We start from the raw sequence: 288,358 nt of genomic DNA on the forward strand, positions 1-288,358 counted from the left end.
TGTCATCATCATCCTCCACAAATCTAGCATGTATGAGGGCCTCCAAAGCACACCTGCCTCATCTAGCCAGTGCAGGGGCCTCATCCCCATCATCGTCGCCTCTGAGGACCTCCTCACCCTCATCACCGTCGACGTCCTCCTCATTGGAGGAGACCTCCGGCTCCTGCATCTCCTCCTCAGCCAGTTCCTCTCCCCGTTGCACTGCCACGTTGTAAAGGGCGCAGTAGATGATGACGATGCATGACACCCTCTGTGGACTATATTGCAGGGCTCAACCAGACCGGTCCAGGCACCAGAACTTCTTTTTCAGCATCCCGATGGTCTGCTCCACCAAGTTGATTGCAGCATGAGCCTCATTGTACCTTCACTCTGCTGCAGTCTGAGGCCGCCGCATGGGTGTCATCAGCCACATGCGCTTTGAGGAGCCCTTGTCCCCAAGGAGCCAACCCTGCAGGCCCTGAACCCTGGAAGACTTCAGAAATCTGTGACAGACTCAGAGTGTAGGAGTTGTGCACACACTCGATGGAAACCATGCGCAGACCTGCAGGACGCGTTTGTGGTGGTCACACACCAGCTGCACATTCAGCAAATGGAAGCCCTTGCGGTTGACATAGTTGACTCTTTGTTGTGATGGAGATCTGAGCACCGCGTGAGTGCAGTCGATCGCACCCTGCAACTGTGGGAGACCCGAGATCTGAGCAAATCCAATCGCTCTTGCAGCCTGGCTGTCCTGGTCCCCGGCAAAATGCACAAAGTTGTGTGCCTTCGCGAAGATGGCATCCATGACCTCATGGATGCATTTGTGGGTGGAGGCTTGCGATATCCCACAGAGGTCACCTGCGGAACCCTAAAAGGAGCCACTGGCGTAGAAATTGATCCCCGCTATCCACTGGTAGTGGATGCCCTCCATGTCCCCATGGAGCCAAATCCTGCAGTAGCTGGCAGATGTGACTGATCAGTTCCCTAGACATGCGCAGTCTTCAGCGACACTGGTTCTCAGTCATCTGCAGAAATGAAAGGTGGCGTCTACAGGCACCCACCAGCAACGGTTTGCTGTGGCTCTTCAGCAGCGTGATCGGGTGCGCAGCCACCCTTTCTCCCTGAGGGTGCTGCTCCTCCCTCTGTGCAGCCAGGTACCTCAGTTGCTCTCTTCTCCATCATCTCCGCTCTCTGTACACCTCGAGGCATACACCTAGTTCACCAGGCTCCATGTTCCTGATGTACTCCTCCTGCAGGATGAAAGAGGGAGACGCATGGGTTGGCATAGGTGTACTAAGAACCTGTCTTGGTTAAGTCTGAAGGCCCCTTAACGCATCCCAGAGAGTGCTGGCTACGCCTTGGTTGGCCAGAGTTTAGTGCGCTGCATGGCTGCCCGAAACCCCACCCACCTCCGCCCCACTCCACCTGACCGATTGGCGCAGCTTCTCCCACTGCACTGCACATTGTGCTCTCAGCTCAGACATTCTCTTAACCCACACTGCAAGGCTGCACTGTTAGCTTGAACCATGGGGGAGACTGGTCCAAACCGGGATGATGACATTGCAAGGGGCTGTGAGTGCCTCCATCAGTGACTGCCTCACAACCAAGTGCCCAGTTGTCCAACTGTTCTGCAGACCACTAAAACGCTCATTAGTTTGCAGTCTGTGCCCAAAGGGTGAAAAGCCCTGGAACACTTGGTGGCACTTGCATGCTTGAGTGGGCAGATAAGCTAGAGACCTGACTCCACGCATGTCAATGTGGCTACATCTAAACTGTCTCGGCTGTAGAGAAATTGTCATTTTATATAAGATTTCCCTAATACGTGGCCACTTCCCTTCCCCCCAACCCCACACGTGCATGTGCACTATCTTCATGCGCAGGGCAGCTCTTGCCCCGCCTCCAACATGCCTCAACCACAAGGCAGCCCTTTCCCCCACCCCCAAGTCACCTCAACTGCATGGCAACCCTTGCCCCCAGCCCCAAGTCACCTCAACCGCAGGGCAGCCCTTGCTCCCACCCCCAAGTCACCTCAACCGCAGGGCAGCCCTTGGCCCCATGCCTTCAATGCATCTCAACCTTGAAGTCCAACACATGATCTGGGCAAGTGCTGTGCAACATTACTGTGCACTCACCTTCAAGTTCCCCTCAAACTGCAGCCCGCCAAGTGCACGCCTTATATATGCTGTTGTGAAACATGTAGCATGGAATCACGCTGACATAGGTGATGGGATATTTCGGTGGGCTGGCCTTATAAATGATATGTAGATATATCACAATGAGGTTCCCGATGTCCAATGGCGGGAAACGTGGCTCACCATCGACAAGTTGAGTGGAGGATCGCAAACTGGTTTTGTGAAACCGATTTTTGGTCTTCTCATTATATTGTCCGCCCAAGCTGCTGGACACGCCCAACTCCATCCATAGTATAATAATCATTCATTCAAATACCCTGATATTAACTGGACAGAAGATTTAGATGAATGGGTAAGGGAATGGAGTTCCTGCAATGTATACAGGAATCCTTTCTAATGCAATGTAACGTAAAAAGCCCAGCAAGGGAATATTTGCTATTGGGTCTAGTCTTGGAGAATGAACCAGGGTAGATAAAAGTAAAAGTAGGGAACATCTAGGCAATAGTGAGCATAATATAATACACTTTAAGGTGGTGATAGGGAAGGTTATAAGTATGTGGAAAATTAGGTTATTAATTGGAGAAAAGCTGATTTTTAGGGCCTGAGAATAGAGCTTGGGGGAATAAAATTGGCAACAATATTGGCAAATAACAAGATAGAACAACAATTTCAATCAAAGAGCAAACTAAACAGTAGAGTGACTCTATGAATGAATAAAGACATAACGCAACAATTGAGGGTTAGGAAAGAGACATATTAAATACGTAGACAGCAGAGGAGCGTATCAAAAAAGACAATGTAAAGAGATTAGGAGAAAAGTAAAAACAACAGTTAGGAAGACAAGAGGAACTATGAAATTAGATAATCAAGGAACATAAAACAAAATAGTAAAATATGTTACAAGCACATCAGTAAAAAACTAAAGCTGTGATTGGTATAGGACCATTAAGGGCTAGACAGGATAATACCACAGGTATGGCAGAAATATTAAATTATTATTTTGGTTCAGAATTTACCAAGGAGGTAGAACAGGTAGACATGACATTGAATGATGAGATGAACAATGAGAGAAGTGCATTTAAAATTAAAAAAGGGATCTATTAGGAGATAATGAAATGCTTATATTTAGGAAGAGGGACAGGGCAGCTCAGGAAATTATATACCAGCCAACTTAACCTCAGTGGTAGGAAAAATAATGAAATTCCTACAAAAGGAGAGAATAGGAGAACATCTAGAAAAGCAAAAAATATAATAATAAATAGCATGGATTTCAAAAGGAAAACCTAATTTGCCCAACCTTATTGTGGAGGTGATAGATAGAGCAGACAATCATAATGCAGTAGATGTTGTTTATCTGGATTTTCAAAAGATCTTCGATAAGATGTCCAATAATAGACCAATGAAGAAAGTCAGAGAATGTGGAGTCAGGGGACAAGGGGCAGGGTGAATTGCCAGCTAGCTTCAAGACTGAAAGCAGAGCATGGGAGTAAAGGGTGGCAGAAAATGGAGTAGTATTCTGCAAGGATTAGTACTGAGACCACGGGTGTTCATAATTTACGATTTGGACTTTGAAATCAAAAACACAATTTCTAGATTTGTGGATGGTATCAATTTGGCGAGGGGGATAGCCAATACAATGGGGCTAGTTAGCTCCATGGCTACATGGCTAGCTTATGGATCAGATTAATGCCAACAGCATGGGGGTCAATCTGGCTGAGGTAAACTCAGGGCCTACCTTCTTGTCCTACCCATAGTAAAGGAACCCTAGCACTTTGGTGTGGTTCAGGTGAATATTTGCGAAGGGCAGAGAACAGGACAAGTCAATACAGGAGGACTACAACAAATGACAGCAGGACATTAATAAACTTGCAGGATGGGAAAATGAAGTTCAAAACAGATAATGCGAAGTAGTATATTTTGGTAGGAAGAATGGGGAGGTCATTTATTACTTGGAAGGTGCAAGTGGGGTACAAGAACAAAATGATCTTGGATTACAAATACACCAATCACTAAAAGTTGCATCACAGATCAGCAAGGCCACCTAGAAATAAACCAAGCATTAGTCTTTATTTCTAGGGGGATAGAATTGAAAAGTAGGGAAGTTCAGCTGAACTTACATCGAACCTTAGTTATATTACATTTAGAGTATTTTCTTATTCATGGGATGTGGGCCTTGTTGGCTGGGCCAGCAGTTATTGCCCATCCCTAATTGCCCTTGAGAAGGTGGTGGTGAACTGCCTTCTTGAACCTCTAGAGTCCCTGTGGTGTAGGTACACCCACAGTGCTGTTAGGGAGGGAGTTCCAGGATTTAGACCCAGCGACAGTGAAGGAACGGCAATATATTTCCAAGTCAAGTTGGAGTTGTGGCTTGGAGGGGAACTTGCATGTTGTGGTGTTCCCATATATCTTCTGCCCTTGTCCTAGATTGTAGTGGCTTTGGGTTTGGAAGGTGCTGTCTAAGGAGTCATGGTGAGTTCCTACAGTGCTGAACATTGTGCAATCATCAGCAAAAATCCCTACTTCTGGTCATACAATGGAAGGAAGGACATTGATGAAGCAGCTGAGGATGGTTGGGCCTAGGACACTACCCTGAGGAGCTCCTGCAGTGATGTCCTGGAACTGAGATGACTGACCTCCAAAACCACAACCATCATCCTTTGTGCTAGGTATGACTTCAACCAGCAAAGAGTTTTCCCCCTGATTCCTATTGACTCCAGTTTTGCTAGGGCTCCTTGATGCCACACTCAGTCAAATGCTGCCTTGATGTCAAGGGCAGTCACTCTCACCTCACCTCTGGTGTTCAGCTTTTTTGTCCATGTTTGAACCAAGGCTGTAATGAGGTCAGGAGCTGAGTGGCCCTGGCGGAACTCAAACTGAGCGTCAGTGAGCAGGTTATTGCTAAGCAAGTGCAGCTTGATAGAATTGTTGATGACCCCTTCCATCACTTTATTGATGAGCAAGAGTAGACTGATGGGGCAGTAATTGGTCGGGTTGCATTTGTCCTGCTTTTTGTGTACAGGACATACCTGGGCAATTTTCTACCTTGCCGGATGGATGCCAGTGTTATAACTGTACTGGAACAGCTTGGCTAGGGGCGTGGCAAGTTCTGGGGCACAAATCTTCAGTACTATTGCTGGAATATTGTCAGGACCCATAGCCTTTGCAGTATCCAGTGCCTTCAGCCGTTTCTTGATATCACGCAGAGTGAATCGAATTGGCTGAAGATTGGCACCTGTGATTCCGGGGACCTCCGGAGGTGGCTGAGATAGATCATCCACTCGACATTTCTGGCTGAAGGTTTTTGCAAATGCTTCAGCCTCATACGAACAAGGAGCAGGAATAGGCCATTCAGCCCCTCGAGCCTGCTCCTCCATTTAATAAGATCATGGCTGACCTGATATTAACCTGAAATCTGCATCTCACCAACCCCCAATAACCTATCACCCCCTGTTTACCAAGAATCTATCCACATCTGCCTTAAAAATATTCAGAATACTTCCACTGCCTTTTCAGGAAGAGAGTTCCAAAGACTCACGATCCTCTGAGTGAAAACAATTTGCCTCACCTCTGTTTCAAATGGGCGACCCCTTGTTTTTAAACAGTGACCCCTAGTTCTAGATTCTTCCACAAGAGGAAACATCCTCTCCACCTCCATCCTGTCAAGATCCCTCAGGATCTTTTATGTTTCAATCAAGTCACTTCTTACTCTTCTAAACTCCAGCGGATACAAGCCTAGTCTGTCCAACCTCTCCTCATAAGACAGTCCACCCATTCCAGGCATTAGCCTGGTAAACCTTCTTTGAACTGCTTCCAACGCATTTTACATCCTTTGCACTGATGTGATGGGCTCCACCATCATTAAGGATGGGGAGATTTGTGGATCCTTCTCCTCCAGTGAGTTATTTAATTGTCCGCTGCCATTCATGGCTGGATATGCCAGGACTGCAGTGCTTAGATCTGACCCATTGGTTCATCACTTAGCTCTGTCTGATTTTTGCTTCTCATGCTGTTTGGCATGCAAGTAGTCCTGTGTTGCAGCTTCACCAGGTTGACACCTCATTTTTAGGAAGGCCTGCTGCTGCTCCTGGCGCGCCCTCCTGCACTCTTCATTGAACCAGGGTTGATCCCCTGGCTGGCTTGATGGTAATGGTAGAGTGGAAGACATGCTGGGCTATGAGGTTACAGATTGTGTTCGAGTGCAATTCTGCTGCTGCTGATGGCCCACAGCGCCTCATGGTTGCCCAGTCCTGAGATGCTATATCTGTTCGAACTTTATTCCAATTAGCACGGTGGTAGTGCCACATAACACAACAGAGGGTATCCTCAATGTGAAGACAGGACTTCGTCTCTACAAGGACTGTGTGATGGTCACTCCTACCAATACTGTCATGGACAGATGCATCTGCGGCAGGCAGGTTGGTGAGGATGAGGTCAAGTATATTTTTCCCTCTTGTTGGTTCCCTCACCACCTGCCACAGACCCAGGTTAGCAGCTATGTCCTTTAGGACTCTGTCAGCTCGGTCAGTAGTGATGCTACTGAGCCAGTCTTGGTGATGGATATTGAAGTCCCCCACCCAGAGCATATTGTGAACCTTTGGCATCCTCATATAGAGTCCTCCACATGGAGAAGTGCTGATTCATCAGCTGAGGGGGGTGGTGCAGTACGTTGTAATCAGCAGGAGGTTTCCTTGCCCATGTTTGACCTGATGCCATGAGACTTCATGGAGTCTGGAGTCGATGTTGAGGACTCCCAGGGCAATTCCCTCTTGACTGTAAACCACTGTGCCGCCACCTCTGCTGGGTCGGTCCTGCTAGTGAGACAGGACATACCCAGGGATGGTGATGGTGGTGTCTGGAACAGTATCTGTAAGGTATGATCCCATCAAGCTGTTGCTTGGCAAGTCTGTGAGACATTTCTCCCAATTTTGTTGGTGTCGACAGGGCTGAGTTTGCTGTTGTCGTTTCCAGTGCTTAGGTCAATGCCGGGTGGTCCGTGCAGCTTCATTCCTTATTGACTTGTTTTTAGCGGTTTGAAACAACTCAGTGGCTTGCTAGGTCATTTCAGAGGGCATGTAAGAGTCAACGACATTGATGTGGGTCTGGAATAATGTACCTTACCAGGTGAGAGTGGCAGGTTTCCTTCCCTAAAGGGCATTAGTGAACCAGATGGGTTTTTACAACAATCGACAATGGTTTCATGGTCATCATTAGACTTTTAATTCCAGATATTTTATTGAGTTCAAGTTCCACCATCTGCTGTGAGGCCTGATCTGCCAGAGGCCCCACACCTCTTCCTTTAATAATAAATCCTCTCATAAAAATCTTTCATTCTGATGAGACTCACTCATAGAATCATAGAATGGCCACAGCACAGAAGGAGGCCATTTTCCCCTTTGTGCCCATCCTGGCTCTCTACAAGGGCAATTCAGCTAGTTCCACAACCCTGCCCTTTCCCTGTATCCCTGAAACTTTTTTTCTCTTCAGATTCTTCAATTTCCTTTTGAAATCCACAACTGAATCTTCCTCCACCATACTCTCAGGCAGTGTATTCCAGATCCTAACAATGCACTGTGTAAAAAAAAGATTTTCCTCATTTGACTTGGGTTCTTTTGCCAATCACCTTTAATTGTATCCTTCTTTTCTCCACCTTGCTAACAATGGAAACAGTTTCTCACTATTTACCCTGTCCAGACCACTTATGGTTTTGAATACCTCTAAGAAATCTCCTCTCAATCTTCTCTTCTTGAAGAACCAGCTTCTCCAATCTGTCCACATAACTGAAGTCCCTCATTCCTGGAACCATTCTCATGATTTTTTTCTGCACCCTCTCCTTCAGGTCCTTCCTAAAGTGTCACACCCAGCACTGGGCACCATATTCCAGTTGAAGCCAAAACAGTGTTTTATAAAGGTTCAATTAAACCTTCCCTATGCCTCTATTTATAATGTTGAGGATCCCATATGCCTTATTAACATTTTCTCAACCTGCCCTCCCACCTTCAATGATTTGCAACCCTTTAGAATTGCAACTTTTATTTTATATTGCGAGTCCTCACTCTTCCCGCTAAAATGTATCGCTTCGTGCTTCCCAGTATTAAGTTTCATTTACCAATTATTCGCCCATTCTACCAGCCAGTCTATGTCCTCTTGAAGTCCATTACTATCTTCCTCACAGTTCACAATATTTCCAAGTTTTGTGTCCTCTGACATTGATTGGATTGATCCAAGTATATATTGCTTTTTGTCTGAACCATCAACACTGAGTGAGTTTTTAAAATTCATTTATGGGATGTGGGTGTCACTGGCTAGGCCATTATTCATTGCCCATTCCTAATTGCCCTTGAGAAAGTGGTGGTGAGCTGCCTTCCTGAACCGCTGCAGTTCATGTGGTGTAGGTACACCCACAATGCCGTTTAGGGAGGGAGTTCCATAATTTTCACCCAGCGACAATGAAGGAATGGCGATATATTTCCAAGTCAGGATGATGAGTGGGGGTGGTTGTGTTCCCATGTATCTGCTATCCTTGTCCTTCTAGATGGTAGTGGTCGTGTGTTTGGAAGAAGCTGCCAAAAGAGCCTTGGTGAATTCCTGCAGTGCATCTTATAGATGGTACACACTGCTGCTACTGGGCATCGGTGGTGGGGGGAGTGAATGTTTGTGGATGTGGTGCCAATCAAGTGGGCTGCTTCGTCCTGGATGGTGTCAAGCTTCTTGAGTGTTGTTGGAGCTGCACTCATCCAGGCAAGTGGAGAGTATTCCATCACACTCCTGTGACTTGCGCCTTGCAGATGGTGGACAGGCTTTGGGGAGTCGGGAGGTGAGTTATTCATCGCAGAATTCGAGCCTCTGACCTGCTCTTGTAGCCACAGTATTTATATGGCTGGTCCAGTTCAATTTCTGGGCAATGGTAACACCCAGGCTGTTGATAGTGAGGAATTCAGTGATGGTAATGTCATTGAATGTCAAGGGGCGATGGTTAGATCCTCTCTTGTTGGAAATGGTCGTTGTCTGGCACTTGTGTGTCACAAATGTTACTTACCACTTGTTAGCACAGGCCTGGATATTGTCCAGTTTCTTGCTGCATTTGGACATGGACTGCTTCAATATCTGAGGAGTTGCGAATGGTGCTGAACATTGTGCAACTATCAGCGAACATCCCCACTTCTGACCTTATGATGGAAGGAAGGTCATTGATGAAGCAGCTGAAGATGGCAGGGCCTAGGACACTACCCTGAGGAACTCCTGCAGTGATGTCCTGGAACTGAGGTGATTGACCTCCAACAACCTCAACTATCTTCCTTTGTGCTAGATATGACTCCAGCCAGCAGAGAGCTTTCCCCATGATTCCCATTGACTCCAATTTTGCTAGGGCTCCTTGATGCCACAATCGGTCAAATGCGGCCTTGATGTCAAGGGTAGTCACTCTCACCTCAGCTCGGGAGTTCATCCCTTTTGTCCATGTTTGAACCAAAGCTATAATTAGATCAGAAGCTGAGTGACCCTGGAAGAACATAAATTGAGTGTCAGTGAGCAGGTTATTCCTAAGCAAGTGCTGCTTGATGGCACTGTTGATGACCCCTTCCATCACTTATGACCAAGAGTAGACTGATGGGGTAGCAATTGGCCGGGTTGGATTTGTCCTGTTTTTTTGTGTACAGGACATACCTGGGCAATTTTCCACATAGCTGGGTAGATGCCAGTGTTATAGCTGTACTGGGACAGTTTGACTAGGGGCGTGGCAAGTTCTGGAGCACAAGTCTTCAGTGCAATTGCCAGAACATTGTCAGGGCCCGTAGCCTTGGCAGTATCCAGTGCCTTCAGCCATTTCTTGTGAAGTGAATCAAATTGGCTGAAGGCTGGCACCTGTGATGCTAGAAACCTCCAGGGGAGGCCAAAATGGATCATCTACTCGGCGCTTCTGGCTGAAGATTGTAGCAAATGCTTCAGCCTTATCTTTTGCACTGATGTGCTGGACTCCTCTATCATTTAGAATGGGGATATTTGTGGAGCCTCTTCCTCCAGTGAGTTGTTTAATTGTCCACCACCATTCACAACTGGATGCGGCAGGAATGCAGAGCTTAGACCTGATCGTTGATTGTGGGATTGCTTAGCCCTGTCTATCACTTCCTGCTTATGCTGTTGGGCATGCAAGTAGTCCTGTGTTATAGATTCACCAGGTTGACACCTCATTTTTATGTATGCCTGGTGCTACACCTGGCATGCCCTCCTGCACTCTTCATTGAAACAGGGTTGATCCCCTGGCGTAGTGGTAATGGTAGAATGGGGGATACGCCGGGCCATGAGGTTACAAATTGTGTTTGAGTACAATTCTGCTGCTGCTGATGACACACAGCGACTCATGGTTGCCCAGTCTTGAGTTGCTAGGTCTGTTTGGAATCTATCCCACTTAGCACGATAGTAGTGCCACACAGCTTGATGGTGAGTATCCTCTGTGCGAAGACTGGTGTTTGCTCCACAAGGATTGTGTGTGGTCACTCCTACCGATACTGTCATGGACAGATGCATCTGCAGCAGGCAGGTTGGTGAGTATGAGGTCAAGTATGTTTTTCCTTCTTCTTGGTTCCCTCAATACCTGCTGCAGACCCTGTCCAGCAGCTATGTCCTTTAGGGAAATTCAAATTCCACCATCTGCCCACCCAATGATCACACTCCCATGCAGCACCTAATCTCACCCACCACAACTGTCGTTTCACTTTCGATTTGGACAGCATGGTCTGGATTTGGTTTTTCATGCTTCCTTGTCTTTCCCCCTCCTCCAGTCACCCATTTCCTTTCCCCTATCACAGTTGGCTCCCCTGGCATCACCTTCCACCTCCCCTCTGTGAGCTACCAGCCACAACCCTTTTCCTTCAGGGATGTCCAGGTGAACGTGCACGTTCCCTTCCTTCCCGAAAATCCCACCCCATCCACATTCACCTCCCTGACCTCCTCCTTCCCACCTCCAGGGTCCTTGTCCACCCCCGAGTCCCCACCAACCACCCCGCCGTCTCTTCTATTGCTACCGTTGAACCCTCACCCTCCCATCCTACCGCTTCACTGTGCCCTCGGTCATTCTTACCATTCCCTCATTCTACGCTCACCCTCAGTTCACTCCCCAGGAGGCCTAATCAGACGCCTCCCTCGCATGTTCACCTGGACATCTGCCCCCTCCAGACCCCTCCTCCCTCTGGACACCCCCTGGAACCCCTGCCTCTGGAACCGCTTCCCCTCTGAGAACCCCTCCCCTCCCCTTAGTCCTCCCACGCCTCAGACTCTCCTCTGCTTAGTCCTTCACCTTTCCTGACCTGACCTCCTCAGATGTCCATACTTCTTCGGCCATCCCTAGACCTTTCCCCCTCCTGACTCCTTCCTCCAGCCTTACCTCTTTCTCCAGTTTCACTCCTTCTTCCTTCCCCTTCCTGGCTCCCTCAGACACTCTCACTTCTTCCTCCAGCTTTACTCCTTCCCCCTTCCCGATTTCTTCCTCCACCCTTACTCCCTGGCCTCTCTGCACTCCTTCCTCCCTTCCGGAGGCCCTGCCCACTCTGCACTTCTTCGCGCCTCCCCACCCCAGTCTCTATCCTGTCTCTGCAGTCCTTCCCCCCTCCAAACTCCTTCCCTTACACCTCCTACCCACCTTACACCTACCTCCGCTGTTGCCATCTTCTCCCCCATTGCCCCCTCCTCTCCCGTACTCACTACCCCCTCCCAACCTCACCCCCTGACACCTTCATTTCCCTCTCCCAACCTCACCTCTCTCAGTCAATCCTAGACCTTCCTCTCCCACCCCTCGACCATCATCCGTTGTGAGCATCCACGGTGACTTTCCAACTCCCGTGAGCTGCTTCGCAGCTGAGCCATGTCCATCAGAATCCACCCAGCATGCCATGGATGTTCCTCCAGGGTCCCGTTGCTGTCAGGCTCTAGCATCTTCTGCTCCTCGGATGTCCACGATGTCAGCAAGGCCCTGATGGTAAGTCCCAACTTTTGCACATCACTGTTGTTGAGATGTGTTCTGCACCACCGATGTGGGCAGAAAATCCAGCGTGGGGGATGAGTCCAGCAGGCTGGCCTTATAATGATATGCTGATGTTTTACAATGAGGTTCCTGACATCCGATGGTGGGGAACGCGGCCTGCCATCGACGGGCGAAGCGGACGATCACAAACTGGTTTCACGAAGTTGTGAAGCCAATTTTTGTCCTTCTCATCACATTGCCCGCTGACGCCATCAATTATGCTGATGCCAGCGGGCACGGAAAACCCCAGCCGTTATCTGAAAAATGACCATTTGTGTTGTGTTGCCATGGAGATGGGTTGAGAGGGGAAAGTTCCTTTGTTTTGAAATATCTCTGCTGTTTTTTTCAGTTTGTGAGGTGGGGCATCCTGTGCTTGGCAACAGCCTGGAGAATGTAATTGGAGCCTGCGAGAAACTGGGGACAAGAGCAGCAGAGACCAGAGGTGCTTATGTGGGACATTGTGAGTGGAGCCATGCTTGTAAATGGAAAGTCTGAATTTATGAAAAATTAAAGATTCCCAGATCTGCTAAGTAGAACTCGAGGAAGAGATTGGCAGTGGAATCTTCGCAGAGAGAGAGAGAGAGTGAGAGAGAATTCTGGAAGTCTAAGTGCCAGATTGGGAAATTAAGGAGAAACAAAGTGAATTCCTGGGGGCTGTGACACACATGGCTTTGGTTCCAGGAGAATCGAAGAATTCAAGAAACTGTAACATAGCGATGGAGTTCTTGGTTGAAATTAAAAGCGGAAAGGGGAAAGTTCTGTTCAGAATTTTGGTTTAAAGTATAAATGCTTATGAGATATAGTGTTAAGAGTGTTTATTCTTGTTCTTACGTGTGTTACAGCAAAAGGTCTCATTCAAGAAATTCATGAAATCTTGTTGCGTGGTCTTTTCAGTTATTAACTGGGAATTTGAGCTTCGTTTTAAAAGTTACCTGTCTTTATAGAGGTTGTGAAAATTCAATTTGTAACTCCTCACATAATGAAGCAGTCCATGCCCATATGTAGTCATGGCCTGGATGTCATTCAGGCTTGGCCTGATAAGTGGCAAGTAATATTCATCCCGCACAATTTTTTTTTGTATTATTTTTTCATGGGATGAGTGTGTCGCTGGCAATGCCAGCATTTGTTGCCCATTTCTAATTGTTCTTTAGAAAGTTGTAATAAGCCACATCTTGAGCTGCTGCAGTCCATGTGGTCTTGGTACACCCACAGCGCTGTTAGGAAGGGTGTTCCAGGATTTTGATCCAGCGACAGTGAAGGAATTGCTACATAGTTCCAAGTCAGGATGGTGTCTGACTTGGAGGAGAACTTGCAGGTGGTGGTGTTCCCATGCCTCTGCTGCCCTTGTCCTTCTACGTAGTAGAGGTTGCTTGTTTGAAAGATGCTGTTGAAGAAGCCTTGATGAGTTGCTGCAGTGCATTTTGTAGTGGTACCCACTGCTACCACTGTGCATCGGTGATGAATGGTTTAAGTTGATGGATGGAGTGCCAATCAAGTGCACTACTTTGCCCTTGACAGTGTCAAGCTCCTTGAGTGTTGGAGCCGCATTCATCCCGCTAGTGGAGAATATTCCATGACACCCCTGACCTATGCCAGTCAATGGTCATCTCCAACAAGAGAGACTCCAACTATCTCCCCTTGATATTCAGCAGCATTACCATCATTGAATCCCACACCATCAACATCATGGGGCATAGCATCAATCAGAAACTTAACTGGACCAGTCACATAAATACTGTGGCTACAAGAACAGGTTAGATGCTGGGAATCAGGAACATAGGATCATATTAGCTAGCAGCAGGAGTAGGCCATTTGGCCCTTTGAGCTTGCTCCACCTCTCAATAACATCATGGCTGCTCAGTTTATGGCCTCAGTTCCACTTTCCTGTCTGCCCCCGACAACCTTTGACCGCATTGTCTATCAAAAATCTATCTAATGCAGTCTTGAATAAATTCAATGACCCACCCTCCACTGTTTTCTGGGGAAGAGAATTTCACATACTAATGACCCTCTAAGAGAAAAAATACCATCATCTCTATCTTAAAAGGGAGATCTCTTATTGGCAAGTAGCAAGTAACTCGCCTCTGCCACTTCTGTGACAAATAACTCGCCTCCTGACTCTCCAAATCCTGTCCATCATCTACAAGGCACAAGTTTCTTAAAACTTATTCACTCAGCGAGTGGTTCGAATCTGGAATGCACTGCCTGGAAGTGTGGTGGAGACAGGTTCAGTCAAGGCATTCAAGAGCATTGGATGATTATTTGAATAGAAATAATGTGCAAGGGTACAGGTAAAAGGCAGGAGAATGGCACCAAGTCATGATGCTCATTTGGAGAGCCAGTGCAGACACGATGGGCTGAATGGGCTCCTTCTGCACCGTAACAATTCTGTGATTCTGAGTGAAATGAAAACGTCTCCACTCCACTCGTCTGGATGAACACATCTTCAACAACACCTGAGAAGCTTGATACCATCCAAGAGAAAGAAACCTGCTTGATTGGTACACATTTCTACCTTAAACATTTACACTCTCTACCAGCAGCACACCCTGGCTACAGTATGTACCACCTAAAAGATGCACTGCAGCAACTTGCCAAGGCTTCTTTAACAGCACCCCCCAAAACTGCAATGTCTACCATCTAGAAGAACAAGGGCAGCAGATGCATGGGAACACCAACCACCTGCAGGTTCCCCTCCAAGTCCATGTGGACCCTTCTAGACATCAGACTGCCTTCCCTTACCCTGGTAATGGGGATTGTGGCCTGTGCTGGAGGCACCTCCTCTGAGGAGGAAAAGAGGGACAGAAGGGAGAGGAGGCCACGTGTCCCAATGCAGCTTCCAGGGGAGTGACCTGTGGGAGGAGAGACGCAGGCATAAGGGGCGCAGGGCCAACAGGTAGGCCAAGGTGGAAGGGGCTGCAGAAGACACCACTATCCTGCTGCCAAGGTTTACAGGCGGCAATGTAGCTATCTCAATATGTCCGAGGTGCAATGCCGAAGGAGGCTCCGTCTCTCCAGGGAGACTGTGACCTCCATTTGTCAGGTGATTGTGCCTGAGATCAGCTCCGACCGTGTGGGTGGACACCCCATGTCAGTGGTTCTGAAGGTCACAGTGGCCCTCAACTGCTGTACCTCTAGCTCTTTCCAGGGCTCCGTGGGTGATCTATGTGGAAACTCCCAAACAGCTGTCCACAGTTGCATCTAGCTCTGTTCAGGTGGGTATTCACTTTCACTCATTTCCGTTGGGGTGAGGCCAGCCAGGGTGAGCGAGCCAGAGGCTTTGCAGTGATTTCTAGGTTCCCCTGCATCCAGGGTGCCATCGACTACACACATGAAGGTGCCAGCGGGTCAGCCGGGATTCCACTCCATGAACGTGCAGATAGTGTGTGACCATAGGATGCAGATCCTGCAAGTCTGTGCAAGGTCCCCTGGCAGCTCCCATGACGTGTATATCCTGAGACACTCCCAGGTGCCCAGGCTCTTCAGTGCTCCAGCCCGACTGGACGGATGGCCATTGGGTGACAAGGGCTATCCCTTGAAAAGGTGGCACATGGCGCCTCTCCACCACCCAAGAACAGAGGCAGAGCAGTGGTACAACAGGAGCCATGCCCCCACAAGAGCGGTGATAGAGAGAACCTTACAGAATCACACAGTGCAGAAGAGGCCCTTCGGCCCATCGAGTCTGCACCGACACATGAGAAACACCTGACCTACCTACCTAATTCCATTTACCAGAACTTGGCCCATAGCCTTGAATTTTATGACGTGCCAAGTGCTCATCCAGGTACTTTTTAAAGGATGTGAGGCAACCCGCCTCCACCAACCCCCCAGGCAGCGCATTCCAGACCGTCACCACCCTCTGGGTAAAAACGTTTTTCCTCACAACCCCCCTAAACCTCCTGCCCCTCTCCTTGAACTTGTGTCCCCTCGTGACTGACCCTTCAACTAAGAGGAACAACTAAGAGGAATCCCTTTCCACCCTGTCCATGCCCCTCATAATCTTGTACACCTTGATCAGGTCGCCCCTCAGTCTTCTCTGCTCCAACGAAAACAACCCAAGTCTATCCAACCTCTCTTCATAACTTAAATGTTTCATCCCAGGCAACACCCTGGTGAATCTCCTCTGCACCCCCTCCAGTGCAATCAAATCTTCTCAGGATGTACTTCCGATGCCTGGACTATTCAGGGGGAGCACTGCAATACCCGCAGAGCGGGTGTCACTGATAGTGGTTGCATGCAGCGATCTCCACAATCTGGCGCTGGCAAGGGGTGATCCACTGGAGGAAGAGGATGTTGATGCAGCTCCACAGGCCTCAGATGATGAACCCAGCAGTGAGTAAGTAGAGGAGCACGGTGAGGAGAACACTGAGGGCATGGAGCCAGACCTCGGTAACCTCCAGGGAGTCAGGGACACCTTGATACAATGCTCCTTCAGCTAGGCTGCTAAATAAGAACTACCACCTCATGCCAGGGCTGCCGCCTCCACCTTGGATCTCAGAATTGACTCTTTCCTTGGCCCCCAAGATACACTCAGTGCCAGTGCAATAAAGTTTCAAGCCACCCACGTCCAGAATTACATAATGGCCCACCCTGCACCTACAAAACAAATGAGGCATACTCAGGCCAATAACACAAAAGCAAATGTCATTTAATGTTGGAACTCATATAGTCTTGAACAGAACAATATCTGGTGTTGGCGATCACACCATTAAAAAAAGAGAAACAAAATGGGGGAACAAAAACTCATCCATGGCCAGTCCCTCTTGTGCTTAAGGTTCTTTAAACTTATGTTTATGGGTGCTATGTCGCTGGCACTGGCATTGGAGACAGCCTGCTCACTCTGCTGTCCTGTTGGCCTTGATGACCTTGGTGGTTGTTCTCTGGCCTGTGGAGCCTGTGCTGACCCCACCTGGGAGGGAGCAGTAAGTGCCACAGCTGGCATCTCCCCAGTCACCGCAGTCTCAACAGATCCCACAGTCACTGGAAGAGGGGCAGCGGAGCTGCTGCCATCATCCAGACTGCCCTGAGAGGAGCCCGCAGAGACAACAGGCAGCTCATGTGCCAACGTGAAGTTGCTGCGGATCCCTGTTCACCATTGGTGGATGGGCACCTAGCTAAGATGCTGGGTGCCCCATTACCTCACACACAGGCACTGACCAGCTAAGGCCATTGCCTGTGTGAGGGCTTGCAGCTCCGAGCACAACCCCAGGAAGTCCTGATTCTGTTCCTGGAGCAGCCCCTCCATGGGAGTCGCTATTCTCTTCATGGAGGAGGCACTATGCTTGGCCATGAGGGTCAACCCAGTGGTCAAGCTTTGCAGGACTCCTCCACAACGGAGACCATGGCACACGGATCTCCGCCAGATCCTCTCAGACATCCAGCATCTGCTGCCCAATGGACGACTCCAGAGGCCCATCATCAGCCTTCAAATGAGCATCATCCTGGTCTGCAGCAGTCCTCCGACTGCTGGCGCCCTGGGCACTCTCTGCCTCTGCCTGCACCTCAAGCGAATGTGAAGTGCCCTCACCAATGTGCACTGAGATACTAGCTACCAAGCTAATGCCCACCGAGGTGCTGGTATCTGTGCTGGTACCTGGTTCAGAGAGGAGGTGTGATGCAGGTGCTTGGGGAGCATGGTGGTCCTCCAGGGTCAGGGGGAGCTCCTGGAGGTACTGCACTTGGCTGTTTGGTGGCAGATCGAAGGGAAAAGAAGGACATGTCATTAGTTAAAGCCATCACACTGTCACTGTGCATGCCAGGCACCCTGGTGAGACAACAGAGATGTGCATCATGGTGCCCTCGTCTTTCAATGATCAATGAGGAATCCAGTCTGGAGGCTCCCATTAATGATGAGACTGTACAAGAATGTTTGAACCATCCAATATTCTGGCCTCAGTGCACTGCGCTCTTACCTTCCTCTGGCACCCCTGGCCTCACCATGGCCAGTTGACTGAGCTGCATGGCGCCTCTCGAGCTCCAAGGCCTCCTGCTCGTAACGAGAGGGGATGAGGAGGTGTGGGGGTCCTCCGCCAGTCCGCGAACTTTATATGTTGTTATGGGCCATCTTCTCCTGAAAGGACAGAGGAGCATTGATTAGTCCGCTCTCTACTTGCAGCGCCATTGCAGCCTGGCCAACCCCACCAGAGGAGCACCTTGCAGTCCACATCCGAGTCGTGGCCCTCGAGGCACAAGGCACTCAGTCCAAGCAGTCAGGGCTCAGCCCCTTGGCCAACTGTGATTGACAGTTGGCATTCAGACTCTAACACCCCTGAGCTCTGCGGGGAGGGGGATGGCTAGCCCAAAACACTTCAACATATTGACCCATGCCAACACGGTACTCGCCCTTCCTGGGCGCAGCAGGTTGTTGAAGTGCTTCCAGCACTGGATCCAGGCGTGCTGCACCACATCCTGGCTGTTCGCCTGGGCTGCCACCTTCTCCCATGCCCTCTTTGTGAGGTGCGATGGCCTCCTCCTCCCATCTCTGGGGACAAGGGTGACCCTCCTGGCAGCCACCTCCTCCAGGAGGGCGACGAGGCACTCATCGGAAAAACGGGGGCGGGGGCCGAATGTCCAGCCGACATCACCTGGTCTCTGCGTTCTCGTTTGCAGCCATGTTGCTGCTGCGACTCTGACATGGACAGCATCCCTGGGGCTGCCTGCACCATTTTAGAACCGGCCGCCGGGTCGCTATTGGACCTGACGGACAACAGGCCCCTGCCCCTGCCCGGCCCTTCTCGGAGGTTCTCCAGCCGGCCTTAATTGGCCCGCCAGCGTGAAACCGAGGTTGGCTTCCTAACCGCTCCCGCCCGCTCCCGCCGAGCCCGCCCGACAAGGGCAAAATTCTGCCCAATATATTTCACAGTGAGTTGTGTAAAATTCATGCCTGATCCATTTTTAACACAATTGCACTATATCCCCTGGGGACAGGAAAGTCGTGGAGACATTTGAAACTCGATTTTATGGTCCAAAAAAATAAAAACGATCGCCATAGTTAAGGTGATGCGTCATTCCTGTCACAAATCTATTTTTCTTCCAGCTGTTTTCTGGGATCAAATAGACAACCATCAGGGAAAGCGGAAAAACTGAGGCAGTCAAGGAATCAGGACGGATTGAAGGGGATACCAAAACACAATGGAGACAGAGAAAGGTTTAGAGAAACGCTTAAACCAGAGAACAGTGATCAGCAGGAAGAAGCCAAGCTGCTCTCACTGTTACAACAGTTTCTGGAAACTAGATTGAAAAAGCTCATCTCCCCATTGTGAACTGATTCACTTCAGTATTGGGAAATCATTCCATTCCATCATGATACATTCCAGAAACAGACTTAGCAAAGATAGGGATGGAGAAGAGATTTCTTTTGGAGAAACTGTTGGGAGTGGGAAACGGCTTTGCAAGGAATGTGGTCAGAGGGTTTGGAAATTCTCCAAAAGGAAGGTCAACATTGAAACTAAGATTAATGGGAGGCAGCACATCCCCTATGACACAGCGTGAGACCGGTTCACGTGCAGAATGTTCAGTAAACACACTGGACGTACAAAACCACATCACCAATGATTTTTCACCAGGAATCAAGCATTTTCCATTGGTTTGGGGGAAACTGTAAGATTATGCACCATTTTATTTTCATGCACAAATCTGGAGCAGTCTTGTTGAAAAAGATGACGGTGACAAGATGATGATGAGATTACATCTGACCAGGAACTGTTAGCATGGTGACAAGCAACTGAGGAGGGACTGGAGGCTCCCTACAACAGCCCCTCTGCTTGCTGATCTACACCGGTTCCAGGTCTCGATTGTAAAACATCCTTGCTTTGAGATCACTCCTTGGCCTTACTCCTCCCTGTCTGTAACCTCCCCCAACCCTACAATTCTCTGAGATATCTACACTCCTCCAATTCTGGCCTCTTGCACATCCCAGATTTTAAACAAACCACCACTGGCAGCCGTGCCTTCAGCTGCCAAGGCCCTACACCCTGGAATTCCCTCCCAAAAGCTGCCTACCTCATTTCTCCCCTTTCCTCCTCTAAGACACTCCTGAAAACCATCTCCTTGATCAATCTTTTTGGTCAGCTGCCCTAAAACTTTATGCAGCTCGGTGTCAAGTTTTGTTTAACTTGGAGCGTTTGCTACAGGAAAGGTGTTATGTAAATACAAGTTGCAGCTGTTGTTTAAAAGGGTTCATTAACAAATCCCTCTGCACATCCTGTGTCTTTCAGAAATAAAAAGAAATTAAAACACTTGAAAATGTGGGATGCTTTAAAAATAATCCAATTTATCTGTGCTGTAAATCCCCGGGGCAGAATTTTCAGTTTGGCGGGCGGGCGTGGTTGGCGGGCCTGGGAGTGGCCGGGGAATGGACTGCTGATCGTGATGGGCCTCTGAACGCGATTTCATGCTGGCCTAGCCAATTAGTGGCCAGCCAATGTGAAAGGTGCGCTAAATGCTCAGCGCTGCCGGGGTGGGGGGTGGGAGGAGGGCAAGTGCTGACATAAGCTCGGGCACAGCGAACGTAGACTGAAAGCCCGCTGAAGACAGAGAGCTGCCCCAGGGAGCTGAAGAATTTAAAAGTATTAAATAAAAATTTTGAAATCGAAACAAAAATGACCAAGCATCACAAACAGTCACCTGAACAGATACATTATAAAAATTCTGTCCATACGTTTTAATTTTCTAAAATCCCACCTGTGGATGAGGTTTCCTGAAAAATGCAAAGGCCGCCTGGTCCACCAGCCGTAATGTTGGACGGGCAACGAAAAGTCTGAGCCAATTACAACTTTCATGGGCTTAATTGCCCCCTTAATTGTCGGCGGGCACGCTTCCAACTTTCGCGTGCGCCCGCCGACTGAAATATGGCACGAGCGCAGGATGACGTTGGGACTCTCGCCTCATGTCATCCCGCGTTATTTTACATTCAAGCAGGTTGGGCTGCATCATACAAGACGGGAGACATCACCTTTAACACACCCTCATTGGAATGTGTTGTTGGGTGGCTCCCAAACACTATTTACAATAACAGTGATAGGGAAATTCATGGAATGAGATTCTTGATCAGTGATGGTGACTGCCATAACCTTCCTCCTCAGGCATAAAGCAAACTGAGTGACATACTTTTAGTTTCATTTTTAAACCAAAATAAAAGGTTGTCACTCCGAATGACTGGCAACACCAGGCAACTCTGTGAGTATGTTGAATAGGGATAAATGTTGTTTGACAGCACAGATTGGAGAACCCAGCACTCTCATCACTGGAAAATCAACAATGCCTCGAATTGGAAACGCTGACTGACCCTGAAACTCTCATTGAGTGAGGATTCTTTGCTGGAAGCACAGTCTTGCAAGATTTATCCTCAAGTATATACACATCAGTTTTTAAACACCCTGACTTCTAAGGTTTTACCACATGGACATATGAACACATACAATAATAGGCAATCAAACCCAATCTCATGCACTGTTTACCTGCCCCTTAAGGATTCTGGGGACACAAGAAATTCCAGAAAGCTCCCTCGGGAATCAAGATAGGCGGGTTTGAGTCTTCCACTGTTTAAAACCTTGCCAAAACCTTTAAGACTAAGATCAATACATCTTTGTTAGATAAGAATACTAAGGGGCATGGAGCAAAGATACAGATCAGCCATAATCCAATTGAATGGTGGAGTAGGCTTGAGTGGCTGTCCTGTTCTTATGTTCCTAAGTCCTGATTCACAGCTGGTTGATTCACATTACACTGACAGGAAACAGGCTTCTGTACTTGTGCAGATTTTGTCTCACCATCATCCAGTCCTGGTTAAATCTCAAACGTTAAATAAGAACTGCTGGGGAGGTCAGCTTTCTGTGAACATTAAAATGACTAGAAATAAATCTTCCAAAGTTGTCAGGCACTGCAGTGAAGCTTTGGGTCCTCTTCGTTCTTTGTTTTCTCATGATTGAAGTCATACTGCAGCTAGTACAAAGCTGAAGCAGTGTGATTCTACCTCCTCAAGGTGATGTTTCATCTAAATGTATAATAGCGACTTCACAACAGAGGTGGAGAACAGAGGTTGACACAAAACTTCCGATCTCTGAATGGTCATGCCCTGCAGGATGCACTGGGAGACCCCTTTGAAGTTCCCAAGCACCGACCACATGGGACTTGCCTGGGAAGTTTAGACTTCCAATGGGCAATTCCACTACATCTGGAACCCTCTGAAGCTCTGAGTTAAAATTGGAGACTTTGGATGGTTCTGACTCATTTACCAGAATAGTTACTCAGGAAGTTAGAAAGATTAAAACCATAAAACTCCTGGGTAACTATATAACTGACCCCCTGACTCTCCGCTGAGCCCCCGACTTCTCCCACTGACCACCCGACTAACCTAACTACACCCGACCTGCCTACCCCGACCCTCCCAGCTACCCCCTGACAACCCAATAACGCCCCACTATCCCTCACTGACCCAACTACTTCCCTAATCACCCAACTACCTCCGACCCGCCTACTCCTGACACACCTGGCTGCCCTCCGACCACCCAGCTAGCCCTTGACCCCTTGACTATTGCCCACCAACCCTGCTACTCCCCTGACAACCAGGCTACATCCCCTGACCTGACTTCCCCCGCTACCCCTGTCTATCCCCAGGTCTGACTACTCCCCAAACCCCTGACTACAACCCCCAACCCGACTATCCCCAATACCGCAATTGCCCCCGACTACCTCTCCCAGACCCACCCTACCCCGTCATCCAGCTACCTTACAGACTTACATTCTCCCTATAGATTCCCAAAGTGGCTTTGGCATATTTAAACTTACCGGAATACAGCAGCTAATGCCATAAAAAGGGGAAGTGGCTTGGTTCCCCCGATGGTCCTGCACTACGAAAGAGGGCATTATGTTCCACATTTCTGAGGAGACCTCGTTCATAAGCCCGTGTGAGAAAAGTGGAGCTCCGGAGCAATGTTAGTAAATAGGAGCGGAGTGGCAATCTGATGGCGTTTGCCGCTTCTCGAAAGATTCAGCCCAATGTCTTGTTTGGAAACAAAAGCAGTCTGTGCTGGGTCAACATGAGCAGTGTAACTGGGTTTGTATTCTTTGCCTCTTTTATTGAATATAATCTGCAGTTGTTTCCTGTCATTCAAACAGTAAAGCCACCTTCTGAAATTTGAGACAAGAATGGACTCAAGTGCAATCTCCTTTACATACAAAGTCAACTGATCCAAAATGATCTGATAATTCAACTTTTTTGCCCTCATCTCTTCCCATTTTGTTCTGTTATTTAAATTGAGTAATTCAAATTATTGGATAATTTGCATACTTTGAATGCAGAAAACAGCTTCGAGTAAACAGGAGTAGACTGTAATTCCCAAAATACAGAAGCAGGGTGATAGACCATGTGACAAGCCCACAAATATAAGCACATATGGAGGGGAGAGCTAGTCTTTTTCAATTAGAGACATTTTGTAAATTGGCCCCGGCTTTAACGCGGCTCTCTTCTCCTGTCAGTCCTCAAATTATTACTTTATTTTTCCTCTGCTGAATTTCCTACTCAGCTAAGAGAGGTCTACACAGGGGCCTTGGTACTATTTGTTTTTAGTGTGTTTGCACCATGGGATGGGGTAGCTGTGTGAGCTTCACAGTGTCAATCTAATTGAAGTGAGATTTTATTCGATGACACAAAGTGTCATTTAATTCTGTTACATAAATATGAACAGGATCAATTCAATTAATTTACAGTGAGCTTCTGTGCCAAAGTACATGGAGGGATAATTATATCACCCAGTGCAGAAAGAATTCAGAGGTAAGGAGCGACATAAAGGAAAGATGCAGACAAGGGGACCGGCATGGATAGAAACCACCCTTGAAATTTAGCCGAGCTATTGGGTGCATGTGAAGTTCAAATCACAGGCAGGGCTTTAAAAAATGTGGCTTCACAGTAAAAGAGCTGCCTGTTATGGAACCATAATAATATTGAAGGAGACAATCCAAACTAGAGTGGTTATAGTATTGCTACATTTAGCCTCAGTGGCTCAATATTTTTTTCTTTACTCTTTCACAGGATGTGGATGTTGATGGGCAGGCCACCATTTATTGCTCATCCCTAATTGCCCTTGAGCTAAGTGGTTTGCTAGGCCATTTCAGTGGGAAGTTAAGAGTCAACCGCATTGCAGTGAGTCTGGAATCACATGTAGGCCAGACCAGCTAAGGATGGCAGATTTCCTTTCCTAAAGGGTATTAGTGAACCAGGTGGGTTTTTACAACAATCGATGATAGTTTCATGGTTATCATTAATGAGACTAGCTGATAATCTAGCAACTCAAGACTGGGCATCCATGAGGCGCTGTGGGCCATCAGCAGCAGCAGAATTGTGCTCGAACACAATCTATAACCTCATGGCCTGGCATATCCCCCACTCTATCATTACCATCAAGTCAGGGGATCAGCCCTGGTTCAATGAAGAGTGCAGGAGGGCATGCCAGAAGCAGTACCAGGCATACCTAAAAATGAGGTGTCATTCTGGTGAAGTGATAACACAGGACTACTTGTGTGCCAAACAGTATAAGCAGCAAGTGATAGACAGAGCTAAGTGATCCCACAACCAAGCTCTGCAGTCCTGCCACAACCAGTCATAAATGATGGAGAACAATTAAACAACTCACTGGAGGAGGTGGCTCCACAAATATCCCCATCCTCGATGATGGGGTAGCCCAGAACATCAGTGCAAAAGATAAGCCTCAAACATTTGCTACAATCTTCAGTCAGAAGTGCCGAGTGGATGACCCATCTCGGCCTCCTCCAGAGGTCCCCAGCATCACAGATGCCAGTCTTCAGCCAATTCGATTCATGTGATATCAAGAAATGGCTGAAGGCACTGGATAGTGCAAAGGCTATGGGCCTTGACAATATTCTGGCAATAGTACTGAAGACTTGTGCTCCAGAACTTGTTGCGCCCCTAGCCAAGCTGTTCCAGTACAGCTACAACACTGATATCTACCCGGGTATGTGGAAAATTGTCCAGGTATATCCTGTACACAAAAAGCAGGACAAATCCAACCCAGCCAATTACCACCCCATCAGTCTACTCCCAATCATCAGTAAAGTAATGGAAGGGGTCATCAACAGTGCTATCAAGCCGCACTTGCTTAGCAATAACCTGCTCACTGACGCCCAGTTTGGGTTCCGCCAGGGTCACTGAGCACCTAACCTCATTACAGCATTGTTTCAAACATGGACAAAAGAACTGAACTCCAGAGGTGAGATGAGAGTGACGACCCTTGACACCAAGGCAGTATTTGACCGAGTGTGGCATCAAGGATCCCTAGCAAATCTGGAACCAATGGAAACCTGGGGGAAACTCTCTACTGGTTGGAGTCATAGCTAGCACAAAGGAAGATGGTTGTGTTAAAAGCAAAAAAACTGCGGATGCTGGAGATCCAAAACAAAAATAAAAATGCCTGGAAAAACTCAGCAGGTCTGACATCATCTGCGGAGAGGAACACAGTTAACGTTTCGAGTCCGTATGACTCTTCAACGGAAGATGGTTGTGTTGTTGGTGGTCAGTCATCTTAGTTCCAGGACATCACTGCAGTAGTTCCTCAGGGTAGTATCCTCAGCCCAACCACCTTCAGCTGCTTCATCAATGACCTTCCTTCCATCATAAGGTCAGAAGTGCAGATGTTCGCTGTTGATTACACAATGTTCAGCACCATTCATGGCTCCTCAGGTACTGAAACAGTCCATGTCCAAATGCAGCAACACCTGGATAATATCCAGGCTGACAAGTGACAAGTAATATTTGTGCCACACAAGTGCCAGACAATGACCATCTCCAAAAAGAGAGAATCTAACTGTCGCCTCTTGACATTCAATGGTATTACCATCACTGAATCCCCCACTTTCAACATCCTGGGGGTTACCATTGACCAGAACTGAACTGGACTAGCCATATAAATACTGTGCGTACAGGAGCACGTCAGAGGCTAGGAATCCTGAGGCGAGTAGTTCACCCCCTGACTTGCCAAAGCCTGTGCACCATCCACAAGGCACAAGTCAGGAGTGTGATGGAATACTCTCCGCTTGCCTGGATGAGTGCAGCTCCAACAACACTCAAGAAGCTCGACACCATCCAGGACAAAGCAGCCTGCTTGATTGGCACCACATCACCATGGTTTTGATGCACTCATGTAAATCAGTCCATGGACAGTCACTGTTTTGTGTCACAGGTTTACATATAAACATATGAACAAGGAGCAGGAGTAGGCCATTCAGACCCTTGAGCCTGCTCTGCCATTTAATAAGATCATGGCTGATCTGATATTAACCTGAAATCTGCATCCCACCTATCACCCCCTTGCTTACCAAGAATCTAACCACCTCTGCCTTAAAAATATTCAAAGACTCTGCTTCTACCACATTTTCAGGAAGAGAGCTCCAAAGACTGACAACCCCCTGAGTCAAAACGTTTCACCTCATCTCTGTATTAAATGGGCAACCCCTTATTTTTAAATGGCAATCCCTAGTTCTAGATTTTTCCACAAGAGGAAACATCCTCCCCATATCCAACCTGTCAAGACCCCTCAGGATCTTATATGTTTCAATCAAGTGACCCCTTACTCTTCTGAACTCCAGCAGATACAAGCCTAGTCTGTCCAACCTTTCCTCATAAGACAACCCATCCATTCCAGGTATTAGTCTGGTAAACCTTCTCTGAACTGCTTCCAATACATTTACATCCTTCCTTAAATAAGGTGACCTAGTGCCCTCTATAACTGAAGCATAACCTCCCTACTTTTGTATTCAATTCCCCTCACAGGAAATTATAACATCCTATTAGCTTCCCTAATTACTTGCTGTACTTGCATACTAGCCTTTTGTGATTCACGCACTAGGGCACCCTGCCAAAATGGACAACTTCACATTTTCCCACATTATACTGCACTTGCCAGATCTTTGCCCACTCACTTAACCTATCTATATCCTTCTGTAGCCTCCTTATGTCCTCTTCATAACTTACTTTCTTATCTTTGTGTCATCAGCAAATTTGGCAACCATCCCTTCAATCCCTTCATCCAAGTCATTCAGATAATTTGTGAACAGTTGAGATCCCAGCACTGATCCCGGTGGAACCCCACTCATTACATCTTGCTAACCAGAAAAAGACCCATTTAAGCCTCCTTTCTGCTTCCTGTTAGCCAGCCAATCTTCAATCCATGCCAATATGTTACCCCCTATACCATGGGCTTTTACTTTCTGCAATAATGGGCTGCCGGAAGATGGCTGGATTCCTGTGGAACATCAGTCCAACATGAGTCACCACTCCACAAACAGACAGAGATAAAAAAAATGGGGGGAAGGGAAGAAAGGGAAGGGAGAAATGGACTGTGTGTCAGATTTGCATGATGGACAGGACGTGACAGTGGGACAAGATTGGAAGAGAGATAAACATGAGCTTCATCATGTAAATGTCTCGTAATAATATGAAGAAAAATGAATCTAATTCTTCTCGGGACCTTTTCACTCATCACGCGCAAAGACAGAAAAACTATACAGATCTGCTGATTCACTTCCTGATCACAAGAAAACAGCATTGGGTCAGTGGCAGGTAACCACTAACTACTACAAAGATAGAAAAAATCCAGAGAAAGGCTGAAAAGATGCAGAAAACATCTGGAGCTTCCTCTGGAGTTGTTCTGAGCTCATGTAGACTGCACGAAGCACTATCCACAGGAGAGGCTGGACATTCTCAGGATATATCTCATTTGTTGATTTAATCTTTACCTCAGTGCTGAAATTAAAGAAAGCCTGAATCTGGCAAACAACATTCCCACAAATTTGTGTGCCATTTTGGGGCAATTTAGTCCTCTTAGAAGGCATGTGAGTCCTCTGTAATTATAATAATTATTGTCATTGCTGGGCTAAAAAAAAACCACTTCAATTGAAATTAAAATTTTAAAGTAAGAAGCTTTTAAATTGAAGGAATTTTTTAAAAAGTAAAAATTAAATTTGAATCCAACAGACTAACGAGAAGTCCAGTCACAAGTATATTTTGTTTTTCTGTTCCCATAGTGCCGCAGGCGTTGGTGGATAGTTTACTCTGGAGAAAGGGTTTTTTCCACCTCTCATTCCTGGAGGTGTTTGTAGGTCTTTCAGCATAGAGTCCACACCCAAGCTGTTAGTTCCTTTGTCCTCTCCACTTTCTTTCCCGTTAAGTATCTCCAGCACTTTTGTTATTGTGAAAGCATCTTAACAGATTCAAATTCAAATGATAGCCTTGATTCATGCATTTTGACATAGGTTACTCTACAGCCCAAGAAGCAGACAACACTCAAAGCCCAAACTAGACACAAAAACTTTACTAGGTTTGGTAGGAAAACCAATTAGTCATCCAATGCACCCATTAGCTAAACAATACACCCATTAGTCACAAATATGTTACAAGAGGTTATACATATGATCACCCAGTGAATGGTCAGCTTTTATTGCCTATTGATCGTACTCGTCAGCAACTGACCAAGTTGTCCAGCTGCATCACCAAGTCACTCTTTACAGTGATCTTTACAGCTTTCTGTCCAAGATGGTCATGGATGCTTCATTGATAGGGGCATACTGTCCTATTAAAATTCATCTTAGGCTACAATCGTCCAACCGTAGTTCGAATCTGTTGCTTAAATCAGAATATTAAATCTTGCCTTGATAAGTTCCATGTTTCTTAAACTTCTTTACCTGGTCACACATCCCAGGACTACCAAGATAATTAAACAATTAAAGTCCCTCAAATCACTGGAACCTTGCAAGTTGTTGCTCAGCGAATTAAAAACAGAGTTTACCTGATAAGTCATCAAAAATCATAGCTTCTGGTGGTGTTAGTTTCTCTGCATTTCAAAAGAAGACATTCTCTGACACAATCAATCAATGTTAGCTTGTGCTATTTCCCCACAGATTTCAAATAAACTTTACATCATTTAAATTATTTGAATTTCCATAATCGAGTTTTATAACTCCCCCAGAAATGACATTGTGACACTGTGCTCTTTGTATCCACTTGCATTTCTTATCAGGCTAATCAAAACATAAAGTTTCACTAAGGTTCTAACTTTTCATCAAATCAAAACACAGCTTTGAAATATGGCCGTTTGTTGAGTTCGGCTTGATTTTACAATCTTTGATGGCCTGAAAGAGTTGTTTTTCATCACAGCCTTGTTTATCCATAAAACAAAAGCCTGCAGCTTTTAGCAAGTCACTTCACCTCGGAGAGCCTTTTGGCCTTTGCAATACATGCTGATAAGGTCTGTTTGGTTTCTGTACACCTGCCCACAGCATTTCATATTTCACTTACATTGCCAATGCTCCTGAGTTGAATCGTGTTTCAAGTCTCAGCCACAAGTTTTGAATAAAATAATGGGTGGAATTTTCTGCTCCCACCAGTGGCAGCACCCGTGGTGGGCAGGGGCACAAACATTTGGCGAGATGGCAAAAGTCAGTTTCCCACCGGCGGGAAAATAATTTGGAATTTTGTTTCCCCAACTTTCATGGTGGCCCAAAGGCGGGCTGACTTTCCCGCTGGTCTCTGTCGGGATCCGTGGTTACAGCCCTTTGCATCTCATGAACGCTCATTAAAAATGCAACTTGCCGGAATCACGTTCTCCCTCCAAATTTAAATGCCCCGCCAGCAGGTAATTAGAATGGTCTGTTTCATGACTGTATATAAGGGACGTGAACCTGTCGAACTTCACTTCAGCAGTGACTTCGAGGTACGTAGACGCTTCTTTCGTCTGCCTTTAAAAGAGCCCTTGTGAGATCTCGGTGCTTGTCAGAAGTTGCATCATGGAGGCAACACGTGTGGGGAGGGGAAGGACAGAGGCATGACTGGGTTGGGGGGAGTGAGTGGAACACAGGAGTGAAGGGGGAAAGGCAGAGGCATGACTGGGGGGGTGGGGTGGGGTGCAGTGAGTGAAACCTGAGTGAAGGGGGAAAGGCAGAGGCATGACTAGGGGTGTGTGGGGGGTTTAATTGTCAAAGGTACAGAGGGTATCAGTGTGACAGTCCTGAATCTGAGGCCACACTGTTGGGGGGGGCGATTCCAAAGACACTCCTGGGGCTGAGCAGGCCATGCTAGAAGGCTCTGTATGGCCAGCATGCCTTGGTCCCGCTCCTGGGAGGGTGAAGGCTTCTCTGGGCCATAACAGTCGGGCAAGGATGGTGTGCAGGGCCTGGTCAGTCGGTTACAAATGTTGGTCCCGCGGATTGGAGGATTCACACTGGGCAGCAGACGGCACAGTCACAGTCAGGGAAGGCATCTGAATCCTATAAAGTAGAAGTTAAGTCATGGGGGTGCATTGGATGGTCTCATGGCAGGTGGTTGAGGTGGGGGTGGTGTGGTGGGGGGAGGTCGATGCCCTAAATGTCACAGTGCAAGTGGCCTCAAGAAGGGGAGGGGTCAGATCAACCAAAGGCATGGGGTCATCTACATTAAATGGTTTAGAAGGGAGAACGGGAATGTCAACATATATAAAGATTGGCTCCAGGGCAACAGGGGGAGGCAGGAGAATGATTGGAGGAGGGGGAATGTGGATACGATGAGGAGGCGGGGAGGATAGGAGCGACTTGGCTATAAGAAGGGGAGGTTGAAAGCTGGTTGCCCACACATAATGCAGCATCACCATGGTGATCAACAGCTAGGAATGATGCAGTTGAAAAATAATGCTTGAAAATAATTGTCCAGGGAGGGGCCTGAGGGTGTGTGGGAGGAGCCAACAACTGCAACTTTGGGCTGATTGAAGGGGCAGTCATTCAGATCATGGCTCAGCTGAAATATGTCAACATGTGTCTAATGCCAATTGAAGGAGTTTGGCACCTTAACTCACTGAGTGCATTCAATGTGAGAATCCATTTATGCTTGGGGAAGCATTCGATTTAGTCCGATTGCCCACATGTCCATCACATGTTAAGGGAGAAAGGGGATCAAACGATCCAGGGCCCACAGCTGCTGCACATAAGCAACAAGCTCTAGATTAGGCTCCACATTATCATTTGAATGGTCATAGTTTACAGACCACAATGCTTGCATTCATGAATTTGGGGTGAGGCTGGACCAGTGCCTAGGCTAACGGAAGCAGGCTGACAGTAGCCTGACTGAGGGTAATAGCACATGGCTGTATTCACCCTGATCAAAGCTTCTTTGTGAATGCACAATCATGTCGGAGGGGGTTGCTCAGCTGAACCGTTGGGATGTGCTTCAGCTACAAGGGATGGCTTGGGGGGTGCCATGTCTGGAATGAGTATAGGCCTAGGGCTTCACACTGGCTTCCAGGCTTGGTGATGGAGGGAGAGCATTCAGGGTAAGGTGCAATCATGCTTCTATTCTATTTGTCCAAAGATAAAAGGAGTGCAGAAGGTAGGCTGCAGGCAACGCTGCTTCCTTGATGGGGTTAATGTGAGTGAGGAGAAGAAGGGTCCATTGCCGCATAACACAGCTCAGGGAAGGGTGCCGCCCTGAGGAACAAGAGCCAGCAGGGCCCCAGGAAGACCTAGATCATGACAAGGAGAGACCACATCCATGGAGGCACTTAGCATGACCAAGGGTCTACAAAAGATACCTCTCATACACAGAGATGAGCGAGAGACAGTACTGCAGCTTCCTTCGTTTGTCAAGGGATGTGGTGGATTATATCTGACACATTCTCCATGAGGATCTTACTCCACAAGGACTGGAAGTTGGTTGGAACTGAAGGTAAATGTCATACTCAATTTTTTTGTCAGCAGATCATTCCAGGGCTCCACTGGAACTCTCTTTCTCAAAAGGCGGTGAAAGCAGAGTCTTTGAATATTTTTAAGCCATAGGCGAATAGATTCTTGGTAAGCAAGGGGGTGATAGGTTATCAGGGGTTGGTGGGATGCAAATTTGAGGTTACTACCATATCAGCCATGATCTTATTAGGTGGTGGAGCAGACTCGAGGAGCTGAATAGCCTGCTCCTTCTCCTTGTTCACATGTTCATATGTTCGTTTGGAGACCTCTGTAGAATCTGACAATTGTCCACTCATAAATGCATAAAAAGGTGACCTTTTCAATAAAGCACACAATTACGTGTTGTTCACTATGGATGAAGCATGCCAGGCTGCCAGGACTGTGGGATTCGCAGGATTTCCGGCTTCCCACAAGTGCAGGGCACCATCAGCTGCACACATGTGTCTTTGTGAACTCCCTGCCAACAGCCAGTAAGGTTTATCAATAGGAAAGGCTTCCACTCTCTCAATGTGCAGTTGAGCTGTGATCACCAAAAGCAGATAATGCAGGTTTATGCGGGGTACCCTGGGAGCTCACACGACTCTTACATCTTGAATCACGCCCAGGTGCCACAGATTTTCGAGGGCCCTCAGAGCATTCAGGGTGGCTCCTCTTTGATAAGGAGTACCCTCAAAAGAAGTGACTAATGACGCTGTTCGCCGTCCACATAGTGCATTCGAGGGAAGGTACAATGCGGCACATTCTGCAACCAAGTCCTTAATAGAGCAGACGATTGGCATGTTGAAGATGCATTTCAGATGCCTGAACCAATCAGGTGGGGCTCTTCTGTAGTGTCCACAGAGGGTGTCCTGTATCTTTGTGGTTTGCTGCACCTTACACAACCTAACTCTGCAAAGGAGGGATGAGTTGTCACATGGAGACATGGAGGAGGTACTTGAATAAGGAGCACATGGAACGAGATAAATTCAAAGAGGGTGAGGATTCTGATGCACCACAGGAAGATGCCACTGCACGGGCACAATGTGGAAGATGTGCCCATGAGATCCTCATAGTGACAAGGTTTCAGGGCGAATGAGGTGAAGGCTGGCTGATACAAGCACGTGTCTCCTGTCCCTTCGATGCAGCAAAGACATTAAGACCTTCGTTGTCATCCTCAGCATCTCAATGAAGGGCACCCATCTCAGTATGAATAGTCACATTCAAGCATTACAATGTCCTCATCCTTGGAAGGCTAAGCACCCTAGGGAGCATGTGGCTGTTCTGTAATGATATAAGCACTCCAACAGCACTGAATCTGAAGCAAATATACATGGTGCTGCCCTTTCAAGCATTGTGCCAACATCTCACTGGCTATGACAGCCTTCAAGAGGCAGGAATGTGACTGCAAACATCGGTGCACTCTTGGCAATGTGCTAGGAGCTTAGCAAGGTGGCTCAAGGCGCAAAATCATCAGTCACAGACTATCGCTTGACTGTCTGAAGATGGATCTAAATCAGGACAGCGGCACCTCTCCAAATGCCATTTTTCATGCATGATTAATGGTGAGGCCACATCTTGACACTGAGCCCCGGGATGACATCACTCTCCAGAAGCCTGTGATCTGTCACTCTACAGCATAGAAGTGAACCTGTGAATCAGGTTACCTTTATAAGCACAGTGAGTAGTTCAGCAGAACTATCGTGTGATCATTGACAACTGCCTTCGTTGGAAACCTCCCAAGTTAACATCCAGCATTGCCTTGGCATCTGGAAGAGATGTGGCCCAGTCAGTATTGACGCAGCATTTAATGATCACTTAGTACCTTCGTAAATACTGAAGAGCACTCAGGAGATGTGCAGAAGCATTTCACTTAGCCTATTACAGTCCTCCACATTTTCAATCTGCCAGAGTACGATATATATGAGGAAGCCTAAGGCACTGATTGGGCTGTCACATCGAGAGATTCATGTCCATTGTCCTTCTGAGGCCTAACACATGGAGTCTGTCAAGCCATGGTAGTCAGACCTTCTAGTGCAAACTAGTATCATCACATGTAATAGGTCGACATCATGAGGCTGGGCACACACCTATAACATCACAACTCATTGCTGTCTAGCAGACATTTCAAAGATCACCAAATGCAAAAAACGTCCATTTCCCTGCATAATGCATGTGGAGAATGGGAACTAATAAAAGAGTAATGTTCAGCCATAAACGCGGTAATGAGATAAAGCTGCAGGCATGCATGAAAGGCTATGGTCCTCTACGATTAATTAAACTATAAGCCAAACCTGACAGTCATTACATGTAGGCCAATGAAAAATGCTCTTGGTTGGAATGACTCCAAGGTGGCTTGTGATAAATACCTATAACATACACAGAGAAAAGGCTTCAGTGCAGCTGCATCCTCAACTTCCAAGAACTATACTCATGAGGCCACATTATATGATTCTCTAACGCAAGGATTACATATGCATTGTCTAGCTACCATATTCACATGGGAACTAGCTTTGTTCACACCACTTATTTGGAACTAAAGGCAACTGAATGAGCTGAGATTGAGTGAGACACCATAGAACTGAAGGACATGATGGGAGATACTTGAAGGGGGGGTGGCATCTTGTCATTAGGTGACCATGGAACATTGCATCACATGGGACAATCATTCAATACCTGAGACGTTGAAGGAGAGAACCAAAATATATTTACAAATGTGCAAAGTACATACATTGATCGAACACTAACGCCACCATTGTGCATTCGGAACTTCTTAATTTTTTCTAACTCTACTACCACATCTAGGTGCAGCCCTGATATCCACAGCAGAGGTGGAGGCAGCCTGCTGACTGCTATGCCCCTGTTGTCTGAGATGATTTGGTGGGCGTTCTCTGGAGGCCCAAGGCCTGGAGGGCCCCACCTGCTAAAGGCCTCCTGCTTAGGGGCAGGTGCGCACTCCTTGGCCTGACTAGCTGGGGTTGATGAGGCCACAGGCAGAGGGGATTTGGAGTGGTTGGGCACTTTTGGAGTGTCCTGGGTGAATGCCCCTGAAGAATTCAGCTGATAATCCTCCTTACTGTGGGTGCCCAAAGGCCCCTCCCTGACTCTTTGAGGATAAGAGGCACCTGGAGGTAGGTTGAGGTACTGTGTCCTCCTCATAGCTAGAGTGATGGTGTGCAGATCTGAGCATAAATCTTGCAGTAACTGAGTGTCCTGCTGGACCAGGGTCTCCACTGTGGCCACCACCATTCCAAAGGTGACCTCGATGCCAGGGACATGATATCAAACAGGACGTGGATGGAGCCCTTCATTCTTCTTTCTAATCTGCTGATGGCCTCTAATAACCCCGCATGCTGTTCCACTGCCTGTCTTTACAGCTCCAACATTTCTCTTGGAGCGATTCCAGAAGCTCGTCATCAGACTTGCACTCAGCAGAGGCCTGGTCTCCAGCAGTCCTCTGAGTGTCAGAGACCTCGGCTGTCATTGCCTCCACCTGCTGTGGACATGGGTCCGTGAGGTACTCACCAGATAGTGACCTCCAGCCTCCCCTAGAACTAGAACCCACCGAGATGTGTGTATTTGCGCTGGCGGAGGGTGCAGGCGAACTCAGTGACAAGTCTTTCTCAGACCCTTTCTCAGAATTCTCATTTGAGTTGGCCTGAGGGCTGGGACTGATGCATTGCCTGGCACTCTGCCTCCGCCTTTTCTTGTTGGTGACTCAAATAGAGAAAATAAATAATTAGTGGTTGACTACACAGGTACCTACGTAATAGGTCACTCAGTCATTATCCACGTGTGGCTGATGTATGCTGACTAGACCCTCACTGGCCTGTTGGGGGAGGCGGATCTCGCCTTCCGCACAGGAATGATCCCTTTCCTCTTCAGCCAGCTTGGCTGCCTGCTCCAGATAAGGGGTGAGTGTCCTCAACTTTGGCATCCCCCCTCTGGTCTGATATCTCTCCCTGTTATTGTGGGAAATCTTGCCCCGCATAAAGACAGATTGATTGACTGTGAGCACCATAGATGAAAGAGCAGTTCAGAAGCATGCATGTCTACTGTGTATGCTAAATCCTCCTCAGTAAGGGCTGAAGATGCTGTTTGTGCAGGATCTTACAGGAGATAGTGATGTTCAAGTAGCTGTCAGATGATCAGTGCTGATATCCCATCTGATGGTAGTGTGTGGCAACCCTGTGGACTGTAACCCTTAGGCTGCCCGATGCCTTTATGAGAGTGTGAGATTGGAGTGAGGAGAACGCTCATTTACCCTGGCTGAGCAGATCATGTCATGAATCCTTTTCCGGCACTGCAGAACGGTCCTTCTTTGGGATCCATAGGTGCTGACCTCCCTGGTGACCTGTTCCCAGGCTGGCGGCATCATGTTTGTGGACCTCCTGCTCCCACCTTTCGGAAAGAGGATCTCCCGCTTATTCTGGATGGCCTGGAAGAGCCTCTCCAATGAGGTCTGGCTAAAATGTGGTGCAGGTGGTTTTGTATGTTTGGAAGGTATGCTAACTGAAATGTTCAGCCCACACTTGGCCTGCAGAGAGTGAATGTGTGTGTGGGTGCTGTTTAAATATGGCACCAGGACCTTCAACGCCATGAGGTAATGGCCAGGTGGACAAATCAGTGTCTGCCCCACAAGATTCAATGATCTCCTCACTAATGTATAAATAAATAACCTGGCGTGAGAACCCGCCCCACCACCCAACGGGGAATCGCACATTTGTTTCCCATCCGCCACCGCACTTAGTCTCTGGAATGGAAAATTCCGCCCAATATTACTGTTTCCTACAACATAATGCCATCACAATGAAATCAAATCGTAAATTTTCTATTTACTTTCCCTCTTGATTCACATGAACTTGCTTCATTTACAAAAATATGTGAATAGACAACATTGGGTAACCATGAATTCTATCATTGTAAAGGAATTTTGTTCATCACTTATGCTATCAATTATCAATCAGCCATGTTTCATGGCCTTCTTTACCAACTGTGAGACAAAGATAGCAGTCCCAAGGTACTTATTTTGCCATTCGTAATATCCAAGAAATATGGAGAACCATCGCTATCTGTAAAAGGCAAGAACAGGGAAAAACATGACGAATGCCAATGGTCCATCTTAGAGCTGTCTGAGCCTGTAGACATGCAATCCCAATGAGTAATACTGATGCCTATGATTAGCCGCATGGCGGCTATTTTAATGGACTGGTAATCCAGTGGCTTGGGCTAATGATCTAGCGACATGATTTTTTTTTCATTCATTTATGAGATGTGGATGTCGCTGGCTAGGCCAGCATTTATTGCACATCCATAATTGTCCTTGAGAAAGTGGTGGTGAGCAGCCTTCTTGAACCGCTGCAATCTATATAGTGTAGGTACACCCACAGTGCTGTTAGGAAGGGAGTTCCAGGATTTTGATCCAGCGACAGTGAAGGAACGGCGATACATTTCCAAGTCAGGATGGTGAGTGGCTTGGAGGGGGACCTTGCAGGTGGTGGTGTTCCCATCTATCTGCTGCCCTTGTCCTTCTAGATGACGGGTTTGGAAGGTGGGTTTGGAAGGTGCTGCCTACGAAGTCAATTGGGGAATTTAAATTCAGTTAAATAAATAAACCTGGAATTAAAAGTTATTATCAGTAACAGTAACCATGAAACTACAGGATTTTTTGAAAAATCCATCTGTTTCACTAATGCCCTTCAGGTCCTTACCCAGCCTGCCTATATGTGACTGCAGACCTACAGCAACATGGTTGACTCTGAACCGCTGCTTGGGAATGGCCTAGCAAGCCACTCAGTTCCACCAAAATACTACTGAAAAAAAGTTTAATGAGAATAAAATCGGACAGACCACTCAGCAGCAATTTAGGCGCCAGATATGACAAATCTCACTTTATTCAGTTGACCTTACAAAATCGTCCTCACTAACATCTGGGGACTTAATGCCAGAATTAAGAGAACTGTCCCATAGTGAAACAGATGAGTCAAGCAACTGTCTGACATAGTCATACTCACCAAACCATATCTTAAAGTTAATGTCCCAGATGCCTTCATCATCATTCCTGTTCACAGTTTGTTTCACCAACTGGACAGACACAGCAGAGATGGCGACACAGTGGCAAACAGTCAGGAAAAACTGGGCCTAGGAGTTCACAGCATTGATTCCGGACCCTATGAAGTCTCATGGCATCAGGTCAAACATGGGCAAGGAAACCTCCTGCTAATTGCCACGTACCGCCCTCCCTCAGCTGATTAATCAGTGCTCCTCCATGTGGAGAACTCTACATGAGGATGGCAAGGGCACAGAATATTCTCTGGGTTGGGGATATCCAAGGCCAAGAGTGGCTCGGTAGCACCACTACATTTGCAAGAAGCACTGATGGTAGCAAGGGCACAGAATGTACACTGGGTGCAGGACTGCAATGTGGGAAAGTAGCACTGAGCTGGCTGAGCCCTGAAGGGGCTGTCCTATTTGACCTCAAACTCAGCAATAGATTTGTCGCTGAGGTATTTGTTCATGACAGTAGATGCAGAACAGATGTAGCACCTCAAAACTGAGCATCTGTGAGGCATTGTTGGACACCAGCAGCAGTGGAGTTACATTCCGCTACAACCTGTAACCTTATGGCCCAGCACATCCCTCACTCTACCACTACCATCAAGCAAAGGGATCAAATATAAGCAAATGGATCAACCCTGGTTCAATGAGGAGTGTGGGATCACTGGGCATACCTAAAAATGAGGTGCCAATCTTAATGCTACTTCACAGGAATACATGCACGCTAAACAGCATGATGTGGACAGAACTCAGCCATCCAGCAAGCGATGGAGCAGATCAAAGTTCTGCAGTCCTGCCACATGCAGTCACAAATGGTGCTGGGCAATTAAACAACCAATCAGAGGAGGAGACTTCATGAACATCCCTATCATCAATGATGGTGGAGTCTAGCACGTAAATGCAAAAGACAAGACTGACATGTTTGCAACCACCTTCAGCCAAAGTGCTGAGTAGATGATTCATTTCAGCCTCCTCCTGAGGTCCCAGCATCACAGATACCAGCCTTCTGTGAACTCAATTCACTGAATTCGCTCGACATTAAGAAGGAACTGAAGGCAATGGATAAAGCAAATTCAGCTGTAGTGCTGAATTCACGTGCTCTAGAACTAGCCCAACCTCTAGCCAAGATGTTCCAGTACAGCTACAACACTGGCATCTACCTGGCAAAGTGGAAAATTGTCCAAGGATGTCCAATCACAAAAAGCAAGACAAATCAAAGCTTGCCAACTACCACGACAACAGTGTACTCTAATCATTAGCAAAGTAATAGAGGGTGTCATTGATAGTGCTGTAAAGTAGCATTTACCCACATAACATGCTCACCAATGTTCAATTTAAGTTCTGTTGAATTGCCCAATATCTGTGGCTACAAGTGCAGGCCAGAGGCTAGGAATCCCGCAGCGAATAACTCACCTCCTGACTCCCCAAATCCTGACATCACTGCAGGAGTTCCTCAGGGTGGTGTCCTCGGCCCAACCATCATCAGCTGTTTCATCAATGACCTTCCTTCCATCATAAGGTCAGAAGTGGGTCATTCGCTGATGATTGCACGATGTTCAGCACCATTCGCGGCTCCTCAGATACTGAAGCAGCCCATATCCAAATGCAGCAAGACTTGGGCAATATCCAGGCTTGGGCTGGCAAGTGGCAAGTAACATTTGTGCCACACAAGTGCCAGGCAATGACCATCTCCAACAAGAGAGAATCTAACCATCACCCCTTGACGTTCAAGGGCATCATGATCACTGAATCCCCCACTATCAACATCCTGGGGGTTACCATTGACCAGAAACTGAACTGAACTAGCCATATAAATACTGTGGCTATAAGAACAGGTCAGAGGCTAGGAATCGTGTGACAAGTAACTCACCTCCTGATTCCCCAAAGTTTTCCACCATCCACAAGGCACAAGTCAGGAGTGTGATGGAATACTCCCCACTTGCCTGGATGAGTGCAGTTCCCACAACACTCAAGAAGCTCGGCGCCATCCAGGGCAAAGCAGCACACTTGATTGGCACCACATCCACAAACATTCACTCCCTCCAACACTGACACACCAGTGTATACCATCTACAAGATGCATTGCAGTAATTCACCAAGGCTCCTTCGACAGCACCTTCCAAACCCTTGGCCACTACCACCTGGAAGGACAAGGGCAGGAGATAGATGGGAACACCACCACCTGGAAGTTCCCATCTGAGTTACTTACCATCCTGACTTGGAAATATGTTGCCGTTCCTTCACTGTCACTGGGTCAAAATCCTGGAACTCCCTTTCTAACAGCACTGTGGGTGTACCTACACCGCATGGACTGCAGCAGTTCAAGGAGGCAGCTCTCCGCCACCTTCTCAAGGGCAGCTAATGATGGGCAATAAATGCTGGCCCAGCCAACAAAGCCCACATCCCGTGAATGAATAAAATAAAAGAGAGTCTAATTTTAGTGCTCTTGGTTGTGGGATAAATATTGGCTGGGACACCTGGTCAACTCCCTTACTCTGCATTGAATTAAGTTATGGGATCTAATGTCCACATGAGAGGGCCATTGGAGCCTCAGTTTAGCATCTCACCTGAAAGATGGTTTCTCCAAAAGTACAGCACTCTCTCTGCATGGAGTCCCAGCCTGGGTTATGTGTTCAAATCACTGGGGTGGGTTTAGAACTCACAGTGATCTGACTCACTCCTGCTGAGCAAGGCTGAATCATGGAACTCAGCAGTTTGGATTGGCATCCACCCATATTCCACAGGCAAAAGGCCAGTGTTTGAATCCAATTTTGCACCTAATTCTCTTTTTGTTTATGGAGTGTTCATAAATTAAGGCACCACAGCAACGATGTTCATCTGTTGAAATTTTGTTGAATTCTAGTATGTGTGCCTACAAACATCACTGAATATCAGTAAGAACCATTCAAGTGGGAAGTATGTTGTATGTGTTGAATAATGATAGTCTGTATTTAATAAGAAATGCACAGCCACACAATCGTGCATAGGCACTATTCACAAAACTTTTCTTAATCTATGAAGTGACGCACTTTGGAGGACTGAATTACAGTTTAATTATAAGAGTTGGGTCTCTTCTAAAGAAAAACATTAATCTCTTATGAGATTATGTTTAGAAAAATACAGGTATCAGTTCCAAAGTCTCCAATGTGAACCCCTACAATGTACTTCAGAACTGCTAAGTCCCATTGATTTGTGGTGACTCACTGGTTTTGACCTAACTTCTCAGACTTGCTGAAAATATCGCTCACTTTTTATAATTCCTTTTTTGTGGTTGGTAGAAGATTGAGTAATTAATGTCAACTTCAGATTCAGATAAGATACAATGTTGATTGCTGTTCTTTCAGTGACTTACATTTCTAAATACTAATTTAAGGAACAGTACTTTGTGAGGGGGAGTTCAAAAAAACTGGATTTCTACATCGGTTGAGAAAAACCACGGGCTGAGTTTTCCCAGCCCTTTGGAGATGGGCTGGGAGGCTGGAGAATTGGCCTATGGCAGGGGAAGGCCCCCAGCGGGCAACCAATTGAGCCATTTAATGGCCTAATCACGGGTCACTTCCAGCCCCCGTGGGCATTTTGCCAATGTCGGGAGGGCCCACTGCCATATGGGGAGACCACCAGGTAAACTGTGATTGCCTCCCAGTGGATTCTGGGGTTTGAGGGGTGTCCCTCCTTGATGGGCACTCCATGATCCACAGAGGGGCCACCTGGCGGCAATGGCCGCCCCACACCCAAGGCGCCACTACTGTAAAAACCCCACCCCACTTCACCCGATTGCTGGGGCTTGCTTGTCTGTCCCCAGTTTTCCCAAAGGACCTCACCTGTCTTCGAGGATGCTAGCATGGCCGCTGGCCTTCTATTTGGGTTGGCAACCATCGGGGGTGGAGGCAGGGGGTTGCGGAGTGGGCCACCATCCCTATTTGGATAGTGGCCACAGTACCTGCCTCTTAATTAGCCTCTGCCAGAAAAATGTTGCCCTAGGGTCCTGATGCCCACTGGAGCGGGATTGGCTCCCGCCTTCATCTCCGGTGACATGATTTAACGCAGTACGGAAAGATTTTTTTTTTAAATTAAAAGTGGCGTCACGGTAAGCCTGTGACCTGATTGGCTGGTAGGGAATCTACACTGAATTTGAAACTAAAACATTGTTAAACTAATGAAACCAAATAAATTAATCACTTAATTAATAAGTAGAGGGTATCTAGACCAGAAGCAGGGGATTACAGTTCTTAGAATTTAGCATTTATAGTAGAAATCTAGCCCTAGGGAACGTATAGTTAATAAGGAGTCAATAAGCAGTTATTAGATTTAAATTAGTTTATTAAATAGTTCTAAAAATGTTAGTTGTCGGGGTGAAGTGCTTCACCTGTGAGATGTGGGAAATCTGGGACGCTTCAAGTGTTTCGGACAACTACATCTGCAGGAAGTGTACCCAATTGCAGCTCCTCACAGACCGCATGGATCGGTCGGAGCAGAAGTTGGATGCACTTAGGAGCATTCAGGTGGCGGAAAGCGTCATAGACAGGAGTTTTGGAGATGTGGTCACACCCAAGGTACTGACAGATAGATGGGTGACCTCTAGAAGGGGCAGGCAGTCAGTGCAGAAATCCCCTGTGGCTGTCCCCCACTCTAACAGGTATACCGTTTTGGATACTGTTGGGGGGGATGGCCTATCAGGGGAAAACAACAGCAGTAGCCAGAGCAGTGGCACCATGGCTGTCTCTGTTGTTCAGCAGGGGGTGGGTCAAAGCACAGAAGAGCAATTGTCATAGGGGACTCTATAGTCAGGGGCTCGGATAGGCGCTTCTGTGGTCGTGAAAGAGACACCAGGATGGTATGTTGCCTCCCTGGTGCCAGGGTCCAGGATGTCTCTGATCGGGTACGGGGCATTCTGAAGAGGGAGGGAGAACAGCCAGAGGTCGTGGTACACATTGGTACTAACGACATAGGCAGGAAGAGTGACGTGGTCCTGCAGCGGGAGTTCAGGGAGTTAGGCAGAAAGTTAAAAAACAGGACCTCTAGGATTGTAATCTCAGGATTACTCCCTGTGCCACGTGCCAGTGAGGCTAGAAAAAGGAAGATAGTACAGCTAAACACGTGGCTCAACAGATGGTGTAGGAGGGAGGGTTTCTGATACCTGGATCATTGGGATCTCTTCCGGGGCAGGTGGGACCTGCACAAGAAGGACAGGTTGCATTTAAACTGGAGGGGCACCAATATCCTGGCTGCGAGGTTTGCTAGTGTCACTCGGGAGGGTTTAAACTAGTATGACAGGGAGGTGGGAACCAGAGCAATAGGTCAGCAGGTGAAATAAATGACTGGGAACTAGTGAATATGGCCAGTAGGACTAAGAGGAAGAGCAGGCAGGGAGAAATTACTGAACACAGTGAGACTGGGGGTCTGAAATGTATTTGTTTCAATGCGAGAAAGAGAACAGGCAAGGCAGATGAGCTTAGAGCTTGGATTAGTACTTGGGACTATGATGTTGTTGCTATTACGGAGACTTGGTTGAAGGATGGACAGAATTGGCAGATAAACGTTCCAGGATTTAGATGTTTCAGGCAGTATAGAGAGGGATATAGAAGAGGTGGGGGAGTTGCACTGCTGGTTAAGGAAAATATCACAGCTGTATGACAGGAGGACACCTCGGAGGGCTCATGCAGCTAGGCAATATGGGTAGAGCTCCGGAATAGGAAGGGTGCAGTCACAGTGTTGGGTGTTTACTATAGGCCTCCCATTTGCCAGTGAGAGATTGAGGAACAGTTATGTAGGCAGATTTTGGAAAGATATAAAAGCAATAGGGTTGTTGTGGTGGGTGATTTTAACTTTCCCTATATTGACTGGGAATCACTTAGTGCTAGGGGTTTGGATGGTGCAGAATTTGTAAGGTGCATCCAGGAGGGCTTCCTGAGACAATATGTAGATAGTCCAACTAGGGAAGGGGCAATACGGCACCTAGTATTAGGGAATGAACCCGGACTGGTGGTCGAAGTTTCAGTAGGGGAGATTTCGGGAAAAGTGACCATAATTCAGTAAGTTTCAAGGTACTGGTGGATAACGATAACAGGAGTCCTCGGGTTAAGGTGCTTAATTGGGGGAAGGCTAATTATAACAATATTAGGCAGGAACTGAGGAATCTAGACTGGAGGTGGATGTTTGAGGGCAAATCAACAACTGACACGTGGGGGGCTTTCAAACGTCAGTTGATAAGAATACAGGACCAGCATGTTCCTGCTAAGATGAAAGATAAGTATGTCAAGTTTTAGGAACCTTGGATAACGAAGGATATTGTGAGATTAGTCAGAAAGAAAAGGGAAGCATTCGTAAGGGCTAGAAGGCTGGGAACAGATGAAGCCCCTGGAGAATATAAAGAAAGTAGGAAGAAACTTAAGCAAGGAGTCAGGAGGGCTAAAAGGGGCCATGAAAAGTCATTGGCAACCAGGATTAAGGAAAATCCCAAGGTCTTTTATACATATGTAAAAAGCAAGAGGGTAGCCAGGGAAAGGGTAGGCCCACCCAGGGACAGAGGTGGGAATCTGTGTATGGAGCCAGAAGAAATGGGAGAGATACTAAATGAATACTTCTCAACAGTATTCACCAAAGAGAAGGATTTAGTAGTCGATTTATCTAGGGAAGAGTGTGTAGATAGCCTGGATCATGTTGAGATCAAAAAAGAGGTGTTAGACGTCTTGAAGAATATTATGGTGGATAAGTCCCCAGGGCCAGATGGGATCTACCCCAGAGTACTGAGGGAGGCAAGGGAGGAGATTGCTGGGTCCTTGACAGAAATCTTTGTATCCTCACTGGCTACAGGTGAGGTCCCAGAGGATTGGAGAATAGCCAATGTTCAATGTTGTTCCATTGTTTAAGAAGGGTAGCAAGGATAATCCAAGAAATTACAGGCCGGTGAGCCTTACGTCAGTGGTAGGGAAATTATTGGAGAAGATTTTTCGTGAGAGGATTTGCTATCATTTGGAAGCAAATGGATGTATTAGTGAGAGGCAGCATGGTTTTGTGAAGGGGAGATCGTGTCTCACTAACCTGATCGAGTTTTTCGAGGAAGTGCCAAAGATGAACGACGATGGAAGGGCAGTGGATGTTATATACATGGATTTCAGTAAGGCCTTTGACAAGGTCCCTCATGGCAGACTGGTACAGAAGGTAAAGTCGCATGGGATCCGAGGTGAGCTGGCAAGATGGATACAGAATTGGCTTGGTCATAGAAGACAGAGGGTAGCAGTGGAAGGGTGCTTTTCTGAATGGAGAGCTGTGACTAGTGGAGTTCCGCAGGGATCAGTGCTGGGACCTTTGCTGTTTGTAGTATACGTAAATGATTTGGAGGAAAATGTAACGGGGCTAATTAGTAAGTTTGCAGACGACACTAAGGTTGGAGGAGTTGCAGATAGTGAAGAGGATTGTGAAAGGATACAACAGGATATAGATCGGTTGGAGACTTGGGCAGAGAAATGGCAGATGGAGTTTAATCTGGACAAATGCGAGGTAATGCATTTTGGAAGGTCTCATACAGGCAGGAATTATGCAGTAAATGGCAGAACCCTTAAGTGCATCGACGGGCAGAGGGATCTGTGTGTACAGGTCCACAGGTCACTGAAAGTGGCAACGCAGGTTGATAAGGTAGTCAGGATGGCATATGGTATGCTTGCCTTCATCGGCAGAGGTATTGAGTATAAAAGCTGGGAAGTCATGCTGCAGCTGTATAGAACCTTGGTTAGGCCACACTTGGAATATTGCGTGCAATTCTGGTCGCCACATTACCAGAAGGATATGGAGGCATTGGAGAGGGTGCAGAGGAGGTTTACCAGGATTCTGCCTGGTCTTGAGGTTATTAGCTATGAGCAGAGGTTGGAGAAACTTGGATTGTTCTCACTGGAGCGACGGAGTTGAGAGGCGATTTGATAGAAATTTACAAAATTATGAGTGGACAGAGTAGATAGTCAGAAACTTTTCCCAGGGTGGAAGAGTCAATTACTAAGGGACATAGATTTAAGGTGAGAGGAGAAAACTTTAGAGGAGATGTGTGGGGCAAGTTTTTTTACTCAGAGGGTAGTGAGTGTCTGGAATTCGCTGCTAGAGGAGGTGGTGGAAGCAGGTACGATAGTGGTGTTTAAGAGGCAGCTTGACAAGTACATGGATAGGATGGAAATAGAGGGATATGAACCCCGGAAGTGCAAAATGTTTTAGTTTGACAGGCAATATGATCGGCGCAGGCTTGGAGGGCCGAAGGGCCTGTTCCTGTGCTGTACTTTGTTCTTTGTTCTGTATTCTGCCCCCTGTTTCTTTTATTCATTGATCCACACTGTAAGGCGATGCAATAGTTTTATGCAGATTGAATCCCTAATTCATACTTATCCAGTGTTAGTCACAAGCTTGATTAAGGAGCATCTATAAGTAAATAGAGTTCAGATACAGATTAACCATGAACTAACTGAATGGTAGAACAGTCTTGAAGGGCCAAATGACCTATTCCTCTTCTCATGAATTATTTAATCACCCCAGGGTGCTCCTATAGACTCGACCTTTTGTAAATAACTTTAGAATATGATTCAACATATTTTAGAAGAAAATATAACATGCTTGGCTGTAGACTACAGAACACACAATAGGATAGAGAGTGGTGAAATCTTGCGGAATGTTTGTTGAAACTATAAGTGCAGTGTGGAACAGCAATAAGGAAGGCAAACAAGATTTTAATATATATATATACTATAGAGTGAAAGAAACAGAAAGCCTTTGTGATAGAATATAGTGTAGGAGATAATAATGAGGCTGCAAAGAGCACTGATTTGACCCCACCTGGGATATCAGGTGCAAATATTTTATCACAGCAAACCACCCTGACGTGAAGATAATACAGAAGGGGCCTTGTTATACTTCCCTTAATGTTTCAATTTGCACGCTGTACAGCTGCTTGGTGCATCTGAGAGTTATTCATAATACACACCTGCCAATTAATGGAGTTAACAGTTAATTCTGCATGCATTTTTTCAATTGGTTTCTCAATTGTGCATTAGCCCTAGAACACCTGTGCTTGAAAGGATCACATTAAATAAACCTGTATGTTCAATCTTACGTGCTTTTCCTCTTTTATATATGCAAATCAAGACTCTTCCCACCACTTCCTGTGCAGAACACTGAAAAAAATCCATAATTTTAAAGGTCTCTAATAGGTCACTCCTCAGTCTTCTTGTTTCTAGAGACAACAGCCACATGTAATTGCATAATAATGAAATTTAATTTACTGTACATTCAGTGTACTGAGAGTAAGCTGCCCCACTCTGTAACACTCAATCTAATAACCAAGCCCACTAGAATTCCACATTATGAAGAGACTGCCTGTGACCAATGTTGCCAAATTTTGTGGCACAGTGAGGTGAGAGTGAGTGCCACATTTGACCAAGTGTGGCATCAAGGAGCACCAGAAAAACTGGAGTCAATTGGAATCGGGGTAAACTCTCCACTGGTTGGAATCATAGCTAGCACAAAGGAAGATGGTTGTGGTTGTTGGAGGTCAGTCACCTCAGCTCCAGGACATCACTGCAGGAGTTCCTCAAGGTAGTGCCCTCGGCCCAACCATCTTCAGTTGCTTCATCAATGACCTTCCTTCCATCATAAGGTCAGAAGTGGGGATGTTCATTGATGATTGCACAATTTTCAGCACCATTCGCGACTCCTCAGATACTGAAGCAGTCCATGTCCAAATGCAGCAAGACCTGGACAATATCCAGGCTTAGGCTGACAAGTGGCAAGTAACATTCGTGCCACACAAGTGCCAGGCAATGATTTTCTCCAACAAGAGAGAATTTAACCATTGCCACTTGATGTACAATGGCATTACCATCACTGAATCCCCCATTATCAACATCCTGGAGGTTACCATTGACCAGAAACTGAACTGGACTAGCCATATAAAAACTGGATACAAGAGCAGGTCAGAGGTTAGGAATCCAGCTAAGAGTAACTCACCTTCTAACTCCCCAAAGCATGTCCACCATCTTACAAGGCACAAGTCAGGGGTGTAATGGAATACTCCCTACTTGCCTGGATGAGTGCAGCTCCCACAACATTCAAGAAGCTTGCACCATCCAGGACAAAGCAGCCCGCTTGATTGGCACCACGTGCACAAACATTCATTCCCTCCACCGCCGACGCACAGTAGCCGCAGTGTGTACCATCAACAAGATGCACCGCAGGCGTTCACCAATGCTCCTTCAACAGCACCTTCCAAACCCATGACCACTACCATCTAGAAGGACAAAGGCAGCAGATAGATGGGAACACCACCATCTGGATGTCCCCCTCCAAGTCACTCACCATCCTGACTTGGAAATATATCGCGTTCCTTCACTGTCACTGGGTCAAAATCCTGGAACACCCTTCCTAACAGCACCGTGGGTGTATATACACCACATGGACTGCAGCGATTCAAGAAGGCAGCTCACCACCACCTTCTCAAGGGCAACTAGGGATGGGAATTAATTGCTGGCCCAGCCAGCAAAACCCACATCTCATGAATGAATAAAAAAAAAACAGTTTCATGGAAAAGCCATAAAAGATGGATAAAAAATACTACAATAAGAACATTAGCTCTCCCTTTAGAAATAGCAGAACATAAGATTTGTGAACAAACTTCATTTATGTATTTATCTATTTATCTACTTAATGGCACTGGAAATAACAGGACAGAGAAATCATATACGCCAATCCTGGGGCAAAATACATTTGACCAGAAGCAAAAATGAGACTTTAGTCACTGCAATTGGTGGCCCAAGCTGAGGGCAGAACTTGTGATTCATTCGCTTACAATAAGAGAAAATAGGTAAGTATACGAGGGAAAAAGAAATAGAAGGATACGTTGCTATTCGAAATATGTGAACATAGGTAAGACGCAGTAAATAGAATGGGAGGAGGCTCGTACATCTGGCCTGTTTTTACGTTGTAACTTCTAATTAACCGTAAAAAGAGAAATGAAAACTCGTGCAAAATACCAGAGAAATTCAAATCAAACTATCTGAAAGAGTTAAGCCAATTAATTTTAGGGTAGAAATGGTTGTTCATATCATTTGCATATATATAAAACAAATTCTGCCTCAAAGTCTTTTGTGACCAATTACTCAATACCCTGACATAATAAATGACCTATTGTAGCTTGCAGGTGGACAATAATGATACCTCGTATAGAAATAAGAAAACTGCTGATGATTTTCACTGCAGGCCTTTGGAATACTTTGCAATTACTTTGCTGAAGTATTGGTTGGTGAAGCTTAAATAAAAAATGCTTGTTATCTCTAGTGAGATATTGCAGACGTTAATCTCCCTGCGGCATGAAAAAGCTGCAGCCGGTGCAAATGTATTGCGTGCCAGACAAAGTCTAGACTCCCTGACTTCAGCGCTGGTTATACTTGAGCTGTATATTCAGGCTTGACACACATTTTGCGACTGAAAGGCTGTAAATGGTGAAAAAGTGCATTGCGAGTTTGCTTATATCATATTGGTCTGGGACAGTGGTGGTAAAATGGAGCCCCATGAAACTAAGCCCTTCTCCCCTGCTAACTAACTTTATAAGGAGGGGTCAGCAGAAGGAGGCTGCCTAATTCCATTGGAAGCCATTTGGGCTGCCTGCTTTGTACCAGTCAGTGTTGAAGATGGCAGGACATGTGCTCGTGTAAGCACATCTCAGTGCATAGGTGCAGTGTGCGAGAGGATGGAATGAGCGGATGCTCCCATATTGTTTTAATTTCTGGGCCTTGTTAGAATGTAAAGGGAAGGCACTCCTGTCTGAACCCAGAGGCATGGCGATTGGGCTGGCGAACAGGATCAGGATTTTGCATGGCAGGAGGCTGCTTCTGTTCATTCTTTCACAGGCTGTGGATGTAGCTGGCTAGTCCAGCATTTATTGCCCATCCCTAATTGCCACTGAGGAGGTGGTGGTGAGTTGCCTTCTTGAACTGCAGCAGTTAGGTACACCCATAGTGCTGTTAGGGAGGGAGTTCCAGGATTTTGACCCAGTGACAGTTAAGGAACAGTGATATATTTCCAAGTCAGGATGGTGAGTGGCTTGAGGGGAACTGTTTGAAGGACATGCTAGGTTGTGCATCTTATAAAGAGGGATCATAGCCTGACTCAGGTAATTACTCAGAACGGGTTTTTTTACTCTATGTACATTATATGCAAGGTGGGTTACTGAGTAGGCATATGTTGCCTGAGTGCTGCCTGTCTGTTGTACTGAGTCTCTAGCATATGACTGCTGATGTCACAGATACTTCATAGTCTACATCACTCGTTAGTATATCTATTTTATTAACCCATTATACTGTAGGAACTTGCAGGTAGTGGTGTTCCCATGCATCTTCTAGGTGGTAGAGATTGCAGGTTTGGATGGTGCTGCCGAAGGAGCCTTGGTAAGTTGTTGCACTATATCTTGTAGATGGTACATACTGCTGCCACTGTGCCTTGGTAGTAGAGGAAGTGAATATTGAAGGTGGTGGATGGGGTGCCAATCAAGTGGGTTGCTTTGTCTTAGATGGTGTCGAGCTTCTTAAGTATTGTTGCAGCTATGCTCATCCAGGCAAATGGAGAGTATTCCATCACACTCCTGACTTTAAACTCTTGCATGCCCATTCACATCACAAGCAGGGTTAATATGGAGCCTTTAATTTAAAACTGATACTTTCATTAAAGCTTCTCACTTCCTTTCTTTGATTAGGCCTAGGCTGGTGATTGCAATCAAACTGGTGAACGGGCCTGGCATGAACACCCTGAAAAAAACACTCAGCGCACGTGTCCGGCAAGTAATTTCATGCCTGAATTCAATTTGAGTAGCAACTCACCACAAAACCTTGAGAGATCAAGGGACTTGACCAGAGTCATGGTGATGTGAATGAGATTTAATCCCCACAGGGGCTGCAGTAGAAATTAAATATTTGAGAGCTATGTAGACTTTCTGAGACATTTCATTAATACAATACCATGTTTTCTGGTGATGGGTTGAATGAACTGTAAGGCAGATTCAAAAATTTGTTCAAAATCAAACACGTTATTGTGAATCCTGATCATTCAAGTCAATGTGACAAATAGCAGAATGCCATAAGGGTGAAACATCAATCTGACCCATTGACTTTAAGTGTGAAAATTGCATCAGATACAAGACCAAGCTGCAGTATTATGGTGCAATGCACCCTTTACTGTCCAAATTATGGGTGCACAATCGCCTGTCAGCTGCTGAGGGAGTAGTGAGGTGGTTCTCAAGCTCTACCTTGCCTGATTGATCTCTTTTCCTCACTTAAAGGCTGTTTATCCTAGCTGGAGAGTCCAGAAATACAGGTCATAATCTAAGGGTAAGGTGGTGGCCATTTCAGGCAGAGTTAAGAAACGTCTTCATTCTGAGAGTTATGAATCTTTGGCATTCTTTGGGCTGTGAATGCTCAGATGTTGAACATATTCAAGACTTAGATTAGTAGACTTTTGGACATTAGGGAATCAAGGGATGTGAGGTCAGACAGGAAAGTAACGTTAATGAATAAGATCAGCCACGATCTTATTGAATGGAGAAGTAGGCTCTCAGGGCTGTATGGCCTGCTCCTGCTTCTATTTCTTATTTTCTTGATATATCCACTATATCTTCGCTTTGTTTCATTTCTCTTCTTCCTGAAGAATATCTTTGATTTTAATTCCCCAAGCCTTTGGAATCCCCAGTTTGATCCTTTGATCCATCTGAGAATTTCCAGTATCCTTCCTCTCGGTCCAACTTTCTCTTGTCTCAAGCTGAATGCCCATTTGTTTTTCCTTCTTTAGGACATCCATTTCAGAATCAAGGTATATGAGGGTCAATAATGCATTTATAGCTCTGCCCCAGTGAGGATGAGACACTTTGGGAGGAGGATGAGGGAGGGGCGGTTCTCAGAGAGAAAGGGAACCAGCTGTAATGTAATTAATGTACATATGCTTAACATGTCATTTTCAGAATTTAATAACAAGAATGTTTATCAAACATTTGATACAGCTGCATTTATATTGGAAAAGAAATAACAAATCACGTGGATTCGTTAAACTTTCAAAATAGAAGGAGGCGATTTGGTGCTAGCTCCACTTTGTAGTTATCTACTCTTATTCCATTTTCCTCATCTTTTTCCACTACCTGAAATTTTTTCTTTAATTTCCTCATAAAGGTTCTATTTTATGGCATCAGTAGCTTGAGTTGATGGGATGGCTTCCTTTGGTTCCTCCCCACCAAGTTCACTTTAGGGAGATTGTGTGGCATATCATGATCCTGGAGACACTGGACCAGATTTTCATGAAGGACACCATTAGCCATTCTTGGAGCTCAGCCAGGCAACTATAATGAAGCCATGTGACAACTGTATCAACAAAACAGATTGAACAGATGGCCAAGCATTTGATTTTTCCAGATAGCCTCCTTATGAATGCTTGGCTGAGTTCTATGTGTTGCTATTGGACTCAATCCTATTGGCAATGTTTACACAGCTTGCAGGGGAGTGATAGCTTTGTTTGATTGACATCTTTATTACCTTGTACTAACCTGATCTTTCTTTGAAGAGCTTTTTTCAATGCCTGTGTGTTTATTAATGCGTGATTAAGAGGTGTGAAGTGGATTAAAGTTTTTTTGTTATTGATACTATAAATGGCTGTGATTGATTGACAGCTATATGAGAAGATAAGAAGAGAAATCTATTTCAAAGCTAATGCCAAAAGGCTATTTTTTTTGTTCTGAAGAAGCGTCATATGGACTTGAAATGTTAACTCTGTTTCTCCCTCCACCGATGCTGTGAGGCCTGCTGAGATGTTCCAGCATTTTCTGCTTTTATTTCAGATTTCCAGCATCTGCAATATTTTGATTTTATCTGAGATTTTTTTTGTCCCCGGCTCAGGATTAGGGCTCCCCCTAGGTTCACTATTGCTTTGAGGTACCATAAACCATGTCTACTGACAGAACAGACTTGGCTCCATCAAACTAGCAGGGGGATTTGAAATGGAGACAGCAAGAGCATGAGTGCTGAGTGCAGGCTGGCTACCTGCACCAACAATAATCGCTGGAAACAGGAATGGGGTGGGAATCCCAGAATTGAGTCCTAGCCACCAGTTTTAAAGGCCTCCTGACTCTGGCTAACTCCACAAAAATCAAAGCCACCATTCGGCTCCCAGATTTGTTAAGGCATCTGAAACGCTGCTTCAAGCTGCTGATGCTATGTTTCATGATGATCCTCAGAGTTGCATGGGCAGCGCCCTATCTATAACACCACTGTGCATGACTGCTGCAACGGTGCTTATTGACACAGCTGTAAAGGTAGCTCAAATCTATTTTCATCTTTAAATAAGCCAGGTCGATATGTTTAGTGCCAAATAAAGTCATTGTGACTGTCCTGCATGATGTAGTAGTCCTGATCATGAACCAGGTTCATATCGATATCTGGGAGGGGGAGTGGGGTGGGTGGGAAGTGCAGCAGGCGGAGGGTGCGGCTCCTGGAGCTTGTCCTCATCCCGTCCATGGCTCCGCTCACCACACAAATGTTCCATGCAGTGCCCTGCGTCTTGCTCACGCTCTCTCCATTTGCATTCATGCAGGAAAAGCTGGCTGACAACAGCAGGGACAACAACCATTCCCAAACCAGGGAATGGCCTGCATTAGACTCCTTATTCATTTTGAGGAGTGTGCCATCGCGCTGACTGGCGAGGACATGGGCCTTGCCTGCGGCAACAGTGAGGTCGGCAGCGAACACCCATGAGAGGAACCTACACCACATCACCCCTTTCTCAATGCAACTGTGAGCACTGCTTTTGACTCTGCTGCCACGCACTAATTATCTCTACTTTGGTTCACAGGGAACTCTGCCCAGCTACCAACACCCTGAGATAGCCAATCCCTCAGCTCCATCCACGGCCTCACCTCCAGCCAAGAGGACACCTCCTCCATTGAAGAGCTGGAAATAAGCAGCCAGAGTCAGAGGATGAGCCTTTGGATTCCAACTCATCCTGGAGAGCTAGCAGGAGGTGTGGGAATATCATGCAGGGTTGTTACAAGCCCTCAACAGAGTGCCACACGAGTTGAATGAGTGCGTCTACCTGCTCTCTGATAAAATGGTGCCCACATGTGCGTGTATGGAGGTCTCCATGAGAAGGATGGAGGATGCCATGAAGACCCTGGTCCAGCAGAACGCGGAAATGTGCGCAGACCTGCACTCCATCGTGGGATCCATGGGTGAGTTCCTGCAGTGGCAACGTGAGAGGGAAATGGGGCATCTCGATGTCCCTCCAGGTGCTCCTTCCCCTCAAGGAGTCAGGCCGGGGCCCTCAGGCACCCATAGGGAGGACACCCCAGTGTCATCCATGCAGGAATCTCATAGGTTGTCCTCTCCCTCCAAGTCCCCTTTGCCTGTGAGCCCCTCAACCTCGTTCTCTGTCACTGCAGAGGGAGCAGTTGGCCCACAGGAGGACAGCCAAAACAAACCTGGGCCCTCAAGGCCTCGGCTCTCCAGAGGACCAATGCTGAATTCACCAGAGGCAACAAGGCCAACCATTGAACAGGATGTTTCCACCCCTTTTGTGGATATCAGGGCAGCACCTAGAAGAAGTGGTAGGGCTAGAAAAGTTAAGAATTTTTGAGCAGAAGTTGTTGCACAGGTGAACGCGTTTTGTCACTTTATTATCTGCAAATATATTCACTTTCACTGAGTAATGTGTAATGGACTTTCAGCTTCATTTACAGGTTTCACGAGTCCTCCACCTGCATCCCCTCCGACTAGCAGTTCAGTTGTACGCAGCCAGGCCACGAGTGATTCTGGAGGGAGAAGTGTGTGTGTGACAGGGCCTATCGGACCCTCATGCAATCACTCTCCCACGCACCCACAGCCCTCCTCCATCACACTCATCTCAATGTCCCAAGGGGTTCTGGGGTTCTCTTTCAGCAGTCCATCTGAACTGACCTGCATCCCTGCCCACCCAGTTATCGCACTGCTATGCAGTATCTGTGCCCACCCAACATGAGGAACGTGCATGTTCCCTACCTTCCCAAGAATCCAACCCCCATCTACATTGACCTCCCTGACCTCCTCCTTCCCACCCACAGGGTCCATGTCTGCCCCCGAGGCCCCACCAACCACCCTCACTGTCCATTCTACCGCTACTGTTGTACCCTCAGCCTCCCACCCTTCCAGCTCGTTCTGCCCCTTCTCACAATCACCATTCCCTCCTACCACACCCTCCCTCAGTTTAATCTCCAGGAGGCAGTCATTGACTCTATAGACCCTTCCCTTGCACGTTCATCTGGACATTCCCCCTCTTTATCCCTCCTCCACCCTTACTCCCTCCTCCCCCAAGACTCTTTCCCCCCTCCAAACTCCTTCCTCCCCCTGGACTCCTTCTGCCCCCCAAACACGTTCCTCCCCCCCAAGATCCTGCTCCCCTCTGAATTCCTTTCTCCCCCCCCCAGACTCCTTTCTCTTATGCCTTTCTCCCCCCTTACACATATCACCCCATTTGCCGCATTCTCCCCTGTTACAGTCTCCTCCCCCTGTACCCCCTCCCCCACAACCTCACCCCCTGACACCTTCATCCCCCCCCCACCACCCAAACTCACACACACACCCACAGCCCCACCCCAGTACACGCTCCTCTCCCAGTCATAGCTGGACCTTGCCCTCCCTTCCCCTGCCCATTGCTGATTTTCCATAGCAGTTCACGGCCAAAGCCGTGATGTCCCGAAGCAGACCCCAGACGTCAACGGAGACCACCCACCTTCTGTGAGCTGCTTTGCAGCGGAGCCGTGTCCATGAGAATCCACCCAGCATGCACTGCACATGTTCCTCCAGGGTAGCTGCAGGGCCCCAGCACCTTCTGCTCCTCGAATATCCGCTACCTGAGCAAGGCCCTAACGGTAAGTCCTGACTTCTGCATGTCACACATGTCAAGACGTGTTCTGAGCCAATGTGTTTTCCCACCGGTGTAACGGTGAATCTGGCATGGGGGGGGGGACAATTCCGGCCGGGCCTTACTTTGCACCCCATTAGCGGGATGCAAAGCAGGTTCATGCTGGCCTCCAGCGGGATAGGCGTTCTGCTATGGCGGACACCATCGGATGATCCCACTGGGCTTTCACGTCGGCATGAAACCAATTTGTGACGTTTCCGCCACGCTGTGCCTCCCCACTCCCACCACGATGCCTGAAGGCAACGGGGGCGGAAAATTCCGGCCTAGTTGCCTGTTTGGTGACACGGGTCACTAATGTCACCCTGAACATCGAGGAATCCAGCACTGGAATGAAATTGTCCAGCTCGGTCATACTGCTGCTGCTACTCAGAGGGAAAAGGAGCACTGCTCTTCCTGAACAGCGCTGCAATTATTTGTTTGATAGCCTGTGAATACTAAATTGGCTGAGATCACAAAAGTTTTATATGCTAGTCTGGAACCAGGCAGAGGCATTATGGTGGAGAACTGTGGAGTAATGAGCACGAGGTGGTGGGTGGCAGAGGTTGGTTGTGGGTAGGTAGAGTTTGCCACAATGAAACTGGCAGTGCCATCTCAGTGGTGGAGGTTATTTGCAGTTGTTATTACAATAGATTTCACACCTCTACACATAACTTTATGCTGGACCAGAGTCGGTAGAGGTGTCTAGCCACGGTCATTGCCAATGCATCAGGAGCTGCAGGTACAGTTGGTGGTCCAATGGCTGGTGTGATTGGGTATTTTTAGAACTAATCCTTTCATTTAATCACTTAAACAGACCCTAATCCCTGATCTTTAACATCAGGTGTAAATGGAGAGAAGTATGGCAGGATTCTGCCTGAATACTTTTTTTTATTCATTAGTGGGATGTGGGCTTCGCTGGCTGGGCTAGTTGCCCTTGAGAAGGTGGTGGTGAGCTGCCTTCTTGAATCGCTGCAGTCCATGTGGTGTAGGCACACCCACAGTGCTGTTAGGGAGGGAGTTCCAGGATTCTGACCCAGTGACGGTGAAGGAACAAGAATACTTGCATGAAAGGCACTTATTTTTACTTTTTCACGTTCTGGACAAGAGTATGTACTGGTTCACCTGAATGTCTAGTATACTCTGCTGGTGGGTAGGGAGCAGAATTCATGAAATTACCCCTTGACTAAATGCATATGATTTGTATTTGCACAGCACCTTTAACAGTCTCAGGACATCCCAAAGTCCTTTACAGGCAACTAATTATTTGTTGAAGGCTGTTGCAATGGAGAAAACACACACTCGTACACAGCAGGGTCCCACAAACAACAATGGGATACATGACTAGATAATCGATTATTTGGTGATGTTAGTTGAGGGAGAAATATTGGTCAGGATACCAGGGCAAATTCCCCTGGTCTTCTTCAAAGTAGTGTCATGGGATCTTTGTCATCTCCCTGATATGTTTAATGTCTCATCGAAAAGACAGCACCTCCTACATGACGGCACTACCTCAGTACTGCCCTGGAGTGTTAGCGTGGAGTATGTGATCAAACCCCTGAGTGGGAGTTGAACCCACAAACCTCTGATAAAGTGAGAGTTCTACCAACTGAGCCATTGCTGACACCAATATGCCAGTATAAAGGATGGCTGAAAATTTGCACAGGGTGGAACAATCATCTGAAACTTTACTCTTATAGCATTCTAAATGCTTTAAAATAGGTATTTACAGTTCTGCATTAAAACTATCTCCCTAGATAGATCAAAGGCATGGGAGTGATTTTAATCCACCTCAGTCATTTTCTGGTGCCAACCCACAAATAGCAAAGTTATTGAATTCAGTTTTACAATTTGCCAAACTGCAATTGGCCCTCGAACTCTGATTGCTAACCCAGAGCCATAGCGCATCACTGTGAATTAAATCAATCCACACCCATTCACACCAAGATATTCCACCAGTCTGTGCCAAGAATGCTGCAGCATACGTGGACCAATCTGTTTTCTCCTAATAGTGAAGATTAAAGTTTTCACAAAAGCAGTTTGCAGGTATTGTAGTATAGAAAACTCTCAAAACTGGGAAAGGCCTTTCTGTTGTACAAAACAAGGAAGTTCCCTTAGCACCAATGTTTCATATTGAATGGGAGGGGGGCACATATTCAAAGTATTATTCATTAAGTGAAGAAACATTTTGTGGATTTGTCCTATCCTGCTTTTCCGATGACGCCAGGTTTAAATTTTACGTTCATGATTTTTATCAGCGTGTTCACCGAAACATAAATCTCAGGAGGAGGTCATTTAGCCCATGCTGCCTATGTCAGCTCTTTGGGAGAACGATCTAATTTGTCCACTCCTGTGCTCTTCCCCCCATTTTTTCTTCTTAAGCATATATCCAATTGCCTTTTGAGCTGTTCTGACAAATTTGTGTTTTGAAAATGAAATCTTTCAGCAGCACAAAGAATTACAGAGGATAAATAGCAATTGTATATTTTAACTAAGGCCTCACAGCTGTCCATCACTTTCACTGCCGAAAAGGCTATTACAACATAGCAAAATGAGTCAGAGTGTTCAATAACCAGCCAGCTGTATTTTAGGCTGTGTTTGTGTGAACTTGGTGTGGCATATATATGTGCAAAGTCATGGATACTACCGGCGTCCTGAACAACCACATGTGCAGCAAGTGTTGCCAGCTGCAGAAACTTGAGCTCTAGGTTTCAGACCTCAAGTGGCGGCTGGAGTCACTGTGGTGCATCCACGAGGCTGAGAGCTACATGGATAGCACATTCAGAGAGGTGGCCTCACTGCAGCCTAAGGGCCTGGAGATGGAGAGAGAATGGGTGACCACCGGGCAGTCCAAGAGAAGCAGGCAGGTAGTATAGGAGTTCCCTGGGGTCCAGGTCACAAATCGGTTTTCCATTTTGGAAGCTCGCGAGGACGCAGGTCCCTCAGAGAAGTGCAGTCAGAGCCAAGTTTGTTGCACCATGAGTGGATCTGCTGTACAGGAGGGGAGGGAGAAGAAAGGAAGAGCAATAGTGATAAGGGATTCATTGGTTAGGGGAACAGACAAGCGTATCTGTGGCTGTAGATGTGGCTCCTGGATGGTATGTTGCCTCCCTGGTGCCAGGGTCAAGGATGTCACGGAGCAGCTGCAGGACAGTCTTCTGGGAGAGGGTGAACAGCCAGAGGTCATGGTCCACGTTGGTACCAATGACTTAGGTAGGAAGGGGGATGTGGTCCTACAATCAGAATTTAGGGAGCTAGGTAGAAAATTAGCAAGCAGGACCTCAAATATAGTAAACTTCGGATTACCCCCAGTGCCACATGCCAGTGAGTCCAGAAGTAAGAGGTTAAGACAGATGAATGCGTGGCTGGAAAGATGGTGCAGGACAGAGGGCTTTAGATTCCTGGGACACTGGGACTGGTTCTGGGGGAGACGGCACCTGTACAGAGCTGGGACTGAGTTCCTTGTGGGACATTTTGCTAGTGCTGTTGGGAGGACTTTAAGCTAGCTCAGCAGGGGTGTGGGAACCAAGAAAAAATATTAGAGATGAATACTAAAGTGCACAAAATACTGAGAGGGACAGATAGCACTAGTATAGAGAATTGTCAGTTAATAGGTGAAGTTGGGGTGAGGGAGAAAGTAACAAAATCTAAATCAGGGTTACTATGTATGTACATGAATACACAGGATATAGTAAATAAGATTGGGTAGCTACAGGCGTAGATTGCTATGTGGAAATATGATGTTGTGGCGATAACAGAGACCTGGCTCAAGGAAGGGCAGAACTGGGTGTTAAATATTCCCGGGTACAAGGTGTTCAGAAAAGATAGGATAGGAAGGAAAAGAGGAGGGGTGGTGGTATTGGTTAAGGAGAGCATTGCAGTGCTGGAGAAAAAGGATGTCCCAGAGGGTTCAAGGACAGAATCAATTTGGCTAGTTCTAAGGAACAAAAAGGGGTGCAATTACATTGCTCGGTGTAGTCCACAGACTGCCAACTAGTGAGAAGAACGTAGAAGAACAAATCTGCAGAGAGGTGCAAGCATTGTAGAGTAGTTGTAATGGGGGACTTTAATTAACCAAATGTAGGCTGGGACAGTGGTAGTGTAAAGAGCAGAGAGGGGAAAGAGTTCCTAGATCATGTTTAGGAAAGTTTTCTGCATCAGTATGTGTCCAATCCAACAAGAAAAGATCCACTGTTACAGCTGGTTCTTGGAAATGAGGTGGGCTGAGTAGATCAAGTGTCAGTGAGGGAACATTTAGGAGACAATGATCATTGTATTATATGTTTTAGGATGATGTTAGAAAATGATGATAGGCAATACAGAGTAAGAATAATTAACTGGAGGAGAGCCAACTTCGATGCGACAAGAACGGAGCTGGGCCAGATAGACTGGAACGAAAGATTGGTGGGAGAAACTGGAGCTGAACAATGGGCTACCTTCAAAAAAGAATTGGTTCGGACACAGTCAAGGTATATTCCATCGAAAGGGAAAGGTAGGGCAAGGAAATCCAGAGCTCCCTGGGTGAAAAAGTAGATGAAGATTAAGATAAAGAAGAATGCGCTTATGACAGGTGTTGGGTAGAAAATACAATTGAGAACCAAGAGGAGTGCAGAAGATTCAGAGGGGAGGTGAAAAAGCATATTAGGGAAGTGAAGAGGGATTATGAGAAAAGACTGGCAGCCAACATAAAGGGAAATCCCAAAGTCTTCTATAGGCATATAAATAGTAAAAGAGTGGTAAAAGGAGGAGTAGGGCTGAATTGGGATTTAAAAGGGAATTTACACATGGATGAAGGGACCATGGCTGAGGTATTAAATGAATACTTTGCATCCGTCTTTACCATGGAGTTGGATACTACCCAGGTCATGGTGACAGACATGGAAACTCTGTCACTAGAAGGATTCAAAATTGATAGGGAGGAAGTGTTAAATTGACAAATGATACTTGAAGTTGACAAGCACCAGGACTGGACGAGATGTATCCAAGAATATTGAGGGAAGTGAAAGTAAAAATTGTAGGGGCACTGGCCATAATTTTTCAGTTTTCCCTGGACTCAGGAGAGGTGCCAGAAGACTGGAGAATTGCAAACATTATGCCCTTGTTCAAAACAAGTTGTAAGGGTAAGACCAGCAGTTACAGACCAGTCAGTTTAACTTCCGTGGTTGGCAAGATTCGAGAAACAATTATTCAGGATAGAACTAGTAGTCACATGGAAAAATATGGGTTGATAAGGAAGAGCCATCATGGATTTCTAAAGGGGAAATCCTGTTTAACTAACTTGTTGGAGTTTTTTAAAGAGGTAACAGTAAAGATCAATGGGGGTAATGCTGTTGATGTGGTGTACATGGACTTTCAAAAGGCATTGGATACAATGCCACACAACAGACTTGTGAGAAAAGTTATTGCTCATGGAATAAAAGGGACAGTAGCAACATGGATATAAGATTGGCTAAAAAAGAAATAGGAAGCAGAGAGTAATGGTCAATGGGTATTTTCCGGGCTGGAGAAAGGTTTATAGTCGACTTCCCCAGGGGTCAGTATTGGGACCCTTGCTTTTCCTGATATATTAATGACCTAGATCTTGGTGTTCAGGGGACAATTTCGAAGATTTCAGATGATATGAAGCTTGGAAGCTGTGAGGAGGACAGTGTAGAATTTCAAAAAGACATAGACAAGTTGGTGGAGTGGGCAGATAGGTGGCAGATGAATTCAATGTGACGAAGTGTGAGGAGATGCATTTTGGTAGGAAGAACATGGACAGACAATATAAAATAGGGGGTGAAATTTTGAACGGGGTGCAGGAGCAGAAAGACCCGGATGTATATGCGTATAGATCATTGAAGGTGGCAGGACAGGTGGAGAGAACAGTTAATAAAGCATATAGTATCCTGGGCTTTATTAATAGGGGCATGGAGTACAAGAGCAGGGAGGTTATGCTGAATTTATAGAAGACACTTACTAGAGCTCAGCTGGAGTATTGTGTACAGTTCTGGGTGCCACATTATAGGAAGGATGTGAACACATTGGAGAGAGTGCAGAAGAGGTTTACATGAATGGTTCCAGGGATGAGAAACTTCAGATATGAAGATAGATTGGAGAGGTCTGGACTGTTCTCCTTGGAGAGAAGAAGGCTAAGAGGAGATTTGATAGAGATGTTCAAAATCATGAGAGGGCTGGATAGAGTAGATATGGAGTAGCTGTTTCCACTCATAAAAGGATCAAGAAAGAGAAGGCACAGATTTAAAGTGATTTGCAAAAGAAGCAAATGTAACGTGAGAAAAAGCTTTTTCACAGGAGTGGTTCGGGCCTGGAATGCACTGCCTGGAAGTGTGGTGGAGGTAGGTTCAAATGAGGCATTCAAGAGGGCATTGGATGATTATTTGAATAGAAACAATGTTCAGGGGTACAGGGAAAATCCAGGGCAATGGCACTAGGTCATAATGCTCATTTGGAGAGCCAGAGCAGACACGATGGGCTGAATGGCCTACTTCTGTGCCGTTAAATTTCTGTGACTCTATGATTCTGTGATATTTGGGATGAGTACCTGAGGCTTGGCTTTGAATGGGATAATAAAGCTGAATTTGAATCTATACTTTGGATTGCTGATTGTCCACTTTTCATAAAGCTGAATAAACATTTAAGTATCCAAAATTGATTATTTTGAGGTGCATCTGGGGAAAAGACCTAGAGCTAAACCCAACATTGTTCTAGTACACCTTCAGTTATTCTCACACTGATCATAGAAAGAGGAGCAGGAGTAGGCCATTCAACCCATCGAGCCTGCCCTGTCATTCAATAAGATCATGGCTGATCTGACTGTGCCCTTAACTTCCCTTGACTTCTTTATCGATCAAAAATCTATCTAACTTAGCCTTGAATATATTCAATGACCCAGCCTCCACAGTTCGCTGGGGTGGAGAATCCCAAAGATGAACAACTCTGTGAGGGGAGAAATTCTTCCACATTTCCATCTTAAATGGGAGACCCCTTATTTTGAAACTGCGCTGTCTAGTTCTTATATGCTTCAATAAGACCACCTCCTATTCTTCTAAACTCCAATGAGTATAGGCCCAAGCTGTTCAAACTTTCCTCATATCACAACTCCTTCATCCCAAAGTTAAGCCCAGTGAGCCTTCCCTGAAACAAAAACAGAAAATGCTGGAAAAAACTCAGCACATCTAACAGCATCTGTGGAGAGAAAAAAGAGTTAATGTTTCGAGTCTGTAGGACTCTTCTTCCCTGTACTGCTTCCAATGCAAGAATAGCCCTCCTTAAATAAGGAGTTGGAAACTGTACACAGTACTCCAGGTGCGATCTCACCAATGCCCCATAGAGTTGGAGCAAGTCTTCCCTACTTTCATACTCCATCACCTTTGTAATAAAGGTCAACATTCCATTTCCATTCCTAACTGCTTGCTTTAACTGCATGCTAACTTTTTGTGATTCGTGTACAAGGACACCCAGATCCCTCATTCTGTGGTCTCTCTCTCTATTTAAATAATATTCTGATTTTCTATTCTTCCAACCAAAGTGGACAACTTCACATTTTCCCACATTACACTCCATCTGTCAAATCTTTTGCCTACTCGCTTAACATATTTATAATCCTTTGCAGACTCTTTAGGCTGGATATTCAGCACTGAGGTGGGTAACCTTGTCAGACCCAATTTTCCCTGCAGGGTAGAAGCTTCAGGATGGAGTCAGCCACAGGGATGGCCATGTGCTTAGGCAGACTATTTAAAAGGCCTGCCTCAGTTCTCTGGGACTTTGTTCCAGTTGTTTGCTTATATTTTAGACCCTCTAGTCCTTACCCCTCACACCCACTCATACCCTCATCTCTCCCCATGCTACCTACATGCCAAATCATGCCCCATGGCCCATCTTTAATCAAACTTGGCTGAGAGCCCAGACTCCCATAAAAGGTTTTACTTTGCTGATACAAGTGGGGAGAAGGGAAAGATTTTATGGATTGACAGCTTTATTATGTTATAATAAACTATTATTTGTCATCTCTTTTGTCAATGACTCAAAGTATATTTGCACAGGATAAAGAGGTGTCAAGAGCTTATCACTTTTGTTATTGATAATTTAAAGGTCTGGCTGGTTGACACTTTATAGGATTGTAGCAACAGCAGTTTTTTTTTTAAACAGTTTGTTTTTAAGCAGTTCCACACATATCATTGTTACTATAGGGTTCATTGGTTCTGCACAGAATGTATACTGGGTGAATGGGCAGATGGAGGATATGAGGGGCCATGGGGGCTGGGGGCATGAGTTGGCATGGAGTGTATGAGGGACCATGGGTGTGGATGGTGCCATGAGTTTGCATGAGTTAGCATGAAAGGGGCATAGAGGGCATGGATAAGACCTTTTGAACTTGCCTTTCAAAGGGTTCCTGAATCCAGATAATGGTTCATGACTCATTTGAGGAGCCATGAACCATAAGTTATGTAGAAGCTGGCCCGACTCCACGTTAATTGCAGGGGGCAAGGAGATGCCTACTCCTGCCCGAAGCTGGCCAAGCTGGGAGTGTTGGGTGTGGGCTCTTATTTCATGTCACCAAAAATTGCGGGCGGTGGGAATAAGAGCAGGAATCCTGGAATCGAGCCCTGCCTGCCATTTTTAAATGGCTCCAGCGCCCTTCTGACTCTATGGAAATCAGGTTCTTTGTATCATCCTTTCAACTTGCTTCCCTACCCATCTGCAAATTTGGCTACAATTGTCCCTTCATCCAAGTTGTTACTGTAGATCCTAAATAGTTGAAGCCTCAACACTTTTCCTGTGGTACTCCATTAGTTTCAGCTTGCCAACCAGAAAATGACAATTTTATCCTGAAACTCTGTTTCCCATTAGTTAGCTAATCTTCTATTCATGCTAATATATCATTCCCAACACCATGAGCCCTTGTGCAGTAATTTTTTACATGGCACATTATTGAATGCCTTTTGGAAATCCAAATACGCTACATCAAAAGGTTCCCCTTTATCCACCCTGCTTGTTACATCTTCAAAGCACTCAAATAAATTTGTCAAACACAATTTTCCTTTCACAAAACCATGCTGACTCTGCCTGATTTTGTTATGATTTTCTAAATGTCCTGCTACTACATCCTTAATAATGGACTCTAACATTTTCCAAATGACAGGTATTAGACTAACTGGACTATAATTTCCTGCTTTCTGTCTCCCTCCTTTCTTAATGAGAGCTGTTACATTTGTAGTTCTTCAGGGACCTTTCCAGAATATCGGAAATTTTGGAAGATTACAACCAATGCATCCACTCTCTCTGCAGGCACTTTCTTTAAGACCATAGGAAGCAGGCCATCAGGCCCGGGGACCTTGTCAGCCTTTCATCCCATTAGTTTTCTTGGTACCTTTAGTGATCATTATTGTTTTAAGTTCTTTTCTCCTTATTGCCTTTAATTTTCTACTATTCTTGGGATGCTTTTTGTATCTTCTATTGTGAAGACAGATACAAAATATTTGTTCAAAGTCTCTGCCATTTCCTTGTTTCCCATTATTAATTCCCCAATGTCACCCTTTAAGGGACCAATGCTCACTTAGTTACTCTTTTCTTTTTTATATACTTGTAAAAGCTTTTACTGTCTGTTTTTATATCTTGCCAGTTTTCTCTCATCTTATAATTTCTCCTCTTTATTATTTTTTCAATCATCCTTTGCTAATTTCTAAAATTTTCCCAATCTTCTGGGCTACCAAGCTGCAAGTGCATCAAACCAGTTGGGCAATTTCAAGGGCTGAGGCCCCTCCATTGCTGCCTTCTGGATCCCCATACATGGGGATCAGTCACATCCACCTGCCTCTGACCACAGACCAAATCTGAAGTAACTAGCCTAAGTGGTGTGACTGGCTCCTGGAACAAAGTGCCCAATTAACTTTCTCCTTCCCTGATGTATCACAGCATCCGAAGCTCGGATTTCAGCTCATCAACTTCGAGCCAAAGTTCCTCAAGCTGCACCAATTACTGTGGACGTGGTTGTCATGGGTCACACAGGAGTCCAACAGCACCCACATACTACAGTTGCAACACATCGCCACATCATCATTAACTTAACTAATTAATGGTTTACAGTCTGTAGTAGCAAAGCCTTACCTGTTCTATAAAATTTCCAGAAAAACTAAGTGTTACTATTACCTTTCCTCACTTGCTGTTACATCTTTACAATTTTGTCTGCCTGTGCCTTGTGTCAAAGAAGATTAGCAATCCCACTGCCACTTTTTTCTTAAGTGGATAAATGTCATTTCAAAATATTTCAGATCCTGAGATAAGTTACAAACTAAAGGGTGAAACATTTTTAAAGCATTTTAACAGGTGGACCTACAGATATATTTTACTTTTGGTGATGATGTGATCTTATAATAATGAACTTCTGATATTTATATTGTAGAATGTCTTTAATGTATTCCATTTTAAATAGCTTGTATATCCTGGAAGTCCCCTTCTACCCTCGCAGGTGGAAATAAAAGATCCCATGCCACTATTCGAGGAACAGCAGGAGAGCTCTCCTGGTGCCCTGGCCAGTGTTTATCTCTCAACCGACATCATTAAAAGAGGTTATCAGGCTATTTGTTTCATCAGCTTGTTGAAAGAACAAGGACGATTAAATTGTAGCTTTATTGTAAATTATATTCAATTTTGAGTATCCTTTCTGTCTTGGGATATAAGAACCAACTAAGGAGAATTCAAGCAGAAAAATACTGACTTGCTGACAATCAGCTCCTCAGAATCACTTCATGCTCAATATATTTTAAATGTTATATATAATGCATGCATCTTATGTACATCTCCTAAATGTTTTTGTAGCTAACATACATCAATATATATTAATCTAGCTCTTATTATGTCCAGCATCATATAGAAAATGGTTAAATGTCAGGAGGGTTCCGTTTACATTGAATTTTATGGGAAACTCTGTTAGAGAGAGCACAGTAAAACCCTGAGAGCATAACATACAGGCATCTCAGCTAACGAAAAACAACCATCTGCACCACTATTACAGTGTAGGGGTCGGAGGCCTTAGCAGGATTCAGACACTTTGCATTCGAGCCCTTTGCATTCAAGCCCTTTGTCAAACTGGACATACTGATCCAGGCAAATCACTTTTGAGGGCTCTGACTGTGTTGTGAGTTTAAACCTCCAAATTTCTCTCACTTCTGCTTTGCTTATGCTTCCTGGGCTCTTCACAGAATCACAGAATCTTCACATTGCAGAAGGAGGCCATTTGGCCCATCATGTCTGCACTGACTCTCTGAAACAGCATTCTACCTGGTCCCACTCCTCTGCCTTATTCCCGTAACCTTGCACATTTTTTCTTTTCAGATATCTATCCAATTCCTTTTCAAATACCTCAATCAAAACTGCCTCCACCACCATTTCAGGAAGTTTGTTCCAGACTCTAACCATCCTCTGAGTGAAAATTTTTTTCCTCACATCATTTTTACTCCTTTTGTCTATTATTTTGAATCTGTGCCCTCTAGTTCTTGATGTTCTCTTGAGTGGGAACAGTTTCTCACTATCTCCCCTGTCCATACCCCTCAAGACCTTGTCCTCTATCAAGTTTCCTCTCAGTCTTCTTTTCTCCAAGGAAAACAGTCCCAACCTCTCCAATCTATCCTCATGGCTACAGTTCTTTACCCTTGGAATCATTCTTGCGAATCTCCTCTGTAATTTCTCCAACGCCTTCACATCCTTCCTCAAGCATGGTGCCCAGAACTGGACACAGTACTCCAGATGAGGCCTAACCAGTGTGTTATACAAGTTCGACATGATCTCCTTTCGTTTGCACTCAATGCCCCTATTAATAAAGCCTAAGATACTATATGCTTATAGAGTAAGTCACACAATGTGGGTGAGTTATTGCCTTTCTGCTTACCTCAGCTGTGCTTGGGGTTAATGCAGCAGGCCCCTTGCCTGTAGGCAGTCTGTGTGGTCATCATAGGTGCAATACACCTTTAAGAGAATGTGAGCAGATTGACCATGTGACTGTATGATCCAAAGCTGTGTAGCATGGGCTACAATGTTTAGGGTTAGTCTGGAGTAGGGACTGGCTGGAGAAGCACACATCGTGTTAACGCTGTGTTGTCTGTGTAAGTAAATAGCATGTGCTTCATTTCATATTGGTCTCTGCGCCTGCAGCATATTGTAACCGACTGACCCACCGACAGATAAGCGTGCAACTGGTTCACGAGCAAAGCGACCCTGCAGTAGAACGTAACAGTCTGGAACTTCATCCTTGTTCTGAAGGTTAATGCCCTACATAACATGCCAGCATCAGCCTCAGCCAAAAGAAAAGGCTTTGTGCAGTTTTGGTTCTGTTTGCTCTCCAGTTGAACACCCTGCCTTGTTGACTGCAACACATTTAAATCACTACCTAATTGAAATTTCCATTATAAAGTGACTGAAATCCCTTGTTCTTTTACACACATCCACATTTAGAAAAACAAGAACATTTGGAATTCAAATAGGCCATTCAGCTCCTTGAGCTTGCACTGCCATTCAATTCAATCATGGCTGATCTGCACCTCATTTACCCATTTTTATTCTACAATCCTTAATACCACTTACCCAGCAAAACTTTTATCCATTTTGGTCTTTCAAACTCAAGAAACATTTTTAGCTTTACATCTTGATCAGGCCGCTTCTCCATCTCCTGTGCTCAAGAGAATAAAAGCCAAGTTTATGAAACCTGTCCTCATAATTAAACCCACTGTTAGTTTGAAATGCCAGTGAAGCTCAACCCTGGACTTCCGTTCAGCTGCCAGTAAATCCTGGAAATGGCAGCGTCTTGGCACCACTTGGTCCCTTTTCCCAATGCTTTCTGCCAGACTCTCTCTTGAGTTGTACAGCGGAGGCCTGGAGAAACCTCTGTGGATTTTCAGGACCATAGTTTTTAATGTGCAGTCAGGACCGTCTGCTTCCTTGCAACACTTGAAAGATTAGTTTTCCAAAACCCTGGCCACCAAAAAGACCTTGAAAGCAGGTACACAAGCAGCAGCTTTTCAAGCATTGACCTAAATCGGTAGAAAATTGTAGCTAGCGCGCCCAGGGGTTTCTGATAAGGCACCAGCTTCACTCCAGGCCCTGTGGGTGCTCTTCCAACACAGCTTTGCATCAGGTTGGAGTTATACTGCAGCCAGTGCAAATTCAACACATTGTGAGACATCCTCCCGCATGAGATTGCTCATCTTCCAGTATTAATGCATGCTGGAGTCAGACCAAGCCACGACTCCTGAGTTCTACTGCCAGCTTTGCATCAATATGCACTTGAGATCACTTTGCATTTGGAGCAGTATAATTACATTGCAGTTTTTGCTTTGCAAATTCAGCATTGCAGATAGGTTATCAATAAAAACAGAAATAGCCAGCACACCTTCTGATATTCCACATTCATCAGCATCAGTAAAAGGAATGGAGACATAACACTTTCTGATTAAGTGCGTGTAAAATTTATAATTTCTCAATGTGCAGCCACATGCAACAGAGTATTTTATGGGAAGAGTAGATTTATTTACAGCCGATTACTGAATGACAGTCAATCAGATAAAGGGTTAGTAGCACACGTGGAATATTTTTAACACAGCATGGAGCAGCAAGCTGAATGAATGCTTTATTGGCAGTTAGCTTTTGAAACATTTTGTAAGTGTCAAGCAGTTTTAAAAGGAAACAGAAGCCCATTATGTTGTGTTGAAAACAGGACATTAATTGGAAATTAAGTTAAAACTAGAGAGGTAGGGAGTGATTTTGCCCAGATATTTAGGCCCTGAAGAGCATCCTAGGTGAACAATTAAGGTGATCTTGAACTCCCTCCTCCATCCCCACCCCCTTTCCGTTTCTTCCCCCTCCCTTTTGTTTTCTCCAATAATTTATATAGATTTTTCTTTTCCCACCTATTTCCATTATTTTTAAATTTATACCTTTTATGCCCTGTTAGTCTTATTTCACCCCACTCCCCACTAGAGCTGTACCTTGAGTGTCCCGCCATCCATTCTTAATTAGCACATTCTTTTAGATAATATCACCACCTTCAACACCTCTTTGTTCTTTTGTCTGTGACATCTTTTGATTATCTGCTCCTATCACTGCTTGCTTGTCCCTACAACCACCCCTCCCCCACTTCTCTCCCCCCACCTTAAACCAGCTTATATTTCACCCCTCTCCTAATTTTACTCAGTTCTGTTGAAGGGTCATGAGGACTCAAAACGTCAACTTTATTCTTCTCCGCCGATGCTGCCAGACCTGCTGAGTTTTTCCAGGTAATTCTGCTTTTGTTTTGGATTTCCAGCATCCGCAGTTTTTTGTTTTTAATTAAGGTAAAGTCTTAAGCCAAAGGAACTGAAGCTTCTGGTAAGAATGGCCACTCAGAGGATTGTTAAGGGGATGATTAAATTGCCTGTTAGTGTGCATTAAGGAGGCTGCACAGCATTTTGGCAAATAGTGTTTAACCTAACAGTGACCAACGGATTGGAAGTAAACTAGTCATTGCTGAGGATTTTGAGATCCATTTTAAGATGTAGCATCTTTTACTGTTCACTTGCTGCTGGAGGCTTGAACGAGATCTCTAAAACGCATCCGGAGACTTTCAGGAACACTTTGTCAACACTAATTCTGGAAATTCTCTGAGGACTTCACTTAAAAAAGAATGTGTTGTGTTACTCTAACTTATTGGACACATGGGCCAGAATTTTACGTCCCATGGGCGGGTGCGTGCCTGACCCGTCCGGCCGTGAAATAGTGCAAGATGATGTGGGGCGAGCGTCCCGACGTCATCGCGCACTGGCGCGATATCTTGTTCAGCAGGAACGCGCGGCAGTCGGAAGCACACCTGCCGACAATTAAGCGGGCAATTAAGCCCATTAAGAAGGCAATTGGAAGCGATTTTATGTGGCCTGTTCACTTTTATGGTTGGCAGACGGCCAATCGACTGGGGATTTTTGCTCAAACCTCAATCCAGGGCGAGATGAAATCTCCGTGGGGAAATAAAATAAGTGATATCTGAGACTGGTTTTTTATGAGGTATGCTTTCAGGTGCTTGATTGTGCTGCATGGACATATTTTGTAGCATTTTTGTTGTTTTGTTTATTCTGTGGAGGTCTGCAGCTCCCTGGAGCAGCTGTCTGCCTTCAGGGAACTCAGTGGAAGCGCTCACCAGCACCCATAGTGTTGTCAGTGCCCTCCCTCATCCCGCCCCCACAGGCAATGCTGAGCCTTTCTCTGCATGCATTTCACGCTGGCTGGCCGTTAATTGGCCAGCCAGCATGAAATCGCAATCAGGGGCCGAACACGGTTGGGGGCCTATTTCCCGTCCGCTCCCAGGCCCGCTGATCGCGCATGCCAGACGTCAAAAAATTTCAGGCCCTAGTGTCATTAGGAGCAAAGGAGTGCTTGGTCATACATAACTTGCTGGAGGCCCTGCTTGGTCTGTAGAAGGAATGGGAGGATGACATTGGCCAGGGGAAATAGTACCAACTACAGGACATCCATCCTTCTCTGGATCTCCTTCAACAGGATCTCCAATGCCATGTCCTTTCACTCAGTCCCTGGGTTATCCTGAACTCTGTTGCTGTGTATCAGCAAGCCAGTGCACGCCACACCTTCAATGGTGTGGGTGCGTGGGGCCCAAATACACTGCTTGACTAAAGTTGTGTTTATCAACACTTCAGTGCCACACCTCCATGCTTCTGTTTTAGCTCCTACAGGCAAACTCAAATTATGGCAATCTGTAATTGGGATCAATATTGCAGCCTGAAATGATAGCTCCTTTCGTCTTCACACAGCACTCACTTAGTGCCTGATTTAACCCTGCAATGTTTTCTAACCTAGCCTTGTTACAGATGCTCATTTTGTGCACAATTTTCAGATTTTACTATGCTCTGAAAAATCATGTTACTGATGATCTGATATAAGTTGCCTGGAACATTACCCCATAGGTGCGATCAACTTGTTTTTGAAGATGTTTGCTACATGTATGACATATGTTGTTCACAAGGAAATGCTAATTATCAAACCTAGTGAGCATATAACGAAAAATGTTATCGTCATCTTGCCATTTTTCATACACCCTAGTGCTCAAATTGCTCATTAATGCAAACAAAATGCACATGGCATGTTTGTGCCTACATTTTTAATCTTGGAATCATATAACACAAGAGGCAACTGCTCAGCCATCATACCTGTGTTGTCTCATTGAAAGAGCTATTCAATTAGACGCACTCCCTTGCTCTTTCCCCAAAGCCCTACAAATGTTCCCCTTCATGTATTTATCCAATTCTCTTTTGAAATCTACTATTGAATCAACTTCCACCTACTTTCAGGAAGTGCATTCCAACTCTTAACTCACCAGGTAAAAAAAGATTCTGCTCAGCTCCCCTCTGCTATGATAATTATTTAAATCTATGTCCTCTTACCGACCACCCCCCCCACACCTCCCCTCCCCACCCCCCACCCCCCCAACCCTCCGCTAGTGGAAATAGTTTCTCCCTATTTGCTTCATCAAAACCGCTCATAAATATATCAACATTCACATATAAAACAAAATTACACATCTTATGCCTGGTGTATTATTTGTAATTTTAACCATGTTGTAATCTTGTGGGAGTCCAGAATTAAACAGTGCAAAACAATAAGGATAAAGTCCAAGATTTACATCGATTCCAGTTAATGGTAGAGCAAATTAACCACAAGCTGTAAGAGCAAAACAATGCCATTAGAAAAAGTTTAACTCAAGCAGAAATTTGAGTGTTTGGTTAGCTGGTTGTTGAGATAAAGCAGGTAGGAATTTTTGGCCTCAGAACTGATAAAGTTCGATTCTTGTGACACTGAAGTAAATTGTAACCCCGCCAGCCAGTGTGTGACCACCGATAGACTAGTAGGAACCTTCTAATCCAAACCAGGCTCTTTCCCCTCCCCTCTCCTCCACAACAAACGCACAAATATACATATGATTATAGTTGAATATAGATGCATGATCACATTTACATTCCCAAAAATGACATGCAGATGCATGCCATAGACTGAACAGTGTGCCTGAAGCGACAGAGATAAAAGACCCATCTTTTCCAAAGAGCATTGGGGAAAGCAGATTATAAATGATCATAATAGAAATAAAACAGATGCATCTTAAACATATTAGAAGTATTACACACAGTGTGCAGTAAGTGTAACTTTCATGTAACTGTTGCAATGCGCTGTCACAATTATCAGTGAAATTTCTCAGTCGCTCTTAATAATTGCCAAATTTATGAAAATTATTCCAAAATTGATCCTGAACTAAGATGTTAATTTTACTTATTTCATACTTATTTGAAAACAAGATTGATTATCCAAGCACTTTATAGAGGAAGAGATAGTTGCTGACCAGAAAGAGAGGAACTGAAGATGCAAGATTGAATGCACTGCTGAAGAGATAGATTTCTGGTGAGATGTTGAAGGCAGGAAGTTGGGGAGATGAACCAAACTGCAATCCAGAGGGGAAGATGAATGATGGACAATCTCTCAAGAAAACAACAGTAGAGACTTTCACCGCCTGGATAGCCCAAAGCATTTTACAGTATATGGAGTAATTTTGCTACATGTAGTCACTGTTGAAATGTAGGGAAACAAAGCAGCCAATTGGTGCACACTAATGTTTTACAAACAGCAATGAGATAATGACAAGATAATCTATTTGAGTGAATTATACTGCTTTTCCGCAATTAGTCTCATGGGTCCTTTTATGTCTACTTGAGAGTGCAAATGGGGCCTTTGTTTAACATCTCATTCAAAAGAAGAGCACTCTTAAACTCTTTCATTACTACACGGATACTTGAGCATATATATTCATGTCTCTGGAGTGGGGCTTGAACCCACAAACTTTCTGATGCAGAGGTAAGTATGCTACCGTTAGGAGATAAGTGTGTTACCACTGAGAAAGCATGTTACCACTGAGATAAGTATGCTACCAGTGAGATTAGTTACGACTGAGATAAGTGTGTTACCACTGAGATATGTGTGTTACCATTGATATAAGTATGTTACCACTCTCATACATATACCACTGAGATAAGTATGTTACCACTGAGATAAGTGTGTTACCACTGAGATAAGTATGCTACCCCTGACATCAGTATGTCATTGCTGAAATATGTATGTTACCACTGAGATCATATGTTACCACTGAGTTAAGTATGCTACCACTGGGATAAGTATGTTACTTCTGAGATAAGTATGTTACTACTGATATAAGTATGTTACTACTGAGATAAGTGTGTTACCACTGAGATAAGTATGCTACCACTGAGCTAAGTATGTTACCACTGAGGTAAGTATGTTACTACTGAGATAAGTATGTCACTACTGAAATAAGTATGTTTACCACTGAGATAAATATATTACCACTGAGATAAGTTTATTACTACTGAGCCAAGTGTGTTACCACTGAGATAAGCATGTTACTATTGAGATAAGTCTGTTACTACTGATATAAGTATGTTACTACTGAGATAAGTGTGTTATTACTGGTAAAAGTATGTTACTACTGAGATAAGTGTGTTACTACTGAGATAAGTTTATTACTACTGAGCTAAGTGTGTTACCACTGAGATAAGCATGTTACTACTGAGATAAGTATGTTATCACTGAGATACCTATATATCCACTGAGATAAGAATCTTACCACTGAGACAAGCATGCTGCCACTGAGATAAGTATGTTACCACTGAGATACATATGTTACTACTGAGATAAGTGTGTTACCACTGAGATATGTATGTTACCACTGAGATATGTATGTTACCACTGATATAAGTGTGTTACCACTGAGATAAGTATGTTACCACTAAGATAAGTATGTTGCCACTGAGATAAGTGTGTTACTATTGAGATTGGTGAGTTACCACTGAGATCTGTATGTTGCCACTAAGATAAGTATGTTAGCACTGAGATATGCATGTTACTACTGAGATTTTTGTGCTACCACTGAGATAGGTGTATTACCACTGAGATAAGTATGCTATCACTGAGATAAATATGCTACAGCTGAGAAATGTGTGTTACCACTGAGCTAATATGTTACCACTGAGATAATATGTTACCACTGAGATAAATCTATTACCACTGATATAAGTATGTTAGCACTGAGATATGTGTGTTACCACTGAGATAAGTATGTTACGACGGAGATAAGTATGTTACTTCTGAAATAAGTATGTTTACCACTGAGATAAATATATTACCACTGAGATAAGTATGCTGCCAATGAGATAAGTATGTTACCACTGAGATAAGTATGTTACCACTGAGATAAGTATGCTACCACTGACATCAGTATGTCACCGTTGAAATATGTATGTTACCACTTAGATCATATGTTACCACTGAGTTAAGTATGCAACCACTGAGATAAGTATATTAGTACTGAGATAAGTATGTTACTACTGATATAAGTATGTTACTACTGAGATAAGTGTGTTACCACTGAGATAAGTATGTTACCACTGAGATACGTAAGTTACGACTTAGATTGGTGTGTTACCACTGAGATAAGTATGTTACTACTGAGATATATGTGTTACTGCTGAGATAAGCATGTTACTACTGAGATAACTGTGTTACCACTCAGATAAGTATGTTACCACTGAGATAAGTGTGTTACTACTGAGATTGGTGTGTTACCACTGAGATATGTATGTTGCCACTGAGGTAAGTATGTTACCACTGAGATAAGCTTGCTACTACAGAGATAAGGTTGTTACCACTGAGATAAATATGTTATTACTGATATAAGTGTGTTACTACTGAGATAAGTGTGTTACCATTGAGATAAGTATGTTACTACTGATATAAGTGTATTACCACTGAGATAAGTATGTTATTACTGATATAAGTGTGTTACTACTGAGATAAGTATCTTACCACTGTGATTGGTGTGTTACCACTGAGATAAGTATGTTGCCACTGAGATAAGTATGTTACTACTGAGATAAGTACATTACTACTGATATAAGTATGTTACTACTGATATAAGTATGTTACTACTGAGATAAGGGTGTTACCACTGAGATAAATATGTTACCACTGAGATAAGTATGTTACTACTGAGATTGGTGTGTTACCACTGAGATAAGTATGTTACCACTGAGGTAAGTATACTACCACTGAGCCTAAGCTGTCAAATCAGGTGAGAAGATGTTGTGGTGGGATTAGAAGATGAATATAATGACCATCAAGCTGATTTGCTGGGATTCAGGGAGACAGTGGAAGTAGGCGTGGAGAAGTGTTCTGGACTTGTGCATTTGTCAGGCTGTGGAATTCTAGATTAGGTGAAATTATGAACAGGAAAGTAGAGGAGTTGTGAAATCAATCCCTGGTATGTGTAAGTTTCTGCTGTGGAGAGTAGAGGTAGCCAATATTCCAGAGACAGTCTCGGTGAAGAACTTCACCCTTGGGTAGAACATTCAGTTCAGGGTCAATGGGAACAGCAACGCTTGGTCCAAGCCAAGTGAATGGCCAGGGAAGCTGATGGAGCCAGAGGCAGAAGCATGTAGCTGATGGTGAGATTCAAACAGAAAGGCCTTTTCTCTGGTGATGCTGATTTTTGACAAGTAGGGAACTTGTTATTGGATAGATAGTTGATTAGTATGACAAGGTGCCCTACAGTCAGTGATGATGGTGGAGGCGTTGACCCTGGTGACTAAGGATTTCCATGAATTTCCCCTGTACTTCTGGTGAAATAGGTGGGTATCATCAGCTGTGGAACCTGACTTAGTACTTGTGGGTGTTACTGAAGGTAGTCCTAGGTTAATGGTAGGATATACAAAATGGCCGGGAAGCACAAGAAAATAAAATGATGCAAGAGAACATTGTGACTGGGATTTTTTTGCGATCTGATGGGAAACGGAAGATGGAAATGGTAGCAGGTGGCAATGGCTTTCTCACTTCAACTCCCATTCCAATAGCAATCTCGCACTGAATGGCCAATTAGTGGCTAGCAGGTAGGGTTGCCGACCACTCAGCAGCCAGAGGTGGGCTTCAAGGTGGCCACCACATGGTCACCTGACACAGAAGGATGTACTGGCATCATGTTTAAAGGGCCAGCAACACCCGAGCCCCGATGCGAATATCCGTTGCAATTGTAATCCTCCCAGCCACTGTCCTCCAAAGATTCAGGCCTGCAAACATCCAACACCCAGTGATTTCTCCAGCATCCAGCTCCCAGAGATGACCCTCAGGAGGGTCCACCCTCTGATTTAGTATCTCTAAGTCTCCATCCATTGCTGGTGGCTCTATGGCAGTGCAGGAGTGGCATGGGTCGGTCCAAGGGTTGGCTGGGCTACCATTGCTTATGTGTTCATTTTTTGAACTTTGCAGAAGCACCATGTGCTATTAGCTCATAGGGGTCTGGGCTTAGAGCAGAGATGAGTGGCATTAATGTGGCTGGAGTGTGGATCTTATTTGGCTGCTTGGCTGCAGTGGTAAGGTTCAGCTGAAATGAGTGAAAATAAATTACTCCCGAACCTCCCTTGAGCCGATACCTTGGCTCCCTCTACGTGACCCCCTCATGTATGACAGGATGCTATGGCTTCCTCTTCTTCCTCCTCGTCTCCTTGCCTCGCTCTCCACTATGTCTTCAGCAGCCAGGGCCTCCCCTTCTGACCGCCAGTTTGTTTAATGCACAGAATACCAGCAGGATCTGGGAGACCCTTGCTGGGGCCTTTGAAGAGCACCATCCGATTGGTCCAGACACCGAAATCTCATTTTGAAGAAACCAACATTCTGCTCAATGGTCGCTCTGGTTGCTTTTGTTATATTGTTCCTCTGCCTCAGACCTCACTGGTGTCAGCAGCCTTCTCAGAACTTGGTAACCCTTGTCAGCAAGTATCCACCCCTACAGGCGCGTGGGAGGAGGGAGGATTGGAGTTGAGGGGTGTGGCAGGGTGGTTGCTTAATAGCTGCAGCAGTAGGAGTGCCGGAGAGTGCAAACATTGTGACTGCTCCCATGGTAATGAGCACATGCCTGCAGGATCCATTGACCGTGATACAAATCAGTTGGACATTAAGGGAATGAAATCCTTTTCTGTCAATGAAGACCACTGGCTGGCCTGTGGGAATCTTGAGGGCCAGATGCCTGGTCTAAGAGACTTTGCACCTGAGGGAATCCAGCCATGGTGCGAAAACCTCTGATTCTCTTGGCTTTAACTATCTGCATCAATTCAGTAAAGTATTGTTGGCCCTCCTGAAGAGGACATCTGTCACCACCTTGATGCAGTGATGTGCACCTTATTGGGAGATGCCGAATATGTCTCCTGTGAGCCCCTGGACTAAATGTAAGGTATACAAAATTTAGGGCCAAGTGACCTTGAGAGTCACTAGCATCGAATGACCACCAATACAACCAGAGCTCGCCTCCTCTGTCAGCATTGTACACTAATCGGTCACAGCCTCTAAGGAGAGGTGCATTCTTTGGTGACACTGCGCTCTGATATCCCTAAGTGGCTCATCCTCTGCTTGTATACTCTGCCCACAGGAAACCTTTGTCTCCATGCTGGTCTCTGCTTATGGTCCACTCTGTGGCCTTCTACCGCATTCCCATCACAAGATGCCCCCTGCAGGTGGCCAGTAGGTTGCTACTGTCCTGATCCATGTGCCCGCACCTTCCCCATCCTCAGATTCTAATCCCCATTGGAGGAACCTCCTCTGGAATGGATGATGCCCATGGCATTTGGGTACTGCTGGTCTGACTGGAACAAACTGCCTGTTGGTGCTGCAATGCCTCCCAACCCACCCCCCCACCCCCCTCAGGCCCCTCTCCAGTGAGACCCCCAAATCAATTGCTGCCCAAATCCATTCCAGCAATGAAAGAAAAGAAGCCTCACCCTGTTACCGTCCTTTAAAAGCTGCCGAGGCCCTAATGCCCTGTGTCCCCCGTGCACACCGTGAAATCTGGAGGGGCCTCTGAAATCGCAGTCTGTTGTCTCATTAACAAGTTTGAATGCTTGTCAATTGTTTATTTTGAGAATGCAAGCAGCATCCCCACACAGCTTCCTGTCCGCCAAGCATAAAGTTCACCATTCCCCCCTGCCCACCTCCATTGCCATCCATTTCTGATGCATAAGATCTTGGTCTGCATTTTGCTGTGATTTTTTATTCGTCTAAATTGAATTAAAACTGTCAAAACTCAGTATTCAGATTTTGCAAATCCTGACATTTGACCAACAGTATGACATGGAATACACAGCAAGCTTGCCACCCACTTTATTTTACATGCCCCCCAATTTCAAATATACTGGTGGGGCAGTAAGATTCACCCCTAGCCTCCTCTCATCTTATTTCATCTAACCCTACCTGCATATATCCTATTCCTTTCTCTCTCTTGTACTTATCCAGCTTTTCATTAAATGCATCTATGCTATTTGCCTCAACCACTCCATTTGGTATCAAGTTCCACATTCTAACCACTCTCTGGGTAAAGAAGTTGCTTCTGAATTCTTTATTGGATTTAAAGGGTTCAATGATCATCCCTAGCAGCTATTAGTAACAAGGCTATGTTCAGGTATTTAGCTCAGTTTCTTCAATTCACTCTTTCCAAACCCATGAAGCTAACAGTGAGAACCAAAGTAATTAGCAGTAATATCATTTGTAATCATGTATCGAGCACTAGGTGACAAGTTCCCTTCCAGCAGAGGAGGCGAGATGGCATTTGCCACAATGAATGTAAGTTCTGACAAGTGGCCCTTGACCTGAACACATTAGAACATAAGAATATAGGAAATAGGAACAGGAGTAGGCCATTTGACCCCTCGAGCCTGCTCCGCTATTCAATAAGATCATGGTTGATCTTCTTGTGTTTCGATTTCCACATTCCCATCTAGCCCCAATAACCTTTCATTCCCTTGCCTAACAAGAATCTATCTACCTCTGCCTTAAAAATATTCAATGACCCCACCTCCATCACCTTCTGAGGCAGAGAGTTCCAAAGTCGCATAACTCTGGGAGAAAAAAATTCTCCTCATCTCTGTCCTAAAAGGGCGACCCCTAATTTTAAAACAGTGCCCCCTAGTTCTGGATTCACCCACAAGAGGAAACATCCTTTTGACGTCCACCTTGTCAAGGCCATTCAGGATCTTGTATACTTCAATCAAATCACCCCTCACTCTTCTAAACTCCAGTGGAAACAAGCCCAGTCTGTCCAACCTTTCCCCATAAGACAATTCACTCATTCCAGGTATCAATCTAGTAAACCTCCTTTGAACCGCCCCCAGTGCATTTACATCCTTCCTTAAATAAGGAGACCAAAACTGCACACAGTATTCGAGGTGCGGTCTCACCAATATCCTGTATAACTGAAGCATAACATCCTTACTTTTATGTTCAATCCCTCTCGTAATAAAGGATAGCACTCCATTAGCCTTCTTAATTACTTGTTGTACCTGCATACTACCTTTTTGTGACTCATGTACTTGAACACCTAGATCCCTCTGCACCTCAGAATTCCACAGCCATTCTCTGTTTAAGTAATGCTCTGCTTTTTGTTCTTCCTGGCAAAGTGAACAACTTCATATTTTCCCACATTAAACTCCATTTGCCAGATCTTTGCCCACTCACTCAACCTATCTACAGCATCTGCAACCTCCTCATGTCCCTTCACAACATACTTTCCTACCTATCTTTGTGTCATCTGCAAATTTAGCTACCATGTCTTCACTCCCCTCGCCTAAGTCATTGATGTAAATCGTAATAAGTTGAGGCCCCAATACAGACCCCTAACTTCTGGTGGGGTGGTGATTGAGTCGGATTGGCACTCTGCTCATAGTTACTTACCTTGAAATCTGAAGGGTCCTATCACAGCCAACTTTCCAACTCAGGCTGGGTGAGATCTGTGTAGTGCAGCAGGCTCTTGAGGCCAACAGTCGATGGCAGATCAGTCTCAGGTGAGTGAGCCACATCCCTTTTTTACTGCACTAGTTGCCATAAACCAAGTAAGTTTAATGGTTCTGCCAGGTTTAAGTGTCTTTGACAACTCAAGGCCAAGGTAAGTGGAGAAGGTAAGTGAGCAGCATATGGAGGAGTTGGGGTGGGTCGGGCCTGGTGGGGGATGGCAGGGAGTCGGGTGGGGCCTGGGGGGGTGCGGGAAGAAGCGGGGAGTCAGGTTAGCCTGGGGGCTAGTCATTGGTGGAGAAGGGGGGTAATGGAGGTGTGAGGGTAGTCTCGTACGGGGTCAGGGTGGGTCAGTGTTATAGTTACCCAGAAGCTAGAAGTGGTTTTACTTCTTCTAACTTGTTCTGGTTAACTATTCATGTAACCCAGTCGGAACCATCCGAAGTTTGCGCTTTAAATCACATTTTCGGATGGTTCCCAGTGTAGGATAATTGCCCATTGAAAGTTTGAACTTCTGAGGCAATTGCCATGCAATCCTTATCCGGGAACCTCTCGGGGCGGGGGGAGGGGGGAGGTGGCGGGGTGGTGGGGGTGCGTGAGTGCGGTCCCTAGCGCATCTTTGGGGTACCCCCCAGTTACACCGCCCTGGAGCTCGGAAATGACGGCCCTGTTTCTCTCCAGAGATGCTGCCAGGCCTGAGTATTTATAGCATTTTCTGTTTCCATTTCACATTTCCAGCATCCACTGTAAATTGTTTTGTGCTCATAAGTTCTTCTTCATACACTGTGAGATTAATACATGGAATTGATTTCTGGATAGAATAATAGAGGTAAAAATCCTGGAACCAACTAAGATTCAATTGGATAGTACAAGGTGAGCTAGCAGGGTCTTTCTCTGGATGAACTATGATTTCAGTAGGTTTCTCCATCTTTGATTATCTTGTATCTAAAGATTTCGTAATTGGAAGACCTCCTTACACCTGACCATTATTAAGATAAAACCTGCATTTATATAGTGTCTTTAACATAACAAAAACATTCCCATGTGCTTCACAGGTGTGTTACCCAAAAATAAATTGACACCTAGCCACATATAAACATATTAGGACAGGTGAACTAAAGCTTGATCAAAGTGATAGGTTTTAAGGAGCAATAAAGGAGGAGAGAGGGGTAGAGAGGCAGGGAAGTTTAAGGAAGGAATTCCAGATCTTTAAGACTTTGGCCGCTAAAAGCATGGCCACTAATGGTGGAAAAATGAAAATCAACAACGTGCGAGAGACCCAAATTGGAGCAGTGCAGAGACCCTATGTTGGAGGCCACAGAGATAGAGATGGGGTGAGATTATAAAGGGATTTGAACACAATAATACAACAATGCACAATAAGGTCTTCTATAAACATATAAATAGTAAAAGTTAGACAATGGAAGGATAGAGCCGATGAGGGACCAAAAAGGAAATCTACTTGTGGAGGCAGAGGGGATGACTAAGGTACTAAATTAGTACTTTTCATCTGTAAAAAAAAGATGCTGCCAATGTCTCAATAAAAGAGGCGGTAGTTGAGAAATTGTATGGGATGAAAATAGGTATTTAAAAGGTTGGCAGCCCTCAAAGTAGTCAGGTCACCTGGTCTGGATAGGGTGTATGCTACTGAGGGTCAAGGCTATAGTTACAATCTGTCAGTGCTCCTTCGATATGGAAGAGGTGCCAAAGGGCTGGAGGATTGTATTAAACTCCTGTTTAAAAAAGCGAAGAGAGATAAACTTTACAACTGCAGATCAGTCAGCCTACTGTCAGTGTTGCTGACACTTTTAGAGAAAATGGGCTGAATTAAATATGGGGCAGGCAGTTAAATGCCTATTTGGGTTTGAATCTCATTGAGGTTGCTCAGCAGCCATTAAATTCAGCCAAATATCCCAAGACAAAATTAATTGTCCCTTGGAAAAGGATAGTTTAATAAATGGCAGCTAGCATGTATTTGTTAAGATAAATTGTGTTTGACTAACTTGAATGAGGTTGTTGAGGAAATAACAGAGAGGGATGATGTAGGGAGTACAGTTACTGTGTTTAATAAAGTACCACAGAAGAGACTTGTTAGCAAAATTGAAGCCCTGGTGATTAAAGGGACGGTGGTTTTATTAAGCCTGGTTCTTGGTTGTATTATCCACCTGACATCTGTCACAAACACACTTTTACTTCTTCATCTTAATCTTTATCTCTTTTGTCATCCAGGGAGCTCCAGGTTTGTTTGCGTCCTTTCGTAGGAATGGACCTTGACTGTGCCCGAACTGTCTCTTTTTAAAAGCAGTCTACTGTTCAGTTACAGTTTTGCCTGCCAGCCTTTGATTCCAATTTATCTGGGTCAGCTCCATTCTTATCCCCATTGAAGTTGGCTTCCCCCCAGTTAAATGGTCTTACTCTAGATTGTTCCTTGTCCTTTTCATAGTCAACCTAAACTTTATGATATAATGATCACTGTCCCCTAAATGTTCTCCAAATGTCACTTGGTCCACTTGGCCCTCCTTATCCCCAAGAACCAGGTCTAGCAATACCTCATTCCTTGTTGGATTGGCAACATATTGCTGTAGAAAATCTTCCTGAATATGTTCCAGAAACTCTTGTCCCTCTCTGCCCTTTACACTACTACTATCCAAGTCTATATTTGGATAATTATAGTCCATCTTTCATAGCTATGCTATAATTCATGCACTGCTTCCTTGCAAATTTGTTCCTCTAAATCTTTCCCACAAGTTTTTAGATGAAATGTTAAACTGAGGCCCCTTCTATCCTCTCAGTTGAATGTAAAAGATCCCATGTGTGATTTGAAGGAGAGCAAGAGAACTCTTCTGATATCCTGGCCATTTTTTATCCCTGAACTGCCACCATTGCTGTTTGTGGAACCTTTCCATACACAGATTGGCTGTTGTGTTTATTTACATTACAACAGACACTACACTTTAAAAAGACTGCATTGGCTGTGAAGAATATGAAAGGTGTTATGCAAGTTCTTCCTTTCACATTTTCACTGGCACAAGTTTTACTATTATATGGAAGGTGGGGGTTGATGTTGCTCAATTCTGTCAAGAGTGGATTCCAACCTGGAGTCACTCACCTTGTGATTTAAATGTGAATATTGATTTCTGGATGCGGAAAGGTACTTTTTTTTTTATCATGCCTTCATTCCTGCTATCTGGAAGTTGAAATTTTTACCAAAACAGCATGACTTGCAATCCATAAATGAAAAAAAATCCAAGATTATCTGAAGCAGCCCTACTTAAATCAGATTGTTTTGGACTCACTATAATGAAACCATCTGGCATCATTTTTGGACACTTCTCAAGTCATTAATGCACCATTACTACCTTTTGTCAGATTAATTAAATGTATACATGTCAAATTGGCTTTCAGACAAGCCACACTGTAATAGCTCAATCTTTAGACATTCCCCATTACATCTCAGCAAAAATAGCAACCACAGAAAACCCAGAGTTTTCTTTTGATTCCTACCTACAGCAAGGAAAATCATTGAGAAAATGCAGGCCTTTTTTGCGATATGAGAAAATCAACTTGCGAAGAAAAGCAGCTGTAAGACTAGATGTGGAGCCGACTAGATAATATTACAGGAGAACATTTTGAAATGGAAAAACAATCAAAAACTGATCAGTATGACTCTCAGGATTAACCTTTATTTGGTGTTTTTCCACACTCTCTGTCATCAGGGGAGATATTTGAAATTTATGCACGTGAAATATTTTTTCGTCAGCTGCCTTTGTATTCCACAGCCAAATATTGCTCTCATTTTACCTGTTGCTTCAAAGTTGCATTATTTAAATGTGGCATGTCCTCTCAATTTTCCAAAAGCCTGATTGAATAATTTGGTGTGTTCGCACCAGAAAGCTCAATGTTGATTTTGAATGGAGTGGGCAGCCAGCAAACAGGGCTGAAGTGACACAACAGGAGAAGGGTCCTAGAAAAACACCTAGCTGACAGTCCTGGAGTGAAACATTCTTTTGCCTGATTTATTGTTCATTTGAGCATTGAAGGCTTGCCAGAAAGATGTCTCCCGGGTTTGAATTTCCACACTCTGAAATTTATGGCCTGCTAAGGAATCCCATAGCATTTGTGGATAAAGTGCAAGACAGATTTTGTTAGGACCTTAACAATATTCGTAGATTCGGGTTACACTGATGACACCACAAGCTATAATGAAATGCCTGATGATACGCCAGTAATATAAAGGTTAAAGATGAATGGACATGGTTTTCTCCTAACTTCAAAAATACTTTTACACGTTATTTCCATTCAGTTTTTCATGCTAAAGTTGTTCTCCTGTCCCTTTCCGTGGAGAAATTTTAGTTCAAAAATTAACTTTCCTCAATATAGCTTCAGCCTCCAGGAACAATGAGGAGTTCCAGGTAGTTTTGGTTAAATACGATTAATTGGAATATTATTTGTTTATTAACGATATTTACACAGGATATCCCAGTTAAGCCTGTTGATAATGGATTGCTGCCCAAGGGCAGCTAGCAGTCATAACACAGTGCAGGAGACAGAGAGTAGACAGAACATAGATCAGCATAAGCATAACCTTCCAATCTTCTAACCCTTTAGTTCTGTTGTCATTTCTTTCATGGTGTTTAAAGTACTTTGTTTATAATTCATGAGCTGGTGAAGCCCAGAATAAAGCTTAAAGCAGAAGCAAAGGTTAAAGTTACTTCCATCATTGACCAAGTTTATATAAACTGTTAAACATTTTTTAAAAGCTGCTGTCGATAAAATAGGGTATTGTCTTATCTACTGACCCTTTAAAAATTCCAGCCAATCTAGACGAACAAGAAGGCCATTATTATGATTTCAATTTGCTTAAGTTAAAGGTCACTACCTTAATGATAAAGCATTTGTCACACATCTTTATTTGGTTGCAAATACATGATACAATGCCAAAACGTCTAATGTTACGCTATGGGCAGAACGGTATGCGGTGAAAACAGGCCTGTACCACGCCCACAGAATCGCAGGATTGTTACGGTGTAGAAGGAGGCCATTCGGCCATCGTGTCTGCACCGGCTCCCTGAGCACTTTAACTGGGTGCCAATCTCCTGCCTTTTCCCCGTGACCCCGCACATCGGCCCACGCCGGCATATTATCATGTGCGATGACGTCGGGTCAAGTTCCCGATGTCATCCTGCCTGAACACCATAATATGGTAGGTGGGTGGGCCAAGAAATCGGCAGCCTGCCCACCTTATTCAACTCCAATTAAATTGCTTATTTAAGGTTCTCAATATCCCAATAATACGTGCTGGGAGCAATAAAACGCTTAGAGAGTCTGAATCATGCCAGGCAGGGATCTTGTTGTTTTCATAGAAAGATTGGAAGGGCGGGTTTAAAGTCACTAGCTGGGTCCTTAGTTTGACCTTGGCAGTTCAGGATGATGTGAGCACAGCCAACATTCGATATTAAAAGCTGTGTTTCCAGGGAGCACATCTGCTGTTTGGTGTCATTTTTCCTGCAGTAAGGTGGATTTAGACCCTCAACTGTACCTCAGCCTTCTTGCTAGTGAAAACATCTGGTGGTACATGAGGGTGGCAGACCTGCACTGGTGCAAGAAGCTGATGCAGACATAATGCTGAGCAATGGAGGTGCAGAAAGACTTATGCTGCCAATCGAGTATAAAGGCTGAGAATAAGCTATCTTCAGATGTCAGAGACACAGTGCCAGAGGAAATTCAGGCTGTCTAGAGCCACAATGGCCTTTGTCTGTGAGCTGGTGGCAGGGGAGATAGCCTTCAATTGCATTTGTGGACATCCAATACCAATGGCTATAAAGGTGGCTGTTATGCTGAATTTCTTTGCCACTGGATCCTTTCAGGCAGCCTGTGGAGACCTGAGTGGCATAACGCAACCTGCTGCACACCACTACATTTACGGATGCAATATTCCAAAGGGCAGGTCCATACATTGCATTCTCCATGGACCGCCACAGTCAACTTGAATGAGCAAGAGGCTTTGCAATGATCGTAGGTTTCCCCAGGGTCCAGGAAGCAATGGACTGCACTCACATTGCCATAAAGGCTCCAGCAGGCCTGCCTACTACATTCATTAACAGGAAAGGCTATCACTCCTTAAATGTCCAGTTGGTATGTGACCACAATCGACAAATTATGCAATTATGCACTAGGTACCCAGGCAGCAGGCTCAACTCATACATTCTCCAGAACTCCCAGGTGCCAAGCATGTTCAATGGACCTGATGCCTTGGTTGGTTGGTTCCTGGGTGACAATGGGTGACTTTGAAGAGATGGATCATAATGCTTGTGAGAGACCCTAGAACAGAAGTGGAGAGGTGCTATAATGACAGCCATGGAACCACCAGGGCCATGGTCAAGCAGACAATTGGGTTGTGGGGAGCCGGTGGTGTAGTGGTATTGTTGCTGGACTTGTAATCCAGAAACCCAGGGTAACACTCTGGTGACCTGGGTTCGAATCCTGCCACAGCAGATGGTGGAATTTGAATTCAATAAAAAATCTGGAATTAAAAGTCTAATGATGACCATTGTCGATTGTTGTAAAAACCCATCTGGTCCTTTAGGGAAGGAAATCTGCCGTCCTTACCTGGTTTGGCTGACATATGACTCCAAACCCACAGCAATGTGGTTAACTCTGAAATGGCTTAGCAAGGCACTCAGTTGTATCAAACCACAACAAATCCTCAAAAAAGGAATGAAACCGGACAGGCTGAGGCACCCGAAACAATAACAGCAATCTCAGCTTTGTCAACCCTGCAAAGTCCTCCTTACTATCATCTGGGGCTAGTGCAAAAATTGGGAAAACTGTCTCACAGACTAGTCAAGCAACAGCCTGATATTCATACTCATATCCTACAGATAATGTCCCATTCCTGGGTATGTCCCGTCCCATCGGCAGGACAGGCCCAGCAGAGGTGGCGGCACAGTGGTATATAGTCAGGAGAGCCCTTGAGAGCCCTCAACATCAACTCCGGACCCCGTGAAGTTTCAAGGCATCAGGTCAAACATGGGCAAGGAAACTTCCTGATTACCACATACCGCCCACCCTCAGCTGATGAATCAGTGCTCCTCCATGAGGAAGCACTGAGGGTAGCAAGGGTGTAGAATGTTCTCTGGGCTTCAATGTCTATTACCAACAGTGGTTCAGTAGCACCGGTACTGGCTGAGTCCTAAAGCATGTAGCTGCTAGACTGGGTCTGCAGCAGGTGGTGAGAGAACCAATAAGAAAGAAAAATATACTTGACCTCATCCTCACCAACCTGTCTGCCACAGATGCATCTGTCCATGACAGTATCGGTAGGAGTGACCATCGCACAGACCTTGTGGAGATGAAGTCCCGTCTTCACATTGAGGATACCCTCCATTGTGTTATGTGGCATCAACACCGTACTAAATGGGATAGATTTTGAACAGATCTAGCAACTCAAGACTGGGCATCCATGAGGCATTGTGGGCCAACAGCAGCAGCAGAATTATACTTGAACACAATTTGTAACCTCATGGTCCAGCATATCCCCCACTCTACCATTACCATCAAGCCAGGTGATCAACCCTGGTTCAATGAAGAGTCCAGGAACAGCACCAGACATACCTAAAAATGAGGTGTCAACCTGGTGAAGCTATAACACAGGACTACTTGCATGCCAAACCATAAGCAGCAAGTGATAGAGCTAAGCGATCTCACAACCAATGGATCAGATCTATACTATGCAGTCCTGCCACATCCAGTTGTGAATGGTGGTGGACAATTAAACAACTCACTGGAGGAGGATGCTCCAGAAATATCCCCATCCTCAATGATGGAGGAGCCCAGCACATCAGCGCAAAAGATAAGACTAGCATTTGCAACAGTCTTCAGCCAGAAGTGCCAAGTGGATGATCCATCTCGGCCTCCTCTGGAGGTCCCCAGCATCACAGATGCCAGTCTTCAGCCAATTCGAATCACTGCATGTGATATCACGAAATGACTGAAGGCACTGGATAGTGCAAAGGCCATGGGGCCTGACAATATTCCGGCAATAGTACTGAAGACTTGTGCTCCAGAACTTGTTGCGCCCCTAGCCAAGCTGTTCCAGTACAGCTACAACTCTGACATCTACCCGGCTATGTAGAAAATTGCCCAGGTATGTCCTGCACACAAAAAACAGGACAAATCCAACCAGGCCAATTACCACCCCATCAGTCTACGCTCAATCATTAGTAAAGTGATGGAAGGGGTCAAGAACAGTGCTATCATGCGGCATTTGCTTAGCAATAGCCTGCTAAATGATGTCTAGTTTGGGTTCCACCAGGGCCACTCAGCTTCTGAATTCATTACAGCCTTGGTTCAAACATCGACAGAAGAGCTGAACTCCCCAGGTGAGGTGAGAGTGGCTGCCCTTGACACCAAGGCAGAATTTGACTGAGTGTGGTATCAAAGAGCCCTAGCAAACCTGGAGTCACTGGGAATCAGGGGGAAAACTCTCCACTGGTTGGAGTCATACCTAGCACAAAGGAAGATGGTTGTGGTCATTGAAGGTCAATCATCTCAGCTCCAGGGCATCACTGCAGGAGTTCTTCAGGGTAGTGTCCTAGGCCCAACCATCTTCAGCTGCTTCATTAATGGCCTTCCTTTCATCATAAAGTCAAAAGTGGGGATGCTTGGTGATGATTGCACAGTGTTCAGCATCATTTGTGACTCCTCAGATACTGAAGCAGCCCATGTCCAAATGCAGCAATACCTGGACTCGGGCTGGGCTGACAAGTGGCAAGTAACATTCGCGCCACACAAATGCCAGGCAATGACCAACTGCAACAAGAGAGAATCCAAACATCGGACCTTGATGTTCAATGGCATTGCCATCACTGAATCCCCCACTATCAACATCCTGGGGGTTACCATTGACCGGAAACTGAACTAGATCAGCCATATTAATACTATGGCTACAAGAACAGGTCAGAGGCTAGGAATCAAGCGACGAGTGACTCACCTCCTGACTCCCCAAAGCCTGTCCACCATCTACAAGGCACAAGTCAGGAATGTGATGGAATACCCCCCACTTGCTTGGATGAGTGCAGTTCCCAAAACACTGAAGAAGCTGGACACCACCCAGGACAAAGCAGCCCGCTTGATTGGCACCACATCCACAAACATTCACTCCCTCCACCACCGATGCACAGTAGCAGCAGCGTGTACCATCTACAAGATGCACTGCAGGAATTCATCAAGGCTCCTTAGACAGTACCTTCCAAACCAATGACCACTATCATCTAGAAGGACAAGGGCAGCAGATAGATGGGAACACCACCACCTGGAGGTTCCCCTCCAAGTCACTCACCATCCTGACTTGGAAATATATCACCATTCCTTCACTGTCGCTGGGTCAAAACCCTGGAACTCCCTTCCTAACAGCACTGTGGGTGTACCTACACCGCATGGACTGCAGCGGTTCAAGAAGGCAGCTCACCACCACCTTCTCAAGGGCAACTAGGGATGGGTAATAAATGCTGGCCCGGCCAGCGAAGCCAACATCCCATGAATGAATAAAAAAATATATCCGTCCAATCTTCACGGGCCTCAGGCCGGACATCCAGCATCTGCTGCCTACTGAACAACTCCAGATGTTCATCATCTGACTCAGACTCAATTTCTGGATCACCCCAAAAACTCCTTTGACTGTCCAAAGCCTGCTCCACCACAGATTGTCCCGATGTGTTAATCGCTGCTGAGGAGCTAGTATCTGTGCTGGTGCTTGGTGCTGGGTGAGGATGTGACGTCGCACCCTCTGAGGCTTCCTCTTCCTCCTCAGGGGCTGGCATCGGTTCCTCAGGGCTGGCAGGGTCAGCAGACAATGGTTCATCTGCGCACGACACACAAAAAAAGGGCATTAATTGGCACTTTAGAGCCTTCATCAGGTGTGCAAGGTCCCAATGTTCAATGCCATTAGCAGCGTGTGGATTATGAGATATGTCACCTTGAAGCCATTAAACCATGCTTTTGGCGAGCTCACAGGGCAGGGCTTTAAGGTCAGGGTGCGGGCGTGATCGGCGGGCCCGGGAGCCACCGGGGAACGGATTGCCGTCCTCGATCGGCCCCCGACCGCGATTTCATGCTGGCTGGCCAATTAACGGCTGAAAGGCTCAGCGCTGCCATGGTGAGAGCGGGCGCTGACGTAAGCGCGGGCGCCGGGGAGTGCAGACTGAAAGCCCCCTGAAGGCAGAGAGCTGCCTCAGGCAGCTGAAGAATTTAAGAGCAATGAATAAAGATTTCAAAATCCGGATAAAGATGCCCATGCATCAGAATCAGTCACCTGAACATATACATGATGTAAGTTCTGTCCAAACATTTTCTTTTAATTTAGGTAACGGAAACCTCATCCCGCCCTTGGATGACGTTTCATCAAAAAAGCAAAACCCACCTGGCAGATTCGCCCGTCCGCCAACCATACCGTTGGACAGACCATGAAAAATCGGGGACAATTGGAACTTTAATGGTCTTTATTGCCCTCTTAATTGTTGGTGGGCGCACTTCCGACTTTCGCACACACCCGCCAATATCACGCGAGCGTGGGGTGACGTCGGGGCGCTTGCCCAACATCAACACGCGCTATTTTACGCTCAAGCAGGTCAGGGGTGCACCCGCATGCCAAGCTAAAGATTCTGCCCACAATGTTTCTACCAGGAAGCTTCCCTGCCTTTGAATGCATAAACCACAAATGCACTACTCATACAAGCAGACCAGGCCTCAGTCACCCTCCCTCATAGCCCTCTCCCCCTCTGTGTCCCAGATCTGGTTTCAGCCCCTTGCAATCTTCCCAGGCCCAGGCCTTCCTCCAATCTCTCCTCGGCCAGCGGAATGGCTTCATTCCATTGAGGACAACAAAGGAACCTCCTCCTCCAGCGGTGTGAGGATTGCCAGATCGGGCATGCCACCTCCGGTCCTGTTTCTTTCACAGGCATTGTGGGCCCGCTTTTCCCGAAATGAGGTGTAACATTGCGATGATGATCACTCTCAGGTAACTTAATGACATCAGTCCTCCTTTCATGACCCGCACAATTGTCGGCAAGAAAGACGCCACACACCTTCCTCAAGTCTAAGGCCTTCCCCCACCCCTTGGAACCACAATGACACCTCCACATTGGCATCGGGGCTACGGACAGTGACAATGGTGCATCATGTTGCTTCGGATCTCAGAGGTACTCACAAGGTTCCAGCATTTTCCAGCCTTCCCTGTAACTTCCTTGCACAATAACACACATGGTGAGGACTTACTCACCCTTGCCGATCTCAAGATGTCATTCGGCCTCTTTCTGCATTGCCTGCAGTATCGAGGCATGACCCCCTCACGCTGCTGACCTCTGCGGCCACCTCCGTCCAGGCTGATTGGGCTGTAGAGGGAGGTTTCCTCTTCTCGCCTGCTGGCATAAGGACCTCATGCCTGGGGGATACAGCCTGGAGGAGAGTGTGGACGGATTCATCATCAAAATTATCACTTGTAATGACTTCTTTTTCCACACCCTCATCCTGCATCATTACTTTTACATTCTCCATAGATCTATTCTTGGCTCCCTCTCAATTCTTATTTACATGCTGGCCCTTGGTGATATCATCAAAAGCAAAGCATTAGTTTTCTCATTTTTGCTGGTGACACCGGTTCTACTTCACTATCACATTTCTCGACTCCTCTACGGTTGCTAAACTATCAGACTGCTAAAATGACATCCAGTGATGGATAAGAAGAAACTTCCTCTGATTAAATATTGGAAAGATTGAAGCCATTGTTCTCAGTCTCTACTCCAAACTCCATTCCAACCAACAACTCCACTACCAACTCCATGCCCCTCCCTGGCAACAGTATGAGAGTGAACAAGGCTACTCACAACCTTGGTGTTATATTTGACCATGATGAGCTCTATACCACTGGGTCTTTACTAAGTCTGCGTATTTCCACTTCTATCACATCATCTGACTTCGCCCATGCCTCAGTTTATCTGCTGAAACCCTCATTCATGCATTTGTTACCTCCAGACTTGACTATTCCAAAACACTCCTGGTTGACCTCACACATTCTACCCTCTGTAAACTTGAGGTCATCTAAAACTCTGCTGCCCGTATCCTTACTCGTACCGAGTCTCACTTATCTATAAACTCTTGTTCTCGCTGACCTACATTGGCTCCTGCTTAAGCAATGCCTCAATTTCAAAATTCTCATTCTTGTTTTCAAATCAACTCTTTGGCCTTACCCCACCCTACCTCTGTTATCTCCTCCAGTCCCACAACCCTCAGAGATATCTGCACCGTTCTAACTCTGGCCTCTTGAGCATCCTTGATTTTAATTGCCCCACCATTTGGTGGCGTGCCTTCAGCTGCCTCGGACCTAAAGTTTGGCATTTCTTCCATAAATCCCTCTGCCTCTTTACCTCTCTTTTTTTTTCCCCTTTAAGATGCTCCTTCTATCTCTTTGACCAAACACTTGGCCATTTGCCCTAATAGGGCGTTAAATGCTTGGTGCCTACTTTTGCTCTATGACACTCCCGTGAAACACCTTAAGATGTTTTATTATGTTAAACACTATCTAGATGTAAGTTGTTGTTGTAAACATTTCCCAGGCAGATTTTGTCCCTTTCAATCCAGAGCTGACTTGCCTCGTAGATAATTGGTTTTCATGGTCCATTGTTAAGTGCTATTGTTACGGCAAAGCTCTGCAATGCACTGTGACTCATCCTCGTTGCATATCAGGAAGAATAACAAAATAAAAACTATTTAAAAATTCTGTTGCTATCAAATTAGTTTGAACAATTGGTACCATAGTACATTTCCATGAAACAGTCCCTGAAATAATGGGTTCTCTTGTGTTCTATATTGTTGAAATCAGTCACTGATCACATCCCTCAGATAATAACATGGAGAAGGTGAAAAATGTCAGCATTTATTTACACAGCATGAATTGCAGCAGAAGTGTAGCAATCAAATCAAATCAAAGGGCCACCACCTTCAGGGAAATGTGCTTAACAAAACCACTTTCTTTCTTTTCTTCAGACTTTTTGAATGGAATCAAACAGAAAACGCTGGAAACAATCAGCAGGTCAGACAGCATCCAGGGAGAGAGACACTGAGTTTCATTGACTTGACACGTTGGCCCTGGGGCAGGATTCTTACCTTGTCGGGCAGGCCCGGGAGCGGCCTCGAACTGACCGCATGCCCACGGTCACGCACCGACCGTGATTTCAAGCTCGCTGGCCAGTTAACGTGTGAAACACGCACTGGGAGCCTCAGCACTGCCAGGGTGGGGGCGGGAGGAGCGTGAGCGCTGAAGTGTGCGTACATGCAGGGGTGCGCGCAGTGAAAGCTCCCTGGAGACACAGAGCTGACTCAGGAAGCTGAAGATTTTGCACCCGCTGAACGAAATATCGCGAGAGCGCTCGACGGCATCAGGGCGCTCGCCCGACGTCACCGTGCACTATTTTACTCGCGTTCGGGTCTGCCCCTGGTCTTTCCTGAGGCGGGTTACATAGTTGGAGGTTGGGGGCAAGTGGCAGGGGGGAGGTAGTGGGGGATTTCATGGTCAGGAAATCCAGAGTTTCAGGTTTCTCTGCACGCTATGGACTTGTGATCTGCAGTGTTCCTCTTTAATTTTGACCAGGATCCGCAAGTCAGTTTAATTGACAAACTTGGCTTCCAGTTGGATGGGGACTATTTTGGAGCAGGTCACAGAAGCTGGTAGAGAGCCTGCAAGCATGGGGACAGGGGCGTCTGATCCTCGGCCTAGGGATGAGAGTAGTCTGATCCTGGAGGTAGATGAAGGTGTCCAATTTCCAACCCCTGGGGGGGTCTCTGTTTGGGAATGTGTCTGATGAAGGCCGTTCTGAGCCAAGGTAAGTGGATAAGCTTGGGGCTGCCAGAGGGAAAGCACTCCTGCTCCTCCTGGCCTACAAGCAGTGCTGTGAAGTATATAGTAGGTTAAATTTGAGGCTGTCAGCCTCATTAAAATATTTAATTGCCGAAACCTAGCTCCTAGGTAGGGGTTAACTGCCGGCTCCTTATCCTGCTTTCATGGGCTGAATTTTCCAAGCCCGCTGGCGGCGGGCGTGATAGGTGGTGTACATGGAAAGTATGGCGCGACCTGCTTCATGACGGCAGGTCACGATTGTCCACTCAGCCCCCCCCGACGGTGGGCCGCATTTCCCGCCATCAGTCGGTGGGGAGCTAATTGTAATACATCAGCATATAATTAAAAGGCCAGGCTCTTGTAACCCCTCAGTATCGCCTGTCCACGTTGGCAGGAAAGTATCCCAACGTGTTTCACAACAGCACGCAGGCGACGTGCATTTGGCGGCCTTCACCTTGAGGGAACTGAGGTGAGTGAGCAGCAGCGTTCACCACAGCTCACCCGTTGTTTATAGGCCTCAGGGGCGCTGGGAAGCGGGGGCAACTGACGCCTGGCCCCAGAGGCGAGTGCTGAAGGGAGGGGTGTCCACGGGAAAGTGCTGGCCAGCCTCGGAGGCGACTGCTGAGTGGGGGGTGTGTCCGGGGGCTAGTTTTGGCCAGCCTCGGAGGCAGCCATTGTCGGTGGCAGGGCCAAGTGCTCCCCTTGTGCTGCATCCCATGCACAGGCAATCGGCGTGGGGGCGGGGTAAGCGAGGGAAGTGGCCACACATTAGGGATACCTTTATAAACTAAACATGTCTCTGCAACTGAGAAAGATCAGGCGCAGTCAGTGATATGATTGGGGTCGGGCTCCTAGCCTGCCCACCCATGCAAGCAAAGCGGAGGCATCAAAGGGCCGCCAAGCGCTCCATAACTTACCTACCCCCATCCCCCCAACCCCCCAGTACAGACTTCACGTCTACCACCACTTTATTGGAAAGCGAGGCAGTTGGACTGCACACATTGTATAGTCTCCTTCTCAACACTGGCCATGTAGCAGTCACTGCTGGAGGCACTCACGGTCCCTTGCAATCTCAGCATCCTGGTTTGGATGAGTGTCCCCCATGTTGCAGGTTGACAGGACAGCCATGCAGTGCACTCATCTCTGGCCATCCATGGGATGACCAGCACTCTCCGGGATGCATTAAGGGGCGTTCATATAGGGAAAGGAAAGGTGCTAATTACAGCCATGATAACCACATCTGTCTCTCTTTCATGCTGCAGGAGGACCACGTCAGGTGACCTGGCTGTATGCCTGATGGCCTACAGAGACTGTAGAACACTGAGGAGAGAGTGGCTGAGGCTCATGGCCGTGCAAAGGCAGCAGCAGAAACCTCATGAAGAAGGGGCAGAAGGGGCTCCCACACATGCTGCCCAGGAGCGACAGTGAGCCGTGGCTGATCGGTGCCTAGTGACACCCAGGGTCTATAGATGCCGCCTGCCATTCCTGCAGATGACTGAGAACCAGTGTCGCTGACAACTGCGCATGTTTAGGGACCTGGCGGCGCACATCTGCCACTTACTGCAGGACTTGGTGCCAAGGGGACATGGGCATCCACTGCCAGTGGCTGTGAAAGTGACCATGACGCTCAATTTCTATGCCAGTGGCTCCTTTCAGGGCTCCACAGGCGACCTCTGTGGGATTTCACAATCTGCCACCCACAAATGCATCCATGAGGTCACGGATGCCATCTTCTCCATGGCACACAACTTTGTGCATTTCGCCCAGGTCCGGGACAGCCAGGATGCAAGGACCATTGGATTCACCCGGATCTCGGGACCCCGACAGGTGCAGGGTGCGATTGACTGCACTCATGTTGCGCTCAGATCTCCATCGCTACACTCAGTGGACTTCATCAACCACAAGGGCTTCCACTCGCTGAATGTGCAGCTGCTGAGCGACCACCAGAAACACAGGTATGCGCACGGTTTCCAGGCATTGTGCACGGCGCCTACATCCTGAGTCGCTCGCAGATCTCTGCCATCTTCCAGGGCCCACAGAAGCTGCAGGGATGGCTCCTCGGGGACAGCAGAGACCGTGGCTGATGACACTGTGCAGTGGCCTCAGACTGCAGCAGAGCGACGCTATAATGAGGCTCATGCAGCAGATCCCAACTTTGTGGAGCAGACCATCGGGATGCTGAAGATATAGTTCCAGTGCCTGGACCAGTCTGGTGGAGCCCTGCAATATAGTCCGCAGAGGGTGTCATGCATCGTCGTCGTCTGCTGCGTCCTTTACAACCTGGCACTGCAACGGGGAGAGGAGCTGGCTGAGAAGGAGAGGGAGGAGCTGCACATCTCCTCTGATGAGGAGGAAGCCAACGGGGATGAGGGTGAGGGGGTCCTCGGTGGTGATGACGACGGGGATGAGGCATTCGCACTGACTAGATGAGGCAGGCGTTCTCGGGAGGCCCTCATAGCTGCCAGATTTGTGGAGGATGATGACGACATGCAGTGAGGAGACACCATAGATGCTCACATTGCAGTTGTGAACGTTTGACTCCAGTCTGGCTTTGGCAGCGCCGATACCCTCTGTGAGAATGCTCCTGTCATGGAGATTCAGTGGAGGCCCTAATAGTCGCTCTATCACAGGAGGATGATGACAACGTGCAGTAAGAACACTCCAAAGATCTTCACATGAGAATGTCTGACTCCTGTCTGACCAAGGGCAGCTCGCTTGCACTCCATCATCAGGGCCATCTCAGAGACACAGCCATGAAACTTTCGAAGCATCTGATGCTGTGTCCGCCTTCAGCACCTCAGCCTTTCAGGAGCTGGTGCACAGATGCTGAAGAGATGGGGGCCAGCCCCTCCTTAAAGATGGTGAGAGACACAAAGAGAATGACAATACTCTGTGATGCCTGCCCACTACATTCTAGCAGCAATGACCAGCACTGCTGAGGTGCAGGCATCAGTAATGTTTCCAGGGAGTGTGAGGCTGGACCATCACTGTGGTTTGAAGGCTGCACAGAGCACAGGGAAGAGGCCCTGGCCTGAGACACCTGCCTTTATCTTGTGCAGAAAGGTTTCACATCTGAGTGACAAGAACACTGCTCATCAGAACAAGGAGCCATAGGCAGGGAGAGATTCTTAGGAGTTTATTGACAATAGTGAACAGTATGTACAAGTGATTCACACCTGTGCCCAGGCTGTGCAACTACTTTTACCTAACTTTCCTAACCTTGCTGCTACGTCTTGGTGCTCCCTGGGCGTCCACAGCAGAGGTGGGGGCAGCCTGCTGACTGTAGCACCCTGTCTGTGATGACTTTAGCGGGCGTCATCTGGAGGGCCGAGACTTGGAGGGCCCCGGCCTGCTTTCAGGGTCCTGCTGTGTGGTAGTGGCACCCTCCTCGGCCTGTGAAGTTGGACCTGTAGAGGTGACAGGAAGAAGGGATTCGGATAGGCCGGTCACTTCCAGAGTCACCTGGGTGGATGGTCCCAGAATGTGCACCTGCTGATTCTCCTCCCTATGGGTGCCCAAGGGCCCCTGGCTGACTACGGGAGCGGAAGGGGTAGCTGGAGACAGATCGAGCTGCCTAGCACCCCTCTCGCGTACACACTGTTTGAGGCCAACTACAGCACCAGTGATGGAGTTCAGCCCGCACAGCAGCACAGGAGTGACATCCTAGGGCAAGGTCTCCATGGCGGCCGCCATCCTGCCAGTGTTGACCTCAGTGCATTGCAATGCTGGCGCCATCACCTCAGCCTGAAGACAGACGGACTCCTCCATCGTGCCTTTCAATCTAAGGAGTACAGCGGACATCCTTTCCTGATGTTCCCTAGCTTGCCTTTGCAGCTCCAGCGACTGTGACATGACCGAGTCCAGAGGCTTAATCCCTGACTTGGACTCAGCAACGTTCTGGCCTGCTGGAGGGTGTGGGTGAGCGCTGTGACGGGGCTTCACAGAGGTTGCCTTCAGATTCCTCTTCAGAGGTTTCATCGGAGCTTGATTGGAGGCCCTGGGTCATGGATTCTGTCGGCTGTTTCCCAGATGTGCCTGCGAAAGCAAGGTGAGATAATTAGTGCATGGCAGTGGCCTGTGAAACAGGACACATCACTCACAGCATGGTTGTCTGATGGATGTTGCACTGCTAGATCCTCGCTTGGTAGAGCAGTGCCAACCTCACCATCAGCACAGGACATCGCTAGCCAGCTGGATGGCTCTGTTTTCGAATTCTGTCAGAACTTTTATCTCCAGCATCCCTCCACCTGTCTGCGACCTTTCCCTCCTGTTGTGAGCCAGTTTGTCCTGCATGGATAGAGAGGGGGAGAGCGTATCAGGATGCCTGCCGGGCCAGATGATAAGAGTGCATGCCTGGCCTGTGGGGGTGGTGAGAGGTTCCTTGGACAGGATGAGGGAGGGCTAATGGGAGCCCGCCCGCTATGGAATGAATAAATAATGATGTGGGCTAGGGACAATAACTGTGTGAAAACCTGCCATTTTCGTCGGTGGGTAGGATTCCATTTTACCTGCCTGCTACCGCACTTAATGCAAATTTGGTAAAATTCTGTCTCATAAACCAAGAAGGAGGTGGGATGGGGGCAGGTTTGAGTTTAAAGCTATAACAGCTCAACTGCTCCCAATCCACCCCCACTGTGGGGGGGGAGGGGTTAAAATTTGCTCCCATTAACCCTCTCTCCACAGTGGCTGCCTGATCTGCTGAGTGTTTCCAGCATTTTCATTTTCGATTTCCGACATCTGCAGTATTGTGCATTCCGTTTGAAAGGAGGTAGAATGCTAACTTCAGAAAAATAGCTTCTCATTTTGTGGAGTACAGATTTCTGAAAATCATTAGCAACTCTCGAGTACATTTGTAGATAAAGTGTAGTCTTGCAAATCTGACCTTCACATATCACAGATTCCAATTATCTGCTATAAGCTTAATATCATTACTGCTGTTGGAATCCACATACATTGGGAAAATCTCTCTGTTATTCTAATCAACAGATATTAGGTTAGTGTGATGATATAAATAAGATATTTTCTTTACCATCCTTGTCTCAAGGAAATTAAGAAAATGCTCTTATCTGACCATGCCTTTTCCCTTGTCACAACAAGGTCAGTTATGCAAAATTCTATTCTGTTTGGCTGGCCTACCTTTGATTTATTCTGTTTCTCTATAGAAAATACAATATAGTATTATAATGGCCAATGCCATAACACATCACTCAGTAAGTTACGTTGAAATGAGTGTGGTTATGTTGGCAAACATGGCAGCCATTTTGCAGATGGTAAGATCCAATAAACGATAATAAGATAGATGCCCAGTTAATCTTTTTGTTCTGTTACCCTCACCTACCCCTCCCCACACCCCCACCACACACCCCCACCTCACAACATCCCATGTCACAACACCAACCTCACCTGCACAACAAGTGTGAGGAGCTTGTGGACATATTTGTCACTAAGATTAAGACTACCATCTAGCTGTCTCTGCCCTTCTTTCCCATGAGCACAGAGTCAAAAGTTTCCCCAGTCTCCCCCTGTCCTAGTTCTGAACACATGGGCAGAATTTTCTCAGCCTGTTGACGGGTGAGTCTGATGGCGAGCAGGGTGGAAGAATCCTGATAATTGATGCCGGGTTGGGACCCCGAGGTGATTCTGCCCTCTGCAGGCTTGTCCCGGGGCTTTATGGGTGATTTCCAACTTCTTGGAATGTACTTCACCTGTTTAGCACTTCACTTACCTTCAGCTGCGTTCACCACTGTCAACCTTCACCATAGCATGGAGGCACCTTCTACCTCTGCTGAGGGGGCAAAAGCAGAGCAATACCAGCAGCAGGACCAACTTCCTTCTCCTAGGCCACATGCCCCTGTGCAGGGCAGATGGGATGGTCAGTGAGTTACAACTGGAAGGAGGTGAGACAACCAACACAGGGTCCACAGATCAGTTCTATCAACAGGTCTGAGCATCAGTGCCTCAGGAGGATCAGGCTGTCATGGCGGGTCGCTGACACCTGCAGCTTCCTGGAACCAGACCTCCTTCCCAGTGAAGCGGGTGGGTATGCATTGGCAATTGTCTTCTGTCACTGGAGGGCCACCGTCCGCCATCAGCCCCACCTCCCCCCAATCCCCCCTCCCCCTGACCATTGGGTCTCTGCCTCTTGCAAGGAAAGAAAGCAGAGAGATGCGAATGTTTATAATGTCTTTTGTGGAGTGGGAGGGGGAAGATGGTAACATTTGTGGAGGGTGACTGTGGGTGCGAGAGGGTAATAGGCTGAGGGTGAGTGTGAGTGTCTGTTACTCAGATGGGGATGTGAGGAGCTGCCTGCAGAGAGACGAATGAATGGAGCTGCATGGTGTGTGCATGCTGCTGAGGAGTGCTATGCAGGAGAATGCTGAGAAAGTTAGAGTGTGAGGCTTGACACCTGAAAGTGCTATGCTACTCACCTGCTATGTCCTCCTGAGGCCCTGGAACCTCCTAGTGCACTGTCTCAAGGTTGGAGGGACCACAATTCCATTGCTCACTTCCTAGGCCACTTCCATCCATACCTGCTTGATTGGAGAGGTTGTCCTCTTCCTCCCATCCTTGGGAGAGCTTGCCTCACTGCAGTTCCTTAGATCCCTTAGCAAGACCTCCAGTAAGAGTGAGAGACTCAAGAAGCAGCTTTTCCATGGCTCCTCCTCATTCCTGTTGTAGCAGGAGGAGTCATGCTGACTCATGGCTTCTGACTTTGGACTTCTGCATAGGCCTGGACGCAGGACCCCGCCTTCTGTGGGGCATCCTCTGTGGGGCATTCCCTGTGGTCCTGACTTCCAGCTTCTGCAGGGCATTCTCTGCGTGGGCTTTGATGCTGGACCTTATGGTTCCCGTGGTGGCTATCAGCTGGGTTTGGTGCAGCACCATCAGCTTTGGAGTTGGAGAGCGATTTTGTCAAGCTCACAAGGAAGCAGGCGAGTGCTGAGTGGAGCAAGGAGTTTTAGGAGGACAGGCAGAAGGCAGGCTGGCTCAGTATTGTTTGGATCGGGGGGTGAGCTCGCAACATGTTTACATTCTTTGTAACCTTAAAATTACTCTTTTTTACTTCAAATATTTGACGCCAGAGGAATAAAGAGTCACTGAACTGGAATCTTTGTGCATTCAGTGTGCTCTTGTCTGAATTTTTCCTGGATAAAGTAAGGAAATTATGGATTAATTAAGGAAAGCCAGCATGGATTTGTTAAGGACACCTCATGTTTAACTAACTCTCTGGAGTTTTTTGATGAGGTAACAGAGAGGGTTGATGAGGGTAATGCTGATGATGTACGAGCATATGAACATACGAATTAGGAGCAGGAATATGCCACTCGGCCCCTCGAACCTGCTCCGCCATTCAATAAGATCATGAATGTATCCTCAAACCCACATTCCTGCATATCCCTGATAACATTTCACCCCCTTGCTTATCAAGAATCCATCCAGCTCTGTCTTAAAAGTATTCAAAGACTCTGCTTCCACTGCCATTTGAGGAGGAGAGTTCCAAAGACTCACAACCCTCTGAGAGAAAAAATTCTCCTCACTTGTCTTAAATGAGTGACCCTTTATTTTTAAACAGTAACCCCCTAGTTCTATATTCTCCCACAAGAGGAAACATCCTCTCCACAACCACCCTGTCAAGATCCCTCAGCATCTTAAAGGTTTCAATCAAGTCGCCCTTTACTCTTCTAAACTCCAGTGGATTCAAGCCTAACCTGTCCAACCTTTCCTCATAAGATAACTCATCCATTCCAGATATTAGTCTAGTAAACCTTCACTGAACTGCTTCCAAAGTATTTACATCCTTCCCTAAATAAGGAGATTAATGCTGTACGCAGTACTCCAGATGTGGTTTCACCAGTGCCCTGTATAACTGAAGCATAGCCTCCCTATTTTTGCATTCAATGCCCCTTGCAATAATGACCTTCATTGCAAGGGGGTTTGAGTATAGGAGAAAGGATGTCTTACTGCAGCTGTACAGAGCCCAGGTGAGACCATACCTGGAATATTATGTGCAGTTTATCTTTCCTTACATAAGAGTGGGTATACTTGCCATAGAGGGAGTGTAGCGAAGGTTCACCAGACTGATTCCTGAGATGGCAGGATTGTCATATGAGGAGAGATTGGGTCGACTAGGCCTGTATTGACTGGAGTTTAGAAGAATGAAAGGAGACCTCATTGAAACATATAAAATTCTGACAGAGTTGGACAGACTGGATGCAGGAAGGGTGTTTTCCATGGCTGGGGGCGGGTGTAGAACAAGGGGTCACAGTCTCGGGATATGGGGTAGGCCATTCAGAACTGAGATGAGGAGAAATTTATTAATTCAGAGGGTGGTGAACCTATGGAACTCTCTACCACAGGGGGCTGTGGAGGCCAAGTCATTGAATATATTTAAGAAGGAAATAGATAGATTTCTAGACACTAAAGGCACCAAGGGATATGGGGAAAGAGCATGGGTAAGGGGAAAGAGCAGGGGTTTGGCATTGGGATAGAGAATCGGCCATGATCATATTGAATAGTGAAGCAGGGCCAAATGACCTATTCCTGCTCCTATTTTCTATGTTTCTATGTCTATGTTTCTAAATGATAACATTTTATTAGCTTTCCTAATTACTTGCCGTACCTGCATACTAACCTTTTGTGATTCATGCACTAGGACACCCAGATCCCACTGCACCTCAGAGCTTTTCAATCTCTCACCAGTTAGATACTATGCTTCTTTTCTATTTATCCTGCCAAAATGAACAATTTCATAAATTTCCACATTATACTCCATTTGCCTGATTTTTGCCCACTCTCTTAATCTATCTAATTCTCTTTGTAGCCTCCTTATGTTTTCTTCACTGCTTACTTTCCTACCTATATTTGTGTCATCAACTGTGGTGTACACGGGCTTCCAAAAGGTGTTTGATGAAGGCCACACAACAGACTTGGGAGCAAAGTTAGAGCTCATGGAATAAAAGGGACAGTAGTAGCATGGAAAACAAATTGGCTGAGTGACAGGGAACGGAGGGTAGTAGTTAATGGATATTTTTCAGACTAGAGAAAGGTTCCTAGTGGAGTTCCCCAGAGACAGGTCTTAGGACCCCTGCTTTTCCTGATATATATTAATGACCTAGGCTTTGGTGTACAGGACACAATTTCAAAAATGTGTGAATGATTCAAAACTAGGAAGCATTGTGAAGTGGGGAGGATAGTGTTAAGCTTCAAAAGGACATAGATAGGTTGGTGGAATGGGTGGAGAGGTGGCAGATAAAGCGATTCACTTTGGTAGGACGAACACAGAGAGAATATAAAATAAATGGTACAATTCTAAAGGGGGTGCAAGAGCAGAGGGACCTGGCTGTATATGCACATAAAACATTGAAGGGGGCAGGACAGATTAAGAGAGCACTTAATAAAGCATACAGGCTCCCGGGCTTTATCAAAAGGGGCATAGAGTACAAAATCAAGGAAGTTATGTTAAACTTGTATAAAACACTGGTTTGTTCTCAGCTGGACTATTGCATCCAGTTCTGGGCACCACATTTTAGGAAGGATCTGAAGGCATTAGAGATGGTGTGGAAAAGATTCACAAGAATGGTCCCGGCTATGTGGAAATTTAGTTAAGTGGAAAGATTGGAGAAGTTGGGACTGTTCTCCTTGGAGAAGAGAAGAATAAGAGGAAATTTGATAGAGGTATTCAAAATCATGAGGGATCTGGACAAAGTAGATAGGGCGGAACTATTCCCACTGCGGGGAAGAATCGAGAACCAGAGGCACAGATTTAAGGTAATTGGCAAAAGAAACAATGGCGACATTGAATGGTTCGGATCTGGAAGGCATTGCCTGAAAGTATGGTGGAGGCAGGATCAAGTGAGGCTTTCAAAAGGGAATTGGATTATTATCTGAAAAGGAAAAATGTACAGGTCTACAAGAGAAAGGCAGGGGGTGGCACAAGTTGAATCGCTCCTTCAGAGGCCCAGCGCACAGATGACGGGCGAAATGTCTCTTTCTGTGCTGTAACCATTCTATGGCCGGAATTTTCTGCTCCCACTGGCAGCAGATGTGTTTGGTGGCGTGAGCGGACAATATAGTGAGAAGGCCAAAAATCAGTTTTACGCTGTAATGAAACTGGTTTGCGACTGTCCACTCCGCCTGTCAGTGGTGGGCCACGTTTCCCGCCGTCCAACCAGCGGGAACATAATTTTACTGCATTTGCATCTCATCATTGTACCTGCTTGCCAGAATCATCCCCCCACGTCAAATTTACCACCCACGTCGGCGTGGCTTCAGAACGGTATGATTTATGACTGCCTTTAAAAGGCGTGCACCTGGTGAGCTGAACTTCGAGGGGAGCTGGGAGGTGAGTGCACACAACCTAGTGCGGTGCTTGTGAGGATTGCCCGTAGGACATCAAGGAAGAAGCGCCGCTCGCTCAGTGGGGGAGGAGGCAAGTCACTTTCTCCTGGCCGGCTTTCAGTGCAGTGCCGGGGCAAGGGTTCCAGGGCTAGGGGACGGCAAGGCAGCACAGACTGATGGAAGTGCACAAGCACATGACAGTAGGGGGCACGATGGGGGGTGAGGGAAGCGGCCACGCATTTGGAAAAGCTTGTCAAAAGTGAGCATTCTGAGACCGTTCAGCAGCAGCTCAATTGCCATGCTTGGAGTCGCGCCTCTGAATCATTTCTACCCACTCAAGCAAGGCAAAAGCATGAATGTACCACTAAATGCTCCAGAACCTTTCACCCCTCAGGCACAGAGTGCAAATTAAGGTGCGTTTTAGGGGCTGCAGAACAAATGGGACACTGGACAAGTTGTCGAATCCCCTTGCGAAAGCTGGCCATGGCACAGTCACTGGTGGAGGAGCTCACAGCCCCTTGCAGTGTCTTCATTCAGGTTTGGACCAGTATCCATCATGGTTCACGCTAACAGCGCAGCCTTGCGGTGCAGGTTCAGAGAATGCCTGTGCCTGAGCTGAGAGCACAGCACGCAGTCCAGTGAACAAAGCTGCCGCCAGTGGGTCAAGTGGAGTGGGGTGGAGGTGGGTGGGGTTTTGGACAATCCTGAAGCGCACTATACACTGGCAAACCAAATGGTTTCCAACACACTCCGGCATGCCTGAAGGGGCCTTGATAGGCAACTGGAGCCAGAGGCTTAAACAAGAGAGGTTCTTAGCACACCTATGCTAGCCCATGCGTCTCTCTCTTTGATCCTGCAGGAGGGGAACCTCAGGATCATGGAGCCTGGTGATTTAGCTGTCTGCCTCATGGATCACAGGGAGCAGAGAGGAACGAGAAGATTGCGACAGAGGCACCTGGCTCAGCAAAGGGAGGAGAACCACCCTCCAGATGAAGGTGCGACAGGGCCCCCTGCGCTCGCAGCTGAAGACCCACAGTGAGCCATTGCTTGGAGTCAAGGTCAAGGTTGCCTGAGAGCAACTTGGCAGATGTGTCTATGAGAGAAAGTGGAGATTATTAGCACTTGGCAGCCATGTTACACACTGAACAGTGGACTCAGAGTAGCATTGATAGAGGGATGATCTGGTGCAGGGTCCTCATGTGGATGCTTGCCGCTGATCATACCGTCGCTGCAGGAACAGACCATGTCCTCTCCAGCCAGCTCCAACACGTGACTCTCAAATGGAGTGAGGACCTTAATGTCTGGCACTTCACCCCAAGTTTGGGACCTCTCCCGATGATTGATTGTGCGTAATCTTGTCCTGCATAAAGACAGATGGAGAGAGTGTGAGCAAGACACATACCTGGCTGAATGAGAAGGATGCCAGGCGTGCGTGTATGTGTGCTGAGTGGAGCCATGGACAGGATGAGGAGATGATCTCCAGAGGAGATGAGGCCAGATGGAGATGTGAGGGTGTGTGTGAGAGAGTGAGTGGCGATGTCCGTTGAGCTGGCAGTAAGTGAGGTACCAGTGAATGAGCGAAGGGCTTGTGAGAGGGTGAGTTGAGAGTGATGAGATGGTTGATTACCCCGGCAGCACGGATGAGATCGTTCATCCTTTTTCTGTACTGGATGGCCGACCTCTTGTGTGCAGTGTTGCCACTGACCACTGCTGCCATCCCTTCCCAAGCCTGAGTGGCGAGACTGATGGGCCTCCTGCGACTAGAGCTGGGGTAGAGGATATTGGTGTAGGCCTCCATGGTGTCCAGATGGCATCCCAGAGATGAGCCACTGAACCTGGGTTCTACATTCTTCTTGGCCTTCGGGGCCATGCCTTCACTGGGGAAGTCCTGGGCTGCAAGCATTGAGAACTGTGCGCAAGGCTGCAGTTTAAATATGATGTCCGGAGTGAGGAAACGGCGAGATAACGGTGTGGCGGGCAAATCAGAGGCCACCTGTCAATGAGACGGTGTGTTTCCTGTGACTGCATAATTTATGAGGCTGGAAGGGGACCACACGGTGCGAAATCGGCCATTGCGACCAGCGGATGAAACATAATTTTTCACACCTGCTACCTCTCTTAGTGCAAAGCTGGGCCGATTCTGTCCTGTGATTCGATGATAAATGAGGCATTTTCAAGTTAGATGGCTTCGACTTGTGGAGTGTTGCATGGATCAGTGCTGGGGCCTCAGCTATTTAGAATCTATATTAATGATTTAGACAAAGAGAATGAGAGTAATGTATCTTTGTTCACTGACTATACTAAGTTAGGCGGGAATGTAAGCTGTGAGGAGGATGCAAGAAGTTGAGAGGTTAAGTGAGTGAGCAACAAGGTGGCAGTTGGAGTAAATGTGAGGAAGTTTTAGACTATTCATTTTGTAAGAAGAGAAAAGCAGGGTATTTTTTCAAAGGTATGAAACTTGTAAATTTGATGTTCAGTGGGGCTTGGGTGTACTTGTACAAGGAACACAGAAAGCATGCAGGTACAGAAAGCAATTTGGAAGGCAAATGGCATGTTGGCCTTTATTTCAAGGGAATTAGATTACAAAAATAAGGTACTATTGCCTGAATGGCCTTGACAAGGTGGACGTGGAAAGGATGTTTCCTGTTGTGGGTGAGTCTAGACCTAGGAGGCACTGGGTTAAAATTAGGGATTGCCCTTTTAGGACAGAGATGAGGAGAATTTTTTTCTCTCAGAGGGTTGTGTGACTTTGTAACTCTCTGCCTCAGCAGGTGGTGGAGGCGAGGTCATTGAATATTTTTAAGGCAGAGGTAGATAGATTCTTGTTAGGCAAGGGAATGAAAGGTTATCGGAGTTAGATGGGAATGTGGAAATCGAAACATAAGAAGATCAGCCATGATCTTATGGAATGGCGGAGCAGGCTCGAGGGGTCGGATGGTCTACTCCTGTTGCTATTTCTTATGTTCTTATGTAATTGTACAGAACTTTGGTGGGACTAAATCTGGAATACTGTGTGCAGTTTTGGCCTCCTTGAATGGAATTTTACTGCCCCGTTGTGGCAGGGGCAGGGCCGTTAAATGGGGCTAGCCATTCAAAAATCCATTTACTTTGGCAGGACCGGAAAATCCCACCAGCAGAAGGGGCTGTAAAATTCCACCCCTTATCTAAGGAAGGATATCTTTGTCTTGGAGGTGGTTCAGCGAAGGTTCACAAGGTTGGTTCCTGTAGTGAGAGATTTATCCTATGATGAGAGACTGAGTAAATAGGGCCTACACTATCTGGACTGTAGAAGACTGAGAGGTAATCTCATTGAAACATACAGGATGCTGAAGAGGCTTGACAGAGTAGACACTGAGAGGTTGTTTCCCCTGGCTGGGGAATCTAAAACACAGGGGCACAGTCTCAGGATAAGGGGCCGATCATTTAGGAGTGAGATGATGGGAAATTTCTTCACTCAGTGGGGTTATGGATCTTTAAATATGATGCTGTTTCCTGCATGGGATCAGATGACACCTGCTTCCTAACGTCAGAGCTGCTCTGCCACTTAATCCTGCAGCAAGCCTGCGTCACCCTTATTCATGAGCCTGCTGCCACATGATCGGGTTCAGGCTGCCACATCCTTCCCATGCCATATTCTCACTACTTCATGTGCATGGGTTGCGCACATTGTCACACACAGATGTCACACACATTGCACCTTGTTGACATTCAGGAGGGAGAATTGCTCCCTGAATACCCTGAGTGTATATAGCATCCTGCTGAAAAGCCTAGTCCCCTTCCTACCTCTTCCAGCAGTTAGTCCTGTTCTGTGTGCCCTCTGTTCATTCTCCAAGTCCTGCTGTATTCCAAGGGAATGCATACTAGTGCACACATGTCTGGGAGCAAGTGGTTGGTGCAGAAGCCTATAAATCAGTAAAATGTCCTTCAGTACCTGCATGATCACTCCTTGTAGATTTTTGAAGCTTGAATAACTGTAGAAATTACCAAACATCGGTAGAATTAAGGCAACAACCAGAAGAAATTAACCAACAACTAACCTTTAAGTAGTTGCTAAACCTTTTAAACAAAGCTGGTGGTGTGTGGGCGCGCATGTGTGTGCGCGTGTGTGTACGTACGTGTGTGTGTGTGTGTGTGCATGCGCATGTGTGCGTGTGTGTGTATACACGTGTGTGTGCATGTGCGCGTGTGTGTGTATGCGCGTTTGTGTGCGCGCGAGTGTGTGTGCATGTGACTGTGCGTGTGTGAGCACGTGTGTATGTGCGCATGTGTGTGTGTGCGTCTGTTGGGGGGGCAGGTGGTGGTGCAGTCCTTTATGCTGCTGACTACATGTTCTGTTGTGTGAGATTATGAGAGGGTGTTGTTAACACCCTCACCAATATGGCACTTAGCCGTATTGGTGCCATAAAAAACAGACACTAATGAGTCTCATTTCTCATCCTAAAATTCTAAGGTGTTGCATCATTATAAATATCAATGGATCTATATCACAACACTTCATGAGAACAAAATATGTAACAGCTTTGTTACATTTGCACCACACAAAAGACAGGCAATGACCATCTCCAACAATAGAGAATCTAATCATCTCCCCTTGACATTCAATGGCATTATCATCAATGAATCCCCCACTATCAACATCCTGGGGTTACCATTGACCAGAAACTTAACTGGACCAGCCACATAAATACTGTGGCTACAAGAGCAGGTCAGAGGTTGGGAATTCTGCAGCCTTCTGCCTCCCCAAAGACTGCCCATCAATTATAAGGCACATGTTAGAAGTGTGATGAAATATTCACCACTTGCTTGGATGAATACAGTTCTAACAACACTCAAGACATTTGACGCCATTCGAGTCAAAGCAGTCCACTTAATTAGCACCATAGTAAACATTCTCTCTCTTCACCACTCGTACATCCTGTCAGCAGTGTGCACAAACTACAAGATGCACTTCAGCAACTTGACAAGCCTCCTTTGATAGCACCTTCAAAACTCACAACCTCTACCACCTAGAAGAACAAAGGCAGGTGCAAAGGAACACCACCACCTGCAAGTTTCAATTCACACACGATCATGACTTGAACTTTGTTTTCTTTCACTGCTGCTGGATCAAAATCCTGGAACTCCCCACTGTGGATGTACCTACACCACACTGTGGTGGTTCAGGATGTTGCCTCATCGCCAACTGCTGAAGGACAATTAGGAATGGGTAATAAATGCTGGCCTTTCCAGCGATGCCCACATCATGTGAACAATAAAGATTTGTTATGAAACTTTGTAGGAAAGATTTAACTCCTAGACTGCTAGCAGCCTCCAAGAAGTCTGTATTCCCTGAGCCACATTTTAATCACATTTTAAAAATATCAATTTGTGCACAGTGACACGGAATAATCCACAAATGTTATAGTGATAACATTGGCCAAATGTAAGTGTAACTTTGTTATCATAATATTTACTTTATTAAAACATAACTTTAAATAACTAATATTTAAAAGCAAACTCAATAAGCGCAAAGTCTAGATGTTGGAAATGGGTACAATTAGATTAAATACTTGCCACTCTGAAGTTGCGCAGTAAGTTTTTTCCCATTGACTGTAAAAGGCTAGAAGGTGCAACAGGCCAACAGGTTAGTCAGGCACAAATGCAGAGTAAGTCTCTGTAAAATGTGCAATAAATTATAGCAAGGTTTTCATGTCACCACACAACTGCTGCACTAATGTACAAAGATAGTGCAGTTATCTTGGAGTGTAAAGCATACATGTACTGAAGATTAAACAGTGCTTCTTTTCTTTTAACTGGGAGCGGGCCTCTTGCACATGGATCACATCCAGGGGCCTTTTACGGTTCCTCGTGCCAGACATATCCAACCAATGTTAGGATTTCTCTAAAGTTACAAAGATCATAATATATCTGGCACCACAAGTGAAAAGAACCTATATACACTGCATTCCGCCTCAGCATGTGTCACAGTTAAAGAAGCCACATGTCCTAGAGTTAATGCTGTTTGTCAATGATTTCAACAACTTTTATGATGCAGGAGACGAGGATTATCCAACTTGAAAGATTAATGATTCACCCATGCTTCCAAAAATATTGCATCTAACAATATAATCACTTGCTATGGCGAGCAATAGTGCTTCCAATCAGAAAAATATTTCCTCTTTAATATAATTTGCTGTAACGAGTGATTTCCATTTCCACTACTGATGCAACCGCAAAACTTTGCAGCAGGCAACAAATCATTCTTTAAACTGCTTGTGTTTTTAAAGAGTAGTTCGTAGAAAATGCTCAGGGAATAACAACGCAAGGAAAACTCAAAAAAATTGTTAAAATTATTCAATGCCCTCAATTACTTTCAGGCATTTTCATCGAGCTCTCCCAATGATCTCTGACATGTTAATCATAATAATTAAAGCAAAAGTGGGAACTCAACTTTGACACTACTTTGCTTACTTCTGTCTTTACGGTGATTTGTTGAAAATAGTTTTGCTTAAACAATGAGCACTGCTGACAAAGCAAGCTTTTTCACTTTGATCAATAAAACACTAACAATCCTGACTCAAATGGATTTTCAAAAGACGTTCGATAAGGTGCCCCAAATAGATTAATAAATAAGGTTAGAGAATGTGGAGTCAGGGAACAAGTGACAGAATGGATTGCTAGCTGGCTTCAATGCGGAAAGCAGGGAGTGAGAGTAAAGGATGGTTATTCAGAGTGGTAGGAGTTGGCAAGTGGTGTTCCACAAGGATCAATGCTGAGACCACAGTTGGTCACAATTTACATTAACGATCTACACTTTGGAATTAAGAATACAATTTCTAAATTTGCAGATAACACCAAATTGGGAGAGATAGTCAATAGAGGAGGACTGCAACAAATTACAGGAAGATATTATTAAACTTGCAGGGTGAGCAAATAATTGTTCAATGAAGTTCAACACAGATAAATGTGAAGTAGCACATTTTGGTAGGAAGCATAGGGAAATCATTTATTACTTGGAAGGTACAAGTCTAGGTGATGTAGATGGACAAAAGGGCCTCATAGTATAAATATATTAATCACGATAATTTGCACCACAGGTTAGCAAGCCCAGTTAAAAAAAGCAAACCAAGCACTAGGCTTTGTTTCTAGAGCAACAGAATTGAAGAATAGGGAAGTTATACTAAAGCTATATCAACCCTTGGTTACATCACAGTTAGAGTACTACATGTATTTCTGGTCACCATATTACAAAAAGGATATAGAATCACTGGAGAAGGTGCAGAGAAGATTTACAAGGATGATACCAGAAATGCGCGAATATACAGATCAGGAAAGGATTGCCAGGCTGGGTCTCTTTCCTCTTGAAAAAAGGCTGAGAGATGACGAGGTCTTTAAAATGATGAAATGTTTTGACAGAAAGAATGTTTCCTCTTGTGGGGAGGAGCAACACTAGAGGTCATCAATATAAGATAGTCACCAAGAAATCTAATAGGGAATTCAGAAGCAACTTCTCTATTTTTCCTTAGTTCTGTTGAAAAGTCATATGGACTCGAAACGTTAACTGTATTTCTCTCCGCAGATGCTGTCAGACCTGCTGAGTTTTTCCAGGTATTTTTGTTTTTGTTTTGGATTTCCAGCATCCGCAGTTTTTTGCTTTTAGCTTTTCTCTACCCAAAGATTGGTGAGAACGTGGAAGACAATAGTATAGATGTATTTAAGGGAAAGCTAGACAAGTATTTGAAAGAGAAGGGAATAGGGGATTACAATGGTAGGTTTAGATGAGAAAAAATGGGAGGAGGCTCAAGTTGGCCATAAATACCGGCATGGACTAGTTGAGCCAAATGGCCTGTTTCTGTGCCATATATCCTATATAACCTTCTGGCATCATTATAAACCTCACCTGATTTTCATTCCATTAACTGGGGTTCATAGAATAGCTGAGCCTGAGAGCATGAGGAGACAACTTGCGCAGTTCTTTACTTTGCAAGAATATACCTCAGTGTCATTTTGCTGGAATCCACAGATCCTCATATGCACCATTGGGATATACTATCCAAAGGTATTATTGGGAGCTGAGCCAGAATAGATGGAATAAGATTCATCATTATGCATGCCCTTCGTGTTCTCTCAGTTGCGTACAAACAAATTTCTACATAGGCTGTTAGCAGCATTGTGCTTCAATCATTAGTAAGTAAAATTCTAATATTGCCAATTCTAGATAAATTGCCCATTGGATTCAAGATTAATATCAATCCAAATTTCAAGCACAGAATTCTATTTAATCCAACCATTTGCTATTGTATTAAACCTTGATCCAAGAATAATATTTAAATACAAAACCCTGATCCAGGCAAGCACTTGCCCAATTATCAATTTTTAACGATTAACACATGAAGGCATATGTCAGCTGCCAAATTTAGCCAGTGGTAACTTCATACTCTACAATACAAATAGCGTTTATGCAAAATATTTGGATTTTGTCATGTCTATTTAGTTATTTTTACTTAAACTGAACAGCTGAGTAAACCATTAAATGGGTTGCGGTACAAAGATTTTAGAACTGGTTAATTGGATCCACAGTTTCTAAAACTCCTGATCCAAGGATCAAATGTCTTGGCAAACTGTTCAGGCACTTATCACGAAGGTTTCAACCATCCTTTAAAGTTGCTGGAAATTCTGAGTGCCTTTTATGTAGACAACTCCGTTGCAAATTTAATTAAAACAATTCATGCAAACATTTTGATTCTTTCTCCTGTGAACCTGGTGAGAGTGACAGGGTTTTAAGCCAATTCTTCCGCCATGCAGCTGGGGAAAACAGCTGGCCTGCAGTGAATGAGTGTGTGTGTGGGTGCCATTTAAATATTGCGCCAAAATCTTTGACCCCACCCCATTTGACCCCATGAGGTAAGAGTCGGGCGGATGAATCACAGGCCACGCCACCACGAGACTCAACGAGCTCCTCACTGACCCATAATTAATGAGCTGAGAAACAGAAAGATCAGGCACAAAAATCCACCCTTCCAGCCAGAAGAAATCGCACCAACTTTCCTGCACGCCCCTGCACTTAGTCCCCAGAATGGGAAATTCCACCCTTTGCTTTGAGGGTCATTAATCAGTTTCTTGATTCCATCAACGATTTTCACTTTTTTTTGTCAAATATGCAGCAGTTTTCTATTTCTCCCTTTTCCTCAGTTTTGTGGCACCTAAAAAAGGACTACCCTGCAGTGTAGGAAGCGAATGCCCTTCCTCCAGGGTAAGTGAACCTTCTCATTTCAAATGCACACTCTCAGAAGGACCTCAGGCAGTCTAAACGTTAGAGCCCACAGGGCTGTCACTCGCTGCCAGCAGATGGGACATCAGCACTGAATGTCTGCCAGCCACTGTAAGATCACCATCTCATGTAAGATAAAAGCAAAATACTGCGGATGCTGGAAATCTGAAACAAAAACAAAAATAGCTGGAAAAACTCGGCAGGTCTGACAGCATCTGCGGAGAGGAACACAGTTGAGACAGATGAAGAGTCATACGGACTCGAAACATCAACTGTGTTCCTCTCCGCAGATGCTGTCAGACCTGCTGAGTTTTTCCAACTATTTTTGTTTTTACCTCATGTAAGATCCTGCACAGATCCTGCATCTTAATCCCTTGCTGTGGGGAGCTCAGTGCACACAGCAAGCATGCATGCTTCTGAAATGCTCTTTTATCCATAGTGTTCACAGTCAATCAATTTGTCTTTATGCAGGACCAAGTTGCTCATAATTTACAGGTGAGAGCCAAGGCCAGAGCGGGAAACCTGGAGCTGAGAATCCTCTCCTCCCATGAGGGTCAGGCCGCAGAGCTGGCTGGCAAGGACAGGAATCATTCCTGTGTGGAAGGTGAGATCAAACTCCCCCAACAAGCCGGTGAGGTCCATCCAGTATATATCAGCCACATGCAGACAATGACTGTGAGTGACCTAAAGCATAGGAGCCTGCCTAATCACAAACTATCTCTTTTCTCTATTCCAGCAACCAGCAAGAAATTGCAGAGGAGGGGTTGGAGCAAGCTCCTCGGCCCCAGTCCCCAGACCACCTCAAGTACACGCACTTCAGTGGGTCCTAGCTCTCGAGTAGGCTCGGGGTCACTATCTGGTGATCACCTCACGGACACATGCCCACAGCAGGCGCAGGCAGTTGTAGCTGAGACCCTTGACTCTCGGAGGACTGCTGGAGATCAGGCCCCTGCAGAGTCCGAGTCTGATGACAAGCCTCTGGAATCGACGTTGAGAGAAATCTTGGATCTGCAAAGACAGACAGGTGAATATCAGGCAGAGTTGTCGGAGGCCGTTAGCAGACTGGAACGAAGGATTGAGGGGTCTGTCTATGTTCTGTCTGATGTCTTGGCTCCAGCATGTGAGCACATCGAAGTCTCCATTGGAAGGGTGACAACTGCCTTGGAGGCCCAGGCCCAGCAGTTTCTGCCGAATTTGCACTTGGACCTACATACCATCGGTCTAGCCATGGGTGCATACCAGCAGTGGATAGGTGAGAGGGGTGGAGCGCCTCAACTTCCCTCCAGGTGCCTCTTCTCCTCGAGGAGTCAGGAAGAAGCCCTCTGGTGCTCAAAAGGAGGAGGAGCGCCAGCCAGACATCCCATGGGCATCCTCCCAGGACACTCCAAAGTTGTCCTGCCACTCCAAATCCCCTCTGCCTGTAACCCCATCATTTCCTGCAGGTCAGTCCAAGGAGGGTGCATCTGCCTCAGAACAGGTTGGGGTTATCCAGGCCTTAGGCCTCCAGAGGACACCCACCAAAGTCATCTCAGACATAATAAAGTGAAAATCATAAATGAAATTGATAAACTAATTAATAAACCTCAAGACAAAGGGTGGAATTTTCCATTCTGGAGATCAAGTGTCCAATCAGCAAGCTGCCTGCAACTTTGCTGTGGATGTCAGGACTGCACCTAGACATACCATTAGAGTTAGGAAAATTAAATAGCTTTGAATACACAATGGTGGCATGGGTGTTCATTCACTGCACACAATCTGCACCATTGTAAATATATTTTGCTTTGCAGCACTAGGTTGTGCAGGGCGCAGCAAACAACAATGATGCGGGACACCCTCTGTGTTGAGTTTGGAGAGCCTGCCTGATCGGTCCAAACATCTGAAGTGCATCTTTAAGAGGCCAATAGTCTGCTACATTAAGGACCTTGTGGCTGAATGTGCAGCGTTGTATCACTCCTTAAATGCACTCTGTGGGCAACAAATGGGCGGCATTAGCTATGTCTTTAGGGGGCACCCCTTATCACTAAGGAGCCAACTCTCTAAGCCCTGAGCTCCCTCAAATATCTCTGGCACCTGGGAGTGACTCAAAATGTACGCGTTGTGTGAGCTCCCTAGGCATCTAGCACAAATATGAATGTTCTGCTTTCTGTGATCACAAATTAGCTGGGCATTCAGAGAATGAAATCCTTTTCCATTAATGAATCTCACAGGCTGCTACCAGGGAGCTCTCAAGGCCACATGTGTGCAGTTGATGGTGCCCTGCTCTTACAGAAAGCCTGAGATTGCAGCAAATCCCACAGTTGTGGCAGCCTGGCTTGCTTCATCCATGCAGAACTGCAAGTAGCAGTGAGCTTTATTGAGAAAGGCCATCCAACTGACCACTGCGGCCTGGGAGAAGGTAGGCAGGGTGGTCAGTGCCCGTGGGGTGCAGAGGAGACTGCCATGTAGTGCAGGAGAAGGGCCAATGATTTAATCCATGCTGCCAGGGTAAGTGAACCTTCTACCCTTCCAACCCACCACTCATTTGTGTTTGTCTCATGTGACCCAGATGTCACTGGCAAGGCCAGCATTTCTCTTTCCCATCCCTCAATGTCTTTGATAAAATGGTGGGCTGCTGTATTACTGAGCCCCTGCAGTTAATGTGCTGTGTTATTAGTGAATCAACTGCGGGGTTTTCGCTCAGCAATAGTGAAGACACAGCCTGGCATGGAGTGCAGGGCAACTTGCAGGTGCTGCTGCTCCCTGCATTGCTGCCCTTGCCCTTCTAGCTGGTAGAGCTCACTGGCTTGGGGGGTGCTGTTCAAGGAGCCTTGGTGACTTGCTGGTACACATTGCTGCCACTCTGTGTTAGTGATAGAGGGAGTGAATGTTGAGGGAGCTGGATAGGTTGTCAATCAAGCAGCTGCTTTGTCCTGGTTGGTGTCCGGCATCCTGAGTGTTTTAGGAGCTGCACTCATCCAGGCAACTGGAGACTGGAGACATCTCACTCCTCACTTGTGCCATGTACATGGTGTTCAGGTTTTGGGGAGTCACGAGGTCAGTTAGCAGCCACAAAAGCCTGCCACCTGCTCTTTCATCATATGTGTTCACAATCCATCTATATGTCTTTATGCAGGAGAAGACAGCCCACAACAGGAAGGAGAGAGAGAAAACAAACCGGGGGGGTGCTGCCTGAGCTCAGGCAAAAGGAGGAGGAGCATCAATGGGATACCCCAGGGGCACCCACCCAGGAATCTCCAAGCCTGTCCAGCCATTCCCAGTTCCCTCTGCCTGTGACCTCATCATCTCCAGCTGCTCAGGCCGAGAAGGCTGCACCTGCCCCTCAGCAGGAGACCCAATGTAGGCCGGGGCCCTCCAGGCCTCAGCCCTCCATCATCACAAACAACAGGACATGATAGCCAGCAGGCTGCTTCCGCCTCTGCTGCGGATGTCGGGGAAGCAGTTACACGTAGCGGTAGAGTAACAAAAATTAAAAAGTGTTGAATGAGCACAGGTGGTTTGGGTATTTGATCATTGTAAATAGCTTTTGCACTCCCAAATATGTTGCACTGTTTGGAAGTCTCCTGCATTCATTCATGTTCCTCATAGTTTTAATAGTCACATGCACTACACCCCTCCAGGGAGGTCCAAGGATGGGCCTTCCTCCCCCTAATACCTGGCTGTGCATGGAGACATCGTTCTTTGACAAGGGTGATGACTGCTATGTGTGAGAGGCCTCCCACTCACATGATTCCACTTGCCTCCACTCCCCTCAAGACTCTCTGGAGAGACCTTGTCACAATGGAAAGACTAACCACATGAGCTCCTGTCAGGCAGGTCCATTCACCCAGGAGGATGGAGGTTTGCAGTCACAATTTGGCTGCCACTCACCTGTTATACCCCTTTAAGGCATCTCCCTCCCTCCCTCCCTCCACCCCCAACCTTCTTCCTTAACTCTGCCTGGAGCCAATGTTCAGTGGCTCAGGGTGAATGGCAGCTCTACAGTTTGCTGAGATCTCATTGTCATGAGACCCCTCTGAGCCAGACCTGCTGCCTTGTGGCCTTCACCAAATGGTGAGGAACAGCAAACGAGAAGGCTCTCATACAGTCTCCACATTATTATTAATGCTTCCCTTTCGTTGTCCAACTGTGCTGACGTTCAGCTCCATCCACCTGAACAGACATCGCTCAGTGTTGCCTTGGCCTGGAGCTGGCTCTGTCTTAGGATGGTGTGTGTTTCATTTCAAACTGTTTCCGCAACCTTTTACCCTCCCCTTGTCACCCACCAACATCCCCCCATCACCATCGACCCCCCACAATGTCACCTTCACTCTCCCCTCAGTTACTCTCGAGCGTTCCCTGATCACCCTGGATCCTATCACTGTTAATCTGCACATGCCTTCCCTCCCTGCTAAGCCTGCTCCAGTCACCATTCTTCTGACCACCCAGATCCTCCCTACTCCCATAATCTATGCCACAATCCTTATCCCCCTCAATGACCCCCACTGAATGAGAACTATACCTGCCATACCTGGACCCTGACCCTTCCACCCGACCACGTCCCACTTCCCCTCTCACAGTCACCGTCCCCTCATATCACCAGTACCCCCAGTTGTCCCTCCAGGATCCCAACGTCAACTTGACAGACCCCTCCCCCTGAAGCACTTGGCCCCAGCCCACCCCACCTACTGCTCCCTTCCCCTATCCCCTTTGTGCCTTCCATCCCCTTTCACTTCATCACCCACCTTCTCATCCGGACAGCCTCCCTTTCTTCACCTCTGCCCCCCACTTCTTCTCCTCTGGAACCCCCCCCGACACTCCCCTTCACGTCTTGCACCCACCAACACCCCCACCCCCCAACTTCATCTCCTCCGGACCTCCCAGTCCCCGGACCCCCCCCCCCCCCCGCCCCCCCCAAACCGGTGTCTTCCGCGTGCACCAAACCAGTGGCCAGCTCCAGTGGCACAGCCAGTTTCGACTCCAAGGTAAGCGTTTTAAAGTTCTCCCTCGCCAGGTGCTTGCCACAAATGCCCAGTTGGGTTACACCGTGGTGTAAATCCCTGCTGGTGGGGCAGAAGATTTGACGGGGATGCACGATTCTGGTGCGTTGGTGTTTTAATGAGCGTGCATGAGATGCAAAATGGGTTCCCACTGAGCTTCAACGAGAGACCCGACCCACCGTGAACATCGAGAGGTGCCGATCCCGACCTTGCTTTCCTGACATAGGGAAACCGGCTTCTCGCTCCCTGCCAGACCTTCTGCAGCCCCCCCCCACCACCAGGAGTCCCTGCCACAAACTCTGCTCACTCGCCACTGATACCACAACTCCCCCTGTCAACTGTCTGTGGTTCTACCAAACTATTCGCATCCTCAATGTCGTATTTGACCCCAAGATGAACATATCTGTGCAGTCACTAAGACTGCCTATTTCCTCTTCCAGAACAAAGCCCTTCTCGGCTCTTTGCCTCAGCTCTTCTGCTGCTGAAACCTTCACCCAAGGCTTAGTATTTCCAAACTGGACTATCCTAATGCACTTCTGACTGGCCTCTCATATTCTACCATCTATAAACCTGAGTTCGTCAAAATCTCTGCTGCCCATGTCCTAACTCGCACCAGATGCTGTTCACCCAGCATCCCTGTGCTCACTGGCTCCCGGTTAAATAATGCCCCAATTTTAAAATTTTCATCCTTGCTTTCAAATCCCTCCATGGGGCCGCCCCTCCCTACCTCGTCCGGCCTTACAAACTTCTGAGATATCTGCATTCCTCTAATTCCAGCCTCTCAAACATCCCCAATTTTAATTGTTCCACCACTGATGGCCATGCCTTCAGCTGCCTAGGCCCTAAATTCAAACAACCTCCCTACACCTTGCTGCTTCGCCACCTCATTTTCTTCTTTTAAGACACTTCTTAGAACCTACCTCGTTTACCAAGCTTTTGGTCATCAACCCTTATACCACTTTATGTGGCTCAGTGTCATACTTTGCTTTATAATGCCTCTGTGAAGAACCTCAGGACATTTGATTACCTTAAAGGTGCTATGTAGATACACGTTCTTGTTGTTGCTATTCTTCCCAGATTGAGAGTGGTCTAAAGTCATGTGGTGCGGTTTACATGCCAGATAGGTTCTTGATTGGTAAGGGGATCAAAGGTTATGGGGAGAAGGCGGGAGAATGAGGTTGAGAAACTTATCAGCCATGATTGAATGGCGGAGCAGACTCAATGGGCCGAATGGCCTAATTTCTGCTCCTATGTCTTATGGTCTTAGGGTCCATCCCAGTTTGTGCAACAGGTTCTTAGCCTTTAGATCATGATTAGGACAGTAATCATTTCTGTGTTCATATGCACGGGTTTTGGTGTATGTGATTGCAATAAATCAATCCATTGCTTTTTTAAAAAAGTTATTGCTGTGTAAAATATCCCCCAATCTCTTCCCTCATCTCCCACCCTGTTGTCATGGAAACGTTTTTTAAGAAAAGAAGAACGACGAGTCATGTTTTTTTCATATGTCACAATGATATGGTCCAATGTGATTTATCTCCCTGTGCTTCATGAAGATGGATGCACCTTTGACCTGCAATTATATGCTGCCGGGAACACCAAACCTACACTGATCGATAAGGTTTGCACAGGAATAGATAAGCAAAGAAAAACAAGAGAAGGTCACATGACCCATAAGCGCATTCCTTCCTTTTATTGCTCAGGCTACGTACTATCTGCTGCATCATGGATGGTATCCAGCAAGGGCTCTATAAAGTTTCATCCTGCTCTCCTCACACATAAATCAAGCAGACCTTAAGAATTCCTAAATAACATTACTTTCTAGCTCAGTTGCTTTCCATGATCTGATATTTCCACAGTCCCTGCTGCTCAGAAGCCAACATTCTCGGATTAGGGGTTTAATCAACAGAAAATATGGTAAAAGATTTCAGGAGGACATCAGCGGATTTATGGAACGGGCGGGCAGATGGTCGATGCAATTCAACGCAGAGAAATATTAAGTAATGCGTTCAGCAATGAAAAACAAGGAATGTGATTACAAGCTCAATGAAAAAAACACTAAACACAGAGTGGAAGAACAGACATAGATTCAGGCGCAAACGCATGGGCCGAGAAATTGGATTACGTTCGAATTGGGGGACATTCCCAGATCAGAGCACTCTGCATGTAACTTTTCAGGCCAGCAGCAGGATCTTGGAAAATTGGAACGCTGGCCTCATTTGATTCTCATCTGTAGGCTGCAGACACCAGTTGAGACCCTATAGGTCCTGAGGAGAATACTGAGAGGGAAGGGGCCAGTCAGGAGGGTGGCGTGCGCAGGCCAATAGCAACCCACGAGTTCCAAAGACCTGAGGCAGACCCTGCTGGCGAGGAAACCAGCTCTAACTAGCCACCTAATTTACTAACTGTCCAGCTGGCACCAAGCAGGTAGCTTGCTGTCACTGACTGAGGCTGAAAGAAACGACAAGTTAATGCTAAAATTAAATGCTAAAAGAAAAACTTTCATTAGGCTTTAGAAAGAGATCAATTCTTAAAATTCCCTCACTCGCCAAACCCCCCAGGCCAAGGTTTTCCGGTTGTCGGGTGGGCTTGGCCGGGGGCGAGTGGGGGCGGCCGAGAAACAGGCCCGCCGTCTGTGATCGGGCCCTGACCGCGATTTCACACCGGCTGACCAATTAACGGCCAGCTAGCGTGAATCGCCCGCACAAAGCTGCCTCAGGGAGCTGAAGATTTTTAAAATAAAAAATGAAGATATTAAAAATACGAAAACATGTCCCCTCATGTGACTCTCTCACATGAGCAAAGGCATGTTAAATGTGAGTGTCGAAAGGTTTTTTTTAATCACTGGTCAAAAACTCATCCCGCCCGTGGATGAGGCTTCACCAAAAATGCAAAGGCTGCTTGGCCTTTTCGCCCGCCCACCAACCGAATGGTTGGATGGGCAGCGAAAAATTTGAGTCAATTCATTGATTAAGGCCTTTATAGACTGCTTAATTGTCAGCGGGCGTGCTGCTCACTCCCACGCATGCCTGTTGACCAAAATAGCGCACAAATGCGCTATGACATCGGGATGCTCGCCTGACGTCATCGCATGTCATTTTATACTTGTTCGGGTCGGGCATGCACCTGCCCAACGAGAGAAAAACTCTGCCCCCAGAGTTAAATATGTACTCTGCCTAACAGTACTCTGTTGAGCTGGATTTTATGCTACTTCCCAAGATGGACTTTATGGTGGCAGAGACCACAGAATACCTTTCAGGGCAATCTTGAGCAGCCCTGGGCCTAGAAAGCCTGGCTGCAGAGTGTCCATCTTGGCATGGGCAGCAGGAATGGCACCAGCAGAATGGCAGAAATGGGAGGACAAATGCTGTCATCCTGAGTGAGGACAGCAGATTTGTGATCCAGGGAGACACTGCCACTTCCCCAGAGCAACACATCAGCAATCCTAGTAATCTGTTACTGGGCTGCTCCGATATCCTGCAAGCCCTTTTGAACTCTGGTATTGGTAGCTACAATGCCAGCAGTCTGAGCTTGTAGGTGAACAATATGAGTCTGCATGGCTCTTGCTCTTGCACCACTGGCTGATGAGGTTGAAGTTCTTGGGTACTGAAAGGAAAAGGCACCCGGGTATAGAGGGATGGGGGTGCGGGGGAACAAGAGGTGCATGCTTACACCATTGGCAGCCTGTAGATGACAAGAGATTGCGGAGTGAAGAGGAAGTGGGATGTGAGGAGGAGGATTTGGAATGAGGGTACTGTGGTCTTTGATGGTTTTAATCCTGCCACTGGCCATGGCCTCAGTCATGGCTGCTCCAATGATGGCAACCACCATCTCCTCCATCAAGGTAAGAAATGAAGCCATGCCTGTCCCACTCCAGGTGCTTTGGCAAACTCCAGCATGAAGCCTGTTGGCCACCCACAGCGTTCCAATGCTATCCATATGAGGCCTGGTCCTCAAAATTGCTCCAACCTGGCTCTGACAGAATGGGCAGGCTGCCTGCAGGCTCTGCTGGTTGGACGCCCAAAGTTAAAATCAACTCCTTTGCTCGAGCAAGCAGTAATATTTAATTTAAAATGATGTCTGATGCTGGCCAACTAGGGCATTTGACAACTGCATCAATACTCTCAGGTTCAGTGTACTAAGCATACAGCCAGGGTTGAGTCATCGTGAACATGTAAATTGAACCTTTTGATTGTAACCAGATATATGCACTTAAACGTCAAAGTTAATATATCTGCTGAGCTATGATGAGTTCAGTAACTATTTTGGTGATCCACAGTATTACACTGCAACACGGCGTACAACCTTTAAGCCAAATTTGTGGTTGAACATCATAGAGTTCCTATTTAGTGATCCAGTAATGCAGTTCCCTTTGAGTTTAGATGCATTGCAGCCCCGGAATCAGACACATTAGTTTACCTGGTTTATATATGCTCTGCCTTCCAACTCAAACTCAATGTAAATTTAATGACGTCCTAAAGAAATCATCATTAAAGACTAACTGAGAATTTAGTGCAAGCCCAAAGCCCCTATCTGTAGATCTCATGTTTATCCATCCAAACAGTGACAGGCATCAAACCCATAAGATAGCAATCAAACTGCTAGCAATCAAGTACACGTCTACAACTAACCACACATTAAACCACAGAAGATGTGACTGTGCGCCAATTTACTAAACTAGAAGGACTGAGAATATACTTCACTTTCACAAGTGTACTGAACTCTGATGTATATTTGTAATGAACTTGATGTACTGGACAAGTTTCTGACTTGAAACAGATAACTTTATTACAGAGCTCGTTTAGAAGCTACTTGCTTGAACCAGGTCAACAACTAGAAAACTCCGCCCCTAAGATTACCTGCGCTTAGGGTTCATTCATCAATGCAATCGCGCGACCCCTAAAAGCAGTAGGAAAGGTTATACCTACAATCACTACATTTCTCCCGCTTGAGTTTTTTTACATTTCTTAGTTACAAGGACTACTCTAATCCACAACATATACATACATATACACAGGTAATGTAATTAAAGATTAAGTCTCTGGGGTGGTTTTCTAATTCGGTTAGGGAGCTATAGCTCTACCACTTGAGATTTGCCCCACTGGGTCAACAGGATCAGGAACTGCAGTATCAGGGACATCCTTAGACAGTGGCAGTTCAGGATTAGATAATTCAACTGAGACATCAGGTATGTCTATTCTAAATCGATCTGGCACCTCATGGATTAAAGGTTTGACATCAATTACAGGCAAAATATCTGGTTGTTGGAATGTTTCTCTACTCCTTAGATGATCCACATGTTTTCGAACAATCCAGTCTTCCACTTCCACTTGGAATGACAAGGGTCCAGCTTCAGAGACGATTATACCAGGAACTCAACTAGGTACATTTCCAAAATTCCGGGCGAAAACTGTATCTCCCACAGTAAATCTTCGAGCTTTGCTATGAATGTTGTGATTCAATTTCTGACTACTCTGATTCTTCTCTACCTTCCCATCTAAGTTTGGAAACACCAGACTTAACCTTGTAGGAAGGCAGCATTTCATCAGTAATTCAACAGTGTTGAACCCATAGTTGCATGAGGAATCATATAATAATTGGGTAGAAAACATGAAATTCGAGTTTCTAAAGTACCTTTGGATAATTTCTTCATTCCTGATTTGAAAGTTTGCACTGCTCTTTCCGCTAACCCATTTGATGAGAGATGATATGGTGGTGTTTTATATGTTTAATTTCATTTAAACTCATGAGTCTCTGAAATTCTGTACTGGTGAAGACTGTACCGCCATCCAAAACAATGACTTCTGGGAGGCCATGTATACTAAAACATTGGTGCAGCTTTTCAATAGTTACACACGGTGTCGGTGATCTAACTTCAAACACATCCATGTACTTAGAATGTGCATCTATGATCAATAAAAACATGGGACCTAAAAATGGACCTACATAGTCTAACCCAGGGTCGATCAGACCACTCCGACAGATGCAATGGAGTTGAAATGGTCAACTTCGGTTGTTGCTGACACTGGAGACAGTGCTGGGCCATGCTGTCAATGTCACTGTCTATGCCTGGCCACCAGACATAGCTCCTTGCAAGCATTTTCATCTTTGATATTCCTGGATGCGCACTGTCGAGTGGCTCTCTTCCTTGCGAAGGGACGACGACTCTTGATCCCCACAACAAGAGTCCATCTTGACAACTTAACTCTGTTTTACAGGCATGGAATGGTCTTATCACTTCAGACACTAGTGAATCCGACCATCCTTGCAATACCTGGTATCGGACTTTTAACAAAATTGGATCCCTGTTTGCCCAATTCTTTACTTGCTTCGCACAGACAGGCAAAGAGCCCAAGAAATTCAATACAGGCACAACTTCTTGTGGCATTGGAGCATCTAAAATGCTCTCTGGTAACAGAAGATGACTGAGTGTGTCTGCATTTGCAATTTGCACACCAGGATGGTGCATAAAGGTGTACTCATATACCGATAAAATTAAAGTCCAACATTGAGTTCTTGCTGATGCAATTGGCAGAATGTCTTTATCCTCACTGAATAAACCCATCAACGATTTATGGTCCGACACAATGGTGAAATGTTGTCCAAGCGGGTACTGATAGAATTTCTTCACTCCAAATATTACTGATAAACCTTCCTTTTCAAGTTCTCGGCTGCAGAAAGGGTTCTGGAGACATAGCCAATGGCCTTTTGAATTTGATTTCTGTTTTTTCTTCTGTTGGCCACAGAGTTTTGTCTTGTCCTTCATTTTGATTTCACAGTTGGCCGCAATTCTCTCTTGTGAAATCTTAGCTTGGTTCAGTTCAGTGGCTGATCAACCTATGACTTCGTTATCCAAACGCGTCTTGGAAAGTGCCATGACTTCTCCTTCTAATGCCTCTTTTGTTTCACTCAGCTGATTCTTCAGCTCTTCTGTCTCCTCCTTGTATCTCTTGGCTTCTTCCTGGAACATTGAACATTGTTGAGTCTTCTCTGCCAACTGTTTCTTCAGTTTGCTCAGAGTGGCACTTTATTCATTTTTGTTTCTTCTCATGACTTTCCAGTGGAACAAACTCTGACCTGGGGAATCCTTGCATCCTGTGAAGGTCCTTTGATTCTCCCAACTCATTCTAAAATACACTGTCATATTCCCTTATCGACTCAGGAATTCTTCCTATTCTCACTTGAAAGATTTCTGACCAGTTGAGCTTAATTTTTCGTAGCCAATCACAGCCCAGAAGTCTAGGTCCTCACCTGTTACAATGATCACTGGAAGCTGGGCTGTCTGTTGCCTATAGGACACCGGTACCGTGGCAAAGCCCTTTACCTGTATGGACTCTCCAGTCTATGTCTTCAGCTGAGCCGTGGTTTGCTCCAGATTCAGTGGCTGGGTACCTTAATTTAGGTAATTAAATGTGTGTTCTCCCACCACTGTGGTCGAGGCTCCCATGTCTACCTCCATGACTAGAGGCTTCCTGTTCACTTGAAGGGTGATGGTTATTGGCTCAGTTTTTACTGCTTTGACATTGTATAGTGGATAGATATCAGTATCAGCAGCTTCTGGTTCTATTATATTGTGCACTTCAATCATCTCGGTCTGCTGCCTGATTGGCTGTCTCGGTTTCACCCTGCAATGCTTTATTACACTCCCTTTTTTTGTGGCAGTAATGGTATTCTGCCTCCTTAAATCTGCAGGTTTCCGGTACATGGTTATCCCCACGTCAGTAACAGATTAATTTCTGAATTGCTGCTGAGATGCTTCCACGAAGCCTTTTTGTTTTTCAAGCAGCAGAGGCTGTCTCCCACTCCACGGTTGCCTCTCCGGTTTTCGCGCCATGGCCAGCGGTCAGTTCCTGCCCCGACTGAGGAATGGCTCCATGTTGCCACCTTCAACACCTCTTTGTCCTTTTGTCTGTGACATCTTTTGGTTATCTCCACCTATTACTGGCCCTCTATCCAGCTCTACCTGTCCCACCCCCACTTAAACCAGTTTATATTTCACCTCTTTTCTATTTTTCCTTAGTTCTGATGAAGAGTCATTCGGACTCGAAACATTGACTGTGTTCCTCTCCACAGATGCTGCCAGACCTGCTGAGTGTTTCCAAGAATTTTTATTTTTATTTTTGTTTTGGATTTCCAGCATCCGCAGTTTTTTGCTTTTATCTTAGAATTGGGTACGTTTGGGGCCATCAGACCCCAGATGAGGTTATATGTTTTGCTACCACAGCCAATTAAAAGAATTGTTTTCTGCTTCTCCTCTGCTGTTATTTCACTTGCCACAAAATAAAAACCTAGGTACTCTACACATTGGCTCCAGTCTCCCATGGACGAGCCATAAGGGTCGATTCTGCTGAAGAGTGGCCTGACTGGTGAGTATACTTTTCTTTCTTTCCTTAAGAATTGATGTACTCACATTCGCAAAACGAGGTGCAGCGACAGAGCTATTTTACCCTCGTCGCCAGTTGTAATGAACTTGATGTACCGGACAGGTCTCTTAGTTGAAACAGATAACTTTATTGCACAGCTCTTGTGGAAGCTATATGCTTGAATCAGGTACACGGCTAGAAAACTCCGCCTCTAAGGTTACCCGCGCTTAGGGCTCATTTGTCAGCACAATCACGTGACCCCTAAAGGCAGTAGGAAAGGTTATACCTACAATCATTACAATATCCAAGAGGTATTAATACTTCCTGACTGAACCAACAGGGATCAGATGTTATCTTGCCAGCACTCAGGTGTACACCCATCCCTCAAGTCCTGGAAACTTAATTGCTACCTCTCAGACTACCAGCGACACAGATGCCACCACTTTTGACATTGCAAATATGGTGTGTGCAGAGAGTTACTTTGCACAAGGCTGTGGATTGACACAGAAAAGGTGCTATTTCAGTGAGGTTGACTCTTGCCACCAGGCGACCCTCAGTTGGGCACAGGGTGCCCTAACAGGAGGGCCCTCCCCTGAGCCTGCAGGGCGGCTGCCAGCTTTTATTGGGTGGCCTCCTCACCTTGCTTACAGCACTGGTCCCCCAGCCCACCCCCCCTTGTCCCCAGTTCTGGTAGAATAGCAGCAGGGGTAACACCCCTAATTGGCCACTTATGGGTCTTATTTGGCACATGGGCAAAAGGGCCATCCTTGACCTTCCCTGCCCCTGACTTAATCAGGCGGGTGGGTGGGGGAGCAGGGGTGGGTGAGTCAGAACAGTGACAGGATCTCCACCCTGCACCTTCTCACCTGATTAAACGGACCCCCCCCCCCGCCATCTTTTAGGCTGCTCCACCGGGGGGCGGGGGGATGGGGGGGGTGGAAATTAAACTCTTTGTCCACAGCAAGGCCTCACCAACACTACTGCAGTAAATAATTGGTTGACCTGCTTTTGGATTCCTGCCTGATTTTCCTCTGCATGCTCCACTTAGATAATAAATTATTTTTGAATTTAACAGGAAAATGTGCCCCTCAAAACCCCATGGAAGAAGGAGTGGGCTCCACTGTCCCTCTTTCAGCCAACGTTCCACCGTCAACCGACACTTTCAAACAAAAAGAAAGCTGCAAACCCGAAATGAAAAATATTGGACATGCAAAGCAGGGCAGTCAGCAGCTGTGAAGAGAAAACACAGGCTTTGACGTCTCTCACTTTGAACTGATGATGGGCACACCCCAAAACATGAATAATCAGGCAGGCTAACAGGTAACTTGCCTTACTGCTGTACACAGAACAAGCTGCCCCCCTTATTTGCTAGCTTGACAGCATACTCTGCACTTTGAAAATAATTCACTAAGTGACGCGTTGAGAAACATGATAAGCAAGTACATGAAAAGCCTTTTTTATTATTCTTTATTGTACTGATGTGGATCAAAATGTGTTATATTTTTAAACGATAATTAGTTTCTGGCATTCTTAATGACTTCACTTGGCATGTCTTCTTGTCCAGGGATAGTGCATGGGTAATGGAAGACAAGTATGGGGTGAGACTGAGGGAAAATATACCAGAAAAGCAAAAGAAAGCATCCCTTAGGGACAGGGGTAGGCCATTCAGCCCGTCAAACCTGTTCTGTCATTCAATCAGATTGCTGCTGAGCTGTACTTTAATTTCATTCTCCTGCACTGGTTTGACATCCCTTACCATATTAAATATCAATCTACCCCAGTTTTGAAAATGTCAATTGAATGAGCCTCAACAGGATAGAGTTCCTGATCTCACTTTAAAAGGAAAACTGTGCAGAAACCCATGAGCAACAGGAATTTGTCAAAGTTCACTGTGCTGATAAGGACTATTACTGCACCTGAGATTTGTGTGTTTCTCTTATTATCGGTGTTGTGCGATACAGAGGCTGGTTTATGGCCCAGTGACCTGTGTTGTCTGTAATGTGAGGAATGCCTGAATATGCGCAATGCAACTGGTCTGATGCAAGCACCAGGTTTTCTCTCATGTGGCCCTTAGCAAAGTTTACACAGTACACTTTGGTCCTGCTGAAGTGATTGGATTCCATTCACTCTACTGTGTCCTGCTACCATCCACTTCCCCACCCCCACAACCAAAGAATCTGCATTACTCATTCAGAGCACGCTCAACATGAGCTCTGCTGTGTCTCTGAATAGTTAGCAGTGGATTAAACCACTTGATAATTCAGCAGATTTTTGCATTTGTAGACAATACTGAACTGCTGATAGGCTAAATTTTCAGCAGAAAATTACTCTGCATCTCGTTTACACAGCTATCAGATCAGCCAAGTCATCATCATGAAAAGGGAGACAGTATATTCGTTGATGTTATGATTGGACAGTTAAACTCCTGACCTGTGATCTTTCTATTCCAGAAGATTTCATTACAAATATTTGACGTGAGGAGAACAGGGACACCTGTTTGTCTGACAGCTTTAGTAGGGGAGAGCTAGATTCTAAGCCTTGATTGTAACAGGAGGCTGGGACTGAACGGGCGGCAAAGCCCCCATCATGTTTTCACAGCAATAATTGTCAGACTGCATTATGAGTTTTCCAACAAGGATTCCCCTCTTTATGTTACATACTGAGAAGTTCAGTAAGTAGGAACAGCTGGGAAGACAAGAAGCCAAGGTTATAAGACAGCCTGACCCTCCTGCAGATACCCAGCTATCAGGGTATATAGACCCTCTGGATCTTATTTTAATGTCTCCCAGGAGTCTACCAGTACATGGATGCTTCACTCTAGAAGTTCTGGAGCAACTTCATAAGGGAGCAGATATATTTTCTGATATAAAAGCAAAATACTGCGGATGCTGGAAATCTAGAACAAAAACAAAAATGCCTGGAAAAACTCAGCAGGTCTGACAGCATCTGCGGAGAGGAACACAGTCAACGTTTCGAGTCCGAATGACTCTTCATCAGAACTAAGGAAAAATAGAAAAGAGGTGAAATATAAACTGGTTTAAGTGGGGGTGGGACAGGTAGAGCTGGATAGAGGGCCAGTGATAGGGAGGACGAGCAAGGTACAGATAGCCCTAGTGGGGGTGGGGTGGGGGGAAGGAATCGAAATAGGCTAAAAGGTAGAGGATGGAAAAAGGTAAATGGATGGAAATACATTTAAAAATAATGGAAATAGGTGGGAAAATAAAAATATATATAAATTATTGGAAAAAGGGGGATCGGAAAGGGGGTGGGGATGGAAGAGGGAGTTCATGATCTAAAGTTGTTGAACTCAATATTCAGTCCGGAAGGCTGTAAAATACCTAGTAGGAAGATGAGGTGCTGTTCCTCCAGTTTGCGTTGAGCTTCACTGTCCGTTTTCTGCATGGATAGCATTGCCAAGCTTCCCTACAGAATTGAGTGGCATCTGTGACATTGTTCAGTAATTCAGTTGGCCACCATTTTTTTTTAATATCAAGTAAGGCATTTAGATCAAAGGTATTAATGATCCAGTATCAGGCTGTACATAGGATTTTTTGTCTGATAAATGAGTTTAGATGTGATGCCAGTTTGCGTTAACTGCATTTAATTACCTGGGGAGGATTTGTCCCAGATTTGCTCTAGATGCAATAGCAGGCAGGAAAAAGAACATTTTAACCGGTGGCCACAATGGCAGCTTTGTGCTCCATATCATTCCATTCCCACCTCATTAATTATGCCGGGTCACTGGTGGGCCGCCCTCTGATTCCCCGCCCCACCGTCACCTCAGGCCTTCAGTAAACCGGGCAACATATTTAAAGGCTGCCCCTGCAAAGTGCCAGCACTCTTCAAGGGCTAAGAAGCTGCTGTGAACTGATGGCTGCCCCCAGATTTAGCGATGCCTCTTTTGAGCACAGAGACACACAGCTCAGTGGGACCTATGGGCTCCTGAGGGCCTCTGGCTGACTCCTTGAGAGGAAGGGCAGGTTGGAGTGAGATCGAGCTGCCCTGCACCCCTCTTGTGTTGACACTGTTTGAGGCCAACCATGGCGTCAGCAATGGATTTCAACCTGCTCAGCAGTGCAGGGCCGATGTCCTGGACCAAGGTCTCCAGGGCAGCTGCCATCCTACCAGTGTTGACCTCGGTCCTTGGCATGCCAGCGCTATCACCTCAGACTGAAGGTGGACGGACTCCTCCATCATGCCTTGCAATCTGAGGAGTATAGCGGACATCCCTTCCTGATGTTCCCAAGCAGGCCTTTGCAGCTCCAGCAACTGAGGTATGACCGAGTTCAGAGGCTCGTCATTTGACTTGGACTTGGTAGATTTCTGGCCTCCAACAGTCCTCCGAGTGCCAGAAACCTGGAATGACCCTACCGCCCGCCTGCTGTGGATCAGTTACTGCGATGTGTTCACCAGATTGTGACCATGAGTCTACTCTAGAACCACGTCCATCTGTGCTGGTGGAGGGTGTGGGTGAGCGCTGTGACAAGTCTTCACTTGGGGTTTCATCAGATTCCTCTTCTGAGGTGTCTTTGGGGCTTGAGTTGAGGACCTGGGTCATGTCCTCCCTTGGCTGTTTCCCAGATGTGCCTGCGGAAGCAAGGTGAGATAATTAGTGCATGGCAGTGGCCTGTGAAACAGGACACATCACTCACAGCATGGTTGTCTGATGGATGTTGCACTGCTGGATCCTCACTTGGTAGAGCACCGCCGACCTTACTGCCAACGCAGGAATGGTCCAGATCATCGCCGAACAGCTGAATGGTTCTATTTTCAAAGTCTGTGAGGACCTTGATTTCATACATTCCTCCACCAGTCTGCGGCCTCTCCCTTTTGTTGTGTGCCAGCTTGTCCTGCATGAATACAGATGGGGAGAGAGCAGGATGCCTCCTAGGCCAGATAACAAAGACGCCTGGCATGTGTGTCGGTAGTGAGTGGTGCCATGGATGGGATGAGGACACTATCCACAGGGCAAATGAAGGCGTGCGTGAGAGAGTGAATGGTGATGTCCTTTGAACTGACAGTGAATGAGATCCCTGTGGATGTGTGATGGGTTTCTGAGTGTGTGAGTTGAGATTGATGAGAAGAATTACCCTGGCAGAATGGAGGAGATCATTCATCTTTTTTCGGCACTGGGTGGCTGTCCTCTTTTGAAGGGCATTGGCGCTGCAGGACTGGTGACCCTGTTTGTTGGCTTCATCCAGAGAAGGGGTAGAGGACAGCGCGGCAAGCCTCCACTGCATCCAAAAGGCATGCCAGGGACGTGTCCCTGAATCGGGGGCTGCAGTCCGCTTGCCTTTTGGGGTCATGTCTCCTGTGCAGCAGCCCTGGGCTGGGAGCACCGAGAAGTGTGCACACGGCTGCACTTTAAATATGGCGCCCAGTGTGAGGAAGCGGCGAGGGGACAGCGTGGCAGGCAAATGAGAGCCCACCCACCATCGAAATGCATGATTAATGAGGTGGGATTGGGATAATACGGCATGAAAAACCGCCATTGCGGCCAACGGGTAAAACATTCTTTTTCCCTCCTACTACCTCACTTAGTGCAGACCTGGGATGATTCTGCCCCCTCTGGGGGTGGGGGGAGTAAAAGTAAAACTGGATTCATAGCTTAAGTAGTTGTAAAATATAATGTTACATTAATAATGCTTGATTTCTTTAATTTTTAAAAAATATGCAATAAAAATTTTGTTTTGGTAACTTAAAATCTTGTGGCGCAATTTCTTTCAATTAATCACTGAGTGTTCAAAATTCTCTTTAAGCATTAACGGTCCATACAGGGATTGTAACACTCTCCCACCGCTGGTTAAATCCCAGTGATGGTGGGATGAAGCCCTTGAGCCAGCATTAATTGCCTACTTAAGGGCCTCAATTGGCCTAATGGTGGGAGGGGTGGGGGGAGGGGGCCCAGCCCCACCACTGGTAAAATGGCGATAGGGCAGAGCAGGCAGGTACTGAACTGGATTTTATGTGCCCCTGCCTTTAAACCCACGGTTGGGGGAGGGTAAAATGCAGCCCAAAAAATCTGGAGAAGCTTTTTTTTAAATCCATTCATGGGATGTGGGCGTCACTGGCCAGGGCAGCATTTATTGCCCACCCCTAATTGCCCTTGGGGAGGTGGTGCTGAGCTGCCTTGAAGTTTCAAGAATAAGAACACAAGAAATAGGAGCAGGAGTAGACCATATGGCTCGTTGAGCCTGCTCCACCATTCAATACGATCATGGCAGATCTTGGGCTTCAACTCCATTTTCCCACCTGCTCCCAATATCCCTTAATTCCTGAGAGGCCAAAAATCAGTCTACCCCAGCCTTAAACCTATTCAACGGTGGAGCATCTGCAACCCTCTGGGGTAGAGAATTCTAAAGAGTCACAAACCTTTGGGTGAAGTAATTTCTCCTCATCTCAGTTCTAAATGATAGGCCCCTTACTCTAAAACTGTGTCCCCGTGTTTTAATTCCCCAGCCAATAGGAACAATCTCTCAGTGTCCACCCTATCAAGCCCCTTTAGAACCTTGTAGGTTTCAATGAGATCGCCTCTCATTCTTCTAAAGCCCAGAGAATATAGACCCAATTTACTCAGCCTTGCATCATAGGACAATCCTAGGGACCAGTCCAGTGAATCTTCATTGTACCGCCATTGGGCCAATTGAGGCCCATTTCTCAAGGGCAACTAGGGATGGGCAATTAATGATGCCTTCTCCTTCATTATTTCTTCTTCATTATCAACCACACGGCCAATTTTCTTCTTAACTTCTTAAGCATAACCACTACATTCAAATCCAAATCAGTACTGAGACCTGTGGGACCCCACTGCAAACAGCCTTGCAGTCACAAGAACACCTATTGACCATTACTCTTTGCTCCCTGCATCTGAGCCAATTTTGGATCCAACTTGCCACTTTGCCTTGGATCCCATGAGCTTTTACTTTTGTGACCAGCCTGTCATGTGAAATCTTATCAAAAGCTAAAATCCATATTGACATCAAATGCATTACCCTCATCAATCTTCCTTGTTACCTCCTCAAAAAATTCAATCATGTTGGTCAAGCACAACCTTCCCTTAACAAATCCATGTTGTCTTTGATTAATTGTGTCTTGCTTAATGAAGATTTATCCTGCCCCTCAGAACCTTTTTCAATAATTTTTCCACCACCAAGCTTAGGCTGATTGGCCAGTTATTACTTTGTCTCTCCCTTTCTCCATTTTTAAACAATGTTATATTATCCATCCACCATTCCTCTGGCACCATGTCTGTAGCCAGAGAGGATTGGAAAATGATGATCAGAACCTGAAATATTTTGTCTCTTGCTTTCCTTTACAGCCTAGGATACATTTCGTCCTAGCCTGGGATTAATCCACTTATCAAACCCCTTAATACTTCCTCTCTCACTATGACAATTAGTAACATGGGAATTAGGAGCAGGAGTAGGCCATTCAGCCCTCAAGCCTGCTCCACCATTCAACCAAATCATGGCTGATCTCCTACCTCAATGCCACTTTCCCGCATTATCCCCATACCCCTGGATATCTTTAAAATCTAGAAATCTATCGATCTCCGTCTGAAACAACGTTTGAGTCTCCACAGCCCTCTGGGGTAGAGGATTCCAAAGATTTACCACCTTCTGAGTGAATAAATTCCTCCTCTTCTCAGTCCTAAATGGCCTACCCTTATTCTGAGACTGTGTCCCCTGGATCTAAAACCCCCAGCCAGATGAAAAATCCTTTCTGCATCTACATTGTCGAGTCTTGTAAGTATACTGTGTGTTTCAATGAGATCACCTCTCATTCTTCTTAACTCTACAGGCTCAGTCTCTTCAATCTCTTCATAGGACAATCCCACCATCCCAGGAATCAGCCTGGTGAACCTTCATTGCCACTCCCTGTATGACAAGTATATCCTTTCTTAGATAAGGAGACCAAAACTATAGACAATACTCCAGGTACGGTCTCACCAAGGCTCTATACAATTGCAGCAAGAGATCTTTACTCCAGTACTCAAACCCTCCTGTAATAATGGCCAACATACCATTTGCCCTCCTAGTTGCCTGTTAGCTTTAAGTGACTAATGAATAAGAACACCCAGGTCCCTTTGGACATCAACACCTCCCAATCTCTAAAATACTCTGCATTTTTATTTTCCCTCCCAAAGTGGACAACTTCATATTTTTTCACAGTATATCCCACCTGCCATGTTCTTGTTCTCTCACTTAGCCCATCTAAAACCCCTTGAAGCCTCTTTGCATCCTCATCACAACTCACATTCCCACCAAGCTTTGTGTCATCAGCAAACTTGGAAATATTATATTTGGTTCCCCACATCCAAATCATTGATATAAATTATGGGCAGAATCTTCTGTTCGGCGAGCAGGGGTGGGGCCCGAAAATGTTGCCCTTGGCACCCCCGATCGGGTCCGCGCCACCATTTTACATGGGCTGGCCAATTAAGGCCCATCCAACGTGACGTGCGCCCAGAAGCTCTGAGCGCTCCCTGTGCAGGCGGAGAGCGTTCCCCTGAGTTGGGGCCTGCGCCCTTTCATGCATGCGCGAGCGAGAGCACAGAAATCTCCCTAAGGCAGGGAGCTGCCTCAGGGAGATTAAGTTCAGTTTGAAACGTTAAAATTAAAAAAGTTAAAAATCATTTGCACGTGTCCCTTCATGTGACAGCGTCACATGAGCTGGGACATGTTTATCAAATGTTTAAAAAATATTTATTAATTTAATCAACTCTTCATGAAACCTCATCCCACCCGTGGATGAGGTTTCATGGAAAATGCGAAGACCCATCTGAGCTCTCCGCCTGCCCGTCAGCCTCAAGGTTGGATGGGCAGCCCTGTTAATTTGGTCAAATTAGTTTACTAATGACCGTAACAGGCCTTTGACAGTTTGGCGGGCACGCAGCCGACTCCAGTGTGCGCCCACCGAACGAAAGATCGGAATGACGCTCGGTGACGGTGGGACGCGTACCCGATGTAACCATGCGTCACTTTATGTGTCGGCGAGTGGGGCCTGCCCCCGCACACCGAGCAGAAAATTCTGGCCTCAATCCACGCCAGTATATTGCCCCCAATCCCATGTGCTTTAATTTTACACAATAACCTCTTATGTGGAACCTTATAAAAAACCTCCTGAAAATCCAAATGCACCACATCCACTGGTTTCCCCTTATCTATTCTGTCATTTGCATCCTCAAAATATTCCAACAGGTTTGTCAAACATGATTTTCCTTTCATAAATCGATGTTGACTCTGCCCAATCCTATCATTATTTTAAAGTGTTCACACCCTTTATCACATCCTTTAGAACATGTTCTAGCATTTTCCTGACTACTGATGTCAGGCTAACAGGTTTGTAGTTCCCTTTTTTCCCCCTCCCATTCCGTTTTCTCTCTCCCATTCCCTGTTTTCTCTCTCCCATTCCTCATTTTCTCTCTCCCTAGAAACTATAACTTCTTCTAATATTTCCCACTCCTTCCCCCGATTGCAATGTTTGTATCATCCCTCTCTTTTGTGAAAACAGGCACCAACGTCCTCCACCTCCACACACAGGTTACCCTCATGGCCCCTAGGAGGCCATAATCTTTCTTTAGTTATCCTCTTATTTGTTATGCCTTTATAAGCAATCCTTGGGTTTTCCTTGACTTGCCAATATTCTTTCATGCCTTCCCTTTGCCTTGCGAATTTTCTTTTTTATTTCACCTCGACATTTTTTATATCACTTCAGATTTTCTGTAGTATTGAGCCCTTGAAGTATCTGTCATAAGCTGCCTGTTTTCTCTTTAACCTTTCCTTTAAAAGCTATACATTATGGGGTTTGTGGATTTGTTAGTCCCACTCTTTTCTGTAAGGGAACAAACTTGCTCTGAACCCTCACTATCTCTCCCTTGAATGCCTCTCACTGATCTGGCGCTGATTTACCTTTAAGTAACTTCTAAAAAATTCATTCACGGGATGTGGGTTTCGCTGGCTGGGTCAGCATTTATTGCCCTTGAGAAGGTGGTAATGAGCTGCCTTCTTGAACTGCTGCAGTTCACATGAAGGGGGTACATCCACAGTGCTGTTAAGAAGGCAGGTCCAGGGTTTTGCCTCAGTGACAGTGAAGGAATGGTGATATATTTCCAAGTCAGGATGGTGAATGACTTGGAGGGGAACTTCTAGGTTGTGGTGTTCCCATGTGTGTGCTGCCCTTGTCCTTCTAGGTGGTAGTAGTTGTAGGGTTTGGAAGGTGCTGTCTAAGGAACCTTGGTGAATTCCTGCAGTGCATCTTGTAGATGGTACACACTGCTGCTACTGTGCATCGGTGGTGGAGGGAGTGAATGTTTGTGGATGTGATGCCAATCAAGCAGACTGCTTTGTCCTGGACTGTGTCCCGCTTCTTCAGTGTTGTAGGATCTTCACTCATCCAGGCAAGTGGCGAGTATTCCAACACATTCCTGACTTGTGCCTTGTAGATGGTGGACAGGCTTTGGGGAGTCAGGAGGTGAATTACTCGTCACACGATTCCTAGTCTCTGACCTGCTCTTGTAGCCACAGTATTTATATGGTTAGTCCAGCTCAACTTCTGGTCAATGGTAACCCCCAGGGTGTTGATAATGGGGGATTCAGTGATGGTAATGCCATTGAACATTAAGGGGCGATGGTTGGATTCTCTCTTGTTGGAGATGGTCATTGCCTGATATTTGTGTGGCATGAATGTTACTTGCCACTTGTCAGCCCAAACCTGAATATTGTCCAGGTCTTGCTGCATTTGAACATGGACTGCTTCAATATCTGAGGAGTTGCAAATGGTGCTGAACATTGTGCAATCATCAGCGCACATCCCCACTTCTGACCTTATGATGGAAGGAAGGTCATTGATGAAGCAACTGAAGATGGTTAGGCCGAAGACACTACCCTGAGGAACTCTACCCTTGAGGTTGCGAGTCTACTTTAGCTAAATCACACTTCAGCTTAGTAAATTAGCTTTCCCCGAATTGAGAACTTTTATTCCTGGTCTACTTTTGTCCTTTTCCATAGCTACCATAAATCAAACTCAATTATGATCCTCACCAGCCTTCCATCCATCCAGTTTCACTCCCTAAAGCTGAATCCAGGACCACCCTGTCTCTTGTTGCGCTTGCTACGTATTCATTAAAAAAGTTCTCTTGAATGCATTTTAAGGATTCTGTTCCCTCTTTTCACACTAATTCTATCCCAGTTAATATTAGGATAGTTGAATTTCCTCCTATTACTGTCCCATTGTTTTTGCACTTCTCAGACATTTGCCCACTTTTAAAAATGTTCTTCTTTCATAACACATGTGTGTCACTTGTAAGGTCAGCATTTGGTGCCCATTCCTATTTGCCCTTTGAACTGAATGGCTTGCTAGGTCAGTTTAGAAAGCAGTTAAGAGTCAACTACGTTGCTATGGGTCTGGAGTCACATGTAGGATGCACCAGGGTAAGGATGGAAGATTTCCTTCCCCAAAGGACATAGATAAACCAGAATGGTTTTCGTGACAACCGATGATAGTTGTTACGGCCGCCATTACTGAGATTAGTTTTCAATTTCAGAATTATTAATTGAATTCAAATTCCAGCAACTGCCATGAGCATTAGCTGGGCCTCTGGATTACCAATGCAGTGACATTACCACAACATCACTATCCCCACCATTTTCTCTTCTGTCTGATTGCAAGAGTACACTGCAAACCTAGTAGTGTGATTTTCCCTTTTTTGCTCTTCTGCCTAACCCATGTGGCCTCATTTGATGCTGCTTCTACCATAGCATCGCTCCTCACAGACTTAATCGTTTCTTTAATCAATATTGCTCTCCCTCCTTTTTTATTGCCCTGTCTTTCTCACCTGAAATCCCTATAACCAGGGATGTTGAGCTGTTAGTCCTGATCATCTTTAAGCCATGTCTTGGTTATAGTTATAATTTCATACTCCCACATGTCAGCCTGTGCTCTGCAGCTCATTGACCCTATATTTACATCCATTTTTTTTATTATTCATGCAAGGAATGTGGGCTTTGCTGGCTGGGCCAGCACTTATTGCCCATCCCTAAGTGCGCTTGAGAAGGTGGTGGTGAGCTGCCTCCTTCAGCCGCTGCAGTCCATGTGGTGTAGGTACACCCACAGTGCTGTTAGGAAGGGAGTTCCATGATTTTGACCCAGCCACAGTGAAGGAACAGTGATATATTTCCAAGTGAGAATGGTGAGTGGCTAGGAGGGAGACTTTCAGGTGGTAGTGTTCTCATGTATCTGCTGTCCTTGTCCTTCTAGATCATAGTGGTCATGAGTTTGGAAGGTGCTTTTGAAGGAGTCCTGGTGAGTTCCTGCAATGCATCTTGTAGATGGTACACACTGCTACCACTGTGCATAGGTGTTGGAGGGAGTGAATGTTTGTGGGTGTGGTGCCAATCTTTGTCCTAGATGGTGTCAAGCTTCTTGAGTGTTGTTGGAACTGCACTCATCCAGGAAAGTGGGGAGTATTCCATCACACTCCTGACTTGTGCCTTGTAGATTGTGGACAGGCTTTGGAGAGTCAGGAGGTGAGTTACTCGCTGCAGAATTCCCAGCCTCTGACCTGCTCTTGTAGCCAAAGTATTTAAATGGCTAGTCCAGTTCAGTTCCTGGTCAATGGTAACCCCCAGGATATTGATAGTGAGGGATTCAGCAATGTTAATGCCATTGAATGTCAAGGGGTGATTGATAGATTCTCTTTTGTTGGAAATGGTCATTACCTGGCATTTGTGTGACACAAAAGTTATTTTCCACCTGTCAGCCCAACCCTGGATATTGTCCAGGTTTTGCTGCATTTGGACATGGACTGCTTCAATATCTGAAGAGTTGCAAATGGTGTTGAACATTATGCAATCATCAGCGAACATCCCCACTTCTGGCCTAATGATGGAAGGAAGGACATTGATGAAGCAGCTGGAGATGGTTGGGCCAAGGACACTACCCTGAGAAACTCCTGCAGTGATGTCCTGGAGCTGAGATGACTGACGTCCAACAACCTGAACCATCTTCCCTTGTGCTAGGTATGACTCTAACCAATGGAGAGTTCTCCCCCTGATTCCCATTGACTCCAGTTTTGCTAAGGCTCCTTGATGCCACATTCAGTCAAATGCACCCTTGATGACAAGGGCAGTCACTCTCACCTCACCTCGGGAGTTCAGCTCTTTTGTCCTTGTTTGAACCAAGGCTGTAATGAGATCAGAAGCTGGGTGACACTGGTGGAACTCAAACTGAGCACCAGTGAGCAGGTTATTGCTAAGCAAGTGCCGCTTGTTAGCACTGTTGATGACCCCTTCCATTAATTTACTGATGATCGAGAGTAGACTGATGGGGCGGCAATTGGCTGGGTTGGATTTGTCCTGCTTTTTGGGCTCATAGCCCTTGCTCCATCCAGTGCCTTCAGCTGTTTCTTGATATCACGTGGAGTGAATTGAATTGGCTGATCTGGCATTGTGATGGTGGGTACCTCCAGAGGTGGCTGAGGCCACTCGGCATTTCTTGCTGAAGATTGTAGTAAATACTTCAGCCTTATCTTTTGCACGGATGTGCTAGGCCCCTCCCCATTCTTTAGGATTGGAATATTTGTGGAGCCTCCTCCCGCAGTCAGTTGTTTAATTGTCCACCACTATTCACGACTGGATGTGGCAGGATTGCAGAGCTTAGATCTGATCCGTTGGTTGTGGAATCACTTAGCTCTGCCTATCACTTGCTGCTTCTGCTGCTTTGCTTGCGCGCAGTCCTGTGTTGTAGCTTCACCAGGTTGACACCTCATTTTTAGGTATGCCTGGCATTACTCCAAATTATCAATATATATCATAAAAAGCAGAGGATCTAGTACTGAGCCCTGTGGAGCCACACTGGAAACAACCTTCCACTCACAAAAACATCCGTCAACAATTACCCTTGATTTCCTGCCACTGAGCCAATTTTGTATACAGCTTGCTATATACCCCTGCATCCCATGGGTTTTTATTTTTTTTAACCAGTCTGCATGACATCATCAAAAGCCTCGCTAAAATCCATGTAGACCACATCAACTGCACTACCGTGATCAATCCTCCTCATTACTTCTTCAAAAAATTCAATCAAATTGGTCAGGCATGACCTTCCCTTAAGAAATCCATGCTGACTGTCCTTGATTAATCCCTGCCTTTCTAAGTGACAGAATTGATTCCAATAATTTGCCCACTACCGAAGTCAGACTGACTGATCTATAATTATTTGGTCTATACCTTGCTCCCTTGCTAAAAAAAAGGTATAGCAATCCTCCAATCCTCTGGCACCGCAACTGTATCTAGTGAGGACTGGAAAACGCTGGTCAGACCTTCCGCTATTTCCTCCCTGGCTTCTTTTAACAACCTGGGGCATTTTATCCAGCCTTGGTGATTTATCCACTTTCAAGCATGCTAATCCCCTTAATACTTCCAAGAGGGATATCACTCTTGAAAAGAGAAGGTTAATAGGCGTGTTCAAAATTGTGAGGGGTTTGATGAGTAAATAAGGAAAAGTGTTTACACTAGCAGGTGGGTTGGTACTCAGTAGAGGACTCAGATTTAATTTAATTGGTAAAAGAACCAGAGGAGAGCTTAATAAAAGGTTGCACAAGCTATATTGGTGAATTCTAGAGCAGAAATTACAGGATTTAGGGCATATGACCAAAATTCTTCATTTTCATGGCTGCAAGCTAGCTCAGGTGGATGAGTTCCTGACAGTGGACTTCAGGACAGATCTTAAAAAGAATGTAAAAACAGCAGATGCTGTCCCAAATTTTGAGCTGCTATGAGGGATCCATCTGTGTTGTGCCCAACAAAGAACTCGAAATTCAGGATGTTAGCCAATCAGTGCAGGTATGAAGGTAGCAATGGATGAACATGGAGTACCTCTAGAGCTGCCAGACCTGTTTTTCATCTTTGTATCCGGTTCTTTCTATCCTTTCACTAAATGCAGGTATATGGGGATTTCCTTAGAAAAACCCATTGTGTCTATTAATTGTGTTGGACCAAAAATGACACTGGGTCAATAGTTGCTGTAAAGTACTTGAACGTCTGTCAACAAGAAGAAATAAAAACACAAACCAGTAAACAAATATATATATATTTGTTATACATATTTACATATGTGTGTGTGTGTGTCTGTGTGTGTGTGTGCATAACTTCTTGCAATTTTTTAGACAAGGCTATTTTGAAAAAAAACTTTCCACAATAGTTCAGTCAACATTGGATACCTACTTAGCATTGTGTGGGTGAAATTATATGAAGAATGTTAACAGCTCATTAAGGCCTCTGTTACATATGCAAACTATTAAACTGATGTGCACACTCATACTGGAAGAAAATGCTGGCAGAGTTGTGGGGATCTAAATAAGAAAAGATTGTTGAATTCCCCCCACGTATACATGTTTTTGTCTTTTGGGCAAAGCCAATCAGGAAAGCAAAGCTGACATGTTGTAACACAGTACTGTTTTTTGGAGGGTAAAATCCTTGCTGCTGATAATTTTGGCAAGACAGTCTGAATGAGCAGAAAATGTAATGTCCATTGCTGTACTCACGCTGACATTTTCAATAGAAATTACCAACAGAAGTTTTACCCACTTTGGAGAATGAGTGTAGCAAAATTGTAAGTAGGTTCTATTTAAGTGCATTTACACTGTAGCTACATAAAGTGACCAGACAAATTCTAACTCCTTTATGTTCAAAATATCATTTATTGCAGATGTGCCTTGTGTTAGAGTTTAGAGTTCCAGTTCCCTTAGTAACCATTATTTCCTTTGATTTAACATGCCAAGATTACAGGGATTTTTTTATGTCTGTTGTTGGAGGGCAACAAAGTTTTAGCAACAATTACAACATAGCAGCAATATAATGGTACAGAACTTTGCTGGAACATCAGTCATAATATGGAGGAGATGATTTCACACAATTTGTGTGGAGCTTTGGTTGTTACTGCATTTGTTTTGGACTGAAATCTAAAAGCTAGCTTATTTGCAGCCTGGCTCAGTTCAGTTGACATGAACTGCTTAACCCAGTTCCATACTCTCTGACACTTATCATTAGTAATCATGCTTCAGAAATCGGACCTGAAAACTCAGTTCACCTTCAGCAATATATTACGCACCACAGAAAGCTGAAATGAATTAAAAAAACATTATCAAACATTCAAAATGAATAACTAGCTTTGTAATTCAGAAAGCCTGGTTCATCATGTACAGGGTAATGTTACTATACATTCACTGCCAGCATTAAATCTAGTAATTATGGTGATTATGGGCACTTTGCATTCTCCCTGCAAATTATTTTCCGAGTTCTTTTGGAGCGCCCAACATTGTTCATAACCCTGACCATAAAAAATGTCGATGGTGGATTTGCCGCAAAAGAAATAATAGAGATATTGGCATAAAAGAAACTTAAATTCCATGGCTGCTATTGAATCACGGTTGATGAAGGGATAAATGCCACTGTCCGGACAGTGCTCTTGTCACATCTGTGAATTTGAAAGTGTTTTATGTTAACAAAATGCTTGCTGTGGTTATTGAAAGGGAACATCACGAACAAGGTAAGATAAGGTGATTAGAGTGAAGAAAGAGAGAGTGAATACTTCACAAAGAGTGCAATGGCAAATCATTTGTTTCTTGGCTCTGAGTAGGTACCAGTACTTGTGGTTTTGGCTAACCAGATGCATCTCTGCAAACATCTGTTAACCACTCCCAGTCAAAGTGATTTCTGACCCCTTGTACAAATCACAGCCTTAAATCATTGTCATGCCACAAACTCCTTTCAAACACCAGTTATTGCACGATCTACTCCTCTTAACTCAGTTAATTAATTTAAATTAAGCTGTAGTTCAATTCTTTAAATACTAAGTTCCAAGTTTTTATATTATTAACATTGCTTAATTAAAATTGTCATTTGGTAGTGCAGAACTTGAGTATTGCTGAAAATAGACAATGCTAACAAAGCTTCTCGTCTTGCACTCATCAAGGACTCACAAGGATTTTCTAAATGTAACAGGGGAACAACAATTTATACTGCATAAATGTAGAATACTGATTAGTTGGCGGAGGCATTGCCATGGAGAATGTAGCATGGAACAGCTAACTGCCCAGCTTTGTTCAAATTCAAACCAGGCATTTCGACCCTAATTGGTCAAAGCATTGCCCTGGGGAATGAACCAGGAAATGACTGTTCCCTGAGCTTTTTATTTAGTGGCAGGTGGAATCACATATAACGTTGGACACTGTGAGCAAAACTTTTAGCTCATCCGGCGGGCGCCGCCCGACCCGACCAAGTGTAAAATGACACGTGATGATGTCAGACACTCGCCCGAGGTCATTGCGCAGTTGTGCGATATTTTGGCCAGTGGGCGCGCACCAGAGTTGGCAACGCCGACAATTAAAAGGCCCATTAAGGCCATTAGAAAGTTAATTAAAAGAAATTTTTCACTGCCCATCCAACCTTACGGTTGGCTGGCAGGGGAAAATGCCAAGCGGCCTTTGCACATTTTTGGAAATCGCATCCACAGGCGGTTTGAGGATCCCAAAAGCAAATAAAAAATTTAAAATTTAATTAATAACATGTCCCTGCTTATGTGACAGAGTCTCATCAGGGGACATGTTTCATAACATTTTTAAAATCTTTATTATACGTTTGAAATCTGCTCATCTCCCTGAGGCAGTTTTGTGCCTCAGGGAAATTTTCAAGCGCAAGCTTGCACGAAGGTTGCACTCGCCCCGCTCACCCTCCCCCCCGCCCTGCACACACAGGCAGCGCTGAGTGCTGCCGCTCACGTTTCATGCTGGGCAGACCAGCGTGAAATCGTGATTGGTCGCCGATCGCGGGCAGCAGTTGGCTTCCCGCCCGCCCCCGCCCAACATCGGTGAAATTCTGCCCTCTGCTTTGAGTTTTGCAAGTGCAGGCTGGTTGGGTACAGTCAGTACTTTGCCTGCTGCAAACAGCCGAAGGGACATGCTGCTTGACATAATCCATCAATCGTTGGTGCGTACAGCCTATATACCTAGCATCACACCAGCACTGAAATTCATATACCACATGCTGATTTGTGTGATAGGCAGAAAATCCTTTTGGCTTGATGGCAGCATTCTGTTAGTGGCAAATACCACTCGTGTTGCAACTTCATAGTACGAGCATGCAACAGCTAATTTCACCTGCTGCTCATATATTTTTCGACACCTTACCCTTCTGAGGTAATCTGAGGTAGACAGATCACGTTTCAGGGCCGGAAGTGGCAACCCTAGGTCCACTCATTGGTTTGAGGGATACACAGTGAGCAATGATCTGATTGGGGTAAGCCACTATCGTGCAGGATAATTTTGATGAACCCTTTTTCAGCATCAAGCTTGCACGGTGAGAAAATGCCTGGAGCCCTATTTATGAGGTTGCTGACAAGGCCAACCTCACAGCACATCGAACTGAAGGGATCCCAATGCATCAATATATCATTGAAGATCGGCTTGCAGTGGGCAGTAGTAAAGAACCCATTGGCAGATTTCTCAACTAGTACACCGAGGAAGGGGAGCTCATTTGACTGCTCCATTTCAAAGGTTAATTTGTGCCCTGGATGGAGCCCATTAAGGCATGGAAGGAAGTTCTTATATGCAGCTGCAGATTCAAATATAGCAAACGTATCTTCACGCATCGGAAATATGCGAGGGGTAGGAGGTTAGGTTTCATTCCATTGAAGATGTGCTTCCCATAGAAACTGACAAAGATGTTTGTGAAAGTTGGGCCTAGAGGGGATCCGATGACGACACCATACATTGGGCATATATGGTGGCTTTAAAACTGAACTCAACTGCAGTAGTCACCATAAGTTCACTGAATACAGATTCAGATATTGGTGATGCTTCTAGATGGCCATGATATATTGATACGGTGCAAATGTCTATTGCTTCCTTGGGTGGTACATTGGTGAATGGGCTGGCAATCAACATTCTCTCCTCACGTAATTTAAATTGCTGGTCCTCCATTACTGTTGGTAATTTTTTATGGGCTATTCTGGTGTGTGCAAGATGAAAAGCTTTGCTAGCATGTTTCTTTTTTCAGTAATGTTTAATTCAAATTATTGGATAAATCAGAATTCTAAAGCACAACTCAGGACTTTGAATTATCTGAAATAAATGGTGTTACTGATGAACAGATATCCAGGGCTATCACTAGAGAAAAATTACCAGGGAAACTAATGGGGTTAAAGGCCAATAAGTCCCCTGGACATCACTGATAAGCTGTATCCTAGGATATTAAAGGAAGTGGCTACGGAGATTGTGGATGTACTGGTAGTAATCTTCCAAGAATCCTTAGATTCTGGATAAGTCCCAGAGGATTGGAAAACTGCCAATGTAACACCTTTATTCAAAAAGGGAGGGAGTAAAAAATAGGTAATTATAGGCCAGTAAGCTTAACGTCTGTCATTGAGAAAATGTTAGAGTCTATTATAAAGGATGTAATAGCAGAGCATTTTGAAATACGTAGGGCTGAATTTCTCGCTGAGTGGGCAGGCGCGTGCCCGACCCGCTCAAGTGTAAAATGGCGCGTGATGACGTCAGGCAAGTGTCCTGATGTAATCGCGCACTCACGCGATATTTCGGATGGCGGGCGCACTCAGGAATCGACAGCGCGCCTGCCGACAATATAAAGGCCTATTAAGGTCATTGACAGTGTAATTGATTTAAAATTTTCACTGCCCGTCCAACCTTACCGTTGCCAAGGCCAAGCAGGCTTTGCATTTTTGGCAAAACCTCATCCACGGGCAGGATGAGGTTTCGACCAGTAATTAAAAAAGAAATTTAAAACTTGTAACACTTATATTTGACATGTTCCTGCTCATGTGACAGAGTCACACGAGGGGGCATGTTTTTTATCATTTCAAAAATCTTTATTGTTAGTTTTCAGAACTCTTCATTCCCCTGAGGCAGCCCTGTGCCTCAGGGAGCTTTTCCTGCGTGCACTTGCATGCATGCACAACATTTGCGCTTGCCCTCCTGCCCCCCACCCCCTTCAACACAGGCAGCGCTATGCGCTGCCCCTCGCATTTCACGCTGGAATAAACTATCAACAAGTCTGCGGATAACACAAAAATAGGTGGATAGGCAAGTGGTGAGGATGACATAAAGAGTCTATGGAGGGATATAGACAGGTTAAGTGAGTGGGCAAAAACTTGGCAGATGGAACATAATGTGGGAAAGTGTGAGGTTATGCACTTTGGCAGGAAGAATAGAGGAGCTGAATATTATTTAAATGGAGAAAGACTGCAGAAATCTGCAGCACAGAGGGATTTGGGGGTCCTCGTGCATGAATTGCAAAGGGCTAGCTTACAAGTTCAGCAGGGAAGGCAAATGGAATGTTGGCCTTTATTTCAAAGGGAGTGGAGTATAAAAATAGGGAAGTTTTGCTAAAACTATACAAAGCACTAGTTAGGCCACACCTAGAATACGGTGAACAGTTTGGGTCCCCTTATCTAAGGAAGATGTACTGTCATTGGAGGCAGTCCAGAGAAGGTTCACTAGGTTGATCCCAGGTATGGAGGGATTTTCTTATGAGGAGAGGTTGCGTAGGTTGGGCCTGTACTCATTGAAGTTTAGAAGAATGAGAGGCGACTTTATTGAAACCTATAAGATTCTTAGGGGGCTTGACAGGGTTGTCAGCCTGAGAGGTTGTTTTCCCTTGTGGGAGAGTCTAGGACCAGAGGGCATAATTTAAGGTAGAGATGAGGATGAATTTCATCTCTCAGAGGGTAGTGAATCTGGAATTCTTCACTGCAGAGGGCTGTGGAGATGGGTTGTTAAGCATATTCAAGGCTGAGATAAACAGGTTTTTAATCAGTAAGGGAATCAAGGTTTATGAGGAAAAGGCAGGAAAGTGGAGTTGAGGATTATCAGATCAGTCATGATCTCATCGAATGGCGGAGCAGACTCGATGGGCCGAATGCTTCTGCTCCTATGTTTTATGATCTTGTGGCCTTATGGAATAATTTATCAAAGCTCACTATAAGGGACTGTATGGAAAGAATGTGAACTGGGGCTGGTAGACAAAACAATGCCACCCAGGGATATTACATTCTTGTGCAATCTCACTGGACTGAAGCACTGTCAGTTTGAGTAAGGCAGACTTGCATTTGACATCACTTTAAAGGTGGTGCATTCTGGGCACCCTTTTATTTGCCTGGAGGGCTACAAATCAAACTGCACTGCATTTTGAAGAGCAGGTAGTTTGTATGACATTCCGAATATCTATTAATCCTTCAAGCAGCAAAGACTACAAACCATCCATAATGTCAGCAAAACCAACAGACAGAATTGACTGGGTTCCAACCCCTCTGTCAGCAAAACCAAGAAACGTACCCAGATTGTATATCACTATCCAGCCCAGTTGAAGCAACTGTTGAGACCAAATTTAAATTAACCTGATCTCAATGAAATGTTTCTGTATAATGGACTGAATTACTGCCAGTGAGGATTCCAATGTATCACGCAATGCAATTTTTCAAACTTTGCATAGGCCATTCTTCGGTGATTGAGCAGGTTATTGTGCAAAACAGAGTTCAGGTCTCTTGCAGCGAAACATCCATGGAAAGGGAGCACATCGTGGTGTAAGTGTCGAGGTCTACCCAGTTTTTGTAGGATTTCAGGGCACAACCTCAACCTGGACCTTTGGGCAGATCCTACTTCCATCTGCCTAGCGTTGGTCACTCTCAAGAAGGTGATGAGCCTTCTTCTTCAGTCCACGTGGTGAAGGTGCTTCCACAGTGCTGTTAGGGACCAAGCAGCAATGACAAACCAATGATATATATTATTCATTACTGCCCAGTGTTGTTCATGGACAAAAGCGAATATAAAAATACCTTCCTGCAACTTCTGTGTTCCTACTCCTGTCCCACATGTTAATTCTCTCTGTAACCCTCTCTGTTCTTTCTATTTGTCTTCCACTCTCTGTATGGTTCTTTTCATTTTCTCTTATCATCGTTATTGTACGTCTGTTTGTCTCCAGCTTTTTATGAAAAAATACAGGTAAGGCAGGGCTTGATCAAAGTCAAATCCTACTCCCATTCCAGACTCACAACAAATCAATCAACTCCTCAACCTGAGCATCGTGGAATTAGGCTACTTCATACTAAGCTCAAAAACATTTTCAAAAGGGAAAAGATCTAATGCTGCTTGAACCTCAACCTAGAAATATGTTCAGTGAGACTAACCTTGAAGAAGAATTATGAGTAGTTAATCAGCATGAGGCTATTAGTAGCCGACAAACCCCCACTAAATCAAGAACAGCCATGCTGAGCCAGCGCAAAACTATCAAATAAAGATTCAAGGTGAATACAGGAAATAGCAAGTGGTAGCAGTAAGGAATAAATTATATGATGATGATGTTAACCTTTATTTTCCTCCTCCTTAATGCTGTAATTTCAGAGCCAATATGGGAAATGAGGAGGGGGATGCCCCACACACTCTTGCGTCAATTAATCTGCATAATTTCTGGAAACAGCTATCTAAAACTGGATTCGTATATTTAAGTAAGGTGTTAATGCTGTCATGGCCCTGAATTTCCCTGGGGCTTCCTTCAATTGCCAGCTGTAACTTCAGCTGGAGATGGGCCGAGAGATTGGTGTGTTGGGAGGGGGGATAGATGGGTGATGGGCAAGAGAAAGGTGGGTTGATGATGGGCAATTGCTGGACATGTGATGAGCAGGAGATGCGTGGGTATGTAGTGAGTGGTAGATGGACGAAAGATGGATAGATGATAGGTAAGTGCTCCCCGTACCCAACCCCCAGAGAAGCTGTGCCATTGACATAACATGACTACAGTTCTGCTGGAAAGCAGACTTAATGGAACCTGTCAGATACTTACTCGTATCCCCAGCTCAACATTTGGAACTGAAAGAGACAGCCTTCTCCAACCTGGTGCCGCAGACTGCCATGGCAGCAACCTTTCGATCAGTGAATGAAGCACATAATGCCCTTAAGGTCTCTGCCATGGGGACCTGCACTGCAGATTTCTATGGAGGTGCTGTATGCCCCCCATCCATCAGAGTGTCATCGATGTGGACAGACCAGCAACCTGCTTCCCACTTTAGGTCCCATCTTTGGTGCTTCAACCAACATTTGATGCTCCACAAGTGCTCTTCTAAAAGCAGGACCGTTAGACCTCAGACCCCAGGTCCTTCAGCTGAGGGCTGAGCTCCCTTCCCCCTATAACTCCAACTATCCTCTGATGCTCTTTATCTCACCCTTAGCAGTCCCATATCGTTCACTCTCTGATGCCCCTCCATTCATTGTCCATGACCGATGAAGTTGACCTCCTCATCATTTTTGGGTTCACCTCCAGTTTGACTCTGTTCATGCATTAGATGGCATTTTGTCCAGTAATATAACCTGCAGCCCATCTTGTGCATCAGTAAGTGACCATTATCATGCACCCAGATTACAATGCATTGCGGTGTGAAATATTTTCCAAGCTGTCAGTATGCCAAGGGTATGAATTATATATTGAAATTTAAATATACCCTGATGGGGTAAATAATGAGCAATAAAAGATGTTTAGGACTATGCAAAAGCCAGCAGTAATATGCACCACGATGGCAGATGGTGCTTTGTGCTGTGAATCCTTGGATATCTACCTGGCATAAAGTGTTGTCTTACTACATTAACCTTCTTACGGCTTGCCATTTTATACCTCATATGCTCCTAGATTCTGTGGGTAGTATTATTAACATTGAGTCTAATGGCCAATTTCTGCTATGTTTGTGTTACAAACTCAAAGGTTTGAATTCCCAGACTACCTTAAAGGAATCACATAACAGGATTTCAAGCTTTATTGCAACAAACAAACTTAAATCAACTTCGACTAAACACTAATTAGTAGGCAATTAATATACCGAACAGCAAAAGGAGATCCATTATTAGCATTTTAACACACTCAGAAACCACATATCGTATTTGCATGGTATAGCATCATCTCCACAGAATTGCAGTCTTTGCAAGAACCAGTCCAAAGTTACTCCAAGCTTTCAAAGAGCTTGCTTCTTCCCCTTTTGCACAGTCATAATGCCCATTGACTGTTGGAAGTTTTGTCCCTCAGTCTTCTGAGAAATTCTGAACTAACCTCCAGCAGTACGGTTCACTCCAGTGATACCTTTCCCCAAACACAACAGGGCCAATCTTCCAATGTCCTTAAATTTCCATGAGTTCTATCTCTTTGGCCACAGCATGTCTCTCTGCCCACATTCTGCCTGGCCTTTTCCTTCTGCTAAAATAGCTTTTTGCCTCTGCTGACTACAACAGCTGCTGTCCCTGTCCCTCTCTCTCCATCTTTGTCCAAAGTATCGAAGACAGACAGTACGTTTGCCCAAAGCTAGGGCAGCTGTTTCTGCCTTTGTGTTCGGGTGTGAAAACCGACACATGGGTTTCAGCAGAACTTGACCTGGGCCCCTGGTCTCATTGTAACCAGGTCACATTGGCTTAATGCTGGGCAGAACCAGCAGGAGGTCACATGTTCCCTTTTTACCTTGAATTGGAAGAGACAGTTCAAAGCATAACCATTTTATAAAACCTTGCATTCTCAACACTTGTCATTGTAGGGCAACCAATCCTTCTTGCATCCACCTCAGTTATCAAACAAGGGTTCTGTTTGCTTACATCACGACAGTGCACACCCTTCAGAACTAATTTCTGTGAAGTGATTTGGGAGGTTTCTTAGAGACGTGGTATGATGTTATACAAATGCAGCTTTTCTTCCTTCCTCTGCTGCTCCATCACTTGACCATAAACATTTGTATCCTGCCACCTGATTTGCCTTTGATGAAATGTTTCTTTTGCCACCAGCCAATTTCCCCAATTGCAGCATTTGGAAAGGATAATGCAGAAAGTTCAAACCCTACAGCATTTAGAAAGGCTGGCACAGAATTTTGACCTATTTCCTGCTCTTAAATAGCTTCTATTGAACTCTAGTCTTGAGCCCTTTAAGAGCCAAAAAGGTACCATATTTCATATCCCCGGTGTTCTTTTTTTATTCTTTCATAGGATGTGGCCATCGCTGGCTAGGCCAGCATTTGTTGCCCATTTCTAATTGCCTTTGAAAATGGGGATGATGGGGAGTCACCTTCTTGAACCGCTGCAGTCCATGTGGTGTAGGTACATCCACAGTGCTGTTAGGGAGGGAGTTTCAGGATTTTGACCCAGAGACCATGAAGGAACGGCGATATGTTTCTAAGTCAGGATGGTGTGTGGTTTGGAGAGGAACTTGCAGGTGGTGGTGTTCCCATGTGTCTGCTGCCTTTGTCCTTCTAGATGGTAGAGCTCACAGCCGTTTTATAAGATGGTATCAAAGGAGCCTTGGTGAGTTGATGTATTGCATCTTGTAGATGGTACAGACGCACTGCCACTGTGGACCTGTGGTGGAAGGAGTGAATGTTTAAAGTGGTGGATGTGGTGCCAATTCAGCAGTTGCTTTGTCTTGGGTGGTGTCAAGCTTCTTAAGTGTAGTCGGAGTTGTACTCCTCCAGGCAAGAGGAGAAAATTCCTTCACACTCCTGACTTGTGCCTTGTAGATGTATTCAGTGAGTCTTTAGTAATAATTAAACTGAACTAGAAGATCCAAAGGGCTAATGTTGTGTTTACGAGGCACAAAGCCAGTGCCAGAAAGTCCACCCCATTGTGTTGAGGGATGAGGCAAAGATACTCTGATCAGAGATATCCAGCAGACGAGTATAACAAATGTAAAGAAATAGTGGGACTGGAATTACTTGTAATATCTGGTGTACTTCTGACATAACTTCCAAGTTACTCTGAGTGGGCGAGCCTGGAATTAGGCCAGCACTCAGTTAGACCCCTTATAAGGCCTGTAATGCAAAGGGGATGGAGCTAGGATTGGGAACTCCCAAGTCTGGCAATTTCCCTCACCCTTTCCTATCAGAGGCCGCCTGAAAGATTGGAGGCCTGTCTGCTCATTGAGAATGTGAATCAGCTCCACCTAGTGGTGGAGGTGGGAAGGCCCAGGCTAGACCCCTGAAAGTGAGGAGAAATTTGCTTTCGTTTTTTTATTATCCACCCTCTTAGAAAAAGCCAAAGTGCCCATGAAATTGTTCCTCAGGAAACCAGCCGCTCGCACCGGATGCTGGTAGTGGGGAATGGCAGGCATTTAATATGCACCCTTAGTAGTGAATGCACTTTTTATCTCCAGTGGAGTTAGCGCCAGAGGGTGGCAGTGGGCAGGGTCTTGGTTTAATTGCTGAAGTCGTGGCCCAAGCAATTTCTGGGCCATGAATCTACTTGGGTTTTTCTATGAAAAACATTTATACTTAAGTCACAGGGAGCACGTTACAAATTTCCACTCCCATGCGCAGAGCCCTGCAGGTCGGAAGCTCCTATCAAGAATTTGAGCAGAGGTCAGCAACCCTTTGTTCCGTCAGTTAAAATGAAGTCCTCTGGCCCCCACTCCCAAGTTCCTGGTAGGCACTCTCAGTGTGTGGATCTCTGAGGTAGAAGCGTAAATTTGTTAACTTCAGCCAATAAATCTTTAGCAGCCTGCCCTACAGGAGGATGTGACATTCTTTCTGCTAGAATAAAGACTGTGGGATGTAATTTCACCTTCAGCTAATTCTAGTATTGACCTTATTGCTATACCAATAATGACTGAGTTAGTGTAAAAGTTCATTATGTATGCCATTTTCAATTTGCAGTATTTAACAAAGGAGCAAAAGGTTTAAAACGGTGAGCTAAATATCTCAATGTTGTCAATTCATTGAGCAATTCATACAATGTGAAGGGGGCCATTTCTTTTGGTCTATGCTGCCTCTTGGAAGGCTATCCAATTTGTCTCACTCCCCTGCTCTTTCCCCACAGCTGTACAAACCTTTGTTGTTTGGAGCAGACCACTTGAGGTTAATTACACAGCGTACACATGCAGTGTTAAAAGTCATATTCAGTCAGGGCTAGAAAGTCCATAAGACGAAAGTTGATTTTTCTCATCATAAGTAACACTCAGACCAACATGGTGAGTTTTCTTTCAGTGGTGGATTGCAGCAAAAGTAACTTGCAGGTATTTTTAAAATTTAAACTTTCATGGGTTCTGGGTGCCACTAGCTAGGCCAACATTTGTTGCCATCCCTAATTGCCCTTGAGAAGGTGGTGGTGAGTTGCCTTCTTGAACCACTGTAGTCCATGTGGTGTAGGTATACCCACAATGCTGGTAGGGAGGGAGTTCCCAGATTTTGACCCAGGGACAGTGAAGGAATGGTGATTTATTTCCAAGCCAGGATGGTGTGTGGCTTGGAGTGGATCTTGCAGGTGATGGTGTTCCCATGTGTCTGCTGCCCTTGTTCTTCCAGGTGGTAGAGGTCCTTTGTTTGGAAGGTGCTGTTGAAAGAGCCTTTGTGAGTTTCTGCAGTGCATCCTGTGGATTGTGCACACTGCTGCCACTGTGCGTCAATGGTGAAGGGAGTGAATGCAGAAGGCGGTGAATGAGGTGTAAATCAAGTGAGTTTGCTTTATCCTGGATGGTGTCAAGTTTCTTGAGTGTTTTTGGAGCTACACTCATCCAGGCAAGTGGGGAGTATTCCATCACACTCCTGACTTGTGCCTTGTAGATGGTGGACAGGCTTTGGGGAGTTGGGAGATGAGTTACTAGCCACAGAGTTCCCAGGCCCTCACCTGGTTTTGTAGCCACAGTGACTGGTCCAGTTCAGTTTCTGGTCAATGGTAATCCCCAGGATGTTGATAATGGGTGATTCAGTGATTGTAATGCTATTGAATGTCAAGGGGAGATGGTTAAATTCTCTTTTGTTGGATATGGTCATTGCCTGGCACTTGTGTGGCACAAATGTTAGTCCTAATCTTCCAGTGCCCATTTTATCTAGTTTTCAATGTATTGAGATGAGTTGCAAATGGATATGAGAATTCAGGACCAATTTGCATTAATTTACATCAATTTGTCACCTGTAATAAGGTCAGTCCAGGCACAATGAACACCTTCCAAAACTTTACAACCTTTCCCTCCTGTGGAATTTGGCCTCCAGCACTGAGTGAGTGCACTGAGATCCTGATAGGGTCAGATGCTCCAGCATGGAAGTAGCTCATTGAAGCAGTGCAAAGCTGTAATCCAATCTTCAAGTTCAGATAATGACCAGAAACCACGGGGCTGTTTATGCCCAAGTGGGTGATGACGTCAAGGATTAGCCCTTTTTCAAATTAGCGTTCTGTAGTTCCTGAAAGGCAATGACTGTCCTCTTTCTCACATGTTTGTGGGCCAGAAAGTGTGGAATTGCTTTTTTTTTAAAGATTATAGTTCCAAATAGAACCATAGAACCAAAGAAAAGTTACAGCACAGAAGGAGGCCATTCGGCCCATCTTGTCCATGCCAGCCCGAGGACACCCAAGTGCCCTTTCTAATCCCACCTTCCTGCACCCGGCCCATAGCCCTGCAGCTTACAGCCCTTTAGGTGCAGATCCAGGTACTTTGATTTCATGATTAAAAAGCATCTAAACTTTTTAAACCGCCGTTCAAGTTAAATCTTTGGCTAACCTCCAATCCAATGAAGGAAATGGGCAGTGTTTTATTTTCATTCCCCTCCTACAGAGTTTCAAGAGCTCTCTGTCTCAAATAATTTTTTAATTTTTAACTTTACCTCCCACTGTTGTTTTTTTACCTGACTATTTTCTCATTTAACCAAGGTATTGTCTTTCAGTTCCTTTCAATTTAATTTAACTCTAAAGCAATCTGTCTCCACGCTTTTGGTGAAATGAAAAGAAAAATGCCACTCACATTCATTCGCAGTGAAGATGAGACTGATGGAATCCGGGAGTAATGGGGCCTGAGTTTCAGCCTTGGATTCAACAATTTCAAATCGGCACATGGGAGACCACAACCCCAAGACAAAGGAGAGTAACCGAAGCGAGCTCTATAACATTTTTGGACTGCCATAGGGCTAGATTTCCCTAATGGTCAGGGAAGTGGCAGGATGTGATTTGACCCCAGCACCGAGTCAGCCATGGTTCAGCTGGTAACAGTCTCACTTCTGAGTCAGAAGGTGTTGGGTTCACAATCCTGCTCTAAGAATCTAGGCTGACACTCAGTACTGAGGGAGTGCTGCACTGCCAGATGTGCCATCTTTTAGGTGGGATGTTAAACCATGGCCCCTTCTGCCCCACCACGTAGATGTAAAAGATCCCATGACACTATTTCAAAGAATAGTGGGGGAGTCATCCCTGGTGTCCTGACCAACGTTTATCTCTTAGTTAACATAACAAAAAACAGGTTATTTGATCATTATCACATTGCTGCTTGTGGGAGCTTGCTGCGTTTTTCCTACATTATAACACCTCAAAAGTACTTCGCTGGCTGTAAAGCACTTTGGGACCTTCTGAAGTCGTGAAACACGCTAAATAAATGGAAGCCTTTCCTTCTTTCTATAAACCTGCCCTATTTGTGTTGATATTAAGAATAAAAAGTGCAAGACACGCAGCAGGTCTGGCAGCATCTGTGGAGAGAGAATCCTTTTAGTTCGATGACCTTTCATCAGGACTGAGCTTGGGGTTGATTTGCCATTGACGATGAGTTCACAAGTGGGATTTCGGCCACACAGCAATAGGCCACTGTGGAGAGAAAATACAGTAACAGTACTGCTGCAGGTCCTGAGGCAACGAAGGGAATTTTAAGTTGAGGAGGGGGTGGGGACTGCACGAGAGCACCAAAGAGGAAAGGTACAAATTTTAATTTAGGTCTCCGCCAAGATCAAAGATTTTTTAAAAGTCAGTCTATTGGGCCCACGCAGATAGACGGAGGTCCCTATTAGACCTTCTCCCTCCATATGTGACTAGCAGTGTTTACTGGCTCAGCCCCAGGGAACGCCAACTCATTTCTCTCGGTGGTTTTTCAGGTTGGCTGAGAAAGCAGCGCAAAGCAGGTAAAATGGGTGCTGGTTGAGTTCCACCTCCCCATGTGTGTTGGGTATGAAAGGGGGAGGCATTGGCCATGGTAGAAGGGGAAAAAGGTGGGAAATTGAGATTAGAATGTGTACCTAGCTGCCCGATTTTCCTTCCCTTTCTGCCAATTTCCTGATATTTTGAAATCAGGCCTTCAATCAGGTGCTTGTCAGTCCTGTGTTGCAAGCATTCCCTCAACCTTCAACATCTTGCCATATTTGTTTTGGTGGAGTCAGCTTCATTTGCATTGAGTGGGCAATGAAGGGAAGATAGTGGCATAGTGGTATTGTCAGTGAGCCAATGACCCAGAGTAATGCTATGGGGACCCAGTTTGAATCCCAGCATGGCAGATAGGGAAATTTGAATTCAATAAAAAAAAACTGGGATTAAAAGTCTAATGGTGACCATGAAATGATTGTTGTAAAAACCCATCTAATTCACTAATGCCTTCTAGGGAAGAAAATCTTCTGGCCTACACTCTAGATCAACAGCAATGTTGCTGACACTTGAATATGTCAAACCGCTAAAAGTCCTGACAGGAAGGAAACCGAATAGACCACCCAGCATTGACCAAGGCACTGGAAATGACAACAGCAAACCCAGCTATGTTGACCCTGCAAAGTCCTCCTTACTAACACCTGGGGGGCTAGAACCAAAATTGGAAGAGCTTTTTTTTAATTCATTCATGGGAAGTGGGCATTACTGGCTAAGCCAGAATTAATTGGCTATCCCCAATTGCCCTTGAGAAGGTGGTGGTGAGCTGCCTTCTTGAACCGCTGGAGTCCATGTGATGTAGGTACACCACTGTTAGGGAGGGAGTTCCAGGATTTTGACCCAGCAACAGTGTAGGAATGGCAATATATTTCCAAATCAGGATGGTGAGTGACTTGGAGGGGAACATCCAGATGGTGGTGTTCCCATGTGTCTGCTGCCCTTGCCCTTCTAGATGGAAGTGGTTGTGGGTTTGGAAGGTACTGTCTATGGAGGCTTGGTGAGTTCCTGCAGTGCAGCTTGTAGATGGTACACACTGCCGCTACTGTGCATCAGTGGTGGAGGGAGTGAATGTTTGTGGATGGCATGCCCAATCAAGTGGGCTGCTTTACCCTGGATGATGTCAAGCTTCTTGAGTGTTGCTGGAGCTGCACTCATCCAGGTAGTTGGAAAGTATTCCATCACACTCCTGACTTGTGCCTTGGACAGGCTTTGGGGAGTCAAGAGGTGTGTTACTGACCGCAGGATTCCCAGTGTCTGACCTGCTCCTGCAGCCACAGTATTTATATGACTAGTCCAGTTCAGTTTCTGGTAATGGTAACACCCAGGGTGTTGATAGTGGGGTATTCAGTGATGGTAATGCCATTGAACATCAAGGGGCGATGGTTGGATTCTCTCTTGTTGGAGATAATCATTGCCTGACAATTGTGTGGAGCGAATGTTACTTGCCACTTGTCAGCCCAAGCCTGGATATTGTCCAGGTCTTGCTGCATTTGGACATGGGCTGCTTCAGTGCCTGCCAATGGTGCTGAACATTGTGCAGTCATCAGCAAACATCCCCAATTCTGACCATATGATGGAAGGAAGGTCATTGCTGAAGCAGCTAAGATGGCTTGGCCTTGGACACTACCCTTCAGTAATGTCCTGGAGCTGAGATGATTGACCTCCAACAACCACAACCATCTTCCTTTGTGCTAGGTATGACTCTAACCAGTGGAGAGTTTTCCCCCTGATTCCCATTGACTCCAATTTTGCTAGGACTCCTTGATGCCACACTCGATCAAATGCTGCATTGATGTCAAGAGCAGTCACTCTCACCTCACCTCGGGAGTTCAGCTCTTTTGTCCATGTTTAAACCAAGGCTTGAATGAGGTCAGGAGCTTAGTGACTCTGCCAGAACCCAAACTGTGTGTCAGTGAGCAGGTTATTGCTGAGCAAGTGCCACTTGATAACACTGTTGATGACCCCATCCATTACTTTACTGATGATCGAGAGTAGACTGATGGGGTAGTAATTGGCTGGGTTGGATTTGTCCTGCTTTTTGTGTACAGGACACACCTGGGCAGTTTTCCACATAGCCAGGTAGATTTCAGTGTTGTAGCTGTACTGGAACAGCTTGGCTAGGAACGTTGCAAGTTCTGAAGCACAGGTCTTCAGTGCTATTGTCGGAATATTGTCAGGGCCCATAGCCCTTGTAATATCCAGTGCCATCAGCTGTTTCTTGATATCATGTGGAGTGAATGGAATTGGCTGAAGACTGGCATCTGTGATGCTGGGGACCTCCAGAGGAGGTCGAGATGGATCATCCACTTGGCATTTCCGGCTGAAGATTGTTGTGAATGCTTCAGCCTTACCTTATGCGGTGATGTGCTGGGCTCCCCCATCATTGAGGATGGAAATATTTATGGAACTTCCTCCTCCAGTGAGTTGTTTAATTTTCCACCACCATTCACGACTGGATGTGGTCAGACTGCAGAGCTTGGATCTGATCCATTGGTTGTGGAATTGCTTAGCTCTCTGTCTTGCTGCTTATGCTGTTTGGCATGCAAATAGTCCTGTGTTGTAGCTTCACAAGGTTGACACCCTATTTTTAGGTATGCCTGGCACTGCTCCTGGCATGTTCTCCTGCACTCTTCACTGAACCAGGGTTGATCCCCTGGCTTGATGGTAATGGTAGAGTGGGGAATATGCCGGGCCATGAGGTTACAAATTGAGTTCGAGTACAATTCTGCTGCTGCTGATGGCCCACAGTGTCTCATGGTTGCCCAGTCTTGAGTTGCTAGACCTGTTTGAAATCTACACCATTTAGCACGGTGGTAGTGCCACACAACACGATGGTGGGTATCCTCAATGTGAAGACGGGACTTCGTCTCCACACTGTGCGGTGGTCACTCCTACCGATACTGTCATGGACAGATGCATCTGTGGCAGGCAGGTTGTTGAGGATGAGGTCAAGTATGTTTTTCCCTCTTGTTGGTTCCCTCACTACCTGCCACAGATCCAGTCTAGCAGCTATGCCCTTTAGGACTCGGCCAGCTCAGTCAGTAGTGGTCCTACCGAGCCACTCTTGGCAATGAACATTGAAGTCCCTCATCCAGAGAACATTCTGTGCCCTTGCTATCCTCAGTGCTTCCTCCAAGTGGTGTTCAACGTGAAGGAGTACTGATTCATCAGCTGAGGGGGTGCGTTACATGATAATCAGCAGGAGGCTTCCTTCCCCATGCTTGACCGGATGCCATGAAACTTCATGGTGTCCAGAGTCGATGCTGAGGACTCCCAGGGCAACTCCTTCCCGACTGTATACCACTGTGCCGCCACCTCTGCTGTGGGACAGGACATACCCAGGGATGGTGATGGTGGTGCCTGGGACATTATCTGTAAGATATGATTCCGTGAGTATGACTATGTCAGGCTGTTGCTTGACATAGTCTGTGAGACAACCGTCTCAAGTTTACACCAGCCCCCAGGTTTAGTAAAGAGAACTTTGCAGGGTCGTCCGGGCTGAGTTTTCCATAATGGTTTCCGGTGCCTCGGTCGATGCCAGTTGGTCCGTCCGCTTCCAATCTTTTTCATGGATTGATACAACATTGAGTGTCTTGCAAGGCCATTTCATTTCAGAGGGCATTTAAGAGTCAACCACATCGCTGTGGGCCTGGAGTCACGTGTAGGCCAGACAGGTAAGGATGGCAGATTTCCCTCCCTAAAGGACATTAGTGAACCAGATGGGCTTTTACAATAATTGACAGTGATTTCATGGTCACCAATAGACTTTTAATTCCAGATTTTTATTGAAAACAAATTTCACCATATGCCATGGTGCGATCAAATGCCAGTCTCTCGATTACTAATCCAGTGACAATATCACTATACCACCACCTCCCCTTATCTGTCTCACAGACTAATCAAGCAATAGCTGAACAAAGTCTTATTCAAAGAATCATACCTTACAGACAATGTTGCAGACGCCACCATCACCATCCCAGCAAAGATGGAATATTCTCCACCTGCCTGGATGAGTGCAGCTCCAATAACATTCAAGAAGTTTGTCACCATCCAGGACAAAGCAGCCCATTTGATTGGCACCCTATTCACAAACATTCGCACCCCCCGCCACCGACACACAGTAGCAGCAGTGTGTGCCATCTGTAAGATGCACTGCAGGAACTCACCAAGGCTCCTTCGACAGCACCTTCCAAACCCATGACCACTACCATCTAGAAGGGCAAGGGCAGCAGACACATGGGAACACCACTGCTTGGACTTTCCCCTCCAAACCACTTGCCAACCTAATTTGGAAATATGTCGCCGTTCCTTCACTGTCGCTGGGTCAAAATCCTGGAACTCCCTCCCTAACAGCACTGTGGGTGTACCTACACCACATGGACTGCAGGGGTTCAAGAAGGCAGCTCACCACCACCTTCTGAAGGGCAATTAGGATGGGCAACAACTTCTGACCTAGCCAGCGACAGCCACATGCCATGAATGAATTAAAAAAAGCAAATATTCGGGCTGTATTGAACCTGGCCTGGGAGTGGGCAGGAATTCAGCTGTAAGCGTCATGCAGTGATCAATAAATTTAAAGGGAACAGTCTCTAAATTAAACAGCCACATCTGTGGATCAAAGTGTTGGTAGTCTGACAGAGGCTGCTAATATTATTTTTAATATATGTTTCAACTTTTGCCAAGTTTATGTTTAAATGTCTAAAGCCCCACTGGCTGGCACAATGAATCTGAAGGCAGGTGAGGATGAGGCCCAAGGACAGAATGGGTGCAGCTTCATTTGATAAAGTAGAAGAGCTGAAGAATGAGCTCGTAGGGTGAGGGTTGGCCCTGCTCTCCCCTTCAATACAACCATCCCATGGTGCAGCATTGCACCGTGCTCAGGCCGGGGTTTTCTGTGCCTGCTGGCGTTGGGCGTGTTCGGTGATGTGAGCGGACAGTATGGCGAGGAGGCCAAAACTCGGTTTCACAATGTCGTGCAGCCAGATTGCGATCGCCTGCTCTGCCCATCGATGGCGGGCCACATTCACCACCGTTGGACGTCGGGAACCTCGTTGTAATACATCAGCAGATCATTACAAGGCCAGCCTGCTGGACTCATCTTCCCCTGCTGGATCGTCCGCCCACGTCAGCGGGAAAACATGTTGGTGCAGAAGACGTCTTGACAATTGTGACGTGCAAAAGTTGGGGCTTACTGAAAGGGCCTTGCTCAGAAGGCGGACCTCCAAGGAGCAGAAGATGCTGCAGCCTGACAGCAACGGACACTGGAGGAACATCCATAGCAAGCTGGGTGGATTCTCATGGGCATAGCTCTGCTACGAAGCAGCTCAAGGACTTTGGAAAGTCACCATTGATGCTCACAGCAGGTGATGATTGAGGGGGCAGGAGAGGAAGGCCGAGGATCAACTGGGAGAGGAAGAGGTGTTGGGAGGGGTGAGGTTGGGATGGGGGGAATGAAGGTGTTGGGGGGTGAGGTTGGGAAGGTTGGAGGGAGTACGGAGGAAGGAAGCGGTAACCGGGAGAAGATGGCAACTGGGGAGGTAGGTGTAAGGGGAGTGGAAGGTGTAAGGGAAGTTGTTTGTGGGGGAAGGATTGCAGAGAGAGGAAGGAGTCTGGGGGGGAGGAAGGAGTACAGAGAGAGGAAGGAATCCAGGGTGAGGAAGGGGTGCAGAGAGGGGAAGGAGTCAGGAGGGGGAAGGAGTGCGGAGCCGGGTGGGAGTCTGGGGGTAGGAAGGAATGCGGGGAGGGGAGAGAGTCTAGGGGGAGGAAGAACTGCAGAGAGGGGGGGAAGTCCAGGAGGGAGGAAGGAGTGCGGAGAGGGGACGGAGTAACAGTGGAGGAAGAAGTCGGGGAGAGGGAAGCAGTGAGGGCATCTGAGGGAGTCAGGAAAGGGGAAGGAGAAAGGAGTGAGACTGGAGGAAGAGGTGAGGCTGGTGGAAGGAGTCGGGAGGGGGGAAGGACTAAGGATGACAGAAGAAGTAAGGGCATCTGAGGGAGGCAGGAAGGGAGAGGAGCTAAGCGGGTGAGGGGGGAGTCCGGGGGTTGGGAGGACTCATGGGGGGAAGGGGTTCCAGTAGGGGAAGGCGTCCAGAGGGGGACAGCGTTCCGGAAGAAGGGGTCCGGAAGGGGTTCTGGGGTTGAAGGGGTACAGCGGGGGGAAGGGGCTCCGAGGGGGGGAAGGGGTCCGGAGGGAGTGATGTCCAGATGAACTTGCAAAGGAGGAGTCTGATGGGTCCATGACTGCCTTCTTGGGAAGCGAACTGAGGATGGCCGTGGTAGGAGGGAATGGTGAGAATGACCGACGGCAGAGTGAGGCGGTAGGGTGGGAGGGTGATGGTACAACGATAGAGGTAGAAGGGACAGTGAGGGTGGTTGGTGGTGACTCAGGGGCAGACATGGACACTGGGGTTGAGAAGGAGGTTGGGGAGGTGAATGTGGATGCGGATGGGATTTTTGGGGAAGAAGGGAACGTGCACATTCACCTGGACATCCCCAAAGGAAAAGGGTTGTGGCTGGTATGTCACAGAGGGGAGATGGAAGGTGATGCCAGGAGGGTGAACTGTGATGGGGGAAAGGAAATTGGTGACTGGGGGAGGGGAAAAGATGGGGGAGCATATGAAAAACTGAATCCAGACCATGCTGTCCAAATCAAAAGTGAAACAACAGTCGTGGTGGGTGAGATCAGGTGTTGCATGGGAGTGTGTTCATTGGGTGGGCAGAGTTGCAGGTCAGCCCTGAAAGAGAAGCTGAAAGAGAACCCCAGCTGGCAGCATTGAAAATGCTCAGGACATTGAGGTGAGTACGATATGTGAAGGATCCACATTGTGGGAGAGTGCTTGCACGAGGCTGCAAAAGGCCCTGCCACACACACACTTCTCCCTCCAGGATCACTCATTGGCCAGCTGCTCCCTCTGTGGTGACAGAAGACGAGTTTGAGGGGGTCACAGGCAAAGGGGACTCAGAGGGAGAGGACAGCCTCTGAGATTCCTGAGCAGATGAGCCAGGAGTGTCCAGCTGCTGCTCCTCTTCCCTTCAGGCGCCCGGGGGACCTGGCCGACTCCTTGAAGGGAAGGAGCACCTGGAGGGTCATTGAGATGTCCTGTTTCCCTCTTGCGTTGCCGTTACATGAACTCACCCATGGCTCCCGCGATGGAGTGCAGGTCTGCACAAATCTCCACTCCTGCTGGACCAGGGTCTCCATGGCATCCTATCCTCCCCATGGAGACCTCCATACACGCATATGTGGGCACCACTTCCTCAGGGGGAAGGCGGACACATTCCTCCGACTCTTGTGCCACTCTGCTGAGGACTTCCAACAGTTCTGCGTGACGTTCATCGTCTTCTGCTGACTCATCATGATGAGTTGGAAGGCCGAATCTAGAGGCTCATTATCTGATTCGGACTTTACAGATGCCACTTCCCCAGCCGTCCTCCGAGTGCCGGGGAGCTCGCACAAACCTGCTTCCTGCTGCTGAGGAAATGTGTCCGTGTGGTGACAACCAGATTGTGAACGCAAGCCTGCTCTAGATCTAGATCCCACTGAGGTGTGTGTCTCTGCGCTGGTGGAGGGTGTGGGTAAGCTCTGTGATGGGTCTTCCAGGCTGCTTATTTCCACCTCTTCAATGGAGGAGGTGTCCTCTTGGCTGGAGGTGAAGACCTGGATTGAGCTGAGGGACTGGCTGGCTGAAGGTGTTGGTCACTTGGCAGAGCTCCCTGTGAACCAAAGTAGAGATAATTAGTGCATGGCAGCATAGTCAAAAGCAGGAGAGAGAGAGCACTCACAGTTGCGTTGAGAGAGGGATGATGTGGTGCAGGATCTTCACATGGGTGTTCACTGCCGATCTCACCGTCGCTGCAGGTAGGATCCATATCCTCACCAGTGAGCACAATGGCACACTCCTCAAAGTGAGTGAGGAGCCTAATGTGCACCACTCCACGCCCGGTCTGGGACCTCTCCCTGCTAATGTGAGCAGGCTTCTCCTGCATGAAAACAGATGGCGAGAGTGTGAGCAGGACACATGGCACTGAGTGGAATGTTTGTGTGGTGAGTGGAGCCATGGACAGGCTGAGGACGTGAGCTCCAGAGGATATGAGCCTGATGGAGATGTGAGGGTGTGTGTGAGAGTTAGTGATGTTGTCCCTCGAGGCGTGAGATCCCTGTAGATGTGTGACGTATTTGTGAGTGTGTGTGTTGAGAGTGATGAGAAGAGTGAATAACCCTGGCGGAACGGATGAGATCATTCATCCTGTAGTGGCGCTGGTGACTGTTCCCTTTTGCAGGGCATTGGCGCTGACCACCGCTGCCACTGCTTCCCAAGCCGGATTAGTGAAGTTGCTGCCCATCCTACGGCCAGAGCAGGGGGTAGAGAACATCATGGCAGGCCTCCAAAGCATCTAAAAGGTGCTTGAGAGGCGCGACATTGAACCTGGGGGCTGCAGTCTTTTTGCCTTTCAGAGCCATGTCTTCTTTGCAGCAGTCGTGGGCTGGAAGCACTGAGAGGTGTGCGTGAGGCTGGACTTTAAATATGGCGCCCGGCGTGCTGAAGCGGCGAGGTGATGGTGTGGCGGGTGAATGAAAGCCCGCCCTCCATGGTAAAGGAATGTTTCCCGCGAATGCATAATTAATGCAGCCGGTTTGGGACGATACGGTGTTAAAAGTCGTCATTGCGGCTGACGTGTAAAACATCATTTTACCCGCCCGCTACCGTACTTAGTGCCAATCTGGGATGATTCCACCCTCAAGAGGGGATGGAGAAAGATTGAAGAACACAGCAGAGCACATACTGCCATTGACAGAGCGCCCTGACCTGCCTGATATCCCTCCATTGCCCCTCAGCTCCTTGATACAAAAATGTAAGTAAGGGGAATTTTGACTGGAGAAGGATTGTCTCAATGCTGTGGATCTACCAGAAAGGAAAATTGGCAGTGCCAAAATGCTTGGCAAATATTTCCCTCGTCCTCTAAGCAGAGCCAGGAAAGAAACATAAAATCTAATAGCAAGAATAAATCATTCAGAAATGCCCTCAGAAAACTGCTACAAATGTTACCTTAAGGCTCTTTATAACCAGTTCTGGAAACTTGGGCACCCATACTTAATGAAGGGCAGGTGGATTGAGCGGTTTTACTGGCAGAAACATTAGTGAAACATGAGAATTGACTTACAGCCCCATCCTCCAGCTTTCCCTCCAAAACAATTCTTCAGGTTCTGATGAAAGGTCATTGACCTGAAACATTAACAACAACTAACATTTATACTGTGTCTTTAGCGTAGTAAAATGTCCCAATACGTTGCACACAAGTGTTATCAAACAAAATTTGATACTGAGCCATATAAGGAGAAAGTAAGGCACTGATCAAAAGTTTAGTCAAAGAAGTAGGCCTTAAGGAATATTTCAAAAGAGGAAAGAGTGGAAGAGAGATTAAGGGAGGGAATTCCAGAGTTTAGGGCCTAGGCAACTGAAGAAACAACTAGAAATGGCAGAGTGATTAAAATGAAGGATGTTCAAAAGGCCAGAATGGGAGAGGCACAAAGATCTTGGAGGGCTGTAGGTCCGGAGGAGAATACAGAAATTGGGGGGAGTGAGAGCATGGAGGGATTTGAAAAGATGGGTGAGAATTTTAAAATTGAGACATTGCTTAATTGGGAACCGATGTTGGTTAATGAGTACAGGGGTGATGTGTGAATGGGAAATGGGCTGAGTTAGAACACAGGTAGCAGAGTTTTGGATGATCTCACATTTTATGGAGCATAGGGTGTATGAGGCTAGCCAGGAGTGCATTGGAATAGTCAAGTCTAGAGGTAACAAAGGCATGGAGGAAGTTTTCTGTAGGTGATCTTCGCGAGAGCATGATTATGTGATTGGCAGCTCAGCTTGGGGTCAGGTAGGACACCAGTGTGGTGAACAGTCTGGTTCAGCCTCAGACAGTAGCTAGGGAGAGATGGAGTTGATGGCTAGGGAATGGTGTGGTGAGGATCGAAGACAATGGTTTCAGTTTTTCCAATATTTAATTCGAGGAAATTTCTACTCATCCAGTACTGGATGTCGGACAATTTAGAGACAGCGGAGGGGTCTAGCTGCTGTTGAGCTAGAGCTGGCGTTAGCGTACATGTGGAAACTGATTATGTATTTTCAGATAATGTCGCCAAACCGCAGCATGCAGGGGGGAAAAGGGGGGGTGCTAAGGATAGATCCATGGTGGGGGGTCTCCAGAAATAAAGGTGTGGCAGTGGGAAGAGAAGCTGTTGCCGGTGATTCTCTGGCTTGATGGGATAGACAGGAATGGAACCAGGCAAGCGCAGTCCCATCCAACTGGACGATGGAGGAGAGACATTGGAGGAAGATAGTGTGGTCAACCATGTGAAATGCTGCAGACAGAGAAGGGAAAGGCCGGAAAGTTTACATTTGTCATTGTCACATAGGATGTCATTTGTGACTGATAAGAGCCGTTTTGGTACTGGGGTAGGGAAATCGTGTTTGGTCACGAAAACTCAGGCTGGATTTTCAAAGTGGGGTTGGGAGCCCAACACCCAGATGAATTCTGGATTCTAATCCCGTACTTCAGTTGCGTGACTTCTGCATGCTATTTTTAAAATCAAATGCCCTGTTTGGGCAGGAGATGAGCTCAGTGCCCAATTAGTGGTGCTGAGCACCTCCAAGAGGCAAGAGCTGCCTGACTGCTGCCAGCGGCAAAGGCATGAGGCAGCCATGTTGGTGCCTGTTGCTGCTTTGCTGAAGAGAGCAAGCAGCTCATCAAATGAACATAGAGGATAAAATCTTCAGAATGTGGGCGACCAAGCTAAACAAAGATAATGTACATGTTCCAGCGCAGGTACCCGAGGACCCAGCAACCTTCACTGATGGAACAAGATTTCATTTGGCCCTGTGATAATCCCGACAGCTGTGTACTAATGTGCACCAAGCTGTTGAGGCCCGCTGAACTAATCTTTAAAAATTACATTTCCTACCTCACAATCCTCTTTTTAAGCTCCTAAAGGGTTTTTTGGAGCGCTAATTGATGATGAGCAAGTTCCCTGTTCCCTCTGCCTACCAGCACTTTGACAATCTCAGGCTGTCCAGCGGAGTCGGAATCCTGACACGACCTCCAGGACCACGATTTTCAAATTGCACTTACCCTGGGTAGCCCTGCTAGAATTTGGACCATGGTGTCTCCTTCCAGGTGTGAGTACCTCACTAGATAGTAACCCAATGTGTAGATTTTCACTGAGCTAGGATAATTTGGGAGCCCTTTAAAAATGTCGGGCACGTCCCAATTCCGGGATTCTGGACCCATTCCCAGGCTGTCTGATTTTCAGGAGAGCCATTAAAGGGTACAGACTGGTTCCTGTCAAAAGCCCGCATCTATCATTCCTGACTGACTGGCTCCATTGCCGAGGTAGGCATGGCTTAGCCTTTCACAATTTTCATGAAGCTGGGCCAGGTTTTTAAAGAGTCGTGGTCCCTCAGAGGAGTTGTGCACCCTAGTCTGCATGAGACGATCTTTTAAGTAAGTTCAAAATGCTTCTCCTCATACCCCCTATGCAAAGTTACACACTCCCACCCACCCCCATGCCTCTTCATGCCCTTATGCCAGCTATGCCCTTTCACCCGTCCCCTATGTACCTTCATGCCCCAATGTCAATTTTTGCCTTTCCACCCACACCCCCAAGGCCCCTCATACTCTCAAGGCCAAGCTATAGCACTTCCATGCCCATTGACACTGTATAGAACAAATGAACCCTGTAGTGACAGTAGGATGTGTAAGTAAGAACCTTCAAAAGGTAATTCACTCATAACCCTGTCTACTATGTTAAAAACAAGTAACTTCACTAGAAGACTATAAAGGTGTCAATCATTCAGACCCTTTAAAACATGGATAACAAAAACCACCAGCTCTTGAAACCAATTAACCTTGTGTAAAGAAACATTGTGAAATTGTTCACAGGGATCAAAAAGCCTGAGCTGTCAATCAAGCAATGATTTCCAGGGGCGCAAGTGTTTAAACAGGGGAAATAGATGTCTGGGTTTTCAGTCAAGCATACATAATGAGGTAAAATAAAAGCAAAATACTGCAAATGCTGGAAACCTGAAATAAAGACAGAAAATCTCAGCAGGTCTGGTAACATCTGTGGAAAGAGAAACTGAGTTAACGTTTTGAGCCTATATAACTCCTCTTCAGAGCTAAAGAGAGGTAGAAATATGATACTATTGAAGGGAGGGGGGGGTGGTGCAGTGGAGTAAAATAGAAGGTCAGGGATAGGTGGGAGCTCAGGAGAGATTTGACAAAGATGTCATGGACACAAGACAAAAGGAATGGTAATGATAGTGTTAAAGACTAAGGCAGGTGCTGACCGTGGCATTAAGGTCAGACAGCAGAACGTATTAATAGCAGGACAGAGTCAGCGCTCTATGAAAGTAAAAGATTAGAACATGTTACAGACTGGTCCTGTGGAGGGACATGGTTGCAAAAAGAAAATGTATATCAAAGTGGAGGACAGAGCTCATGGTCTGAAGTTGTTGAACTTATTGTTAAGTCCAGAAGGCTATGAAGTGCCTAATCGGAAGTTGAGGTGCTGTTCCTTCAGTTTGCCCTGGGCTTCACTGGAACATTGGAGCAGGCCAAGGACAGAAGTGTAGGCATGAGAGCAGAATGGTGTGTTGAAATGGCAAGCGACAGGAAGATTGGGTTTATGCTTGCGGACTGAGTGAAGGTGTTCTACAAAGCAGTCACCCAGTCTGCATTTAGTCTCCTCAATGTAGAGGAGACTGCATTGTGAGCAGTGAATGCGGTAGATTAAGTTGAAAGAACTGCAAGTGAAGCACTGGCTCACCTGGAAGGAGGGATTGGGGTCTTGGACAGTGAGGAGGGAGGAGGAAACGGGGCAGTTGTTACACTTCCAGTGATTGCATGGGAAGGTGCCGTGGGAACGGGATGAGGTGTTGAGGGTGATAGTGGAGTGGACCAGGGTGTCATGGAGTGAACAGACCCTATTGAATACCAACAGGGGAGGTGAGGGGAAGATGTGTTTGGTGGTGGCATCATGCTGGAGCTGGTGGAAGGGGTGAGGGTAGAAGTGCAGGAGATGGGTTGGACACAGTTGAGGGCTCTGTGTATACCTCATAATTAGGCATATACATGCACATAGGTGATGGTGGGTAGAAGGGCAGAGCTCAGCATTGAGGGATGATGGGGCCATAATGGGTGGATAGAAGGACAGAACTTGGCATAGGGAGCATAGGGGATTGATGGGGAACATGAGGTGGCATGGATTTGGAATGGGGAGTGGGTTGGGGTGGGTGGGGGGGGGGGTGGCGGGGAGGTGGGCGAGGGGGTACCAGGGGTGAGTCTTGGATGGCCTTTGTGTTTTTATTTTAACATGGAAGATGTCCCACAGCACCGAGGCGGGTCTTTTACACAGCTCACCTCAGAACCTGGGTGGCCCCTATGGCAGCCTCTACGCTTCGTCCCAACTCTAGCTTGCACCCACCACCCCTCCGGCAATGAAGACCCTGCCTTTGTGGGCGCTTTCTCCTGAGGCGGGAGGAACATGCCGGGAATTTTCCCAATACCCAGTACCCACCTCAAGGGCTGAAATTTCTCCCCATTGGGAGGGAAGTTGATGGGTGGACGGGTAGGGGCATGCTTCCAATCGGCACCCCCGATTGGAGGCGCTGCGCCATTTTACATGGGCAGGCCAATTAAGGCCCGCGCAGCATGACGTCCGCAGGGAAACGCTATGTGCTCCCTGTGTAGGTGGAAGTGAGGGGGGTGGGGGGGGTGGATTCCTAAAATCGAGATTGCGCTCTTTCACGCATGCGCACGAAAGAGCGCACTCATCTCCCTGAGGCTAAGTGCCGCCTCAGGGAGATCGGCTCTAAATGTGAAAAAGCTCAAAATAGAAAAATAAAATTTTTGACAATGACAATATCACATAAGTTGGGACATGTTCATAATTTCCAAAAAAACTTTATTAAAATTTTAAAAACCCTGCATGAAACCTCATCCCGCCCGTGGATGAGGTTTCATGCTTTTTGTAGTTCGCGCCAGGGGCTCCTGGCCTGCCCGGCAACCTTGAGGTTGGACGGGCAAAAGATTGGTGTTTGGTTTCCTACTTCACCACCTGGCTTCAAATTGAATTACCACAGAGCAAGTTCTGCACAAAAAAATACCTGGGAGACAAGGCACTGGGAGTGAGAAGAAATAAAATAGCTTTAAGGCAGGTCCACTAATTACTTTAATTGCTCTGTCAATGGCTTCAGCTGGCCATTGACAGGTCGGCGGGCCTGCAGCTGATTTTGCTGCGCCCCCGCCTTCCTGAAAATTTAAATGGAGCGCGATGATGTCGGGAGTTCCACCCGATGTCACCATGTGTCATTTTACACGTCGGCAAATGGGCCCGGGCCCCGCCCCCCGCTCGCCGACGGGGAAGTCCAGCCCCGAGGATGAAAATCCAGGCCCATGTTCTAGTTGCAACGTGCTGGTCGCAAACCCTTAGCGTTGTGACTCAGAGGGAGGAAGGCTACACTGAAACCAAAGGCTCACTCCTGCCATAAAAATAATAATACGGATTTGGCATTGTGCAGAATGAACCAAGTATGATGAGAATTAAACTGGTTCCTAATAATTTCATTCTGGCTGACTTACTCTATAAAATAATCAATAGGTTAATATTGTTTTCTTCACAAAAAACTGATAACATTAATAAATGCAGCAAGATGCAGGAGATACAGATATAAACAGCAATTATGATGTTTATGCAGCAACATACATTAAAATATGAAAATGTATACTTAATAATATGCCTTCATTAAAAGTACTTTGTTTTTTTAAAATTTGTAAGCATGTGAATCAATGATGGAAATGACATCAAACAACATCAATGCATGGCCTTAAAAGAGAGGTAGGTAGGTGTATATAGTCCATGCAAATAGTTGCAAGTTGTGGTCTGATGTGGACTATAGCTAATTACTTACTTAATTTGACACAGATATATAAAGTATGTAAGAGATTGAGCATCGGGGGAAAAAAACAGTAACTGCAGGGAGCAGAGTGTTAATGCTATGTCTGTTGTATTATTAAGGTTAAAGATACACAGGTGAAGGGCATTAAGTACTTTGAGTACATAGGCTACTGGGACAAAAACAAAAAAACTACTGCGGATGCTGGAAATCCAAAACAAAAACAGAATTACCTGGAAAAACTCAGCAGGTCTGGCAGCATCGGCGGAGAAGAAAAGAGTTGATGTTTCGAGTCCTCATGGTTCTGTTGAAGGGTCATGAGGACTCGAAACGTCAACTCTTTTCTTCTCCGCCGATGCTGCCAGACCTGCTAAGTTTTTCCAGGTAATTCTGTTTTTGTTTTAGGCTACTGGGACACTGGGCGTTGGTTAGGGAGAAAGCAGACATTTGTAATGTTGGATTCTGTAAATAAACTTAGCATTAAGCAAAAGATTGGCGTTTGGTTTCCTACTTCACCATCTGGCTTCAAATTGAATTACCACAGAGCAAGTTCTGCACAAAAAAAAACCTGGGAGATAAGGCACTGGGAGTGAGAAGAAATAAAATAGTTTTAAAGCATGACACAAGATTCTCTCTTAGTGACACTGAGAAGTTGACCATGGCAGGGTAGGGAATAGTCTTTCAGGTAGAACTTATGCCAGAGTGCTGTAAAAGTAATCACTATTATTGTTTCAATGATTCTATATGCTTTAAATTCCACTCAAACTTATGATGATAATTAAAAGACTGGGTTATCATTAAGTTCTCCCAGATTTTGAACAAAGACATTAAGGAGTAAATTTCTGACCACATGGCTTTATGGCTACTCATTTCAAAATAATTGGGTGCAGTGCCTGCACGATTTTCCAGTTTGTGCTGTTGCTGGGAAATGTTTCCCGCTGGGAGCATGATGTTGGAATGTTACTTTTATGGTGCAAAATCAATGAAGGTTTCGGAACATATTCTGATTCTTATTTATTTCCATCCATTGTTTTATCTCCAACTTTCAGCCTATTTCGATCCCTTCCCCCCACCCCACCCCCACCCCCACTAGGGCTATCTGTCACTAGCTCATCCTGCTTTCTACCCTTAATGTCACCATTAGCACATTCCTTAGCTAATATCACCACCGTCAACACCCCTTTGTCCTTTGTCTATGACATCTTTGGCAATCTCTCCTTTGTCTCCACCTATCACTGGCCCTCTATCCAGCTTCACCTGTCCCACCCCCCTTAAACAGCATATATTTCACCACATTTCTATTTCTTTTTAGTTCTGATGAAGAGTCATATGGACTCGATACGGTAACTCTGTCTTCCTCTCCACAGATGCTGTCAGACCTGCTGAGTTTTTCCAGCAATTTTTGTTTTTGTTTCAGATTTCCAGCATCCGCAGTATTTTGCTTTTATCTGATTCTGCAGGGGGCTGATCTACTCTCCAATACACAAACAAAGAAACAAACAAAGAACAAAGAAAAGTACAGCACAGGAACAGGCCCTTCGGCCCTCCAAGCCTGCACCGATCATATTGCCCGTCAACTAAAATATTTTGCACTTCCAGGGTCCGTATCCTTCTATTCCCATCCTATTCATGTATTTGTCAAGCTGTCTCTTAAACACCACTATCATACCTGCTTCCACCACCTCCTCTGGCAGCGAATTCCAGACACTCACTACCCTCTGCGTAAAAAACTTGTCGCACATCTCCTCCAAAGTTTTCTCCTCTCACCTTAAATCTATGTCCCCTAGTAATTGACTCTTGCACCCTGGGAAAAAGCTTCTGACTATCTACTCTGTCCATGCCACTCATAATTTTGTAAACTTCTATCAAGTCGCCCCTCAATCTCCGTCGCTCTAGTGAGAACAATCCTAGTTTCTCCAACCTCTCCTCATAGCTAATAACCTCCAGACCAGGCAGCATCTTGGTAAACCTCCTCTGCACCCTCTCCAACACCTCCATATCCTTCTGGTGATGTGGCGACCAGAATTGCATGCAATATTCCAAGTGTGGCCTAACCAAGGTTCTATACAGCTGCAGCATGACTTTCCAGCTTTTATACTCAATACCCCTGCCAATGAAGGCAAGCATGCCATATGCCTTCCTGACTACCTTATCTACCTGTGTTGCCACTTTCAGTGACCTGTGTACACCCAGATCCCTCTGCCCGTCAATGCACTTAAGGGTTCTGCCATTTACTGTATAATTCCTACCTGTATTAGACCTTCCAAAATGCATTACCTCGCAATGGACCATTTTTCAGTCCCTGATTTTTGCATCCAAGAATGGAAGAGCAAATGAATCTCCTATAGTGAAATGACCCTGCAAAGATAAACAAAGCCCATTGCGTGAAGATCAAGTTGACATTTCCTCAAATGCAGTTTGGTTTAATAAGTGAATTGATTTTTATTAAGTGCTAAGAATCCTGATTTACCTGATTTCCAAGCGGAGGTTGGGAACTACAAGTCCTGACGTGCCCCGGGCATTTCCGTGCGTGTCCGGATCGGGAGCGGGCACGCACAGTTCAGCATTGGGATATCTTTGGGCTAGGGTCAAGTGCCCAGGGTGCCTGCGTTGGAAAAAATGGCACAAAAACCAAATCATGGGACCCAGGAGTCAGGCACCATAAACAGAGGAGTCCCAGGACAGGGAGAGGAGAAAGGGTCATGTCCCAGAGGGAGAAAGGAAATCCAGGGAAAGGGGATAAGGAGAGTTCCCAGAGAGAGAGAGAGACAGAGAGTGAGATAATCCAGGGAGAGGGGACAGGGAGAGGTCCCAGAGACAGTGAGAGACCAGGTAGAAGGGATAGGGAGAGATCCCAGAGAGAGAGAGAGAGACCAGATAGAGGGAACAGGGAGAGGTCCCAAAGAGAGAGAGAGCAGGAATAGGATACAGGGAGAGGTCCCAGAGAGAGAGAGAGAGAACTGGGAAAGAGCCAGCAGGAGGAGACCACTCGGAGGAGACCACTGAGAAGAGAAACCAGGATCAATGAAAGAGGCACCAAGTTGTCAAAGTGCAGCAGTTGACAGGGTTAAAGTAGCAAGGGCTCTGGAGAAGCTCTGGAGAACTGAAAAGGCAGTGGAAGGTTGGTGACTTTATGCTTCGGGGTGCATTTGGGCAAAGGTGATGCTTTGGAGCAGTGGTGTTCTGCTTGGCGTGGCTGAAGCATTGAAGTTGTGCCTGTGAGTTGGTGCTGCAGTGCAGACTCAGGAATTCAGGTGAAAGTCATTTCAGGAGACTAGATTGAAACCCTGAGAGGTGAGCATTGTTGAGGCAGTCCAAGTCAGAGTGTCCTTTGGAGGGAATTCAGAGGCTAGATCTTCAAAGGTGAAGACTGGACTCCCCCATGAGGGAGACGGAGGGCAAAATCATCCCAGATTTGCGCTAATTGTGGTAGAGGAAGGGGAAAAGGACATTTTACCCACTGGCCGCAATAGCTGGTTCTCGCGCCATATTGTCCCAATCCCGCGTCATTAATTATGCATTCCCGGGAAACATGCCAGTCGCTGGCGCCCCTGTGATTCAGCTGCCCCATCGTCACCTCAGGCCTTCAGTAACCCGGGCACTATATTTAAAGACCACCCTGAAGCTGCTGTGAACTGGTGGCTGCTATCTCCAGCTTTACCAACGCCTCCATGAAGCACCTCCTGAACGCAGTGGAGGCCTTCCTCTTTGTCCTGTACCCCCACTCATGGCAAAGGTCACTAATCCAGCATGGGAGGCGGCGGCAGCGGTGGTCAGCGCCAACCTCGCGCAAAAGAGGACAGCCACCCAGTGCAGGAAGAGGATGAATGGTCTCTTCCGTTCTGTCAGGGTAAGTCTTCTGATCACTCTCAACTCACACACCCACAAATGTATCAAACATCCACAGGGATCTCACACCTCAAGTAGCAGCACCACTAACTATCGCACACACCCTCACATCTCCATCAGGCTCATACCCTCTGGACTTGGGTTCTCACTCCATCTCTGCTCTGCTCACCACACAAACATTCCACGGGGCAGAAGCTTTCCCTCGTCGGACAGGCACACGCCCGACCTGATTATAATAGTTTGCGATGACGTCGGACTAGCATCCCGATGTCATCGCGCACTTGCATGATGTTTCAGTCGGCAGGCACGCACAGGAGTCGGCAGCGCACCCATCGACAATTGAGAGGGCTGTTAAGCCCATTAATTAATTAATTTAACTGAATTCTTTCCTGCCCGTCTAACCGTTCAGTTGGGGGATGGGAAAATAGGCCAGGCGGCCTTTGCATTTTTTGCGAAATCTCATCCACGGGCGGGTTGAGGTTTCAACCAGTGATTTAAAAATAATAAAAGTTTGAAAACTCATTTTTAACATGTCCCTGCTCATGTGACAGGGTCACATGAGGGGACATGTTTTCCTTATTTTTCAATTCTTGATTTTTAACGTTAAAAATCTTCAGCTCCCTGAGGCAGCTCTGTGCCTTCAGGGAGCTTTCAGTGAGCGCAACTATGTGCAAGCGCTGACTTCTGTGCTCGCCCTCCTCCCCCCGTCCCCTTCCCCCCTCACCCACTCAGGCAGCGCTGAGCATTTCAGCGTGCAATTCGCGCTGGCTGTTAATTGGCCAGCCAAAATGAAATGGCGGTCGGGGCCTGATCGCGGGCGGAGGTTGGTTTCGCAGCCACTCCCAGGCCCACACTCCGCGCCTGCCCAACGAGGTAAAAATCCTGCCCATGCAGTGTCATGCTCACACTCTCTCCACCTGTTTTCATGCAGGAGAAGCTGGCTCACAAAAGCAGGAAGAAGTCCCGGACGGGGATGGAGTTGCCCACATTAGGCCCCTCATTCACTTTGAGAAGTGTGCCATCACACTGATTGATGAGGACATGGACTGTGCCTACAGCAACACTGAAGTTGGCAGCAAACACCTATGTGAGGATCCTGCACCACATCATCCCTCTCTCAACGCAACTGTGAGTGCTCTCTCTCCTGATTTTGACTCTGCTCCCATGCACTAATTATCTTTACTTTTGTTCACAGGGAGCTCTGCCAAGCGACCAGCACGCTCAGCCAGCCAGTCCCTCAGCTCCATCCAGGTCCTCACCTCCACTGAAGAGCTGGAAATAAGCAGCCTGGAAGACCCATCACCACGCTTACCCACACCCTGCACCAGCGCAGAGACACACACCTCGTTGGACCTAGATCTAGAGCAGGCTAATCTGGTGGTCACTGCATGGACACATGTCCATCGTAGGAGAAGGCAGGTACATCCGAGCTCCCTGGCACATGGAGGACTGCTGGGGAAGAGGCATCTGTGAGGTCTATGTCAGTTAATGAGCCTCTGGATTCAGCCTTCCAACTCATCCTGGACAGTCAGCCGAAGGCAAGGGAACAGAGCTGTTGAAAGCACTCAACAGAGTGGCACGCAAGTCGGAGGAGTTCATCTGCCTGCTCTGATGAAGTGGTGCCCACATGTGCGTGTATGGAGGTCTCCATGGGGAGGATGGTGGATTCCATGGAGACCTGGGTCCAGCAGAACGCGGAGATATGCACAGACCTGCCATGGGTGAGTTCCTGCAGTGGCAACACGAAAGGGAAACAAGGCACCTCAACATCCCTCCAGGTGACCTTCCCCTCATGGAGTCAGGCCGGGCACCTGAAGAGAGGAGGAGCGGCAGCTAGACTCTCCTGGATAATCCACTCAGGAATCTCAGAGGCTGTCCTCTTCCTCAGAGTCCTCTTTGCCCATGACCCCCTCAACCTTGTCCTCTGTCACTGCAGTGGGAGCAGCTGGCCCACAGGAGGACAGCCAAAGCAAGCTGGGGCCCTCAGGGCCTCAGCTCTCCGGAGGATGCATGCTGAAGTCCCAGAGGCTTTCAGGACCAACCATTGCCCAGGCTGTCTCCACCCCTGCTGTGGATGTCAGGGTAGCACCTAGAAGAAGTGACAGGCCTAGAAAAGTTAAGAATTTCTGCTCACGAGTGGTTGCACAGGTGAACACATTTTGTCACTTTATAACCTGAAAATACATTCACTTTCACTGAATAATGTGTAGTGGAGTCTTTCAGCTTCATTCACAGGCTTTGCGAATCCTCCCCCTGCAAGCCCCCCCAACTAGCAGTTCAGCTGCACGCTGCTGGACCACGAGTAATTCTGGAGGGAGATGTGTGTGTGTGGCAGGGCCTTTCGGACTCTCGCGCGAGTACTCTCCCACGCACATAGATCCTTCCTCCATCATACACATCCCAATGTCCCGAGCATTTTCTGCTGGGGTTCTCACCTGCCCACCCACTGATCACACTCCCATGCAGCACCAGTGCCTGCCCAACACGAGGCTCCGCCCACTTTCGATTTTAGAAGCATGGTGGTTGGTAAGTATGCCTTCAGCTCCTCTGTCCTTTCCCTTCCTCCAGTCACCCATGTCCCTTCCCCCATCACTGTTGATCCTCTGGCATCACCTTCCACCTCCCCACCGTCACTTACCTGCCACAGCCCTTTTCTTTCCTGGATGTCCAGGTGAATGTCCACGTTCCCATTTTCCTGACAATCCCACCCCCATTCACACTGACCTCCCCGGCCACCTCCTTGTCACCCCCAGGGTCCGTGTCTGCCTCCAAGTGCCCACCAATCACCCCTGCTGTCCCTTCTACCACTACTGCCATATCCTCACCCTCCTGCCCTACTGGCTCACTCTGCCCTCTCTTATTCTCATCATTCCCTCCTACCACATCCACCCTCATTTTGCTCCCCAGGAGGCAGTCATTGACTCCATGGACCCTTCGTTACATGGTCATCTGGACATCCACCGCCATCCTCCACCCTTACTCCTTCCTTCCTCCAACTCCTTTCTCCCCCTTACTCCTTCCTCCATCCTTACTCCTTTCTCCCACCCATGCTCCTTCCTCCACCCTTCCTCCATCCTTACTCCTTCCTCCGCCCTTACTACTTCCTTCCCTCCTAACTCCCTCCTCCCCTGGACTCCTTCCCCCCTTCAAACTCCTTCATTTACATCTTCCTCCCCCATTACACACACCTCCTCCATTGCCACATTCTTCCCATCACACCCTCCCTCCTCTGTATTCCTTTTTTCCATCCAACCTCAACCCCTTCAACACTATCATTCCCTTGCTCCCAACCTCAACCACCGTCACCGACCCCCCCACCCCCCCCTCCGCCCCCCAACCAGTGGACCTTCCCCTCCCAGCCAAACCTAGACTTTGCCTTCCACCCCCTCGCCAATCATCTGTAGCAGCCCATGGCCAAGATACTGATGTCCTGAAGCAGACCCCAGACATCAACGGTGACCTTCCACCTTCTGTGAGCTGCTTCGCGGTGGAGCTATTTCCATGAGTATCCACCCCCATGCAATGCATATCTTCCTCCAGGGTCTGGTAACTGTAGGGCTCCAGCATCTTCTGCTCCTCAGATGTCCATGACGTGAGCAAGGCCCTAACAGTAAGTACCGACTTCTGCATGTCACACTTATCCAGATGTGTTCTGTGCTGGCATACTTTCCCACCGACATGGCAGTAAATTTGGCGTGGCAGGATAATTCCGGTGAGCAGGGGTTATAATTAGATGCAGATGTTTTAAGTTGACATTCCTGGTGTGCCACAGCAGGAAAGGTGGCCTGCCATGTTGGGTGGAGCGGATGATCGCAAATTGGTTTCATGATGGCATGAATCCGATTTTTAGCCTTCCAGCCATATTGTCCACTCATGCCCACCATGGCACCCAACACCAACGGGGATGGAAAATTCTGGCCAGAGTTTTAACAAGATTGTGTAACTCACAGTGGACACTGACATCTGGGTGGATTGCTACGAAATCCATGGGATCTGCCTTGGTCGCACCTGCCATTTATGGAGCTGTGTGGTGTGTTCGACCACAATTTGCCTCATAATTCACATGTATTTCATGTTCATTCTGAATGTTAGAGTATAAGATAGGTATTGTAAATTGTCCCTACCTCTCTTCAGTTCTGACAAAGAGTCATATTGGACTTGAAATGTTAACTCTGTTTCTCTCTCCCCAGATCTCTCCACCCTCTCTACCAGACAGGCTGAGTTTTTCCAGCACTTTCTGTTTTCATTTCAGATCTCCACCATCCACAGTATTTTGCTTTTATTGCAAATTGCTTTAGGTTTCTGATTTTGTATAGTAAGGTTTACCTTGTGTGTTCAAAGCCATAAAATCTTGTGCCTTTATTCACTTAGTATGTACCTGGGATTTCAAACTTTGTCTACATTAAACAAAAAAGCTCCTAGTCCCTAATCGGATTGTGCCAAAAATTTGGGCGTCTGCTCCAGGTTCATAACATGAGTCATAGGCCCAGGTTTTCATGTAGGTTTGGGAAAACATGACTTGAGCTCTTTTGCAGCTTCCTAACTGCACACCCGACCCATGTGAAACTTTACCCAGAATTTTTGTTTCTTCAGGCAGGGTTTGGATTCACTGTGCAATTTTTGAGCTGCGATGGAGTGCAGGGGGAGTGTGGAGGTGTAGAGGGGGTGTAGAGGCCCATCTCTGTTCTTCAATACAGCAGTCCAGATCTCAACATCATTCAAAGGCCCCCCTAAACCTCGCTCATCACTTCCCTTAACTCCATGCTCCTTCAGATAACCAATGTCCCCTCAGACCCTCTATGCCCCTTCAGATAACCCATGCTCCCTTATAAGCCGCGCATCCCCCTGATACATCCATGCCACCTCCATGGCCCCCCATATATCCTCAGCGCTCACTCATTGTATGCCCATACTTATTGTATGGCTTCAAATCCTGGCAGAACAAGCATTTGCATTTTAAAAATGAAACTGTTTGTCAGAATAGACCCTCAAATTTAAAGGTGAACATTGTCTGGTCAGTACGTGCCAGAGTGTCCTACAGTCCAAATTATGCATGTTGGCAGTATACCAAAGACTGTTCCATGAGTGAATAGAACCCCCTTGTGTGTTTTCAACTAATTAAATGCCTCATTTTAATAAATGTAATATGGCAACAGCTCATTGATCTATATATTAGTTGTGGGATAAAGCTGTGTTCCTTCTGGAATACAATGAGATACTGAGTTTATTCCACTTGTGAGACCTTCACAAACCAATTCCACACTTGTAGTTTATGTGCATGTGGAAACAAATTGCATAACATATGTCCTTATGATGTCCTGCTGTGTTGCTTCCCATTAGCTGTTTGTAGGAATTTTCACCTAATGGTCTGGCCAAGGCTTGTTGCAATATTTACTATGACAGTTATGCACATTTGAATGACTTACTTTGAGATCCCATCAACAGAGCAGCATCTGTTCATCATTAATAACCAGGGAAATGCTCATGTTTTGTGCATTGAGGGCTTCTACTCCACACTAAGATGGGTCAACCAGAAGTGCATCACATTACTACTCAGAGTCATCCAATGTATGAACAAAGACGTCTTACTTTTTAACACAATAAACCAGCTTCAGGAAACAAAGGTATATTCTCTATTCATTCTGTGCTCAGTACTGCACCGAACTATGACATAAGCCTGTATATATAAATTGAGTGCGGTCAAATGTTAAATGCCTCATATAGGAGTCATATAACTACACATCTGTTATTCCTATTTGCTATTTATTAATCCTGATCAGAGTAAATTGATGCTTGGGAAATACAAAAAGTGCCAACCACTGTGACATCGCAATGAGTCAAACTTTGAGGAGACGAAATTCCAGTCATGCCGAAGTTGTCAACCATTCTTGCTGGCAAAAGAGCAAATCCTATGGAACGATGCCTGTGATAAGCTGAAATTCCACACTGGTAATTCCGGATTAACTGAACTTGTTTAAACTTGTCATGTGATGGGACAACCAATCAGAGCGGAGCGAGATGACATGAAATCATTGAACACTGGGCAAGCCATCATTTGACATCAGGATCTTCCTATGAAAGGACATGCAAAGCCTGTGAGTATAGCTAAACCTGTGAGAAATTTAAAAGTGTTGTTGATTGAAGAGAAGGTGAACTTGGTACAGCAAGCAGAAAACTGTGGCGCAAAGTGGAAAGTGGACATCGCAAAGGAATGGGAGATTCCACCATTGAGTTCATCGAACTATATGAAACAAGGCGAATATCTTGGAACAGTTTGACAAGAAGGCATTCTCTCCAGCAAGGAGAAAGAAGAGAACTGCTGCCTATCCCAGTATTGAAGAAGCTCTGCTAACATGGTTCAAGGCAGTCCGAGCAGAGAACGTTCCCTTCTCTAGTCCAATCCTGCAGGAAAGTGGAGCCACCCTAGCAAAGAAGCTGGGCCTTATGGAGTTCACTTGCAGCGATGGATGGCTTGACTGATTCAAGACAAGGCACAGCATCGTCTTGCTCGTGGAAGCAGTGAAGGTGCAGCGGTTACAGTGCAACGAAAGATGATTGGCTCCCAAATGGTCCTGCCAAGGTCTTGAATGTGTACTCACCATGAGACATTTTTAACGCAGATGAAACTGAACTTTATTACTGTCTTTTGACAGGCCGTTCTTTGATATTTAAAGGTCAAACGTGTAATGGTGGAAAGCGGAGCAAGGAAGGTGTCATTGCAATGGTCTGCGCCAATGTGAAAGGCACCAAAAAGCTATCGCTTCTTGTGAAGCAAATGTCAAGACACTACTCATGCAGCACAAGGTCAACAAAACTGCTTGGGTGACCTCCAGCATTTTTGAGGCATGGATCAGCAAAGTGGACAAAACGTATCAACAAAAGAAAAGGAAAATTGGCCTCATTACAGACAACTGCCCCATGCACCCTGATTATCACTGGCCACAAGAGCATTGGGCTGGTGTTTTGTTTCGTGACATCAGCCAAGCTCCAGCCAATGGATCAGGGAGTGATTAGGAATCTGAAAACCCACTACCGATGGCAGCTGATTGCTCAGGTTATCAAGGCCATCGATAGGAAGCAGAAATATAATCCAACTGCTCTAGAGGCCATGCTGATGATGAAGAAGACATGGTGGTAACATAAGCCAACTGCTTCCACCACATTGTGTTCAAACAGGTTATGACTGCAGAAGATGTCGAGAACGAGGAGGAGCAGGGTGAGGCCAACCAACCCAATGACGAGGCACTTTTCCCTCGCTTGCAGGAGACCTACATGGAAATTCCAGCAGAGACAGCCATGGAAACTTACACAGAGGTGGACGATGCCGTATGCTGTAATTTCATCATGTGTTCAGGGTCTAGACAGGTTCTTTGGGGTTTGTCTATTCTCCCAAAGTAAGCTGCTCGGGACTGTAGCTTGTTAAAACCATTACTCTTTATTTACAGCTACAATATACATATTGGGAATTCTACAAGAGATTGGAACTCCTCTTCCAGATCTCTGTTACTCAATCATGGGATGTTACAGCATCATTACACCAGCATCTGATGTTAACTCTTTACTCCATACTGGCAATCATATATGCAGTACATTCTTCAACTAAGGAGCCCGAGGAGGCTGATGACTCTGAAGAGCCTGATGAATGCCTGCTCGCCCACCTGTCTTCCTAGCCGATGCTGCAAAGAAATGCACCAGGGTTTCGCATTGCGACACGAAAACACCGAGAACATGTTTGACTGCATTGACTGTATTGGACCGTATTGTCCACATCCAAAGATTATGGAGTTTTTCCAGAGCTAACATCCGACATTTTTCAATGCAATGCTCCAAATGCTTTCATTTGACATTTAAATCTGTTGTTTGTAGGCATATCGTGTTACATAGAGATGCATTCATGCAGGGATGGGGCCTCCTCAGCTATCACAAAGCTCTGCTTAACACAAATTTGTGGGTGGATCCCCTGGGATTCCACTCATTGGGATTTTACAGTATATCTCAGGCAATGAGAAACATCACACTGTTAGTCCAGTTTACAGAGGCCAAGCTACCACCCGTATTGATTTACAATTAATGCAATTCAAAGAACCAAAAACATATGCATAGCACTGTACAGTGCAATTAGCACTTAACACCACACACAAATTGGGTGGACTGCTCAGAGGAGTTTGGATTTCTTCCAGTTTCTCTCAGCCAACTTTTGGAAAGACACAAATGCCCAAAATCTCACTTAAGATACAAGCTGTCATTAAAGGCCTTTTTTTGTCCCATCAGCTATTAATGAATGCACAGAGTAGAACACCTGCCTATTCCCTTGTTCCTTTTTCAGATTTCACACTTGCTTATAGCATATGCTGACCTAAACAAGAAATTGCTGATCTCAGATGGTGAGTTAAACAATCTAAGCTCATTTCTGAAAATAACTGCACTCCAGCAATAATAATGGAAGGAACTAAAGGGTCAAAAGAGTGAGAGGAACAAGCTGAATTCAAATGGCTTAGCTGAAAATGATAGAAAAGGGTTTGCTGGACCCTGAATGCAGGAAAATATTCCATTAGTTATTTAGAGATCAGCCATGGTTGTAATCAATGGCGGGGCAGGCTCGAAGGGCTGAATTGCCTACTCCTGCTCTTAGTTCTTATGTTCTTATAATACATTGCAGACAATAACACTCATTTTGGTGACTGCCTCAACCCTCTTCAACATTGCTCCATATGGACACGGTGACAGTAAATTCATATTTCGAGAAAATATTCAATACTTGCACCCCAGATAAACTGCACAAGATCTTTTCCATTCTGTAGGAGCAGAAGAAGATTTTCTTCTGCCTTGATGAATGATATTATTCAGTATAATTATTTCATACGAAGGCTGTTATTGGATTTTATTTTATCAGTAATCTCACAGGGTTGAAGGATCAAATGACCCCTGTGCAACAAAGTGGAATGATTGAACAACATATGTCTTCACTGTCAGTGAGAAGCGTTGGAGACCTCAGGTGTCTCTGTGTGACGCAACTTTTAAGAGGCCAGAGGACAAAGACTGAATGGTTCACAATTGTATCTGTGTTTTCTTTATCAGCAAGTCTGAAGATTCTGCTAATTGCTGCCTCTCAATACAATATATTTTCAATATTTACTATGCAACACAACTTCATCACGATGTTTCAATACCCCAAAAAACTCATAAAAAGCACCAAGATAGAGTGTGGTAATAGGTAAATAGACAAGTGATGTGTGAAGGAAATCAGTTCAGAATATGATAGTGAGGTGTCAGTAAAAAATGTAGCTTTTATTTACATCTGAGAAAAGTGTCTTTATTATTGACTTCCAGTTTAATACCCATCTCTCCTGAAATTCTCTCTTTATATCTATCAGGTTCTCATTCTACCTACAGCATAAAAACAGTCCTTACTAAAGCCACAACTAATAATGACCTTGGTGCAACATCCCCCTTCATACTGCTTGCCCTTCCTGCAGCCTTTCATTGAGTTTATGACCACATTCTCTCTGGTGGCACTGCTCTTGCTTGTTCATCTTTCACTTCCGTAGCCAAAACACCTCTAATAATGGCTTTTCTTCCCACACATGAGCCAATCCTCCAAGAATTCATCCTTAGAACTGTCTGTTTCTTCATCTACATACATTCCCCTGGTGGTATCATCTGTAAATATGGACATCAGCTTTGACATATTGTTGCAATATCACTTTAAGGTAATATACAAATGATGTACACATGTCATCGAGGGACCAGGATGTAAAACAGCCTGTGACCAGCAGCCATTGGTGCAGCTGCTGTTCGTAATGCTAGTTGCTGTTGTGTATGTTGAATCCCTAGGGTATACCTGTTTGTCGAGCTACCCTGTAACGTATATATTGTATATAAGTTGTAGCCTTCAAATAAATTGAACCTACTTTTCTAATCTTGTGTGTGTGTGATTGGTGAGCTTGCATAAAAAAGCCAGCGACACGACACATAGGGCAGAATATTGCGCTTATCAGCCGGGTGTGTACCCGAACCGAACAAACGTAAAATGATGCGCGTTGATTTTGGGCGAGAGTCCCGATGCCATCGTGCAATCGAGTGATATTTCGGTCAGCAGCGCACCCGTCGACAATTAAGCGGCCTGTTAAGGCCCTTAATGAACTAATTGATTCAAATTTTTCACTGCCCATCCTACCATTCGGCTGGCGGATGGTCGAAAAGTCCAAGCAGCCTTGCATTTTTGGCGAAACCTCATCCATGGATGAGGTTTCGCCCAGTGATTAAAAGGAATATAAAAACTTTATACACTCATTTCTAACGTGTCCTTGCTCATGTGACAGAGTCACATGAAGGGACACTTTTTTAAAAATGTTTTTAAATTCTTTATTATCTATTTGGAAAATCTTCAGCCTCCCCGAGGCAGCTCTGTACCTCAGGGAGCTTTTATTGCGCGCACCCATGCATATATGCGAACTTCCTTGCTCGCCCTCCTCCTGCCTCCAACACAGGCAACGCTGCAGCGTGCGTTTAAAGCTGGCGGGCCATTAATTGACCAGTCAGAGCAAAATTGTGGTCAGGGCCCGAACCCGGGCAGAGGTCGTTTTCTCGACTGCTCCCGGGCCCGCCCACTGCACCCACCCAATGAGGGCAAAATTCTGCCCACATATTCTGAGAAAACCCAATTCTACCACCCCCTCATTACATCTCTCAAATCTTCCACTGCCTCTGAGGAACTAAGGTTTTCCCTCCTTAAATATGGGGTGACTCTGCCCATTTCTCCAAAACTTCCTTAAAACCCCAGGAGGAAAAAAACAGTAAAAACTGGGAATTAAGAGTACTGGTCCGAACTGGTCTTGTATACCCTAAAATGGAATACCAGTAAAAACTGGGAACTAAGAATACTGGTCCGAACTGGTCTTGTATACCCTAAAATGGAATACCAGTAAAAACTGGGAACTAAGAGTACTGGTCCGAACTGTTTTTTCCTTCTGGGACCACCTCTTTGACCCAAGCTTTGCCCACCCTCCCAATTCTCCTTCTGTGGCTTGGCATTTAGTTACCCGTACCTCTCTGTCAAGTTCCTTAGGACGATTTTCTAAAGTAAAGGCACTATATAAATGCATGTTGTTGTCGTTCTTCTGTTCATTTCCTGACTTTGCTACAAATAAAGGAAAACTTTGGGACTTAGGGAGAAAGAGCTAACTTGTGGGTGTGGCCTGAGGCACTGAATCTGAGCAAATTATCTGGAGTAAAGCCAAAAATATAACATTGCTTTCTACTGATCTCGCTCTCTTGTTTGTTTGTGTATGTTTGTGTTAAACTCCCAACACAAAATAATTCTACAGTAAAAAATTTCACACTGCACTTCCTATTTAGAAAAATAAACAGCTACACAATTTCAAAAACTCAGCAGGTCTGGCAGCATCGGTGGAGAAGAAATCAGTTAACGTTTCGAGTCCTCATGACCCTTCGGCAGAACAGATGAGGGCCATGAGGACTCCAAACATTAACTGATTTCTTCTCCACCAATGCTGCCAGACCTGCTGAGTTTTTCCAGGTAATTCTGTTTTTGTTTTGGATTTCCAGCATCCGCAGTAGCTTTTAGCTTTTTGTTTTTACACAATTTCAACTTCAGTGTATTCCTTTGTAATGTTACACAAATAAACTTCCTTATTAACTAAGGCCTGTTTGTGTATCTGAACAATTAGTTATGTCTGGTTGTCTGTTCTTTGTGTGGATTTAAATTTCATTATTTTTATATTAACAATCCCAGAAGTGACCAAGAACTGCTGAAATCAATATTAGCATTTGATTTTACATTAGTACACTTTGCAATCCGATCATTTAGTTAATGTGCATGTTGCTTCCATCTGTTACAGCACAATGATTCGGCACAAGAGGCACCTAGTACTCGATGGCTTCCAGAATTTACTGACAGAAATCAAACAAATTTTAATTAACTTCTCGAATTGTTTCAAAACAAACTAAAATACCTTTCTCATGCCATAACAAGATCTATTTTTATTGACTGTCACTATGAGCTATTAGTCGGTGAACCGATTCTTCTCCCATGCCACTCACTTCACTGATTGAGAAGCTTTTGCTAAGTGCACAGGATGACGAGTTCAAACTGTGCACCCCACATAACTCTCACAGGCGGCCGGAACAGTACGAATAAAGGCAACGTTGTCATCTTGTAATATTAACTTGATTGCTGTAAGTTATCAGTCTATTATACAGAAATTTCTATTCTAATATAATCAGCATGGAAGCTTATACAAATTTTTCTTCATTAACAGTCCAGTAGTGAAAAAAAACACTCAGGCTGGTGGGAAGCAATGAAATCATTTCAACATTACCAACTTTGGTGCCTTCTAGTGGTAACCGTTTGATTTTCTTCAGCAGTTGACTTTAGGGTCTAACACCCATTTGTTCACAATCCTGAATCTGGGGACCTGACCTCATAACATAATTCACTCTTATATCTCCAGATCATATGGAGTTACCTTGTGCTACTGTACTATGAATAAGAATGAATACTTGTTGCCTCAGTACTGATAAACATGAGGTACTGCCTCCCCCCCACTGATCAGCCCACCAGAAATAAAAGGCACACTTTCTGGTGCTTACACCATGGCAGATTAATTAGCTGTCCCTGCTGAATTAAATGGGGAAATGGATTCATTGGGTGGCAGCACAAGATTTTCAGCTCTGATATCCAAAAGTTGACTGGGTACAAAAATTCACCACCCATGTAAAGTACATAAATTGAAAATGCGCCATTGACAGCTTCAAAGTGACAAGAAAAGGCCATTGTAAGAGTCTGTATTGACATGGTTCAACAGAGCTGGATCATAGATAAATGCGGGAATTGGTTCTGGACTGCATTGTTATTGCTGGGTAGTGGCCAATCCTGTGAGCTTAGTGTGTTTGTCTGTGTGTGAATGAGTCAGTGAGATGTGGATGGTCAAAATGGTTGGAAGCAAAGGAGAAAGCAAAAACCAGGCTCATATAATGAGCCTTAGTGCTTTCAAGCAGTGACAGTTCACTAGGCATCGCCTTTAGCGGCCTAGTTTTTGCTAAGTCACAAACTGAAGTGGGGATCTACAAAGGTAAAACTAATTATTTGATCCTAGTTAGTAAAGCATGAGTCATCCTGGGCTGTCAGGTTGGAAGCATTCCCATGCTGAACCGTTTGGAAAAACTGCGAAAGAGAACTATAAACAACAAACCCAGAGCAATCTCTCAATAGCACAATGCCAGGTAGAGGACATTCAGGTCTGGATTTACTTTGATTGCCTGAAACAGAATAGGATTTCTGGACCAGGGCCAGGTGACACAGCTGGAAACCTATGGTATCGCCCTGGAAGGGCCCTTATTTGTAACGCTGGGCAGGTTTTCAACAATAATCACTGTCCTGAGTGGCTTATTGCCGCTAGCTGGAAGGAAATTTATGTTTTACTGCTGCATTTATAAAGCACCACTAAAGGGCCAGGCTTTTGAAATCAAGTAATTCTAGAGAGAGTTCCAAATGAGGTCTGAAGTGGCAAAAGATCTTACCTTGTAGAACCTTTTCACATCCTCAAGATATTTCAAAGTGTTGCACAATCAATTAATAGCCTTGAAGCTAGTCACTGCTGCTATAATAGTCAATTGCTTAAGGACTAAAACATACAAACGAAATAAAGACTAGTATTTTTGGATCATTTGAGGGGGGAAACATGCCATGAAGGGTCCAATGGAGCTTGAGGTGTGTCTGCACATATTCCGTGATGGGTATGCACTATACACCATGTGAATATGGGGCAGACTCTTGCTGAGGCGTCGGGGCTCTCACCTTCCAACTGGAGAACCGACGAGAGAGCCGCGTTGCCTCTTGTTGTAGTACAAGGGTCTGGTATATACACGGGATGCTGATACCTGGTGCCAGTCTCTCACCATTAACATCAAAACACAGAGGTAAACCTTCTCCTCACCACAGGAACGCGCTCCCTCAGACTCAGAGGGCTTTGAGATGGCCCCCAAGTAGAAAGAAGAAGCAAAAGTAGCACCAAGGAGACGAATACCATGTTCATCCACCCGGCAAGAAACGATCAAGAGTAACAGCAGCCATGGGATCAACGCACCAGCCAAACCGACCAGGTGTGGGTCAACATTAAGCAATGGATGAAAAGAAGGAAAGGATACCCAAATGCCAGTCCAACCTCCAAGCCAACAGCAAGAACCAGAACCAACAGAGTCTGCCACTCTTCTGACAGAACACAAACAACATGTTATAAGGGTTATAAGCCCTTCAGGCAACCTGAACCTCTAACTTCAAGGGCTTGAAGGGGGGAGATAAGGTAATGAGAATTTTGTTAATGCTAATATTGTAATTGTAATAATGCTGGAATAGCATCAAAGTTGTAACAATAAGGTAAATACGTAAGGCTTATAACAATGAAAGTCTTGAAGTAAACTAATGTAACTCTATCTCCATGGGATAAAGACTTGGGGGGAGGTATAGTAAAAGGGTCTGGTATATAGGGGTTAATGTGGGACTGAGTACAGTACTCCCCACACAGTGATTTACGAAGGCATATGGCCCAGAGCTGGAGTCAGTGTGGTGTTGACGTGTTAAGACCTAGACGTGGATATAGCTCCTTGTCTATGCCCTTTACTGTATATATGTATATAGTTACAAGTAGTTAATAAAGACTTTATGTTAACTGTAGAAGACTATGACAACTTCTTTAACAGGCGCATTTGGTAACCATCACCAGTACAACGCGATGTCCAGCATTAGACATGATTCCATGATTGGACAGCATTTGCTGAGTAGTCCTCAATGTACCAAGAATTTTGCTGATAACCAATTTAGATTGTCAGTCGGGCTTTTAGTGTGGCGTGTTTGTGTGTGCTGAAAGATACATACGTTAGTACGCAGGACCCTGTTCTTCGCAGACAGAAAGAACATGTACGAACATTGAGCATGTTCCAGCTGAACAAAATAAGTGACAGCCATTCGTTGGTTCATTCCTCAGGGGATCACAGTCAAGTTGCTTGGTTTAAATTTCAAACAATGCTTGGCAGTTAACAATCAGCCACCATCGGCTGGTGCATTCTCCATGGTAACACCTCTACCAATCAGAGTCCACTTGCCAACCAATCAGCATTCTCTTCTCATATAGTTAAATTATTGATTCCTTTACATTTGATATTCTTGCGCATTGTCCTGAAAAATACAAGATGAAAAGCTTTGACAAAAAATGTCTCTTTTTTACCCTATCCATATAGATTCTATTTCTGTCTTACTGATGCACTACTTTTTCTACTGCCATTGTTATCTCTAATAAGTACAGCAACTCCATCTCCCCCTTTTACCTCTCTAACTTTTCTAAATGTGTTATAGCTTGCAATTTTTAATTTGCAATCTTCATTTTTGTAGCCACATCTCAACAATCACTACCATATCTGGTTCCTCGTAGCTTCTTTCATTTCTTGTAGGTCCCTCCCCTGGCTTCCTCCTCCCACATCTTAAAGTGTAAAGCCTTTGCCACATCTTTATTTCCCTTTCTTCTAGGACACTGGTTCAATTTATGATTCAGTTTAAGCCTGTAACCTTGGTATAGCTCTGCTCAATCCAAGTACTGATGCCATTGTCCCATGAAAATGAACCCCTTAATCCTGCACGTGCTAATTCTCCTGATTTGTCTGTCTGTATGTCAATTTGCATGTGATGAGGACAATAACCCAGGGATCATAACCCTTGAAGCTCTGCTTTTTAATAGCTCCTAACTCCTGACACTCCCTCTCCCATTTACTTTCTCCCTATATTGTCTTTTTCGACATGGGCTAAGGGAACTGAATTTACCCCTGCCTTTCCAAATTCCTCTCCAGCTACACCGAGATTTTATTTTTATTCATTCATGGGATGTTGGCATCGCTGCTGGGCTAGCATTTATTGCCCTTAACTAATTGCCCTTGAGAAGGTAGTAGTGAGCCGCCTTCTTGAAACGCTGCAGTCCATGTGGCGTAGGTACATCCACAGTGCTGTTAGGAAGGGAGTTCCAGGATTTTGACTCAGTGACAGTGAAGGAACGGCGATATATTTCCAAGTCAGGATGGTGAGTGGCTTGGAGGAGAACTTCCAGGTGATGGTGTTCCCAGTATCTGTTGCCCTCATCCTTCTAGCTGGCAGTTGTCATGGATATGGAAGGTGCTGTCTAAGGAGACTTGGTGAGTTCCTGCAGTGCATCTTGCAAATGGTACACACTGCTGCTACTGTGCGTCAGTGGTGAAAGGAGTGAATGCTTGTGGATGAGGTGCCAATTTTTCCGCTTGATATCAAGCTTCTTCAGTGCTGTTAGAGCTGCACTTATCCAGGTAAATGGAGGGAATTCCAGTAGGCTCCTGACTTGTGCCTTGCAGATGGTGGACAGACACTGGGGAGTCAAGAGGTGATTTACTCACCGTAGGATACCCAACGTCCGACCTGCTATTGTAGCCACAGCATTTATCTGGCTAGTTCAGTTGAGATCCTGGTCACCCACCAGGATGTTGATAGTGGGAGAATCAGCAATGGTAATGCCATTAAATGTCAAGGGAAGATGATTAATTTTTTCTTGTTGAGGACAGTCATTGTCTGGCACTTGTGTGGCGCGAATGTTACTTGCCACTTATCAGCCCAAACCTGGATATTGTCCAGGTCTTGCTGCATTTGGACATGGGCTGCTTCAGTACCTGAGGAGTCGTGAATAGTTCTGAACATTGTGCAATCATCAGCGAACATCCCACATCTGAAATTATGATGGAAGGAAGGCCATTGATGAAGCAGCTGAAGATGGTCGGGCCTAGGACACTATCCTGAGGAACTCCTGCAGTGATGTCCTGGAGCTGAAATAACTGACCTCCAACAACTACAACCATCTTCCTTTGTGCTAGGTATGACTCCAACCAATGGAGAGTTATCCCCCTGATTCCCATTGACTCCAGTTTTGCTAGGGCTCCTTGATGCCACACTCAGTCAAATGTTGTCTTGATATCAAAGGTAGTCACTCTCACCTTACCTCTGGAGTTCAAATCTTTTGTTAATGTTTGAACCAAGGCTTTAATGAGGTCTGGAGCTGAGTGGCCCTGGCGGAACCCTGGAGGGAATTCAGGTAACACACTTAAAACCTTTCCATGGCACATGGGCACAAGCAATCCACTCCTACCTTGACGAATGTCCAGAAGATCCTGGGCCACGTAAAGGGCCTAATCTATAAAGATAGGAATACCAATAAACTGATGGGAACTGCAAAGGGGGATCCCAAGGAAAACATATAGTGAAAGCGTGATGAGTCAGGATGACCCGAAATTCCAGTTATGTCGAAGTCATCAACCATTCCTGCCGGCAGAACAGCAAATCCCTTTGGCCATGAGAAGTCAAAATTCCGCCTTGGTAACTCTGGGTTAGCTGAACATGTCTAAGCTTGTCATATGATCACATCAAGCAATCAGAGCGGAGTTAGGCCACACAAGAGAGCTGGGCATTCTCGAGGTGCAGCAGGAATATTGGACCTAAAGTCTCCATGAGAACAACAGATATATTTCATAGGAATGCCTCAAGCATTTAGCATTGATTTCCTACAACATTTTGCTTTCTCCATCCTTTCAACCTTATTGATTCTGCTAGATGGGTCATGGCGAAGTTTGTCTTCCTGGTTAGTACAGCTTATGCAGGGGGCCAACAAATTTCCATGGTGTAGAAGAAAGAAGATCCCAAAAAGGGGGAAGAGATTGAATGTCATTTATTCTCATTTTTGTTGCCATGTATAACTGCCATTGCTTCTGACTGACAATAAGCTGCTCTATCTAAATATCTATTGCTACTACAGGCGGTGCATCTTGCTGGTCCCATGGAGGCAGTGTAGGTGGCAGGACTGAAGGCGAAATTGGAAAATAGCTCATCGAATTGGCTACCCGACATGATCCTGCTTCTGAGTGATCTTGCTAGAGACAAGGTGAGCACGGCAGAGGCTACCTGCCCAGGGCGTTGTCACTACTACTAGGATCTTCCCGATGTCGGCCAGGCCTCTGCTGAGGCTGAAATTGAACTGGAGGTGGCCTCCCAGTGGCAGGACAGGGAACCATTGACATATCCTCTCTATCATCCCAGCACAGGCCTGACAGCAGTGGCAGGCCATCCTGTGAAGGAGAGAACCCTTCACAATGATGGCCTAACACCTGTGGCCATGAGAGATATTTTTAACTTTCTACAATCTAGTGTACAGCACCTCCATTTTGAGGTACCCTCACATTTTCCTATCTACTTCAGTTCGTGGCACCCACCTCTCCTGTTGAGTCTGTCAGGTGAACATCGCATTGAGCACTTTGATTGGGCCTCTCACTTCACTGGGCTGTTCACGGTCCTTAATTGGATGGGAGTCCTGGAGGTGGCTTCTGAATTGGCTGCCTCTGGGAAGATACTAAGCAATGTCCTGCCACAGTCACATCTGGATTCCCAATCAGAAATTGAGACCAATGTCGTGGTCCCATCTATCTCAGTAAAATGCAATCCAGGTTGCTCCAGCCAGACTGAAAACAAGGGCGGAATCGTCCCAGATTTGCGCTAAGTGCGGTAGCGGACAGGAGAAAGAAGATTTCACCCACCATCCGCAATGGCGGCTTTTCACGTCATATCATCCCAATCCTGCCTCTTTAATCATGCATTCCCGGGAAACACGCCATTTTGATGGTGGGCGGGCTCTCATTTGCCTGCCACGCCATCACCTCACCACTTCCTCATGCTGAATGCCATATTTGAAGTGCAGCTGTGTGCGCACTTCTCAGTGCTTCCAGCTCAGGGCTGCTGCAAAGAAGACAAGGCCCCAAAAGGCAAGAAGACTGCAGCTCCCCCGGTTAAGTGATGTGCCCCCGAGCCATTTGGATGCCGTGGAGGCCCAGGAGGGGCAGCAACATTATCACTCTGGCTTGGTAGACGATGGCAGTGGTGGTCAGTGCAATGCTACACAGAAGAGGTTGGCCACTAAATGTAGATAGAGGAAGAATGATCTCATCCATGCCGCCAGGGTAAGGCAACCATCTCATCACTCTAAACGCATACACTCAAGCCCATCACACATTCACTGGCATCTCATTCACTGCCAGCTCAAGGCACATCACCACTCACTCTCTCAGACACTCTCACATTTCCATCTGGCCTCATCTCCTCTGGAGACTGCCTCCTCAGCCCTCACCATCTTGAGGCCACTTGCACAGATCAACATATGCCCCCCCCCACCCTTCACACCCTGAAATACCCCCTTCCCCATTACAACCCTCGTCTTGTAGCCTCACCACTTGCCTGAGGGCACTTCTCCCCATTTCACAAGCAAGCCCTCGCCCTGCAGCCATTGAAAAGTCACGTCCGCCTTATGACTGGTCTGGTAGGTAGAGACCTGCCCGTGAGCCCCCTGTAAAAGTGAGGTGGTGCTGCCTGCGAAGTCTGGCACAGATGTCCGCAAGTGCTGCCCGAAGCAAGGTAGGCAAACAAACTTCAAAGTCCTTAGCAGAGTACTGCTCGCCAGGTGTGTGTTGCTTATAGGCAGTTGTGAAACACATCAGTGAGCAATCACACTGACCTGCTCGGATGATCCAGTGTGGGGGGAGATGACTCTGACAAGCTGGGCTTATAATGAAATGCAGATGTATTGCAATGAAGTTCCCGACGTCCGATGGTGAGGAACGTGGCCTGCCATTGATTGGCACAGCAGACAGTTGCAAACTGGTTTCACGATGGGGGGCATGGAGCTGATTTTTGGCCTTCTCACCAAATTGTCCGCTCACAACGCCAAACACACCTGATGCCAACAGACACGGAAAATTCCAACCCAAGTAACAGCAACTGGACATATAGCAATAAGATGTTTGGAGACTGCTAACAGTTTTAGGTAAAAAATAAAAATTACTGGTGCCTATGTATGTCAGAACTAAAGTAAAGAACAGTGGGCCCATCAAATTACAGAATGGCTCAATGTTGGAGATAAGCATTTGAATGACTATAACATGAAAGGCAGACAAGAAGACATGTATGCTCTGCTTTAGTTATACTGCTTCAAGATGCAATATGCATTCAAAATAGCAGCAGCTTTGCAGCGTTGTAATTTGTGCTTGTACATGGACAAAAGTAGTCAGTTTTTTTTTTTCTCTTTTGAAGGAGCAGGTTGCTCTTATTCCTGGTGTCATTTTCTGGGAATTAGAATTTTGTCTTCCATGATGTAAACCTTTTAGAAATCATTCATGAAATATTGCTATCTGTTTTAAGACCAGTCAGATCACTGTCCTCTACCACCATGGTCTTTTCTGTTGCAAGCAATTCCCATTCCAAGCATGTCCGCCAACCAGTTCGTTCCCTGTTTTAAATCATTCTGTTTCCTGTCACTTTTCCACTTCAGTGTGAAGAGGCTTCAATGAAAAGAAAGAATCCAGGCCCAGGCGTCACTCTGTCTCTTCTCCAGCAGTTTCTTTCGACCTCCAGCTTATGTGACAGAATTTTATTTTAATTATTTTTCCTCTTTTGTTGTTTCAATTGTGCTTTGTTGGTCAACCCTTATTGGATTCCCTTCAGACAAGGAAATATGTGTATTTGTTTTCCTGCAGCAGAAAATAGTGCAGGTTTCCTCTCAGTCCAATGATCTCCATGTTATAGAAAAATCCAAAGATTTTCCGCAGTGAATGTACACCTGAGGTGCCGAGCGCACGCGGCAGAAACAAAAGCATGTCTCTTCCATGAGCCACGGAGATAGGACAAATGAATTTAATGTCGTCATTTGGCAGAACAGAACTTAAGTGTGGCTGAAAAAAGAAACATGTTTAAGATTTTCACCTTGCAATCATCAGGACACTTTGCAAGAATACTAATATAAGGAGAAAACAACAATTTATACTGTATGTGAAGAGAGTGCTGATTGATTGGAAAGTGGCATTGCCATGGAGAATGCACCAGTGATGGTGACTGACAGTTAACTTCCAAGCATTGTTTGAAATTTAAACCAGGCAGTTTTTTGTTGACCCTTATTGGTCAGGGCATTGCCCTGAGGAATGAATCAGTGAATGGCTGTCACTTATTTTCTTTAGCTGAAACAGGCACAATGTGTGTACATGCTCTTTCTGTCTGCATAAAACAGGGCCCTGTGTATTAATATATGTAGCTTCCAGTCCACACTGTGAGCCCAACTGAACTTCTTGGCCAGAACTTTTCACTCAGCATGCAGCACATGCCCAACATGCTCGAGCATAAAATGGGGTGCGATGACATCAACGAGCGATATTTCACTCAGCGGGTGCGAGCGGGAGTCGGAGCCACACCCATCATCAATTACAAGGCCAATTAAGGCCATTATAAAGGCAATAAGTTGCATTTTAAGCTACCCGTGCAATTTCACACTTCTCGCATGGGTAAAATGGGCAGGGGGGCAGCCGGCAATTTCAAAAATCTCATGCAAGGTTACGATAAAAAGGGTCAGCAGCATTGCCAGTGTGAGTACTGAGGAGTTTTGGAGATAGTTTGCTGCTGGTTGCTTATTGGTATTTGGCAGCTTCATCTCTGTTCAGGGTTTCATTGTTAGCATTTCCAGGCTTCATTTCAGAGCTCATTGGTGTCTCCAAGGCCCCCAGAGGGTTCAGACCATGTGGACCCTTCCAGGTATCAGACAGCTTTCCGTTACCCTGGTTATGGGGATTGTGATCTCCGCTGGAGGCACCACCTCTGAGGAGGAAGAGAGGGGCAGAAGGGAGAGGAGGCCAGGTGTCCCAATGCCCCTTCCAGAGGAGAGGCCTGTGGAGGCGAGGTGCAGGCACAAGGGGCACAGGGCCAGTAGGTAGTCCAAGGTGGAAGTGCCACAGAAGACACCACTAGCTTGCTGCCAGGGTTTACAGACGGCGATGCAGCTACCTCATTATGTCTGAGGTGCAATGCCGAAGGAGGCTCTGTCTCTCAAGGGAGAGCATGACCTCCATCTGTCAGATGATTGGGCCTGAGATCAGCTCCAACTGTCTGGGTGGACACCCCATGCCAGTGGCTCTGAAGGCCACTGTGGCCCGCAACTTCTGTGCCTCCAGCTCTTTCCAGGAGTCAGTGAGGGATCTGTGTGGAGTCTCCCAATCAGCTATCCATAGTTGCATCAAGCTGGTGATCTGTTCAGGCGGGCACTGACCTTTATTCTTTACCGTATGATCGAGGCCAGCCAGGCTGACCAAGCCAGAGGTTTTGCAATGATTGCTGGGATCCCCCATGTCCAGGGTGCTATCGACTGCACACATATGGCCATCAAGGTGCCAGCGGGTCAAGCGGGTGCCTTTGTCAATAGGAAGGGATTCCACTCCATGAACATGCAGTTAGTGTGAGGGTGCATATTCTGCATTTCTGTGCAAGGTACCCTGGCAGCTCCCATGACGCTTACATCCTGAGACACTCCCAGGTGCCGAGGCTCTTCAGTGCTCCAGCCTGACTGGATGGGTGGCTGCTGGGTGACAAGGGCTATCCGTTGAAAAGGTGGCTTATTACATCATCCAGGAACAGAGGCATTAACTGGATCCTGAGAGAAAATGAATAATTAAATTGCTCAGCCAAGACATATCTGCAGACAAACAGACAGACAGACAGACAAGCAACAAATGAAGAAACGTGAGCATGGAAACCATGGTTCTACTGTGTAATCTCTATGGGCTACAAAGCCAAAACACAAGACAAGTAATTATTTTTATATATATAAAAAATGTCCAGTGTAGAAAAGCAAAGTATTTTCCAATTTAAAAAACACACACGCACATTACAAGTAAAAGTCCAACTTGGTGGCCACTGTTTTGCAGCCTTTGTCTGAATAGATCTTTTCATTCTCGGGAAAGTACGTCATTTCATTGGCTATTTCAGTCATGATCTGCTCGTCCTCCTCGTAACCTCGGGCTTTCAGTTCTTCTCTGATGAACAACTTCACGCGTTTGTACTCCATGGTGGAGAATCCCATTGAGAAATACCTGGTGTATTTCACAAGTGAAGTATCTAGTCCTATAGACCTTGAATTTATGGCTCATATTGTCCATCAGTACAGATGAGGGAGGCAATTAGACCCATCTAGCTAGTCCTTCTATCACACTGTTGTCAATATTGAACTTAATCTATCCATAGGAACACAAAAGTTTGAATAGGTGGTTGTCAAATTAGCAGTTGGCACTTGCACTTAAAGAAATGTTATCCAATGCTTCAGTACATGCGGAAACCTATGTGAGTATTATCACCACCATAAGGTGTTTGATTGGAACAGAAATAGAACAACAGGCAAAAGAAAAGGTAACTCCAGATGCATTCTTATCAAATCACCTTGGGGTTTGACTATATATTTGAATGTAATAATTCTTTGACAGTCTATTACACTGTAACATCACCAGCCTGGAATGCTTGGCACCAAGATATTCCTGGATTTTGGAATTTTCTGTGTTAAAGAATAACGCTAGAATGCCTAACCGCAAGTGTGTGAACTGGATATAATTATGCCACTGAGGCATAAAACAGTGATGAAAAATTATAAAGCACTAATAAAAAATTGTTCTTTTATCCAAGTACTGTGACTTCCATGTTTCCAAAGTGCTGTCCTGCACTAAAATGATGCCGATGGCATTGAGGAAACAGGTGATTCCAGGTGAGCCAGAATTAGCACCACCAACGGGCCCAGGCTGAGGGAAGTACGGTAATGATTATTTACCAAATATTTAATATAAGGAACTGAAAACAATTTCCTTTCCCAGAAAGATTGGCAACGTGCTACCAGTGGGAAAGGCTTTGATTTTTAATTTTAATTGCTGCCTAATTAGCTGACTTTTCTTCCTCCATCATCCATGTTGTCTCTCTCTCTCTCTCTCTCCTGCAGTCTCCCCACAGAAACAGCCAAAGGCTGTTTTTATTTTCAGTAGAAGCAGGACCATTTTAATAACTGTAAAATCCACTACATTCACTACTTTGTGATTTGTTGCAGCACCATGCGTGTCGAGTCTGACTTGCATGGGCCTGTACAAAAAATTCCAGGCAACTGGTGTTTCCAGATTTGGAATTTCCAGACTGGAGAGGTTACAGTGTAGCTCTGAAAAAGAAACATATTTCTCAAAAAGCTTGGCAATACTGAACTAAGATTGATATTTTTTGTGGATGTGAAAATGGATGAGGACGCAACCCATGAATAAAAGATGGACTAAGTTAAATCTTGTCCTCTCACCTCCAATATCCATTTACACCAATTTTACAGTTTTATCCAGCAATACATGTTGCAGACCAGCAAAGAATGATTGTTGTACGGTAGCATTCATTCTCCTCCGCAGGCCATTGATCGAGTTACTACCATTACTTGTGAACTGGAACACCACAGAAAATAAATGCATATGGCTTTACAAGTGACACAATATTCCTGGCATCTGAATGCCGTTCAAACCTATCGAATGACTCTTTACTCATTGTGTGGGTCTTCAATTGAATGAGCTTGAACAATTTAGGACAACAGAAGACCACAATATAAAACTGCAAACACTTCAGCGCTAAATGGCAAGTTGTTAAACTCACTAGGACAACTGGAGGTGAATATAATTAAGGAATGGAATAGAAATGCCACAATGATAGGAAGGTGTAGCGAGTTAGAATACAAACTTGTTATCTAGGTTCAAATCTGCCCCAGACATTGTAATTGAAAGTCACCTCTCTTTGTTCACTGTGAGGGTTGTAAGTGAAATAAGCTTGAGTAGTCTCCATCTGTTTTCTGGTGGCAGGTCGACCAATTCTTCTGCATTTAATGAGAGTCACCAATAAGAGATCACGAGCATTCCACCTCAGGCCCAAGGTCATCCAGGTTCATTGGCTGTGCCAGTAATTCCTATAACAACAACAAATTTTATTTATATAGAATCTTTAATGTAATGAAGCATCCCAAGGTGCTTCACAAAAGGATCATCGAACAAAGTATGACACCGAGCCACAGGAGGAGATATTGGGCTAGATTTTCATCCTTGAGGCACATAGTGGGATTCGGAAAAATTCCTAACTCAAAGGTTTCATTCTGGAGGCAGGTATGGGCTGGAGTCTGGCCAACCAGTCTGGGATAAAGTTCAGAGGCAGCCACTGGGACTGCTATGTGCTGAAGCAAGCTGTTTCAGAGGCCTGCCTCAGTACTGTAGGACATTGTTCCAATTATAATAAAAACAGTAAGGCCCTCCAGCCCTCACACCTCATACCCCCTCACCCCCACACACTCCCCATGCCACCACATGCCCCCCACCCACTCGCTATGGCCCCTCACGGCCCCCATCCAATCTCTATGGCACTCCATGACCCTATGCCAAAGTATACCTCCAGCCAACCTTAAAGTCCTCCCTGCCCCCTCTATGCCAAGGTATGCCCTCCCAACCAACCGCTAAGGCCCCTCATGCCCCTCATGTCAAGCTGTGGCACTTCCATGTCCATTCACCCGCCATATACTTTATAGAGGCACTGAACACAATAGTGACAGTAGATTGTGCAAAAGCTTTAAAAAAACCATTCATTGATAACTTTCCACTTTCTTTTAAAAAAATACTCATTTTTATTACAGCCCAATAAAAGTGTCAATCATCCAGACACTTTAAAGTATCAATAGCTGAAACTGCAAAAAGGAATGTGTAATGTGGCTTGGCTGAGAGCCCAAACACCCATTAGACTACTTCCCTTGCCTTGGCAAGAGGGCATGCGGGGTCGTGGGGTGGGCAGGGGCATACCTTGGCATGAGGGACAAGAAGGGCCATATGGGGCAGGTGGGGAGCATGCCTTGGCATGGGGGGCATGAGGAGGACTTTTGAACTTACTTTTCAAAAGTTCCCTCATGCAGGCTATACACGACACCTCTGAGGTGCCGTGAACCACAACTCTCTGAAAAGCTGGCCCGGTGCCTTGAAAATTCTGGAGGGCTAGGACATGCCCATCCCCGCAATGGAGCCAGCCAGGTTGGGAGCGCCAGGTGCGGGCTCGCAGCCCGAAGCAGCCTGCACCCTTAAAAGGCTCCAGTGAAAATCTGAAACCCCAGGACTGGGGTCAGGAATCCCAGAATCAGGTCCCGACTGCCATTTTCACCCCTCCATGGAGTCTCCCCGACTCCATGAAAATCCAGCCCATTTGGTCAGATGACCAAAAGCTTGGTCAAAGAGGTAGGCTTTAAGAAGTGCCTTAAAGGAAGAAAGTGAGGTAGAGAGGCTGGGAGGTGCAGAGCGGGGTATTCCAGATCTTGGGGTTTAAGCAACTGAAGGCACAGCACCAATGATGGAGCAATTAAAATTGGAGATGCACAAGAGGCTATATTAGAGGAGCACAGATATCTCAGAGAGCTGTGGAGCTGGAGGAGATAGCAGAGATAGGGAGGGACAAGACCAGGGAGGGGTTTGAAAACAAAGTATTTTAAAATCAAGACGTTGCTTAACCAGGAGCCAATGTAGTTCAGCGAGCACGAGGATGATAGGAGAATTTGGTGTGAGTTAATACATGGGCAGCAGAGTTTTGGATGACCTGAGGTTTATGAAGGGTAGAATGTGGGAGATCAGCCAGGAGCGTGTTGGAATAGTTGAGTCTAAAAGTAATCAAAGAATGACCCTGGGTTTTCACAGCAGAAGAACTGAGACAGCGGTGAAGTTGGAATGAGCAGAAGTGGAACCAGCTGGTCTTAGTGATGGCATGAATATACGAACATTCGAACATACAAATTAGGAACAGGAATAGGCCACTCGGCCCCTCGAGTCTGCTCCGCCATTCAGAAGACCACGGCCGATCTGAATGTAACCTCAACCCCACATTCCTGCCTACCCCCGATAACCCTTCGCCCCCTTGTTAATCAAGAACCTATCTAGCTCTGCCTTTAAAAATATTCATAGGGCAGAATTTTCAGGTCGGCAAGTGGGCGCGATTGGTGGGTCCGGGATCGGCCTGCAAACGGGCCGCCACCTGCGATCGGGCCACAACCACGATTTCATGCTGGCGGGTCAATTAAGGCCCGCCCAGCGTGAAACGCAGCTCCCCAGTGGTCGAGAAGGGGTGGGCAGGTGCCTGTCGACCGCTGGGTCCAATGGGTACCCAGCAGTTGGTTTAAAAGTGGCACAGGCAGCCCCTTGAAGGCTGCCGTGGAAGAATGTCTCCTCTGCATTCCCAATATTCCAAGTGGCAGAGTCGAATGCGGATGGACACAGCAGGTGGGAGGGCAGGTAGGGTGGGCACTCAGCTCCCCCCGCTCTTTGTATGAGTGCCTCGCAGTCCTCCTGGAGGAAGTGGTTGCCACGAGGGGCACCCTTGTCCCCAGAGATGGGAGGAGGAGGCCACAGCACCTCAAAAAGAGGGCGTGGGAGGAGGTTGCAGCAATGGTGAGCAGTCATGATGTGGTGCGGCGCATATGGGTGCAGTGCTGGAAGAGGTTGAATGACCTGCTGTGATCAGCGAGGGTGAGTATCAAGTTGGTATGGGTCAGTGTGCAGAAGTGTTAAGGTGTGGTCGCACCAGGGTGCCTGGCATGCACAGTGACAGTTCGATAACTTTAACTAATGACATGCCCTTGTTCTCCCTTAGGTTCACCAGCATGCAGTCACTCTCTGGACCCAGAAGGGACACCCCTGACACCGGAGGACCACCGGGCTTCTTTGCACCTGCGTCACACCCGCTCTCTGAACCAGGCACCAGTGCAGATACCAGCACCTCAGTGGGCATTAGATTGGCGGTCAGAATGTTAGTGCACATTGGTGAGGGCGCTTCACACTCACTTGAGGTGCAGGTGGAGGCAGAGAGTACCCAGGGCGCTGGCAGTCGGAGGACTGCTGGGGACCAGGACGATGTTGGTTTTTAAATTTTAAAACAGTGCCCCCTAGTTATGGACTCTCCCACGAGAGGGAACATCTTCTCGATGTTCACCTTGTCAAGGCCGTTCAGGATCTTGTATACTTCAATCAAATCACCCCTCACTCTTCTAAACTCCAGTGGAAACAAGCCCAGCCTGTCCAACCTTTCCTCATAAGACAATCCTCTCATTCCAGATATCAATCTAGTAAACCCCTTCTGAACTGCCTCCAACGCAGTTACATAGTTCCTTAAATGCACAGTACAGTACAAAGGGTATTTGGCAGAACAAAAAGCAGAGTTGTACAAACACAATGAAGGGAATATATTTTAGAGCTGCAGTGCCTCCCTTCTTGTCCTATTTCATTTTAAGTCACTTACAAAGAATAACTGCCTTTAAAAAAATATATAATTAGATAGTTTATCGTGCACAGGCATAGACTGCAATAACTCTATGACTGGACTTTTAAGGCACTTTCCACTACTGCTTTACTTATGGAAATTAAACAGTGCGATATTAGGGCCCAAATGCAATTATGTGAGTGGCAATTTCACGCTGATTATAGGGACTGGAGAGTTCTCCTTTTTGCCTGCTTTCAGGTGCTACAGGGGTGTTTAAATCAGTGAAATAGGCAGTTTGGTCTATATTACATTACAGTATCAAATAAAATTGCACTAAGATTCTCAACCTTAAACTGTAAAAATTGCAGTCCCACACAGAACCTACCCCATGGCAGGCGAAAAGGGATACCTGACCTAGCTAAGCCTAACTCTGCACCCAGATTTGACCTTCCACAACACTACTACTATATAAACACAGTGGATACCACATGGAGGAAGTCCCTGAGTACTTCCGGACTGAAACTTGTAGAAACATTGCTTACACAGCAATTTTTGGATTGGGGTTTTGCTCTGGAATTTGTCCACATACTTGTCTTGACAGTCTCGAGTACTTGAGAGAGCCATGTTGCAAACCAGAACAAGCGAATTGGCAATGAGAACTGCTGTGCTCTAAACCAGAGGAGAAGGATACAGAAGAGGCCAATTTTAAAAATATTCTTCATTTGCGGGATGCGAGCGTCACTGGCCAGGTTAGCATTCACTGCCCATCCCAAATTGCCCTTAAGAAGGTGGTGGTGAGCTGCCTTCTTCAACCGCTGCAGTCCATGTGGTGTAGGTACACCCACAGTGCTGTTAGGAACAGAGTTCCAGGAATTTGACCCAGCGAAAGTGAAGGAACGGCGATATATTTCCAAGTCAGGATGGTGCGTGTCTTGGAGGGGAACTTCCAGGTGCTGGTGTTCCCATGTATCTGCTGCCCTTGCCCTTCTAGATGGGAGTGGTCATGGGTTTGGAAGTGAGCTTCTGCAGTGCATCTTGTAGTGGTACACACTGCTGCCCCTGGGCAAGGGAGTGAATGTTTGTGGATGGGGTGCCAATCAAGTGGGTTGCTTTGCCCTGGATGGTGTTAAGCTTTTTGAGAGTTGTTGGAGCTATACTCATCCAGCCAAGTGCAAAGTATTCCATCACACTCCTGACTTGTGCCTTGTAGATAGTGGACAGGCTTTGGGGAGTCAGGATGTGAGTTAGTCACGACAGGATTCCTGGGCTTTGACCTGCTCTTGTAGCCACAGTATTTATATGGCTAGTGCAGTTCAGTTTCTGGTCAGTGGTAATCCCCAGGACATTGATAGTGGGGGATTCAGCAATGGAATGCCATTGAATGTCAAGAGGCGATGATGATATTCTCTCTTGTTGTAGATGGTCATTGCTTGTGTGGTGTGAATGTTACTTGCCACTTGTCAGCACAAGCCTGGATATTGTCCACTTCTTGCTGCATTTGGATGTGGACAGCTTCAGTATCTGAGGAGGCACGAATGGTGCTGAACCTTGTGCAATCATCAGCGAACATCCCCACTTCTGACCTTATGATGGAAGGAAGGTCATTCATGAAACAGCTGAAGATGGTTGGGCCTTGGTCACTACCCTGAGGAACTCCTGCAGTGATGTCCTGGAGCTGAGATGACTGACCTCCAACAACCACAACCATCTTCCTTTGTGCTATGTATGACTCCAACCAGTGGAGAGTTTTCCCCCGATTCCCATTGACTCCAGCTTTGCTAGGGCTCCTTGATGCCATACTTGGTCAAGTGTTGCCTTGATGTCAAGGGCAGTCACTCTCACCTCACCCTGGAAGCTTAGCTCTTTATTCCATGTTTGAACCAAGGCTGTAATGAGGTCAGAAGCTGAGTGACACTGGCAGAACTCAAACTGGGCGTCAGTGAGCAGGGTTTTACTAAGCGAGTGCTACTTGATAACACTGTTGATGACCCCTTCCATTACTTTATTGATGATCGAGGGTAGGCTGATGGGGCAGTAATTGGCCAGGTTGGATTTGTACTGCTTTTTGTGTACAGAACATACCTGGGCAATTTTCCACATTGCCGGGTAGATGCCAGTGTTGTAACTGTACTGGGACAGCTTGGCTAGGGGCGCGGCAAATTCTGGAGTTTGGAAATTCTTCAGTACTATTGCTCGAATATTGTCAGTGCCCAAAGCCTTTGCAGTATCCAGTGCCTTCAGCCATTTCTTGGTACCACATGGAGTGAATCGAATTGGCTGAAGACTGGCATCTATGATGCTGGGAATATCCCCAGGAGGCCAAAACGGATCATCCACTGGTACTACTGGCTGAAGCTTGTTGCGAATGCTTCAGCCTGATCTTATGCACTGATGTGCTGGGCTCATTCATCACTGAGCATAGGGATATTTGTGGAGCCTCATCCCCCGGTGAGTTGTTTAATTGTCCAGCACCATTCATAACTGGATGTGGCAGGACTGCAGAGCTTAGATCTGATCCATTGTATCACTTAGCTCTGTCTATCACTTGCTGCTTATGCTGTTTGGCATGCAAGTAATCCTGTGTTATAGCTTCACCAGGTTGACACCTCATTTTTAGGCATGCCTGGTGTTGCTTCTGAGATGCCCTCCTGCACTATTCATTGAACCAGTGTTGATCCCCTGGCTTGGTAGTAATGGTAGGGTGGGTGATATGCCAGGCCATGAGGTTACAGATTGTGGTTGAGTACAATTCTGCTGCTGCCGATGGCCCACAGCACCTCATGGATGCCCAGCCTTGAGTTGCTATATCTGTTCAAAATCTATCCCATTTAGCACGGTGGTAGAGTCACACAACATGACGAAGGGTATCCTCAATGTGAAGGCGGGACTTTGTCTCCACAAGGATTGTGTGGTGGTCACTCCTACTGATACTGTCATGGACAGATGCATCTGTGTTAGGCAGGTTGGTGAGGATGAGGTCAAGTATGTATTTCTTTCTTGGTTCCGTCACCATCTGCCGGAGGCCCTTGAGCCGCTATGTTCTTCAGGATTCGGCCACCTAGTCCTGTGATACCGAGCCACTCTTGGTGATGCACATTGAAATCCCCCACCCAGAGTACATTCTGCTCCCTTGCCACCCTCAGTATTTCCTCCAAGTCGTGTTCAACATGGAGGAACACTGATTCTTCAGCTGAGGGAGGGCGGTACTTGGTAATCAGCAGGAGGTTCCCTTGCCCATGTTTGATCTGATGCCATGAGACTTCACGGGGTCCGGAATCAATGTTGAGGACACCCAGGGTAACTCTCTCCCAGCTGTATACCACTGTGCCACCAACTCTGCTGGGCCTGTCCTTCCAGTGGGACAGGACATACCCAGGGCTGGTGATGGTGGATTCTGGGACGTGATCTGTAAGGTATGATTCCGCGAGTATGACTATGTCAGGCTGTTGCTTGACTGGTCTGTGAGACAGCTCTCCCAATTTTGGCACTAGCCCCCAGATGTTAGTAAGGGGGACTTTGCAGGGTCGATAGGGCTGAGTTTGCCATTGTCTTTTCCCGTGCTTGGTTCGATGCCGGGCGGTCCAACTGGTTTCATTCCTTTTTACTGACTTTTTAGCTGATTGATACAACTGAGTGTCTTGCTAGGCCATTTCAGAGGGCATTTAAGAGTCAACCATATTACTGTGGATCTGGAGTCACATGTAGGCCAGGTCAGGTAAGGACAGCAGCTTTCCTTCCCTAAAGGGCATCAGTAAACCAGATGGGTTTTATGATAATCGACAATGGTTTCATGATCATCGTCTGACTTTTAATTCCAGATTTTTATTGAATTCAAATTCCACCGTCTGATGCGTTGGGATTCGAATCCTGGTCCCCAGAACATTAGCCCTGGATCTCTGGATTATCAGTCTAGTGACAATATGTTACTGCCTCCCCATTGGACTCTTTTATATCGATGAATCGCAGAAGATGCTCATTTCCTATATTCACTCCAAAGAGTTTGCAGTGCTAGAGAGTCTTACATAGATTTCTTTGCCTGTTAATGGAGGCTATTCGAGAATGATGCCAACTACTGGTTGAAAACCTGCAACCTACTTCCACTAGGGGAGCAGACTTATCCAGAGCAGCGAAAATGACTATTGCCTTGCCACTCTAACACCATTAACCAAGTTTGTGAACAACCACTAAAATGAGCTGTGGAATCACGGATCCGCCCCCAGTCCCGAGACTTACCTGAAAACCTCTGCCAGCAAGAGCTCATTATGAGTATATTGATCAGGCCCAATAATCTATTTCTGTTGATCCTCAGGCTTCAACTTATAGCTCATGGAATTAAAGGGACAGTAGCAACATGGATATGAAATTGGCTAATTGATAGGAAACAGAGAGTAGTGGTTAATGGACGTTGTGCTGGAGGAAGCTTCATTGTGGAGATCCCCAGAGGTCAGTGTTGAGATCCTTGTTCTTCCTGATACATGTTAATGGCCAAGACGTTGGTGTACAGGGCACAATTTCAAAATGTGTGAATGATACGAAGATTGAAAGCATTGTGAACTGTGAGGAGTATAGTGTAGAACTTCAAAAGGACATACACAAGTTAGTGGAATGGGTGGATAGGCAGCAGATGAAGTTCAACACAGAGAAATGTGAAGCGATTCATTTTGGTAGGAAAAACATGGAACTACAATATAAAATAAAGGCACAACTCCATAGGGAGTGCAGGAGCAGAGGGCCCAGGGTGAATTTGTGCAAAATCATTGAACTTGGCAGGACAGGTTGAGTAAGTAGTTAATAAACCATAAATTATCCTGGGCTTTATTAATAGAGGCATAAAGTACAAGAGCAAGAATGTTGTGTTGAACTTGTATAAGACACTAGTTTGGCTTGAGCTGAAGTATTGCGTACAGTTCTGGGCACTATACTTTGGTATAGTGAAGGCATTGGAGAGAATGCAGAAAAGGTTCACGAGAATGGTTCCAGGGATGAGGGACTTTAGTTATTAAAGATGAATGAAGAAGTTGAGACTATTTTCCTTGGAGAAGAAAAGCCTGAGCGGAGTTTTGATAGAGGTATTGAAAATTATGAGGGGTTTGGGCAGAGCAGATAGGGAGAAACTGTTCCCACTAATGAAAGTATCGATAATGAGAGGGCATAGATTTAAAGGATAATAGAACTAAGTCTTCACACTATATTTTTTATAAAATATTTATGTCTATCCTCATGGCTAATTTAGAAAATTTTAAAAACTGGACAAGGAGTTTAAAATGGCTGAAGCCATTTCTGGTTGTGACTTTCAAACAAAAGGAACTTTCTGGCAGTCAGGAAAGCTGACACCTTGTTATCTCTGAAGATACGTCAACAATCGCTGTGAGCTACAGAAACCAACTTCAAAGGCATTTATACAAAGGCCATCTATATTTCCTAAGCCAAGCCTTGCCAATGGGGATGACTAGTCTGCTAGGACAAAGGACCCTGCAATGCCCTTTAAAATTCTTAATTGTTAAAACATAAATAATCTCAAGAATCCAAACAAGTTATATAAAGGGTTATATATCCTTTGTCAAACCAAAGTGGAGAAGTTGGGAGTCATGTCACACGATCCCCTAGCTGGAGGAGCCTGTAAGATTGCCTTGCAGAGCTGCAAATCAGCCTGCCATCTTCCATCTAGCAAACAGCAGCTCAAAACAAGGGTTCGGTGTAGGTGAATGCCTGAACCCATTTACACTGTTTCTACTGGAACTTCTTAACTTCGATACCATCACCTGCAAGATTAATACACCTTGGCATGCCTATCTCATGGTGGAAGTCATCTCTAGGTAGCAGCGAACATAATATGATTGAATTTTACATTCATTTGAGGGAGAAACGAGTGCGCCCGAGTCTAATATTTAAAACTTAAATAAGGGCAACTATGAGGGTATGAAAGCAGAGCTAGCTAAAGTGAACTGGAAAATGAGGTTAAGGGATAGGTCACTAGAAATTAAATGGCAGGCATTTAAAGGGATATTTCAGAATACACAGAATAGATACATTCCAATGAGAAAGAAAAATTCCAAGGGAAGGGCCCACCATCCGTGATTAACTAAAAAAGTTAAAGGCAGTATCAAACTTAAAGAAAAAGCATATCATTACGTAAAGATAGGTGGCAGGTCAGAAGATTGGAAAGAATATAAAGAACAGCAAAGAATGATAAAAAAAAATAATGAGGGAAAAATTAGAGTATGAGAGAAAGCTAGCTAATAATATAAAGACGGATAGTAAGAGTTTTTATAGATATTTAAATAAGAAAACAGTTAACAAATTGAGCATTGGTCCTATAGAGAGTGCATCTGGGGACTTGATAATGGAAAGTAGGGAGATGGCGGATGATTTAAACAGATATTTTGCTTCAGTCTTCACTATAGAGGACACAAGTAACATCCCAGAAATAGCTGTAAATCAGGAAATGGGAGGGAGAGAGGAACTCAGGAAAATTACTATCATCAGGAAAGTGGTATTGAGCAAATTGTTGGAGCATGGGCTGACAGCTCCCCAGGTCCGATTGGACTTTATCCTAGGGCTTTGAAAAAAATGGCTAGCGTTAGGAAATACAGACAGGTTATACTTGTATTGGTGTGTGTTAGGAATGAGTTTTAGCTTTAATGTTTAAGTTTGATTTGTATTTTTGCATTTATGTTTTAAGAAAGGTCAAATTGAATTTTAGTTTCACGTTAAAAGGCGCCTGCATTTCTAATGAGAGTTTTACAACTGTTGCAGCTAAGTTAAACAAACAAGAGTAGAACTGAATTGTTGCCTAGCAACAGGGGTCCAGAGAGGCAGGTCCCTCCCAAAGACACACACAGAAGAAACTAGAAACAGCAGTTTTATTTGGAAGCTGTTTGATTTCAGCTGGTTTTGAAAGTAGCTGCCAGTGGAGCACGGGGGACAGATAGCCAGTCCCAAGCTAAAGAAAAGACCACAAAATCCAGGGGAGTGGGACAGGATAAAGTCCCAAAGAAGACCTTCCTGTCAAAGGGAAGGACAGGAACCTGTAAAAGGTCTTATTAAGTGACATTAAGAGTGAGGTGAAGAGAGAACGGCTTGAAGCTTCAGATTTAAAGAGACAAAAGCTGCAGAAAGCAGATTTAAAGTGAGAACAGCTTGCAAGAGGCCAGAAGGTCCAGAAAGATGGCTGAAGGTCTATAACTCTTTGCTATGGTCCTGTGAAGTAGTGGTACTGTTGACGGCTGAGTCAGTGAGAGAGAGTACGTGGAAGACAGCTTGAATGCATGTGGTGGCTCAGGGGGGAGGAGCATCAGAAGGAGAGTTCGAAACCCTGGAGGTGAACCCTTGCGAAAGGCATCTGAGAGAAAGCGCTGTTTCGGAAGAAGATTCCAAAGCATGTCCTTTGCGAGTGGCAATTGGAAACCCTTATGTGAAAGACGGAGTTCACTGAGACCAGTTGGCTCACGATGTGACAAGCATCTTGGGGGAGTCGAGGGGCGGAATTGTCCCAGATTTGCACTAAGTGTGGTAGTGGGTGGCTAAAATGATGTTTTACCCACCAGCCGCAATGGTGAATTTCCACGCCTTATCATCCCTAACCTGCCACATTATTTATGCATTCCCGGGAAACATGCTGTTTCCATGGTGGACAGGGTCCGATTTTCCTGCCAAGCTGTAACCTTGCCGCTTCATCTTGCCAGGCACCATATTTAAAGTACAGCCACGCTTAGTGCTTCCAGCCGAGGACTGCAGCAAAGAAGACATGGCCCTGAAAGACAAGATGGCTGCAGCCTTCGAGCAACTTTTGGACGCCGGTAAGGCCCGCTCTGATGTCGTCCACCCTCACTCTGCTCTCAGGAGGGGCAGCAACCTTACCACTCTGACTTGTTAGGCAATGGCAGTGGTGGTCATTGCTAATGCTTCACAGAAGAGGTTGGCCATCCAATGCAGATAGAGGATGAATGACCTCAAATGTGCAGCCAGGTTATGGCAACCATCTTATCACTCTAAACTCGCACACTCAAGCCCATCACACATTCACTGGCACCTCACTCACTGCCAGCTCAAGGGACATCACCACCCATTCTTACACACACACCCTCACATGTCCATCTGGCCTCAACTCCTCTGGAGACTACCTCCTCAGCCCTCACCATCTTGAGGCCACTTGTGCAGATCAACATGTGCCCCACACACATCCTGTGATATCCTCCTTCCCCAGTACAGCCCTCACCCTGCAGCCTCTTCCCTTGCCTGACACCACTTCTCCCCCTTTCCCAAGCAAGCCCTTGCCCTGCAGCCATTGAAAAGCCACCCACATATAGCTGATCTGGTAGATAGAGAGCTGAGACAGAGATACAGGTGAGCCCCCCACTAAAAGTGATATGGTGCCATCTGTGAAGCCTGTAGCTAATGACTGTGAGTGCTAGCAGAAGCAAGGTAGGCAAATAAACCTTGAAGTCTTGAGCGAAGTGCAGCCCACCAAGTGCATGTCGCTTATGTGCTGTGAAACACATTGGTGTGTTTTCCCGCTGACGTGGGCACATGATCCAGTGGGGGGGACAATTCCAGCGGGCTGAGCAGACCATCATGAACTAGTTTCATGCCATCGTGAAACCGATCATGCCACATTGCCTGCTCATGCTACTGAACATGCCCGACATCAGTGGGCACCGAAAATCCCAGCCGAGGGGAGATCCATAGCATCTGTCTGGAGTGGCATCTGGTTTCAGGTCATCTGGTTTACATGGACTGTGTCCTTACTGTGAACATTAGAGTATACAATAGCTTTTGTAACTTGTGTTATCCTTACAAATCTGCATATATCTATTAAGGTATAGTTGTAGGTGAAGGAATATTGTAATATACTTCATCTTTTCTTGTCTAATAAATGTTTTATGCTTTTGTTAAAAGTTCATTAGCTGACTCCGGTGACTCTGTTCAGTAGACCCTCTCAACATATCTAAATAAACAAATAAAATTTAGGACCTATCAAGCTGGGTTCCACCTTAGGATCAGGCTTGTCCAGGGGTAACCTCAGCTGGGGATCATAATACTAGTGAGGTAGTTGATGCATTGGTTTTCATTTTCCAAAATTCCCTAGATTCGGGGAAGGTTTAATTAGATTTGAAAATAGCAAATGTAACTCCTTTATTCAAAAAGTGAAGGAGACAGAAAGCAGGAAACTACAGGCCAGTTCGCTTAACATCTGTCATAGGGAAAATGTTAGACACTATTATTAAAGATGTTATAGCAGGGCACTTAGAAAAATTCAAGCAATCAGGCAGAGTCAACCTGGTTGTGAGAAAGGGAAATAATTTTTAAACAATTTATTAGAGTTCTTTGAAGGAGTCACTTGTGCTGTGGTTAAAGGAGAATCGGTGGATGTACTGTACTTAGACTTCCAGAAGGCATTTGATAAAGTGCCATATTTAAGGTTATTGCAGAAAATAAAAGCTCATGGTGTAGGACAGAAGATTGGATAGCTAACAGGAAGCAGAGAGTTGACATAAATGGGTCTTTTTCTGGTTGGCAGGATGTGATGAGTGGTGTGCCACAGGGATCAGTGCTGGGGCCAGGATGTAAGGAGGCTACAAAGTGACATAGATAGGTTAAGTGAATGGGCAAGGATCTGGCAGATGGAGTATAATGTGGAAAAGGGTGAAGTTGTTACTTTTGGAAGGAAGAATAAAAAAGAAGCTTATTATCTAAATGGTGAGAGATTGAGGAGCTCTGAGATTTAGAGGGATCTGGGTGTTCAAGTGTATGAATCACAAAATCGTCTGTATGCAGGTACAGTAATTCATTAGGAAAGCTAAGAGAATGTTATCATTTATTGTGAGGGGAATTGATTACAAAAGTAGGGAGGTTATGCTTCAGTTGTACAGGGCACTAGTGGGACCACATCTGGAGTATTGTGTACAATATTGATCTCCTTATTTAAGGAAAGATGTAAATGTGTTAGAAACAGTTCAGAGAAGCTTTATTAGACTAATACCAGGAATGGGCAGGTTGTCTTATGAGGAATGGCTAGACAGGTTAGGCTTGTAAAAAAAGTAAGAGTAAGATACTTGATTGAAACCTTTAAGATCCTGATGGGTCTGGACAGGTGTTTCCTGGACAGGTGTGAAGAGGGTGTTTCCTCTTGTGGGAGAATCTGAACTAGGGGTCACTGAGAGAAAAAAATTCTCCCCATGTCTGCCTTAAATGAGCTACCATTTATTTTTAAATAGAGGGTAGTGAATCTTTGGAACTGTCTTCCTCAAAAGGCGGTGGAAGCAGAGTCCTTGAATATTTTTAAGGCAGAGCGAGATAGATTCCTGATTAACAAGGGCATGAAAGGTTTTCGGGGGTAGGCAGGAATGTGGGGTTGAGGTTACAATCAGATCAGCCATGATGTTACTGAATCGCGGAGCAGGCTTGAGGGGCCGAGTGACCTACTCCTGCTCCTAATTTGTATGTTTGCATGTTCTGCTGGCAAAGTGAATTATCCAGCGTCAGTCCTCAACCTGCCAACCTCTGTAAAGTAATACACCATTTGGTTTTGATTCTAGACTCTGGATTCATGTAAAACAATAATTCTTTACTCTGTGATCTTTCCCTTTAAATCTTTATTCTTCATCACCCTCTTTTATTGTATGAGTAGAAAGGATGCAATTTTGCTACCCTCCTTCCGCGTTTTGAGTGTGTGCAAATAAACTAACCCTTTTAGTTCATTCTATCCTGAGTTTGCTGTGGGTTATGAATAAGGAATTGGATCACACTAAAACCGAGGGGTTAGGAAATATACCGCCACTTATAAACAGGGAAAATCAAAATGCAAAAATACCTCTCTATTTATGGATAGATGGTGGGAGGAGAAATCAGGCCTATAGAACCATAGAACCGTAGAACACTACAGCACAGAAAACAGGCCATTCGGCCCTTCTAGTCTGTGCCGAAATATTATTCCGCTAGTCTCATTGACCTGCACCTAGTCCATAACCCTCCAGACCTCTCCCATCCATGTATCTATCTAATTTATTCTTAAAACTTAGGAGTGAGCCCACATTTATCACGTCAGATGGTAGCTCGTTCCACACTCTCACCACTCTCTGAGTGAAGAAGTTCACCCTAATGTTCCCCCTAAACCTTTCCCATTTCACCTTAAAGCCATGTCCTCTCGTGTTTATCTCTCCTAATCTAAGTGGAAAGAGCCTACTCACATTTACTCTGTCTATACACCTCACAATTTTGTAAACTTCTATCAAATCTCCCCTCATTCTTCTTTGCTCCAAGGAATAAAGTCCTAACCTGTTTAATCTTTCCCTGTAACTCAACTCCTTAAGACCTGGCAACATCCTAGTAAATCTTCTCTGCACTCTCTCAATCTTACTGATATCCTTCCTGTAGTTAGGCGACCAGAACTGCACACAATACTCCAAAGTTGGCCTCACCAATGTCTTATACAACCTCACCATAACATCCCAACTCCTATACTCAATACTTTGATTTATGAATGCCAGTATGCCAAAAGCTTTCTTTACAACCCTGTCTACCTGTGATGCCACTTTCAGGGAATTATGTATCTGAACTCCCAGATCCCTTTGTTCCTCCGCACTCCTCAGTGCCCTACCATTCACTGTGTATGTCCTACCTTGGTTTGACCTTCCAAAATGTAACACCTCACACTTTTCCGCATTAAATTCCATCTGCCATTTTCTGGCCCATTTTTCCAGTTGGTCCAGATCCCTCTGCAAGCTTTGAAAGCCTTTCTCGCTGTCCACAATGCCTCCAATCTTAGTGTCATCAGCAAACTTGCTGATCCAATTCACCACATTATCATCCAAATCATTGATATAGACAACAAACAACAATGGTCCCAGTACAGATCCCTGAGGCACACCACTAGTCACAGACCTCCAGTCTGAGAAGCAATCATCCACTACCACTCTCTGTCTTCTCCCACACAGCCAATTTCAAATCCAGTTTACAACCTCTCCATGGATACCAAGTGTCTGAACCTTCTGAACTAACCTCCCATGTGGGACCTTGTCAAAGGCCTTACTAAAGTCCATGTAGACAACATCCACAGCCTTTCCTTCATCTACTTTCTTGGTAACCTCCTCGAAAAACTCTACAAGGTTCGTTAAACACGACCTACCACGCACAAAGCCATGCTGACTATCCTTAATCAGACCTTGGCTGTCCAAATAATTGTATATCCGATCTCTCAGGCTGTTTAAATTAAATCCCCTCCTGTCCAGAACAAAAGTAATTGGCAAAAGAAACAAAAGCAACATGTGTGGTTAAAGTCTGGAATGCACCGCCTGAGACTGTGGTGGGGATAGGTTCAAACGAGGCGACCAAAGTTAAATTAGGCCGTTATCTGAAAAGGAAGATTGTGCAGGGCTATGGGGAGTATGTGGGACAGTGGCACTAGGTGGCTTGCTCATCCGCAGAGCCAGTGCAGACACACTAGTCCAGTCGCCCCCTTCTGTGCTGTAACAATTCTGTGGTTATCAGGCATTCACTGATTCCCATCCTTGGTGCCTTAATTTACTTACATTGGTCAAACTTTAAAAAGTCATTAAACTTCTTCCTGCACTGTGCTGCAATCTATGGGGGTGGCAAAGGATTCACCCATTCTCTCTGCTACCTTTATCAAGCCTGAGCCATCCAGTTTTTAGGGGTTTCAACCTTCAGCCGCTAGGAACCCCCCCCGATCTGGACCTTACTCCCTAACAAGGCATCAGTAAATCTGTAGCCCTCCCTGTTGCTGAGCCAACCCCAGTGCTAATCATTGCTACACTGTTCTGTGCCCCTTTTATCAGCTGCTGCATTTAAAGAAAATGGAGTAACCACAACTTCCCTCTTGCCTTGTGGTGCTAAGCCAACAAGCAATGGTTTTCCTGCTACCATCCCACCCAACCCCACACAATTAAATGAGGAGCACCCAGGAAATTTGAGCAAGTGAGTGGCAGAGTTTCACTGCTGAATGCAAATCTTGTCCCCATTCCTAATGCAGAAAGTGAAGGGAAATCTAGCCGTTGAGGTTCTAGTCATTGAGACATTCAAACTTCTTCACTGTAAGTGAGAAAAGTCTGTTTTGTTAAGATTCGTGACAAAGATGTTATTTGAAATTGAGTTTTGGACATGACTGCTAAAGTTATCCGAGAACTGAATGCCACTATTGACTTAACAGGTCGCGAGTTACCTTATACAATAATGGATCTGTCATCGGGTGCTACCTGCAAAGAGATCTCAGAAGTGAACAGTTTACTAAGTCCTCAACACAAGGAAATTAAACTGAACCTTAAATTGTCAATCAGGTCTAACTCAAGGCAGCTCAATGCCTTTCTCTATCTGTTGCAACTGGTGGAACTGGAAATATTTACTTTGCAAAACTGGGGCAGAATTTTGAATTTTGATATGGGTGTGAAATTAGCGTAAATGAACTGGTTGCTCATGACAGATCGATCGACCTCTCCATCCTGCTGATTTATCTGCCTGTAATGCCCATGCTCTCACTGTGTAATTGAAGTGATGAATTAGCACTTGGAACACACTGGATTACTTTAGTGAATGGGATAGAGTCTAACCCACCTGGGAAGTCTTCAGTTATTAAGTTTAAAGTGTTTACAAGTTGGAATTTTATTGCCCTATAAACATAAATAGAGGCTACCAGTCTTCTAAAACAAATGGTTTGCAACAGCTGTTTTACAAATACTCTGGTTAAGTGGAGTGTGATTTTTTAACAAAAATAACTACATTTCACTTAACTGCTGCATTCACTGAACAGCAATTCTGGGAACAAGGATCGAAACCCTAACTCCACCCTCCCCCCCACTCCACCCCCCACCAAACCCCACCCCCCACACCCCACCCCCGGTGTCTTGCGGAAGATTGGTGTAATAGATTTGATTTTCCAGACAGGTTTCTCATTATAAACATCAAACTTTATTTAGAGGCTGCAGCAGCAGTTACATGTTTCCATCAAGCTCCACAACTAGAAGAAGGACTCACCCCCTAATGTTTCCCATGCTTAGAGCTGATTCATTCCCACTGTCACGTGATACTATACAATGCAATAAGTCTTAAAGCTACAGTCACTACATTCTTTAAAGCTATAGTTACTATAATTGGACATTTAAGCAGTTGAAATAGAGCTGGTGAACATCATTCCCACTCCCTTCAAAATTTAATATGCCTGATTTTTCAGGCATGAGTTGCTCATCTAAGTCATGCAGGTGGAAGTTTAATTTATCTTTGCAAATTGGGGTCTTATAACATCAGTAGGAGCCCAATGCCATCTTGATTAGAAATACAGCCACCACCATTGCAACAACCCGGTCTGAGGACTGAAGGGGCCTTTCCATATTGGGTTGAAACTTTTTTCCATGGGGCCAGGAGGAAGGGAGCGACTGCCTTACAGCCCTCATCGCCATAGCTACCCTTGACCCAATGGGAAACCTAAGGACTGCACAACTTTAGTCACTTCCCATTGACTTCACTCCTGTCTTTAGCAGGAAGTCAACAAGATGACCAGAAATCAGTTTCATACTGTACAGTCCAGATTTCACTACATCACAGCCTGTTCCAGTACTGGATGGCCCTCAATTGGCTAATTTCAAAATCTTACTGCTGCAGCCGCTGCCATGCACCAACGGCAAGTTTGCAACACCATGTGGGCCCAGCCAAGGGAAGGTCTGTTCATTTTACGGGCACTCACCAATCAATGCAGTGACAATCAGAAATGAGTTACTAATTTCCAGGTCAGGTAACTGTGCCCATGTTAAAAGGTCCTGCTGGAGCTGTCCTGCATCCTATTGACACCACCCTCAACATGTTCCTACCAGCCTCATTAGTAAACACCAATATCAGCTATTCAAAATAATTTCTAGGTCAGCAACAAGAATGTCATTTCATAGCAAAAAGCTATGAAGGGAGAGCATCATGCATTCTGCACATTGTGTCGATGAAATATTGATGTCAGCCATCGAGGAAAGGGAGATGTGAATCAACACTTTTAGTCAGAAAAGCACATAGTTAACACTCACAGTACAGGTACTTCATCATGGAGCCCCTATGTTAGCTCAAAATGATAGAGTGACTGCTGCTGACACATATAAAGCCTACCAGGCTGTGAGAAACCACCACCGTTATTGGAGTATTGACTGCAGCATCAAAGTTGTCAAAGAGATCTAGTGACTCCTTCATAGCAAGAGACCTGACACATGTGAAAATATAGGTAAAAACACCAAGCAAAAACGTTCAAGCCCCATATTCTGTACACAAGCACTTGGATTACATTAAAGCAAATGATCTTGTTCTTTCTTTGGCAACTGGTGCCTCTAACAAAGGTGTGATAAAGTGTTTCCCCTTAGTTTTGAGATATTTCAATTTTGAGAAGGAGGTCCAGCATTTACTCAGCAGGTCTAACAGCATCTGTGGAAAGAAAAACAGAGTTAACGTTTCGAGTCCGTGTGACTCTTCTTCAGAGCTAAAGAGAAGTAAAAATGTGGTGAAATTTACACTGTTTAAGGGGTGTGGAGCAGGTGAAACTGGATAGAAGGCCAGCGATGGGTAGAGGCAAAGGAGAGATTGACAAAGATGTCATGAACAAAAGGGCAAAGGGGGTGCTAATGGTAGTGGTCAGGGCTAAAGGAGGTGCTGACAGTGTCATAAAGGTAAGAAAGCAGAATGTGATAATAGCAGGACAAGGGTAAGCACTCTGGAAAGAACAACTAAAGAAGCTCTGAAGAAGAGTCATACGGATTCGAAATGTTAACTCTGTTTCACTCTCCACAGATGCTATTGGACCTGCTGAGTTTTTCCAGCATTTTGTTTTTGTTTGATTTCCAGCATCCACAGTATTTTGCCTTTATCCAGCATTTACTGTTGGATTTCTATACAGATAACCAGGAAATGACAGAAGCAATTACAGCAGAAATATTGGCCCAGATCTTCCAGTTTCCTGGTGGTCATGCCCTGGAAGATGGGCTGGGGGTCCCCTTGAAAGTCCGCACGCACTGACTACATGGGAGTTGCCCAGGAAGTTTGGACTTTCGCTGGGCAGTTCCCCTGCGCCTGGAACCCTCCGAAACTCTTAGTTAAAGTCAGAGACTTTGGATGGTTCCAACACACTTACCAGAATAGTTACCCAGGAAAAGTTAGAAGGATTAAAACCAGTTCAAACTCCGAGGGAAAGACTCCAGGAGCAACTGGAGGTTCCACATTTCCCAGCAGGCCCGGTTTGGAAGTCCAGCCAAGAAATGTGGAGCTCCAGTGTGAGGTAAGTAAATAGGAGCGGAGTGGCAATCCAACGGTGATTGGGACTCCTCGGAAGACTCAGCCCATTATCTTAACTCAGTGTCTTTGGTCTCAGGCTAAGGAAGCTTGCAAAATATTCAACTGACAATGCAAGTGTTAATTCAAGAAAGCACTGCAGTGTTTACCAAAAACAGAAAGTTGCTCAAAAGGGCATTGTTGCAGTCAACTGTTTGGCTCATATCCTGCACAACTCAACAATTTATTGAGGTATGTTATCACCAGATGCCTTTCACCACTGCCGGCCTTTGGCAGGTTTTGGAAATGGTGGAAACCTGTCAGAAGCTACTTTCAGAGTGTAGGTGAGGAAGGTTTCCCCAAAATACTCTGGAGATGCTTCAGGGACAAGGGGGTTGCCAATGCAGTGGCTGAGATTTACACTCCCTTCGTCAACTAGTCACAGGCTGCGAAGCTTCAGGGGCCAAGCCATTCAGCATTCTCTTGGTGTGAGAGCTGAACAGTGACATGAATAGGAACCTGGAGAGAAGGATTCGGGATGGTTTCTTTGGGTTCACAGTGAATGACAAACTGAAGCAGTTAACACTACATGTGGCAGGAAAATGTGAGAGTGACATTTTAATTTTCTGCTATCACGAATGCAAAGTTTGTAAGATTATGGCCAGAATCTTGTGCTCTCTCTCTCTGGTAGCGAGTTTGGAGATGGGTCGGGCAGGTAATTAGGCGAGATGTTGACGAACCGGAACCCCACCACTTCCCCGCCTCCACCAGAATTAAGCTCTGGCTGGGAAGGCCCATGGTTGACCTTCCCACCCCGCCACCAATTCAGGTCCTCAAGTGGCCAATTAATGACCACTTCAGGATCTCAGCGCACCACTGCTGGGACTAATCCAGCTGCAGGCGGGCCGGTCATCATGTGGTGTATACAGCAGCTAAAACCATACCGCCAGCTTGTCACCTCTAGGGATGTGGGGTCGGCGGGGGAGGTTCCTCAATCAAAGGCACTCAGTGCCTGATCGAGGGAGTTGACACTGGCTGAGACACCCCCCACCCTTGTCCATGATACCAAGCTCTCCTGCACCCTTCTCCTCTCAACCCACCCAACCTTGTGAAACCCCAGCCCACTGATATTACTTACCTGTGGCCTGGATCACTCTGCAATCCTGGGCTCTGGTGCCTGTCCTTCTGGTAGCAGCCACGACCTCCATGTAGTGCTGCTGAGCGCAAGAGCTGGCAGCCTGATTGGCCAGCAGCTCTCAGAATCACAGAATCCTTAGTGCAGAAGGAGGCCATTCATCCCATCAAGCTTGCAATGGTTCTCTGAAAGAGCATTCTACCTAGTCCCACTCCCCTGCCTTATCCCTGTATCCCTGCACATTCTTTCTTTTCAAATAGTAATCCAATTCCCTTTTGAATACCACAATCGAATCTGCCTCCACCACCCTCTCAGGAAGTTTGTTCCAGACTCCAACCACCCTCTGGATGAAACAATTTTTCCTCACATCACCTTTACTCCTTTTGTCAATTATTTTGAATCTGTGCCCTCTAATTCTTGATGCTCTCTTGAGTGGGAACAGTTTCTCACTATTTCCTCTGTCCATACCCCTCAGGATCTAGAGTACCTCTATCAAGTCTCCTCTCAGCCTTCTTTTCTCCAAGGAAAACAGTCCCAATCTCTCCAATCTATCATCATAACTACAGTTCTTCATCCCAGGAATCATTCTTGTGAATCTCCTCTGTACTCTCTCCAACGCCTTCACATCCTTCCTCAAGTATGGCACCCAGAACTGGATGCAGTACTCCAGATGAGGCCTAACTAGTGTCTTATACAGGTTCAACATAACTTGCTTACTACATACGTACATACATTCAAAATTGGGGCACAAGTAGGCCATTCAACCCCTTGAGTCTGCTCCACCACTCAATAAGACCATGGCTGATCTGTTTGTGTTTCGAGTTCTACATTCCCATCTACCCCTGATAGCCTTTGATTCCCTTGCCTAACAAGAATCGATCTAGCTCTGCCTTAAAAATATTCAGTGACTCCGCCTCCACTGCCTTCTGAGGCAGAGAGTCCCAAAGTTCCAAAGGCTTATCTGAGAACAGTTTTCAGGGAGAATGTCCAAATTAGTCCTTGCAAATGTTGTGTCCTTTGAAGAATGTTGCTATGGTTTTCGAATTTGCAATCTTAAAGCGATTGACATGGATGCAGTGTACGAAAAATTTAGCATTGTGGAAAACATTATATCCCCCCCTGACATGAAGGATTGCTAGACCAGTGAAGAGAGGTACCCGAATATTTTCAGCAAAGCTGGACCTCCCACAGCTGCAGCCAGTAGGGTGTGAAGGCTGGCTGAGGCACTCCTGGAGCTGTGATCACATGACATCCTGACCACATGATATCTAACCACCCATGTGATGTGTGATCATCTAACATTTGATCACATGGCATCTGATCGCATGACTCCTACCATTGTTCGTGCATTTAACTTATTAAGGGTGAGTTATCTGTGGTTTTTGTTCATGGTTTTATGCTGGCAGCTGTTTTCCCACAGGTTCCGAGGGCATACTCAGGTGAAGAGGAGAAACCAAAGGTGAGGGCTCCGTCCCTCTCTCAAACCTCTTGGCCTTTGGTTTCATGTGCAGGTCAGAACTCTGAGCTGGGAGCCTCCAGTATTGGAGATCATGTGTCCAAACCAGCCAGCATAGATCAGCCTAAACCAAACCCAATGAATTAACAAAAAGGTAGTGGGCTCAGAATGTGGGACACTTTTCACTGGTCACTCCAAACTCAGCTCAGCACCAATACTTCTGAACTGCTCCTCAGTTCAAGAACCTTCCTCCTCCCTACCCCTTTTGTTCTTGCAGCGGATGAAGGGCGGGAGTGGGAATGAGGCTGGAGGGGTGGGGAGAGCAACGAGATTTGGGGGCTCGGGAGAGCCTGACGCCAGGGCTGGGGTGGGAGGGACGGGGGCATGGGGTTGGGAGGGAGGCCAGGGAACAGACGAGGAGGTGAGGCTGGTTGGGAGGTTGGGGAAGTGAGGCCGGTGAGGGAAGGAGGTTGAGATGGGGGGGAGGGGAGCAGGGTTGGGGTGGGGGGAGTGGGCAAGGTCGAGATGGGGGGGTGGGAAGCAAAAGTCAGTGTTGTGGGAGGGGAGCAAGGTCGGTGGGGGGGCAGGGGAGCAAGGTTGGGGTGGGCGAGCGAAGTGAGGTTAAGATAGGGGGAAGGGAGCGAGCTTGGGTTGTTGGGAGGGGATTAAGGCTCGGGGGAGAGTGTGAGGCTGGGATGCAGGGGAGAAGGGAGGCCAGGGCGGGGAATGAAGGGCGGAGGCAGGGCAGTGACCAAGGCAGAGGAGGGAGTGAGGCAGGAAGGAGGGACCAAGGCAGGCAGTACAGCGAGTGGAAATTTAAATAATTGAATTCCTAGGCTGCTGGAGGCTGCACTTGGAGGGAGGAACCTTGGCTACCAGACAAGCTGGCTGGTTTCCCACCCAGGAGTTGCAATTTCTAATATTTCTACTTAAAACACTCCCATGTGCCCATATTGGTTAACTAAACCCTGAAGGGGAAAAAATCAATCTAAAGTGCTAATTTACTTAAATTTAGAGAGTACGGTTTTATAATGTGATTAAATTTATGTTTCAAATGTTTTCCTAACTTTATTTTCTTTATAATGTTGAAAGTATTCTAAAAACATTTTTGTGGATATTGGCCCTGAAAATACCCTCCGGTGCAGACCTTTGAACTCATGTAAATTTATTTCTTATTCATGCAGCAGACACTGGCACAGTGTTGTCGCCTGCAAACCTCTCCTTACGTATGAAAATAATATTCAGATTTCGTAACAGGTCTGAGAGGAGAGGCCATCCATTTGAACAGGTTTATGGTGCAATTTTATCCCCTACACAATGAATAAAACCTTTAAGAAGTTGAAACGTGCAAATATCATCATGGGCTGTCAGAACCAAGATTCAAGATTTATTTTAATATTTTATTTTTGGGCCACAGGAGTTATATCAATAACATATAACTTATAGCTGTCTGTCAGCCTTGGCTCAGTTGGTAGCGCTCTCACTGAGTCAGAAGGCTTTGGGTTCAAGTTCCACTTCAGTACTTGAACACAAAAATGAAGGCGAACACTTCATTTCAGTGCCAAGGGAGTGCGGCACTGTAAATGGCACATTCTTTCAGATGAGGCATTAAACGGATTGACCTTGCAAGAGAATACAAAGGAATATTGCAGGGGAGTTATCGCTGGTGTCCTGGCTAATATTTATTCCTCAATCATGTCACAAAAAGAGACTATCTGGTTATTATTATCTTGCTGTTCCTCTTCAGTTGGGGGCCCACGCCATGTGGCGAGGCCACCAGATGAACCGTGGCAGTCAAGTTGGGGCTGGGGCACCCTGTGCCCAATGGAGGTGCCTCCATGGTACCACCTTCCCCCCCCCCCACCTACCCATGCTATTCCCTGCCCCTACAACAACCTTCTTGATCCCAGTCCCCCACCCCCAACTCTGGGCCTGCCAGACTGGCCCCAAAAATACCACCCCCCTCACTTTTTTATCTGGCCCCAGAAATGATTCTTGTTGGAAACTGGCTGCAGTCCCAGCAGTGGGCCACCACTCCCAGTGCTGCTGCTGACATTAGAGAGCTGCCAACCATTTGATCACAGCTAGAGTATTGCATGCAGTTCTGGAATACACATTATAGGAAGGATGTGATTGCATTAGAGAGAGTGCAGAGGAGATTTACCAGGATGTTGCCTGGGCTGGAGAGTTTTAGTTATGAGGAGAGATTGGATAGACTGGGGCTATTTTCCTTGGAGTAGAGGAGATTGAGAGGGGATATGATTGAGGTGTATAAAATTGAGGGGCATAGATAGGGTAGACTGGAAGGAACTTTTCCCCTTGATGGAGGGATCAATAACCAGGGGGCATAGATTTAAGGTAAGGGGCAGGAGGTTTAGAGGGGATGTGAGGAAGAATTTTTTCACCCAGAGGGCGTTGGGAATCTGGAACTCAATGCCTGAAAGGGTGGTAGAGGCAGAAACCCTCATAACATTTAAGTAGTATTTGGATGCGCACTTGCAATGCCATCGCATATAAGGCTATGGGCCTAGTACTAGAAAATGGGATTAGAATAGTTAGGTTCTTGTTTGACCGGCACAGACTCAATGGGCCGAAGGGCCTTTTTCTGTGCTGTAGACCTCTATGACTCTATGAGCTCTCAGAGGCAAGACTTCCTCCCAGGTGGGCAAGGAGATCTTGCCCTGTGCTAGTTCACAATCCAATGGCTGTAAAATCAGCTCAGGGCTTCCTTTGCTTTTTATTCATTCATGGGATGTAGGCATTGCTGGCTAGGGCAACATTTATTGCCCATCCCTAATTTCCCGTGTCCAGGGAGCATTTAAGAGTCAACCACATTGCTGTGGGTCTGGAGTCACATGTCAGCCAGACCAGGTAAGGACAGCAGATTTCCTTCCCTAAAGGGCATTAGTGAACCAGATGGGTTATTATGACAATCGACAATGGTTCCATGGTCATCATTAGACTTTTAATTCCAGATTTTTATTGAATTTCACCATCTGCCGTGGTGAGATTTGGGCCCTGGTTCATGGAGCATTACCCTGGGTCTCTGGCTTACTAGTCAGTGACAATACCACAATGCCATCGCCTCCCCCACCCCTGTGATCTGTTGTGCTAGTTATTAAACCATTGTACTGGAAGAAAGCTGTGTCTACAAAATTGGGCCATGGCCTCAGATTGAATTAATTACTATTGAGAATTTCCATTAATTATGCTCGTTTATAGACCTTTGAGGAGGCTCCAAAAAATTAAACTGCATTTTTAGCCACAAGGACACCAAAGGCATGTTTTAAATGAGTTTAAATATTTTACATTTACTCAGAAACTACTTACTATACACCAATGTAATTAGTAAATGGCTCTGCATTTTTTTTTTAAGTAATTTCTCGTTATTTAAAATCAGATTCTTCACAGGTGATGGACTAGATGCTTAGATTAAAAATTTTTCTGATAACCCATTTTCAGCTGTAGTAATAAATCTGTGCTGATTAAATATTTAGTTTTTATTGCAATTCATTTAAAAGGAATTATATTTGAAACTGTTGCCTAATTCCGCTTGCTCATGGTGGATCCTATATTTGATGACATGCAAGTAAGTTTGAGCAGAAACTTGGGGCTGCATCTTCCGGTCAGCAAGCAGGGGGCAGGGCCATTAAGGCCATTAAAAAAGTAATTGAAATGATTAATAGACCTGCCCGTCCAACCTTAAGGTTGACAGGCAGGTGAAGAGCCCAGGCGGCCTTCAGAAAAAACATGAAACCTCATCCACAGGCGGGATGAGGTTTCATGAGGGTATTAAAATTTGTATAAAATGCTTAAATAAAAGAAATTGACATGTCCCAGCTCATGTGACAGTGTCACATGAGGGGACATGTCAGGAATATTTTTTTTTCTGCCTTTGAAGAAATTTTGAATCTTGAGAGCCGATCTCCCTGAGGCGGCACTTTGCCTCAGGGAGATCTGTGCGCTCTTTCACATGCATAGGTGAAAAAGCACACTCCCAGCTCAGGGAATTCCTCCCCTGCCCACTCGCACAGGGAGCACATAGCACTTCCAGGCAGATGTCACGCTAGGCGTGCCTTAATTGACCGGCCCATGTAAAATGGCAGCGACCGATCGGGAACCCGCCTGCTCGCGCCCACTCCCGCACAACCCCCCACCCGCCCGATGGGGGGAAAATGCTGCTTCTTGAAGGAAAATAAGTTCTTCTCAAAGCAGCACAATTTTGAGCACAATTTGCAGCCACATCACCATTGTGCCCAAAGTGGAAAATCTTGTCTTGAGCCAAGGCTTTTGTTATAATATGCAGAGTGTAGTTGTTGAAGTTATTTTAATTTACCTTTTCTCCACATTTTCAGCTCCTGCTATGCCATGCAGTGTATTCACAGTTCAAAGGCAATGGGCAGCCTGGTGAACCCTTCCCAGGCTTCTGTCACTGCTTCTTTCTAACCAACTGCTGGGATTTGGATAACAGTGGCCTCCATTTATCTTTCAGTGGAAAAACATTTGGCCTTGGTTCTGGACTTCAGTGGGATAGCTTAGCATAGACCAGAATCTAAGCATTTGAAGGATTCTAGGCATAGGCAGCTGGCATAGTGCAACACATTTGAATGCTATATCCTGGCATTGCATGCATACTGGCTTTATTTATAAACAAGAGCCTGTGCTCTTAGTTAACTTTTTACTTTTGGAGTTTAGCACAGATAGCATAACATTGGAGGAAACAAAATATAGAGAAAGATCAACAGTCCTCTGCATACAGCGGAATGATAGTATTGCAACAAGATCAACGTTCGTGCAATCTCATAGCAGTCAAACACCACACCACATGATAAGACAAAATGGCCAATTTGTAAGATTCACAAACCATTTAAAATAAACAGATTATTACCTACATAAAAATAATGCGCACAGAAGTAGGAATGTGCTGGCCCTGGAGAGGGTCCAGAGGAGGTTCATGAGAATGATCCCAGGAATGAAAGGCTTAATATATGAGGAATGTTTGAGGACTCTGGGTCTATACTCAATGGATTTTAGAAGGATGAGGGGGGATCTGATTGAAACTTACAGAATATTGAAAGGCCTGGATAGAGTGGACGTGGGGAAGATGTTTCCATTAGTAGGATAGACTAGGACCCGAGGGCACAGCCTCAGAGTAAAGGTAAGACCTTTTAGAACAGAGATGAGGAGAAACTTCTTTAGCCAGAGAGTGGTGAATCTATGGAATTCATTGCCACAGAAGGCTATGGAGGCCAGGTCATTGAGTGTATTTAAGACCGAGATAGGTCGGTTCTTGATTGATAAGGGGATCAAAGGTTACGGGGAGAAGGCGGGAGAATGGGGTTGAGAAACTTATCAACCATGATTGAATGGCGGAGCAGACTTAATGGGCCGAATGGCCTAATTCTGCTCCTATGCCTTATGGTCTTATGATCTTATGGAATGGGTTAAATGATCACTACCTGTTGGAAGTCCTACCTTTACAGTATTATTGCTGCAATTTTGACCAATATTTTTTTTTTTGCGCTTTTCCCTCCCTTTTCTTCATCTGTTAATGCTATTGCTACCTAATTCAATATTCCAAAAATATAAGTAAAAATTCCTGGCAGTCGGAAAGCAACATGAAGCCAATAGACTGGAATGTCAAATGGTTATATAAATTAAGAATAAAGGTATTACAGAGAGACCTGAAAAAAGAGAAATGTGAGACGCACCAAAAAACCTCTTTCTGTGTTGTAAATTTCCATGTTTGTGAAAAAAAGCAACTTCTGTGCAGATGTTAGAATGAGTGTTTGGGAGAAAGGCAGCAAGACAGCTAAAGATCCATCCATGGTCATAGGCATAACTTCAAAAGTTCCAGAATATCAATCCAACAGGAAGGGAAAAAGTGTTTGAGACTTGGAAAATACACATTTAAGTTGTGATTTATCACATTGCTAAAACCTTTTAAAGTGACACTAATAAATACTTTATTGATATGAGTGATGATTAAATATTATTGGTGCTCCATGTGCTGAAATAATAGTTTGAAAAAATTACATGGTTGAGAACAGAATTCTCTCCGTGCAATCTATACATTCTTAATTTCAAGTTATCAGGTAAACCTCCAGCCCTACCAGAAAATCTAACCAAAGAAGTAAATAAAGGTAATTCTTAGCTCTGTCCAAAAAAGACACCCTTATAGTTTCTTATAAAATTGGACATGCATATCTCTTCTTTTTTGTCCCTACAAATGTGTAGGAGCCTGCAACATAAGAGGTGAACTGTAGTCTCTTAGACATCAATGTCAGAGTTTTCAGACACTGAATTCCAATTAACACCCTTCTCTGCAACCTTTTAAAAGCTAGTCATTCTCATTATTATTTTCTAACAGTACATTTTCTCAATGAAAAGCAGGTGGCTGTAACTTGGATCTATGTACAAATAATTTGGGACTGATGTCCTGTAACAATGGCAATATATAATAAAATCAGACTAAGTGGCCCAGAAAACATAATTATGTATCTATATATATTACTATACTGCCCTGTGAGGTTAGACATACCAAAGGGAGAAATCCTGGGCCAATTGTAAATTTCCAGCTATTTTCTTCAGACTCTACCATGAGCTCCATTCCCTAGCCACTGACTACTCTCTTCCTGGCAATAGTCCAAGGCTGAACTAGACTGTTTGCAAATGTAGTGTCATATTTGAGCCTAAGGTCAGTTTCCGATCACATATCTGAGACATCAACAAACTCATCCAGTTCCAGTTTCATGACATCACTCACTCTGTTCCTGTCTCAGCTCATCCCTTCATCCACATCTTTGTTACCGCTAGACTTGACTATTCCAAGACACTCCTGGCCAACCTCACATATTTGACCTTCCATAAAGTTGAGCTCATCCAAAGCTCTGCTACCCATTCCTTACTCACACCAAGTCCCATTCCCCTATTGCCCCTGTGCTCGCTGATCTAAATTGGCTCCCAGTCAAGCAATGTCTTGATTTTAAAATTCTCATCCTTGTTTTGAAATCTCTCCATGGCTTCACCTATCTTTGTAACCTCCTCCAGTCCCCCAACCCTCCAAGATATCTGCACTCCTTTAATTCTGGCCTCTTGCGCATCCCCCATTTTAATTGCTCCACTATTGGCAACCGTGCCTTCAGTTGCCCAGACCCTTAAGCCTGAGATTCCTTCCTTATACCTTTCCCCTACTCTGCTTCTCTTTTATCCTATTTGGCACGCCTTGAAATTTACCTCGTTGACCAAATTTTTGGTCATCTGCTTCTGTGGCTAAATGTCAAATTTTGTGAAGCACATTGGGACATTTTATCATGTTTTAGGTGCTACATAAATGCAAGTTGTTGTGATACTATACTTGCATCCAATCTCCAGTTTGACATGACAGCTTGGAGAGGGTGCAGAGTATATTTATCCCAAATGATGACAGGAAAGAGGGCCTTCAGTCACAAGAACACAAGAAATAGAAGCAGGAGTAGGCCATTCGGTCCCTCGAGCCTGCTCCACCATTCGATAAGATCATGGCTGATCTGATAGCGGCCTGTTGATCAAAAATCTGCCTAACTCAGCCTTGAATGACCCAGCTTCGACTGCTCCCTGGGGAAGAGAATCCCACACACTAACAATCCTTTGAGAGAATAAATTTCTCCCCATCACAGACTTAAATGGGAGACCTATAATTTTTAAACTGAAGCCCCTGGTTGTAGACTCCCTCACAAGGGGAAACATCCTCTCAGCTCCCAGAAACATCCTCTCACCCTGTCAAGACCTCACAGGATCTTATATCTTTCAATAAGATCACTTCTCATTCTTCTAACTTCTTTTTTTAATTATGCCTTCACAGGATGTGGGCGTCACTGCCTTGGCCAGCATTTATTGCCCATCCCTAATTGCCTTGAGAATGTGGTGGTGAGCTGCCTTCTTGAACTACTGCAGTCCATGGGGTGTAGGGCCCGGGCAACTCACAATGTTGTTAGGGAGTTCTAGGATTTTGACCCAGTGACTGTGAAAGAATGGTGATATATTTCCAAATCAGGATGGTGAGTGATTTGGAGGGGAATTTCCAGGTGGTGATGCTCCCATGTGTCTGCTGCCCTTATCCTTCTAGATTGTAGCGGTTGTGGGTTTTGAAGATGCTGTTGAAAGAGCCTTGGTGAGTTCCTTTAGTGCATCTTGTAGATGGTAGACACTGCTGCTACTGTGCATCAGTGGTTGTGGAATGAATGTTTGTGAATGGGGCGCCGATCAAGTGGGCTGCTTTGTCCTGGATGGTGTCAAGTGTCTTGAGTGTTGTTGGAGCTGCACTCATCCAGGCAAGTGGAGAGAATTCTATCACATTCCTGACTTGTGCCGTGTAGATGGTGGACAGGCTTTGGGGAGTCAGGAGGTGAATTATTCGCACAGGATTCCTAGCTTCTGACCTGCTCTTGTAGCCACAGTATTTATATGGCTAGTCCAGTTCAGTGTCTGCTCAATGGCAACCCCCAGGATGTTGATTGTGTTAAGAACTAAAGATAGTTTAAGTAAGCTATATGGATATTTGTGTGTTCATAAAGGTGGGAGAAGTTGAGTTTTGATTTCACTTTAAAAGATGCCTGCATTTTAATGAGGTTTTATGACTCTTGAAGGGAAGTTAAAACAAACACAAAATTGGAAAATCTGTTCTGTTGCCTAGCAACATGGGTGCAGAGAGACAGAGAAAATCAGAAAAGTAGTTTCAGTTCATTTGAAAGGAGTTGCCAGGAGAAGCAGCATAGGAGAGGGACAGATAGCAAGTCCCAAACTAAAGAAAAAGTCAAAACCAGGGAGTGGAACAGGAGAAAGGTCCAAGGTCTATAGCGTTTAATGATTCCTGCTGGCGGGAAAATAAATTGGAATTTTTCCCTCCTGACTTCCATGGCGGGATAATGGCAGGTTGATGTTCCTGCTGATCCACATTAGGAACCACATTTGCATGTATTTCCATATCATGAATACTCATTAAAAACCCAGCTCACCAGAATCACGTTATCCCTCCAAATCTAATTGCCATGCCAACGGATAATTAGACCAGTCTGATTCACCAGTACAAAAGTGGCACTGGACGACCTTCATTTCACTTGCAACTTCGGGGTTTGTTTACACAGCGTTTACCTACTTTTAACTGCACTGCTGCCATATCTCACAGCTGCCCCAATTCTGTGTCCATGCTGCTCACCATCAGGGAAGACCAGTGGGAAGGAAAGGGGTGGAACGCAGAGGTATACTGGGGGCAAGGGGGCTGGGGGTGGGTTGGCCAGAGCAAGGGAGGGGAGGGGTGGAAGGCAGAAGCATGATGGGAGGTGAGGGGCAGGGAGTGCTAACTGGAGCAAGGGAGGGAAGGGATGGACACAGGCTGGGGCAGGGTGTGGTTTATGGAAAGGGTGGGGTAAAGTGTGAGCCAATCCTGGGGCTGTGTGGGCCACATTGTTGGGGGCAGAATTTAAAGGCAGTCCTGAGGCTGTGCGGAGCATACTACAGGGCTATGCCTGGCATGCATGTCTTGGTCCTGATCAAGGGAGGGGGAAAGCCTGACTGTGCAGTGCTGGTTGTGCACAGCATGCTCTTCAGGGTATGGTCAATCATTCACACATGTGGGCCCTGGGGGTTGCTGGCTTGATACTGGGCTGCAGCTAGCACAGTCATGGTCAGGGGAGGCACCTGCAGCCTGTAAACAGGGAACTGGTAAGTGAAGGGGTGTAGTCAATGGCCTAATGAGGGGTGGTCCCTGTAGATCACCATATGGCCTCAAGGTGGGGAGGTGGATGTTGACATGGAGCATGGGGACATCCACAGAAAATGGTTCAAGGTGGGGTAGGATAGGAATGTTGACAAGAATGACGATAGGCTCAAAGGTTAAAGGGGGAGGCGGGAGAGTGATCAGAGGAATGAAAACTTAGACGTGGTGAGGATTGAGGAGGATAGGAGGGATCTGGACAGTAACAGGAGGAGGTTGGAAGCTGGTTTGGAAGAAGAAATGGAGCAGCACCATTTCGACAGCCTGATGCAAGGACACAGTTGAAAAATAACAGGGGAGGAGTCTGAGGGTGTGTGGGCGGAGTCAACTATTGCAATTTTGGGCTGATTGAAGGGGAACCTGAAAAATTACCAGCTGAATACATGAAGATCAAGGCTCAGCTGAGAGATGTTAAGATAAATAAAATGTCAATTGAAAGATTTGGTCACCATAGCTCATGGTGTCCATTCTTGCAGGAATCCATTTGGGCTTTGGGCAGTGTTTGATTTAGTCTGATTGACCATTTGTCCATCACAGTGGAATGTGAAAAGGTCAGTAGGATCATACTATTAAGGGACCATTGCTGCAGGACAAATGTAGCATGCTCCAGACATATTGTTGTTGGGATGTTCATGCCTTAAAGGTCCAAATGCGTGCAGTCATTAAATTAGTGCAAGCCTGGCCTGTAATCTAGGCAAAAGGAGGTAGCCTGAAGGTGCCATAACTGAGGTTCATAGCACATGACTGGTCTCACCCAGATCCAAGCCTGTGTGTGAATGCAGCATCATGCCAGGGGGCAGGGAAAGGGGCGGGAGTGTAGGGAAGGGGGTTGGGGGGAAGGGTACTCAGCCACCTATGATCCTTCAGGATGTGCTTCAGCTGAAAGGTAGACCTGGGAATGGCATGTATAGGATGAGGGCAGACCAAGGGCTTCACAATGGTTTACTAGCTTGGCAATGAAGGGTGACCATTGCAAGGTAAGGTGCAATCATGTCTCTAATCTATTTGTCCACAGGAACAAGGGGGAGTGTAGAATGCAGGCTGCAGCCAACGCTACCTTCTTCATAGCTTGGATGCGACTGAGGAGGAGAATTAGGGCCCATTGCCATCTGGCAGGCCTCAGGGAAGAGCCTTGCCCTGAGGAACATGGGCCAGCAGAGGCCCTGTCAAGATCCAGATGCTGAGGAGGAGAGGGAATTGCATAGAGGCATTTGACACGACTCAGAGTTTACAGAAGATGCCTCTCATTCTTGGAGATGGGCAAGAGACAGTGCCGCACATGTCTTTGCTTGTCAAGGGATGTGGTGGCTCATACCTGCTACCTTCTTTGGGAAGATCTGATGCCGCACGGACTGAGAGGCTATCCATTGCCAGTGGCTCTAAAAGTGACTGCCACACTCAACATTTTTGCAAGTGGCTCATTCCAGGGATCCACTGGGGATCTCTATGGAATATTGCAATCCTGGACCCATAAATCCATAAGGGAGGTCACCGATGCTCCTTTTCAATAAGGTACAGAATTACTATTGGATGAAGCCAGATGTGGCCCAATCAATGTTGACACAGCATTTAAGAATAACTTAGTACCCTCGTAAATACTAACGACAACTCAGGAAATGTACAAGAGATTCACTCTCATCCCATTACGGTCCTCCACATTTTCATTCTACCAGAGTGCGATGTGTATGAGGAAGTCGAATATACTGATGGCACTGTCATGATCAAACCTGTCACAGCGATTCCATAAAGCCACTCTAGCCAGATCTTCATGTGTGAACTAGCATCCTCACGTATAATAGTCCGGCATCATGAGGTTAGGCATACACCTATAACATCATATACTCATTGCCATCTGTAGACACTTCAAGCGTGACCAAGTAATGGGTTGGCACCAGGAGATTAGGCACACACCAATAGCATCGCATACTCATTGCCATATAGCAGACACTTCACGAGCCACCAAGTGGAAAGTACTTCCATTGCTCTGTATCATGCATGTGGAGAGTGGGAACTAATAAAGGAATAAGGTTCAGCCATAAAGCTGGAAATGAGTTAATGCAGCAGGCCACCAAGAAAGGCTAAGGTCCTCTTCAACTAATTAAACTGTAACCCTAACCTGGCAGTCATTACATGGAGATCATTGAAAAGTGCACTTGGTTGGAATGACTCCAAGGTGACTTACGATAAATACCTACAACATACGCAGAGAACAGACTTCAGTGCAACTGCATTGGGATTATAAATAAACTTCCAAGAACTATACTCATGAGGCCACATTATATGATCCTCGAACACACGGCTTACATATGCATTGTCCAACCACCACGTTCGTTCAGTAACTGGCTTTGTTCATCGCATGTATGTGGACATTAAGGCAATTGACTGACCTGAAATTCAGGGAGACAACATAGACCTGAGGGACATGATGGGAGATACTTGAGGAGGGTGGAGGGCAGCTGTTATCCTTGGTGCAGCCCGGCATCCATAAGACCATAAGACATAGGAGCAGAAATTAGGCCATTTGGCCCATCGAGTCTGCTCCGCCATTCAATCATGGCTGATAAGTTTCTCAACCCCATTCTCCCGCCCTCTCCCCGTAACCTTTGATCCCCTTACCAATCAAGAACCTATCTATCTCAGTCTTAAATACACAGCAGAGGTGGAGGCAGCCTGCTAACTGCTATGCCCTGTGGCTGAAATGACCTTGGTGGACATCCCCTGAAGCCCAAGGCCTGGAGCGCCCTGACCTGTTAAGAATCTTCTGCTCTGGTGCTGACTGTTATGCCCTGTTGTCTGAGATGACTATGGCAGGTGTCCTCTGAGGCCCAAGGCCTGGAGGGCCCTGGCCTATTAAGGATCTCTTGCTCTGGGTCAGGCGTACCCTCCTCAACCTTACCTGCTGGAATTGATGGGGTCACAAGAAGAGGGGGTTTGGAGCGGCTGGACACCCTTGGGGGGTCTCCTATGCGGATGGCCCCGGGGTGTCCGGCTGACGGTCCTCCTCCCTGTGGGTGCCCAAGGGCCACTCTCTGGATCCTTAAGAAGAAGGGGCACGTGGAGGGAGGTCAAGGCTGCTGCCGCCACACCCAACCCCCCAAACCCCTCACCTAGCCAATGATGGATCTCACTCATGGCTAGAGAGATGGTGTGCAAGCCCGAGTGCATATCCAACAGAAACTGTTGAAACTGGGTCTCCAAGGCAGCCACCATGCTTCCAATGGAGACTTTGATGTGCTCACATTTTGATGGCACGACATCAGACAGAACATGGATGGACCCCTCCATCCTTTGCTCTAATCTGCTGACGGCCTCTGATAACTCTGCCAGCTGTTCCCCTGCCGGACTTTGCAGCTCCAGCATTTCTCTGAGGGCTGATTCCAAAGGTTCATAATCGGGCTTAGACTCCAGCAGTCCTCCAAGTTTCAGAGGCCTTCGCTGTTACTGCCTCCAGCTGCTGTGGACCCGTGTCTGCGCTGTGCTCACCAGATAGTGACCCCAAGCCTACTCTAGGACTAGGTCCCGCCAAGGTGTGTGTACCTGCGCTGGTGGAGGGTGCAGCTGAACAGAGTGATGGGCTTTTCTCAAATGGTTCCTCAGAATTCTCATCTGAGGTGGTCTGGGTGCTTGGGCCAATGAGCTGGCTGGTGCCCTGCCTCCGCCTTTTTTTACCGGTGGCTGGAACAGAGAAGAGGGATAATTTGTCATTGGGTCGACAGGCACCTACATTATAGGTCTCACAGTCTTTTTCTGCATGTGACTGGTGTCTACCACATGGGATCTTCACTGACTTGTTGGGCGGCACTGATTTGCCCTCTGCACAGGAACGGTCCATGTCCTCTCAAGCAAGCTCTGCCACCTGCTCCTCATATGGGGAGAATGACCTCAATTCTGGCAGCTCCCCCACACCCCCACCCCCCACCCCCCCACCCCCCTCCAGTCTGCAATCTCTCCCTTTTGTTGTGGGAGACCTTGTCCTGCATTAAGACCGATGGATTAACTGTGAGCACCACGGATGAAAGAGAAGATCAAAACCATTCATGCCTGCTGTGTGTGCCAAGCCCTCCCCAGTAAGGGCTGAAGACCTCATGTGTGCAGGATATTACATGAGATGGTGATGGTAAAGTGTCTGTCAGGCAATCAGTGCTGATGTCCCATCTGCTGGTCATGTGTGAGATCGTTGTGGACTGTAACCCTTAGACTGCCTGATGACCTTATGAGAGTGTGAGTTTGGAGTGAGGAGAAGGTTGATTTACCCTGGAGGAGCAGATGAGATCATTCATCCTCTTCCTGCACTGCAGGACGGTCCTCTTCTGAGATACACAGGCGCTGACCTCCCTGGTGACCTCCTTTCAGGCCAACTCCCAGGTGAGGTTGGTGGACCTCTGGCTACCATCTCAAGGGTAGAGGACCTCCCACTGGTCCTGGACTGCCTGGAGGAGTCTCTCCAGGGACTGTCACTGAACTTGGAGGCAGAGGGCTTGCTGCTTCTTGGAGCCACTTTTGTCTTCACCACAAAAATTAATGGGCTGCAGAGTGTGAATATGTGTGTGCGTGCCATCTAAATATGGTGCCGGGACCTTCGAACCCATGAGGTAATGGCGGGCTGGACAAATCCTTGCCCGCCCCACCACGAGATTCAACAAGCTGCTTGCTAATGTATAAGCAGTGAGCTGAAAAGTGGACGATTTGGTGCAAGAACCTGCCCCACCACCCAACAGGAATCATACTGAGTTTCCTGCCCATCACCAGACTTCATCTCCAGAACCCAAAATTCCACCCCATGAAACTATCATCAATTGTTATAAAAACCTATCAGGTTCACTAATGCCCCTTTAGGGATGGACATCTGTCATCCTTACCCAGTTTCACCTACATGTGACTCCAGACCCAAAGCAATATTTTGATTCTTAATTGCCCTCTGAAATGGCTGAGCAAGCCACTCAGTTCGAGGAACATTAGGAATGGGCAACACATGCTGCCCACATCCTATGAAAAAATAAAAAAAATAAAAATTCAACAGCGTAAATTGTTTCTTCTGACCTCCTTCTCCATTTCCTAATTTACTGAATACCTTTAAAATTTTAGTTACAAACAGGGATTTTATTTACTTAGAAAACATTCCAGTTTTTTTAGAATCAGAAGGCTGTGTGCCTTTGCAAAGAAATCCTTCAGTGTTTCCGTAATTTGCAAGAAAATGTTCCTTGCCAGGTAACTGAAACAACTCATCCCCCTGTCCACACACATCCTTCATAATGTTTATGCTGGCCTTTACCCACTCCTCAAACCCAACAACTTCCTCGCCAGTACAGATCCTGAGTTTCTACAGGGCAGATCAATTTACAGCCAGTGTTCAGATACTTTCAAGCATTAGCATGAAAGTGTACCACCTTGGTCCAGGATCTCCACTCAGGCTCCAGTGCAAAATAAGGTTTTGTGTCATTTAATCTGCAGCTATGGCCACACTGTTAAAGTTTAAGGGAAGCTTACTGCTTCCCATCAAGACACTAACTTTGCTAACCTTTAAAAAAAAATTTAAATTCATTCCACACCTTTTATCTTGATTTATTAAATGTGTCACCTGCTTACAGCCCTGTGCCTCAAGTTTCAAATCTTTAAGCATCAGGAAGTCTATTTTGCTACATCTGTGTAAAGTGACATGTGCTTCGGTGATGGAAAAAAAGACTCACACAAAAATTACCCTGGCTACGTTAGAATGTAGATCTTAACATGCAATCAAATAATACACATGACACAGGTCAACACATTTCTGGCCTCTGGCAAGATTTTCCTTGGGGGGGGAAAAGGGATTTAGTCATTCATTTGTTTTTCCTTAGTGTAAATTATTTCTTTATGGAAAAGTATGAAACACTGTGGAAAGGTATATTCATGTACAAACATTAAAATGCACATTTTGGATATTAGGGGCATGTACTCTTGCATGTTAGAGAAATATGAAACCCATTTCCAAAATTATTTTTGGAAGCTTTCTGAAAAGTAAGTTATGTTGAGTGGTATGCTTCACACAGCGTTTATTGTTTTACTGAAGAGAACTGTTAACAACGGTTTGGAATTTTATCCCTGTCTAACGATATTAACAGGTATTGTATAGGTGCTAAGTGACCTCCACTTCCATCCACCAGACACTGACACAAATTAAGGATTAATCTCAGCATATTGAATGTAATATTACCCTAACTCTCAGTGCAAATCCCAAAGGATCAGGTAGAATGCTGGTTTTACAACCCACCCATTATTATTCATCTTTGACTTTGAAGCAGTGTAAAATAGTGTGGGGCCTAAAAACAGGATTTCACCCAATTCTATCAGTTAGCCAAATGGGTGAGTTAGATTAAAATTGCTCTAATTATCGGAGGACTTTATAGGTAAAACACGACTTCAGTGATAGCACAAAGCAGCGTTATCAGCATCCTGATTTACACCAACCTGGTTATCTTTTCCACTGAAGTCAATGGAAAAGAAAGTCGAGTGGGATGTAAAACAGCTTGCTAATTCTCTACCTCCTGTTTGTGCTCCTATTGAAATCACGTTTCATCCCTCCGCCTTTGTCTTATCTCATTTCCTCTGCAAATCAGCTCCCCTTGCTCTCTCATATGAATCCTCTGCTTTCCTGTTCTCGCAGGCCCATCTCTGCGGTCTCATCATTTTTATTGGTCCTCTACCGACATGGTCTCAATCACTAATAATATTATTCTCAATTGTTTCCTTGTAACAATCTACAATTGAATTGTCAGATCCCCCTATTCCCCTCCCCATGATCAGGAACTTTTCCCATGCCAACTCCCCACCCACCATTCCCCCTCAATCAGGGTACCCACTCCCCCAGGACTTCTAACACTCCCCTCACTAGGCCTACCTGATCTTCTCAGTTGCAGCCTTGCGCTACAGGCTTCCTGGCCAACATAGCTCTGTCTTGTTAATCAAGCTGAGCGTGGGCAGGAAACCAAAAGGAAAAAAAAATGAAAGGAGCTCACAGTTCAAAACAACAGGACATTCAGGAATTCTGTTCTTCCGGGTTTCCCAACCTCAAAACAGCACCCACTGTGGAATGTGCCTCTGGGATGGAATCCATGCCCTTGTCTTTTTCTACATTTCCCACCTTCCCCTCATCTTCTCAGGAGCCCTCTTTGTGCTCATTTTATCTCTACCTCTTGTCCCTCAATCCAGTTCCTTAAAATCTACTGATCATCAACTTCCCTTTTTGCTAATATTCAAACTAGGCAAAACAACACAAAAGCAAAATGCTGCGGGTGCTGGAAATGTGAAATAAAAACTGGAAATACAGAGCCGATCTGGTGCATCTGTGGAGCGAGAAACAAACATTTCAGGTTTGTGACCTTTCATCAGTAGCTTTCCGAACTCAAGTCCTGCATAAATGCAAGTGGTTGTTGTCTCATCTGTACCCATGTATAATAATGCCTATGCAAAGAGATGCTGGTCAAAATACAGATGGCTAATGCTTTGTGCATTCAACTGTGTCTCTATTCCCTCCTGTCCTTGGCCTGGGACAATATATTTTTGTTTAGGCAACATTAATTATTCTCCCATTTGTGTGTAATTCCCCATCCCCTCAAAAAAACCTGTGAATCCTCCCCTCACCCAAGAGTTTCAGATGTGGATAGATGAATGGGGGAAAAACAACTGGGCAGCCATTTGCAAGTACTTCCTAATGATCATCTATAAAAGTGTCATTGACAGAGGCCTGCCCCTCTGCATTGGAGCAAATACATGACAGTGGAGAGAGGAACAAAAGGAAATAGAGTTGAAGCTGCTGTAACTGACTGTAACAGCACTTAACATGCTTACATCAAGTTTCAGTCCCCAAATCAGGGCAAAACAAGGAGCAGGCATGGTCAATCAGAGTATTAAATTAAGAGCAACTTTCCTCATGATATGAATAGTTGGAGAAACACATCTCCTGGATTATGTTAATCGTTATGTTAACTCAAAATAACTGGGTACTGTATGTAAACATATGGGTAGGATATGAAGAATGCATTGATTTGATGCAGATTTGCTCACTCACACACTGGAATGTATTATGTGGATATGGGAATTAAGGCATCACTTTTTAAATGTTTATAAGGCATTGGAATGTTTGCTTGGGCACCAAGTGCCATAGAAGAAACGCTTCTAGTCAAACAAACTGCATTCCTTTAGAAAGATCACGACAAGTGCTTTCTTTTTTAAATCAAAAGGTGCATTTTAAGGTTAGACTGGGAGCCCTTAGAGTGAAAAGCTGACAGGAGTCTTTTATTTAAGGATATTTTAAATTAAGTTATTTTAAATAATATAAGCATGGCAGATTCATAGACCTGTTAGTAAACAATTAAAAAAACAGTTGATACAACTGTTTAAGTAACGGTGACAAAGGTGAGTTTTTTTTAAGTTGAATTTTATGGTGAAACGTAAGAATTTGCATCAATCTGATGAAAGATTTTGAAATCCATCCATCACACTTCAGGTGTCACTTGCAAAGTTTTGGGTCATTGCTACAGAAAATACAAATCACAATCATTTCCAGTCTACAGCCTTGGAATTCCAGAAGGAGTTATCCTGGTCTCCTGTTTCAACTCAGCCAAGGGCTCATGAGCTGTCCGTGCTCTGCAACCGCTAGGAGTTCAGACCTCAGAGACCCAGCCATCCAACTGCAGCAATTCAGCAACTGCCAAGGCAGTCCAGCCCAGCTGGTTTCTATCATCAGGGAGGGCATTTGTTCTGGGGAATCACATGACTCCAGATGTAGCAGCAGATGTGGCTTGGCATTCCCACTGATCTGCAAGAGGCTGCAGGACATTCATGATCTGGCCGAAGCCCCTGTCTATTCTCTGCCAGCTAAATCTCCAGTCAGCAATTTCCCGGGCCATCCTTTGTATCTGTGACTGTTTTTGTTCAGTGAATCACCCAGTGCAAGGTGTTGGTGATTGCAATGGTGAGAGTGAGGGCAAGTGCACCTTTAAGTGGGTTCACCTCATCAATGCAAGACCAAGTCACCTGACTTAGAAAAGGAACAAAGGTTAATGTAAAAGAATGGGTAAGCACGGCAGATGAGTGGCAGCATAATCACAGAATCATAGAATTGTTACAGCGCAGAAGGAGGTCATTTGGCCCATCGTGTCTGCATCGACTCTCTGAATGAGCAACTCACCTAGTACCATTCCCCTGCCTCCACCCCCCATAACCCTGCACATTCTTCCTTTTCAGATAACAATCTAATTTCCTTTGAAATGCTTCAATTGATCCTGTCTCCACCACACTCTCAGGCAATGTATTACAAGCCCTAACCACTTGCTGCTTAAAAAAGTTTCTCCTCATATCACTTTTGCACTTTTGCTAATTACTTTAAATCTGTGCCCTCTCATTCTCGATCCTTTCATGAGTGGGAACAGTTTCTCCCTGTCTATTCTGTTCAGCCCCTCATGATTTTGAATCCCTCTATCAAATCTCCTCTTGGCTTTCTTTTCTCTAAGGAAAACAGTCCTAACTTCTCCAATCTGTCTTCTTAACTGAAGTTCCTCAGGCCAGGAACTATTCTTGTGAATCTTTCTTCACTTCTTGGGACAAAATTAACAGTCACATGTACAAATGTGGGTAAATTAAGGAAATTCAGCATGGATTACTTAAGGGAAAATCATATTTGACTAACTTGCTGGAGTTTTTTGAGTAGGTAACAGAGAGGGTTGATGAGGGCTCCTTCTCCTTCCAAAGCCTTCATATCTTTCCTAATGTGCGGTGCCCAGAACTGGGCACAATGCTCTAGCTGAGGCCGAACTAATCACTTATACAGATTCAACAAAACATCCTTGCTCTTGTACTCTATGACTCTATTTTTTTTATATAAGTCATTCATGGGATGTGGGCATCATTGGCTAGGCCAGCATTTATTGCCCATCCCTAACTGCGCTTGTTCAGAGGGCATTTAAGAGTCAACCACATTGCTGTGGATTTGGACTCACATGTAGGCCAGACCGGGTAAGGACATTTCCTTCCCTAAAGGACATTAGTGAACCAGATGGGTTTTTACAACAATCGACAATGGTTTTTCCAGATTTTAAATTAATAAAACCCAAGATACTGTATATTTTATTAACTGCTCTCTCAACCTGTCTTGCCACCTTCAATGATTTATGTACATATACACCCAGGTCCTGAGCTCCTCCACCACCTTTAGGGTTATACCCTTTATTTTATACTGTCTCACCTCACACTTCTTCGCATTGAACTTCATCTGCCACCTATCTGCCCACTCCATCAACATGACTATGTCCCTTTGAAGTTCTACACTATCCTCCTCCCAGTTAACAATGCTTCCGAATTTTGTATCATCTGCAAACTTTGAAATTATGCCCTATAGACCAAGGTCTAGGTTATTAACATATATCAGGAAAAGCTAGGGTCCCAGTGTTGACCCCTGGGGAACTCCACTATAAACCTTCCTGCAGTATGAGAAGCATCCATGAACCACTACCCTCTGTTTCCTGTCACTCAACTAATTCTGTATCCATGTTGTCACTGTCCCTTTTTGTCCATAAGCTATAACTTTGCTGACAAGCCTGTTGTGCAAAACTGTCAACTGCCTTTGGTAAATCCATGTACACCATATCAACAGCATTGCCCTCATCAACCCTCTCTGTTACCTCCTCAAAAAACTCCAGCAAGTTAGTCAAATATGATTTTCCCTTAAGTAATCCATGCTGAATTTCCTTAATTTATCCACATTTGTACATGTGACTATTAATTTTGTCCCAAATTCTTGCTTCCAGAATTTCCCCACAAACGAAGTTAAACTAACTGGCCTGTAGTTGCTGGGCTTATCCTTACACCGTTTTTTGAACAAAGGTGTAACATTTGCAATTCTACTGCTCACTGGGAACACCCTGGCCAGAATTTTCCCGTTGGTGATTTTGGGGCAGGGTCCTTCTTACCGACGGGAAAATTACGCGGGATGACGTCGGGAGGAACCCTCGATGTCATCCCGGTCCATTTAAATTTTTAGGAAGATGGGCGGACAGCGAAATCAGCTGTTTGCCCGCCGACCTGTCAATGGCCAATTGAGGCCATTGACAGGATCATTAAGCTCATTGAAAGACCTGCCCATTCAACCTTAAGGCTGGCGGGCAGGCCAGGAGCCCCAGCGGGCTTCTAAAAAAAGATAAAACCTCATCCACTGGCGGGATGAGGTTTCATCTCAGTTTTTAAAAAGTTTATTAATGTTTGACTCATATTTATTACCATGTCCCATCTTGTGTGACAGTATCACATGATGGGAACATGCTAATAATGTTTCTCTTTCTCTATTTTTAAAGTTTTTTAAACATTCAGCGCTCTCCCTGAGACAGCACATAGCGCTTTCCATCGGGCAGCCCGCTGGGTGGGCCTTAATTGTCCCGCCCACTCAGAATGGCGGCATGCCCCATTTTGGCAGCGGAGTTCGGCTGCCCACCCACCGCCGAGCCGGTGGGGGGCCCGCCCGCTCATCAAGGTCAAAATTCTGGCCCCTGAGTCTAAGGAAGACTGAAAAATTATGGCCAATGACTCTGAAATTCCCACTCTCAGTTCGCTCAGTATCCTTGGATGCATCTCACCTAGTTCTGGTGTCTTGTCAACTTTAAATGCAGACAGCCTATCCAATACCTCCTCCTTTTTAGTTTTAAGTCCTTCTAGTGTCTGAACTACCTCATCTTTGACCATGGCCTGGATTACATCTTCCTTGGTAAAGACAGATAGAACGTATTCATTTAGTACCTCAGCTATGCCCTCTGGCTCCATGTGTAAATCCTCTTTTTGGTCCCTAAATAGGCCCTAATCCTCCTTTAACCACACTTTTACAATTTATATGCCTACATAAGACTTTGGGATTCCCTATGATGCCAGCTGCTAGTCTTTTTTTCACACTCCCTCCTTGCTTCTTACTTGCTTCTTCAGCTCTCCTCAAACATTCTGGGCAGAATTTTCTGTGCCTGTTGGTGTCGGGCGTGCTTGGCAGCGTGAGCGGACAATATGGCAAGAAGGCCAAAAATTAGTTTCTCGACATCATGAAACAGTTTGCAATCATCCTCTTTGCCCGTCAATGGCGGGCGGCATTTCCCACCGTCGGTCGTCGGGAACCTCATTGTAATACATCTGCATATCATTATAAGCCCAGCTCACTGGAATCATTCCTCACCTGGCGAGCTGGACCTCGCTCGGAACTTCGAGGTTTGTTTGCCTACCTTGCTTTGGGCAGCACTTGTGATCATCAGCACCAGGCTTCGCAGGCAGCACCACATCACTTTTAGGGGGACCCACGGGCAGGTCTCTACCTACCAGACTAGCCACCAGGCGGGGATGGCTTTTCAATGGCTGCAGGGCTAGGGTTTGCTTGGGGAAGGGGGAGAGGTGGCCTCAGGCAAGAGAAGAGGCTGCAGGGTGAGGTCTGTACTGTGGAAGGGGGGTATCCCGGGGCGTGCATGGGGTCACAAGTTGATCGGTGCAAGTGTCCTCAAGATGGTGAGGGCTGAGGAGGCAGTCTCCAGAGCAGATGAGGCCAGATGGAGATGTGTGATGGGCTTGTATGAGTTTAGAGTGATGAGATGGTTGCCTTCCCCTGGTGGCACGGATAAGATCATTCATCCTCTACGTGCATTGGATGGCCAACCTTTTCTATGCAGCATTGGTACTGATCACCACTGCCATCGCCCATCAAGCCAGGGTGGTAATGTTGCTGCCCCTCTTGTGGCCAGAGTGGGGACAGAGGACATCACGACAGGCTTCCACAGCATCCAAATGGTGCTCAAGGGATGCATCACTTAACCTGGGGGCTGCTGAAGTCTTCTTGTCTTTCGGGGCCATGTCTTCTTTGCAGCAGTCCTGGTCTGGAAGCACTGAGAGGTGTGCATGTGGCTGCACTTTAAATATGGCGACCGGTGTGATGGAGCAGCAAGGTGACGGTGTGGTGGGCAAATGAGAGCCCACACGCCATCGAAACGTCCTGTTTCCCGTGAATGCATGACTAATGAGGCAGGATTGGGACGATGCAGTGTGAAAAGCCACCATTGCAGCCGGAGGGTAAAATGTCCTTTTTCCTGCAAGCTACCGCACTTAGCATAAATCTGGGACGATTCCGCCCTCTATATTCAGCTTGATTTTCAATTGCATTTTCTACCTGACATCTGTCATAAGCACTTTTTTTTTCTTTATCTTAATTTCTATCTCCTTTGTTGTCATGAGAGTTCTGGATTTATTTACCCTACCTTTTCTTTTTGAGGGAACATACCTTGACTGTGCCTGAATCATATCTTCTTTGACAGTAGGCCATTGATCAGCTACCATTTTTCCTGCCAGCCTTTGGCTCCAATTTATTCAGCCCAGATTGAAGTTGGCTTTTTCCCAGTTAATTTTTCTTACTCTGGATTGTTCCTTGTCCTTTTCCATAGCTAGCCTAAGCCTTATGATACAATGGTCACTGATTCCTAAATGTTCTCCTGTTGACATTTGATCTACTTGGCCCACCTCATTTCCAAGAACCAGGTCTAGCAGTGCCTCCTTCCTTATCGGACTAGAAACAAGCTGCTGAAGAAAATTCTCCTGAACACACTCTCGGAACTCTTGCCCATCTTCACTCTTTACACCACTACTATCCCAGTCTATATTTGATAATTAAGGTCCCCCCATTATAAGTATTCCACAATTTTGGTGCCTTTCTGTAATTTCTTTGCAAATTTGTTCCTCTCCATTCTTCCCATTATTTGGTGGCCTACAGACTACATCGAGCAATGTAATTACACCTTTTTTGTTTCTGAGTTCAAGCCAAATAGATTCTGTCCTTTATCCCCCTGGGACGTCCTCTTGCTCCAACGCTGCAATGCTTTCCTTTATCAATACTGCCACCCCTCCCCTTTTCTTCCTTTCCTCTCTTTTCTGAACACTTTGTATTCAGGGGTATTTAATACCCAGTCCTGCACCCCTTTGTGCCAGGTCTCTTATTGCCACAACATCACATGGCAATCTGTGCTTGTAACTTACCCGTCTTATTTACCACACTCTGTGCATTCACATAACACTGATTTAGACTCTATTACTGCCTCCTTTACTCTGACCCCACATATTAACTTACTATTCTCTACCCTAGTGACATCTATCTCTCCAAGTATTCTGTGCCCCTTGGTAATTCTCTTTATTATTAGCTCCTAGTTCCCACAACCTTGCCGAGTTAGCTTAAACCCTCCCCATCAGAACTAGCAAGCGCCCCACAGGGCACTCTGTTCCGACTCTTTTTAGGTGCACCCCATCCGGCCTGTATAAATCCCACCTCCCCCAGAGCTGGTCCCAATGTTCCAAGAACCTGAAACCATCTCTTCTGTGCTATCCTTCCAGCCATGCATTCAACTGTCTTATCCTCCTATTTCTGTACTCACTTATGTGTGGCACTGGGAGTAATACGGAGATCACTACTTTTGAGGTCCTGCTTGCTAATTTTCTACCTAGCTCCTTAAATTCAGAGTGCAGGACAACATCACTTTTTCTATCTATGCCTTCGGTACCGATGTTGACCATGACTGCTGGCTGCCCACCCTCCCGTACCCTCAGGGTGCTGTGTAGCTGCTCAGTGACATCCTTGATCCTGGCACCAGGGAGGCAACACATCTCCCTGGATTCATGTAGGTGGCCACAGTAATGCCTATCTATTCCCCTAACTATTGAATCACCTATCACTATTGCTCTTCCAGACTTCTTTGCGCCCCCCTGTACAGCTGAGCCACCCGTGGTGCCATGGACATGACTCCGACTGCACTCCCCAGGTGAACCATCACTCTCGTCAATGTTCAGAACTGAATACTGGTTGGAAAGTGTGATGCACTCAGTGGGCTCCTGCTCTACCTGCCTGTTCTTTTGATTGTCTGGTGGTCACCCCTTTGCACTCTTCCTGCATATTCTTAAGCTGTGTGGTGACCACATCTATAAACCCATAAAGCTCTCAACCTCATGGATGCCCTGCAGTGATGCCGGCTGCCGCTCAAGTTCCACAACCTGGAGTTCAAGCTGCTGCAACTGACAACTCTTCCTACACAAATGGTTATCCAGGACATGTGAAGCCTCCTGGACCCCCCACTTAGCACTCTCGAGGTTGGGGCAGCCCTGCCATTTCTCTATTTATGAACTGATAACCTTGTGACTGTGATTAAACCTCACTGCTGGTAATAAACCTGACCGATATTAATAAAGCTTTACCAATGCCAATAAAACTTATTACTATTAATAAACCTTAGCAATATTGATAAATTCTACCAACACTTAGTATACCTTACAAGTGGTAATAAACTTTACTCCATCACCAGTTGTCATGGTGAATGTGTAAGTGAAGGATTTAAGTAGAAAGAGAAAGGGAAGGCAAGAGGCACAAACACATTGCTGTGGATCGCATTAATCCCAGTCATTTCCCAGGAAAAGGCAGGAAAGTGGAGTTGAGGATTATCAGATCAGCCATGAGCTCATCGAATGGTGGAGCAGACTCGATGGGCCAAATGACCTGCTTCTGCAATGATGTTGATGGCTATCAGAATTTGCAGTATAGCGGGACCTCCTTCTGTTCTTGTACTCTACCTTCCATTGCATGCCAGTTTTCCCTGCAAAATTGATTTGTTTGTCCCCCATTTTGAAGATGTCTGAGGCAAATTAGCATAGTGTTCAGGGTGAGGAGAAGCAGCAAGTTTGACAGGCGAGAAAAGTAGTTGTGAGGGCAGTTCTAGGTGTTGAGTATCTGGGTTGGATTTTCTCGGCAGTCCTGCCTCGGTCTAAAGTATCCGGTCACACCGCTCCAGGCGCTGGGGGGGATCGAGAGGGTAGATGTGGGATTGAGTCAGGCCCTGGAAGCAGATCCAAGGGCAGGCAGTGCTGAGGTGGGCTGATTAGAAGGCCTGTCTGGTTCACTGGGACTTCATCCAAGTTAGGCTCTCTAGCCCTTACCCCTCACACCAGCTCATGGCCCCACCAACTCCCCATGATCCCTTATATTTTCCATGACAACTCATGCCCCAAACCACTGCCCATAGCCCTTTATATTCTCCAAACCAACTAAATGCAAACTCATGACCTCCAGTCAGTCCCCAAGGCCCGTCATACTGTCCATACCAACTCAATGCCAACTCATGCCCCTCCATGCCCATTTACTCAGTATGCATTATGCGCATAACCAATGATCCATAAATAACAATGGCAAGTGTAGAACTGCTGAGAGGAAAAAACACAACATTCCTTTTGAAAAAAAAGCTGTTGTTCCTACAACTCCATATATGTGTCAATCAGACAGATCATTGAAGTACCAAAAACAAAGGTTTCAAACACTTCACACCTCTTAATATTGTCAAAATAAACATTGAGACATTGACAAAGGAGATCATGTGAAGAACTCATTATAGGCACTTAAAGATGTAAATCAAGCAAAGTCAACACTTAACTTCAGTTATGAAAACAGAACCCCCTGCTGAGCTAATATTTTTATTGGTCTGTGCTCACAACCAAGCCTCATTATGCATTCTCAACCCACTTTAAACATTTCACTGAGACTGTTTCCCTCCATTGATCAGAAAATGTCCTGAAATCAGAACCCTCCCCCAATCTCCCCAAAATTACTAGTCACCCAGATGATATCACTGTCTCTTCCCCGCCCACCCATGATCACAGGCCCCTCCCAACCCCCATCTCTACCCCAATCTCTCTCTGACCAGCCCTCAACCCTGCTAGCCACACTGTAATGATCACTCCACCCACCTCACAATCTCTACCCTAGCAAAGGATACCTATTTGCCCCTGGGTTGTGACCTCTTCAGGAACATTCCTGCCTAACAGGGAGACAAGCCTGTTAAACAGCCTGGCTTTGGATGGGAACTCTATTGACAAGAAACCACATCCACAGTGGTGTTAAAATCTGCAGTGATTGCTCCTTCCCTGTTGCTTGAACATTCCTCCCCAGTGAAGACTGAGGCCATTGTAGCATTGGGTTTAACAATCAGCGAGGCATCAGTTTGAAAGAAACAAGTCACATTTATATAGCACCTTCCACATCCTCAGGATTTACCAAAATGCTTTACAGGCAATCCACCAATTATAAAATGTAGTAATTATAGTTTTATAAACACAGGCAGCAGCCAATTTACTTACAGCAAGGACCGACGAATAGCAGTGAGATCAAAAACGGTATATCCGTTTTCTATGGTGTTGGTTGAGGGATTAAAAACTAGGCAGAGTTCAGCCCTCCTCCCCCACCCCTCAGCACCTTGTCAAATTGTTTACATTTATCTGAGCTGACAGAGCTTGAGGATAAGGTCTCATCTGAAAGCAGCAGCTCCAATGCATTACACCCCCAGCACTCAATGAAGTGTCATTCTAGATTATCTGCTCAAATCCTGAAGTGGATTTTGCACCTATAAATTTCTGATTCGGAGCAAGGGGGCTACCCTTCAGCTAAGGCTGACACTTTAATGCTTTCAGAAAGGGGCTGAATGAATATTTGTTTAGGGGTGGGATTGAGGTCCATAAGGAGAAATGTGAATAGAATTCTCTGAAGGTGATAATTCCAGAAATTACCATCTGTACCCATGGAAATGCTATGCAAAGCAATGCAACCAACCAAGGATAAATAAAATGAGGTGATGTAAGGAATCCTGACAAGTACATTCCCGGGAACATAATAAGTGTGTAACACCTTCCTTTAACTCCAAACTGAGGAACCGTCTAGTTTTACCTTCCATCATAGGTTTAGGAATGGATATTGTTTGACTGAACTCGCCACTACATTTAATCCAGTTCTAAGTTAACTCTTTCTTGGTGGATTTTCCTCATGATATCGTGCACACCCACACCTTACTGTCCTACAGCAGTTGACTCTGCAATATTCTGTAAACATGGGAATCTAATAGTGTTACGAGGTGAGGAGGAATAGATTGGCTCCTCTCCTTTCCAAACTCCTTGGTTGGTTGCAGAAAGGTTTGTTTAAAATTATTTCCCCATGGATACCTTTTCCCAATCCAAATGTATTTATTTTTTATAAGGAGCTAATTTAACCGGGCTTTCTTGAATCAAAGAGTAAGTTTATTAGTTCAATTTATTAGTTTATTAGTTCACTATCCTGGGGGTTACCATTGACCAGAAACCGAACTGGACTAGCCATATATATACCGTGGCTACAAGAGCAGGTCAGAGGCTAGGAATCCTGCAGTGAGTAGCTCACCCCCTGACTCCTCAAAGCCTGTCCACCATCTACAAGGCACAAGTCAAGAGTGTGATGGAATACTCCCCACTTGCCTGGATGAGTGCAGCTCCCACAACACTCAAGAAGCTTGACACTGCTCAGGACAAAGCAATTCGCTTGATTGGCACCACATCCACAAACATTCACTCCCTCCACCACCGACGCACAGTAGCAGCAGTGTGTACCACCTACAAGATGCACTGCAGGAATTCACCAAGGCTCCTTAAACAGCACCTTCCAAACCCACGACCACTACCACCTAGAAGGACAAGGGCAGCAGATAGATGGGAACACCACTCCCTGCAAGTTCCCCTCCAAGTCACTCACCATCCTGACTTGGAAATATATCATCATTCCTTCACTGTTACTGTGTCAAAATCCTGGAACTCCTTTCTTAACAGCACTGTTGGTGTATCTACACCACATGGATTGCAGTGGCTCAAGATGGCAGCTCACCACCACCTTCTCAAGGGCAACTAGGAATGGGCAATAAATGCTGGCCCAGTCAGCAAAGCCCACATCCCTTGAATGAATAAAACAAAGTTACTAAAAGCCAAGGGTAAATAATAAGGATGCAACACAAACACAGGCAAACACATGCACACACCAGAAATAAGAAGTTAAGAGTCCAAATATAAGTTTAAAAAGAATATACAAATCAGTCTCCTTGGCTTGTCTGTGAGGTGTAGATGGTAATACATTGCAGCCGTTAAGTTGGTTGATTTTGGTAGAGCTGACTTTGGCAGGTTCGCAGTCTGTTGGAGACACTAGTTAGCTTGTCTCAGAGGGAGAGATGGCCTGCAGGGTTGTCACTGCAGGGTTTACTGAAGAGGCTGCCCTCTTTCTTCCTGTTTGTTGCCTGCCTCTGCTAAAACACACTTGCCTCCAGCAAGAGAGGGAGCGAGAGGGAGATCCTGTTGTTCTTTTTGCTCCTTTCAATGTCACTCACTGGTCTACAGTCAGTTTTTAACCCATTTTCTCTGTGTATTCCAGGGAGGGGGAAATAGGCACGTCTTACACCTACAGCCCATTTTGCTTTCATCTCAGAACCTTTTTACACATCCTGAGATAAAAATCAACAGGAGATGGCCTTTTGCATTTTCTTTACCCTTCTTCCAAGTGTCTCTGTTTGAAGTGGCCTTGACACCTCTTCAGATGCAAAATTCCATGTTCTCTCAGGAGAGTTCCATCAGTATAATCCGAAAAGCAATTTTCCACACCGTCATTGTCCTCATTCCATTGATGAGACCACTCACCGCCCACTCAGGCCAGGCATATTTATCATCTGGCCTGGCAGGCATCCTGATACACTCTCCCCGTCCCGATCCATGCAGGACAAACTGGCTCACAACAGGAGGGAAAGGTCACAGACAGGTGAAGGGATGTCGGAGATCAAAGTTCTGACAGAATTGAGAAACAGAGCCATGCAGCTGGCCAACGATGACCGGAACCGGTCCTGTGCTGACGGTGAGGTCGGCGCTGCTCTACCAAGCGAGGATCCAGCAGTGCAACATCCATCAAACAACCATGCCATGAATGATGTGTCCTGTTTCACAGGCTGATTCCATGCACTAATTATCTCTCCTTGCTTTCGCAAGCACACCTGGAAAGTAGCCGACGGAGTCCAGGACCCAGAGCCTCTAAGCAAGCTCCAAAGAAACCTCCGAAGAGGAATCTGAAGGCTCCATCCTTGAAGTACCGTCACAGCGCTCACCTACACCCTCCACAGACACGGACCTCAGTTGGACCTTGCTTTAGAGCAGCCTTGGGATCATAGCCTGGTGAGCACATTGCACTTTCTGATCCACAGAAGGTTGAGGCAGGGACCTCCAGGTCCCCAGCACTCAGAGAATTGCTGGAGGCCAGAACGTTGCTGAGCCCGAGTCTCTGGGAGTGACCGGCCCACCTGACTCCCCTCTTCCTGTGAGCTCCGCAGATCCAGCTCCACAGGCCGATGAGGGTGCCACTACCACAAGCAGGATACCGAAAGCAGGTCAGGTCCCTCCAAGTCTCAGACCTTCAGCCCGCCAAAGTCATCACAGACAGGACATCACAGTCAGCAGGCTGCATCCAACTCTGCTGTGGAGCACCAAGACGTAGCAGCAGGGTCAGGAAAGTTAAGGAGAATTAGTTCCACAACCTGGGCACGGGTGTTAATCACTTATATATACTGTTCACTATTGTCAATAAATTCCCAAGAATGTCTCCCTGCCTGTGGCTCTTTGTTGTGATGAGCAGTGTTCTTGTCACTCAGATGTGAAACCTTCCTGCACAAGATAAAGGCAGGTGCCTCAGGCCAGGGCCTCTTCCCTGTGCTCTGTGCAGCCTTCAGACCAAAGTGATGGTCCGGCCTCACACTTCCTGGAAACATCACTGATACCTGAACCTCGATGGCCCTGGCCATTGCTGCCAGAATGTCATGAGCAGGCGCCATTGGGTTCTCTCATACTCTCTGTGTGCTCTCAGCACCTTTAAGGTGGGGCTGGCCCCCGTCACACCAATACCTGCGACCAGTGATGCTGTGCACCAGCTCCTGAAGGGCTGAGGTGCTGAAGGCGGACACAGCATCAGATGCTTCTAAAGTTTCATTGCTGCGTCTCTGAGATCTCTCTGGTGATGGAACGCAAGCGAGCTGCCCTCGGCCAGACAGGAGCCAGACATTCTCAGAGGCTATGTGAAGGTCTATGGGGTGTCCTCACTGCATGTTGTCATAATCCTCCAGCGATCGAGCGACTATTATGACCTCCATTGCATCTCCATGGCAGAAGCATTCTCACAGAGGCTATTCACGCTGCCATTAGCCAGACTGGAGCCAAACGTTGACAACTGCGATGTGAGGATCTACGGGGACACCTCACTGCATGTCATCATCATCCTCCACAAATCTTGCAGCAATGAGGGCCTCCCAAATACGCCTGCCTCAGCTAGCCAGTGCAATAGCCTCATCCCCGTTATCGTCACCATCCCTCACCCTCATCCCCGTCAGCATCGTCCTCATCAGAGGAGATGTGCAGCTCCTCCCTCTCCTCCTCAGCCAGCTCCTCACCCTGTTGCAGCGCCAGGTTGTGAAGGTTGCAGCAGACAATGACGATGCGTGACACCCTCTGTGGACTATATTGCAGGGCTCCACCAGACCGGTCAAGGCACCGGAACCGCATCTTCAGCATCCCGATGGTCTGCTCCACCAAGGTGTGAGCTGCAGCATGGGCCTCATTATAGCGTCGCTCTGCTGCAGTCTGAGGCCGCTGCATGGGTGTCATTAGCCACGGTCTCTGCGTAGCCCTTGTCCCCGAGGAGCCAGCCCTGCAGCCTCTGTGGACCCTGGAAGACTGCAGAGATCTGCGAGCGACTCAGGATGTAGGCGTCATGCACATTCCCTGGAAACCGTGCACAGGATGCGTTTCTGGTGGTCACATACTAGCAGCACATTCAGCAAGTGGAAGCCCTTGTGGTTGATGAAGTCCACTGAGTGTAGCAACGGAGCCCTGAGTGCCACATGAGTGCAGTCAATCGCATTCTGTACCTGTGGGAATCTCGAGATCGTCGTGCACACTCCCTGGAAGCCGTGCACATACCTGCAGGATGCATTTCTGGTGGTCTCATACCAGCTGCATGTTCCGTGAGCGGAAGCCCTTGCGGTTGATGAAGGCGAAATGCACAAAGTTGTGTGGTATGGAGAAGATGGCATCTGTGACTTCATGGATGCATTTGTGGGTGGCAGATTGTGAAATCCCACAGATTTGGGAGCCCTGAAAGTAGCCACTGGCATAGAAATTGAGCGCCGTGGTCACTTTCACAGCCACTGGCAGTGGATGCCCTCCATGTCCCCTTGGCGCCAAGTCCTGCAGTAAGTGGCAGATGTGAACTGCCAGGTCCCTAGACATACACAATCGTTGGCGACATTGGCTTTCAGTCATCTGTTGGAATGGCCGGCGGCATCTATAGACCCTGGGTGTCACTAGGTGCTGACCAGCCACAGCTCGCTGTCACTCCTGGGCAGCGTGTGTGGGAGCCTCTGCTGTCCCTTGTTCATGAGGTTGCTGCTCCTGCCTTTGCACAGCCAGGAGCCTCAGCCACTCTCTCCTCAGTGTTCTACAGTCTCTGTCGGCCATCAGGCATACATCCAGGTCACCAGGATCCATGATCCTGACGTGGTTCTCCTGCAGCATGAAAGAGAGAGAGACGTGGTTATCATGGCTGTAATTAGCACCTTCCTGGCCCTGTGTGACCGTCTGGAGAGTGCGTGTCACCCCTCGGATGGCCAGAGATGAGGGCGCTGCATGGCTGCCCTGTCAACCTGCAATATGGGGGACACTGGTTCAAACCAGGATGCTGAGATTGCAAAGGGGCTGTGAGCACCTCCAGCAGTGACTGTTACATGGCCAGCATTGGCGACGAGTTTGTACAATGTGTGCAGTCCAACTGCTCCGTGGTCCAATAAAATGGTGGCAGACTCGAAGCCTGTGCTGGGCGTTGGAGGGGGGTGGTGGTGGGGGGCAGGGGGGTAAGGTATGAAGCGTTGGTGGCCCTGTGGTGCCTCCTCATTGCTTGCATGGGAGGGCAGGCTAGAAGCCTGATCCTAGTCATATCACTGTGGCTGTGCCTGATCTGTCTCAGTTGCAGAGGCATGGTCAGATTATCTAGGTAACCCTAATACATGGCCACTTCCCTCGCTTTCCCTGCCCCCCCACCTGTGCATGGGATGTAGTGCCAGGGCAGCACTTGACCCCCCCCTCAGCAGTCGCCTCCGAGGCTGGCCAGCACTTGGACAGAATATAAAGAATAGCAAAGGATGACTAAAAGATTAATAGGAGGGAAAAAATAGAGTATGAGAGAAAGCTAGCCAGAAATATAGGGAAGGATTTTCCCGTCGGCTAGTGGGGGCGGGGCCCGCTCGCCGACGCGTAAAATGTTGCGCGGTGACATCGGGCAGGCGTCCCGACGTCACCACGCGTCATTTAGATTGTCAGTTGGGCAGGCACACTGCCATGTCGGCTGCGCACCCACCAAACTGTCAAAGGCCTATTAAGGCCATTAACAAAGTAGTTAAAGCTGTTCAGGAAGCTGCCCGTCCAACCTTAAGGTTGGCGAAGAGCCCAGGCGGCCTTTGCATTTTTCATGAAATCTCATCCACGGGCGGGATGTGGTTTCATGAAGGGTTCATTAATTAAATAAAACTTTTTGAAAAAATTAAAGGACATGTCCCAGCTCATGTGACAGTTTCACATGAGGGGACATGTCCTTAACATTTTTTTCTTCCTTTATTACATTTTTCAAAACTTAAACTAATCTCCCTGAGGCATCTCCGTGCCTTAGGGAGATTTTTGTGCTCTTTCACGCGCATGCGCGAAATAGCGCACTCATGACTCACAGAACCCCCCCCCCCCGCCTGCACAGGGACCGCTCAGCGCTTCCGGGTGTGAATCACGATGGGTGGGCCTTAATTGGCCTGCCCACGTATAATGGCGTCGCAATCCCGATTGGGGGCGCCGATCGGGTTCGCGCTCGCTCCCGCCCACCCCCGCACAACCCCCCTGACTGGGGGAAAATTCAGCCCATAAAAACAGGAAATAAGAGTTTCTATAAATAATTTAAAAAGAAACAAATTAACAAAGTGAGCGTTGGTCCGACAGAAACTGAGTCTGGAAAATTGATACAGGCAAGTTAGCTTAATATCTGTCGTAAGGAAAATGTTAGAAGCTATTATTAAAGAAGCTATAACAGGGCACTTGGATAAGTTCAAGGTAATTAGGCAGAGTCAACATGGTTTTATGCAAGGGAAATCATGTTTAACTAACTTGTTAGAGTTCTTTGAGGAAGTAACATGCACTGTGGATAAAGGGGAATAGGTGGATGTACTGTACATAGATTCCTAGAAGGCATTTGATAAAGTGTCGCATCAAAGGTTATTGCAGAAGATAAAAGCTCATGGTATATATTGGCACAGTAGAAGATCGGCTGGCTAACAGGAAGCAGAGAGTAGGCATAAATGGGTCTTTTTCAGGTTGGCAAGATGTAATGAGTTGTGTGCCACAGGGATCAGTGCTGGGTCCGCAACTGTTTAAAATTGATATAAATGACTTGGATGAAGGGATGGACGGCATGTTTGCCAAATTTGCTGATGACACAAAGATAGGTAGGAAAATAATTTGTGAAGAGGACAAAATAAGGCTACAAAAAGATATAGATAGGTTAAGTGAGTGAGCAAAGATCTGGCAAGTGGAGTATAGTGTGGGAAAATGTGAAATTGTCCATTTTGGCAGGAAGGATAAAAGAGAAGCTTATTATCTAAATCATGAGATATTGCAGAATAGTGTGAAATGCAACCAGGTCTGGGTGTTTTAGTGCATGAATCTCAAAAGGCTAGTATTCAGGTACAGCAAGTAATTAGGAAAGCTAATACAATGTTATCATTTATTGTGAGGGGAATTGAACACAAAAGTAGGGAGGTTATGCTTCAGTTATACAGAGCACTAATGAGACCACATCTGGAATACTGAGTACAGTAATGGTCACCTTATTTAAGGAAGGATGTAAATGCGTTGGAAGCAGTTCAGAGAAGGTTTTCCAGACTAATACCTGGAATGAGTGGGTTGTCTTATGAGGAAAGGTTGGACAGGCTAGGCTTGTATCCACTGGAGTTTAGAAGAGTAAGAGGTGACTTGATTGAAACATATAAGATTCTGAGGGGTCTTGGCAGGGTGGATATAGGGAGGATGTTTCCTCTTGTGGGAGAATCTAGAACTAGGGGTCATGGTTTAAAAATAAGGGGCCGCCCATTTAAAATGGAGATGAGGCAAAATTTTTTCTCTCAGAGGGTTGTGAGTCTTTGGAACTCTCTTCCTGAAAAGACGGTGAAAGCAGAATCTTTGAATATTTTTCAGGCAGAGATGGATAGATTCATGGTAAGCAAGGGGGTAGGCAGATTTGAGGTTACTATCAGATCAGCCATCATCTTATTAAATGGCGGAGCATGCTCGAGGGGCCGAATGGCCTATTCCTGCTACTTGTTCGTATGTTCGTATAATGTTTGCCAACATCTTTTGCCTGGAAAACAAGCACAAAGCATTGCACTATCGCAATGAGTCTTTATTCCATAGTTAAATGGATATATGAAAATACTTATTAAGAACTTTTAATGCCTTGTTAAGAGTTAATCATGAGAAACTAAAGCAGAATTGAAAATAAAATAGTGTTATGCGCTGACATAACAGAAACCTGTGTTGGTTATAAAAAGGAGGATTCCGAAATATCAACACAATGAACACTGCTTTAAAATAATTGAAATGCTATCTAATGACTGCACAATACACAACATATAATTTATATAATTTTTATAAAAAACGTACCGTATAGTATTTAAATAATGTCATGGCAATATTTTATTATCGGGGAATGCCATTTTAATGTGCCTGACACACTTTGCAGGCATATACTAATCCAGGTTGTATTTTTTCTATGCTAACTTAGTAGTGGATTTTGTTACCGAGACAGGTATCTCGAGTTTGGAAATATTTGGACTTATTGGACCCATCTCACTAGAAAGTACCCTGAATCATGAGATTTTCACTCCGTGGGATCAGGTGTGGGATGGATTTCAGTCCGCTGATCTCAAAAGCAGAGTGTAGGTGGCCATGAGGACAGGCTAGTGCCAAGGTAAGCTGGTTAGAAGGTCCGCTTCCATTCCCTGGGCTTTCCCCAAGTTGTTTTAGAAAATTTTAAGCCCTCTAGCTCTCACCCCTCACACCTCCTCACCCCCCACCCCCAATGGTCCCTCATACTTTCCGTGCCAATTCAATGCCAAATCACACCTCCCACCTACCTCCATTCTACCACATACCCCCATGCCAACTCTATAGCCACTCACCAGGTATCCACCATGGGCAGACCTCATGAGTCATGTGGAGATGAAATAAGATAAACTTCTAAAAATCTAATACAACTCTCACTGTACAGGCTTGATGATGCAAAAACTCCCATTCATGAAGTATCAAAGCTTTTAAATATCTTCAAGTGGTTAATCTCTTGTAAAAACAAACAAGCTTCTTTTCATACCCCTAAACCTTTAATAGCCTCTTAAACATGTCAGTCGAACTATGAACTCAAAACCCTCTGCTGAGATAATTTTAGCTTTTGAAGCCCAGTCAAACATTCATGACAAAAAACCCTTAGGTAAATGTCAGCAAAGAAATTACTTGAACTTCTGCTACACTAGGTGGCCTGTCCATCAAAGCAGTCCTGCAAAGGGTTTTTGTTTTAACAATTACTGACTGCTGAAGATATTTTTCTTACAGTTTAATGAGCAGGGGATTTTAAAAAAACTTTAGATTATGATAGTTAAACAGGCCTTATCTACCCTTTAAGACCATCTACTCCATAAATCCATGACTCCCACACTGTGGTTAAGGCCTTTGCAACAGCCAAAATGGGGTCTGTTTGAACTTAGCACTATGTTCAATTGATCCTGCTGAATTTGGGTTTCCCACCTGTGGGTACCCTGCTGGTAAAAATGAGAGCTATTGGAAAAGGCGTCAAGGCTTCCACACCTGGGTCCCACCATTTTTAAAGATCCACAGAGTCTTCCTGACTCTGCAAAAATCCAGACCCAGTTTTGATTCTCACAATAAAAAGAACTCCAAATCTTATCCACAGAAGTTAAATAAATAATGTGCCTTTGATTTTGAGAATGTGTAATGTTGTAGGATCAAATTTACTTTCAGCCCTCTGAGACTGCGCTGAATAGAAGTTAAACCTAACTCCTGTATATTTTAGCCCAAAGGCAGATTCATGTTATTTTATGGGCTAATTTTGACTTTTTATGGGTTAAGCACTAACCCACAACCCAGCATGCAATGTAATCACAGCTGCTGTAAATCTGTCTTGTCACTTAGTAACAACCACATTTGGAAAGTCAGGGTCAGAAATAGCCCACGGGGACTTGCTACAGCTGCAGAGCGAGCAATCTGGAGGAATTACGGTTGCAACATGGTGCAGAGAGGCTGCATTTAGCAATTACTCCCTTGGCTATTGTAATGGATAGCACCAGGGAGTAACAAAGCCATTAACAGGTCCAAAGGACATCCGGTTATTAAACAGAGGCTCCTCCAGTCACAGGTCATGAGCATCACCAACTGTGGCTAGGTTGCATTATGCACCTGCAAATGTAGGAAGAATTTGGAAGAAGATACAAACATCTGGGAAGAAATCTACTGAAGAAAGTATGGAAAAAGGTTGTGGATTATCTTACACAAGCAAACATAGATGGTAGTCACTTCAGATAGAAAAATATGAGGCTCATTTAAATGGTTCAACATGCCAATGTAAAGATAACGCACATTGATGTCAATGGTAAAACAAAGATGGAGTAGATGTTAGCCATGTTTTACTGCTGAGTTTCACAACAACAACTTGTATTTATATAGCACCTTTAGTATAACAAAATGTCCCAATGTGCTTCACAGGAGCGTTACTGCTCAAAATTCAACACCACATAAAAAGATTTTAGGACACGTGATCCAAAGCTTGGTCAAGTAGATAAGTTTTATTGAATGACTTAAAGAGGAGAGAGAAAGGGATGTGAAAAGGATTAGGCAGGAAATTCCAGAGCTCAGGGGCTGATTTTTTTTGTTTTGTAGGTCCTGATTCCTCATCCACAGGAAATGAGGGTCAGGAACCCACACATGCCAGCGTCGAGACCAGAGGGTGATTTTTGAGGAGGTGGCCAATTAAGTGGCTGCCTCTGGGAGTCCCCTGTCGGATGGAGGGTGAACCCCCGAGACCGGAGGACCAATAAGATAGAACGCGCCTCAACATGGAGGCGCACTTTGAGGACTTTTTAAAAACTTGAAAGCAAAGAGGGGCCACAGCTGCCAGGCCATCATGGTGGAGGGAGTGGTTTTAGAACAATGCTGGAGTGCTGGTCTCCAGGTCTGCACTGGGAGGCTACCTCCATCCTCCAGCCAGCCTCAGAAAATTGACCTTATTAGGCCCTTTAACTGCCTTCATGGGCCACCCGTCAGGTTCAGGCCTCAGCCTTGCCTACCAGGCTCTTCAAAAATGGCACCAATTCAACAAGCTGGCAAGCCGGCCAGTGACAGGAAATCGTGAGCCCACCTGCCTCTGGCCCCCACCTCAGCGGCCGTTTAAAAATTTGGTCGCTACCCTAGGCAGTTGGAGGAAATCAGGGGTGAGCATGAGGCCAGAATTGGAGGAGTGTCTTGATCTCAGAGTCTCTAAGCGGTAATGTTAAACTAACTTTATCAGTCACCAAAGGACTCAGTGCAAAAAATGGAACGATATTCCGGTTGTCTACTTCGATATTGAAGGATAAGTGATGAAGTCCAAAGTGCTTTACAAAAATGCATAACCGGTTTATTGCTTGAGGAAAAATACCGTCTGAGAAAGACAGATGCTGAGAACTCAGGAAATAACTATCTTTAATTCACTATCTGCAGTGACAGCGCGGTCTTGCTGTGTAATTTACTGTGTCTAGGCACATATGTGCAACCTTCATTCATCTCTGTGGGTAGATATTTAATTTCAATCCTTCTAGCACAGAGCTTTGTGCACCAAGAATGCTGATCAGGAATTCTATCTGCTACCTGAGCTCTTGATATGCATTCTTGACATGCGAAGGTCTGCCTTGTGTGTACTAAAGATAAAGGGCAGAATGTTTAGTCCCTGATGGGGGCTAAACATGCACCGTAGGCCAACATGCCACTTTGCTACATCAGTCCACCCCATGCCATTTTCCCAGATGGGTGGTCGAGGGAGGAAGGGTGGGCTGCTGCGGCAAAGCTGCTCTCCCACAAGCAGCGGGCAGTCAGTTAATGTGATTTAACAACCTAATAAGGCCTACCGTCAGCTCCCGGAGGCATGAGGGCCTAGACCATTCTGCCTGGAGACTGCTCCCCATTGGCAGACCAGGGGGCCAACACTCCAGACAGGCTTTGAGGCCCTCCCCGCCTGCCTGGCCACAGTTGGAGCTACAGGCCAGCTGATGGAGGATTCCCCTCCACAATAGAGGCCCGGCTGCTCGTCTATTTTTAATTTAAAGTTTTAAGAAGTTGATGAGAGGCTGCCTCCATCTCGAGGCACTTTCTATCTCTCGCCTGAAAAGACAGCCTGCTGCTTCTTCAGTGTTGATGGGCTTCCTATAGGCCCCCCATCTTTGACCGCCCATATGCCATCCTTAATTGGATGGTAAGCCCACTCTCGGGGAACTAATTGGCCAATTCAGGGAAAATAACTGCCAGGTGACAGTTCCCCAAACAATGGTTGATCCTCAGAATCAGGGTCCTAAAGCCTTTGGGTAAATTCTGATTAAAAATTCACCCCCATGAAATATTGCACCAGCCTTTGATTCAGGAAAAAGGTGCAAAAATGACTAATTTCTCAATACTATGTCCTGCACTGTGAAGACATTTGTGAATCACCAGATGTCATATTGGTCTCAGATGTTCTTCAGACCTCCCTGCCTAAAACAGGTATTAATGTCTCTTGCATGTGCTAACCCCTCTGAGAATTTGGGCTTCCTTGATGAGGGCTGCTTCATCCAGGTTTTCCTAGTGTGGATGCAGCCTAGGATGTAGCCATCACCAAAAAAGATTTAATACATTTTTTTAAAAATTTATGTGAAGTCAAAAGGATCAGGAGTGTTAGTCTGCCAGTCTCGGTCGCCCCCATCATTTAACGTAATGTGTATTTTTCCTTCTGAATTAAAAGGCAGCTTTCAACAAGGCTGCAGTATGTATCACCTTCCTTGATAGTAGCCTTGCTGTTTGAATTGAAGGAGGATACTGTTCACGGAATAACTCATTCCTGTTTCATGTGTGGCCAGATGAAGCCACAAGCACAAAATGACTCAGTAAGATCCAGTTATGTTTTGCCACACACAAATTGGTGATTTCCCCTCTTCAAACTCCCCATCGCCCTCTTCATCTTGAAACATCAAGCACCTCACCCTTTACAAAGAAAGACTTACACAAGGATGCTATCATGCAAGTCATTCACTAGGAGACACTGCATGGATTGGAATGATACAGAAATTTGTGTCAACTCTAATATTCAAATTTTGTTACGTGTGAATTACTTATATTAATTGCATCAAGAATTGCCTAAGTCATATTAAAAGAAAGTTTCCGCCCCTTAGTACATGCTTTTAATGCAACCATAGTAAAAACCCAATTATTATTTTTTTCCTTTGGAGGAAGAAGGAAATCTCACTGGTCCTTCAGGCCTAAATACCCCACACCACAACAGTCTCCCACAATTGTTGTCAAGACAACAGACTAATGACACAGATGTCAGAGGGTTAGGGAAAGTTTGAAGAGGGTTTACAGGGTGAATCACCAATTGTGAGTATGGGAAAACATAGATAGTGGCAAAAGGGAGGCTGCTATTGAGCTGATGTTCTGAAAGGCCGGGTCACACTGAGTCATTTGTGCTTGTGTTCGTCACCTGACCACCCACAAAAAGCAGTGAGTTATTCTCTGAAGAGTCCCCTGATTTAAGCAGAGAAGAATACCATTGCAGATAGCAGGAACCTGTTAGAAGAGTTCTGTTGAGATGAGGAGGGGGATTTTGAAGGAGAGGGGGGGGGTGTCAATGTCATCTTCATCCCCTTCCTGTGGCCTATCTGGTGGCTGCTCACCTTTTCCAAGCATAAGTTTGCTGCTTTCTCTGACAACACGCAGTACCATGGAACATGCCATGGGTTTTCAAGACACACACAGGGGCGCGATGTCCAAGGCACTCCCAGAGCAGTACATGCATTTAAATCTTCATTTTAATAGTCTGACCGTTAAGTTTTTGCAATCTGCTTCATTAAATGTGCTTTCTGAAGCTGAACAGTGGAATCACAAGGGATTCAGCATTCAAGCTTTTGAGCAGCTTGTCCATGTCACCACATATACCTTGGAATCTGCTTATGCTCTGCAATGCTTGCAGAATCCCTGAACCTACAGCCCTTCTAGTACACATCCATAATAACTTTGCTGGGAATGTGCCAGAGTAGCCTTGCATGTGGGTTTCAGAAGTGGAGACTCTACCCAATTCCTTACCTGGCCACTGACATTGACATGTGGGAGAGGGACTGGGGATTCCCAATTCCAGGTATTCCCATGTCCCCAGCTCTCAGAGGGACATAAGCTTACCTTCTGTGGCAGTACCTGGCAGCTGAATGGCAGTAGTGGACCCCATCTGTGGTTAAGGCCATGGATCTGCCCTGGATGCCAAATAAACGGCAATATTTTTTGAATTTTGTAAATGTGGTCTCTTTTAAAGGATATAGCTGTTGTAATATGCCTTTAAGGGATTGCAGCATGTCATCCCTAGAAAGCAAGTCATTGAAAACAGTACCATCTAAATTGGGTACAAAATGTAGCAAGCTCTTAGGACTTCTCTGGAAATGTACCAACCGGTAGCCATGTTTGGCATCAAGCTTTGAGAAGAAGTTTGCATACTCAAATCATGGATATAACTCATCTAATGTGAGTATTTTGTAAGGACAACATTTCAAATCTGCGTTTGAATGACATGGATAAAGGCACACTCTCAATGATCCAAACACGTAACTGCTCTGCACCAATCTGTGTGCTCTTGTACACTTCCAATGATTCCGCCTTTCTCCATTTTGTCTAGCTCGACCTTCAATTTGTCTTTTACGTGGATGCTGTACTAACGTGGTGGATCAATTGTTGTAGTATGCCTTTAAGGGATTGCAGCATAACATCACTGTAAGGGAAGAGTGTCATGCGATCCAGGTTTAGTTTCACTTTTGCTTTTAAGCAGTGTGCACACAGTCAGCTCTGCTGCTGGTGTCTTCAAGCTTTATGCCTCTGTATAAATGTTCTCATGTGCCTAGTCTCAATAAATGAGCCCACAATGTGTTTGCACAATCCCTTATGATCGATTGGTGCCTTTATATCATTATAAAAGTACAACATGGTGTGCAGCAGTAGTTCCTATGAAACAACATGCTGCTCAGCCTGGCAGCAAGATTAAGTACAAGTATGATATGGTGAATGGTCTTAGACCATGCTACAAGGCATGAGACGACCCTTGATGTTTTGGTCAGACCACAACAGAGTCACATAGAAACATAGAAAATAGGAGCAGGAATAGGCCATTCAGCCCTTCGAGCCTGCTCTGCCATTCATCATGATCATGGCTGATCAATAGCCTGCTCCCGCTTTCTCCCCAAAAGCCACATTGTGGGAAAATGTTGAAGTCACAGTGTGGTGACTGTGCAGCAAATCTTTGAAGACACAGTGCTCAGATAAAGAGCTCACAAGCAAATGGACGCCTCACGGTGAGATTGCAGCACATAGCCCAGTGAGTGGGACAGTGCACTGAGAGGACAAGAACAGTGAGAGCTCAATAGGGAAAGGCAAGTTACCAGGGTGTGGGCTGTATCGATAGCGAGTGAGGGAGAGTCAACCAAGTAAAAAAGAAACGTTCTAAAAATCAGACTAGAAAAGCTGTGATTTTAATAGGCAGAGCTTCGGAAAAGCATGTGAAAGGGGCTATAGCAACACACATCCCAGGCACTATAGGAGAAGGAAGGTCAAAGGGTTATTGTCAAAATGTCCACAAAACTCCTCAGTCAGAATTGGGAAGCTGCTGACCTAGTCTTTTTAAATTCGTTTGCAGGATGTGGGCTTCACTGGCTGGGCCAGCATTTGTTGCCCATCCCTAATTGTCCTTGAGAAGGTGGTGGTGAGCTGCCTTCTTGAGCCGCTGCAGTCCCCATGGTGTAGGTACACTCAAAGTGCTCTTAGCAACAGTGAAGGAACAGCGATATATTTCCAAGTCAGGATGATAAGTGACTTGGAGAGGACTTTCCAGGTGGTGGTGTTCCTATCTATCTGCTGCCCTTGTCCTTCCAGATGGTAGCAGTCATGGGTTTGGAAGGTGCTGCCTAAGAAGCCTTGGTGAATTCAAACTGTTTAAACAGCATACAGAGCTATGGTTTCTTTACTCAGGCATGTCCAAACCAGATAAATAAACCATAAAAAATTGCCTAGCAATTGAGAATGAAGGTCTACGTGGGCTGAACATGTCAGGATTAATAGCAGAAGAGCTGAAGGGTCCCCAAAAGATATGGACTACATTGAAAGACCGGTTCAGAATCAGGTTAAACTTTTGCATTCATTGACTAGAGTTCATGTCATTTCAACAGCAGCCTACAGAATTCATAGACCACTTCATCAGCAGATGCAGAGAAAAGGGTATGTACTGTGATTTTTCAGACACAGAACTAGCAGGCAGGATTGTTGAGTTGGTGATCGCATCCACTCCCATGGAAGAATTCCAGAAAGATCTGCTAGACAAGGCCAAAAGGTACAGCATCAAAGAGCTACTCAAGGATGAATGTAAGTATGAAGCGATCCTCGCAGGTTGAAGTATGTAAAAAGAAAATGGTTAGTGAAGACAAATGTAGGTCCCTTACAGTCCAAAATGGGAGAATTTACAATAGAGAACAAGGAAATGGCAGAGCAATTAAACAATTACTTTAGTTCTGTCTTCACGGAGAAATAACTTCCCAGAAATGCTAAGGATCGAGAGTCTAGTGAGAAGGTAATTGAAGGAAATTAGTATTACTAAAAAAAAAGTGCTGGAGAAATTAATGGGACTGAAAGCCAATGAAGCCCCAGGGCCTGATAATCTACATCCCAGGGTACTAAAGGGGGTGGCCGTGAAAATAGTGGATGTGTTTGTTGTCATCTTTCAAAATTCTGTAGATTCCAGAACTTTCCCACAAGTTGGAGGGTTGCAAATGTAACCCCACTATTTAAAAAAGGAGGGAGGGAGAAAACAGCAAATTACAGACCGGTTAGCCTAACATCAGTTGTGAGGAAAATGCTAGAGTCTATTATAAAGGATGTGACAACAGGACACTTAAAAAATATCAGTGGGATTTGACAAAGTCCACATGGGTTTATGAAAGGGAAATCATGTTTGACAAACATACTGGAGTTTTTTTGAGGGTGTAACTAGCCGAATAGATAAGGGAGAACCAGTGGATATGGTGTATTTGGATTTTCAGAAAGCTTTTGATAAAGTCCCACATAAGAGGTTAGTGTGTAAAATTAAAGCACGTGGGATTGGGGGTATATATTGGCATGGATGGAGAATTGGTTAGCAGGCAAGAAACAGAGAATAGGAATAAATGGGTTTTTTTCGGAGTGGCAGGTGGTGACTAGTGGGGTACCTGCAGAGATCAGTGCTTGGGCCCAGCTATTCACAACATATATCAATAATTTTGGGTGGAATTTTATGGCAGCGGGATTTTACATTCCCACTGAAGTCAATGGAGTTTAGAAAGGAGTGACACATTGTACGGCCCTGCCCCCACCACGATGTGCTCATAAAATTCCGGCCTTGGATGAGGGAACTAAATGTAATATTTCCAAGTTTTCTGATGACGTGAAACTTGGTGGGAATGTGAGCAATGAGGAGAGTGTTAAGAGATTTCAAGGCAATTTATACAAGTTGAGTGAGTGGGCAAATACATGGCAGATGCAATATAATGTGGATAAGTGTGAAGTTATCAACTTCAGTCGGAAAAACAGAAAAGCAGAGTATTATTTAAATGGTGATAGATTGGGAAATGTTGATGTACAAAGGGACCTGGGCGTCCTTGTACACCAATCACTGAAAGCAAACATGCAGGTGCAGCAGGCAGTTAAGAAGGCAAATGGTATGTTGGCCTTCATTGCGAGAGGATGTGAGTACAGGAACAAGGATGTCTTACTGCAGCTGCACAGGGCTTTGGTGAGACCACGCCTGGAATATTGTGTGCAGTTTTGGTCTCCTTACCTCAGAAACGATATGAATGCCATAGAGGGAGTGCAGCGAAGGTTCACCAGCCTCATTCCCGGAATGGCAGGATTGTCATATGAGGAGAGATTGGGTCAACTAGGCCTGTATTTACTGGAGTTAAGAAGAATGAAAAGGGGTCTCATTGAAATGTATAAAATTCTGACAGGGCAGGACAGACTGGATGCAGGGATAATGTTTCCTCTAGCTGGGGGAGGGGGGGTTCTAGAACAAGGCGGCACAGCCTCAAGATACAGGGTAGACCATTTAGGGCTGAGATGAGGAGAAACGTCTTCGCTCAAAAAGTGGTGAGCCTATGGAATTTTATAACACAGAAGGCTGTGGAGGCCAAGTCACTGAATATATTTAAAAAGGAAATAGATTAAGAAGGAAATAGAAGGGGTATGGGGAGGGAGCGATAGTATGGCGTTGAGATAGAGGATCAGCCATGAACATATTGAATGGCAGTACAGGCTTGGAGGGCCGAAAGACCTACTCCTGCTCCTAATTTCTATGTTTCTATGCAGCTTACAGGTCCTATGTATAACCCCAATTGTTGACGGACTCACTAGAACAGTTAAATCTAGCCAGACATGTGAAAGGTGTGGCCTTCTGCACGCACCAAGGAAATGCCCAGCTTTCCAGCAATTATGCAAGGTGTGTGGCAGAAAGGGCCATTGGCAGTGATGGTGCACTAGAGCAAAGGCTGATGCAGCTACAAAGAGCCGTGCACTGATCCAAACAGACCAAACACAAAGGGAACATTCAAGCAATAAGAATAGCCATCCGGTATCCCATCAGAAACATACATGAGTTGACTGACAAACCACAAAATGACAATGATGTGCACAATGGGACGAAGAGCAGTGAACACATGTTTCTCACTGTCAATCTCATGGGTAACATAGACTGAAGTGTTTGCCAAGATTCAATTTATATGCCCCAAGAAAGTTGGTAACTACCCATTATTGACCAAGATTGACACAGGGGCTAGTGCCAACATACTACCTCTGCGGTTTCTAAAAGACTGAGCTGTCTGGGAATCCCAGAGAGGACCCCCTCATGTGCCCATGGTGTTAGAGGCAAGGTACTAGCATGGATAGAAGATTGGCTGACTGGCAGGAGGCAGAGAGTGGGGAAAAGGGGGTCCTTCTCAGGATGGCGGCCGGTGACTAGTGGAGTTCCGCAGGGGTCGGTGTTGGGACCACAACTTTTCACTTTATACATTAATGATCTAGATGAAGGAACTGAGGGCATCCTGGCTAAGTTTACAGATGATTCAAAGATAGGTGGAGGGACAGGTAGTATTGAGGAGTCGGGAAGGCTGCAGAAGGATTTGGACAGGTTAGGAGAATGGGCAAAGAAGTGGCAGATGGAATACAACGTGGGGAAGTGTAAGGTCATGCACTTTGGTAGGAAGAATAGAGGCATAGACTATTTTCTAAATGGGGAGAGAATTCAGAAGTCTGGAGTGCAAAGGGACTTGGGAGTCCTAGTCCAGGATTCTCTTAAGGTTAACTTGCAGGTTGAGTCGGTAGTTAGGAAGGCAGATGCAATGTTGGCATTTATTTCGAGAGGACTAGAATATAAAAGCAGGGATGTGCTGCTGAGGCTTTATAAGGCTCTGGTCAGACCACATTTAGAATATTGTGAGCAATTTTGGGCCCCGTATCTCAGGAAGGATGTTCTGGCCCTGGAGAGGGTCCAGAGGAGGTTCACGAGAATGATCACAGGAATGAAAGGCTTAACATATGAGGAACTTTTGAGAACTCTGGGGCTATACTCAATGGAGCTTAGAAGGATGAGGGGGGATCTGATTGAAACTTACAGAATACTGAAAGGCCTGGATAGAGTCAACATGGGGAAGATGTTTCCATTAGTAGGAGAGACTAGGACCCGAGGGCACAGCATCAGATTGAAGGGAAAACCTTTTAGAACAGAGATGAGGAGAAACTTCTTTAGCCAGAGAGTGGTGAATCTATGGAATTCATTGCCACAGAAGGCTGTGGTCATTGAGTGTATTTAAGACCGAGATAGATAGGTTCGTGATTGGTAAGGGGATCAAAGGTTACGGGGAGAAGGCGGGAGAATGGGGTTGAGAAACTTATCAGCCATGATTGAATGGCGGAGCAGACTTAATGGGCCGAATGGCCTAATTTCTGCTCCTACGTCTTATGGTCTTATGGTCTTATGTGTGAGCCATCTGGGAATCTCAGGGAAGCCTCCCTCTCAAAAGAGCCCTGGCATTATATTTTCATTCTTTCATAGGATGTGGGCATCGCTGGCTAGGCCAGAATTTATTGCCCATCCCTAATTGCCCTTGAGAAGCTGCTGGTGACCTGCTTTCTTGTACCATTGCAGTACACCCACTGTGTTGTTAGGGAGGAGTTTTGAGATCTTGACCAAGTGACAGTGAAGGAACGGTGATATATTTCCAAGTCAGGATGGTGAGTGACTTGGAGGGGAACTTCCAGGTGGTGGTGTTCCATGTATCTGCTGCCATTATCCTTCTAGATGGTAGTGGTCAAGGTATTGGAAGTTGCTTTTGAAGGAGTCTTGGTGAGTTCCTGCAGTGCATCTTGTGATAGTACACACTGTTGCTACTGTGCGTCGGTGGTGGAGGGAGTGAATTTGTAGATGGGTGCCAATCAAGCGGGCTGTTTTGTCCTGGATGTTGTCAAGCTTCTTGAGTGTTGTTGGAGCTGCACTCATCCAGGCAAGTGGAGGGTATTCCATCTCATTCCTGACCTGTGCCTTGCTGGTGATGGACAGGCTTTGGGGATATTAATATGGCTAGTCCAGTTCAGTTTCTGGTCAATGATAATCCCCAGGATGTTGATAGTGGGGGATTCAGAGATGATAATGCCATTGAGTGTCAAGGGGTGATGGTTAGATTCTCTCTTGTTGAGATGGTCATTATCTAGCACTTGTGTGGTGCGAATGTTACTTGCTACTTGTCAGCCCAAGCCTGGATATTGTCCAGGTCTTGCTGCATTTGGGCATGGACTGCTTCAGTATCTGAGGAGAGGTGAATGGTGCTGAACATTGTGAAATCATCTGCAAACATCCCCACTTCTGTCCTTATGATGGAAGGAAGGTCATTGATGAAGCAGTTGAAGATGGTTGTGCCTAGAACACTACCCTGAGGAACTCCTGCAGTAGTGTCTTGGAACTGAGATGATTGATGTCTAACAACTACAACCATCTTCCTTTGGGCTAGGTATGACTCCAGCCAGCGGAGAGCTTTCCCCCTGATTCCCATTGACTCCAGTTTTGCTAGGGCTCCTTGATATCACACTCGGTCAAATGCGGCCTTGATGTCAAGAGCAGTTATTCTCATCTCACCTCGGGAGTTCAGCTCTTTTGTCCATGTTTGAACCAAAGCTGTAAGGAGGTCAGGAGCTTTGTGACCCTAGAGTCACCCAAACTGAGCACCATTCTGAAGGAACCCCTCCCCTGCTTCGCCCTCCACACGAGCCCTCTCCCCCTGGGGTTCCCAGGTCAATAGGGCGCAAGCACTGGAAATAAGATGGAAATGCAACAGCCCCAAGGCAAACACTGTCAGTGGAATTTCAATGGAAAAGTTTCCAGCTGGGAGTCAACACCCAACCTTTCATCCCAGACCTCAACATTTTAAACGAGTTGCAGCTACAGATGAGAACCTGATACCCCAACAATCCCACCCCCCTTCAAATCAGACCCCTCAATGCTGCCATAAACCCCTCACTCCCCCTCCGTTTGAAACTCACCGTTTAAACCTTGTTTAAGGTTTGCCCTGCTCCGAGATGCCTCAGGCAGGAGAATATCCCTGACTGTTTACCTCGGACTCGGATTCTCAGCCTCTGTGTTTCTCCGGCAGTAACAACTCCAGCGTAGGCCAGGGCTAAGGCCATTCGACTGCCTCTTCTTCCCCCACCCTCCACCCCTGGGGTTCCGTTGAGAGCTAACATGTGCCAGAGAATTGAGAGTTTAACATAGTGCCCATTTTCAACAGAGGAGGCAGAACTAACCTGGGCAATCTTTGATTAAAGGTTAAACTAATAAGATAAAGAGAAAATAATCAGTAGCGGCCAATGTGGATTTTAGAAAGGAACTTCATGCTGAACAACGCTGCTAGTTTTCCAAGGAGCTGACGGTTATAGTGGATGCAGGAAATGTAAAAGATTCCTTTGACAAGGCACCACACAAGGAGACTGCTGGGGAAGAACAAGGCAAAGAAAATTAGTGGGAGGACAGTGAATTGGACCAATAACCGGTCAGAAGGGAATCAGAGTTAAGGGCAGTGTCTTAGAATGGCTATAAATGGTAGTGGTGCCCCATAGGGTCCTGTTCTGCTGTCTCCTCTGTTCACCATGTACATTAATGATTGTGCTGGGCATTGCTGGCCACATTTGTGGATAATACTAGCAAATAATCCAAGGATCAAAGGATACAGGAGTGGATGATTAGATGGAATAATAGGCTAAAAAATATGGCAGATGGAATTCAATATCAGCTAGCATTTCAATTAACAATTGTGTACTTGGCACAGGGAAAGAACGGGTCTTGTGGGAGAGGGGAGGGATTTGGGGGATTCAGTTTCTCAAGATATTAAAAGCAGCACTTCAATCAGATAAAGCTGAGTCTTGTGGCAAGAGATGTAGAGTGTACAAATTGAAATCCAATACGCAAAATCTTCCCAGCGTCAGAGTTAGATTATTGCGAGCAGCTTTGGGCTTCAGGAAACCTGTCGAGGCGAGGGAATCTGGGTACAGAACAGATTCTCTAGGTTTGAGGAGATACAAATTGTGAAGAAAGACTTGAGAAACTGAAACTGTCTTTTCATTAACACGGATGAGGTTCTGAAGTTATTTGAGAGGGGTATTTAATATTCTGAAGAATAATATGTTTTGCATTGCAGGGTGTAACACTCCTGTCCATGTAAAAATAAATCCTCCACTCCAACTTACATTGTCACAGAAGATGTGCGAGCTGTGTAATGTTCTCAGGAAATGTAGCAACTGTAAAATATTATCCAAAATAAAATATAGGAGTGATGACATAGCACAGAAGATGCTATCATTATATATTAAATACTTCTGTGTTATATCTCTTAAACAGTGTTTTGCACTTGTTTCCCATGAGCAGGCCATTTATAAACCAGATCGGGTCCATGTTGCAAAGGATCCCCTCTTATTTTGTTTAGGTGTACAAATCAAAGCATCCCCACTCTATCACTGCACACTTTGTGCCTTTTTAAACAATAATACTTCTGTGCTATGTTTTGTTTTATTAAATTAACCAAGAACTCTTGTCCAACAATTTGACAGTATCACACATCAACTGGACTCTGCTGCCATGGACTTACCTCCAGTGAGTGTAGCAGAAAGCTGACTTGGAAATCTTCCTAACAGTAAGAGTTATGAAGCCATTTGGAAAATCTCCCCTACAGTTAATAAGACCAATGGAGCAGTTTCGCCTGTTGGCATCTAATAGGTTTTGTTGATGTATGTTAAATACCCAGTAGTTTAATGTAATAAGGTGAATGTGTGTTTAGTATTGATTAGCTAATTATACTCAGATGTGTATATAAAGAAGAGTCAGCCAGCAGTGGGTGAGATGGTGTTAGAGTGGAGAAGTAAGCTCTGTGGTGAGCAATAAGCAGTCTCTACCAAAGCATCCTAGTCTCAGTGCCTTCTTCACAACCAGGCTTGGGAATTCTCTGACGTCTGAAAAGGTTTCATTAAGAAAAACCATTGCACTTCACATAAAAACAACTGGGAGCAAAGTCAAGGCTGCAGCTGCTTCTCTGGTCATGGAAGGATGTGTAAACCTTTCCAGTTTGTGATCATAGTTGGTGAATGTCTGTAACTCTATCCCAGCATGTCATTTGTACTCTTGCCATGTACCTGAAATGAGCTGCCAATATCATACCTGGACTTGGAACTAAACAGCATGACCTGTCAAACTGCAGCAGACTGAACCTCAGCAGGATAGGCCCACCCTGTGTCATAGCAGCAGGGCAGGGGCAGCTGGTCAATCAGATAGAGTAACAGAAATACACCTCAGAATCATCTGGCCCAGAAAATACTTACTTCAGCCCCTGGGCTCCCCGAGGGCACAGGCCGCGGTGTTTTGCACCTTGTGCACTGCACTGTCCCCCCCCCACCCCACCCCAGCCCCCCTTCCGGGCTCTGGTCCCAGGCAGATAGATAGATAGATCCTGACATTTATGCAGATTTTCACTACAGTGTTTCCCTGCTTCTCCAACTTTTGGCACTTCTGAAAAGTCTAGATGATGAAGCAAGCTGCTCCAGAGAATCTGTTAGCTTTTCAATGTTTTGGGAAATTGTGTATTGACTGAACTGACCTATGTTTCCATATCTTGCCTGGAACTGAAGTTACATAGTTAGACAGCCGCAGCAGTAAATTTGCATACAATGAAATTCCACAAAGAGCAAACATATTAATTGAAAAGCACCCATCCAATGATTAATTATAGAATTTTATCAAGTAATTACAGCATATGATTTACTCTCAGGCTTAAGGTCTGAATTGTATTACCACATGACAGTCAACTGTTCAAAATAAGATTTAAAAAACCAGAATGAAGCAGACACTTCAGCCAATATTTTCCTGCCTTTTTTCCCCTGACTGGAGTGTAAAGAAAAAAACTAAAATATCTAATTTTGAAAGCTAACTATCTGGTTGAATGCACTTTTATACTTTCCACATGACAAAACTTAAGACAACAATAAGGCACCATTGGTAGTGTTGGACACGTTTTAATAGTATAGTTTTCATTTAAATAATAGTACAAATAATAACGGAAATGTGCAACTAATAATGACAAACAGATGATCAATAAATGTGGAATACAGTGCCTGCCTTACTACATACATAACTTGGCCACATATGTGAACATCTTGTTACAAATCTAATGGCATAAATGCAATATTGAATATGGGGAATTATTGAGATGGCTTGTATGATAAATGTACATTTTCCGACATTGATTTGGCAAATTATTTTAAGATGATTATAATTTTCTTCTCATTTGAAAACATTTTTTAGTGCATCAGGTCCAATTGCTTCCTCTGATATACATTACTGAGGAATAGAATCAATTTTACAGCCCACCCACCTCCCCAACACCCTCCCCAACGGGCTGGTTTGGCAGTGGTTGGGGGGAGGGCATAAAATCGGATGACTTGGTGGCTGTGCCATGGCCATCACCTACTTAGAACCATAGAACACTACAGCACAGAAAACAGGCCATTCGGCCCTTCTAGTCTGTGCCGAAATATTATTCCGCTAGTCCCATTGACCTGCACCTAGTCCATAACCATCCAGACCTCTCCCATCCATGTATCTATCTAATTTATTCTTAAAACTTAAGAGTGAGCCCGCATTTACCACGTCAGATGGTAGCTCGTTCCACACTCTCACCACTCTCTGAGTGAAGAAGTTCACCCTAATGTTCCCCCTAAACCTTTCCCCTTTCACCTTAAAGCCATGTCCTCTCGTGTTTATTTCTCCTAATCTAAGTGGAAAGAGCCTACTCGCATTTACTCTGTCTATACCCCTCATAATTTTGTAAACTTCTATCATATCTCCCCTCATTCTTCTACTCTCCAAGGAATAAAGTCCTAACCTGTTTAATCTTTCCCTGTAACTCAATTCCTTAAGACCCGGCAACATCCTAGTAAATCTTCTCTGCACTCTCTCAATCTTACTGATATCCTTCCTGTAGTTAGGCGACCAGAACTGCACACAATACTCCAAAGTTGGCCTCACCACTGTCTTATACAACCTCACCATAACATCCCAACTCCTATACTCAATACTTTGATTTATGAAGGCCAGTATGCCAAAAGCTTTCTTTACAACTTGGCTCTTTATACTTGGCTCTGCTGGTATTTTACCAGCAGCAGGGGAAGCAATGGGTGGGCCACCTGCCCTTGGGACAATTGAGGCCCTTAAGTGACGAACTAATGGCCACTGAAGGGCCTCTTTTAGCTGACGTTGGGATTTTTCAATGACGGGGGGGTGTCCATGCCATGTTGTGAGGCCGCCAGCTTTCACCCGGGTGGCCTTTTTGCAGGTTGATGTGGGGTGTTCCCTCCTTTTCTAATGGGAGGCCCTGACTCCAACACCCAGCCCCACATGTTTCCTCTCCCTCCGTTCTTCCGAACTTAGCAGAAGACCCCAAATAATTTTCTCATCCGGTTCCATTGGCAATCATCATTAGAGACTGCCTGCAGTCCCAACGATTGCTAATTTCCTGGTGGCACTGTTGGGATTAGAGAGCTGATGGCCATCAACGAGAGATGACCTGGTCAAGAAGAGGCAGGCTCCCCCCAACCTTTCAGCCAAATATGCAGATTCACCCCATTTGCAGGGCACTTGGATTCATCATTTTTGTTCCTCAAGCTTTCATTCAGTTCATTCAGTTATCAATAAGAGCAAAGCTATGGGATAGACATGCGCACAAAAGAGCACACATCTCCCTGAGGCAAAGTGCTGCCTCAGGAAGATCGCCTGGACTTTGAAAAATATTAAAAATAGAAAAAAGAAATCCCTTACATGTCCCCCTCATGTGACAATGTCACACGAGATGGGACTTGTTAATAAATTTCACTCAAACTTTAATAAACTTTTTAAAATCCCTACATGAGACCTCATCCCGCCAGTGGATGAGGTTTCATGTTTTTTCTATTTGCCGCTGGGGAGGAGCCTTAAGGTTGGACGGGTAGGTCCTTTAATTGTTTTAATTATCCTGTCAATGGCCTCAATTAGCCATTGCCAAGTCGGCGGAAGGACAGCTGATCTCGCTGTGCCCCCACCTTCCTGAAAATTTACATGGGGAGGGATGACATCAGGGGTTCCGCCCAACCTCATCCCGCGTAATTTTCATGTTGGCGAGCGGGCCCCGCCCCCTGCTCGCCGATGGGAAAAGTTCAGCCCCTTGTTTCTATACTAAGTCAACGATCTCAGCATCATTAATCTTGCAGCATCGTGGCCGTGGTACATTAGTACAATGGTGAAGTCTTGGCAATAGCTCAGTTGGTAGCATTTTCACCTCTAAGTCACTATTGGACTTGAACATAAAAATCAAGGCTGACACTCCAGAGCAGTACTGAGGGAGCACTGAACCATTAGAGGTAAACTTTAAACTGTAGCCTTGTCTGCTGGACATAAAAGACCCCACAGGGCTAGAAAGAAGAAAAGCTAAAAAGTTCTCCATGGTGTCCTGGCCAATATATTTGTCCATCAATCAACATCACAAAAGCAGATTATCTGTTCATTAACACATTGTGGGAGCTTGCTTTGTGCAATTTGGCTGCCATGCTTGTTATGTTAAACAGTGAGTACACTTCAAAAGTACTTCATTGACTCCAAAGCACTTTGGGATGTCCCATGGTTGTGAAATGTGCTAAATAAATGCAAGACTTCCTTTCATTCAAGGGTTAGGCTGTGTGAGTTTAAATAATGATTGCCAGTAGAACTAATCACTTTGAGGATCCTCATGGTGCAGTCTGACCATGTTCTCGCCTCATGTGTTTAAGCATGCAGTTCAATGAGTCAGGAAAGGTACCAACCAAAAATAGGAACCTGGGCTATTTTGGCCTCCCTCATGTGGAGATGCTGAGGCTAATTGTCTGCAATTGTACTGCCACTCCAGCTGAGATCAGTTATCTTCACACATTTGCCGATTAAATCATTACAGGCATGGCAATTTTTTTTTTTGCATTAAATTGCTTAATCTTGTTCTTTGCATTATCCAGCTGTATCTAATAATTTTAGGCAACAGAAGGCCTCAGGCCTCCATCCTTAGGATGAAGAACAAGTCCAACTAAAGCGTTATTACATAACTGGCAATTCCTTTAGCTCCAGCTATGATCGCTTTCGTTTATATTATCTTGCTCATTTCAAAAGTTTCAGAACAGACCATCTGTTTGATAACAAGCTGCTTGGTGCACATGATCCCTGAGCATCGCAGCGCTTTGGTGTTTGGAGTCTGTGCGGAGTTTCATTTTCTTGTTGACACAAACCAGAGGCCACAGCCAGAAACCCTGGATCATGACTCCAGTGCCAAGATCTCAAACCAAAGTACAAGATAAATATTATAAGTCACACCCAAATATTCATTTAAACTTTGGGTCCATGTTGAATGTCTTAAAGCATTGATTACTTTTCAAGATGTTCATCAAATGACATAAAAGGTTCCGCAATTATCTTTTGAATCCTACCAAATATAATAACTAACCATGGGTAACAATCCACATCAATGTTATTGTAGAGCATAGGATGGAGATTCCTTTTGGAGCATTTTGGGCCTGAAATGGATACCACATACAGAATGACCACCTCAACGTGAAGAACAGAGTCAGCCCCTAAGCAGGCTTCAAGCCTCGATCATCAAGATTTGTTGTGCAAGACTCTAAAGGCAGAAACTGCCTGTCTGAACAAGATGGATTTTAGGCCACTTGTCTAATTGGCAGCAATGGCCCGAAGCTAAGTCCCAGAGAGATAAGGACTCTCGAGCAATCCTACCTATTGATATCAGCTGCTGTTGTTTAGGGTGCAGCTGGAGAATCCTGAGCGAAAGAGCCCATTCCTGCCCCACTCTGCATTGCCCAACTTGCTCGAGGGAGACCCAAAAACTGGTGGTGGGCCTCTCATTTACATGTCAATGTTTCAATGCCTGTTTTAGGTGGCTGAAAGGGCTGAAAAATAGTCTGACTGAATATTGAGATGTTAGTCCCTATAATAAATATTGATTTATTCATCAATAAATGTACTTTATTTTACTTCAAAAATGTATATATTTATACAAGATGGCACAACAAGGTGCAATCTCCACCACCCCCCCACCTCCACGCCCCCACCGCCCCACCCCCCCCATTGCTTTTTAAAATCACTCGGGTTACCTTCAGGAATATGTTGTGATGTGCATGTGCTCCAGAGTTAAAGTTAAGGTGGAGGGCATACATGAGCAGGTAACTGCAAACTCCAAAGATTAGGTGGCTGTTCGGCAACTTAACAACTGTAAAGGACCCAATTAGCCTTGTGTAATGAACACTGGTAGTTACTAAGGCAATTTGTCTCAGCAGCTCTTCAAATCCATCAACTCTTTTAGGATGGGAGTTCTGTATTTTAATACAGGGAGCCGGAAAGAGGGCATGAACTCAACAGTCCATTTACTTGAAGCAAGTGGCCATTAAAATTCTAGAATAAAATTGCCAAAAAGTGAAATAAAATGAAGAGGGGGGCCAGAGAAAGTGACTGAATGAACTCAAAAAGGAGGCAAAGCTGAGGGCAGAGTGTATTCAAAGCCTGTGAAATGAACAGAAGTGTCAGGCTGAGCCACTGAGAAAACTGAGTGTTGCAGGAAGAGACATAGCCTCTCACCTCAGAGTGAAGAGGAATGCACATCAAAGGGCTGATTTTTACTAGCCCTGCCCCACCACTCCCCCTCCCCCCCCAGCCCCTCCAGGTGGTGGGAACAGAAATGGGGATGTCAGTAAAATAATGAGGAGTCACATCGGGAGAGAAGTTTCTCAGCGCTGGCTGCGAGGCAGATTGGCTGCCTACTCAAGGGAAACAGACAGCAGTGATGATTGGCTACTTTTCGGACTGAAAGAAGGTATAGATATATTGGGTGCGCATGACATAATTTCAAAATTTGCAGATGACACAAAATTTGGAGCCATTGTTAACTGTGAGGAGGATAGTGAAAGACTTCAACAGGATATAGAATAGGCTGGTGGAATGGGCAGACATGTAGCAAATTAAACTTAATGCAGAGAAATATGAGGTGATTCATTTTGGCAGGAAGAATGAGAAGAGGCAATATTAAATAAATTATACAATTCTATAGAGGTGCAGGAGCAGAGGGACCTGGGGGGTTATAGGTGCAAAAATCATTGAGGATGGCAGAGCAGGTTGGTAAAGCATTTAAAAAAGCATGCATGAACCAATGCTTTGTAAATAGAGGCATAGAGGACAAAAACAAACAAGGTATAATAAACATATAAAACACTGGTTCAGCCTTAACTAGAGTATTGTATCCAATTCAGTGCATCACACCTTAGGAAGGATGTGCAGGCATTGGGAGAGGGTGCAGAAAAGATTTGTGAGAATGGTCCTTGGGATGAGGGACTTCTGTTACGTGGATAAATTATTGTTCTCCTTGGAGAAGAGGAGATTAAGAGCACTTTTGATAGAGGTGTTCAAAATCATGAGGGGTCTGGATGGAGCAGAAACAGAGGGCGGAATTTTCCATCCTCGTTGGCAATGGGCATCATGGCGGGTGCGAGCGGAGAATATGGCAGGAAGGCCAAAAATCAGTTCCACGACATTGTCAAACCAGTTTTTTTATGCATTCAAGGGATGTAGGCATCGCTGGCTGGGCCAGCATATATTACCCATTCAGAATTGCCCTAGAGAAGATGGTGGTGAGCTGCCTTCTTCTACCACTGTAGTCCATGTGGTGTGGTTCAACCACAGTGCTGTTAGGGAGGGAGTTCCAGGATTTTGACCCAGTGACAGTGAAGGAACGGCGATATATTTCCAAGTCAGGATGGTGAGTGACTTGGAGGGGAACTTCATGGTGGTGGTGTTCATATCTGTCTGCTGCCCTTGTCCTTCTAGATGGTATTCTCGTGGGTTTGGAAGGTGCTGTCAAAGGAGCCTTGGTGAGTTTCTGCAGTGCATCTTGTTGATGGTACACACTGCTGCTACTGTGCATTGGTGGTGAAGGGAGCGAATGTTTATGAATGGGGTGCCAATCAAGCAGGCTGCTTTGTCCTGGATGGTGTCAAGCATCTTGAGTGTTGTGGGAGATGCACTCATCCAGCAAGTGGGGAGTATTCCATCACACTCCTGACCTGTGCCTTGTAAATTGCAGACAGGCTTTGGGGAGTCAGGAGGCGAGTTACTCGCAGGATTCCTAACTTCTGACCTGCCCTTGTAGCCACAGTATTTATATGGCTAGTCCTGTTCAATTTCTGGGCAATGGTGACCCCCAGGATGTTGATAGTAGGGGATTCAGTGATGGTAATGCTACCAAGGGTGATCGTTAGATTCTCTCTTGTTGGAGATGGTCATTGCCTGGCACTTGTGTGGCACGAATGTTACTTGCCACTTGTCAACCCAAGCCTGGATATTGTCCAGGTCTTGCATTTGGACATGGACTGCTTCAATATCTGAGGAGTTGCACATGGTGCGGAACATTGTACAATCATCAGCAAACATCCCCGCATCTGACCTTATGATGGAAAGAAGGTCATTAATGAAACAGCTGAGGATGGTTGGGCCTAGGACACTGCCCTGAGGAACTCCTACAGTGATGTCCTGGAGCTGAAGGAACTGATCTCCAACAACCACAACCATCTTCCATTGTGCTAGGTATGACTCCAAACAGCAGAGACTTTTCCCCCTGATTCCCATTGAAACATTTTGCTAGGGCTCCTTGATGTCACACTTGGTCAAATGCAGCCTTGATGTCAAGGGCAGTCACTCTCACCTCACCTCGGGAGTTCAGCTCTTTTGTCCATGTTTGAACTAAGGCTGGAATGAGGTCAGGAGCTGAGTGGCCTTGTTGGAGCTCAATCTGAGCGTCAGTGAGCAGGTTATTGCTAAGCAAGTACCACTTGATAGCACTGTTGATGACCCCTTCCTTTACTTTACTGATGATCAAGAGTAGACTGATGGGGCAGTAATTGGCCAGGTTGGATTTGACCTGCTTTTTGTGTACAGGACATAACTGGGCAATTTTCCACATAGCCAGGTAGATGCCAGTATTGTAGCTGTACTGGAACAGCTTGGCTAGGGGTGTGGCAAGTTCTGTACTATTAGCACTATTGCCGGAATATTGCAAGGGCCCATAGCATTTGCAGTATCTAGTGCCTTGAGCTGATTCTTGATATCACCTGGACTGAATCGAATTGGTTGAAGACTGGCATCTGTGATGTTGGGGACCTCTGGAGGAGGCCGAGATAGATCATCCACTCGGTGTTTCTGGCTGAAGATTGCAGCAAATGCTTCAGCCTTATCTTTTGCACTGGTGTGCTGGTCTCCTCCATCATTGAGGATGGGGATGGGGATATTTGTGGAGCCTTATCCAGTGAGGTGTTTAATTGTCCACCACCATTCACAGCTGGATGTGGCAGGACTGCAGAGCTTAGATTTAATCAATTGATTGTGGGATTGCTTAGCCCAATCACTTGCTGCTTATACTGTTTGACATGCAAGCAGTCCTGTGTTATAGCTTTACCAGGTTGACACCTCATTTTTAGGTATGCCTGGTGCTGCTCCTGGCATTATCTCCTGCAGTCTTAATTGAACTAGTGTTGATCCCATGGCTTGCTGGTAATGGTAGACTGAGGCATTTGCCGGGCCACGAGGTTACAGTACAACTCTGCTGCTGCTGATAGCCCACAGCACCTCATGGATGCCCAGTCTTGAGTTGCTAGATCTGTTCAAAATCTATTTCATTTAGCATAGTGGTAGTGCCTCACAACATGATAGATGGTATCCTCAAAGTGAAGGCGGGATTTCGTCTCCACAATGACTGTGCGGTTGTCACTCCTACCGATACTGTCATGGACAGATGCACCTGCAGCAGGCAGGTCGGTGAGGATGAGGTCAAGTGTGTTTTTCCATCTTGTTGCTTCCCTCACCACCTGCTGCAGTCCCAATCTAGCAGCTATTCCCTTTAGGACTCGGCCAGCTTGGTCTGTGATGGTGCTATCGAGCCAGTCTTGGTGATGGACATTGAAGTCCCCCACCCAGAGTACATTCTGCGCCCTTGCCACCCTCAGTGCTTCCAAGCGATGTTTAACATGGAGGAGCACTGATTTATCAGCTGAGAGGGGGGTGGGTACGTGATAGTTAACAGGAGGCTTCTTGCCCATGTTTGACTGCTCCATCAGTCAATGGCGGGCCATGTTTCCGACCACCAGACGTTGGGAATGTCATTTTAATATGTCGGCATATCATTATAAGCCTAGCTCGCTGGAATCATCCCCCACACTGGATCATCTGGGCACACCGATGTGTTTCACACCTGTACATAAGCAATGTGCACTTGGTGAGCTGCACTTCACTCAGGACTTCGAGGGTTTGTTTGTCTACCTTGCTTTGGGCGGCACCCGTGGTCATCAGCACCACATCACTTCTAGAGGGCTCATGGGAGGGTCTGTACCTACCAGACCAGCCATAAAGCGGGGGTGGCTTTTCAACGGCTTCAGGGCAAGGGCTTGCTTGGGGAAGGGGGGAGACTCAGCAAGGGAAGAGGCTGCAGGGTGAGGGCTGTACTGGGGAAGCGGGTATCCCAGGGTGTGTGTGGGGGCATATGTTGATCTGTGCAAGTTGCCTCAAGATGGTGAGGGCTGAGGAGGCAGTCTCCAGAGGAGATCATGCCAGGTGGAGATGTGAAGGTGTGTGTGAGAGAGTGAGTGGCGATGTCCCTTGAGCTGGCAGTGAATGAGATGCCAGTGAATGTGTGATGGGCTTCTGAGTGTGTGAGTTTAGAGCGATGAGATGGTTGCCTTACCCTGGCGGCATGGATGGATTCATTCATCCTCTTTCTGCACTGAATGGCCAACCTCTTCTGTGCAGCACTGGCATTGACCACCACTGCCACCACCTCCCAAGCCGGATTGGTGAGATTGCTGGACCCTCTGCGGCCAAAGTAGGGGTGGAGGACATCACAGCGGGCCTCCGAAAGGCGTACCAGTGACGGGTTTTTGAACTCTGCTTGTCTTTCAGGGCCATGTCTTCACTGGAGCAGTCCTGGGCTGCAAGCATTGAGAACTGTGTATGTGGCTGCAGTTACCTGAAGTGAGGAAATGGTGAGGTAGCGGCATGGCAGGCAATTCAGAGGCCGCCCAGCAGGGAGACGGCATGTTTCCTGTGGCTGCATAATTAATGAGGCGTGAAGCAGACAATACCACGTGACAACACGCCATTGCGGCCAACGGGTAAAATATCGTTTTCCATGCCCGCTACCACTAGTGCAGCTCTGAGATGATTTCGCCTGGAGAAACTGTTCTCATTGGCAGATGGGACAGGAACCAGGGGACACTGATTTAAGGTGACTAGCAAATCAGGCAATGTCAACACAAGGAAAATCTTTTTTCACACAACGATTGGTTAGGATCTGGAATGCATTGCCTGGGAACGTAGTGGAGGTAGATTTAATCATGGCTTTCAAAAGTGAATTGGATAATTATCGGATAAGAAAAAACTGTAAGACTACAAGGAAAATACAGGGGAGTAGGACTAGAGGTGTTGCTCTTGCAGAGAGCCCAGCACAGATATGAGCACTGAATGACCTCCTTCTGTGCTGTAAACATATTATAATTCCACCCGTTCACCAATACTTTCTGCTTCCTGTCACTCAGTCACCTTTGTATCCATGCTGCCACTGTCTCTTTTATTCTGTGAGCTTCAACTTTTCTATTGTGTGGCACTTCTTCAAATGTCTTTTGGAAATCCATACACACCACATTAGCTGACATGCTCACATCAAATTTCTCTGTTACCTGATCAAAATCTAAATCAAGGTAGTTAACCATAACTTGCCATGCTGGCTTTTTCTTAGTGAATCCACACTTGTCCAAGTGACAGTCCCAGATTATCATTTCATGGAATCATAGGATCATCGAATGGTTACAGCACAGCAGAGGCCATTCAGCCCTTCATGTTTGTGCTGACTCTCTGCAAGAGAGCTTTTCCACCACTGAGGTTAAACTAGTTGGATTGAATTTATTCCTGGGTTTATCCTTACACATTTTTTTGAACAAGGATATAACATTTGCAATTTCTCAGTCATCTGGAACCGTACCCTTGTCTTAGAAGGATTGGAAGATTATGGCTCCCTCCGCAGTTTCCACCCTTACATCCCTCAGTATCCTTGTATGCATCCCATTCACTCCTGGTGACTTATCAATTTTATCCTATCTCAACTACTTCCTCTTTTGCTATGAATTTGAAAGCATCCTCTTCCTTGATAAAGATGGATACAGGGTGCCTGTTTACTACCTCAACCATGCCTTCTGCTACCATGGTAGTTCTTTTTGTCCCTAAGTGGCCCCCACTCCTCCTCTCACTCTTTAAATGCCTATAGATGTCTTTTGGATTTCTTTTATTTAGCTGCCAGACACTCTTCATACTCTCCCTTTGCCTCACCTATTTCCCTTTTCATTTCCCCTCTGAAGTTTCTGCATTCAGCCTGGTTCTCACTTGTATTATCAACCTGGCATCCGTCATACATACTTATTTTTCTGCATCATCTTTTTATCTCTTTAACCATCCAGGGCACCCTGGCTTTGCTTGCCCTACCTTGTCCCTTAGTGGGAATGTACCTCGACTGTACCCAAACTATCTCCTCTTTAAAGGCAGCCCATTATTATTTTACAGCATTGCCTGCTAATCTTTGGCTCCAATTCTCCTGGGAAAGATCTGTTCTCACCCCACCAAAATTGACCTTCCTCCAATTAAGTATCTTTATTTCAGATTGCTCCTTCCCCTTTTCCATAGCTAACCTGAACCTTGTGATACTATGGTCACTGTTCCCGAAACATTCCCCTCCTGATTCTTGATCCACTCGACCTACCTCATTCCCTTGAACCAAACCCAGCAATGCCTCCTTTCTCATTGGGTTGGAAACATACTGATCAAGAAAATTCTCCCGAACACACTCAGAAACCCTTCCTCCTCACTCCACTTCCCGTTATTATCCTGGTCTATATTAGGATGATTAAAGTCCCCTATTATCACTCTCTATAGTTTTTGCAGCTTTCTGTAATTTCCCTTCCAATTTGCTCCTGTATATGTTGGTTCAACTGGGCCTGTATTCACTAGGGTTTAGAAGAATGAGAGGGGGTCTGATTGAAACGTATAAAATTCTAACAGGGCTAGACAGGCTAGATGCAGGGAGGATGTTTCCCCTGGTTGGGGAGTCTATAACCAGGGGCCACTGTCTCAGGATATGGGGCAGGCCATTTAGGACTGAGATGAGGAAATATTTCTTCACTCAGAGGGTGGTCAACCTGTGGAATTCTCTACCACAGAAGGCTGTGGAGGCCAGGTCACTGAGTATATTCAAGAAAGAAATTGATAATTTTTTTGGATATTAGGGGCACCAAGAGGTATGAAGAGAAAGCAGGAATATGGTGTTGAGATAGAGGATCAGCCATAATCATATTGAATGGCAGAGCAGGCTTGAAGGGCTGAATGGCCTACTCCTGCTCCTAGTTTCTATGTTTCTATGTTTCCCACCAGTTGGTGGGCTATAGAATATACCCAGTAGTGTAATAGTCCCGCTATTGTTTCTTAACTCTAATCAGATTGATTCTATCTTTGACTCCTCTAAGGCAGCCTCTCTCTCCAGCACTTCCTTACTCAATACTCTGACTCTTCCTCCTTTCTTTTGTTCTTTCCCAAACACCTTTTGTATCCAAGAATAAATCATCACAACCAGACTATAAATATTATGCAAAAAATATTTTGTGCATCATGATTGATGATTATGCAATGTTATGTATATAGTAGCACCTCCTCCAAGTTGGAAAAAGTAGATCTAGGTTCAGTACTTGTCTCATAATGAGGGTGAATGGACAGGCTTAGCACTAAAGAATGATGCACAAAGCTGATTTTACACTTCTTTTAATCTTTTTTTCCGCTTTATACTTAGCATAGCTTGTGTTACAGCCATTGTACAATCAGGCATGAGTGTCGTGATTAATTTTGCCTTTAATTTGCAGTAATTACACCAACATTTTGGTGACACCAATTTAATTGAATTGTTATAACTAGATAGTCAGATTACCCTAGGAAGAATGAATCATCCCTAGCTGCCTGTAGCTTTGGGATTCCATGTGACAGCATTATTATTCTTATCTCAATTTTTATAATAGGAGTAATTGTTTCTGACACATCGAGTGACTCAGCTGGTTGTAATTGCGACTGAACAGTGTAATATCCTACTTAAATTGTTGGGCTCACCGAACGAAATGTTGTTGGAAGCTTTAAACCTGTTTTTGCCTCAGAATGGCAGTCCTGCGGGCGGGGTCTAAGGTGAGTGACAAATCCCCCTGCCCTCTGGATACATCCCTGGGTCTCTAACCCAAAATTGGCAGGATGTGGCTGCTGACTGGCAGATTGGAGGCAGGATGCCAAGAAGTAGGAGACACCACTGAGGACCAAAGGAACAGGTTATTGGTTGGGAGGGTGCTCGGGTGGGCCTCCTGGTCAGGGAAAACCCTGAGCAGGGGAGGCCTTAATTTACCTTGTGGGGCATCAATGAACACAACTAACTTTCCTGGATTCACAAGGAAAATGAATGAACAATAGAAAAACACATGCATTTTTGGGCCTCTTCTGCCCCCAGCTCCTTTTCCTGTTAGGTCAACCTGTCACGGAAGCTCTAATGGCCTTTCCACACAAACCTCTGGTAACAGTCGGAACCAAATGATATCATCGGAACCCAATCTGCATATTTAAAGACGGACTCTGCCAACCTCTGAGGTATGTCCCTCTCGGCTGCTCAGCAGCTTATGCTTGGAAGCTAATGGGAAGAGCAGAATCTGGAGAATTTGCGGCTCCGCAAACCTGACTTCTAAAAATGTCTGACCGAACGTCAGAGTTTGGGTCCGGGGGAGGGGCGGCTATATTAGGAGTCAGGGTGGGCGACTCCATAAGTAGCGAGGGGTCTAAGGTGGACCCAGCGAGGGTTGGGCAACTCAGGTGTGGGCTGAAAACAGGCCCTCAGTAAGGCCCATTTAAGAGGTTGGTCGTCCCTGCACCCCAGAGGAGATGTCATTAAGCTGTCAGGTGAGAGCTGGGAACTCTGTAAATGTTGTCCAATTGTTAGCTGACCTTGGAACAGATGGCCCATCATGGACTTTCCCATATAATAAAAGCAAAATACTGCGGATGCTGGAAATCTGAAGCAAAAACAGAAACCGCTGGAAAAACTCAGCAGGTCTAGCAGCAGCTGGGGAGAGAGAAACAGAGTTAATGTTTCAAGTCTGTATGACCCTTCCTCAGAGCTCTGAAAAAGGGTCGTACGGACTCGAAACGTTAACTCTGTTTCTCTCTCCCCAGCTGCTGCTGGACCTGCTGAGTTTTTCCAGCATTTTCTGTTTTTGTTATGGACTTTCCCATGGTTATTTTAAGAGGCCGCTCATCTAGTATCCGCCAAACTAAGGGTTGCCATCGCCACTTTTGAGTTTATAATTACTCGAGCTGACACTGATGTTGCAATGTTTCATATTCTTAAAGCCCTGCAGTGCAGAGTGGCAGGAGATGGG

The sequence above is a fragment of the Cetorhinus maximus genome, chromosome 5 (genome assembly GCF_964194155.1).
Source record: "Cetorhinus maximus chromosome 5, sCetMax3.hap1.1, whole genome shotgun sequence".
Lineage (NCBI taxonomy): Eukaryota > Metazoa > Chordata > Chondrichthyes > Lamniformes > Cetorhinidae > Cetorhinus > Cetorhinus maximus.